Here is a 229725-nt window from a genome sequence, read left to right as displayed (position 1 = left end):
AACAGTAATGTCTAGTAATTTCTTTTTGTGGGGCTTGGGGGTTGAAACAGGGTCTCTGTACTTCTAGCTGGCCCAGAACTTACTACTAGGCTAAGCTGACCGTAGCCTCTTGGCCACTTTCTGCCTCTGCACCCCTAGTACTGAGGGTACAGAGACTGTTTCACCATCTTTAATGTGTCCGTCCATTCCAGATGACTAAATAGATGAAGATTGTCCATGTCTCGTAGCTGGAAGTGTCCCGGCAGGGCCTACGACTTTCCCAGCAGCCTTTCGTATTCTGCCTCCCTTCTTGGAGCTGATGCTTTCGTTCCTCACTTGGAAGGAGGTGAGGTGGCCTGAGAGAGCTTTGGGGAGCCAAAAACTGCAAGCTGGGAGTGGGGCTTTACCTCTGTTGGGCTCCCTAATGAGGGTAGTCTTTACATTTTTTCTTATGACTGGACTTTAGCCATTTCTAGAACAATTCCCTGGGGTTACAATTTAAAACAGATGTTCTGTAGCTCAGAAACCTACTCAATACCCTAACGTGGTGCTAGGCATGTGGTGGGTGAAGGAAGTGGCAGCTTGCATGACGAATCCCTGCAGTGGTTTCCGCATGTTATCCTGTATCATGTGTGTGCGCGCTCAATTGTCAGAGAGGGGAAGGTTTCATTCCAGACAGCGTTCTCATTCATTGATCTTTCTCCCCCTTAGTGTTTCATGCTATCTTAAATCGTTTATACTGCTTTATATTATTTCCACGAAGTATTTTAATATGGGAAGTGGCTAGATGAAACCCCATTTGCCTTCAGAAATAGCTTTTCCTTTCTAAGTTTCAAGACGGCAGAAAGTTGAGCAGCAATGCAATGTGCTCTTGTTTCTTCACCTGGACTGGCAGGAGACATCTGTAAGGCCACCGCCATCATTGTCATTGCTGGGCTTCTGGAATATTTGGAACCCAGCTCCATGCACAGCGACATGCTCTCAACCCATCAAAAAAGATGGGCTAATTGCCCAGAGCTGTGTGGACAGCATACGCATCAGGTGCTGTCATCAACTTTGCTTAGAGAGGCCCGTAATGCTGCTCAGACTCAGCCTGAGGCTGTGTTCTCCTGCCATCTCCTTATTTTACAGCAGACGGGTTGTGTCAGGAAAGAAAATTGAAACAGTCAGCTCTCTTTCTCTCCTAAGAGATTAGGGCAGGCCAGAGCTTGTGCTAAGGGTCCTGCTACTTTAACTTGTTGCTATGAGGTGGTGTGAGGGTGGCTAAGCCAAACTGTTTCCCAGAATCCCCTCCTGGTCTCCTTTGGGGTCGGACTGGACACCAGTGAAGTTCCCAGAAGACTTGGAAGAGGGGCTGAAAGCTGACACAGGTCAACCTCGTTCCATCTTGTACTGCTGGGGTGCTGCAGGCCACAAGTTAGTGTCAGCTTCTCCTTTGAGCACACAGGGCACATGGATGCAGGCTCCACTGTGAGAAATGGCTGAGGGCTTCTGGGATTCTTTCCCAAGGGAGTTTTGGAAGCTGAGTGATATATCAAAACACTGTTGTGCTGTCTATGACATATCCGGCTAGTACAGCTTGTTGTGGAAATGAAGCAGCAGCCCAGAGTTGTCAGAAAGCCCCGGAAGGAAGCTTCTCTGCTTGAATTCTGGTGAGCCATTTTAATTTCCCTGACCCTCAATATGACTGTTTGGAACTAATGTCCCTCAAAGGCCCATAAATGTGAAAGGCCCAGTCTCCAGAAAACGCTGCTGTTGGATCAAGTGGGGGCTAGGAGAAGGGCCTGGTAGCATGAAGTCAGGTCATTGCAGGCACGCCCTTGAAGAGAGTAGTCTCCTCTTTCCCGTCTGCTGTCACGCCTGTGATTCAACCCTACTCATTTGTTTTGGATTTTGAGATAGAGTTTCATGTAGCCCAGGCTGCTGGCCTTGAGCTCATGTAGCTGAGGATGATCTTGGCTTTGTCATGCTACAGTCTCTTTCCCCAAGTGCTAGGATAATGGACAGGCACCACCACACCACACACACGGAGAGCATCTCTTTGTTCCCAGGCCGTGTCCCTTCCTCCCTCCCCTCCTTGCTTTTTGAACCAGAATTCCACTGTGCCTCTAAGAACCTGTATTACTTCCCTGTATCTGTATTTAAGGATAAACAACACGGAGTGTAGGTTCTTTATGACACTGAAGGGCAGCCGAAGCTGTCCTTCACTCCTGTTTCATGTGCAGGCAGTTTTAATACATGCGGGGTGGCGTTAAAGCAAGTGACAATGTCTGGTGGTGCACACTCCTAGTCCCAGTGATTGGAAGGATGAAGTAAGAGGATCACTATGAATTCAAGGACAACCTAGAGTACAGTGAAATGTGATATCCAAAAGAAAAACAACACACACACAAAGCATATTACAAGCCGGGCATGGTGGTGCGCACCTTTAATCCCAGCACTCGGGAGAGGCTCTGGCAGGCAGATGTCTATGAGTTGGAGGCCAGCCTGGTCTACAAAGTGAGTCTAGGACAGCCAAGGCTACACAGAGAAACCCTGACTCAAAAAAAAAAAAATAAGCATATTACAATCACAGGGCACTGTTGTAGATTTCATGTTTTGCTGGCTACTTTTATGTCAATTTGACATAAGCCGGAGTCATTTGTGAAGAAGGAACTTCAACTGGGAAAATGTTCCCACTAGCTTAGCCTGTGGGCAAGTCTGAAGTGCATTTTCTGGATTGATGATTTGATGTGGGAGGGCTCAGTTTACTCACTGTGGGCAGTGCCACCCATGGGCTGGTGGTCCTGGGTTCTATAAGAAAGCAAGTCATAAGGAGCAAACCAGCCAACAGCACTCCTTCATGGCTCCTGCATCAGCTCCTGCCTTCAGGTCCCTGCCCTGACTTCTCTCAGCAATGGACTATGATGCAGAAGTATTGACCAATAAATCCTTTCCTCCACCACTTGTTTTTGGTCATGGTGTTTTATCATAGCAACAGAAATGCCCATGTCTGTTTCTCTCAAAATTGTGTCATTAGTAATCACACATATGCATATATGGTGTATGGTGTATGATTTCTTGTCTTCTTTTAGAAGTTAACTCCTCAGAATATAAAATATACGGTGAACTCGGGTACCTAACAAGTGTTGTCTGGTGAACTGAGTCTCAGGAACACCATAGGATAGAACAGAGGAAAGGTTTCACTTGGTTTGGGTTTTGGGGTTTCTTTCGTTCATGTGCTAGGAAATCAAACCCGGGACCTTGAACATACTAGGTTCCTTACCACTGAGCTACATTCCCAACAGCAAAGTCTCTGTGTAGTCCTCGCTGGCCCAGAACTGTGTCCCTGCCTCTCCCTGTGTGTTTCATAGAACTTTGTGGAATTGGTTCTTTTCTCCTATCTTGACATGGGTTCTGGAGATCTTGAAATCAGGTTGCAGGGTTTGCAGTGGCAAACACCTTCACCCACTGAGCCATCTCACTGGCCATGATTTTCTTTGTAGCCACTGTCTGCCTTGTACTCGCAGCATTTCATCTCTTTAGTGTGCACTTTTGATTAAACTAGTGAGGCCACATTTCTCATATGATCAAATGTCATTAAGGTGTATACAGCATAGAAAACAAATTAGCAGTGTGTGAATGATAGGGTCTCATGAAGTACAAACTGGCCTTCTATCCCACTGTGGAGCTAAAGAGAACCACAAACTCCTGAAGTTTCTACCTGGAGCACCCTGAGTGCTGAGCTTTCCATTATTTGCCATGTCTGGTTCGTGCAGCACTAGGAACCAAATTCAGTGCCTCATGAATGCAAAGTAAGCACTCCACCTCAGCTTCCAAGAACAATCCATAGCGCTAACTGTCCTCAGTGTTTCCTGTAAGGCAAGTGAAATTAGTAATTTGTGGTAGATGCAGCTGTCTTTGTGTACCCTGAAATCAGGCAGGTAGGAAGGCTTCTACAGTGTGCACTTGGCATAGAGAATGCAGGCAAGCATCTGCCACTGTTCATGTCAATGATATATGTGATGTATCAGCTGCCTTATTTATTTATTTACTTATTGTTTTTTGAGACAGGATTTCTCTGTGTAGTTCTGGCTGCCCAGGACTCACTTTGTAGAGCAGGCTGGCCTCAAACTCACAGAGATCCACCTGCCTCTGCCTCCCCAAGTGCTAGGATTAAAGGCGTGCACCACCATACCCTTAAATGGTTAAATTGTTATTTGTGGTTCTGTGACTCCTTTCTTTTGCAACTTAGACAGGGTGGCTCCTACCAAGAGTGAGAGCTGCAAGGAGAGATCATTTCTCACACTTATGTATAAACAGGTACCAGTTTTGATTTTATTTCATAATATTAACATACATGACACATCAAAATGAGAAATGCACAATTGAACCATTCAACAGCTTGCCTTACTCCAAAGAACACTATATCCATATTAAACATTTATACAGTTTTTCCACTCTAACTTTACAAATGTTCTAAACAGTTTCCAGCATTTCTCAGAGTCTAGTTTGCTCATTAAAATCACTGCTTTGTGTCATCCCAGTAGATTTTAGGCTTCCCTGTGCTCACATGAGGAGAGCCACCCACCACACCACCCACCATGTGCCTCAGAGGCAGCCCTTTCAGCACAGTAGCTGACTCCCAAGAACTGACGATATGACACTAGTGATGCAGGACTGACAGTGTAGTGGATGACTGTCAGCCACACAGAAGGGACCACAGCCCAGAGAGCCTCCCTACATGACATATGGCATAGGCAGCACACCACCCAAAGAGACTGAAGCCAAATCCCCAATCCTCTTGGAACATACTTAATGACGGAGCTGTTGCTTTCATTCTTAAATTATGTCTTACCAGTATGACCAGATTTTAAGAGGGTGGATCCTTACACATTTAGTGTGTGTACACAATGTACCAAAGTTTACTGTGAAGCTTTGAGAACTTTTGATTACATAAGAGATTTTGATGTATATCTAAAAACACAGATTGCTAAACGGAACCTCAGAGTGGCATCCTGCTCCCTGTGCAGTGTCTGCTCTGCCTTCATCTTATGCCCAACACAGCTTCTCTGTACAGAACCAATATGTCTATGAGGCTTTTAATCCTCATGACCAGCCTGTCAGCTTTGAGCCACGTCATTCTATGCTGGTTTTAGCAACCACTATAGGAAACATTAAGTCACATCCTAGTCAAAGGACCGTCCATTTCACTAACAGAAAACCTGAGATAGGAGTCAGCCCCTAGCTACACTTACAGTAAAGAACAAGGACACCACCTCCCCCTCCCCCACCCCACCCTGCTGAAGTGAATTAAGGCCTTAAGGAAGACTGTACTCTAGAGGATAAACTCAAGCCAGGACGCAGATAAGTACTGTCACGTACACACTTGTTCTTATCACCTCCGATTCTCAGCTGCCAGGATTGAGTCCACACAGTGATTGTATGCCAGGGACTGAGAAACCACTGTGGTCTTCCACTCTGGTGTGTCCCTTCCTCGGAAAGCATGCTGGGGACAGCTTTTAAACGAGCTTTCCTGTATTCAAAACTAAACAAAATTCAACAACCCCTTCTTAACCTTTCTAGTATGCTTTATTCTGAACAGTTCTTGCTTACGAAACACCACAGTAAGTTTGGAAGTCTGAGAAGATTCTAGAAATATTACCTTTGTTGCATACCATAGGAAAGAAGCCACCAAGGAAGTCAGTTTCCTGCTTCGAGTTTTACCTTCCCAAAACTCATAGTTTTATTCCATGACACAGAAATGAAGATCATCTGTTTGGGCTGAGAACTTGAAGTCCTATCCCTCTGCTACCAAGCCCAGTGAGCCAAGTTTATCTGTAAACCAACTCTGTGGTCAACGTAAGGATTAGCAATTTCACTTTAGATAATTCTTTGATAATTATAAAGAAGGAGGGACTGTGTAGTGTCCCATCCCTGACTTAAGCCTCTAAGCTACCTGACCGCCCGATCTGGCTAAGCTGAACTCTAGTTGGTTTCCCCTCCTCATTCAAGGTGAGAAGGGGTACATGGCAACTGTTATCCAGGCCCACTGGGATTTTGTGTATAGACAGTATGACTCTGTCTGTAAAGTGACAAGTTACCTACTCATTCACAATGCCTAGACAATGGGCTACTAGACATGGTAGTGGTGATGGCCCCAAATGTCTTGTCTGAGGTACTGGATTGGTTGTAAGTAGATCTGGGCAAGGCTCCAAATAGTTCATCCAACAGAATGATGCCTGTATTCTTCAGCTGTCAATCACGCTTAGATTTATGACTCAGCTTTGGACAGGATCATTTCTCTTGGATTTACCATTAGGGCCTCTCCCTAGAGGGTCTTCCTGTCTGACCCACAGATGGCTCAGTCTCAGCACTAAGGTCACTAGGGAAGGCCTGGACAGAGATGAGTTCTGGAGATCTCTGTTGCACACGAAATGGGAGGATTTTGTCCTCTAACATTAAAACAAAAACAACAACAACAACAACAACAATAACAACAAAACCCTTGCTTTTGTAGGAACAAGATGATGTGCAATCCACTGAACAAAATCTCTTCTCCTGGCTGGGGATTCTAACATCTACCCTTCCATTCTTTTCTGAGAGAATTAGCTGCTCTCGGTGCAGGTGTTGAGAGAACAACTGTGTTGATCCGTCTTTTGCTTTTACACCATAGCTCTATATTCCAAAAATATATATGTATATACCTATACATATTTCAGATTTACAGGGAATATTTTTGTGAACAAGAAACAAAACAAAACAAAACTGTCAACAGAAGTATGAGGTCTTCTTAGGAGACCTCGATGATTTCCATGCTGCCTGAGAAGCTCGACTGACTGCCCACTTTGCCCAGCTCTTCCCTCGACCTGTTCTCTGACATGATGCTCTCTCCAAATTCCATTTGACAGCTTCTGCGTTTAAACTGCTTTTCAAATGGGCTCTCTTCATGCCAGCTCCGCCTTGAGTCAGCTCTGTCGCTGGGCTTCTGCCGCCTACGAACAGAATAGACTTGGTCACTACAAGTGGGCAGCTGGCTACAGCTGTAGGCCGAGTGACTGCTGCTGCCTCCATAGACGGCTGAGGCAGAGTAGAAGTGTGAAGGCTCTGTGGCAAAATACCAACTGTTGGTCAGGGAGTGGGCAGACGACTGGGGAGCCAGAATATCTGAGTGCCAGCCCTTGAGGCCAAGCCCTGCGGCAGACTTGGTGAGGTGTTGCTGGCTGGTGGAAAGGCCAAAAAGGAAGTTGGTGTGGTAATTGTCCTCCACACTCCCACTCCGATGCAGCGGTGAGAAGAAGGACCTCTGGGCGGACCCACTGCTGCTTCTCACTGAGTGCAGCCGCTTGCTCTGGCTCTCTGAAGGCCTGCTGGGTTGGGGCTGCTTGGGGACGTGGGCCTCCTCCTTATCTGGGCTGGTCTCTGGAGTCTGTTCTGATACCTCCTGAACGGGGGAGAACTGGCAGAGCTTGTTGGTCCCATCCAGTGTGGCAGAAGGTTTGTAGTACTCCAAAGCATCCTCCGATGAGAAGCCGTGTAAGGACGCTGCCACACTGGCTGAATACGAAACAGATTTGATATCAAGAGAGAAGGAACGCTTGAGCTTATTGCTGTCTTCCAGCTTCTCTGCGGACAGCTGGAGCCCACTGAGCGCCTGTACCAGTGGGCTGTCCTCTAACAGTGAAGGCTGTAAGCTGGGCACACTGGCAGGATGCACAAGCCTTTGCCCTGATGCCTCTGAGGTAGAGTTGGCACAGGGTGGACTGAGAGACAGTGCACTCTTCCATCCGCCCTCTGAGGCTGCAGGCACAGGCTCACCGGGTTTGTCCAGGTGCAGCAGCTTGAGTTTGCTCTTTGGCCCTGACATTCCAGTCTGGTTCTTAATCGTCTTCTCATAGTCCATGAGTTGGCCCAGAAAATTAAAGTTCGGAGATATAGTAGGTCTTTTTTCTTTCACAAATCTATAACGAGAACAAAGCAAAGCCCCTGAGTTTTACAACTGCACTCGGTCCCAACGACACTCAGAGAAAGTGAGATAGGGCATCACTAAACCTTCCCAATGCTTTGGAAGAGGGTTCATCTACGAGCCTAGGATGAAGGTGGAGACCCTCTTATCAGGGGGCGGCAGCATGGGGTGCATGCTGGAGGGCAGCCTACAGGCTCCTTATTTCCAAGAAGCCAAGCCTTCCAATGCAGTTGCTAAGAGGAGTCCGCTCAGCCCCAGGGAATGCTCCCCTCCCTGCCCCACACGCCAGCACAGCAGTGCTAAGCCACCCAGCAGCGGCAGCACTCCAGCATTCCCTCCATCACTCACACTCACTCCTCCAGACAAAGAGATGACAAAGTACCAGGGCACCCAGTTCTGGATTTCTTTATATACTCAAATGGCAGAACAAAGCGACCTCTAGGCACTAAGCGCTGTGCTTCTGGGCTGAGTCACTCAGTGCTCAACCTGCTCTTATCCTTATCAGGTCACAAAGTCCTTAAGTTCACTTGTTCCAAATCACACAGCTACACCGCAATGGAGCGGGATTCAAAGCCTGGACTGTCTTCATGTCGGTGTCCAACTGTGACCACCATGTTAAGAGTTCATCAAGATAGGAAAACTCACATAATTAAACTATGATGTGATAGGAATCTGTGGGTCTTGGCATCAGCCTAAGCGGAAGGACAACAGGGACGAGGCCTAACCGCAGAGAGCTGGTACAGAAAGGAAGAGGACCCATTCCCTCCAGTGTCCAGCAAGACAAGCTGTCTAAGCAGCTCCATTCATTATTCCAGAATTTGCATTTTGAGAAACAAGCCAACATGGTGCATCTATATTCTCATATGAAAACCAACTATCCCTTGCTAACAGGGCATGCAATGAACTCAGACTCATTTGTCACCCAAGAAGATACAAGTCCCCAGCAGCCCTGCCACTTTCTGCCTTTTCCTTTGAGCTAGAAAGAGAGGTCAGCCTAGTCAAAATTCCGACCTGTAGAATCTGGCCCATTAGACAGGACAGGACAGGACAGGATGGGACGCTGTATTCAGGTCTTACACATGAGTGCATCAGGCCTTTTCATCTCTGTGGTACAGTTGAGCAGAGCCGACTGCAAGAGCCGCTTCCCCACTTGTCAAGCAGAAATGGCCATGCTTCTCTATCAAGGGAAAGGAGTGAACTTTCCTGATCTATTGTTATTAAAACGTAGCTGAGGATAAGCACCACATATGGGAGAGAACGAATGCTAAGCAGAACTACTCTTTCTCAGTCTCTGCGAGACCATGAGTCACCAGCAACCTGTGATGAGTATGCCCCAAATCATCCTGGTCTACGTCATCTGGCCACCCACCTTCATAGCTCTTTCTGTTTCAGGGGAAGTGGAAAGCAAGTCCCATGAGCCATGTTCCTGCCCTTACCTGTAAGCCTCATCTAGAGACATGTCCATCCTCTTCATGATGTAGGCGATGGCGATGGTGGCGGACCGAGAGATCCCGGCTAGGCAGTGCACTAGCACACAGCCGTTGGAGGCTTTTGCTTTCTCTGTGGGAGCAAATTTAAGAAGTCACGAGGAATTTTCTCAGTAAGGAAATCTTACACTCAGCATTACTCTGTTACTGTCAGTGTCTTCACCTGAAACTTCAAAGCAGCTCTCGCCTACATGGCCTCCTAGTTATCCTTTAGTGGTTTTATAGGAGGAATTATGAGCCATTAAGATCCAAAAGGAGTATTAATAAGCAATATGCTACTACCTCAGATTGCCTGGCTCTTATTTCAGAACTGTTTGCCATGTAGAGTGTATGTGCATGTAAGAATGCAAGTGGAAGACAGGTCAAGCTCAGCTGTCACTCCTCACGTGTACTTTGGTTTTTAGACAGAGTACCTCATTGACCTGGCATTCACCAAGTAGGGCGAGGGTAGATGACTGGGAGCCAACAAGCTTCAGGGCATCCTCCCTTCTCTGCCTCCCCAGCACGAGGGCACCACCAAACCTATCATTTTTATAGGGGTTCTGGGAATCAAACTCAGGTCCTCAAGCTTGCACAGAAAGCACTTTAACAGGCTAAATTATCTTCCCAGCTATTTGTTTAACTCAAAATTACGTACACACTAGAGCTGAGTTCTCTATAGGAATCAGGAGTTACTAACATATTGTGCTATTTTAATTCCCAGAACATGTTAGAAAGACTCACGGATACCATTAAAAGCAAAGCCAGGGGATCAGCCAGTGCTGCTCTCTGCTGAGGAGGAGCTTCAAAGTGCACGTGTAAGAGCAGATGACCTCATCCCAAACACCAAACAGCCTGGAAGCCGCTACCATTCTAAGCAGCACATGGCAGATTCTGTTCTGAACGACCACACATGTGCTCAGCCATATGGTGTTGCCATGGGGCAACCCCTTCCCTTTTCCTCTGTCTTTTAGTCAAAACTAAGATTAAAATTCTGTTGTTGTTGTTGTTGTTGTTGTCTTTCGGGACAGGGTTTCTCTGTGTAGCTTTGGCTGTCCTGGAACTCACTCTGTAAACCAGGCTAGCCTTGAACTTAAAGAGATCCACCTGCCTCTGCCTCCCCTGAAGTACAGAGATTAAAGGTGTGTGCCGCCATCACCAGGTGAGGTTTACATTCTTCAAAATGACCAGAACACAAGGAGCCTGCACTGACTACTGAATAAACATAAAGCTGTTCCAGCCCTGAAGCCTGTGATACAGACGTCTAGTAAATGTACTTTACTATTCATTATATACTAAATAATTTAGGGTAAGCAAGCAACAAGTAGCATCCCTGCTAGAAAAGGAAGGAAGCCAAACAAGAACAAAGGAACATAGTCCACACTGACACACGGAACCAGGCTATGCAAATAACGCACGGCCTGTATGTAAATCCCACACTGTGCCGGCCACTGCATTATCTTCCTCTCAGTCTTCGTCCTCTTCCTGGGGTGAGAGGGGCAAAGCTAATGTCCCCACTTAAAGGCAAGTCTGATTTTTCTGTCACAGCAACTATACTTTTCCTATAATTTGGTTCTTCCCCCCTTTTTTTCTATTTCGATGTGTACGGATGAATGTGTACAAGTGGATCCCAATCCCCAGCTGGAAGCTGCTGCAAATCCTGCCGAGAAGCAGGCTTGGAAGGGCTAAGGGAGGACAGTGCAGGGCACTGCCCACTGTGTTCAAAGCTGCAAATTCCATTCCCAGCACACACAGTAAAATCACTTGCTTTCAGTTTTCTTAATTTTGACTGTATTTTCCTGTATTTTCTATAGTTGCTAATAATGATCTGGGGCTGGAGAGGTGATTCAGTGGTTAAGCACACTCAGTGTTCTTGCAGAGGGCAGGGGTTTGCCTCCCACACCCACACTGCAACTCACACCTGTAACTGCAGATCCAGGGTATTTAATGATCTCTTCTGAGATCCTCAGGCACCAAGCACATACATACAGGAAGGTAAAGCATGCATAAAAAATAAACCTAAATAAATCTAAAATAAAAATTTTAAATAATGACTGTCTAAAAAGAATAGATCATAAGAACTATCATGGTCCTATTCTCACATTGGCACATATTTTTAAAAAGCAATTTATTTTTTTAAAATTGGAGAAAATGGCAAGAAGGCTCAGCAAGTAAAGGTATGTGATGCATGAGCCTAATCGCCTGAATTTGAGCCCTGGAATCCATAGTAGAAAAAAGATCCAACTCCCCAAAGTTGTCCTCTGGCCTCCATATGTGTGGTGGCACATGTGTGCCCACACTCATGCATCATATACATACAATAATTACAATAATAAAATTAAATTAAAACGTTTGAAGGAGGTTGCAAAAAAATTAAGCTGACAGCTCTACAGCCAACAGCTTGAGTACTAGTGAAGCCACAGAAGAAAGAGAGACTCTGCCTCCAAGTAAAAGGTGAGAGCTGCCCAGCTAGATTTTTTTTTAAGGGACAGAAATCTTTGTCTCTTAACAATAAAATAAACAAAAAGAGAAGGAGCTATCCAGGGTGGTGGTGCATACCTATAACCCCAGCCCTTGGGGAGGCAGAGGCGGGAGGATCTCTGTGAGTTTGAGCCCAGACTGGTCTATAAAGTGAGTCCAGGACAGCCAAGGCTACAGAGAAACCCTGTCGTGAAAAAACCAAACCAAACCAAACCAAAAAAACAAAACTCAACCAAACAAACAAAAAACTGTGGACCTACTGAGACTGAGGAGTTAGGAGAGCTCAAAAAAAGGAAATGATGGCCAGGGGAGATGAGGGCACAGATCTACACAGTGGAAAGGAAGAAATGCTCAAGGCAATCTTTAAAATATTCATTAGTCACAGAGAGTAACCTGTGCCTGAGTCCCTGCTACCTTAGGGAGTGCCTGAGCCCAAAGTTTGAGGCCAGCCTAAGTAGCATAGCAAGAGCCTGTCTCAGAGCGAGGGGCAGTCAGAAAATAGAAAGATACAAACATTTCTTCAGAGCTTGCTCTGAACTGAGCACTCTGCAAGGTGTTCGGGCATATACATTATCTGCTTTAATCCTCACAATATCCCCACAAAGTACGTCTATTGCTTTCAGCCTCTACTTCAGGAGACAAGCACAAGAGAGTTTTAAGTCAGTTATACACAGCCACTTAACTGATAACCAGGGAGGCAGGACTCAAAGTTTGACTCCAAAGTACATCCTTTTAATCAACTCTCTGTTGCCTCAGATTTGGTGAGGGTGCGGTTGAGTAGGAGCCAAGAAGAGCAATCATGAGGAGGAGCAGGAGCTTGGGTCATGTCTCTGAATCAACATGACCTTCAATGGGAACACTTAATCAAAACTGTCTTTTTTTACAATGGCAAAAAAAAAAATCTAATGATACGTTGAATATACTTCTTAGAGGTGCAATGAGAAAGTTTTTGTTTGAAGAATTTCCTTAATGATTATTTTAATGTGAACTTGTTATAGCCTTTAATTGTGAGATGTTTCAAAGAACAAATCCTAATTAATGACAGGAATTTCTGGTAAACTGAATTCTTAAAAACAATTTCAGAATTACTTGAAGCTTCAAAAGCATTACCTGGAAAACGGAAAATGTTACCAGGGATTAATGTACCTAATTTTGCATTTTATAGGAAGATTTTTAAAATTATTTAATGCGTATGGGTGTTTTGCCTGCATGTGTATCTATGTACCACTTGTGTGTCTGGTGCCAGCAGAAGCCAGCAGGAGGAGACAGATCCCCTGGAACTACAGTTACATATAGTTTTAAGCCACCATAGAGCTGCTGGGAATTGGATCTGGGTCATCTGGAAGAGCAGCCAGTGCTTAAACTGATGAGACAACTCCCTAGCCCCTGTTCTTTTATTTTTAATTTCAATAACTAATTCATAGTATTTAATTATAGAGTCGAGTGCTCAAATTTAAGTCCCTATTGGGGGAAAACCAGGTATCTTCACATGGAACATCAGTAGTTGGCACCCCATTTTGCTACCCAAGTCTCTTCTGCTCAGGCAGCCTTCACAGTTAAATGCATACAAATCACGCAGTTACTATATTCTGCAGCATTTAGCACTAGGTTATAGCAGCACCCATGAGTTAGGGAAGCTCCTGATGAGGCCAAAGAAGCAGAATAAAAGATGATACTAACTTCTGTCACAGCTCCTGCATCTGCAAATATGTGCTGGAAATTCACTAGACTTGAAACTAGAGTAAGGCTCAGAAATCTTGTAACATGTAAAAGGATTTCAAATGTAATAGGTTGTTTTCACAGGACCTAATTTTTCTAAGGGGGAAAAAAACCACAGCAGTAAGTAAGAGGGAATCAACCAGGTTTATAAAGTGGTGTCAAAGGATTTGAAAAGTGGGAGGGTGAGGAGGGTTCTTTCTGGAAGCTTAACTGATTTTTAAATATTTGCAACACATAATCATAGATCCTGCAAGGCTATAACCTTGGTGCTGTTAACAGCTAGCAGGTCACAGGCCAGTCCCTTAGGGACAGCACAGCACACATCACCTCGACCATTAAATAAGTAAGCAACATCACGTGCTGTTTTCAGACTTGAAACCTCTGAAGGAGGCAAACAGGAGGGATTATCTATACTGTCTGTGACACTACGATTCGAAGGCCTTGTACCCTTGCCTTGAGCTACATACCGATGAAATCCACAGACTTGTCCAGCCATGGCAGAATTTTTTCACAAAAGCTGTCATTCACAGGTACTCGCAGGAAGTGAGATTCAGGAATGAAGTCTGGCTTCGGGCAGGTGTTGCTGGCGTTTAGCACATAGCCAATCCCGTTCTGTTGCATCAGCTCCTGTACAGCGAAAGAACAATTAAAGGGAATCATTCTGCATAAAGATCACTTTGAAAGACTGTTGTTTAATACTATGACAAATATTACCAGTTTCTTTGCACATAGTGAAATCCAAAAATTCAATGAAACTTAAGTTTCTTCTATAACAAATTAGACTGAACAATAAAGTAATGAGCCCAGAAACCCACAGGGGAAGTTAAGTGTTCTGGTCCCTGCTTGTAATCTCAGCACTGGAGAGGCAGAGAAAGACAGACCCCTAGGCTCACTGGCCAGGCACCCTAGCCTATTGGTGAGCTCCAGACAATGAGTGACGGTGTAGATCGAAAAGCAAGACAGACACCCTCACCACACCCCCAGCAACGGAAGAGACACCTTGATGATGGTGGTGTTCTTGTATCAATCAGGGGCAGAGCAGATGGCAGTCTTTTGTTCATCCTAGTTTGATGCCTGGCTTGGTGGCCAAAGCTATTTTATGCCGAGCACTCATAAAAATCAAATCAAATCCAGGCAGTACAGTGCAACAGGAGGAAGACAGAACCTGTGGACTGCCATGCCAACCACAGACCTGCTCTCCAGTGCACAGCACAGACAGGCTATAGACACACACTCAGCCATGCCATGCAGTGGAGACAAAGGATGGCAGCCAGGGCCTGCCAGCTGTGTGGCCAGCATGCAGTGGTACCACCACAAGGAGTGAGTATGCAGTGGAGAGATGGGGGTGGGGGAGAGAAAGGTAGGGCAGCTTGATCATATGAAGAGAGACGGAACTGGAGGCTCACGGGAGCTGAGGAGTAGCCTGTTCTGAGTGGCAAGCATCACCACCTGAGGTCTCGTGAGGTCCCAGCCCAAGCTGCCACTGAGGGCCATGTCTGAGTCTGTGACTACACAATCGCAGGGGTCATCCAAGCCTTATATTACTACTAGAGAGCATGGGGCATCCTTGGTTGGGGCAGTCGCATGCCCTGCACTCACTGGGTGGATCCCTCTGGAGGGCTCGCTCCATCTCTCACCAGTGGCAGCACTCAGGGAAGCAAGCCCTACACCTCACCTGAGCCGCACAGCAGAGCTGACCCTGGTAGTGGGCCAGCCAGCCCCAAGGGCCAGAGTGCAGAGGTGATGGTGGCCCTACCCCTGGCAGGCTGCAGCACCTGGGAGAGCAGGCCTCATGCCTTGGCTGTGCAGCACAGTGAAGCTGGCTCTGGAGGCATGGGTGCAGGAGAGTGGGCCTGTGGGCATGAGAACAGGAGAGCTGAGGGCATGAGAGCAGGAGAACTGACCCTGCCTCCTGCTGATGGCAGCACCGGGTGGCCTCGCCAGAGCAGTGCTAGAGAGCTCGCCCTGGTGGTGCAGATAAGGGAGAGCTGGTGGGCTAACCAGCTCTGCTACCACCCAGAGCCAGATCCAGGGCTCTGAGTTGGCTCACCCCAAAATCTGTATCACATGAAAGTAGTTGGGACGAATGAAAGGGCCAGTTCTGCTTTATCCAAAGCTGCAGGATCTCCATGGCACAGAGAAACAACAGGATAACGGGGAGGAGTCCCAGTGAGGAGCCAAAATTGATGGTGTCACAGAAGCCAGAGATCTTGAGTCAGACCAAAGACTCACTGCAATGAACATTTGCAAGGAATGTGTGGACAGAGAGCTATGCTATGGGACACACAGTGACACACTATAGCTTCTACGATGAGATGTTGCCTATGGTTTGTTTTTTGTTTATGTGGTTTTTACTTGGTGGGGGGAAGGTTTCAAAGGCAAAGGGTGGATATGAGGGGATGGGAAGATGAGCAGCAGTGGGGTACATGATATAAAACCCACAAAGAATCAATAAGTTTTTTTAAAAGCAAGGCAGATGACACTCAAGGAGTGTGACCCAAAGTTAACCTTCTGGCTCTCGTTCACATCATGCACACCCACCCACGCTCACACAGATCTAGGTGTAAAATCTGTTACCAGCTGCTAACGAAAAGTCTTTATAAAGATAAGATGGGACTTGATAAGTATAACAAGGCCAATTTTTAAAACAAAAAGGCAAACAAAATACTAACATGCAACATAAAATGAAAATGTAATTTGATAGCTAAGTTAAATTCCATAGTGCCTTCTTGTGTAGATCTGCAGTCACTGTATCAGTGGAAAATGTCAGTTAAAGAGGGGTCATCTTCTCACTTGGCAAGCCACTAATCTGAACTTCATAGTCAGGTAATCAAGTTTACTCCTTTTCAAGTTTCTGATTGGGTTGAAGACCAGGTAGCTTAGTTGTTTAGGGGTTAAGATACTTTTATGTCTAGATCGATGTTTTAAGTTGATAATGACAAGATGTGATGGAGATTGATTTACATTCAGAATTTTAGGCGCGCCAAGATAAGAAAGATGTTTTCTTCAAGTCTGTCAAATACAAATAGCCAAAACACTAAGAATGTAACATTTATATAATTCCTAATTATGTCATGGTTCTTCTTGCTGTAGGTAATTTATTGTATATTTGTAATAATATAAATGTATATGTAAAAAAAGAAGGAAATCATTAAGGATAGATATAATTTTGAGATGTGTTTAGCTTTAAATGATATATTAAATAATTTATATATAACATGAAAGTAAGCCGGGCATGGTGGTGCACACCTTTAATCCCAGCACTCAGAAGGTAGAGAGAGGCAGGAGGATTGCTGTGAGTTCGAGGCCAGCCTGGCCTACAAAGTGAGTTCAGGACAGCCAAGATAACATAGAGAAACCCTACCTCGAAAAACAAAACAAAAAAAAACATAACATGAAAGTAGGAGCAGGCTATCTAGGAAAAGGAAGGAAATTATGCAGCAGAGAGGATGAAACTGGCTTGGACAAAGTACAGTAAAATGTAAATGTCTTAATGAAATCTAAATTAATCCCAGCACTTGGGAGGCAGAGACAGGTGAACTATGTGAGTTTGAGGCCAACCTGATCTACAGAGCAAGTTCCAGGACAGCCAAAGGCTACACAGATAGACCCTGACTTGAAAAACAAAACAAAAAACAAAAAACAAAAAGAAAAAATTCCAAGTCAGCCTGGGGGGAAAATATTAGTAAACCAAATGTACATTAACTCGATAATATCTTTTCCTTTCTTCCTTCCTTCCTTTCTTTTTCTTTCTTTCTTTCTATCTTTCTTTTTTAAGAGACAGGGCTTCTCTGTGTAGCCTCGGATGTCCTGGGCTTGCTTTGTACACCAGGCGAGCCTCGAACTTAGAGATCTGTCTGCCTCTGCCTCTGCCTCTCCAAGTGCTGGGATTACAGACATGCACCACTGCACCTGGCTCTATGACTAATTTCTACTGCAAGCTTTCCCTTCTTAATTAAGTAGTTTTTAGGGAAAAACCATACCTAAATACAACAGTCTGTTTTTACTTTTTTAAAATTATTATTAAATATTTTACATATACATTTATATTAGTACAAACTACATAGTTGTTTTTACTTTTTTAATAAAAGCAAGATCTCACAAAGGGCTAGAGATATAGCTCAGTGGTAGAATGCATGTCTATAGCATGTGTGAGGCTCTGTATTTTATTTCTATTAGATAGATGGATGGATGGACGGATAGATAGACAGATGATAAAAGAAAGAAGGAAAAGAAAAACCTTGATAGACAATAAAAGGAGTAAAGAAAAGAAAAAAACAGGAAATAATGTCAGTACAGTCCATCACAACTGTCTCCCAAATAATTTACAGCTGCCTCATTCCTACCTAATTTATTAAGACTCTTTCCAAAACATTTAGATTAGGTCATACAAAATATACAAAACAAGTCTAAGGGTGTGGTGGCGCACACCTTTAATCCCAGCACTCGGAGGCAGAGGCAGGTGGATCACTGTGAGTTCAGGGGCAGCCTGGTCTACAAAGTGAGTCCAGGACAGCCAAGGCTACATAGAGAAACCCTGTCTTGAAAAAACAATAAAACAAACAAAAAACAAGTCTATTCTCTCATTTTTATTTCATCAGTACATGTACTATTTTAGTTAATGCATATAATTACAATAACAAGTATACTACCCAAGCAGGTCTGAGGGCAAACAACTGACTCTGGTATGAACACCAAACACTGGTGTCAGGTGTGGTGTAGGAAGAGCCCACAGCTAGACTGTGGAGGACACAAAGACTTGACAATGAATCTCCAAGGTTAGATAGATAAGTTCTATGAGTGCAAAACCGCTACTAGTTGTTTTTTTGACTGATATTTCCTTAATATTCCAATGAAAGAACAAAAGTCTATATAATTGGTTAATAGGGTATATTAATTAATTTTTAAAATTTGTATGTGTGAGTTTATGTGCATAACATGCATGCAGATGCCCATGGAGGTCAGAAGAGGGTGTCAGATCCCCTGGGACTGTAGTTAGAGGTGGTTGTGAGTTGCCCCATGTAGGTACTAGGACCAAACCTAGGTCCTCAGCAAGGATAATAAGTGTCCTTAACTACCGAACCATCTCTCCAGGCCAGGGCACTGTAATTTTTTGATGGTATAACTTAAAAGTGCATTATGAAGAATAAATATTTTTATGGGATGATTGTTCTTCCTCAGAAATAGGTGCCAATGCCTTTGTTATAAATTAGATACATTTTTATGATTTTCATTTTATTTTGCCACATTATATAAAATATACACAACTAAATAATTACTGTTCTGTAATTAAGTAGCACAATCCTTAATGTCTACAGAGTAGTTATCTAATGTTGTTAAATATTTAGTGGTGGCACACACCTTTAATCCCAGCACTTGGAGGCAGAGGTAGGCACATCTCTATGAGTTCAAGGCCAGCCTCTACAGGTCTACAAAGCGAGTCCAGGACAACTAAGGCTACACAGAGAAATCCTGTCTCAGAAAAAAAAAAAAATTTAGTGTGGACTCTGAACTGCTGCTAGCATGTCCCTTTCCAATGATAAGATAAAGCCCTGGCCTTCAACATCCCTCTGACATCATGGTCCTTGAGTTCTTTGGACTCGCCTTCATAGCTTGCTCTCCTGAGCCCCAGCCCTACCATCTACGAGCACACACATCTGTATAGTCTATGTTTCCCAGCTGTTGTTGGAGTTGAGCAACAATGTCCGTAAGGCCAGACCTTCTACTTGCTTAGTAAACTCAGTCTGCTCTTACTCCTACTTCAGTTTTCTCCTCTCTTAGATGACTTCCTCTACTAAAAACCCAACAAGTATGTCTCCCATCTTAAAAATATCTCTTTGCCTTAGGCTCCTCTTTTCAGCAAAACTTCTTGGAAGAGTTGCTGATGCTGGTACCTCCATTCTGTTTTGCCTGTGAATTCCTGCAATATTTATCCACAGGCTTCCCCACCCCTCTAACACGAGGCAGGTCATAAATTGCCTTGCTCTCCATGTCGCCCTATCAAATGGCCAATTCTTAGCTTTCATCTCTCGAACCATCTAGCACACTTAATTATATCATCTTCCTGGATAATATCATTCACTTGCTGCTTCCTGGACTACTAGGCTTATTTCTTTCCTTCTTCAGTATTTATTTCTAAGAACTCTTTGTTGAATACTTCTTAGGTCCCCAGACTCTCAATGCTAATTGCCCCATGGCCTAATCTACCTCTCCATTTAGTTTTTCTTAACGATCTTATTTTCTTAATACTAAATGCTGACAACATGCTAATGACTCTGAAATTTATAACTCCTTTTGCAAAGACCTCATTCTGAAAGCCCCACCTGAGTACTTGGCATATCTACCTGGAAGTTTAGCAGGCACTACACACTTGGTAAGTCCACCACTGAGCACTTCCTGCACTTGGCAGCTACATCTCCTTTCTCCTACACACACACACACACACACACACAACACACACACACACACACACACACACACACACACACACACACACACACACACACACACACACACACACACACACCTGCCTGCCATCTAGTCTACCAGAAAACTCTTAACTTTGCCTTCAAATCTAGCCAGGATTCAACCACTTGTCACTCCTGTTACTAACTTTATTCCTACCACTGCCAGGCCTGCTTTGTGGTCATTCTGCTTTTGTCCTATAGGCCACTCCACCTATTTTCAACACTGGCACAAAAGTGACTTGATAAAATCTTGTTCTATTTCTCCCAGAGGAAATCTTTACAAGACAAGCAATGTACTGGTTTGCCTTCCTCCCAGTCTTCCTCTCCAGCCAAGCCTCCCATGCTCACTCTGTTCCACCAGCATCGTATCCCAATAGTCTCAGCCTGTGTTACTCTTCTCTAGACGGGCAAATGACTTGCTCTTTGACCGCAATTGTGTTATTGTTGTTGTTTTAATCTATCTCTGAGACCTACCTTCAGCACCTCTTTCATTAAAAACCACACCCCATAGGTACTCCCAACCTCTTACCCTATTTCCTTCAGGGTACTTATCTCCATAAACACTTATCACCATAATACATAGGCAATAAATAATAAATTGTGCTATATAATTACCTATTTACTCCACTTACTGTCTATTCTCTTTTACAGATGTATCCTCCAGTGCTAAGAATACTATCTGGCAAACAGTAGAGCCTCAGTATTTGATAAATGAACTATTATCCTTAAAATGACTAAAATCATAATCCTGGAACTACTTTATTAGTATCTTTTGATGAAGAATCTCCAGTGATGTTTCTTAAACACTTTCACTTGGGACGCCATCATAAAATGTCATTCAACTATGGTCCAGTCATTAATTTTTTTTTTTTTGAGAAAAAGTGTTGATGATTGATTGATTGATATCTTAGGTAACCCATATTGGTCTGGAATACTCTAGGCAGCCCAGATTAGCCTTAACTCTCAATTCTCTTGCTTCAGCCTCTGAAATGCAGGGTTACAGGCATGCACTACCACACTTGGCACTTCATCCACTTTTTTTTCCATTTAAAAATGGAAACTAATTTTTAAGTACAGGCTTTATAATCTGTTCATAAGATAATAGAGTCTTATAGAATACTATTTAAAAGATGGCCTTACTAAAAGTGCCCAGCCCCCAAACACACATACACCTTTTTCATGTTTAGCTAGTATGAAAACAGAAGATCCCACTGAGTCACGTGGGTATTGCACTTTAATTTTCCTTTCTGAAGTCAATTCCATGACACTTTGCATCTGCCACTCAATTTGCATTCAACATTGATCTCGAGTTCTTTCTCCTCCAGCCAGCCTTTCTCACATAATATAGATCCCTGATCTACAACTCAGTCACATGTGTACACTATGATGATAACAATGCATGCTCCTGTCCCGTAAGATGGAACAGTCATTTCATCTGCACATCGCATAAGTACTAAGAATAAGGGGCTATCAGTTTTCAGGGGAAGAAATCAAGATTTGGTGACATGATTAAAGTGGCAGAGTGGATAGGTAGAGAGCTGGTATGCAAACCTATTTCTTCTCAGAGCTGTCAATCAGCCACCATATGGTGCTGCTTCAGTGTTGGGAATTATGCTCTGAGTCACCTTGTCATGTGAATTATATTAAACAGCCAGAATGTGCACTGTATAGTGTTCTACACATGATACACGCAATACTTTTAGTGATAATTTTGGTGATCTTTTTATCTTCCTACAACTTACATTTCTCTGAAAAAACCTCAAATCATCCCTTGGCAATGCTGTGTACAGGCTATGACCCAACACCTGCACAAAGTAGATGAATCACCACCAGTCCTACCAGAAGCACGGTAAGATAGCATGGGAAAATCTATTTTGCATGTTAAAAGACCACAATAAAAAGCCACATAAAGAATGCTGATGGCAGATAGTTTAGTGACAGCTTAAGTGGTTCACTCCAGACACACAACTGAGTTTCAAGCTACTTGCAATAGGTAATTTTATCAGTACATTTGGAGTATTTAAGTATAAAATTTAAAAATTCCTCTCATTCTAGCCTGGGCTTATAGACCCTATCTAAGAAAAACAAAACTTAAAAAGAAACAAGTAAAAACAAAGCCAAGCATGATGGCACACACCTTTAATCCCAGCACTTGTAGGGCAGGGGCAGGCAAATCTATGAATTTGAGGCCAGCCTGGTGTACAAAGTAAGTTCCAGGACAGCCAGCGCTGTTACATAGACAAACCCTGTCTTGAAGTAACAAAACAAACAACAAAAACAAGTAAAAATGAAACTGGATCCTGTTGTGAGTTCATTTAACACGTTTAGAATAAAAGTTTTCTCTCACAGCAAAATAAAAGTGGCTAACTAAATCTCTAAAATCTTCAACCTAAAGGTTGTCAACATTGAGCCTTATAGTCAAAGACAAATTCGTGTTCAATCGCTCAAAACTGTTCCCCCTTCCACGCTCCTTAGTACTCTCTCTTCCCTCACCTCTATCTGTTGTAAAGAGGCTTAGTGACCATCTTCCATAGTGGAGTCTGGCAGAATGTATTTTCCCGTGAACTTCTATAAGCCCGTTCTCCACCTACAAAGGCTCTACACATTCTGTTTACTAGACATTTAGAAGTCAAGGCAGCAAGTGGGACCAGAAAGTTATGCTTTCCTTATTCTCAACCTAGGTTCTGGTTTGACTATTCTTGCTTTATGAGTTATCACCCACTCGTTAAGTCTAAAAAGGGAACAGCAAAATCAATATGTCATTGTCACAAATAAAAAAACAATACAATGATTTATAACAAGTATTTGTCATACTAACTGGTTAAGGTTTACCAAGTGTAAATAGAAAACTTAACTAGGACTTCAATGTTGTTGTTCGTTTTTTGTTTTTGTTTTTGTTTTTGTTTTGGGGGGGGGTTCGAGACAGGGTTTCTCTGTGTAGCCTTGGCTGTCCTGGACCCGCTTTGTAGACTAGGGTGACCTCGAACTCACAGCGATCCACTTGCCTCTGCCTCCCGAGTGCTGGGATTAAAGGTGTGCGCCACCACGCCCGGCCAATGTTGTTGTTTTTAAACATGGACTAAATAAGCCAAGCATCTCTTACTTTGCCACAGGAATATGTAAGACTTTAGAAAGTTAATTTTACATTCTGTAACATAGTTTATTAGTCTCTAAAACAGGATTAATACTAGTCACATGCTCAAGGCACTGTGACCCCACCAGAGAGGTTCTGTTCACACATAAGCTGTCAAATCTCAAGAAGGCAGATCTCACAGAAGATGAAACATATTAATAATACACTGTGAAGGCAAATTCCAGCACCTGGAAGGCAGAGGCAGGAAAATCTCTGAGTTCAAGGCCAGCCTGGTCTACAAAGAAAGTTCTAGAACAGCTAGAGCTGTTACACAAAGAAACCCTGTCTCAAAAAAACTGAAAAAAAAAATTAAAAGCTGAAAATGCCAGATGGTTGATTAGCAGCACTGTAAATTAAAAAAAGGGACTTTTCCAAATAGGAAAATTACTTTTCTTTTTTAACATTCTTGCTTATTAAGAGCATGTAAGCTATAGAAACCAATTATAGTTCTATAATTGTTATGTTTGTGCTATCATACACAAAAGCCTCCATCCAGTATGTGTTTCTCTAACAGGGCATGCCTGTTCAGTGATGCCCACAGCTTTTCAGCAAGAATTCATATTCCTCTCTCTCTCTGCAAACTGTTCAGCTAGCTTCAGACACAGTGGACCTGACAGAGCACGCTTCTGAAGCTCTGTTGCCATCTTTAACCATCTCTTCCCATTCTCCTGCCAGCTGCCATCAAGAGGACCTTCTTCAATCCAAGGCTGACCAGAATCCCTTTCTAGTATGCTACAAAAAAATTAATGTATTATAAATATAGGACATCCAATTACAGTAACAGGACAATTAATAGCCCAAGCAGACAGGGCTCATAGTATGAAAAAACAAGATGAAATCTTATTTCAATTTCTTGGACCTATGAGGAAAAGAAGCAACAACAATTTGGATGTCCTGTGGTATTAATAACACCAAGTGATACCAGGAATATGGTGCAGCACATAACTGAGGGTCGCACTGATGGCGTTCCTCCTTTCTGGGATCACAGAATATTCTCCAGCTGCTCCCCACAGACACATAAAGAAAGCTGTTCTGAAGCACCCACCTTGTTGAGGACATCTCGCTGGCAGCCAAGATAGAGATTGGGAAGAATCCGAGTTGGCCCAGTGTTGGCGACAGGTAAGCACGGCTGAGATATGCAGGTAGGGACTAGAGCAGACTTTCCCTCACAGAGGCCAGGGAAACAACGAGAGAACTCAGCAAACCCACCTAAGAATAAACATCGTAAGATTATGCCATGTACCAAGTAAAGTAAACCATCTTTCTGGAACTACTTGAGAAAAACCATTTAAAGCAGACACAAGCAGACAACACTATCTATGGTACAACCCTTCCCACATCTGCTGATGCTGAAGCTGATGTAGACTCCAGCACCAACTTTGCCTTAAAAAGTTGTATGTAGTATGGATGGGCAAGTTTTGAGGGCACTAGTGATCCCTGCCTTTCTCAGACAGCTCGTCATCTTCACATACTCTACAGCATGTGATACCCCTTCTCTCTACATACAAATGTTACTTATAGGACATTAAAGAGAATAAGTCAATAGCAAAGAAGTATAAAAAAAATTGTACACAGAAGCAAACAGGTATTTTTTAAAGTGATAACTTGAATGTTACTCTTTTAGAATAAAAAAATAATGCTGTAAATTCTTCTGAGATTCAACAAGTCTTCCAACCATACAGATTAGTTTTTGGTAGTGGTGGTGGGATAAGGCAAGGTCTTGAGTGAGCTTGCTTTCAAACTATGTGGTTGAGGATGACCTTGAACTCCTCCAACCTCAGCCTCCCAAGTGCTGGGATCCAGGCTGTACCACCCTGCCTGGTCACTTTTCTTAAGATATCAAAATCATGCCTTACTCTTAAAAATTGTCTATATAACCAGCCATTACCATTCTGTAGCAGTTAGTCAAGGCTCCATAATTACCGCTGATTTCTGGAACTCCTGTTCATTTTTCTAAGCACTACGAAGAAGTGTTGACAGATCCTATTAGAGCACATGAATTCTTGTGGCAAGAATCCTGGGTTCATATTTAGAACTTGGGGTTGTTTTTTTCCACAGTCTGTTTTTTTTTTTCTTAATAATACAAATGTTTTATTTAACAGTTGTAGGTCATCCTGTGGATTAAGAGGTGGATATCCAGGACCCAGCAGCAGGGTCAGCACAACCTACGAGCCTCTCTTTCTGACTCCAATAGGGTGAGCACATCACCCTCTCAGTGATAGAGCGGCTGGTTGGTGTCATCCATAAACTCCACATCCACCTGTGTGCACTGTCCCTGCAAACTGGTCCTGCCCAGCACTTTGGTTACCCTAGGCAGCTTGACGGGCTGCACACAGCTCGTGTCCATGATGGCAGCGATCTGGCGGAGAGCCACAGTCTCTTTTTTGAGAGGGGCGGGGGGAGAAAGAGGGAGGAAACAAAGACACACACACACACACACACACACACACACACACACACACACACACACACACATGTAGGCCAGATGATAACTTGCTGGAGTCAGTTCTTTTTCTACCATGTGAGCTCCAGGCATGGGACTCAGGTTATCAAGCTTGACAGCAAAGGCTTTTCTCTGCTAAGCCACCTCATTAGTGCCAGTCCTGTGGACAAGTCTTATATTTCTTATGAAGTGCCCTATGGTCTTCAGTAAGTGTCATAATCTTGCCAAAATTCAATAGAGAGAAATTCATGTAGCACTCTGAACTCCTGTGAGTGGGGAAAACATCACTAAGGTCTTCACAGGAGTTTCCAATTTAAATAAATATCCCATTCTATCCAAATGAAAACCAGATTGTTTCTGGTAAAATCTCTTACTATCCAAATCCTTACCTCTTCATATCTCAACTCAGGAAGCTTGAAGATTAGAATTATGGAAAATACTTGTTCAACTCAAGTATAACCCAACTAGATACCTATTTCTACTGTGGATGCTCAGTCCAGGGTCCAGGAGCAGTGAGCTACCGCAGCAGTCTAAGTATCTGTAATTTTAAAACTGTTCTTCCTCATGAGCAGTTGAAAGGTTTAAAATAAATTGGTGGATAAAGCAAGTGAACCAGATCCACTGTGAAGTCCAAATTATTTGTATGATGGGCAAGGCCCTCAAGATATATACCAGTATGGGTTTTATTTTTCAACATTTCCAAATGTGACTTCTAGCCATGTAAGACACCTTGTTTCTGACTGCAGGAGCATCACCACTCTGCCCTGCACCATACATACACTCACACAGGCCCAGTGGTCACACAGTAAGGAAAGCAAGAATATAAGTTCCTGTATCCAAGTTCACTCCGGCCTAGCACATTCTACATGTCTGATGTGGTAAAGTTATTGAACCCCCAGCTCCTAGCTTCCTCATCTGTAAAATAAGAATAATTGTAAAAGGGTTACTTGGCACACCTGCAGTGTTTTATGTGTGGTACACGGCAAACACTCAGGCAGGCGTCGTGGCTGTTAGTGCGTGATGGCAGTCATCCTCCACCCTAGCACCTCTTCAGGAGTCCCTGAGACACCAAGTGAAAAAGCAGGCCCTGTAGGCCTCACTTCCCAAGGGTGCTCCAAAGCACTGGTGTTCTTCAAGAAGCTAACACAGGGGATTTGTCCAAAATACAAGAGAAGCACAGCATAGTTCACCCCCTGCGGGAGTCACAGCTCCTGTTATTTTATAAGCCCTGTTATATTAAGGACTCCAAAAATGCTATCCCCAAAGAAAGGGGTTTAATTTACTTAAGTCAAACAAGCTTTTCCAAACTGATCTGACCATGGAAATCCCTCTAAAATCTTTAGCTGTTAGTAGCATTCTATACAAGTAAATGCTAGACTGGAATTACCGGCCTGCCCTCAATTAGACTTCCACTACCTACAAGTGTAACCACAGATGCTCTGGGGGCAGGCAGTAGGGGTGTATCACTGCATTTTTCTTAGTGTTTCTGACTACAGAATACAGTTGCTGTAAGGTGTGGCCCCCAAAAGTGGGTCTTACAGCAACACAGTGAAGATTCTCACCTTTCTTTGCTCAGTTTATACCCACCCACTGGTACTATTTTATAACTAATTGCATGATTAAATTTTTAACTTCTATATGTGAAACCCAAAAATTGTTTCACAGTAATTTTGTCATTTAAGACAAACAAAATCACATCCCAGTAAAATATTCTCAGAGAAAGAGAATTTATTTTAAAAGCCCACTTCTCGAATTATTTTAAGTAATCATACTGAAAAGTAACAACAGCATATACTGAGCTAAAACTACAACAAGCACTACAGAGGTTACAGGTGTGGCCTACAGGCATCACCTCAATCATCACAATATTCTATGACGTAAATGTCATTACTATTCCTAAGAACACAGAGGTTCAGGATTGTGCTCTGTAATAATCAGAGCTAAGGTATGAGTCTACTTCTTAAATTCTCTAACATCCCCTTGTGGACAGGGACAGCTGTACTGTTATTTCTGGTGTTCAAGCCTTACAACTCTGATTTGTTAGTTCTTAGTGCCAGTCCAACAATGGGTCTAGCCCTTCCCCAAACCGATGGAAGTGTCTTGCCTTCCCCAAATAGAGGTGTGTACTCGTGCATGCATGTGTGTGTTTGTGTGTGTCTCAGATGCTTCAGTGAGAGAGAAGACAGACAAGGGGAGATTTACTAAATACAACTGTTGCTGAAATCTCTTCCAGGGGAAGATGTAAACAGTGTCTATTGGGTTCACTGACAGAGCAGTGGGTGAGGGGTTCTGGGCAGGAGCATGGGGTAACCCTAAAGCGGCCACACGGGAAGGTTTGTATGATGGTTGGCTCCTCTCTCATATGCCCTTCCCTAGCCATTCTCCAACTGTATACTGTAGCCCTTCCCAGAGACCCAGAAGCAACAAGCAATTAAGACATAATTGCATACAACTGGTTGCAAGGGAAAGGGGACTGGTCAGATGAGGGCCCCAGTGGCCCTGTCTACCCACTACTTCTATGAGAGAATGTCAGCAGTCAAGGAGGCCAGCTAAATGATCTTTGGCAAGCTGGCCCACTAAACGTCTGAAGATAGCGGCAGCGTGGCTTAGAGGATAGCCATGTACAACACTCACATGGAACCCAGAATAAAGCTCACAAATCAACTAATTAAAATGCCAACACATCATGGTTTGCTCATGACCAATTGACGTGCTAACAACGAAGATAAAGCTTTGTCCTGGCTTCCAGAAAATATCTTTCAGAGGGACACACTTTGGAATCTTCCAAGAGCAACTCTCAGAGGGAAACAATTTGGAAGCCATCATAATATTAAATCAGCCAGCCTGGCTGTTCAAGGTCCAGCTGTATCATTAGTATAGGGATCCTAAGTCACTTTAACGTCAATGTACCTCCAAAAAAATCCCATAGCACGGAACAAAAACGAATAACAGAAACCACTGTTAACCTCAAAACAAAAAAATGCCAAACCAAAATACATGGTAGGATACTTTATAAAACCAGAGGAGCCAGGCAAAGTAGCACACGCCTTTAATCCCAGCACAGAGGCAGAGGCAGGCGGATCTCAGAGTTTCAGGCCAGCCTAGTCTACAGAGCCAGTTACATGCCAACCAAAGCTACATAGTGAGACTTTGTGGCTAAATAAAACATACTTTGTTTTGGGTATTTTCAACTAATGTCTAGCAACCAGACTTTGAAATATTTAATAGGTTTCAGTGAAATCAGAACATTCACTTAGCTCTCAGTCTGGCTTGAAATGTCCCAAATTGTGTACTTCCAGAAAATACATCGGCCAAACAGTACATTTTACATTTTCCTGCCCTTTTCTGTGACAACATCCACTCGGATGACATCCTTTTTCACTGACAGTGTTTTCCGTTCACTGACCTTTCATTCATTGTTGTATTCTAGTGACTCCGGTTTCATTTCATTAACTGACAACAGCTGAGACACTGCAGATCTACCCTGAACCTTCAGAAACTGTCTGTGACCTCATCAGCAACTGTGTTTCAAAATATCTTAACTGTCCCTTTTCCTTTCAAAGATTCTTCTGCAAACAAGATCTACATAAAAAGAAAAGCACACACACATCATTTATGTATACTTTGTTCCAAAGGGTGCCCGATACAAACTAAAAGCAGCAGATTATCTGCCCTTGTCCTAAGGCTTGTCCCAAGCAATCCATGTTAGTGTATTACAAAACCTGCAACAGCAGTTCATTATCTTTTCCCTGCAGAAAGCCACAGTGAAAACGCTCAGTATTTTAAGTTATCACAGACTTGTCTTGTTAACACAACCAACTTTCTCTTTCCTCTACATTTTATGCTCTTTATCATCTGGGAATAGAGAAGATGTAAAATGGCAGTCCCTGAGATGTATTTCCCTAAAACACAAATAAACTTGAGAACAGCCGTACGCTAGTGCCTGTGGCTCAGGAGTGTCTAGCAGGTCATCAGACACGTTCAGAGGCTCCCCCTGGAGAGAAATGGACACAGAGAGAGTGACAGACACACTACAATGCTGCTCTTTGCTAATCTTCTACCATCCAACCAGAGAAAACATTCGGTATAGCTTCCAAGGCATGTATCATTTATATGTATGTCACTGTAGTCTCATTCAGCCAAGAGAAAGTTCTTCTCTGAGGGGGCCTCCCTCACACAACTCCAATCAAAAGCATTACTTTCTGTTTAAAAAAAAAAATCACTGTGAAGCATCATTGCATTATGGTGGAAGAAAATATGACAAGTAAAATTAAAATGCATAAAATCCTACTCAACAATTTCAATTACTTTCTTTTCTTGGCTCATTTGTAATCAGCTGTAAAAGTTATTTCCTAAAAGCAAATATGTATGTGTGTGTGTGTATGTGTATATATATATACATATATACACACACATATATATGTATACATATATATACTTCACTATAGCTCAGTAATACTTCATTTTTAATTAATTATTGTTATTTTTATTTTTGAGACTGTGTAAGCATAGTAGTTCTAAAATTCACCGTATGGACCACACTTGCTTAAAATGTGCATTAATCCTTCTGCCTCTGCATCCCAAATCCTGGGATTAAAGGAATATATAACTATATCTAGGTCCTCAGTTTTTCTAAGTCTCAAACTCTAAAAGTCAAACCATATCCCTTTAACCAAACTAATGATGGATGTCAACTACTCTAAGGCTAATTGTAAAAAGAAAGTTTTTACTCCATGCTTTTATTCAGACAAGAAGTCACCTGAGCTTTGTTAAGTGACAGAGTTGCCAAACATGGGAGGCAGAATTAAAGAGAACCACCCACACCATCTACTGAATGAATTCTATAGTTATGTACAGAAATGTTATTTATACAAAAATTTTACTTTCTGAAAAACAGTTTTCCAAATAGCATATGTAAATTCAACCTTAATTTTAAATAATTTTCATATAATTCATGTGTTTATCATTTTTATGATAGTTCTCTAATTTGATGATTCTATAAAACAAAACATTCTATGACATAAACAGAATTCCCTATTTGCTAATTCTAGTGTGAAGGTGTAAAACTGAAGCACGCCTTATCTCTACAGGTGTTGCTACTTGGTTTGGCTTTGTTGGTGTTTAGCATATATTCATTTTATAAAACAACAGGATGCGTATGATACCCTCACATGAATGTATTTGATCATATTGTGATTTCAGTTAGTCTTCAGAGTGCAGAGTGATGGCTTGTATATTGACCTTTTAATCTGTCAGACAATGCACAACTGGGCCTAGAAACAACTTACCTTAACACTCGCCTCCAGGGCTTTTAGCAAATGCCTCAAATAAGCAAAGGTCTCTGACAGGAGGACAACAGGAACTGGAGAAGTGGCTCCGCACGGGGGAGACTCATTAAGGAGGCCACGTGTGCTCGCTTGTTCCCAGGAAGCCAGAGTTCCCAGTCTGAACATTTGGCCTCAGTGCCCTAAACTCTAGTCTAATATTTCAACTCCCTTTGGCCACTTCAATGAAAGAATCTATGGATGCTTAAAAATCAATTCAGAGCCAAAAGTCTCCCTCTTTCCTTCTGTATCCTGTTGATGATGGGAGCTTCACTCTCAGCACCTCAGCAGCACTCACTTAAGACACCAGCATGGTGACTTTCCTACAGAATGCCTCCTCCCCCATCCTCCTACCACACTACTTTGGTTTCAAAGCTCATACCTCGTACTTGAATAAATTCAGTAGTAGCCCTCTCAAATCCATTTGTTTTTTATTTATTTATTTTTATTCTGCTGCCAAATAAAAATTTGATGTTAAAATAAGATTTAAAATACTCAGGCAGACAATCTAATTCCAATCTAATATCTAGAATATTGTCCCTATTCCTATCTTACATGTACCTAACATAGAAATTGTGCTTTCTTATTTGGGTGGGCCTCTGTTAAGTCAAACCTTACAAATGGTTTCATATATTCTTTGAAACCACAGGCAAGCACAAGTGATACCTCTTCTACAGCACTATATTCCAATTTTTTTTCTACTCTGGCCAACAAAATACATTTTACATCAAAACCTTTTGAACACATACATATACTCAATGCTAAAATGGTAAGACAATCTTCCTTTGCTGTATTAAATACTGACAGTTTATATTTTATTTCATTGCAATAAAAATACACATGCTCTCCTAACCAGTGTCTCTGACTATGGTCTTGATAGTTTAGAAGTTCTTTCTTTTAATTTAAAAACAATGTTAACTGACTTGATTTGGGGGAGGAGATCAGAGGCAACCCTGTGGAATTGGTTTTCCTTCCACCTCTGCATGGTTCCCATATACGAAAGCCAGGCTGTCAGGCTTGCAGGGCAGGTGTCTTTACCTGCTGAGCTATCTTGCTGGCATCTGATTTAGTAGTTCTGTAAAATTCACTTGGTGTGGTGACACACAATCTGTAATTCTAGTGCTTGGAAGGCTGAGCAGGAGAAGCAGGAGGCCACCGTTATCTTTGGCTACATGGCAAGGTCAGAGCCATGTTGAGACCCTATCTTAAAACCACAAAACATACAAACAAACAAAAACTGATTTCTATAAAATTCATACTGGTGGTTGAGCAGAATTTATGAATTACCTGGTAGCTGTGAATTTGTGTGTGTGTGTGCGCGCGCGCGCGCGCGCGTGCTGGTCTGTCTTATTTCTCACTCTATAATTCATTGTGAATAACACTTACAATCACCTCACCTTTTAACATAGCGCCTATCATATAATTAAGATTCCACAAATGTTTATTGAATCTTTCCTTGTTACCATGAATAACTGTTGATGTTTGCAAGTCTTATATATTTTTAGTATTCAAAAAGGATTTCCTGATTCCATTCAAAGACAAACGTTATGTTGGCATGTGTGGGGACACAAAACCTGTGTCCTACTTGTAGGCTACAATGTCCCATAGACTTAGCATGAGGGAGAAGGCAAAGAGAAAATAATATTCTTCTGCTACCAAAGGGAAAAAGGTAGCTCTAATGAATGCCTCTCTGGTCAGCCAAAAGCAACATTGTATCCTTAAACTTCTTAGCCCAAGGAACTTTTACAAAGACATAGCAAGTAAATTTTCTCAGATATCCTAAGTAGCCAAGATTCCTTAACAGTGTGACTTGCAGCCCTATCTTTGTAGGTCAAGGAATCAAGGGCAAATCCGTTAGGAAAACTCTAGGACAATGGTTACAATCACACCCCAAGGAGGCTGCTGGAAGTGCCGTAAGTGATCATCAAAGTACATTGAAATATGATTATAAATCAAGGTAACTCTATGAATCAAGAGAAAAAGCAAATGATAAGTCTTCATTCCAGAGAATGGGTCACTCAACTCTGACCAACTAGTACACAGTTACGAATCACTCACTATACAAGTCATTTCTAGCTCCTTTCTATGTGCAGCTCAAAACGTCCTAATCTGCTCTTGGGCAAGCTCTTAAGACCATCTGCGTATTCTATTCTTTGTTTTTTTGTTTGTTTTTTTGTTTTTGTTTTTGAGACAGGGTTTCTCTATGTAGCCTTGGCTGTCCTAGACTCACTTTGTAGACCAGGCTGGCGTCGAACTCACAGTAATCTGTCTGCCTCTGCCTCCCAAGTGCTGGGATTAAAGGCATGCGCCACCATGCCCGGCCTCTGTGTATTGTATTCTTATCAATAGTCCTTAGCTGGGTCTGGTGGAGTAGACCTGTTATCCTAGTTATTTAGAAGCTGGAACTGGAAGATTGTAGGTTCAAGCCCAGCCTAGGCAATTTAGTGAGACCCTGTCTCAAAGGAAAAAGATAATAGCTGGGGGTATGCTCAGTGACAGAGCATTTGCCAACTATGCATTAGGCCCTAGGTTCAATCTACATTAGTGGGGGAAAAAAAACAGCAAAACCTTGTTCTCCTCTATGACCAACTCCCCAATTTCATAGGAGACTTCAAAAAGCAGCAAAGGAAGAAAACGATCCCTATTCAATAACCGAAGCAACAATAAAATCTAGGACACACACACTTAAAACAAAAATAAATCATTTAAGAGCCTGATGTGATGGTGCACACCTTTGATCACAAGACTTGGGAGGCTGAGGCAGACAGATCTCTGAGTTTGAGGCCAGACTGGTCTACATAGGTTCAGGACAGCGAGTGCTACACAGAGAGACTGGGTCTCAAAAAACAAACACACAAATCATTCAATGAGCATGTACTGAAATGTGAACATAGTGCTAAGCAAAGGGGCCAGTGAACCAAGACAGAGGCCCTTTCTAGTGTTGACAATGTAGTGAGACAAATTTTAGCCAAATAATTATACCATCAAAACTTAATTGTGGTTGGTAGCTAAAAAACTGTGGTGACCAACTGTACCTGGTAAGCAGGAGAAGATATAAAATTATACTGACTGTAGATAAATGGCAGAGAAAGAAACTCCAAAGGCAGAGGGAAAAAAGTCTTCTGTGGAGGTGCAAAGACCATGAGGCCGCAGATTCAAAGCAAAATGGGATAAAGACTGATGATATAAAAAGGGAGGGAGAGAAAAAGGGTAAGAGGAAGAAAGGATGATATAGCAGAGGGGAGCAGAGCATACAGGAAAGAGGACAGGGAGAAGAGGAAAGGGGAGGGGCAAGAGAAGGAGAGAAAGTGAAGAGAGAGGGTGGCTTTGCCAAAGACAGAGAGACAAACAGAAATCAGCCGCTGTTACACTTAGTTAAGGATTCTACAATTTATCCTAAGATTACTGACACATATTAAACTGAAAAGTGAAACTATCTGGAAATAAAATATATTCAACTTTGGCTCCAACTGTGCATAATGGGATGGAATGTGGCAAGACAGAGGCTCCTAGAGCATTCTGGAAAGTTGATGGCGTTGGCTTGACAAGGGTAAGAGAAGATGAAGATTTCTTATAGACGGAAAGACCTGGTAGTTGAGAGGTGACAGATGTTGAGAGGTGACAGATGTCATAGCCAAATCTCTGGCAGCTGACAATGCCCACCATACATATAAATAAACTCTTATGTTTAAAGAGTTTGTATAATTTAATATCAATTTGTCTCAATTCCCATTTCATCCTCTTTACAGAAAAAAAAAGCAGTCTCTTCATTAATCTTCAGAATCCATGTTCATTGCTGTTTGCTGTTTTTAGACATCAAGTTATGAAATCCAAGCTGACCTTGACCGCCCAACCTTCTGTGTCAGCCTACAGAATGCTAGAATTACAGGTGTGTGCCACCACAACCACGTGACGTGGTGTTGGGGACTAAATCCAGAGCTTCGTGAACATTAGGCAAGCATTGCACTAACTGAGCTATCTCTCCAGCGCGTGGCTTTTTAAAATGTTAATGTATTATTTGCAGAAGGGGAGTTTGTCATGGCACATATACGGAGGTGGACAACAACTCTGTGGGGTTAGTTCTTCCTTTATGTGGGTTCTGAAGATTAAATTCAGGTCACCTTTTGTGTGTGTGTAGCAGGAGCCTTTCCCCACAGAGCTCTCACATTGCAATTCTCCACTGAATTTAAAGGTACTTCCATACTCAAATATTAGTCAGTTTCAAAGTTCATCTAAAATTCCATTGCTGTAACTAAATCTTCCCCTATTTCTATAGACTACACACTGAGTCATCTCTCATCACTGTCACACAGCACATGATCATGTGCTTTCCCTTGTTTCATTCTGTTTAGACATGTGTCCCAAATTAACCAGGAAACATTTTTTTGTCTTTTTAAATGTGTTAATTTAATTACTTTACAGCCTAATCCCACTCTCTCCCCCCTTCCCAGTCCCACCCTCATGCGTCCCCCCCACCCATTCCTCCAGCTCCTTCTTCTCAGAGAAGGGACGGTCCCCAAGGGAACCAGGAGACGCATAATGGCAGGAACGAGCCTTTGCTCCCCCAGTGGTCCTTCCCTAGGGCCCCAAATGTGGCCATCCACAACCACAAATGTGACCATCCACAACCACAAATGTGACCATCCACAACCACAAATGTGACCATCCACAACCACAAATGTGACCATCCACAACCACAAATGTGACCATCCACAACCACAAATGTGACCATCCACAACCACAAATGTGGCCATCCACAACCACAAATGTGACCATCCACAACCACAAATGTGACCATCCACAACCACAAATGTGGCCATCCACAACCACAAATGTGACCATCCACAACCACAAATGTGACCATCCACAACCACAAATGTGACCATCCACAACCACAAATGTGGCCATCCACAACCACAAATGTGGCCATCCACAACCACAAATGTGACCATCCACAACCACAAATGTGACCATCCACAACCACAAATGTGACCATCCACAACCACAAATGTGGCCATCCACAACCACAAATGTGACCATCCACAACCACAAATGTGACCATCCACAACCACAAATGTGGCCATCCACAACCACAAATGTGGCCATCCACAACCACAAATGTGGCCATCCACAACCACAAATGTGGCCATCCACAACCACAAATGTGACCATCAAATTCTGAAGGCCCAACAATGTAAAAACCAAATTCACCTAGACCTGGCATCTCCCCAGGGCACAATGACACAAGTGGGACAATGAAGATTGATGTCGCCATTGTCTTCCAGGGTGCTTTTGTTTGGCTTGTAAAAATATCAGAATGAAGTAACTGTTTCAGTTGGCTCTGTAGCCCATTTTAGAAAAGACAGTCTCAGGCATTATGTCTTAGTCAGGTAGCTAGAAAGTGACAAACACATTGGCAAGTAACAACTGCAGGAAAGACCATCTTATTTTAAACAATTTCATGAAAACTAAGACTCAGAGAACACTGGGAAAATTCATGGTAACAAGTAGGCAAAAGTGATTCTTTTTCTTCTAGTTTTCTTGAAGTATTACTAGCAGGTAAAATCTGTTTATAAGTGATCATTTGATATGAATTTTGAAATATTACCACACTTTATATATTTTTTCAGATATAATAACAGATTCTATTCTCTTAGCAGATTTCAACTATTTAATGTATTATTAAATATACTCACCATGTTGCAACCTCTAGAAACTGTTCAATTAATAACTTAAAAGGTGTGTCTGAGCCGGGCGCAGTACGCATGCTGGGAAGGCAGAGGCAGATGGATCTCTGTGAGCTCAAGGCTAGCCTGGCCTGTAAAGTGAGTCTAGGATAGCCAAAGCTACATGAGAGAAACTTGTCTCAAAAAACAGCTAACAACAAACAAAAAAGTCTGTCTGTATCCTGTAATCAACATCAGCCCCATCACCCCTACCACCCTTTCCTTTTTGGCTTGTTTATTTCTTTTTAGTTTTTTGAGACAGTCTTATGTAGCCTCAGTGGAGCACCCTGAATTTCTGATGCTGCTACATCTACTTCCCAGGTGGTGCGATTACAAGCATACACATCTGGCTTCAATTGTCTATGTCAGTGGCTTTTTAAACTCAGTATGTAAGTGAGTCTAATGTAGCATCTTTCCTTCTGTTCCTGACTGACCTCACTCAACATAAGGCTGAGTTCATAGAAAATAGCACATTTTTTTCCAGTCCTAAGACTGGCTCCAGAATCTCATCTATGTTAGACAAATGTTCTACCACTGAGCTGTAACCCTCAGCCCTTTGGTTTTTAAGAATCAGTAATTCCATTGTATACATAAATACGAGCACCTATTTTTGGTAATTCTTGGTCACTTCTGGTTTTGGGTTTTGTTTTGTTTTGACTTGGTTGTTTTGTTTTGTAACCAATTCTGAATAACTGGAGTGCTTTTAATGTAATATATTTATTTTAATCTCCTACCAGATGCTACAGGTTTTGGTTAGGAATGACTGAAAATGTTCTTTCACTTTCAGAGGAGAAGAAGAACCAAACTAGGAAATAGAATTGATAATAATAGCACAGACCACCCCCTTGCAATGGGCAAAGAGAAACCTCATTGGTAGTGGTGTTTTTACATCAGCCAGGGGCAGAGCAGATGGCAATCCTTTGACTGATCTCACTCAATGGCAGCACTCAGGAGAGTGGGCCCTGTACCTCTCCTGGGCAGAACAGTAGTGCTGGCCCTGGTCAAGTGGGTGTGGATGAGCCATCCCTGAAGATGAGAGCAAAGGAGAGCTGACCCACCACTCATCTGCCTTTATGTGGCATGGGTAAAGGGAGGAGGGGAGAGCGGAGGGGTGATGCTCCTCCCCCACCACACCCCTCACCACCTGCAGCAGTTGAAAGAGCTGGCCCTGGGATTGGGAAAGCAGGTGAGCTGGCTCTGCCCCTTCACTAGCTATGGCACTCAGGAGAGTACGACCTAGGCAACACAGTGGAGCTGATCCTGATGGCTAAGAAGGCACCAGTGAGCCAACCCTGAGGGTGTGAGAATGGGAGAGCTGGCCCAGCTCCTCACGGGCTGAGGCACTTGGGAGAGTGGGGCCCTGAACCTTGACTGTGCAACACATTGGAGCTGGCTCTGGAGGCTTAGATACAGGTGAGCCAAGAGAACTGACCCTGCCTCCTGCTGGTGGCAGCATTGGGTGGCCTAGCCAGAACAGTGCTAGAGAGCTCGCCCTGGTGGTGCAGATAAGGGAGAGCTGGTGGGCTAACCATCTCTGCTACCACCCAGAGCCAGATCCAGGGCTCTGAGTTGGCTCACACCAAAAATCTATACCATCTGCGAATGGTAAAAGGGCCAGTGCTGCTGATCCAAAGCTGCAGGATCTCTATGGCACAGGGCAACAACAGAGTAAATGGGAGGAGTCCTGATGAAGACCCAATAGTGATGGTGTCACAGAAGCCAGATCTCAAACCAGACCAATGACTCACTGCAATCAACATTTGCAAGTGAAGATGTGTGGACAGAGGGGTATACTGTGGGACACACTGTGACATCCAGCTTCCACAATGAGGTGTTGTCTATGCTGTGTTTTTGTTGGTGTTGTTGGTTTGTGTGTGTGTGTGTGTGTTTATTTTGGGGGGAAGGTTGCAAGGGTAAAGGGCAGATATGAGGAGATGGGGAGATGAGTGGCACTGGGGTGCAAGATGTGAAACTCACAATCAATCAATAAAAAGTTTTAATAAACAAAACAAAAAAAGCAGCAAACACAGCAAATCTGTAACCAGAAAATTTGAGTTCTATTATGATTTCCTTGGGAAGCACAGTAATTAATTCTGTTAAACAGAAACTTACTATTTATTAACAGAGCTATTAAATCACTCTAGACCCCTGTTTAAAATACATGAAGACTCAATATACATTTGTTCACTTCAATGTACACTAGGCAAAACTTTCTCCAAAAAAAAGTATTTGTCCTTTAATCAATGTTTATAAAAGCTCTTAACAATGTATCTACAACTATATCTCACAAAATGCTTAATAATGGTATTTAGTTGCTCAAATCTACTATTTAGCATAGCATGAAGCAGTTATATATTTCCTTTATAAGAAGCAACTCTTAGCTGGGCATGGTACACATGCCTTTAATCCTAACAGAGTTCAAGGCCAGCCTGGTCTACAGAGTGAGTTCCAGGACAGCCAAGGCTACACTAGAGAAACTCTGTCAAAAAAACAACAACAACAACAACAACAACAACAAAAAAGGCCTTTAAGAAAAAGCATACTGGGCTAGAGAGATGGCCCAGTAGTTAAGAGCACTGGTTGCTTTCCCAAAGGACTCTGGTTCAGTTCCCAGCACCTACAGGGCAGATGTGGTGGTTTGAATAAAAATAGCTCCCATAAACCTTAGGGAGTGGCACTTTTGGAAGGTGTGGCCTTGTTGAAGTAGGTGTGGCTTAGTTGGAGGAAGTATGTCACCAGGCTTTGAGGTCTCAGAATCTCAAGTCTGGCTAGTGTCTACTGTTACTTCCACTGCTTGCAGATCCAGATGCTGACCTCTCAGCTATTTCTCCAGCATCATGTCTGCCTGCGTACCTCCATGCTTCCCGTCATGACAATAATGAACTAAATAAACCTCTGAACTGTAAGCCAGGCTCAATTAAATGTTTTCCTTTATAAGAGTTGCTGTGGGCATAGCTGACAGGGATTAAGTAGAAAAGAGGTACTTGGAGAGTAGAGTAGTTAAGATAGTAGTTAAGAGAAGAAGGACATTTTTGGCCTTTTCCTCCTGGCACGTCAGCTGAGCTAGCAAGCTTTTGCCCTTGAGGTTTTGGCTTTTGGGGCTTTTAGCTTTGAGGTACTGGTTTTTAGCTTTTGGCTTCTTCCTTCTGGACATGAGCTGAGTAGGAAGGTCAGCTAGGTGCTTTCTCTGCCTCTCTGAGCTAGCAGGTTTTCACCCCAGCATCTGGTTACTGAGTTTTCATTGGTAAAAATCAAGCAATTTGGGATTTTCCCTCTTTAAAATAACACATAGTGTCTCTTTACAGCAATAGAAATTCTAAGAGAGCAGATCACAGCTGTCTATAACTTTAATTCTAGGCAATCTGATGCCCTCATGCAGACATCCATGCAGGTAAAACACCAATACATGTGGAATAAAATAAATAATTTTTTAAAGAAAGAAACAGCATCCTAGACCAGGCATGGTAGATGCTCATGCCTTTAATTTGAGAGGTGGAAACAGGAACATTTATATGAGTCTGAGGCCAGCCAAAACCACCATGACTACATAGAAAGGCTGTTTAAAAAACAACAACAAAAAACAAAAAGAAAGAAAGAAAGAAAGAAATTGCCAATCTAAGTTTAAGAAAATCCTAGAATATTACAGAAATTCTTGGAAGTATGAGCCTTAGGCACATGGGGAGAACTTGGAAGAGTCCCTGAACTATTTGTACATGAGAGCTGAAGTCTGTGATTCATTATGAGTTTTATCTGCTGTACTTGTCCTGTCACTCATTACAGGACAGAAATGAGACAGGGACATAGCTGAGTGTGTTTGATTTCTATATTCAGAGAAAACAAAAGGAAAGGAGAGACTGTGAGTATGTGGGCCTATCCTCTCCTCCCTTCCACTCCTCCTTCTAGAAGCAATGGGATGCCTAGATTAAGCCCAGGACCTTACATGGTAACACATACCCTACCGCTAAAGTACACCCAAAGCTGCACTTCTGCTTTCATCAGTGGGAAAAGAGAGCCAGGCTTGGCTACACCCACCCACAGCTCCAACGCTCAGGAGGCTGAGAACGCCGACTAAGATGCTATGCTGGGACATGTTGGGAGGATGTGACAAAGAGGCAGAAGTGGAAGCAGGAAGGTCATGAGGTGGGTGTGGGTCAAGACCCTTTCTAACAACAGCAACAAAAATGGAAGAAGAAGAAGAAAAGGTAACAGAACAGTATTGTTTATCTGTATGTTATCTTTTAACCTACTTGCTATCAAATTAATGCATTTCCGTATCTTTTCTATTCAAATAAAATGAAAGCCTGAGCTAAGGTTTTTTTTGTTTTGTTGTTGTTGTTGTTGTTGTTTGTCCTATATTTATTGAAATTCTGTGAAATAAATCCAGCACTCTTAGATAAGGACAACAAGCAATAAATAAATAAATAAATAAATAAATAAATAAATAAAATGATAAAGTGGGTAAGTAAAAGCTAAGGTTAATAAAACCAAAATAGTTGATCATAAGTCAGTGTTCGCAACTGATTATTTTTCTTCTAATTCATAATGATGACAGTCTTCAAAAAGACTCCTAAAACAGATTTCACATGTACTATCTGATTCACACACATACAAAATATTCTCAGGATAAGTTGAACATCTATTTTCTGGCAGCTGGGAAAGGAAAAGAAACAAGCATAACTCCAGTTAAAAGACTTTTCTAAAGACATTCAGCCATGAGCAGCAGGGAAAAAATATAGTCCCTGTTCTTCTCAGCTGCACGGAAAGTGTCAACAAAAGTGTTAGAAACCTAGGGTACCAGTGCTAGTCTTACACCAAGTCCATCAGAAGATCCAGACTCCGCCAGAGCACCCACTCTTTTCTTTTACTCCTCCAGTCTTTCTTTTCTTCCTTCTGTCAATATCTAAGGCTTATATTAAAGTATTACCAAACACTGAAAGCGGCCCCCTTGCTAGCAAACTTGAGTTTTACTTCTGTAGGGCAAACAGCAGGAATACACACTGGATCCAGCCCAGTGACTTCTAAACCCACGTTGCCCGATGCTCATCCATTAACTCATCACTGCACACACCTAGGAAGCATCTCTGTGTGAAATGGGAATGAGGCGGCCTTACTAAGTGTGTCATATGGTGGCTCCAGCTAGTTATACTGAACGCTTGGTCCTCCTTGTAGCCCAGGGACTGCCTCTCCCAAAGCCACACACGACTGATAAGAACCTTCTCACAAAGCAAAGGAATGCCCTTCAGCAGAGAAACTCACTGTGACCTCACCTACAGAAGAATGGCTGTCTGCTGACCAAGCCGTCAGGTCAGTGCTTCCTACTAAAAAAATGTTTCAGAAAAGCAGGGTGGGATGTCCTGACACAAAAACTCTTTAAAGGCTGGGACTAGGAGTGTGGTTTAGTTAATACTGTAACTTGCCCTGCATTTCGGGGGCTAGGAAGGAAGAGCACAAAAAACCTTGAACTCACTAATAGTACTCTGAAGTAAAGTCCATCACAGCAGTGACAAAACCTTGAACTGAGTACCAAATTTACCCTTAATAGAACTCAAATAGTTGTTATATCTAACTTTTTTTAGCCTTTTAAAATGTACATATCAGGATGGTAAGAGGGCAAGGGTTGATTAGCTCATTGCTACAACATCTGCTTAGCATTACACACATGTATACACACACACATACACACATCAACGGAAACAGGACAAAATATAATAATCATAATCACAGAATTATGTAAACTACATTTTCTAAAAAGTAGGTTTCACTTAAGGATACACACAGAGGCCTTAGAGAGTCACAGCATAAATATAAGGTGTAGTTAGAGATGACCTGAGGGGGAGAAAGGCTAAAAACAAAAAACAAAAACTATCCCTATTCCTAGAGAATTGAAGCAAAAATGTATGGTAGAACTGGGGATACAAGAATCTTACCTAAGCCTTGCACGGACCTTCCAAGTGTTAACATTTCTAAATTATTCACATACCAACAACCAACGGGATCTTAAAATTGATGTGTTTATATTTTTTCTTAAGTCACATTCTAAAACACTCTTGGATATGACAGCCAGACACTATGGAGGATCAACTGTATTTCCTGTTCTTATGAGCCAGAGCCACGCGCTTTACAAAATTACCCAGTGGCTTAACATTTATATATTGAGATGTTTTTCTAGGCATAAAAACCTGGTGGCACACGCCTTTAATGCCAGCACTCAGAGGCAGAGGTCTCTGTGAGTTCAAGGTCACCACCCTGGTATACAAAAAGAGTTCCAGGACAGAGAAACCCTGTCCCGGAAGGGGGAGTGAGGGGAGGGGGAAATCACACAAAAAGAATACGCAAGTAAGTAAGTTTTAAAATAGTCTACCTGACAATTAGAAGAAACAGTCTGCACATTTTGCTCTTTATTTCATCATTTATATGCCCAAGAAGGTGAGCTCATCTCCGGAGTCTCCCTCAAGTGTTTTCAGTAGATGTCTGGCACTGTAATGCTGCTCTAGCTCTGGCCAAAGGGTAAGAACTCCTAAGAGCTAGGATGTGGATCACTCAGCGTTCTTACACAGCAGGTACAAAGAAAAATCATCAGAGAGGAGCAAGTGGCTACTAGCTGGCCATATGTGACATTTCCAGCTAATAAAACACAGTGAGGCATTTTAGCCAGGTCGGAATACACTGACCAAGCCAGGCATGACAGTCCATGCCTGTAATCCTAGCACTAGGGAGGCTGAGGCAGAAGGGCTGCTTCAAACTTGAGGCCAGCATGCGCTGCACAGCGGGTCCCTGCGGCAAAAATCAAACAAACGAAAGGCAAATCTAAACACCACTGACTAATACGGAAGAAAAACAGCATTCAGATCAATGGGACCATTAACATCCATCCAGGGCTGCACTTCACCTTACACACCACTTGCCATGCTGCTCTCGTACAGCCAGATAACAGACCATGGCCTTTCCACCGTGCCCCAGACTCACCTGCAAGCAGGTGAACAGAGTTGAAGCTCTTCTCCAGTTTACCCAGAAGGACAGTGAGAAAGCAGTCTGACGACAGAGAAGCAACATCTTGGGAACTTTGATCATAAACTACCACCTTCTGATTGCAATCAACGTCAACCTAAAATGCAAATATGAAACTTGTTAAGAAGGAAAGTGAGAGATGGCTCGGACGTTAAGAGCACTGGCTGTTCTTCCAAAGGTCCTGAATTCAATTCCCAGCAACCATCCATAACGTGATCTGGTGTCCTCTTCTGGCATACAGGTGCACATACAGGCAGAATAGTGTATAAATAATAAATAAATCTTAAAAAAAAAAAAAAGACGAAGAAGGAAGGTGAGAACCTGGCGTGGCAGTGAACACCTGCTGCCCTAGCACTTGGAAGGAGAAGAATCAGGGGTTCAAAGTCATGCTCACCTAACACAAATTCAAACCAGTTAGGGCTACTTATGACCCTGTCTCAGAAAGGGATTGGGGTCTAGGGATGGTTTGAGAAAAATAATCTCTGGCTCTGTAGGAGCTCACATTTTACTGACTTTGAAACAGTTAATGGCTTCTTATTTTCAATTAATACTTGAAACCAGGCAGTGGTAGCACATGCCTTTAATCCCAGCACTTGGGAGGCAGAGGCAGGTGGATCACTGCCTGGTCTACAAAGCGAATCCAGGATAGTCAAGGCTACACAGAGAAACCCTGTCTCAACAAAACAAAAAAAAATTAACTTGAGTAATAATGAGATTCAATCAATTTACTGGATAAAATTCGCATAGAAGCGGTTAAGTTTTATATGCTACTTTTCAAAGGCAAAATTGAAGCAACTTTTAGAGTGTGCTGAAAACTTGATAATATACAAGGGTAAAGTTCACAAATGATTAATTTGCAAAATAAAAACAAAATGGAACAAAACAATCTTTCACCTAAAGAAACATTTGTTAAAATAGTCCCAGGAGGTATCTGCACGTGTGTGTGTGTGTGTGTGTGTGTGTGTGTGTGTGTGTGTGTGTGTGTGTTGATGATGATGATGATGATGGGGTCAGCCTAGTCTAATTGCTGAGTTCCAAACCAGGAAGAGACTTCAAAAGGAGTAGATTACATTTCTGAGAATAATACCCAAGGTTTTCTTTTGGCTTACACACACACACACACACACACATTGGCCCCTATATCACAAGAAGAAAACCAGCTGTTTACTAAAAACTAAAAGACGCACTTATCCGGAGTTGAAGGCCATCTTAGCTATACAGCACCTTTGAGAACAGCCTGAGTCATATGAGACCCTGACTCAAAAAAACAAACAAACAAACAAAAACAAAAACAAACAAAAAAGGGGAGGAGTGGGGAAGAAAGAGTTTTCCCGAACACATATACAATTCATTCTCCCAGGAATAATTTTTCCTGAGGATAATGTCTTAATCAATATTGCCACATATTAATGTTACTTCTACTTCTAAGAATTAAGTTCTTAATTTTTAAGAAAAGATTTATTTATTTACTACATGTACAGTGCTCTGCCTACATGTGTGCCTGCACACCAGAAGAAGGCACCAGATCTCGTCACAGATGGTTGTGGTTTCTGGGAATTGAACTCAGGTCCTCTGGAAGAGCAGCCAGTGCTCCCCACCTCTGAGCCATCTCTCCAGCCCAGTTCTTACTTTCAAAGAATGTGAGGATAATACAAGATGTTTAAACTGATAGAACAATTCCACTGAGATACTAATATATAAATAAATAAACGCAGGATGTGTCCAAAGTACAGTAAGTAAACTATTCTGTATAATTTGAAATATTCCTTTTCCTTCCCCTGGCACTTTTGAGACAAGGCCTTGCTATGTAACCCAGGCTTGCCTTGAAGTTGTAGCAACCTTCCCCCTCAGCCTCCCATAGTAGAATTACAGATAGGCATAAGCCACAATGCCTGACTTAATTCAAAATAGTCTCAATGTGACAGTATGAATGTTCATTTGTTTTTAGGTATTGCAAGATTACCAAATCTAAAAAGCAACCAAAATTTCCTCAAATTACTTTGTATACTTAAAAATGAAGCTTAAATTTTTTTTAATTTTTATTTCCTCCATTAGTATGCCCACTTACTTTTAAAAGTCATAAAAGAAATAATTTACCTTATGTTTTGCAGAATGTTGGATAAGTTCTGTAATTAATACTTTGTCCTGTTGCAACCTTCGCTTCATCAGTTTGGAGCAGTTGATATTTATGGCTTCCAAAATGTGGGATGTATTGTATTCTACAAATGGCCGGCTGTCAATTAGCAGCACTTTTTCCGTTCCACTTTCCAGCAGAGCCACCAAGCTCTCAGTAACAATTTGAGTTCCAACCATCTCATGGGCCATGACAACAATAAGTCCTCTTTTCCCACCTCGTTCTTTAATTTGCCACGATGATGTAATGGTGGTTGCTCAAAGGCTCAGCCACTCCATTGTACTAAAAATGTATGAGGTCAGGCTAGTGGTGACTGGCAAAAGGAGAGTTAAACCCATTTCAGCAAGAGATCTCCAACTAAATGTCTCTTTCTCTTTCCTGTTGATGTGCTCTTTGCAAAGGACTTCTTCCACAAAGCAGCCCCTCACATCTGATTCACAGAGAGATGACGGGAATAACTATTCCACAACAAAAGATGCTTTGGGGCAGCCAGGGCATTACAACCACCTTTACCTTTGCTCCCTTACTCCAACAGCTTTACACCGGACTGACAACCTATATGAAGGGAGAAAGAAAGACAGAAAACAAAAGATAGGGTCAGAAAAATAAGAATGAGTACCAGATTAGAGAGCGTATGATTCATAATATTTACTTCATTAGTCTAATTCCATAAGTAATGCACTGTTTTATTTGAACAAACAAAAAAGATTAAGTGGATGTGGCTTCATTTAAAAAGGGAGGAGTGTATACTATTAATTCAATTTTAACTTCAAGATATAAAAATTCCCAAAAAACCCCGAAAAATAACATTCATAATTACAATTACTTGAGATTCCAAATTAAATTATTTGTATGAAATTACAGGGCCTAGAAAAAGCAGCTCAAAGTATTAATATTCCAAATGGTTTTCTTCCATTTTACTTATTTATTCCCTGAAAACAATAAAAAAGAGCAAAGAATCAGGTTTTATTGTCAGGAGAAAGAAATTCTTTTCTTCTGGCTTAAGAATTCTTGTGCTGAGAGGGCAGACGCAAACAGCAGCCCTCTAAAAGGGGCAAGAAAACAAGGTTACACACATTTCATTTACCTTTAAGGAGAAAAGGGACAAACAATGATTGACATGCTTGTCCCGTGATGTGCCCAGCTCTACAGCAGGTAATTTCACAGCCATGACCTCAGTCTGTCTTCTTCCCAATCCCATTTCTCCACCTCAAGGTCAGGTTTCCCCTTTAGTTTTCGTACCACACTCTCAAGAGGATCACTGACATAGAGCCTTGAAGACAGCATGCAGAACCCTTAAAATGCCTTCCTGATCTCACCAGACTCTTGGAAGGCACCCTGTCCTGAGTAACACTCATTGGAGTTTAGTGTCCATACTTTGGGCCTGATCCTAGCCTTCAACATTCTTAGATTTGTCTCTACCTTGGTCTGTTTTCCTTACATGAAATATTCTCTGTCTAAAATCAGACATTTGCTGTTGGCATTCAACTTCTAAGGATAAACATTTGGTGGAAATGATTTGTATTAATTTCTTACTTTCACCCTGCCTGTAGATAAGATGCTCAATTTAACATTAAGTAAAGCCATTCTTGTTCCAACAACAAAATTGTAAATAAGTATTTGATTGCCTGATTTCAGAACAAGATGGTAAAATTGGCAATCATCTTAGGGTCATAGACTCTAATTTTAAACTTAAATTTCAAGACTGGGGCGTGGAGAAAAGGGATCTGGTTATGAAGAGAAGTGGCCTGGAATTTACTGGTTATGTACATTCTCCTGCAAAATAAAGATGCAGCAGTGGCTCTTACCTCTTCACAAATATTTGTTTTTTGAGAACAAAACTGTCTAATTTATCTAAAATTCATAAATGAAAGTGACTATGGATCAAACAGAGACAGGAGGAGAATGCACTCAAGATGGATGCACTGGTGAAGCTGGGCATGCTAGGACTCAAGGGGGCTGAGAAAGAAGGAATTTTGAATTCCAGGCCAGCCTGGGCTATATACTTAGACTCTCTGTCTCAGAACGGGGAGGCAGTATTGGTGAACAAAGCTCACTCGTATCTGGAATCAAAAAGACATTACAGGGGCTAAGGATATGGCCAGCAGTCGAGATTTCTAGCAGCTCTCACAGAGGATCAATCTTAGCTCCGACATAGTATCTTACAACCATCTTTAACTCCAATCCCAGTGTCTTCTTCTGGCACCTTCTCAGGCACCAGGCACATACGTAGTACACAAACATACATGGTGACAAAACACTGATGTACATAAGATAAATATTTTCTTTTTAAAAAGATATCACTGAGTAGATAAAACAGTAGTGATCCACTGTCCCATACAGCCCAGCTACCATCTTTCTGATATAGACGCACCTGAGAAACCTTACTCTACAAATCCTACATCCAATGTATTAGATGCCCATGTCCTGTCTTCTATGCACAAAGCTTCATTACACCGTGTTTATCTTCAATATACTTTTGTGTCAATGATGAATAAAAGTCACCTCTCACTTCAACAAACTTCTGCGAAGTACCCAGCATGTTCATCGCTGAACAGTCCTGACTGCTCAGTGACACAGACCATGGCAATGTAGGGGCCTGATGTAACAATGTCTGGCCTCCCAGCCGGAGCTTCTGCTCCTGGGTTACCCAGTTTTCTCTCAGCACCTGCTCCATAATGGAACTGGACGGGGGAAGAATGATTCGACTTGGCCACGAGGGTGCCCAGATGGCACAGAAAGCAGAAATCTGAGAACAAGAGCAAGCTGGTTCCAACAATAGTTCTGAGTCTCTGAATGTGGTTGGCTCTTCTCAGCGATAAAATCAGGAAGAGACAAAGCAGTGATCTGGGTTAGGAGATGAAGAGACAAAAGAAGGGAGGAGATTGCAAGCATGCACAAGCTGAATTAGAAGACTCTCCTCTGCCTCCCTTCAGCAGGCAGTCCTACCAAGCATGAAAAGGCCTAAGCTGGCTGCTGCAAATACAGAAAGACTCTTGTCCTGACCAAGAAAAGAGTGCACTCGCTCGCTCTCTCTCTCTCTCTCCCCCTCTCTCTTTCTGTAGTCACTCTAATATGCATATAACATAAGTAAAGGGATGAGAGTGAAGTAAATTTGCACACGTTCAGGATTGTGCTGAAGACAGCTAGAGTCCTCTTCTCCCTTTTTACCAAAACTCTTATGTTCTGTAGTCCTAACTGGATAACGTGCAGAACCCTGCCAAAGGGTAATAGAGAGTGAGGTTCCAATGGCCTTTACCTAATCTCTTTATAAGTAGAATTTTTTAACATCTTATTCTTTGTGAATTTCATATCATGCACCCCAATCTCACTCATCTCCCCTTCCCTTTATTTCCAAGCTCTGCCCTTGCAACCATGCCCACACACCCCCCCCCGACACACACACACACACACACACACATATACACAAAAGAAAGTAAGATAGAATTTTTAAAAAAGATCTTGTTATGGAAGCTGTAGTGGGTCACACAGTTTACACTTTTATCCATACATCTTTACTTGGAAAAGTTCATTGCAATGAATGAGTCACTGGTCTGCTTTGAGGCCTATGGCTTCGGTTACACCATCAACACTGGATCCTCACAGGACTCCTCTTGTTGTCCTATGTCATGGAGACCCTGCAGCTTTGGATCTGCAGGACCAGCCCTTTCCTGTGCTCCAGAAGATCACAGATTGGGTAGATGTTGGGGTGGGCCAACTCCAAGCCCTGGATCTGGGCCTGGGAGGTAGCCGGGTTGGTCAGTCACCGCCCCTGCTCTCCTGTGCCTGCATCACCAGGTAGAGCTCTCCAGCACTGCCCTGGCTAGCTCACCCAATGCTGCAGCCAGCAAGGGGCAGGGTCACCACTCCTGCTCTTGTATCCTCAGGGCCAGCTCACCCACATCTTTGCCACCAGGGCCAGCTTTACTGTGCAGCCCAAGGGAGATGCAGGCCTCAGTTCTCCTGAGTGCTGTAGCTGGTGAAGGGCAAGGACAGCGCTCTCGTTCTCACGACTTCAGGGCCAGCTCTCCTGAATGTGGTGGACAGAGAGAGGCAAGCCTACTCAGCACAGTGCCTCGGGCAGCAGTCCAGACCAGGGACATCTGCATGGCCCTTGGTGGCTTGAGTCATCAATACTGACTCCAGCTGCCATAGGACCACAAACCCAGACATGGTCCCCAGCAGCAGCCTGGGCCTGGATATCCCCATGGCTTCAGATGGCAGCTCAGGCCACAGAATATTTCTCTGTGGCAGCATGGCCCTTGGGTAGCCACATGGTCTCTGATGCCAGCCCAGACCACAGACATCAACCCAGACCCCAGCTGCAGCAGGACCATGGACCAGACATGGCCCTTGGCAGCAACCCAGACCAGGACCTCACCATGGCCCCCTCACATCTCCCTATTCCTCACTGCCATTGAGTCTCCAGTGCCACTCTTCTCCACAGTGTAGGTACCTCTTGGCTTTTCTTTCTCTTCCACCTCTCCGCCACATACGCCATCTTTCCCATCTCCCCATGACACATTCGTCCATTGTAGGGGCACCCGTGGCAGCAGCTTGGGTGTCTTTCTTCCAGCTGCCCTAGGTCAGTATGGCTGGAGCAGGCACTTGGGTGTCTCATAAGTAGAAATTTTTAATTAAGTACCCACAGTCTGTATCCAGGTACCTACAGGCTGGGCGTCTCCAAGTGCAGCGATGAACAACCAAAACTGTCCCAAGTCTCCAAAAAGCCCCGCCTCCAGTTCTGGGCTCATTTATATCTCTCCTCCCAGAGTCTGTTCACGGGGTTTTTTCAGCTGGCAACAATTAAGCTGAAGGTGGTTGCTCTTCTAGTGAATTAACCTCACCTGTTCTCTCACGAGACCGTTCCAATCCCGCCCTTGGGATCCTAAAAAACAGGTTTATCTCTCCTTCAACATGCCTTTGAGTCCAGCACTTGAGAGGCAGAAGCAGGACACTCAGGCACTCAAAGTCATCCTTGGCTACAAGGGTGGCTGAGTCCATTCTGAGATACAGATAAGCTTGCCTTTTTAAAAAACCATTAGCAAATGATCTCTCTCTCTCTCTCTCTCTCTCTCTCTCTCTCTCTCTCCCTCTCCCTCTCCCTCTCCCTCTCCCTCTCCCTCTCTCTCGTGCATGCACACACACATACAGTCTTGCTATATTTCTTGGCAGGGCTGATTTAAAAAGAAGCTGAGTGTAAGTGAGCAGACTAGAAGATGAGCTAATACCATATATGAAAATTGATGTTAACCCTCTAGGGATGAAAGCTCAGGCATGCTAAACACAGTCTACAGCACTGAGCACGTCTCAGCTGCCCAGAAAATTAAAGGGCGACTTGTGATTAGAAACCTGAATTTTAAAACAGTTGGGGTATACTTTTTAATACAAAAAGAGTCCTTCTATATCTAAGGGACTTATACTGGTATTTTTCTTAGTTAATATAGTATTATTACTCCTAAAATGTATTTCGAGTATTAAAAGTTTCCAAAGCAAACCTGTTTAAATATTCACAAATGTAATAGGGTATGACTTTTCATTCCGCACCAAAAAGGTGCAAACTCCTTTGGCAAAGTAAAGCAGTAGGTTTAGGTCACAATTGTCAGCTCCTAAGTAGACAGGCACAACAAGGCTTGAACACAGTCCAGGCATGGCCTTCAAACACAGACCACACCTGCTTCCAAGGCCCTGGGGCTAAAAATAACTCTGGGGCCTCAAAAATGGGATGGCAGCCAGGTCCAGGAGTAAGTGCTGGCCCCTTGCTCAGCTCCACTCAGTGAAAGCAGGAGCTACAAAACTGTACACACACACACACACACACACACACACACACACACACACACACCAGTTTTCTTCTCTAGGTTTCTGTGCCAAGCACATACAACTCAGGCCAGCTCAGTCTTTGCAGCTTCCAACCAAAACTAATCCTAGGAATTTAGAAAAAATAAATAAAAATGAGATTTCATGATGTATTGTTTTTAAAGGAAAAAAATTGGACAGGCCTCAGGAGACCTTGTTCCTAATTTCAACTTTACCAAAATGCTCAGAGGCCATATAGAATATCTCCCTACACACTCCAAGCCTGTGTTTGTATCATCTGTAAAGTGAGAGAATGAGTGCTCACTAACACCTAGGACTATTTACAAACAGCATAAATGCACCACTCTGAGTGTATCTTAGGATTTAGAAAGTAGCAGAACAGGAAGGTGCCAGGGATGTTCTGATCACCAAGCAGTAAAAGTGCCACAGTTTATATCCTCACATTAAAAGGATAACTCAGGGGCAATGGGTCCACAACATGCAAATAACTGCTCCAAATCATCCCTTTTGTGGACTGGGGATTCCCAAGGCTTGATGTGAAACAACTATTTCCATTTCTCTGCCCATCTCAGGATTAGAGGGAGGCCATGTAGCAGGTTTCTCTGTGTAACAGCCCCAGCTGTCCTGGAACTTGCTCTGTAGACCAGACTGGCCTCAAACTCACAGAGATCCACTTGCCTCTGCCTCCCAAGTGCTGGGATTAAAGGCCTACACCACTGCACCTGGTTCACTGTCCTATGCTTTTATTAGCCCTTAATGCATGTTACTCTAGATACAAAGGCCAGGCCTCAACATAAACCCCAGAGGAAGAAACAGATGTTTGAGGTTTCCACATTGGCTATGTAGAAAATAACAACATATTGATTACTTTACGATCTGGGATTCATATTTATAAAGTGAAAAAGTAACCTGAGCATGTGTGGACAAAACAAGCTTCAACCCTCCAACTTTTTGTAAGCCACTGGTTTCAACTGAGCACAACCTGACCCAGAAGGAACATCAAAGGGAAATAAGATGACCAGAGCACAAGTTGTTCATTACAAGCCTAGTATCTCAGCTCCCAGACAATCCTAACAATACAATAAAAATATACTGGATTATAAACCACAGAAAATTACTGCAAAGTATATTTTAAAAATTAAAAGATTGTCCACACTACACCTATTCTATAATGAAAGTCTGAAGTGTCGCTTCTGCCTGCTATCCTTCAAGTTAATCTCTTTCTAAAAGGCCATCAGCCATTTTCACACATAAGCTGGCCCTGCCTTCTATAACCCAGAGGTGACATCAGGTTTACGCATGTCATATACAGGAAATATCGTCCAAGTTTCAGTTTCTGACTAGGAAACATCAGTGTCAGCACTGGCTTATTTTAAAGTTAATAAAAGTCACTGTGGGGAAAAACAGAAGGGACCGTCTCGTATAAGTACGAAATTACTAAGTATGGCTGAAAGGACACTTTGAACAAATATTTTTTAAAAAGCTTTCCTGGAAAAAGCTAAATTTCAAGGTGACTTCTGAAGGGAAAAGCTGGACATGAACACCCGGAGAGAAATGAGGAAGAAAATTCTAAATAAAATAAATGTATGAACTCAAAGAAAGAGACAAGCAGATTTTCCTGGCTGGAGCACAGATTGTATCGGTGTATGAGAAAATAAGTTAAGGAAGAAAGGGCTAGCTGGTTAAGTGTCTTGGAAGGCATAGGCCATCAAAGCCACTATAACTGTAGGGAAAAAACATGAAAACATCACCAAGAATTGCACTTGGTAACCACAATGGACAGAACAGAAAACGGAAGCAAGGAGAGTAAGATACGGCCCACATGATTTTAGATGTGTAAGGATGGGCTCAGCCTAGAATGGTCACTGTTCGGTCTGACATAAAAGAAAGTATCTAAAGCTTCCCTGGTAGTAAAACACACCATCAATAAGTTACAGATTTTCTGACTAATGGTGCCCATGAAAATGACCATCTAGATTACATCCTTAATAACTCTATAGTATCTGAAAGATCTTGGTACCCTAATCTGTCACTGCTTGAAATGAGCTAATAGAAAATTAAATAAGCATTATGTCCAAGTTCAAGTTCTGTTTACAAATAAAATGACTGGGCACAATCAAAGTTGAAATGAGCCAGGTATAGTGGTGTTACACATCTATAGCTCTCGGCATTCAGAAGATTGATGCACTAGGATCTTGAGTTCAAGACCAGCCCAAACTACTTGAGAGACACTGAAACAAAGGAAAGACAGAAAGACAGAAAGAGAGATAGATGCTGGTATTATGATTCTCTTCTGTAAGTTAAATGTGTGTATGTGCGTGCGCCCCACACACACACCAAAACAAACAAACAAACAAACAAACAACCCTGAGCTTCCTCATCAGGCCCTGAATTTTTTGGTATGGTCTTATTTCATGTCATGCTAAGAATGTTCAAAGGAAGAAAGATGCAGAAACTAAAGTACTGAGCTCTACTTTTTTCAGTAAACTAAGTAAAATTATTTTTCATTAATCATCATCCAAATCAGTTTTATTTTAGTACCATATGATTCATTGAATGGCAAAGAGTAGTATAAAAAAAACTACCTAGTTATAAATTTCCTTATCAATATTGCTATAAGATACAAAGTACTCATGTGTGCTATGATTTGAAAATAAAGTTATCCCTCTACCTGCCCCCACAAAGATATGGTCTGAAGGTGATGTACAATCATTGAAAACGACTATAACATCCATTTGTCAGGTGGAGCAGGAGAGTTGTTAGAAGTTCAAGCCATCCTTGGCTAATAGCGACTTAGAAATTAGCCTGATCTAATTGAGACTCTGTCTCAACAAGCAACAACAAAAAGAATATTTTTCAAGCACGGTGGCTCATGCCTATAATCCAAGCACTCAGATTTCAAAACAAGAGGCTAGCCACGGGTTCAGAGGTAGCCTAGCCTACACACAGAGCTGAAGGCCGAGATACACACTAAGACCCTTCCTGGGGTGAGGGTGGGGAGGATAAGCAGACATGAATACTCTCATAATAAGGTGACGTTACTGGGCAATGGTGGAAAGTAGGAGATAGAGCCTAGCTGGGGAAAACACGTCACTGAGGAGATGCCCTGGAATGATAAAAACTTGTCCCTGGGCTTTTCCTGTTTCTCTCTGTGCTTTCTGGATGTCATGCAATGAGCAGTTTCTTTCACCACACCTCTCAAGCTATGTTTTCTTCCTCACACAAGCCCAAAGGCAATGGCCAAACCACCACTGACTGAAACCCTAAACCAAAGTAAATCCTCAGTTTACATTATTTCTCTAGCACAGAATGTACTTCACTTAAAGCAAAACAAGTGGATAGGTATTGGGCAATGTCGCTTTTTCCATACGTAAAATTAATAGGAAAGGCATAACAAATACATTAAGTTTGGCATGAGGGAAAGTTGGTATAAAGCAGATTGTAAGGTTGTCCACTGTAAAACTCTGACTTGAAACTAAACTGATTTCACCATCTCATCTAATATGTAGTGAATGGCATAGTTAGACCCCAAGAATTATATTCACAAGGCTCTACTGTTTAGTCCTACTGCGCTAACTAATTGGGATCCAAAGAAGCATCACCATTTGCTAGCAACACATTTAAACATCACAGAGCAGTAAGTAACAGAGCAAAAAGTATTTTAAACATGAGATAATAAATGTTCCGTTTTCTCTCCTGCCTGAGTAGTGTTCATTCCCTTTTCATTCTGGGGTTACAGACCTCAGCTAATCTGTAAAGCCCTAAGAAGGAGACAGGCATGGGTTAGGAATACAGACGTGCTCATCTATTGAGTGCCATGTATGCTCAACTCATGCTTCCTGCCTCTATCTAATCACAGGAACTACTTGGGAACTTGGTACAACTACCCATCCAGTACTGCACCTGGAGATTAAGTCTTGAGCCTATAATGCAAACTGTGAATTTACATTATTAAAAATGTCCCTGAAGGCTCATAGGATCTGAGGAAAATACTAAAGATATCTCCGGCCTTTCTTTCAATGTTCACATTGGTTCATTGGTAAACTATACAGATTTTTCAGCCTTTCTCACCTTGAGGGCATAAAGGTACTAAGACTAGATTTGAAATTAAAATGCTGACAGGATAAGCCAGGCATGGTGGCGCATGCCTGGAATCCCAGTCCTCAAAAAGCCGAGGCAGGAGAATCAGAAATTCAAGCTGATCCTCAGCTACAGAGCAAATGTATGGCTGTCCTGGGGGCAGAGGGCAGACAGGCGGCATCAAGAATGAAGAATTCCAGAAGCAAAAGCAGGTCTAGTTCACTGGGGTCTTAGTTAGGGTTTCTACTGCTGTGAGGAGATATCATGACCAAGGCAACGTATAAAGGAAGTTTAATTAGGGGTTTGTTTACACTTTTGGAGGGTTAGTCCATTTCCACTGTGGCAGGGAGCATGACATCAGGCAGGAAGGCAGGCATGACAGTGCAGCAGTAGCTGAGAGCTCACATCTGATCTGCAAGTTGCAGGCAGAGAGAGTGAGAGTAAGCCTGACACAAGTTTTTGAAACCTCAAAGCCCACTCTAGTGACACACCTCCTCCAACAAATCTATACCTCCTAATCTTTCCTAAATAGTCCAATAAGTAGAAAGCAAACATTCAAATATATGAGTCCATTCTTATTTAAACCACACCAGATCACTGTGTGAATACAAAATAATTAAATTTCATTTTTAAAAAGTATTTCATAAATTATGGCATTTTCTAAAAAAGGGATTAATTGCAAAATCAACCAAATATTTTAATTAGTCGGTAGCTTGAAATGTTGGCTGCATATTAAAATTACCTGGGAACTCTAAAATATCTTGAGCCTCATAATCTCTGTGGAATGAGAACCAGGTATCTGTAGTTTCCACAAAACCAAGTGCAGAAGGACTCTTCCAAGAGGAATCTAAAGAACAGTTTTTTTGAAAAACAGGACTTAAGAAGGCTCAAGAAGAAATTCCATGGCACATGTTATACTGTGATTTACCTGCTCTTGGCTTATAATGATGTATTCTAAAGTTCTGAAAAAAAATGTTTAGGTAAGAGACCAAGTTTTCTAACATTACAACATCTGAAATTTAAAAGGGGGTGGGAGGTAACACAACAAGTCATTCTGTGGAACCCCAACAAAGAGTGGAAAGGGCATGCTGGAGCAGAACTCAGCCATGGCCGCCTCACTGGTCTGCGCTTGTGGAGACAGAATTCCCTGTCTTTCTTCACTGTGTGGTACAGATGTACCAAGGAAACACTCAACACTTGAAAGGAGGCAACACAGAACTCAGTGAATGCATTCAAATTAAAGATTTGCTCCACTCAAGAATACCCCAGTACTGAGAGTCCATAACCATCACAGCGTTGTGGAGGCCTTTGGAATCCCTCCCTCTAATCTGATCCAGTTACCACTATAAGATGAAGAAACCTAGCATTTGAGCCTCTAGCCGAACAGTTTATACTACATTAAGGAGCATCCTCACCCTTTCAGGATCAGCTTTTATTCATAGGATACCCTGTAACATACAACAGAATATACACTAGGAAATGCTCATTCCATTATCTCCTCACATGATGGATCTAACTCATGGTTCACTCCCTTACCCAACAATTTTTGAGCATGTATGTTCAATGTTAAAGTTATTTTTATAAAACTATGTTTCTCAGTTTCTCTCTCTTTTTTGTTTTGTTTTGTTTTTGCTTTTTTGAGACAGGGTCTCTCTGTGTAGCCCTGGCTGTCCTGGACTCCCTTTGTAGACCAGGCTGTCCTCGAACTCACAGCAATCCACCTGCCTCTGCCTCTGGAGTGCTGGGATTAAAGGCGTGTGCCACCACACCCGGCCTCTCAGTTTCTCTCTTAACCTGGCTATCACACAAATAATTGAGACTCCATTATATTATTTTCACAAGCTTCACAGAGTAAGAACTGAGCAGTTATTACACTATTCTTACCCCTGTAAGCTGATTTGGCTTCCTCCCAGCGTGCATCCCAGAGATACTTGCACTTTGAGGCTTTCCTGCTCCAGCATCTCTCTCCTGATGCCTCCTGAATCTCTGCTCCTGGTCAATCTCCTACCTCCCCTTCTAACTCCTCCTCCCCTGGCTGGCAGGATGTCCAGCACTCTTCTCTCCCCTCTTCAGCAATTGGCTATAAGCTGCTTTATTGGCATATCAGGGGTCAATTGGGGAGCAGTATTTACACAACATTTAGACAGGAGATTCTCAGAACAAGAACTGCAACCAGACATGAGGTGTATAGAAATCAGCATTTGAGTTACATAATAACATTATGCCTACATGCAAAGTTTTTTCCTCAAGCACTTTTGGAGGACATGACTTCCTCATCATCCACAGGAGGAATGAAATGTATCTGTAGATATATAATGGTGCTGTAAAGAGCGGAAAGGAAAGATCCCCCAGAGGCAATGCCTAGAAGCCAAGGAGGAGTTCATGAGGCCTTCCTTCTCCAACTCCCTGAGGTACTACACAAACAAACTCTGGCCAAAGGTGGCCAGGACATCACTGGCCAGCAAGTGTCTATTAATTTTGAAAATGATCATCTTTAGCTTATCCCTGAAGTGTTCCCGCTTTCTGCAATAAACTTACCACAATCCACCTTTAGGACGTCGCTCAGTCTTATTGGTGGCAGTGACTTAGAGAAAGGAAAGGAGGAGAGAATAGTCTGTCTTACTCAGACCAAAGTACGTATGTATACACAACTACAAGCACACACACACATACACACACAAAAAAAGGATAAAAAAGATGTCATCCAAGACTTATAACTATTAGTTGTCTTACAAGATTACAATAGTGCTATTTCTAGCCAGCAGCATCTGCCTCAAGGCATAACCATAAAGGAGGGAAAAAAAAACCCAGAACTCTTATGAAAATGAGTTTATTTTATTGAAAGGCCCAATAAAGTAGAAACATGGACTAAGCAGTTCAAAATAAAACAGCAGATAGGAAAGTAGTTGACTGTCAAGACCTTAGGCTTTTTAGTCTACCGACTACTTCAGACTGGCAAAAAATATTTGGACGTGTGCCTTCCTAACAAATATCCCTTTAACTCAGCAGTTCTCAACCTGTGGGTTGAAAGCCCTCTGGGGGGCAAAGGCCACTTTCACAAGGGTCGCATATCAGATATTTACATTAAAATTCATAATAGCGGCAAAATTACGGTTATAAAGTAGAATAATTTTATGGTTGGGGGTCACCACAACATGCGAAGCTGTATGTGTTAAGGAGTCGCAGCCGCGGGAAGGGCAAGAACCACTACTCTCACCACGGGCAATAATACACCACAAACCTTACTGTGAAGTGATGGCGAGGAAAGTTCTACAGAGTGCCTCAGTGAGGTATGAAGCCTGGAACAGAATGTAGACATCAGAGAGCTCAAGACACACAAAACTTGTACAAGAACAGAGTACTGCACGGTAACTGACGGCTGCCGGAAGAGAGGGGAGTCAGTGTTCTTCAGAGATGCGGCCCTCAGAAGCTACCCACACTCCAGAAGATAGCGCTACACCCACGCACATAGTGCCAGCCCTAAGTAGACAAAAGAGAGTGTGAAATACCATACATACAGGAGGAAATAGTGGTTGGCGGTAAGGATACAGGAGTTGTTGGAGGCGAGGGGACGTATACAGTAGAGGCAGCTACACCACTCTTTGGGCATACACCAAAATACAGAGACACTTGTTCGTTCATGTTCATTGCTACTCTGGTCATAATAGCACGATACATTTTTCAATCAATAAAAGCAAATAACAAATAAGTCCTTTCCCACAATTTGCTAGTGGTTATTCTCAGGTTGTTTTCTTTTTTAAGACAGAATCTCATATAGTCCAGACTATTTAAAACTTACCGTATAGGGAGGATGGGCATTTATTTGCCACAAAAATCACTTAAGTGTGTCTTTCATAGGGCTGCAGGGAAGTCAGAAGAATGGGATTTTGTACTGTACATGACTACTGTTATTATAAAACTAGGAAGCTATAAAACTTAAACTTCATGAATATTTACAGTAATCAGATTCTTAAATCATTTATAGGACAAAATGTAAATAACTGCTTTAATTACACACTTAAAAGAGTTTCGGTAGCTTCTAGGTAACATTTAAAAACCAAGTGGAGCCAGGCATGGTGGCCTTTAATCTCAGCACTAGGAAGGCAGAGGCAGGCGGATTGCTGTGAGTTCGAGGCCAGCCTGGTCTACAAAACGAGTCCAGGACAGCCAAGGCTACACAGAGAAACCCTGTCTTGAAAAACCAAAACCAAAACCAAAGAAACCAGGTGGTGATGGAATTAGATATCTCCTTATACCACTTAAAGCAGTCATTAAGTACATATGCTGCTTATTCTTAAAAATTGCAACTCAAATTGCCAAAAAATTTTTTGGTTCTTAAATAGCTGTTGATGGCATATAGCTTAAAGTACTCCAAATACTGATAAAACCACAAGCAAAATGTACCAGAAAACCAGACACAGTACTTGCCTGGGATTACAGCCATTCAGGTTGCTGAGGCAGAAGAATCCCAAGTTTCAAGCCTGCCTGGGCTATAGAGCAAACTCAAGACCAGCCTGGTTTATGAAACTCGCAAATGAAAAATAAAGCCAGGCATGGTAGCACAATCCTGTAAGTCAGTAGTTCAAAGCTAGCCAGGTTTACACAGAGAGACCCTGTCTCCACCAAATCAAAAACAAAAAAAGATGAGGAGGAGGAGGAGGAGGAGGAGGAGGAGGAGGAGGAGGAGGAATAGTATTAGTGAGGTAAAGCTTTATGGTAAAACACAGGCCTATATTACAAGGTCCTAGAACAATCCCCAACACCACAAAAAACATGCATTAAGTAAAATGTACTTCTATAAAATTGCTTTGGGTATAAGATTAGTAGTTTGGGGCTTATTTTAAAATACTCTGAAACAGTACAGTACTTCACAACATACTAGAGTTTAAAATATGACTTTTCAACTCATAGTGTATCCAAGTTCATATAACTTTTGGCAAAAGTCCATGTGAAGAACCAAGTTCATTCTATGAAACTAAATGGAAGGCACACTATGGTACCTGATACAACTGCCCCGCTTCACTGAAGTGCAGTTTTTAAATACAAGGCAGAAGGAATCACCTGCCATTAGTTATTCTTTTATCTTATCCAAGAAAATATGCAGCATAAATGCTATCACCAAATAACAAATGTCCAAAAAAAGGCCAGAGTGGACCAGGTTTCCCACAATGGTGCCTAAAATACATCTTATGTTGGACAGGAAGACATTTCCTCAGAAGTCTGTACTGAAGGTATTTATAGACTATACACATATATCTTTCCTAAAAATAAAGATATAGATGCCGAGTTATAGCTTGGTAGTAAAGCACTTGCAGAGCATGTAAAATGTCACAAAAATTAATAAGCATAATTACTTTTTCTTTTTCAATGAAAATTTAGAAAAGTAATGAATGACTATCAAAAGCCAAAACTTCACTTTGAGTAACTTTAACCTTTACCATCCTTCGCTGGCAACATCACCCAGCAGTCAAGATGACTACACAGTACCGGATCCTCTCCAATCCTGTCCACTCTTCTGATGAGAAAATGCTAAGTGGTCAGAAGAGCAAAAGACAAAAGAATTATCTCAGGGCTGGCAAGATGGCTCCGCTAGGAAAGGCGCTCCCCACATTAGTCTGGGCTCATCACACACTTTTGAAAGAGCTGGAGTAGAAGGAAAAGGCTTCTAAGTAGATCAACCGGAGTTTGATCCCCAGAACCCATGCAAAATTGAGAGGAGAGAGCTGATTCCACAAAGAACCATGCACAAGCAAAGACACACACACACACACACACTGACACACGTACACACAGTAACACTAGGACACACACCAACTCTAACACACACAATAAAAAATATATTAAAAGTTACCTCAGAGATTATCAAATGTAATGCTGTTTTAGAGTTGAAAAACATTGAGCTCAAGTGTTTCTAAATTAGCCCTACAACTAACTGGAATAGAAGCCTGTATATCTAATCTAAAATAAGAAAGAAAATGATGCAGTGTTTTAGGAGGGATACTAGAACAGTCTCCAGCACACAGACAACTGTTTCACAAGTTACCACTGCTCCCCTTTCTTCCTATCTGCAGCAGGCACACAGTTAACTACTCAACAGACCTTTCCTCCCCTCCAAAATGCTAACAGATTCTCAATTTCAAGGTGAAGTTATATGCCTCGGCCAGGTGATACATAACACACACTAAGTCACCCATCTCCCTCCCTCAACATTCATTGCCAGCATCTCTCTGGTGAGTGGAGGCAATCCTGTAAAATAATTCAAGCAAATGAGATGTGTGAGGAAATCAGACAAGAGTTTCTATAAAACATTTTGTTGAGGTTTTTTGTTGTTGTTGTTGAGTTTTAGTATGGTTTGGTTTTTGGTTTTGTGAGTCAGGGCCTCAATACAGCACAGGCTGGCCTAGAACTCACTATATACACCACTCTGTCTCTGAATTTGCAGCCCTCCTTCATTCGTCTCCCAAGAGCTGCCAACCACATGAGGCTTAAGAGTGTGATTAGGCAGGTGTAATGAGAAGGGCCATTTGCTCTATTCTCTTCTTCCCCTCTGCCTTGAAAAGAGATGTGAGGTCTGAACGAAAGCAGCCATTTTGTGATCAGGCAACAAAAAAATGTCAGGATACTAAGGAAACAAGAAAAGGATGACAGACTTAAGACCTGGAGAGAACAGGGGCGCTTGATGACACTGCTAAGCAGCTTTACTGATGCTAAGACCTTGACTGAACCCTGAACTGCTTAAGTATAAATGGCTTATGGTTTAAGTCTCTGCTAGTGTAACTGAAGGCAGATTTGAGTTAAAAGTATTTCCCCCTGTGGCATGCTGTGGTTTTCTTGCTTACTCTCACTTCCATACATACATATATTCTGTTTATACTGCATGCAACTGAAAACACACACACATACACACACACAGAAACACAGAGAAATGCACTGCTTCTGTACAGGAAATCAATTTAATTACTTCCCAGTGGCCATAGCTTGACTATATGGCTTTACTAAATAAATGCCATCAAAAGAAAAAAAAAACCTAGGTTAAAAATGATACTTAGAATCAAGTTTGGCCTTGAGTATTGACTTTGCCCTTTCTTCTGCCATTTCAAATCCTTTTTAGGAATAGTACCCATAAATAACAAATTGATTAGTGTTATCTATCTGGGCTAATCCTCTGTCCTCTTTAGTCCTAACCACTTATTGAGAAAAAAAAAACCAAAGCATTAAAATTTCATTCTTGAATTTAGATCTTCAAGCGTTGCCTAGTTAATATTTGCCAACACTGATGGCTGGAGCCTAACTCTTCACAGTCTTCACACTCAGAACACTGCTGAGTCTCCCAGCTGTAGCTGAAGGCACAGGATATAACAGTTTGAGTACTGGTAAGAAATTAAAACAGTAGTCAGTCATTTTAACCTTAACCTACTTGATGTTTATCTCTGACTCTTGCTCCACCCATCCCTGTGTGGCTGTGCTCCTATCCAGATCCACACACCCTGCAGTCCTCACTAGCCTGCTTCTTCCACAAGCCAGGAGTACAGCAAAATATTAAGATATAAATATCCAATCTTATCTCAGAATTTCTTTCTTTTTATATTAATTTTTGTTCCTTTAAAATTTATTTAATTTTATTTTATGTGCATCAGTGGGAGGGTATCAGACCCTCTAGAACTGGAGTTAGAGACAGCTGAGAGCTGCCATGTGGGTGCTGGGAATGGAACCCAGGCCCTCTGGAAGAGCAGCCAGGCCTCTTAACCACTGAGCCATCTCTCCAGCCCTCATAATTCTTCTTTCTTTCTTTCTTTTTGGGTAGGTGGGGGGCGGGGGGAAATAGGGTTTCTCTGTGTAGCCTTGGCTGTTCTGGAGTTGCTTTGTAGACCAGACTGGACTCAAAGTCACAGAGATCCACTTGCCTCTGCCTCTCTGAGTGCTGAGATTACAGGCATGCGCCACTGAGCCTGGCTCATAGTTTCTTTCTAAAGTCTGTTTTCAGTCATCCCTCAGTGTTCTCTAGAAATAAAGTCAACAGCCTCCCTCTCAGTTGAAGAGAACAAGTAACACTAAAGTATGTGATCCTCTCTACCCTCTTGTCATTCAAGAGAGAAAAAAAAAAAGAATGTGAATTTATAAATGAGTATGAACACACTCATATGAGTGTGCACATATGGGCACAGTGCACCTTAATGTTGTGTGTGCTGACATGAGGAGGACAGGGAGCACTCCCGCTGCACACCTAAGTACAATGCCTGACTTCAGGAAAAACACTTAGGCAACTGTTCGAGTAATGAACTCCACTCCGGTTTAAAAGGATAATTTGCAAACAACTGGAGTTATTCATTTTCTCCAAAGCGAATGAAGTGAAGGCTCTCTCTTCAAAAGTGACAATACTGAGAGCCAATAATAAAACTCAGAATTCAGGAAAATAAATTCACTACCAAGATCTTGACTCCTTTCAGACTCTTAAAAGACTTTTGGATAAGACTAACAGTCATATAAAGGAATGGTACTTGCTTAATACTGAATAATCAAATGTTAGGTTTGAGTGAAAGGTTAGTAAACCATTACTTTCTAAATGACCATGCATATTATAAACTGAAACAGGGGTCAAAATTCCTAAGAATCACAAGATGGACCAATAAATATTTAGTATTACAGAATAAAAAAAAAAAATTCACGTAGAGTCAGATTCAGTATTGCAACTCATCCAGTACCTGCTGAGTTTAGGTAGCTAACTCAGGTTGCCAAGTTTGCAGGTATTTTGGACAACCACGGCTTTACCCAGTGGGTTATCTCCAGTTAACTTTGATCACACAACTACAGATTCCTACCATTTGTATCCACAAATCTATCTCTTTCTCCTCTCTCCCCCCACCCCCTGCGGCAGAGTTTCTCCGTGTAACCCAGGCTGTCCTGGAACCCTCTTCTCTGTAGACTAGGCTGGCCTCCAACTCACAGAGATTCATCTTCCTCTGCCTCCCACTACGATTAAATGCGTGCTCCACAACCTTCCTGCTCAAAAATCTTTTCTAAATACAATAGTTCTAGAGAAAAATCAAGGAAACACTTGCCTGATGTGGTGGCTTATACCTACAAGTCCAGCACTAGAGAAGCAGGGGTCAGGGAACTGCCACAAGTTTGAGAATAGCCTGATCTACATAGCAAGCTCCAGGCCAGACCAGCCACGGTTACATAATGAGACTGTGTCAGGAATAAAAATTTAGGGCCAGGTATGGTGATACATGCCTTTAATCCCAGCACTCGGGAAGCAGAGGCAAGTGGATCATTGTGAGTTCCAAAAACCAGATAGATGATAGATAGATAGATAGATAGATAGATAGGTAGATAGATAGATAGAATAAAATATTTTCCTTTCTTGCCATAAAATTTTTCATACACTTATCTATGTGTCAGAATATGACATGTAGAAAACCCAGTTACGTACACATAGAATAATTTTGAAAATATTTCTTCTATAGAGCTACACAATAGAAGCACTTTATGGCCCTCCATAGCCATCACATGGCTCAGCGATAAGGGCACTTCCTGCTCCTTCAGGGGACTGCAGATCAGTTCCCAGCACCATGTCTGATGGCTCACTACCACCTAGAACTCCAAATCCAGCTCCTAGAGGTCTGATACCCTCGTTTGGCCTTTTCAGCCACCTGTACACACAACATATATTCACACAAATGCACACATATACACATAAACACATAAAAGTAAATCTTTTTTTTTTTTAAAGAAAGGGACATTTTATAAAATTCTTTTTCTCAATTTCAATTATTTAACCAAATTTTTAAAGTGTAAAAAAGTGGGAAAGGGGATGCAATGTTTCTTATAGAATGGTTAAGGAAAATCTTGTGGCTTGTCACCAGTATTCCAGAGGCTGGGGGAGGAGAACGGTTGTGAGATCAAGGTCAGCCTGGGCTACATACTCAGTTTCAAGCTAGCCTGGGCTATAGTATCTTGACCCTATCTTTTAAAAAAGAGAAAAAAGAAAAGCATGGGGGCAATACCTGTAATCCCAGTACTTCAAAGGTACAGACAGCAGGATCACAATTTCCAGGCCAGCCTCAGCTATATACTGAGTTTTAGATCACCCTAAGCCATATGAGACGCTCTCTCAAAAAAAAGAAAAGTCATTAGAATATCATAATCAAAATAAGTTATTCAGAATAGCTGGGATAGGGATGAACATATACCTCAATTGGTAAAGTACTTGCCTAGCATCTTTGAAGCCCTAGGCTCAATATCTACTGCCACCCAGACAGGGATGGTGAAGGCCTGTAATCCCAGCTCTTAGGAGGTGAGGGGTCAGAAGTTCAATGTCATTGTAATTTGAGATACATGGTACCCTGTCTCAAATTAATTAATTAACTAATGAAGAGTAATAATAGAAGAGTAACTGGGACTGTAACTAGCTTTCTATATCTTCCTTAATATTTGTTTTATTACCAGTCATCTGACAAGACTTTTCTCACACGCACACTGAGACAGAGAGAGAGACAGAGAAAGAGAGAGAGAGAGAGAGAGAGAGAGAGAGAGAGAGAGAGAGAGAGAGAGAGAGAGAGTTCTTATAATCTTCTATCCCAATGCTTAAGGGCATAGACTAGGTCCAAAACTTGTGAATAGGATGCCTTATCCAGGGGGCATGGTGGTGCACACCTTTAAGCTCGGCACTCTGGAAACAGGCAGACAGATCTCTGTGAGTGTGAGGCCGCCACATCTAAATAGTGAGCTGAGTTCCAGGACAGCTAGAGCTACAAAATGAGACCCCTGTATTCAAAAATAAATAAATAAACAATAAAACAAATAAATAGTGTGTCTTTAATGAATGTTTTTCTTGATTTCATGTGAGTCAAAATCTGGTTAATAACTTCAACATTTTATGATTTATCCCTTCCAACTCAAAAGGGGCCATGAAACTGTAGTGGGTCCATCTACTTTACACTTAACTCTGGGAATTAAGTTTTATACTTACATATACCTATATAATCATGATAATCCATTCCCTCACCACTAGAGATTATGGGTTTTTTGTTTGGTTAGTTGGTTTGGTTTGGTTTGGTTTGGTTCTTCAAGACAGGGTTTCTCTACATAACATCTGTCCTGGAACTAGCTCTGTAGACCAGGCTGCCCTCAAACCCACAGAGATCCGCCTGCCTCTGCCTCCCAAGTGCTGGGATTAAAGGTGTGAGCCACCACTGCCAGGCGGCTGGGGGGGGGGGGTGTTTGGTAACACAAAAAGCTGACTTTTTGTGACAAGAAACCCACATAATTAACTAGTACCAATCAGGAAGGTGACATTTTATTATTCTCTTCTTGTTGTTGGAAGTACTAAGGGCTCTTTTTCCTTTATGCCCCTTTCCTTTCGCACCAAGATGTATCCCATTTCCTCCTATACTGGTCTTAGCCCTGGCAAGCGTTTTTATTAATTCTTTTGTGTGTGCCTGTCCTCAATACTACCTCAGATCTTTTTTGAACCACTCTTGTTTTCTCCAGTCATACAGTACAACTTCTTCACCTTCAGGCAGTCTTCAGGACCCTTCCTCTTCACAAAGCCAACACTTTATCTATCTGAATGAAAGAAATGTATAAAAATAACGAATTACCCACAACACAAGTAATTCATGGGTAAATGACATCTGGCTTTGAAATATATGTAGCTTTGGGCAAGATTTACTTTATGATTTTGCTTAAACCAACATTAAGTAAGATTTTTCTTTTATGATAGTGAATATCAGTCCCAATTTTATAGTCTTATGTGGTTATTACTTTAAAGACAATTAAGGATCACTTGTATTCTGTTCCCTATGAAGTCTTTTTAACATATTCACTCTGCTGAAGTATGTTGTAAAACTTGTTTTCTGTTACCCTTGGTTATCCTCTGGGAGGATTTTAATCCAAGTGAGACTTCCCTATATTAACCTACTTCTTCAAATTATGATCTCTGTTTGAGAACTCAAACCATTTAAAAAAAAAACAAACACTGCTGTTCAAGAAATTATTAGTGCAGGTAAGGATACAACAGAAAACTGTCTTTGTCAGAAATACCAGAAACATGCAAGACTCTAGGATATATTACACTGGTAAATTACAAACAAATTATATTTGACAGGACTTTATGATTGACTGAAAATAGAAAGAGCTTAATAATGAATAGTTACATAAACCGGTTTCTTCAATATATTAACCCTAAATAATGAAAATTCTATGAAACTCAGTTTCCTAATTCAGGCAGTTATGGGGCGGGGGAAGCACATTTTAAAACCCTAACATCATTCCTGTCCTCTTAACTCAAGGCAAAGCTCTCTGTAAGCTTCTCAGACCTACCCTTTCACACAGGGGAAGGGAACGGGATTGACATCTAGGGCCTCACCTAACCCCAGCCAGACTACTCTTAAACTAGCTAAAGTCGCCTCCTCTCTTTTAATGTGTAAGAAAAAGGGGCAGGGGAATTGGGTTACCAGGATCTTCCTTTTTGCTCCCTTCTCACTTACTATAATTAAGCCTTTGACCAAATAGACCAGGAACCCCCAATTTCATATTAACATTTTAATTTTATAGATACTCCATTACATTCACCACGCTGAACCAAAGGACAAGAACTTCTGAACTGAAGGGAGTGAGGGGCGGGTAGGGAGTGGGTGATTGTGTACTTCTGTTCCTGGCCCTGTTTACCAAATGAAGCACTACAGTAAAATCAGCACAATTTTAAGACAAGTATTTCACTTGCGTTGCTGACATACCAGAGATTAAAACAAAACCAAAAAACTGTAAATATCACTGCCAACAGTTTGTACTTTTAAAACATCAACATATTCACTAATTGCTAAAATGCAAAATAAACTTATTTCTAATTTTCTTTCCATGTGCAACTCTGATAAACACAAATTACTGCACCTAAGAACTAATTCAAGTTGCAGTTCTGAATTTGCACATAAAATGGTAAATGTTAAACCAAAAACTTAATACCAGCTTTCCACATTGTCTTCAAAAAGTCAATTCTACAACTTTATTTTTAAAACAAAGACAAAACCCTTTTGCAGTGCCTAGTCACATTTTCACTCAAATACACAAATTCACAAATACTTCAGTTTTCAACTTACTTCTCCAAGCTACTAGTCTTCACTAAATACAAAATTCTAAAAATCTTAATTATAGCCTCCCAAACTGTGCCCACCAATATAGGTGATTCTCAAGTAATTAAAACATAATTAACTTGACTGTTAAGCTTTTTTTTTCCTTCTCTTGAAATTTTACCTTAAGTCTCTTCTTAAGGGAGATGAAAAAGTGCAAGTCTTTTGAGGAAGCAGTTGTCAACTGTATGCATTATCAGCTCCACAGAGTGGCTAAAGAGGCTTTGAGGGAGGGAGGGAGGGAGAGAGAGAGAGAGAGAGAGAGAGAGAGAGAGAGAGAGAGAGAGAGAGACATACCTGATCATTTTCCCAACAGGCTCGATAGTTTTGATTCACTTCTAAGAGCGAAGTATTTACTTATAATCTTTTAAGGCAAAGTGGCAGCCAGAGCACTGTGTAAATAAAAACTTTAAAACTTCAGAGGTTGGTTTTTAAACCCTCATCTTAACCCACTTCCCCTTGGTTCAAGGGGACAGCACAGCCAACCCCACAGCAAATGAGATTACGCAACAGGTTTTTCCTCTCTAATCATGGGCTGATTAGAGGTGTGTGTTCTCCAAACAATCTGAGACACCCAGGACTTCAAAACAACACGGATCTTTGCAACAGGCGTTTAAGAAAGTTCGTTCGAAGTTCAGTAGCCATTCATTTTAGGAGCTGCTTGTACTTTCCCCCAACTTTATTATCAGCTTTCGGTAGGAAACGAGCCCATCACCCGCTCTTAACAGAGTTTGCATATACGTTTCCACTCTGTTTTTCCTTACATGAAACTACACGACGCACACAGACCGTCCCTTGTCTCCCCGCTCTGTTTGTTTTTAATTTCTCACATTTTACGGCCACTATAAATAAAGAAGTCGCCGACGACGCACGGTTTTCCCCCAACACGATGACGGGAGTCCCAGAATGAAAGCTGAAGTTTGGGGGTGGGTTTTTTTCTTGGGGAAGTGTGGAGTGGGGGGGGCGGTGAGTTTACGGAAGCGACACCGTCACTCCCCAGGTGGCCTCGCTGCCCACACTCAAGGTGAATTTGGGATAATGGCACCAGTCAGGCCGGGGCCCCACTTGGCAGGCGCGTTGTGTAACAGTCTGGAAGGGAGCAGCTTCCAGGTGCCGGGACCCCGCGGCTCGGGCGAGCCGACCCCCCACCCACCCACCCAGCGCGGCCTACACCACCCACCCACCCCCCGCCGCCAACGCTGCCGCCGCCCGGGCCGCCGTGGCTCGCCGGACTCCAGGGAGAGCGCGCGGCGGCCGGCACGCGGTGCGGACGCGCCTCCCCGCCGGCCCGCGGCCCGCCGCGCACACTTACTTGAGGGGCCCGCCGGGCTCCAGGCTCGCTCTGAGGGGGAGCGAGCGTTGTCACCGCGTCGCCGGGCCGTCGCTCCCGCGTCCTCCTCGCTGCCGCCGCTTCTCCTCGGAGGGGTGGGCGGAGAGCTTAGCGAGAGCCCCGGCGTTTGCAACTTTTCTTCACTTTCTCTTCCACCGCCCCCCGAAAAGGAAGAAGGGGAAAAAATGTCGACGACAGGGATGAAGAAGTTGAGGAGGTAAAGTTGGGGGTCCGCGCGGGAGAAGCGGAGAGGGGGGGTGGGTAAGTGGTTGGAATTGGGATGAAGCCCCCCCAAAACGGTGATGCCCGCAGGAGGGGACCAGGGGGGGTAGGGTGGGGGTTGGGGAGAGAGAAAGAGTCCCCGGTCAGGAAACTTCAAGCGCGGATGAGGTCATTGGTTTAAAAATAAAGAGATGGCGTCACTTGAAACCAATCCCAGTGAATGAACTCAGCGGAGCCCGGGGGGAAAGGAGGAGACAGGCGAGGGCAGGGCGGGGGGCGGGGGCGCCGGGCGGGGCCGCGCGTTGCCCGCCCCTCAGCGCTCGTCACGGCGAGCCGGCTCCCGAGGCTCGGGGAGGAGGGCTCGGGTCGCGTTCCCGGCCCGCCGACCTGCTCGCCCGCCGGTTCCGCACGCGTCTCAGCGGCTTGCTGCGCCCGCCCGTGCGGGGTGGGGGGCGGGGTCTCTCCTCAGGCACAGGAGGCTCCGCCCATAAACCCCCACGCTCGTGAAATGCAAACACGGTGTTCGCAGACTGCTGCAATCACTTTGTGGGAAGGTTCCGGAATCCAAAATACTGGCTTCTCTTGAGAGGGAAGTTACAGGTACTTTTAGGAAAATTGCACTTGGGTTGTCAGACATTCCTCTATGGCTTAATGGCTTAGTCCTTGAAAGACTCTACACGAGTGGCTCATTTTATGGTAAACGTAACCAAGAATCATATATATATATATTCCCCCCCCCCCCGCGCGCGTGCCCTCGAGATGGCTCAACAAGGGCCACTAGGAGGAGAGAACCGCCTTTAAAAGTTGTCCTTAGACCGAATATGCCGTCGCCCACCACGCCACACACACAAATAAATAAAATATAATAAAATGTTATAGGTGTTTTCGGGGCGCCTAAGAGTACTGACTGCTCGATTCCCAGCACCCACATGGAAGCTCACAACCATCTGTAGCAACAGTTCCAGGGGATTTGATGACCTCTTCTGACTTCCATGGGCTCAGAGCACACACAGGGTGCACACACACACACACACACACACACACACACACACACACACACACGTGCAGGCAAAACTCCTACACACATAAAATACGTATTTTCTACTTTGGTAGTACAGCGTTATCTTTAAGTCACACCAGAGACCTAGTTGATTTAACTCCAAGTCTCTTCTCTCCCACCCCCACCCCCACCCCCATCTCTCTTTTCAAAGTAGCTTTGTTTTGAGACACAACATACTTTGGAAAACTAGAGACCTGAGGTGGCGACAACCCAGGACTCTCAGCCATTTGAACAGGACAATCGAAGCTTTATTTCCAGTGTTCTTTGAGCTTTTGAACATGAAGCTGCTTCTACTAAAAAGGACTCACGTGGATATCACATAACAAAGATGAGATTAATGACGGAAAAGCACACTTAGAGTGGACCGTCCCATGAGTGAGATTCCTGCGTAGGAAGAAGAATTTACCCCTTAAGACATGACATTTGCCAAGTACCGAGGTAGGGACTCTGGCCCTTCAAGGCGGCATGGTGAGGTACATCGATGTAGGCATTGCCTAGGTGGCTTTTTTAATTGTCAGAAGAAATAAGGAACAAGCTTGATGTGGGTTAGAAAGATAATACATTTCTGTTACTACTCTCCTGCCTTTAAACCCTGAAAAAAACGGGGGGGGGGGGCAATCTGTTAGGACTGCCAATCCTTAATCATTTAAGATAGCCATTATGGAATATGCCTCCAGGTACTTCCAGACCATCTTTCAGAGGGAAAAAGGAGCCCATTTGGAGGTGAGGACAGGGGAAGACTTCAAGCTGTATGAGCAGATGCCACTCAGCTTAGAGGAGGGGGTGGGTGCCTTTGACCCTTGCAGAGTTGAGTGGAAGTGTGAGTGCCCGCGGCGGCTCCGTGTCCTCTAGTGGCAGAACGCGGTACTGCAGCTTCACCGAGCGGACAAGTTAACCACCTCAAAGCCTGGTTTTGGAAGTGTGGAGGGGAGAGTTGAAAGGATCTGCATCTCAGCCTTCATAGGGAGAGGGGTTGGGATTTATTGAAAGGAACGGCTAGCGAGTCCTTGTACTAGAGGTGCAGAGAGTGGCTCTCTCCTGGATAAAAGACTCAAAAAATGCAATAGTACATACCAAAACTCCAACAGCTCTGACTTAATTGCCGCTTCATTGACTTAGACAAACTGTAGTGTCTTCCCTGTGTGTGGTGCTAACAGTCATTCTGGGACCATCTTCTCTGGATATGATCTAAGTAGGAGATAAGTCATGGCTTAAAGCTAAGTAAAGGCTGAATTAATCATTAAGTGACATACAATGGTGGTTAAAAGAGTTCAAAGGTCAGAAGGTAGTGGCAGCCTGGACAACATGATGAGATCACTCTAAAAAAATAAATAAGTAAAGCCTGGATGGTGGTGTAGGCCTTTAGTCTCAGCATTCGGATGGAAAAGACCAGCAGATCTCTGTGAATTCAAGTCCAGCCTAGTCTACATATAGAGTTCCAGGACAGCCACAGCAACATTTTGACACCCAGTCTCTAACAATAATTTATTGTATATAATTTATAATTATAAAAATTTTTAAAGAGTCTAGAGGGAAAACTTAGTTAAGATATGTAAGAGCAATTTGGAGTGGTGGGGTTTGAGACAGGGTCTCACTATAGAGCTATGAATGTTCTGGAATTCGATATATAGACCAGGCTGGCCTTGAACTCACAGACATCTGCCTACCTCTGTCTCCTGAGTGTTAGGATTAAAGATGTACACCACCACTTGGGGGCTGGAGAGATGGCTCAGAGGTTAAGGGCACTGACTGCTCCTCCAGAGGTCCTGAGTTCAATTCCCAGCAACCACATAGTGGCTCATAACCATCTATAATGTGACCCAATGCCCTCTTCTGGCTTGCAGGTGTACATGAAGCCAGAGCACTGTATGTATAATAATAAATAAATCTTAAAAAAAAAAAAAAGATGTTCACCACCATGCCCAGCTGTAATTTTCTAAGGGAAGGCATCTCGGGAACAGTTGTAACCTCCTTAGAATAATTAAGGTTAGTATGTGATAAAAGATTCAGTGAAAAGATTTTTTTTAAAGACAGGTTCTCCCTTTGCAGCTCAGGCTCACCTGAAACTCACTATATAGCTCAGCCTCTGCTATGGTCTCAGACTCATGGCAATCCTCTGAGCACTGGGTTATAGGTATGAGCCACTATGCCTTCCATGAAAGGATTATTTTACAGGGGAGATGGCATAAACAGAGACATGGAAATTTAATGAATAAGGTGTGTTCAGTGACAAAGGAGTATACCCTCCCCACGGTAAGAGACTTGGGTTTTAGCAAATAGATATAAGGCTAAATTAAAGATAGTTAGAGGCACATACCAGAGGCACCTGAATGTTAGGATAAACACCAGATCAGCAGGGTAAAGAAAAACCATTGAACAAATTTACTGAAGGGTATATTTCCCCATATCTCCTCCCTCACTGTACACACGAGAGAGAGAGAGAGAGAGAAGAGTATTAACTTCTTGGTTGTTGTTTTGTTAAAATAAGAGTCTCAAATACCAGAGAGTAACCTCAAATTGAGGACGACCTTGAACTCCTGAGAGCCTCCAGGTGACTGGAATTATAGGCATGGGGCCACAACACCTAACAGAGACTATGAACTTTTAAAGCATAAGTTAACAGAACATGAAAAAAATATACAAGATGTAGGCTCAGAATTGTAAGATTCTCATGAAAAATATTCAGTGAAGATCTTATTGGAGTGACATACTGTATTCAGGCATTGGAAGAACCAGTATAGTAATATTAAAAAGTACAGTGAAGATACCAATTCATCTCCATTGAAGCCTACATAATTAAAACAATTCCCAGAAAAATCACAGCATTAACAAAAAAAGCTTAACAATACCCACACATAGAGGGATTGAGTTCCTGCTGGATCCTCAAAACCAACAACTCATACTCTTAGGGTACGGGCAAGATAGCCGCCCTAAGATCTTACAACCAGGTAACTTAAAAGAAACCATTTTCACATCAGTACATGCCAGTTTAGTATTGTTCTTAGCATAAAATAGAAGCACAAAAATATTTAGTTGGAATAAGATATGGAAAGCTATAACAAAAAAGTTAAGACAGGAGCATTTTGAGAGTTTTAGGCCAGCGTGACTCTCACTCTGTAGCCCAAGCTGGCCTGGAACTTCACTGATCCTGCTATCTCAGCCTCCAGAGTGCTGGGATTATAGGCATGAGCCACATGAGTAGCCTCCCAAACTTTATTTTCAGGACTATGTAGAAAGCAAATTCGGGGTTCTTGTCAAGAGCATTTCTGGAAAGTGAAGCAAAATAATAAATATTAAAAAGTATTTTTAACACAAGTGCTGAAAAATACCTTTTTTTGTGTGTTTGTTTTTATGATCTCACTTCCCAACTACTGGAATTGCAGACACGCACCACCACAACTGCCTTATCCTTTCTCTTTAACCCTCACACAGCCATAAGAATTATTTCCCCTGTACTTTTATTTTCTTTATTTATGAGAAGGGTCTGGCTTTGTAGCCCAGGTTATCCTCGGACTTATGTAACCTAAGATGGCCTTAGACGGCAAGTAGTCATCCTGCCTCAGCTTCCCCAAATGCTAAGATTGTAGATGTGTGTCACCGTACACAGCTTATTTTTAGGATTTTACAGTGAAAGAAAGGGTGACTGAGAAAAACTAAGGAGCTTGTGCAAGGACACATAAGTGGTAAATAAGAAGGTGGAACCAAACAGGTTTCCCCATGAGACCATTTTGCTGAGAAGATAAAATACAGAATATAAGTTCCAAATGACACTGAATCACTATTGCTTCTCTTAGGATACACTTCTGTGAAGATTGCGACTCAGATGTGAGCTGCCGCCGAGGCTGGGGAAGGAGAGCCTGTTGAGATGGAGCTGGAACCAGCCAGCTACAAATCCCAGGGTGACGTGGGGGAAATTTAGAAGGTAGTTAGCACCAAGCTCTCACAGTTAACTCTGAGATTTAGTAAATCCTGCACCAAGTACAGCGTGTGACAACAGCATAATACCATATTCTGTTCCTTCCGCCTTAGGAAACTTCATATGGAACCGACCTAGATCATGACCCACAGACTGAACTGGGGTAAAGAGAATAAGGAAGCTCATTCCAGGAAGAGAAAACAAGTACAGCTGGAGAAACAGAAGTGGGAAAAGTATGTTAAAACATTTGACTTCAGCAGTATAAAGTCTGGAAAACAGTTTGGAGCTAGATTACATTAGGATCCAGCCAAAGAATTTACATGTTGTAAGTGAGTAGAAATGATAGGATTTTTTAAATCATAAAACTATATAAATATGTTACTATATATTATATATAATTACATACATTATTGCAAAACTATACATACGCATTGTAGAAAGTTAAATTAGATGCAGTGTAAAGAACAAAGTAAGAACCTTTTCACCTGGTCTGGTGGTCTTCACTAGAAACTCAGCACTCAAGACGCTGAGGCAGGAGGGTTAAAGTGAGGCGGAGGCTTGCCAGAGCTGCATAACAAGACTTGGTTTCAAAGAATGGGGAAAGAATCACCACATTCAGTGGTTACTTAAGAAATAGAAAAACATTTTTTGTATTATTACATCTTTTAGTGGTGTGTTTTCTGTCCCTTCTTCCAACTTTAATGAGGCATAATTGGCAAATAGAAATTATAAACATTCAAAGTATACGGTATCAAGACAAGTGTAGGCTGTAAAATTAACTTTTATTCACCCATTTCAATTGTAGTCTCCGAGGATTGCTGCCTCCTCCTCCTAACCTAGGCCTAGTCCTGGACGCATCTAGCCTCTGTACAGTCTAACCTAGGCCTAGAATGTTTTCAGCCTCTGACACTTAGTGCTTAATAAGATCGCTCTTTCTTGTTCTTTCTGAGCTCATAGCTGGCTGCTTCAACTCAGCTGTTCTGGCTCAAACTCTTCTCCCAGCTGACTTATTTAATCTGGCTTCACTTGGCCTCACACTAACTCAGCAATCTGCTCCAATATGCTGGCTTCTTCTTGTTTTCTGGCTCGTTCTGTCTTCACCTGAGTTCTCACTCTGCAATCATCTCTCTAATACTGTCCTGGTAAAAACTGCCTCCTCTCTCTGTAAAACTGCCTCTTTTACTTCCCTTTCCTTTCTCCTCTCAGGAGAATTGGGCATATCCTATTCTGTCAAACCTTCTCTGATTCATCACCTTTTCTGCCACTCAATTAGACATCACTTTCAAATGGGGTACTTCCTTCTACAAACTAACTTTACCTTCATTTGGGATTAAAGGCATGTACCACCACACCTGGACCTAAGTTTTTCTTTATCTGACACTTGCTCTATACTAAACCGGCCTTGAACTCAGATCTGTTTGTCTCTGTCTCCTGAATTAAAGCTATGTTTGTATTCCAGCCAGATCACACAGACCTAGAATATCTTTAGATGTGATCTCTTGCCAGAGCAGCCATGTTCTGAATTAACATTCCTCTATAGTAAGCATTGAAAATGATTACTGTAACCATCACCACACATTATTAGCATTTCCTTTCCATACTATTAAACTTTTCTTTTTTATTATTTTAATATGGTCATGTATTATTATTATTATATGCATAATAAAGTTTACAAATATGCGGAAAATACTGTGCCATTGTCTTTTATGTGTGTGTTTGCCTTCATGTGTTTATGTGCACCACATGGAAGGCTGGTGTACTCAGAGGTCAGAATAGGGCATTGTATCCCCTAGAAGTGGAATTACAGAGGTTTGTGAGCTTCCTTGTGGGTGCTGGGAATCAAACGCTGGTCCTCTGCAAGAGCAGCCAGTGCTCTTAACTGCTAAGCCATATCTTCAGCCCCAAGTAATTTATCTTTTATGCAAAAATTTGCCTTTAAAATGGAATTATTTATTTGAGATGGTCTTATTACCAAGACTGAAATAAAGCAAGTTTGAACTACACACTTATGGACTATATTAGTTGTTTATTTTTAGTATATATCTTGTCCTGTGATTTCAATGTATATTGCAACATTTTTCTCCTTTTTTTTTTTTTTTTTTTTGAGGCAGAGTTTTTCTGTGTAGCCTTGGCTAACCTGGACTCCCATTGTAGACCAGGCTGGCCTCGAACTCACGATGATCCGCCTATCTCTACCTCCCGAGTGCTGGGATTACAGGTGTGCACCACCTTTTCCATTAATATAATAAGTTATTTAATTTCAGGAGAAAATAGTGCTGTTGCCACACTATCCAAAGAGGATTTCTGAGGACACTTGAATGTCTCCTTTTCATTGTAAAAGTGTGAATGTTGAGATGGCTGAGGTAAAAATAGAGTTTGAGCCACCTTTGTCTGACCAAAGCATTTTAAAGAAACTACGGAAAGGAATTATGAAACAAGGGACACCATATTGGGCCATGGCAACAACTAATGCATAAGACAAAAGGAAACGAGACTGATACAGTGACAATGGACATGGAAATAAAAGCACAAACCCAAAACACAGTGAAAAGTGAGAACTGAGAAGACTTGGTGACTCATACCAAAGTGATGAAGATGAGTAATGAAAGGTCTCAACTTTAGCAATTTACGTAGGCCTCAAACTTCTCATCTAATGAATGGAGTTGGAAAATGTGGGAAGATTAAATGGATGACATGTAGAATGCTGAGCAAAATAGCAAGAATGCATTCTTATTAAATATTAGCTGTTATTGTGTTTATAGATGTTGAAATTAGATGACAAATTAAGAATGAAATTTGGGGGCAGGAGATACGATTCAGTGGTTAAGAGTACTTAATGGCTCTTTCAGAGGACAGTGCCCACATGGCAGTTCACAACTGCTTAGTTGTGAGCTCACAACACTCTCGTTCCAGGGTTCTCTTTTGTCTTGCTCAACTTCTGTGAAGGGAGCAGTTCTCAACCCGTGGATCAAGACCCATTTGGGGGTCAAACAATTCTTGCACAGGTGTCAGACATCAGATATCCTACATAGCAGATAATTTACATTATTATTTGTAACAGTAGTAAAATTACAGTTATGAAGTAGCGATGAAATAATTTTATGGTTGTGGGTCACCTCATGAAGAACTGTATTAAAGGGTCACAGCATTAGGAAGATTGAGAACCACTGTGTTAAAGGCTCTTGTTATTTTATTGGTCTAGGTGGAAAACTCAAATTATTCTGCCAATTAATAATCTCTTTCTCTCCCCCAATGCCATGTGCCTGTGTGTGTGTACTTATTCCTGTGAGTGTGTATGCTTGTGGAGGCAAGAGGCCAACAATGAGTGTCTTCCTCAATTGCTTTCCACCCTGTTTGGGGAAACAGGGTCTCTCACTGGACCTGAAGTTGTCCACTTCAATTAATCTGGCTGCCCAACAAGCTCCAGGGATCTGCCTGTCACCACCTCACAAGTTTTGGTTTGGTTTGGTATGTTTGTGTGCTTGGGCAAGTGGGCGCTCATGCACTCTCCAATGACACGATGAATGAGTGGAGATCAAAGGTTAAACTCCAGACATAGGTTCTCTCAGAGACTGAACTCAGGTTCTCAAGTTTGTACAGCAAGCGAGTTTTCCAGAGTCATCTCACTGGCTTGGACCAGAGCTAGGAATCCCAATTCCTGTCTTCTTGTTTGCAAAGCGAAGCAAACATTTTACCAAACTCCTAGGCAATTAATTGTAATTCCCAGCTACGTGTGTGCCACACACCTATAACTCCAGCACTCTGGGAGGCAGAGACAGGCAAATCACTGTGAGTTCGAGGCCAGCCTGTCTACAAAGGGAGTCCAGGACAGCTAAGGCTACACAGAGAAACCCTGCCTCAAAAACAAACAAACAACAAAAATCAAAAAGAAACTGTAATTTCTTTTGCATCTTTAAAGCTCCTTTCCTCGGAACCCTGACATAGCCCAGCGCCTGAAGATTAAAACATAAACATTTTGGGCAGCCACTATTCTACCTTCCTACACCTCCACACAAAAAATTTCACGAAAGTTTGCCCCTTCTTTGTCCTTGCATTCACCAAATGATGAAAGGTCAATTTCAGTTTGAAAAATTTTATATCCTTTCATTAGATTTTTTCTGATGTGATCTGATTCTGCTTCATAGAAAAATATTTGCAACCAAACACAATGAATGTTAACTAACTACAAATCTACAGAAACAATGATCCCAATAGCCCTGGTCCAGTGAAGGAAAGAGTTCTCATTAGCCACTCGCTCTCATGGATGATGATGTTGCTTCTGAGACTAAACTGCCCTACAAATGCTCAGTGGCCATCACCATTACATCACATTTCTTTTAACAGGACCTCAGCATCAATGTTTACAGTTCAGCTTCAGTTGACTGATGAATGAACAGCAGAGTCTGTGCTCGGACAGGTGAAAAATATCAGGTTGCAAGGCTGATCGTGTAAATATATCAGAGGTGGGATTTTTTTTTTCCAAAAAGAAGAAGAGGGGTTAAAAGGCCATGAGCACTATTTTAGGAACACCAAGGATTCAAGCCCCAAAGTTAACAAAGGGCAAACTTTGATGCCTTTAAGTTTCACTCTGGAATTTGGTGTTTCTGTCTTTTGAGTTCCTTTGCTTCATATATACATGCACTCAAGATAATGTTGGAACAAGTACCCAGTGAAAATAATGTGCATAGAAAAATGATCCATTTCTAGTGGCTCAGAAGCTGGCTCAGCATGAGATAAAAGGGGGAGCTGGCTGGCAAAACAGGGCAGACAATGCAACATTGTGTTGTATCTTTGGGAAGGACACTCAAGAGAAAGAAGAGCAGGTCAACAAGTATTGAGCATCTGCGAAAGCCTAGCACTGTTTATGCTCCTATCCCACTGAGTTCCCACAGCAATCCAAATATGTAAACTGTGTTTTCCACTCTTTAAGCCTGAAGAGTCGATGTCTCACCATCACAGTGAAGCCCATACCTTCTTCACCCTACCGGCTGCTCTTACTTGATTCCAGATACAAAATAAAGGACTTGATTAGACAGTCTCTGATGCTCAAGTTCTAACTTTGTGGTTAGGAAGAAAACAGAAGACAGAAGGGGCCTCAGGCATTAGGTGGGACTTCTTATTCTATTTCCTAGGGAACTACCAGCACAGAGTATTTTAGCTGTACATTTTGAGTTCCTGTCCCTATGAAAGGACACTACTGCCATTGTTCCCATTACAAATAATGCTGGGTGTTTCATGACTGGAATCCCAGTACTCAGGAGCTTCAGCAAGAGCATCACTCTTCAATCGTGGCCAGCCTTGGTTACGTAGTGAACCTGGTCTATACAGTGAGACCCTGTCTCAAACACACATATATGAAAACCTACACACAATTTTTTAAAATTCTTCTGATTCCTCTTTTTTTGTAGACCTTTCTTTTTTGTAGACCTTTCTTAAATGAATGTTCATTCAAAAAAAAAAAACAAGTCAAGCAACATTTATTGATATTTTATTGTGTTCTCTAAGTTATATTATGAGGCTTTGCCAGGCAGCAAAGAAGTATAGGTTACTCTGTTCTTAGGAAAATTACAGCTACCTTTAAAAATGTATAATGCAAAACTGAACTGAGTGGTCCGAACAACAGGTACTCATGAGTTCAGAGAAAGGGAGATGAAAACCCATGAGAACGGGGACAAAGAGCGCTGCTCACCGTGCATTGCGGGCTTGGCTTTCTTGGCCTTCTCTGTATTGTGAAATCCTGGTATGAACCTTTCACATAGTTCAAACATTCTGGGCTTTGCAGGCTGCAGTGCTGTCCTTCCTATCACGTCATCTAAATGCCACTTCATCTTTATTGGCACTTATGGGAGGGTAAAACCCCAGCGGTATGCAAACACCGTCATGGTTACTTGCTTCAAGCCATGGGAAGTTTCATGCAGAACCAGTTTCTCAATAGGGCAAATGTTGTGTAAAGGTGTAAGGAGCTTGAGAAACTGTTAGAGACAATGCCTGCTGTGGCAAGAGGCAGACCTAAATGAGGGCACGTCCCTGTTGTATCAGCAAGGGTCACTCTCTGGACCTCCACCGGCAGGGCACCTAGGCTTAAGCGTTTCTCCAACACTTTAAAAGCCAGAGGCTTCTGGTTCTTGTCTTATGTAGAAGGAACTACTTAGCCAAACCATGCTGCATCTATTCATTCTCGAATGCCAATCCATTGATAAGACAGTAGATCTGAAAAATTATTCCAGAATTCTGGACCCCTCCCTGAAAAAAAAAAAAACCTAAGTATCAAATCCTACCCTAAATATACTATGGAAATCTGATCCAAAAAGATGTAACATAAGTTAGTCACCATATGTTAGGTATGTGTTCTGAAACAATCCTAGATTGAAGAATATTTCTCAAACTATTTAAAGACAAACCCAAAACATAGGAAACAATAGCTAAGTTTACCCATCATGATATTACCATCAAGTACTAAATCAGGTAACCAGAGCCAAATATGGTGGCTAATGTCGCATTACCGGCATTTAGGCAGCTGAGTCAGGAGGATGGCAAGTTTGGGGAAGGCCTGAGCTAGATATATATATACAGCTTGATATATATATATATATCAAGACCTCATCAAAAAGAAGACAAAGAAAGAAATAAAGATAGAAAGAAACTTAGGAAGGAAGGAAAAGAAAAGAGGAGGTGATTGGTTCAGGAAAGTGAAACCTGAGTGCGCCTGGAAATGATGAAGGAAAGTTTCGTGGAGACAAGGATTAGGATTGACATTACAGAACCAAAAAATTCGGATAGTCAGCAAAGAGAAATTATGGCACAACCAAGGGCAATAGCCATGGAAAATACATTCATGAAAAATGGAGGTAGTCATGTCAGCCTGTCTTGGAAGAGGCTGTGTGAGACTGTACTTAGTGAGAATTCATGGGAAAGAAGACCATAGGAATGAATGAGATTAATTCACAGGCTGGGGAGGTAGTGTTTGCTTAGCATGCATGAGGCCCTAGGTTCCATCTGAAGTACCACATGGCCCAAGCACGGTGTGTTCATGCCTGTAACCCCAGAAATTGGAAGGTGGAGGAAGAAGGATCAGAAGGTCAACTTCAATCTGAGCTACATAGAGAGTTTGAGGCTAGGATGACTGCATGAGACCTTGTATCAAAAAATAAAGACCAAACACACACACACATACACACACACACACACACACACACACACACACACACACAGCTGATTTATTAACAAACTAAGTAAAGGTGATTATGCCAAGCATTAGACTAGGCTTTTTGCCACAAAGTAACAACAGTTTAACCTGTTAAAGCTTACAGTGTGCTGGGTTCCATGTTAAGCACTTCACATATTTTTAAAAACTTTATCCCCCCTACAGACCTTTCATGTTAGAATCCCCATTTTACGAAAGTAAAGGTTAAGTCCAGAGAGGTCAAGGAATTTGCTCCAGGTCACATAATTAGTAAGTGGAAAAGTCTGGGTGTAAGCCAAGTGAGTCATTTCAAATGTGGGTTCTGAGCACAATGCTAAATTGCCTCCACACATATTATCTCATTAAATCCTCATTAAGTTTCCTGTGACATAGGCATTGTTATCCTCATTTGACAAATGAGGATCCAAGACACCGGGAGTCAACCAATTACTCAAGGTCATTCCATTGAGTACAGGGCTACAGTTTGAAAGCAGCTCTATTCCAAACCCATTAAACTTTCCATTACAATATAGCCACCTGGCAGAGGTATTGTCCAGACAGGATCAGATTATGGAAAAATTTGACGGCCCAAGAAAAGCAAGAAGCCTTGAGAGGGACAGGGAAGAACTTGGGGGCTTTGAACAGGCATGATTGGATTAATAAGCATCAGTCTAGGTCTAGTGTCAGCTGGTCATAGGAAGCGGCCGAGGGAAAGGGTAGACAAGACACAGACAACATCCTAGACGGTAAGTACGTAGACATGGGCAAGGGAGAGGGAAAAACAGAACTAAGAGCAAGATAGGTCACAAGAAATCAAATAAGGGAAAGAATAGATGGAACACCCGCTGACATTAGAGGTGGTAAGTAGGTAGAAATGGGCAAGAAGGAGAGACGGAAACAACATCAAAATGTGAGTGAAAGTCTGGTTGTCCTCGGGGCTGACTGGCTGAGGGCAATAAGAGAGAGCAAAGAGGACTTTGAGTCTAAGGGACTGGGGGGGGGGGGGGTGGTTACTGACAGGGATAGAAACACTATACATGGACCTGGTTTGTGGCCAAAAACAAAAATGTTTTTGACCCTGTTATTATCTGTTTTATAACACAATGCCCTAATGACTGATCAGCAGGTAGTCCAGGGATGCCGGTTTGGGGTTTGGAGCTGAGGTAGAGAGCAAATGCTAGAGAGCAGAAGTTGTCAATCGTAGTTGACCAGAAAAGGCTGTACAACAGCCAGTGAGGAAGCAGCCAAGTATTACTTAGAACGAGAGCCTGGGGCCGCAGCTCGTTTTGTAGAGTGTTTGCCTAGCATACACCAAACCCTGGGTTCAGTCCCTGCCATAAACTGGCCTTGTTGGCTAATGTCTATCATCCCGGAGCTGGGGAGGTGTGCTGCGCCTCGCTCGACCGGCAAGAAAGACGCAACCACCGGTTCTTCTCCTAAGCGGTTTATTCAGGCTTTTCTTCTTGGAGAATCCCCCCAAGCCACTCCCCTCACGCTCATTTATACCACCCAAACAGCCAGTCACACTAAGACACATCTCACGCACTGATAGGCTCGCGAGCAGCGGGCCTTTTTCAAATAAGGGGTTGTTTGTTTAAATCGAGGCGGCTCCGGCTGCATGCCAGGCGCCATGTGGAGGTGGGGGTCCACAAAGGGCTCTCTGGTTCCCCACAGAGGTGGAAGTCAGATGATCTAGAACTCAGTGTGAGGGCTGGAGAGATGGGCTAGCAGTTAATAGCTGGCTGTTCTTCCAGAGGACCTGGGTTTGATTCCCACCAGCACCCTCATGGCAGCTGACAATCATCTGTAAACTCCAATCCCAGGGGACCCAGTGTCCTTATACTGCCACCAAGGGCACTTGCTGCACATACATTATTCGCAGACATACATGAAGGCAAAACATCCATGCACAGAAAATGAAGTTTTTTTTTTTTAAACCTTTACAGAAAAATTCAAGGTAAGTCTTTTCTAAATAGCAAGTTTGAGACCAGCCTGAGTGATGTGAGGTCCTGTCTAAAAGGTAATTAAAAAAAAAAAAAGTTGGAATGAGCCAAATGTCAGCACCCAACAAAAACCCAGCAAAACAAGAGTCAGGACCAGTGGTCAGAACCAACAGAGATGAGAATGACAGTGACACAGCAGCAAATGACAGCTCCGAGAGAGATGACTACACAATAACTTCCTGTTGTTTCTGGTAATCTAGGGTATTTCCTAGAGGAGCCAAACCTAGCTTCTTGGATGGGCCCTACAAAATAATCAGGAACTTACTCCCATAAGAGAGTGGGTGGTGTACATCAATACAAGGACAGGCCTGGGGCCATCAGAAAAGGTCACACCACTGCACTGTACATTTAAGCCCTAAAGTGATAAATGAGTATAATTTACTATAATAACAAGTATCTTTCCAAATATAAGTATCTCTTGATCCCCTGAAAATTTCAATGCACACTTCAATTTTAGCATCTCATCCACTTGTCCTTAGAGACCTTTCCTGCCACCAGTGTGGGTTTGCACATTTATGATCCCAGCCTTTGGGAGGTGAAGGCAGCCTTAGAGGAGGAGGAGTTCCAGGCCGGTGTTGGCCATTTGTCATGTTTGGGTCCAACCTAAGCTACCTGCGGCAAACTGTGGTGCCGAGCGGGTGAAAGGAGCTGTCACAGCTGTAGCTTCAGTGTCCTTGGCTCCTGTGGGGTTTTTAATCTGGAAAGGAAACAAGGCCGGGGCCTGTGAATAACTTGCTACAAAGACTCTTCCTGTGAGGCTGAATGTGGTGGTACTCACCTGTAATCCCGGAACATGAGACTGAGGCAGGGAGATCACAAGTTTAGGACCGTATCCTTAAGACCCTGCCTAAAACAAAACAAAACAAACAAACAACAACAACCCCCCCACACACACAAACACCAAACTCAAACGCTCCTCTGGCTTCTCTGCTCACCTTCCATTTCTTCCCAAAGCATTAGGCGCATGACACATTGGCCAGTGCCCCACCCTCTGTGACCTCTTCTGCCTGGCAGCATTAAGAAAGTGAGACTAACACTTCAGCCAACACCTAGAAGGGACTTGCCTGAGACAAGAAGTGGGAGTCCTGTCATTTCAGCTCCTGCTTGTTGCCTTTCGGACGTGTCCTTTAAGGTTCAAGGGCCCATGTCCGACTGACATCACAGAGGTCACCTGCAAGTCTATACCCAATGCTTTTGCACAGACCATATAACCCATCCCTAAGTCACATGTCCTCCACAAACCAGGGCAGCCTAAGTGTGTTCCTCCTGTCTCCGGAGTAGCATGACGGCTTCCTCCTTATCCTAAAGTAAGGGAACAGGGCCCAGAGTTGCTAACTGGTTTGCCCAAGAGCATACACTTGGTCCACTGGGGAACCAGAGAGAAAGATGAGTTTTCTGACCCGCCCTCCAAATCTTTATCAGCTAGACAAAGGCACTGGCTCAACAGTTTGAAATTCTATTTTTATTAGAACTTTCCCCAAAGATTTGATCTGTTTTACAGACTTTTTATAGATGCTTATAATGTCTGGAAATGCCAGTTTATAGTTTAGAAGGCAGTGGGAGCAGCCTTGGTGGAGTGAGGCGGCTCATTGGTTACCCACAAACCACGTCGGCCAGCCTATTACCCTGTGGCCGAAGCTCACATCCATGCCCTTCCTCAGCCTTCTTCTGGCAAGGCTTAATTGAGGCTCCTGTATACCCGGCCCTCCTAGGCCTTTCCATCATTGCCTCACAATGACCTCGATGCCTTCCTCTGAAATCCTTGGTTACCAAATGCCAACAGGCAGCCAGTCGGCTAGGGATGGGTCCTGCAAACTATCACAAGGCAGCAGGATGACAGGCCAGCTCATCAGAAATGTATTTATCAGGCCGACTTCAGGAAAAACTGGTTGCTCCAGCTCGTCACTCAAGAAAAGTAGTTTTGGGTGAAGCTTCCCATGGTATGAAAGAGATGCGTAAGAAGGGCTGCTCCATCACCACATTCATTTGGATAGGCATCTAAGGTCAGGGAATCACAAGCAGACCCTCCACTTCCCAAAAAGTACAAAGTGAAGCAGGCAAACCGACTTTCACTAACCTATATATTTTTCCTCTGGGTGGGTTTTTGTCTTTTGGGTGTTTTGATTTGGTTTGTTTGGGTTTGGGGTTTTTTTGTTCTGTTTTGTTTTTGTAGGCAGGCTCTCATGTGGCCCAGGTTATATAGATCAGGCTATACCCCAACTTATAGCAATTCTCCTGCCTCTTACGAGCTTAGAACTTCTAGGTCATATAATTATACTTGTTAAAAGAGTTTATGCTGAGCACAGTGGCACTCACCTGTAATCCCAGCATTTGAGGAGGCAGAAGCAGGTAGATCTCTGTTGAGTTTGAGGTCAACCTGCGCTACAAAGCGAGTCCAGGATAGCCAAGGCTACTCAGAAAACCCTGTCAAAAAAAGAAAGAAAAAAAAAGAGTTTAGAGTTTGCAAATCATCTATCATCATAGCTTTAGCTTAACGAGGAAAATAAGTCTCTTGGTAAGAGAAAAAGTCTCACCCTTTTTCTATGAGCTGAAATTGCACTGTTGGCTATGGTAGAGCTGGTGGTTAACCTAAAACCCATAATATTTTTCATATAAACCACTGCTTGGATTGAATTTTTTTCCATCCCAATAAATTTCTTAAATTTTTGTTCAGCTTACATTTTGCTTTTCAATTCCATTCTGTTAGCTTTAACTCCTTATTTCTGTCTAGAGTTTGAATTTGGAACATCTGAATTTTTACTAACAATTTTTGAGAACAAAGAAAACCTTTTGTAGTATATACTTTACAGAATGCCTGAGATCTCATGTTTAACAACTAAACTATTCTCTTTAAGTTTTTATTTTTATTTTATGTAGGCACAAATGTTAATAATTGTATAGTTTAAATGCTGATTTCTTTACCCCTCATGTCTGGTTGCAAGCTTTGCTCTGAGAATTTACTGTCTAAATGTTGTGTAAACTCTGCTCCTCAACTGTCCTTCTGTTATGTCAATAAGTCGATGAGCAGGGGAGAGAATAGGGCTGGACTTCCTGCCAGCCACAGGAGGAAGTAAGCGATTCAGCAAGGTGATTCAACCATGGGTGGGTCCAAGGAAGATCAGGAGGAAGCACCGGGAGCTGAGGAAAGCTACAAAGTGAAAAAATCACTGGGATGTTATCTGGGAGTGAGACAAAACAGCACAGAAGATTAAGAACAGACTTAAACTGCTCAAGATTGCACTGTGAAGCCTTGTATGAGAAAATTATTTGTGTGATAGCAGGGTTAAGAAATAAGCTAAGAGAAACAAACACTGTTTTATAAAAATAACTTCAACTTTGTGCCTTCATGTAAGTCTGTGATCCATGTTTGCACATTGCTAATGGAGACCAGAAGATATCTAATCTCCCAGAACTCGAGTTATAGATCGCTGTGAGCCACTATGTGAGTGCAGGGAGTTTAACTGGGTTCCATTGGGAGAGTAGCCAGTGCTCTTAACTCAGAGGCCATCTCTCAGCTCCCCTGCTCCACCTCCACCTTTTACATTTTTTTTTTTTTACTTTACAGCTAAACTATTCTAAATAAGGCTCTATTTATGAAAATGATCTAACTTAGAATTCCACTCACCTAGGTTTTTTTTTTTTAAGATTTGTTTATTTATTATGTTAGCAATGCTGTGTCTGCATGTACACTTGAATGCCAGAAGAGGGCAGCAGATTTCATTATAAATGGTTGTGATCCACCATGTGGTTGCTGGGAATTGAACTCAGGACCTCTGGAAGAGCAACCAGTGCTCTTAACATCTGAGCCATCTTTCCAGCCCACTCACCTAGTTTTTTAAGGGTGGCTGATTTTCTTTTTGTATGACATTGCTCTCAAAAAAATTGATCTTTCTTGCATAATACAGAAGAATATTCCTGCAGGAAGTAGGGATGGCTAAAATAATGTAATAAAAAGCTACCTGTGCCGGGCGAGGTGGCGTATGCCTTTAATCCCAGCACTCAGGAGGCAGAGGCAGGAGAATCGCTGTGAGTTCGAGGCCAGCCTAGTCTACAAAGTGAGTCCAGGACAGCCAAGGCTAACACCCTGTCTCGAAAAACCAAAAGAAAACAACAACAAACAAACAAAAGCTACCTGCTAGAACTCCAGAGTGCACTGTGGCGGAGGTGGGGCTTGTGGAGGGAAGGAGCGCCTACATGTGCACACGTGTGCATGTGGCGGTCAGAGGGCAACCTTAGTCACTGTCCACCTTATTTTCTTGTCTCTCACCACACATGGAGCCCACCAGTTTGGCTAGAATGAAGGCCAACAAGCCCCCAGGGACCCTCCTGTTTGCACCCTAGCAGCACTAGCATAGTAGGTGTATGCCTTTTAACGTGGGAGCTGGGGTCAAACGCAGGTCTTCCTGCTTGCACACTGAGCACTTTACCAACTGAGACATCCCTCCAGCCCTGAATGAGTTATGTATAGGTTGTTTTCTGTTTGTTTGTTTGTTTGTTTGTTTGTGGTGTATAAGTTAATAGCTTATTTTCTACTAGCCATAAAGGCTGAGTTCAATTCCCAGCAACCACATGGTGGCTCACAACCATCTATAATGAGAGCTGGTGCCCTCTCCTGGCGAGCAGGCACACACACATGCAGGCAACACATTGTATACATAATATAGATAGATAGATAGATAGATAGATAGATAGATAGATAGATAGATAGATAGCCCAGAGGAGTCAAGAATTTCAGAAGTAGGAAGGAACGGATTTCCTAATCTCTTTATACCACAAAGAGGATATCTGCTACATGCAAAAGGACAATTAAAACTTGGATAAAATATTTATGGTGGCTTTATATATTGCAAGCAGCCTGACACCTAATCTCTGGCTCCTGTTTCTTTGTTCTTCATATCTAGTCAGACTGGCTGACATTTACCAAGTCCTTGCGATGCTCCGGATGCTCTGCAGAACAATTTCCACAACAAACTCTACTGACTTACTCCTCACAATTGTCATGATTTTAAAGAGGTAAACACAGTCCTGTTCGTGCTAGGCAACTCCTCTACCTCAACTATTCCTCCACCCCCCCCTTTTTTTTTCTTTTTTGAGACGCCTTCTTATGTCTGCTCAGGCTAGCCGATGTAGTCAAGGGTGGCCTTGATCCCCCTGCTTCTGCCTCCCAAGTGCTGAAATTACAGTCACGTACCACCACACTTAGTTTATATGGAGGATCAAAGCCAGGGCTTCATGCACGCTGAGTAAATTCTACCAACCATGCTACCACTACCAGCCTGAGCACTATATTTAACAGGTCAAATTTCTTGCTTGAAATTTGAATATCTACCTAGGGTAGATAGAGCTTAATTCTCACCACGTTATTGTGACTCTAGAGGCTCAGAGCTCGCCCACTATTATGTACGTGTCCAGGTGCCCTAGGAGAGCCACTGAGCCATGATATAGGTCTAATCCTTATGAATTATGCAATGAAGGATGGCAGGAAAGGAGAGTGGGGGGCGGGGGGGGGGAAAGGCTGATGATAAGGAAGAGTCTTAGATCATATTGCTGTAGTAAGAGAGCTCTTTAAGACTGATAGGACATCTTAGAGGTAACGCCGCCCACCATCGTAGTTTCTCATTCCTCAGACACAGACTTGGCTAGCCATCCCTGCTGACTCAGAAATTAAGCAGACATTAGGAATCATAAAGGACTACAGAGTCGGTTAGCGGTTAAGAGCACTCGTTACTCTTCCAGGGGATCCAAGTACAGTTCCTAGCACCCACGCTGGGCGCTCACAACTGCCAGCCTCCGGGATTCAACCTGTCTACCTCAGACACTCACACACTTGTGATATGCAGACACACACATACACTTAAATTAAAAAAAAATCTTAGAAGAACAAAGATCAAAGAGATGGGTCTGTGGTTAAGAGCTCTTGTTACTCTTACAGAGGACAAGGTTCAGTTCCCAGCACCCACATGTTCACAATAATTTGTAACTTCAGTTCCATGGTATCCAGTGCCCTCTTCTGACCTCCAAAGGCCCAGGCACAAGTGCATAACATTTACATACATGCAGGCAAAACACTTATACAACAACAACAACAACAATAATAATAATAATAATTTTTTTTAAAGAATCATGGTCTCAGCAAGAAGCCATAAATTTCAGAACACATAATTGGGGGGCACTGGGGGTTTGGAGGGGAGGCCCTGGTCATTTGTGCTCCTCCCTGAACAGCATGTTTTCATTGCTGTCTCTTTAAGTCATTGTGTCTCTTGAAGCAAATATGCTGGCTTTGTCTTCAATAACAGCTCTCCTGCTAACCTAAGTCAAAACACTGCTGTCACTGACCTAGACATTTAACATCCTCCTCCTGCCAGCCTCAGTTCCCTTAAAATGACTTCCGGTGGTGTTCCTGGGACCATCCTTCCATTACAAAAACTCAACTATCTGGGAATCCAAACTCTAGGCAGAGATATCTTCTTGTCACTCTTATAAGTATGATGGTCCTCTAGAACATAGATGACAAGAATCTCACCAGCTTTTATTAACTAGACTAGTTTCAAAATTGCTTCATATTTTTTGGTAAGGTCATCATTATGAAATTTACATATGGGTCTCTTCTGGTTACCACCTGTCATCCATCTGCTTAAAATTCTTCCAAGTGAGCGGGGCATGGTGGGGCAGGCCTTTAAGCCCAGCATTTGGGAGGCAGAAGCAGGCAGATCTCTGAGTTGGAAGCCAGCCTGGTCTACAGAAAGTTCCAGGACAGCCACAGATGTTACACAGAGAAACCCTGTCTCAAAAAACAAAACAAAACAAACAAAAATTTGTGTATGGGTGCTTTGCCTGCATGTTGCGTGTCATGCCTGGTAGCTGTGGAGGTCAGATGAAGGCAGCAGATCCCCTGGAACTGTAATTACAGATGATTGTGACCTGGGTCTTCTGGAGGAGCAGCCAATGCTCTTACCTGCTGAGCCGTCTCTTTAGCATATAACCACTTGTTTTTTGAGACAATTTTCCCTTTTGTGGTCCTAGATGATCAGGAACTTGGTACGTGCCCAGCAGTGGTGGTGCGCACACCTTTAATCCCAGCGCTTGGGAGGCAGAGTTGGATCTCTGAGTTGGAGTCCAATTTGGTCTACAGAGAGAGTCCAGAACAGCCAGGGCTACACAGGGAAACCTTAACTTGAAAAAAAAAAACCAAAAACCAAAAACCAAAAACAAAAGTAGGGGAGGGAAAACAGAACTTGGTATATAGAGAGGCTGAACTCAGAATCACAGTAACCTTCCTCCCACTCCCAAGCGCTGTAAGTAAAAGGGTGTCCCATCATGCCTTGCTCTGTGCTTCTGCCCTAGTTCATCACGGGTCTGTTAGTTTCTCTTCCTCCGCCTTTCCAGTGGTTAGCAGTTAAAATAAATAGCACTCACCTAAAGTTAGTTAAAAGAAGTAAAATACAAGAGCCCTTATCTTAAGCTTCAGGGTGCATGGAGAGTTAGGAGTCAGAAGCCTAACTGAAACTTTCTCTTGGCCAGTTCCGTGGACAAGTCTGCTAGTTTGACCCGTTAGCTTGATGGATATCTGGAAGGGGGTGGAGGGAGGGTAGCTGAGGATGAGGACCGACAGAGCTTGGCAGCCAGCTCCTCATCATTTCCTTCTGGCTTTAATTGTGGAACTTTCTGTCTTTTCATTTCTGAACCCCCTACTTGTGACTCACACATGTTCCAAGAGGCTTGCGTGGACTTCAGTAAGTGGGAGGCCAAGGCGGAAGCGGATTCACAGTCTGTGATAGATCACACAAGGCCTAGAATGTAGCCAAAGTATTTGCAGTTACCAGGATTCTAAGTGTTTTCCTCTGCTGTAGTTTTTGGTAAACCTCCCTGTTTTGCAAGGCTGAAAACCTGCATCTTTGAACCACGTGCAGACAAAAGAGGGTAGAAGGGGAAAGTAGTGAGGCAAGCAAGATTGCCTGCAGAGCCCTGAACTTGCTGGGACTCTGGGGTGAGACAGACGACAACTGCAAATCTTCACACCCATACTGATGGATCCCGTGCTGCCTGCTCTTTTGCACCAGAGAAGGCTTGGTATGGTGGCTGATCAACATGAGAATATTGTCCAGTGGTTTTCAACCAACAGCCAACTGAGGAAGCACAAGGGCTTGTAATAATTGTGAACAAATCAGAAAAACAGGAGTGACTAAAAGTCTCATTAGGAATATTTACACTGTAATATTGAGAAGGAAAACAACAGTCCAAATGGTACTGGCCCTTATGAGTCATGAAATCGTCTTACTAGCCATTGTAACTCTGATCAAACAAGCATACAATTAAATTTTATATTAGAACATGAATATAGACCATCTGGAAATATAAACAAGGAGAGAATGATGAAAGGAAATTAGTTCCATCAGATTTCAAAATATCTTCTAAAACTGCACTAATTAAGACAGCTGTTACAAGCAAAACCAGACAGGGCACATCAGTGGGAAGAGATACTCGACAGTCCACAAATGGACCCACAGACCAACAAAATTAGTTTATACTAAAAGGAGCATTCAGGGCTGGTGGGTGACACAGGGCACCGGGTTCAGGTCCCCAATACTACAAATAACACATTCCAAATAAGTAGGAAAAATGCTCACTGAATGACATTATGACCAAAATGTAAGCGCAAATGGATAGCAATGCTGTATTGTTTTCTCTTTGATTAAAAAAAATAAATCCCAGAACAGAGCATAGTGGCACACACCTGTAATTCAGCACTCAGCACACTAAGCAGGAGGACTGCTACAGATTCTAGGCTAACCTAGGCTACATAGAGAGCTCAAGGCCAGCCTAAGGTAGATAGCAAAACCATCTCTCAAAATAAGTAAGTAAATAAATAAGTGTCAGGTAAATACTTAAATATAAAAATGAAAGTATGACAAACAAAGGCATGCACTACAATACCTAGTTTACACTTGATGCTTTTGCAGAGAACCCAGGTTCAATTCTCATATGAGAGCTGGCAATCCTCTGTCACTCCAGTCCTAGGGGACCTGACACCCTCTTCTGACCAACGAGGGTCCCAGGTACCTACAGGGAGTACTTACATACATGCAAATATGTATGTATTTACATACATGCAAGCAAAACACTCATACACATACGATAATAAAATAAACCTAAATAAAGGAAAGCAGAAATCAAAGTGTGTGTGTGATACAGAAGTTCTTCCACTCGAACTCTAACACATACATTCACACAAGAACAGAGAGATAAACCATTAAAGTTCTACGTGTCTGTATTAATAAAACATAAAGAAAAGCAAGGATTCTGAAAGAGAAAAGGAACATACAAGCCCAGTTCTTGGGAAGTAGATATGGGAGTTCCAGGAATTCAAGGTCATCCTCAGCCACATCCTGAAATTGAGGCCATCCTGGAGACCCTCCCATTACCGCCACCACCCCAAAATGATTAGAGTACAGCTCGGTGACAGAATGGTTTTGCCCAGCATGCACCGGCCCTTAGGTTCTTCTTCCTCCACACAAAAACACAAACATACAAAGCTATTGTTATTTTTCAGGGGTATTACAGTAGGGTAGATTATAATTTGGCGTGAAGGGAGAGCTGAGCAAATGTCTGGAAATGTATATTGGGTGGTGTCATGTAGCTGTGCTGTTTATCTGGGGAGATATAGTTCAATAGCCACTTGTTACTTGTTGCTCTAGTGTGACAGAAAATGCCTGGCAGGAAGTAAGTCACTGTTGATGAGTGAAACATACGTCAGAGTTCCTTCCCAGGTGTGGATTATTGAAGCAGTTACTTTGCACCAGTCCCTCACACTATAGCGTTTGTTTCTGTATATCATCCCATCATATGCATGAGCAAACATAATATAAACTGCCCTGAGCAAAACAAGAAATGCTAAGTACATGTGAGACAACTGTCACTCCCATGTTCAAGTCCTCAGTGGCCCCCAATTGCCTTCAAATCAAATACATTCTCCTGAGCTTGCCATTTGAAGTGCTCCATTGTCTGTCACTTGTCCACTTTTGTGCTCTTAGCTCTTGACTGTTTTTTACCTACTAATGCCTGTTACACCTAAATCTACTTGTTTGCATTTTCCCGCCCTACTTCATGCCACTGTGACTTTGCAAATATTTGTCTACTTGCCTGCTTTAAAAACTTGTATTCCTTTTTTAAGACTTGGCTTTATACATTAGACTTTCAAGAGACTTGTCATAGTTCCTCTCTGTTTTTATTTATACATGTATTACCCAACTTAACACACTACCCGGCAGTTATTCCTTAAACACTCATTTGTAAGAATTTAAGTAAATCTCTAAATCCCCACTATAGCTCCTTGAGTCCTCCCTGAGGGCAAAGACCCAGTTCCGTGTTTAGTTAGTTTTATTGGTGTGGTTCTCTCCCTCTCTCTCTCTCTCTCTCTCTCTCTCTCTCTCTCTCTCTCTCTCTCTCTCTCTTTCTCTCTCTCTCTCTGTCTCTGTCTCTCTCTGTCTCTGTCTCTGTCTCTCTCTGTCTCTCTCTCTGTCTCTCTCTCTCTGTCTCTCTGTCTCTGTCTCTGTCTCTGTCTCTGTCTCTCTCCCTCTCTCTCTCTCTCTCTCTCTCTGTGTGTGTGTGTGTGTGTGTGTGTGTGTGTGTGTCCAGCATATGAGAATCAGGAGATAGCCAACTTGTTGGAATCAGTTCTCTCTTTCCATCATATAGGTCAGAGAGGGCCAACTTGGGTCATCAGGCTTGGCAGCAGACATCTTCATCTCCTGAGCCGTCTTGCTTGCCCTGGAAGGGTGCCTTTGTAGTGATGATGCTTCCTGATACAGAGACAAACTGGGTATAACCTCTACCTCTCTTGAATCCCCAGTCCCTGTGGAAAGGCCTCACTCTTCACGGCTTTGGCATTGAGATTTCTGTAACGACTCATTCAGTGTGGACTGCACAGCTGGCACTGCCTTGCATATGGAAGGGTTTACTTCAGGCACACCAGAACACTGGCTATACGTCATTCCAGTCTTGACAGGGAGCTTTTAGGGAGATGCCTGAACTTTCTTCCTTCACATAGCAAGCATCTCTCTAAACAAGCTTGGATGGCAACTTGTTTTCTTTGGCAAAATGATTAATGGGGACAATTACTCATATGCCTTGTTGCAATGACATTTCCAATAACATTGTCACTTTGTTTATGGAGTACTGGGTAAAAATACTCAGGCATTTACTACCAGTGGAGGGAACACCTGTCTGCCAGAGGCACTGAAAAGGAGAAGCTGGGGAGGCAGCTCCCTTGAAGGGTACCAGAAGGGTCTAATTCTGTTACCAGCCTCCCCCTAACTCCCCACAAATGACCTCTGAGCTTAGCGATAGCACCTGTGGAAACAAAACAAATGCCATGGGCTGCCTGGGGATCTGGATGCCCTGGAGGCAGCTAGTGAAACTAGGGAAGTTTGTCTCAGGCATGGGTAGAGCAGAGCAGAGCAGAGGAGCTGAGCAGCCAGGAGGGCCAGACATCCAGACCTAGGGGTAGAAACAGGGGGAGTTGGTGAGGTGGACTGGTGAGGTACCCAAGCAAGGGTAGCTAGTCCATACCTCCATGACTACAGTGTGGGGCAGATTAGGGCAGAGAGGAAAGAGAGCTGGTGAAGAGGAGGTAGGATTTGCCCTCTGGAAACCATAAGTGGGCAGGAAGGCAAGAAGCAGGTGGTTGGACTTCATCTGCTTGAAGAAGAACAAAGATGATCAACAGATTCCAAGCTGATTGAGAAAGGATCCCAAGTAAAAGAGACAAGCCAGGGCCTGGAGTTTTCCAAGGTAAAACTAAGCAAGCAGAAAGAATAATTCCCTACAAACCCTCACCCCCACACCCCACACTGGCCCCCCCCCACACTCTCGCTCCCTCTGCTTTATTTATTTATTTATTTATTTTATTTATTTATTATATCTACAGTATTCTATCTGCATATGCCTACAGGCCAGAAGAAGGCAGCAGATCCCATTACAGATGGCCAGGAGCCACCATGTGGTTGCTGGGAATTGAACTCAAGACCTTTGGAAGAATAGCCAGTGCTCTTAACCTCTGAGCCATCTCTCTAGCCCCAATGTACTCTCTTGAAAATGAATAAACAGCAGACCACGGTGGCACATGCCTTTAATCCCAACACTCAGGAGGCAGAGGCAGACAGATCTCTGTGAGTTTGAGGCCAGCCTGGTGTAAGAGAGCGACTATTCATTCCACTCAGATTAAAAAACAAGCAAAAGCCGGGCATGGTGGTGCACGCCTTTAATCCCAGCACTCGGAGGCAGAGTCAGATGGATCTCTGTGAGTCTGAGGCCAGCTTGGTCTAAAAAATTAGTCCAGGAAAGCCAAGGCTACACAGAGAAGCCCTGTCTTGAAAAACCAAATAAATAAATAAATAACAATAATAATAAAACAAGCAAAAAGGGCAAGGATGCGTTCAGTTGGAACGGCTTGCCTACCATGCACAAGGCTCTTGTTCAATCCCCAGCACTATCAAAACAAAGCAAAACAGACAAACAAACTGTGACTCATGAGGAGATGCACAGAGACCGTTCAGGTGAGTGCCTTAGGAAGCACAGTGACAGTATGGGGTCAGCTCAGCAGGCACCCAACTCCACCATGTGCCTAAGACCTGTTGGTTTCACTAGAGGGTTTGAGTCAGGGCATCTCATGCAGCCCAGGCTGCTCTGAGCTCCTCCTGATCGCCCTGTCCACCTTCTGAGCACTGAGATCACAGGCATAGATCATCATACTGGGCTAAGACCTTTTCTCTGTGCTCATGTGCATGCATGTGTGTGCATGATGTGTGTGCATACATGTGTGTGATGAGTATTTTTAAACATTTTACATTTATTTTTTGGCAATTTGACAATTTCAAACATGTGTATAATGTATTTTGATCATATCCAACATAAGTTCCTCTGACCACTCCCCTGGGTTCCCATCATACTTTCTCCCCCTACCTTCCTGGACTCACTTTGTAGACCAGGCTGGCCTCGAACATACAGTGATCTGCCAACCTCTGCCTCCCGAGTACAGGGATTATAGATGTCCTGTTCTTTTTAAAGCCCACTGAATGCAGTTAGTGCTGTGTGCACATGACTGTGGAGCCACCCACTGGAACACGGGCAGCCTAACAACACACACACTACTAGAGAAAAATGTCTCTTCCTCCCATCAGTTGCATTCACGGGTTGCCAACAGTTCCTCAGCTGTGGGAAAGCCTCATGACTCCTCTCCCCTCTGTGCTAGAATGTTGTCTGACTTGATCTCATGCAGGTCTAATGCTGGTAAGCACAGCTGTCATGAGTGCCACAGTCATGCCATGTCCAAGAGAAAGCATTTCACAACATTTCTCCCTGTCCTGTGACTCTTACAATGTGTCTGCCTCTCCTCTTTGGTGTCCTTGAATGGGTGCATAATAGGACTGATATAAATGTCCCATTTAGGGATAAGCACTCAACGGTCCCTTGCTTTCAGCACTTTGACCAGTTATGTCTCTGCATTGACTACTGCTCTGCATTGACTACTGCTTACTGGGGCGGGAAGCTACCCTGACTCACTCAGGTTGAGAGCAGCACTAATATACGACTATAAATGCAAATATTTAGAAGGCAGTTTGACAGAAGGTCCATTTAGGAAACAGTTAGAGGTTCCCTCTAGGGCAATGAGCTTTATACCATAGTACCAAGAATGAATTCTCTCCTGTAGAGGCCTCACATCCAAGCAGAAAATGGTTTGTTATCCCCACAATAGTTATGCCACTGTTGCAGGGCACATCTTGCCTGACAGGTTGGCATTGTAATATGCACAGTCCGCTGCTGGGTAAGTTCACTGAGGACTGTTTTTCCCTGGTGAGGCTTCCAACACTATGAAAACTGGCCAGCAGGGAGAAGGTTTTCAGGTCAGTTCCAAATTGATTTCTCCTTGTTCTGCAGCCAAAGTGTGTTGTATCATCAGCAACAAGATCTCACCAGGGGAAAGACCTTTTCAAAGCAGTACCATTCACCTTGGACAGGTAAGGCTGAGTCTGTAAAAGCCATGCACAATGAGGAGATAATTTAACATGGGCTGGAGCACAAAACAAGGATGAAAGGGTGCCATTTGAAACCTGTAGGGGATAATCATGGAATGAGTACTTTTTAAAGGGCTAGTTCATGTAGCAAAAGTAATCTTTAATGATTTGCGTGACTTTTTTTTCCAGAGCTGAGGACAGAACCCAAGGCCTTACTGTTGCTAGGCAAGTATTCTACCACTGAGCTAAGTTCCAACCCCTTGGATGGCTTTTTTTCTTTAAAGATTTAATTTGTTTATTATATATACAGTTTCTACCTGCATGGCAGAAGAAGGCACCAGATCTCATTATAGATGGTTGTGAGCCACCATGTGGTTGCTGGGAATTGAACTCAAAACCTTTGGAAGAACAGCCAGTGCTCTTAACCTCTCAGCCATCTCTCCAGCCCTGGATGGCTTTCTTAATGGGAGAAGCAAACCTGACAGTTTAGCAAAGCTATACTATACTGACATGTAGGGACAGCGATATCTGAAGCAACTATGCTATCTAAGAAAAGACTGCTCATGGTGACAGAAATGATGTGTTAGGCCTGAGGTGATGGCTCACACTTTTAATCTTCCAGGCAGAAGGCTGAGAGATTTACTATCAGTCTAGACTGCACAGTGAGAACTTGTTCAAACAAACAAATAAACAGAAGTCCTGTATTAGATAGGCGAGGTCCCACGTAGCAATACAGCCATTCCAAAAAAAAGAGACAACATTAGCACCAAGATCTGGGGGAAGACAGGTGATGTGCTCTTTAGGTATCACTCAATTAACCAGAGAGGATAAATAGTAATGACCTTCCAATTTACACAGATATTTGGAGAATAACTCTATGAATCAGCAGAATTTGAAGAATGTATACTATTTGAGGATATATACTAAAGCAAAATGTTTAATAGGGCCTCATGACGGCCTATAGGGCCAGCCTGTAGTGTGCTATGTAGCCAAGGCTGGCCCCACACTTCTGATCCTTTTGCTTCCCCCTCCCACAGGTTGGTACAAGTGTGTTTAACATGCTGGGGGTTTGTTACTATAGCTTAGGCTGGCCTTAAAATGGCAGCAGCCTTCCTGCTCGAGCTCCTGAGCACTGGGATTACAGGCCTGTCCACCATACCCAGCCCTTGCATGGAAATCTTACATACACAAGAAAATCCTATTTAAGTTCAAAAAACTAAAAATATGTTTTAAAAACTTTTTTTTTTTTTTGGTGGCTGGGGATATATCCTAGTGGTAAAGCATGTGTTTATCAAGTTCAAGCCTTTGGTTTGATCCCAAAAGAGAAAACCAAAAAATATAGGCACAAATATGTGATTAATAGTGTGTCATCTCAAACAGAAGAACCAAAATATTTGTAATCTTATAAAATAATGTTAGAATCAGAGTCAGGATATATTGCTGAGACTCAAGTCTTCCAAACATTTCGTATAGTCTAGTGAAAGCATATTTATGGTCATAACTGTGTTTATAGGATACCAGAAGTAAATTTTTTAAAGACTTTTTTTTTTTTAATTTAAGTTCAGGTGTGTGTGTTTTTAATCAATGTGACATGTGTGCAAGTGCCTTCAGAGGCCAGCAGAGGGCGTCAGGTTCCCTGGCTCTAGAGTGGTGGTTCTCAGTCTCAGTGTAGGTTGAGAACCTTTTGGAGGTCACATAGCAGATATCCTGCCTATCAGACATCTACATTACAACTCAGAGTAGTATCAAAATTACAGTTATGTAGTAGCAACAAAATAATGTTACGGCTGGGGGTTGCCACAGCATGAGGAGCTGGATTAAAGGGCCACACAGCTTGAGGGAGGCTGAGAACCCACAGCATGAGGGAGGCTGAGAACCACTGCTATGGAGTCACGAGTGATTGTGAACAGTGGTGGGAGCTGACCTCCAGTCATCTGGAATAATAGAAGTGTTCTTAATTACTGAACTATCCTTCCAGCCCCTTCCCTTTTATTTTTTAATATTGGTTTTGTTTATGAGACAGAGCCTCACTGTTAATCTCAAGTCTCACTGTGAATGTCTGGGTAGCCTGTTTGAACCAAGCTGGGCTTGAATTCACAGAGGTCTGACCGCCTCTGTCTCCTGAGTGTTAGGACTAAAATTGTGTGCCACTCCCCTCCCCCCCAACCCCAACTTCTGTTGTTTTTGAGACAGAGCCTCATACCGTACAGCAGCTGACTTTGAACTTGTGCTGACCATCATGCCTTGGACTCCCAAGTGCAGGAACTGCAGGTGTGAGCTATCGTATCTGACTCCAACAGTACATTTTAATTTACATTTTTTCACCCCAGAAATGGGGGAAGCTGAGAAAGGGGGTACAGCCCAATTGGTACAGCGCTTGCCTAGCATTCGTGAAGGTCTTGGTTAGATTCCCTAGAACAACATACGCCAGGCATGATGGCACACGCCAGCTATCCGATCATACAGGATGTAGAGGCAGGAGGATCACAAGTTCAAGTTCAGTCTCAGCTAGAGAATGAATTCCAGGATAACCTGAGGCTATGTGGAACCCTGTCTCAAAAGAAAAGATTAATTAAAGCAAAGTTGAAAGAGTTGGGGCGACTTCTTAAACCATGGGAGGGGGACACAGAGCTATGGCTCATCAGTTAAGAATGAGTAGTGCTCCTCCAGAGGGCCGAGCTTAGTTCCCCACATCCATGCCAGGCAATTCTGAGCTGCTCAGAGGATCTGGCACCTCCTTCTGGCCTCTGCCAGTGCATGGCACACACACATGAAAGTAAAAACTAGACAGTAATTTAGGTTAACATTTTCGTAAGCAGCATGTGTCAGTATACTTTTCCCATCATCCCTCTCCACTTCCCTCTTCACCTTACACACCCGGTAAAAATAAAATAAAAAAATTTTAAATATTTACTTTGCTGGGTGGTGGTGGCACATGCCTTTAATCCCAGCACTTGGGAGGCAGAGGCAGCGGATCCCTGTGAGTTCAAGGCCAGCTTGGTCTACAAAGCAAGTCCAAGACAGCCAAGGTTAACACAGAGAACCCCTATCTCGAAAAACAAAACAAAAAAATTATTTTTAATTTTCATGTGCAGGGTGTCTGCCTGCAAGTATGTCTGTCCAATACATATGCCCAGTGCCTACATAAGCCAGAAGGTGTCAGATCCCCTACAGCTGGAGTTACAGACAGTCGTGAGCCACCATATGGATGGTGGGGATTGAACATGGGTCTTATAGAAGAACCAGCTGGTTATCTTAACCTCTGCGCCATCTCTTCAGCACTCCCCTTCCAGTTTTATGACCTACTCACTCACACACACACACTCACACAGATACACAGACACACACACACTCACACAGACACACGCACACACACACATTTGCTTTCTACATATAAGCAAAAAATGTGGTAATTGATTGGCTTATTTTGCTTAACATCATCCCCACTTGCATCCATTTTCCTGCAGATGCCGTGGTTTCATTTAAAGGCCATAAAATATCATATTTTCTTTACCCATTTGTCTGCAGCTAGAACTCTAGGCTGGTTCCATTTCTTGGCTGTTGTGAATAGTATTTATGAACATGAACGTACAAGTATCTCTGTGATATAGTGGTAGAGAGTCCCAAGTATAGAACCAAAGTAGTACAAACAGGTCAGACGGTAGGTAGTTCCTCTTTCGGTTTTTTGAGGAACTTCCATACTGATTTCCAGGGTTTGCACAAGTTTAAATTTCTACCACAGTAAATAAATGTTTTTCTAGACGGCATTTGTTGTCATGTTTTCTTTTTTTTCTGCCCCACCCCCAGGCAGGGTTTCTCTGTGTAATAGCTCTGGCTGTCCTGTAGACCAGGCTGGCTTCGAACTTGGAGATCCTACTGCCTCTAGCTCCCAAGTGCTGGGATTAAAGGCGTGTGCCACTATACCCGGCACCATGTTTTCTTGATGACAGCCACTCTCACTGAGGGGAGACAGGCTGCTTCCAAAGGAAGAAGTGGTTTCCCTGCTGCTCTTCTGAATCTCCCAGGAAGAAAGCACACTGTGTTGTGAATTGCCAGGACTCCTACCTCTTTGCCCTTCAAAAGCCTGAGGTCCAAGCTGGGGCGCGGTGGTGCACGCCTGTGATCCCAGCACTTGAGGGGAGGCAGAGGCACAGATCTCTGTGAGTTCAAGGCCAGTCTGGTCTACAAAGAGAGTTAGTTCCAGGACAGCCAAGGCTACACAGAAAAGCCCTGTCTCAAAAGAACAAAACAAAACAAACAAGCAAAAACTGAGATCCAGGAGTTGGAGAGATGGCTCAGAGGTTAAGAGCACTTGCTGCTCTTGCTGAGCACCCACATGGTGGCTCACAACCATCTGGAACTCCAGTTCCAGGGAATCTAATGCCCTTTCTGCCCTCCTTGTTCTAAACATACACATGGGACATACACATGCAGATAAATGCCACTATTAAATAAATAAAATTTAAAGATCTAAGATCTAAGGTCTGGATTCCTTTGTCAGGTTCCCATTCAGCAAAGTGCTCCAGGCTTACCAACCTTTCCCTCAGTTATCCTCAGCAGTGGAGTTTGACAGATGGAAGCTGTATTCTGCAACAAAGTTGAGAACTGTAATGCAGCCTGCAGGAAGCTTAGACAGCTTCAAGTCTGACTCAATAAAATAAAATGTGGCCCCACCCCACCCTACACACTCTATGTTAAGCCCTCAGAGAATTGGGAATGCAGCTCTCTGAGCACTCGTCCTGGCCAGCCTTCTCCTACAGAGTAGTACAGTTTTGAATAGTTGCTTATTACCTAAACGAGGGTCCTATTGTCTCTTCAAATTCAGGCCACCTGTATATTCCTCAGTTGATGTCTACCTTATTTTTGAGACAGGGTGTCTCACTGGACCAGGAACATACCGATTTGGTTAGGGTGGTGGCCCACTGAGCCTCTGGGTGCTGCTATTCCTTGCCAGCACAGCTGTGCTGGCTAGTTTTACGTCAACTCGACACAAGCTAGGGTCATCAGAGAGGAGGGAGTCTCAATTAAGAAAATGCCTCCATAAGATCTGACTATAAATCATTTTCATAATTAGCTATCAATGGCTGGAAGGCCCAGCCCATGGTGCCATCCCTGGGCTGGTGGTCTTGGGTTCAAAGAAAAGAAAAACAGTAAGCTGAGCAAGGCAGTAAACAGCACCTTCCACAGCCTCAGCATCAGCTCCTGCCTCCGGTTCCTGCCCTGTGTGAGTTCCTGCCCTCCCTGTTTCTGATGATGAACTGTCACATGGAACTGTGAGCACAATAAACCCTTTCCTCCCCAAGTTATTTTGGTCGTGGTGTTTCATCACAGCAACAGTAACCCTGAGTAAGACACTAGCACTGGAGTTTCAGACCCACCCATTGCTACCTGGCTTTTACAGAGGTGCTGGGATCCAAACTTAGGTCCTCATCTTGCTCAGTAAGCACTTTACCCACTGAGCCATCTCTCCAGTTCCAATTTTGGTTTTTTCGGTGGGTCCTTTGCTTGTAGCATTGGCTGGCCAGGAACCAGCTATGTAGACAAGACTGGCCTGATGTTTGTGACAATTGTCCTGCCTCCCAAGCGCTGCCATTGCAGGCACACACTACTATACCTGGCTTTTGACACAGGGTTTCAATATGTAGTTGATCTCAAATGGGCCTTGAACTCACTATGTAGCCCAGGCTGGCCTCAGCCTCCTTGAGTGTTGGGCTTGCAGCATGAGGATGATAGCCCCCCCAGCCCCCTACCCAACTCTTGTCAGCCTCCTTCCTTTCCCCTCCTCCCCCACTTCTTTCTTTCTTTCTTTCTTTCTTTCTTTCTTTCTTTCTTTCTTCCTGTCTTTCTCTTTTTCCTTCTGAAATCTAGAGGCCAACTTAGTTGCGCACTATGAACACGGTCCTTCAGACTAACTTGTAACCAACGCAGAGTTAAGTAGGTGCTGGGCTGTATGTAAATGCAGGCATATTTGTTCGAGTAGGCAAAAGGGGGCAAGGCATGTGGCCAGACGCCTTCAGAACAGCAGCAGACTTTTGAGATGGAATATTTTAAAGTATTGTTGAGGAAAAAAAGGCTAAATTTTTAGGAAAACCACAAGTGCAGAGGAACTTCTCTGTCAAATAAATTGGGAGGGGACAGCGCACAACAAAATGTGACTAATACTTCAGCAGTGAGTTCACCTCAAGCATTTCATGAATGTCACATGGCCCACCCACTCTTCCTCCCGCACCTCAGAAGATTACCGGATCAGCACCCATAATACCCTGTTGTTCCAGTGCCAGATTTGTATCTCAAAAGCCACAGCATTCCTGAATGCAGAACACTGCGCTGTTCCCCTTGTGTGGGGTTTCTCTGATAAGGTTAATTTTTGTTCCCTTCGCCTCCTCTCTTAGCCTCATTCCAGCCCCTTCCTCTCTCCAGTCACTATTATTATTTTTTAAATCGTTGAATAGCCTTCTTCCTTTCCTTTCTCCTCTCTGTCTTGGTTTGAATAATGTACAAATCCACTGTGTAAACTGTGCTACATTTTACCATCATCACACTCGGAACAGATTGTCCACTCTCCAAAGATAGGCCAGAGGAAGAGAAATCCTCAACAGACATTTCTGGATGGACTCTGGCAGCCCAAATCCATGATGTTCAATAACATGGCTCAGAAGGTGGAATAGTGAAGGGCTCAGTGGTAGAGCATTTGTCTTGCTCCCCAAAGGCATGGATTTGATGCCCAGAAACACAAAATCAAACACAAGAAAAACACAGTGTGGAGCCAGGCATGGTGGCACATGCCCGGAATCCCAGAACTCAAGGCACTGAGGAAACAAGTTCAGTGCTAGCTTGGGCTACACAGTGAGGCATCCTGTCTCAATAAACAAACAAAAACCTATGTACAGACACTCACATCATGCAGACATTAACACAATGGATTTCATGGCCATCCCTCTCTCTTTTATTGTTTTATTTATTTGTTTGTTTGTTTGTTTGTTTATCTGAGATGGGGGTCTCTTAGAGCCTCAGGATGGCTTCAGATTCAACAGGTAGCTAAGGCTGGCCTTGAATTCTTGATCCTTTTGCCTCTACCTCCTGAATACTGGGGTTACAGGCTTGCACCACCATACTCAATTTATGCAGTGCTGGAGCTGTGCAGATTAAACTCAAGAAGTAGTACACACATAGCAAACACTCTGTCAACCAAGACACACACACATACACTCACATACACACACACACTCTCACACACACACACACAAAACATGCCACACACAACACACAACACACACACATACACTCACATACACACACACACTCTCTCACACACATACACACACAAAACATACCACACACAACACACACCACACACCACACACACACTCACATACACATACACACACACACAAAATATACCACACACAACACACACCGCGCACACACACGTAGCAAGAATTTTGGTTTCTTAAAAAAACAAAAAACAAAAAACAATTATGAGCCAGGTGTGGTGGTGCATGCCTGTAATCCCAACACTTGGGGAGAGGGAGGCAGGCAGATCACTGTGAGTTCAAGGCCAGCCTGGTCTACAAAGTGAATCTAGGATAGCCAAGGCTACACAGAGAAACCCTGTCTCAAAAAACTAACAAAAAGAAAAGAAAAGAAAAGAAGTTACATTATATGAAAATGTTTTTGTTTCAGTCCCAGGTGTGGGATATGGGGCTGCTTCAGATTGTCCACAACTGTTAACTATGACTGTCTCCTGCTCTAGGAGGGGCATGATTTTTGTCAGCTGCAGATGGCTTATGTTTGGAATTCTAGGGACTCTTGAGAGGCTATGAATGCAAGAGCCCGGAGAGAACCTGTGGAAGCTGCTGCCTCCCCTGCTGCTGCTTTTGCTATTGCTGGACTGCCAGTTGGTGTTTGCTGGGTTGCTGTTTGGAGATATTCTGACAATGAAGATTGGATTTGCCCCAAAGAACTCAATGCCCCTCATCAGCAAGAAGTAGTCTAAAAAGGTCTACGCCCCCTTTTCCCTCTAGTCCTCTTTCTCACCTACCTAACACACACACACACACACACACACACACACACACACACACACACGCTTCTCTTCGGTAGGCCTTCAAAAAAAGATTGTTATTTCTAGATTATATTGCTTCACGAAAATTTGCATCAAAAATTCATCTTCGGGCTGGAGTGATGGCTCAGAGGTTAAGCACACTGACTGTTCATCCAAAGGTCCTAAGTTCAGTTCCCAGCAACCACATGGTGGCTCACAACCATGTGTAATGTGATCTGACGCCCTCTTCTGTCCTTCAGGTATATATGCAGGCAGAACACTGTATACATAATCATAAATAAATCTTTTTAAATTTTTCATCTTCAATGAAAGTTATGAAAGGGCAGAACAATTTTTTAGTTTTTCAGTCATATGCTTAATGAGTAGGAACACTATTTTGGAGCTAGATCCCATGTAGCCCAGGCTAGCCTCAAGCTGGATATATTGCTGAGGATGAGTTTGAACTCCCACTTCTCCAGCTTGCAACTCCCAAGTGCTAGGACTAAAGGCATGCGCCACCACACCCACACTCACAAACCCGTTGCAATGAGCCTCCTTTCTCTGATTTCCCTGTGGCGCTGTGTGCTCCAGCAGAGACTTAAGCTCGGAGCATACTATCAACTTGGCTTGGCTCTGTTTCAACACCTATGCACTTTTAGCCTAGCTGTAAGAGAGCCGCCAAAGGCAAGAGATGAACAGACGAAAGGGAGAGACAGGCGCGGGGAGCAGGCCAGCCGAGGAAGGGTGGGCACTCTCTATGCAAGCCATCACTAGAAGAGGCTCTGCAGCGGCAGCCAGGCTTAACGCCTGAAGCTGGAGATAGTTCACTTAGTCCTTGCTCCTGAAGGGCAACAGTGGCATGAGGACAGTCCACACACAGCCACACATGGCCATCCATGCCTGCATCTTCTGAAGGCAGTGTGGGGTGGGTAAGTGCCTTTTCAGAGGGCTGGATTAATCATCATCAGTTGAGTAGAAGAGAGGGGAGCAGAGGACTGAGAAAGTCCCACTCAAAAAATAAAAATAAAAAAATAAAAAAATAAAAAAAGAGGGTTCAGCAGTGACAAGGGTGTGTAGCTAAGGATTGTGGGTTGAAGCCATACACCAACTTCCAACTATGTCAGAATAACCAGAGTTTGCATAGGCCTTGGCAGCCTGAGCCGGGTAGGCTTGGCTATTACATATGCCAGTTAAAGAAATTAGTAAAAAGCAGAGGGGACTTGGTCAGTGCACATTGTGGCGTGATGAGCGGATAAAGGGATCCGGTGCCCCCAACTGGCATGATGGTGGGAGGATGCAGGGAAGCAGGAGGCTGTACTGTTAAGCCATCCTGGCAGCGGAAGGGCTCAGTGCTGGTTCTGCAAGCCGTCCTAAGAAGTCCCGATTGCTTGAGGGAGCACACAGCTTCCCATCAGATGGTTCTCACTCCTTCAGGGTGTAGGGGTAATTGCCTGCATTTGGGGCTTATCTGTCCTTCAAGGCTCTGCTGTTCCTGTAGTGTAAACTGACTGCAAGTTTAGGACAACTGGAGGTACCTTTGGGGGGTCTGGACCAGGTATTACAAAGGCCAAACTAAGGTGCCTCACTTGGTCTTATCTCTGTGTCTTCAGCCTTAGCAGGGATAGGCCGAGTTCCTTACCACTGGTTTTTATATAAATATTCCTTAAGTGATGAACATCTGTACCTACACACAGAGATCAGCGGGTGATCCAAATCAAAGTGACAGTCACTAAGTGAAGGCAGGCATTGCCTTGAGTCCTCCTAGGTTTAGCTTCCTTCTTTCCCTCTGTTGTTTATCTTTTGTTTTATTTTAAGACAGGTCTTGTGTATCCTGGGGTGGCCTCTAACTCTGCGCCACGACACATGGTTTTTATGTGGTCCTGGGTGCAAAACCAATGCTTCTCACATGTTAGAGAAGTGCTAGGCCAGCTGAGCTATACCACAGATGTTAAGCTACATCGAAAGCCCAAGTGGAGAGTCAATGTTTATAGTTTAGTTTGTTTTGTTTTGTTTTGTTTTGTTTTTAACAAAAGCAGTTTCTATAACAGAAGGATGGTTAGAGAAATGGAAAGCTGTTGTTTTTAACAAAATCTCAATTGTTTGATTTTTACCAGTAAAGAATCGGGAGCCAGATGCTGAAGTGAAAGCCTGCTAACTCAGAGGGGCAGAGAAGTCACCCAGCTGACCTTCCTCCTCAGCTGCGGTTCCAGAAGCAATGCCACCTCTCCCACAGTCTCAAAACCTCCCTCAAGCTGATTGTCCCTCCCTTCTACTTCCTGTGGGTCTCTCTATCCATCCTGACTTCCTCTTCCTCTCTATGGTTTTTTTTTTCTTAATAAGGCTATGCTGACCTCCTGTCAGCTGGTTGGATTGTTCCGCCTCTTGACTCATGGTTGACTTTATTTAATCCTGTTTACAATATTCAAGCAGAAAAATCTTGGCTTAAAGGTGTGTGCTAGGGCTGAGCCACACCACAACTAAAAACAGGGTTTTCCAGTAAATAACACAATTTCGGGGTTCACAGTGTGATCAAATATCCTGCAACAGAAAGCCACTTTACACAAGGCAGGTGTTGGTCTGTGTGTGTGTGTGTGTGTGTGTGTGTGTGTGTGTGTGTGTACGCGCGGGCGCATGTGTATAAGTCAGAGGATAGTTTGCAGAAATCAGTTCTCTCCTTCCGGCATGTAGGTCAAACTTAGACCATCAGGCTTGACAACAAGCGCCTTTACTCACTGAGCCATCTCTCCAGTTTCTACTCAGCTTTTGCTTCCCAATTCACTGGAAAGGACAACACTAGATGTCCCTTTCATCCTAGGAATGCCAGCTGGGATGACCTGACTGGTCCTGACCACAGTAGGGCCAGCCTACCAGACCAGTTTCTAATCTTGGGTTCTGGCTATGAGACACCGCCGTGGGAAAAATGGATCTGCTCTAGCTCTCCTAAGTCTTCATACAGCTCCAACAAAGACCATTCAACCTTCCTGTTTTAACCTTAGCTCAGAGTTGCCAGGTAAGAGACTGCCCGCTTACATCTATTTTACTGAAAAATCAAAGAATTTTTTAAAAATAAAAATACATCTTAAGGGGACCAGGAGAGATGTCACACTCCTCCAGAAGACCCTGGGTTCAATTCCCAGGTCATAGTGGATCACAACCAACTGTAACTCCAGTTACAATGGATCTGGCGCCCTCTTCTGACCTCTGTGGGCACTGCATGCACATGGCGCAGCAGACAGGAGTGCATGCAAAACACCCACTCATATAAAATAAAATTTTAAGCCTTTCCGGCAGTGATGACCTCCCTACAAGAACATGCCACTCGCAAAGGATCTCCTTCATTCCTCTCCAGAAGAGGAGAAGAGGAAACACAAGAAAAAGCACATGGTGCGGAGCCCCAATCCTGCCCAGGTGAGATACCAGAAGAACTAAAATTGGATTTCAGGGTTACTAGGGCAAAGGTTAAGAAATAGGCCTACAGGAGAAAATCTGGCCAGCTGCAAAGAGCAGCCCCACTAGAGATAGCGTTGCCTAGTGACTGACCCGAAGGGTCCCACTGGAGATAGAGTTGATAAGAGACCCAGTTTTATGGCCACATTCCTTCCTGCCCTCCGGAGATAGGGTTAATGAGAAACCAGACGCTTCCCTGGACAAGGTAGTGAACAAAGAAAGCTAAGCCGTGGCTAGTCTTGGAGCCTTTTTCTGTAGCCTGTCACCTTTAGACATTAGACCTCTTTATGTTTCTCAACCAATAGATGCTTCCCAGGTTGGAACTCCCCTGCTTTGGGTCAATAGGAGGGTTAGGAACCTATACATTTACCTTAAGCCCAGAGATCAGGGCTCTTTCTGGGTACCACTGTGTTGGTGACCAGTCAGAGCCCGGCTCTGAGTTGTTTAAAGGTCCTCATGTATATTGCATCGGTATCGAGTCCTGGTGGTGTTTTGGGGGGTCTCGCGATCTGGGTACAGCACAGACTGCTATAAAATCACCACGTTCTTTTAGCCATGCACAAATGGTAGTCCTGTGTGTTGTTGGCTGCTCCACTGTTCTCTGTCAGCCTACAGGTGGAAAAGCAAAGCTGACAGAAGGATGCTCCTTCAGGAGGAAGCAGCACTGAAAGTACCTAATTCAAGATGAGGGGGAAGCCACCCCCCAATAAACACATTTTGGATATATAAAAATAAAAATTTAAACCTATAAAGAGTATGTCTTATTATGCCAGGCTTGGTGGAAAATAACCTATTACACCAGGATTTGGGAGGAAGAGGCAAGAAGAGTGCCACAAGTGTGAGGCCAGCCTTTTCTACGTATTCTAGTCTTTAAAAAAAAGGGGGGGGGGGGGGAGGCTGTGGGAATGAATGGCTGCACAAATATGAGGACCTGAGTTCGGATCCCCAGCACCCATGTAAAAAGCTGTCCCCCACCCCGCCCCATCTAATCCTAGTGCAGAGCAGAGATAGGTAAATAGTGGTTCAGAGAGCTCACTAGCCAGACAGCCCTGGGACCCTGGGCCAAAACTGTAGATCAGGATAGAAAGGGATCCACACACAATTGCCATGCACACACATATGCAAATGCCACACCCACACAAACATCTACACATCACATATGGGCAACTAAAATACAAAAGTAGCTACATATTCTGAATATTTGCTACTAATTCCTGGAATGCTGCCTCAGTTGAATTTCAGAGAGGGTACTTCAGATATGTTTGTAAAGTATGAGCTCAAGGCTTTTCAAAAGTAACAGATAAAAATCACAATATTTGGCCAATTCTCACAGCCCAAGAGCGGCTAACAATAACAGTTAACAAACTGGTTTGCTGCATCAAGATACACGTTAGAGATCTTTTCATAACTTGACCTACGTGTTCGGTAACTTTTTAGCCTATTCACAGGCCGGTGCAGCCATCACCAAAATCAATTCAGAATATTTTCATCACTGCAAAAAGAAACCAGAACTCCTCTCCATCCCCGGCATTCCTCAGTCCCAGCATTAACGGATATGTCTCTTTAGTTGTGCTAATTCTGGACATTTCCTTATGACCTGGATCATACAATATGTATCTGGTTCCTAACATTTAATTTGAAGTTTCTTCATATGAGTGTGTACCCCGTTTCTCTTTCCTTTATGTTTTCTTTGTTCTTTTTTTTTTTTTTTTTTTTTTTTTTCGTTTTTGTACCCCACCGCCCAGCCTGGGTTTCTCTATGGACCCGCCCTAGCTGTCCCCGAACTGTAGACCAGGCTGCCTCTGCCTCCTGAGTGCTGGGGATGAAAGGCGTGCGCCACCACGCCCGGCTGTTCTCACTTTTTTGAGTATTGAATCTTGCGGGTTCGAGATAACATTTGTGTGCACACTTTTGTGTGGTTGTGTGGCTTCGTGTCTTTTCACTGTACGCCTAGAAGTGGTTATATGGTAACTAACTCTTGTGTTTAATGTTCGGGAGAACTGTCGATCGTTTCCCAAAGCAGCCGCCCCACTTTACCGTGGGCCGTAGCGGGAGGAGGGGCGGGGGTAGGAGGAGAAGAAAAAGCATTTCTCCTAGCTTTCCAGAAGAGGGCCTTCCAGCTCGCCACCGCTAGCTCGGCCATCGCACGGCCTCGAACTGTCTCCCTTCTCAGCAAGGTCCCAGCCTACCGCAACCAAAACCATTCAGACTAAGCGTTGAAGGAAATAGTTCCGTCTTGATCCAGGTCCGCCTCCTAGTCGCTGCTAGGCCGCAGGAAAACAAGCTAAGACAGCGGAGGCTACCTGGATGTCGTAGTTCCCTTTCCAGTCGGCTCGCAGAGACGATGCAAAGAAAAACTTCAACTCCCAGAATGCCACTGGGCTATGGCGGCCGAACGGGCCAATTGACCTGCGAGGGCCCCGCCCCCTCGGGTTGGGCAGCTTGCCAGTGCGTCCGTAAACACGCCCGGAGCCTGTCATGGGGCGGGTGGAGGAGGCGGTGTCCGAGCTGGGAGGTGCCTGGGGCAGCCTCCAGGGTCCGCTCTACCATTCCTGAACTGGTCCGGGTCCCCGTGACCGCGCCTTCAGGGAACTGTTAGGCGAAGGAGGAGGCAGTCAGAGCCATAGCCCCTTCTTCCCCGGGGCGGGGGCTGGGCCTGGCCCGCTGAGGAGGGGGAGGGCGGGGAGGGCGCCGGGCCGGGCCAGCCTGTCTACGGAGATGGATGACAGCAAGGTAAGTCCGGGGCTGGCCGCCGCCGCCGCCTGCTTGTCGCCGCACGTAGCCTCGCCACCCAGCCTCAGTTCAGAAGTCCAAGCGAGCACTCATGAAACACCTGCCATAGATACCAGTATGCCTCATACCCTCCCCTCGGTATCCCGCCAAGATATTGGGGAGCATCGGGCTGCAAGTTTTCTAGCAAGGGCCCTCGCCCTTGCAAAATTTTCACTCCTGAGGTAACCGTGTTTGCTAAGGGTTCCAAAGAGTGCAAGCCCTGCAGGACAAAATAAGTGAAGAAACTACAGTGCTTTACCCCTTTACCCCTTTTTGGCGTGTCTTGCCCCCTCCCAGTGTCTTCTAGTTGGGAGAGATTAATTCGTGCGTCCTGAACTAGGCATAATCACCCCTGATGTTTTTCCCTCCTTCCCGCAGCCTCGCTCACTCAATGCCCCATTCATATCATCAGTTCACGCTCCCCCACCCCCGCCGCCCCTCAGCTGTTTCCCTGTGGTTGGTTGGAACAGTGCTTCGCTCCTGTTGCTATCAGGCCAGAGCCTGTAATCTAACCTCTAGAACCCTTCTTTAGAAAAAACAGTATTCCTCCTCCTTTTTAAGCCAATCTATTGTTCCCTATCCAGCCTTTTTTTTTCTTCTTCTAAACTTCTAGCGCACTTACTTTTATGACTATAAAATAGCGCACATTATGGGTTAACTCATAGATTTGTGCTTCTGTCTCCTCATATTACTCTAGTTCACATTTCATGAATATAGAAGTGGCCCGAGAATTTCATATTAATGTTTTATGATGTCTGGAAGTTGCGCCTTTTTAAGAAATCAACCCTTTAAATTTGTCTCTATTTGTGGAGCCAGGTCTTGAGGAGCCTGGAGCTCAGGTTAGCCTCAACTCCCTCAGTAGCGGAAAATGGTCTTCAACTGATGCTCCTACCTCTTTCACCTACCAGGGCCTGGGATGTGCCTAGCATACATTTTGTCAATATTTAAAGAAAGCCATTTCTTCCCTATGTTTTTCAAAGTCTAATTTTTCATAATCTGCTATATTCCTTGGGAGAGCGTTTCCTCTAGGTACCACCCCCCCCTCCCTTTTTTTCTCCATCTAATGAAATTTTGTTGCTCTTAAATTTTTTGTTTCACATATCCTAAGACCAGTAGAGAGGAAATTTCAGTTTATCTTGGCTGATTGTTTTATTCTTTATTAATGCCTCCCACTTATGTGGAAGCTTCTGGGAGGAGTGATGAAGGGAGAGCCCAGCACTGGATGGCCTCCTGGACACACCTACGAGAACCATGTGCTTCTGAAGTAACAAACCCTCCTCTGACAGGAAGTGGTATTTTCCAAAATAGAAAGGGAGAGTTCTGAAAGTTTTCCAGAAAATATTTTTCCAGTCTTTGCTACCTTGATCTTTCAGTGTCCATTCTAAAATGAGGTCTGCAAATTATATCCATTATCTTCCCAGAAAATAATCTCAAGGATGCTGAAAGAATGTAGTATTCATCTTTCTCAACTGTAGGCTTTCACATAATGTTTTTTTTTCAATCGTATAATGTATAATTTTCAGTTGTATCCTTTTTCATGCCTTTGAAGTATTCAGCAGCTTTCCTAAGGTCTCCAGTAACTCCAAAGAAAGGCACATAGGACTTTGAAATACTTTACTTACCAAAAGATCACATACAGTTTTTTGTTTGTTTGTTCATTTATTTGTTTGTTTTTGAGAGGAGTGTTTATTTTTAGAAAAAGAGTCTCAGCCGGGCTGTGGTGGCATACGCCTTTAATCCCAGCACTCAAGAGGCAGAGGCTGGCAGATCTCAGAGTTCGAGGCCAGCCAGGTCTATAGAGCAAGTTCCAGGACAGCCAGGGCTGCACAGAGAAACCCTGTCTCAAAAAACAAAACAAAAACAAAAAACAAAAAAACAAAAAAAAAGAAAGAAAGAAAGAAAGAAAGAAAAAGAGTCTCTTGTAGCTCAGGTGTCCCAGGTTGGCTTCCCATTTTCTGTGAGGCCCAGGATGGCCCTGAGCTTCTGATTTTCCTCCCTCTACTCCAGTGCTGGGATTTCAGGCTTGTGCTACTATACCTGGGTGTATGTGGGGCTAGGGTTTTAACTAGGGCTTTGCACATGCTAGGCAAACACTTGACTGAGTTACATCCCCAACTCCATAGAGGTTATTTCTGAAACTAGCACATGACAGTGGAGTTAGGGGCAGTGGTGGTGTGTACGCCTTTAATCCCAGCACTTGGGAGGCAGAGGCAGGCAGGTCACTGTGAGTTTGAGGCCAGCTTGGTCTACAGAGTGAGTCCAGGACAGTCAAGGATACACAGAGAAACCCTGTCTAGAAAAAGCAAACAAACAAAACAACAAAACAACAACAACAAAGGCTAGGTAATAGTGGTTGTTTGAAACAATGACATTGAGATTGCTTAGATGTACCCAGGCTTCCTAGCTACTGTGTTCCAGGTGTGGTGACCAGCCAGGGAAGGCATACTGTTGCAGCTGGGAAAAGATAGAGCATAAGCTAGAATCTAGTTGCTAGACTGAACACCTAGAAAGAAGGTGCTAAGCAGCAGAATCAAATGTGATTTCCTAGAGTCCTATTAGGTTAGGAAGGAAAACTCCTAATTGCTGAAGCTCTCTGAGCTTCTACCTAGTCTTTTAAATGAGGCCAGTCCCTTCCTTGGAGGCTTTCTCAGGCAGGCTTCAAGATGATACACCTACAGAGTGCTTACTACTGTGTCCCACACGGTCAGTACTCAACAAACAGGACCTTATCGTATTACCGAGCAGAGAAATCTGTAGGCGCTGACATCCTTGTTTTAGTCATTGCTAAATGACATATGTAACCATGTTTACACTAGATAGAGCCCTAACTATACCCCAGACAGGACACAGCGGCATGATGGGACATAAAATGAACTTGAGCTCTATCTTTACCTGTTACATTGCATAGCAAAGGTCACCTTCGAGTCTTCCACTATGAAGAAGTGTTTTTCTGAAAGCCTCTTTTGACCTTAGTCTTGAAAGAAAATAGGGATACTTTATTTTCAATCACAGAATGCTCTTGTTTTTATTTTTGACTTTTATATTTGTTGAATGAATAAATGGAAATATTCTAAGTCAGTGTTCTAAGCAAGTATTCTTGCCAGTCTGAAGGCTGGTTAAAGACCTCTACAGAGTATCGCCCAGCCCAACAGTATAGAGCACCTTTGTTGAAGGAGTGAGTTAGCTACTGGCCACAATGCTAATATGAGTCTCCGTTTCTTCTTTCTGTCCACTATTATGTAGACCTGAGGTTTCTCACTCCGATCACCTCTTTTCATAACCATAGAGTAGACTCGGTCCTTGTAGTAGAGTTCTGAATAGGTGCGGTATGGGGATTGAACTTCAAAACAAAACCCTAACACGCAGAGCCTGAAAGTCTCTCCATTGCCCCTTACTTGTCCTCTGCCACATTAGAGCCACCCTCCTATAGTGTTGCATAAGCCAGCAATCTGTCCTGTTTCTAGCCTCTTCCTCTAACACTTGGCCACACCATGATGGAAGAACCTGCACATCTCAACAAGTTAGTGTGCCTGCTGTCCTGTCCACAGACTTGCACAGGAATTTGTCCCTGAACTTGGGCATTCCACAGGTGGTTTAGAAACCAGACCAGGTATGGTGGCACATGCCTGAAACACCAGCACTCAGGAGGTAGAGACAAGAATATCAGGGCAGGGGCATCCTCAGCTATACCAGAAGGTCAAGGCTAGCCAGGGCCACAGGAGACCCTGTTTCACCCTTCCTTGCCTCCCTTAAAAACAAACCAGAAACCAGAAACTAGGTGAAATCTTAATGTTTTCCCCTTCAGGGATGTCTGCTTATTTGTTCATTAGTTTGTCAAGTACTCATCTGCCTAATATGCCCTAGTGGTAGGTTAGGGAAGGGAGTTAGTAAGAGCTTTTCGTTGCTATGGGTGAGACAGACAACTAGAAAGCGGTAGCTGTGAGATGAGAAATGAGGGTGATTGTCAGGCATGATGGTGCACACCTGTGACCTCACAGCCCAAGCCGACAGGAAGTGATCGCGATTGCTGGCAGTCCAGGTATGGCAGCACAAGTCTTCCATGTGAAGCAAAGATCGGTGGATCTATAAGTTGAGTTCTAGGTCAGGCATAGTAGGTATGTAGTGAGACCCTGTCTCAAATAAGTGCAGTAAAGAAGTTCAAGGTCATTGTCAGCTTGAGGCTGGCCGAGCAACACATGAACCTCCCCTTAAAGTGGAAAAAGACAAAACAAACCACACCCACACCTACCAAGAGCAGTTTCAGCAGAGAGATAGGGCTGAAACTAAACCACTGTGGAAGAAACAGATGGCAGAGAGCGCACAGTAGGTATAGACCATGCCACCGAGTCAGGCATTGCTCAGGTTCACACACAGTGTTTACTGTACAGTACTACTTAGCTCCAGGGTCAAACAGAATAGATATGTGTGGCCCCAGGGTAGACTTTGGGTAAAAAGGGAAATGTGGGCGTTAACTGGGTTGAGAGATGCCTGCGTGCCTGCCTTTTCTTCTTTCTCCTGACAGGAGAGCCTGGCACAAAGTTTAGCAGCAGGAAGACGTGGTTATACTCTCTTGCTTCTGAAACTCTGGTTAAAAAAAAAAAGTCCTAAGCCACACAGTGAGGGAAGTCCCTCAGAGCCCCAGAGAGAGGCACTCTCCTGCCTTTTGTTTCTTTAAGATAGAGAAGGGCACAGCTAGGACACAGCTGTCTCCTTTAACCAGTGTGTGGTACGACTTTGCTTTTTGTTGCTTTGCAGCTGCTGCACCACTCCATATTAGTGCAGTAGTTATCTTAACAACTGGATCTTTAATGAGTTATCTTAAAAATGAATATTATAGCCAGGCATAGTGGCACATGTCTTTAATCCCAGCACTGGGGAGGAAAAGGCAAGTGGTTCTCTGTGAGTTCAAGGCCAGCCTGGTCTATAAAGAGAGTTCCAGGACAGCCAGGGCTACACAGAGAAACCCTGTCTCAAAAAACCAAAACAAAACAAAACAAAACAAAAAAATGAACATTATAAGTCAAAGATGTAATTCTAGCACTTGAGAAGCTGAGACAGAAGGTATGTTCTAAGTTCAAGGCTATTCTGGGCTACAGAGTGAATTTAGGTCAGCCTGGGCAATCTCAAACAAACAAACCAAAACCACTAGAGCATTTGAATCTAAATAAACACATAAAAGATGGCAAAATAGAGTTTTATAGTATTTGGTCAAAATGGATATTGAGTATAGGAGTAAATTTTTGCTTCTTCCTGCAAGCCACCAGAGGTGATCTGTGAAAATGGTTCATTGTTTTTTTGGCCCAGAAACCTTACAAAATCATGCAAACCAAGAGGCTCAAATCTAGGGAGAGATGGCTCAAGTTGTTAAGAGGACCTGAGTCAAGGTGCCTGTAATCCCAGCATTTGGGAGGTAGACGCAAGTGGATCACTGTAAGTTTGAGGCCAGCCTGGTCTACAAAGAGAGTTCCAGGACAACCAAGGCTACACAGAGAAACTCTGTCTTGAAAACAAAAAACGAAACAAAACAAAACAAAAAAAGTACCTGAGTTCAATTTCCAATACTTGCAGGGTGACTTATACCCATCTGTAACTCCAGTTCCAGGGGATTCAGTGCCTCTTCTGGCCTCCAAGGACGTCAGCCACTGATGTGGTACACAGACTTAAATGCAGGCAAAACACCCATACCAGTAATAATAATAATAATAATAATAATAATAATAATAATAATAATAATAATTTTTAAGATTCAAGTCTTCATATTCACTTTAATATCACCTCACTAGTGAAACTGTCCAGGCTATCAGAGATTTGCATATCTGAAAAGCCACCAAGTATCTGAAAGACGTCAATTTAAAGCAGCACTGTGTGCCATTTTGGTAGTATAATAGTAGAGCTGGTAGTTGTGCCCAGGCCAAACACAATAAGACTGGATACAGGGTCAGTGGCCAAAGAAGAGTGCTGAATTTTTACTGCACATGTTTAAAAGTGCAGAGAACAATGCTGAACTTAAGGGGTTAGGTGCAAATTCTCTAGTCACTAAAACACAACCAGCTGAGCAAAGCACCCAAAATGGGTCATTAACCCATGAATGAGCTCCCCCCACCCCATCACACCAAGATGATCCTCACTGAAAATGAACAAGTTATTCCAAAGCCAGAAGAGATTGCACAGAAGAAAAGATATTCCAGAAGAAACTAAAACAACAACAACAACAAAAAAATATGGCATGGAAACAAATTCAACATAAAATATACAGATTAAAGGGTTTCTTTTAAGGAATGGATTTTCTCTCTTCACCTGAAAAAGATAAGGATAGAGGTAATCATGTGAAGGAGTGTGCTGCCATGAGATAGCGGAGTTTACAAATAGTGCTTCTCACCACATCCTAGTGTAACGATGAAGAAAGCCACAAATCATGTTTACTCTCTTTTCCCAAAAGACTGAAGGTTAAATGCTCCAAGAGTCTTTGGAAGAGGATGAGGGCTCCTTAATTTGAGGAACCCAGTAAGTTCCTGAAGAGCACACAACTGCAGTTATGTCCCCACTCACTGCAAACGTTAAGGCCTCTCCCTGGAGCCGGAGCTATCCAGAGCGCCCTCAGTCTTGCAGACTGGCTTCTTTCTGTCTCCTTGGCTAAATCTTACTTTGTGGCTCTCTAGTTCTAATCTCCTAATCAGAACGCTTAGGATTCTCCTGGCTGTAACCGTTCTCATAAGTATCTGGGTCTTTGTGACACATCCTATTTGGGGATGAGGGCTTTGTGTATGCAAAACAGGTGCTCTGCTGAGCGGGGTCCTCAGCCCATGTGCTGCCCCCTGCTCCTTGACCGTATAGCTGAGGATGACCTTGAATTCCTGATTTTTCTACCTGCACCTCCTGAGTGCTGGGATGACAACAGACATGTACTCTATATCAGCTTCCATATACCATATTGAATCCTCCCTTTCTACTATTCCTTTTGCTTTAAAAAAGTATTACATTTGTGTAGAAGGGGGTGTGCACATGCCACAATGCATGTATAGAGGTCAAAGGTCAATTTATGGTAAGTTCTCTCCTTCCTCCATGTGGGTTCCAAGGATTGAACTCAGGCCCCTGACTGGCTGAGCCATGTAGTCTGCCCCCATGTTGTTGTTAATAAAAGCTTTATTGAAAGATAATTTAAGTATTACAATTCACTTCACATATAAATTATGTGGTGTTTTTTTAGTCTGTTCACAGGGTTGTGTGACAATCACCACTAATTCTATTATATTTCTGTTTTATAAACAAGCTAAAGCATCCAGCCAATGCAGTGTTACTCAGTAATAAAGAAAAACCTACCAAGTTACATAAGGCTTCATGGAGTTATTTAAAGCGGAATTACTGAGCGAAAGAGTCGATTTGAAAAAGCTGCATACTGGATACTTCTAACTGTATGACAATCTGGAAAAGGCAAAACTGTAGAGAGAGAAGCCATCAGTGGTGACAGGGCTTTAGAGGAGAAAGGAGTAGGCAGAGCACAGAGTATCTTAAGGGAGGAAACTGCTCTGTGACACTGCATTGTCACACAATGGTGGTGTGCTTTTGTGAAAACAGAGACGTGCACAACTAGTGTGGACTCCATGGACTCCAGTTGCTGGCAGCAGTTTAGCATTATCTCACCAGTGTTAACCAGTGTCCCAGCCTGTCCTAAGACGCTCTGAATACCTTTGCCACCCTTTTAATTGGGTTGTCTTTTCAGTATTGACTTTGAAGGATTCCTCAATGTGCTGGATACAAGGTCTTTACCTTAAATGTGACATATGAATATTTTCAACTCTACTGTGCATTGTCTTCTTACTGTAATACTGTCCTTAAAGCGCAAAGAAGTTTTTAAGTTTAATGAAGTTCAGTGACTCTTCTTGGCTGCTAGTGAGGCCAGAAGAGGATGTTGGATCCCCTGGATTGAGAGTGGCTCACGTGTTATGAGCCACTATGTGGGCTGTAGGAAACAAACTTGGGTCCTCTGCAAGAGCCATAGTGCTCAAAACCACTGTGCTCTATCTTCAACCCTAGAATTGGTTTCTTATTTTCATTTTCTGATTTTCCTTGATAGTGAATAGAATAGAAGCCCAATGGCTCTTTGTATGTAGATCTTGTATCCTGCAACCTTGCTGTACTCATGCATTTGCTTTAATAGTTTTTGTGATTTTCAACGTACAAGATCGTGTTATCTGCAAACAGATAACTTGGCTTTTCCATTATCTATCTGAATTGCCTTCCATTTCTTTTTCTTCCTGTTGACTAAGAATGGTGAGAGAAGACATGGTCCTTGTTTCATTTCTAGTGTTTGGCAGAAAGCATTCAGTCTTTCCTGTGGGTGTTTCATGCATGATTTTTATCAGATTGAGAAAGCTCCCCCTGTATTCTCGGCTGTATAGTTTTTATCATGTAAATGCTTTGGACTTAAAAAAAAGGTTGAGTTGCACACCAGCATCTGACAAAAGTACAAGGATGTGGCGGCTGCTGGATGATGCTTCTCCGGCCTGATTGTAATCGATTAGGGATCTCTTCCGAGACTTGAGTTAGAAGTGCGAATTCAGATAAGTGAGGCCACTGTGGCTTCGTTGAACACTTCAAAAGGAGAGAATGGATTTATCAGATGAAAAATAAAAGTCAAAGGAAATAAAAGCCCAGAGTTAGGGCTCCTACCAAACCTAAGAACTGCTTGAAAACTGCTGTTTTGATGGTTGTAGAGCTGGAGGGGCCACTCAGGCATGGAGCAAAGAGGATTGATTGGCAGGGGTAAGACTGAAGAGGCTCCGTGCTTCAGGTACAAGCAACAGCAGCAGGTCTCCATTCAGCTCAGCATCCACGCAGCTCAGGAAGATCTGGTGTGACCCACAGCTACCCTGTCTGGCTCCTGAAACTTCCTTAGTGCCCACACATCAAAGGCACTCTTGCTCTGAATACAAGCCACCTGAAAGAGGACCAGGCAGAGCCCTTCCTAAACCCACAAAAGTTCACACTGGGAGGCTCAGAAGGAATGCATGTGACCAAGGCTCACACTGTGGAGATGTACTCCACCTATGGAAAAAGCAAATGATCGGCACCCCTGTATAGAAATCATGCACCCTCATCTTTCCAAAGGCTACACATATGTAGAGTTTGTGATCCAGGTGAAGCTGAAGAGATGCTGAAACAGATGGAGGTCCAACTGATGGCCAGGGGATCACTGCTACTGCTGTCTGCCTCCTTGGGCTTGGCAATTCAGCCCTACAGGAGAAAGCTGCCACTGCCTCCCACATGGTGCAGGTTACCTCATGCATGAAGAGGATGCTCTGCCCCTCTAGGCTCAGGTGTCCTGTGGTCCAGGCCTGCTTTCCTAGTCTACCATCACAGGAGCAGGGCTACTGAAGCATACCTCCCTCCCTCCATCTGTCACTTAGGTTCTGCTTAGCTCAGTTCCATCACTTCTCTAATCACAGACTTGGTGAGGAAGGGTCTCTCCCCTGAGCAGGCTTCTAAGGCAGCAGTTGAGACGTCTGTCTGCAGAGGTACTGTGTGTGCGCTTTTATTATATAGTCTATACTATTTTTTTTAATGTAACTTCTTGCCAAGTGTGGTAGTGCATGCCTTTAATCCCAGCACTCCGAAGGCAGAGGCAGGCAGATTGCTGTGAGTTCGAGGCCAGCCTGGTCTACAAAGCGAGTCTAGGACAGTCAAGGCTACACAGAGAAACCTTGTCTTGGAAAAAAAAAATGTAACTTCTTAGCATTTTGGATAAGGCTGTGTTTATACCTTATGTAAAGGAAGTGAATAAGCCTATATTTAGAATGGAAATTGAATCTTGAAAAAAAATTTAGTGTATCAATGTAGGATTGAAGGGAGGGTTGTTTATTTGACAGTGTCTCAAGGATACCTTTGAAACACTGCACACACTCCCCCCTTCTCTCTCTCTCTCTCTCTCTCTCTCTCTCTCTCTCTCTCTCTCTCTCCCCCTCCCCCCTCCTGCTCATATAGGGTAGAGTCCTTTTATTTGTTATTGAATTTAGTCTTGTGGATTTTGTTTGTTCATTTTTTGTTTTGTCATTGCTTCGGGAGGACTTAATTATTTGTGTGTCAGTGTACATGTTAGCCTAAGCTAACCTCATGCTCAATATGTACAGAAGGATGGTCTTGCACTTGTAATGGTCTTGCCTGTACCTCCCAAATGTTGGGATTGCAGGCATGTGCCAGCATGCCCAGTTTATGTGGTGCTGGGAGTTGAACCCAGCAGGCTTCCTGTCAGGTATGCTCCCGCCAGCTGATCTACATTCTCAGCCGCTCGTTCTTGTTTTGGAGACTTACACTGTAACCCAGCCTGACCTCGAATATGTGATTCTCCTGCTTCAGCTTCCTTTGTCCTAGGATTTCAGATCAAGCTTCTTTTAGTATTAGCCTCCTTGGAACTGGAAAATCTGTCTTTCTTAGCTTTCTTGAGCAAGTCTGTGAAGGGTTAGTGTTAAGTCTTTGGTTTTGTTTTTTGAGGTACACTCTTGTACTTCAGACTGGCTATGACCTATACCACCTTTGTTCTCCAGTTACTGGCATGGGTATAGTCCCAGACAGAATTACATAGAGAAACTCTATCTTGAATGAAGAAGGTTTTTTTTCTCTTCAAGTCAAGCTAAAACTAAATGTCATGACTTTTAGAAAGTAAATACCTGGGACAATATCATAATTGTGAGTATGTAGTAATAAATATTCAGTATGATAAAAAATATTTCTTTTCTTGCCAGGCATGGTAGTAAAGGTTTTTAATTCCAGCACTCAGAAGGCAGAGGCAGGCACTGACTCTCTGTGAGTTCCAGGCCAGCGTGGTCTACAAAGTGAGTCCAGGACAGCCTGGGCAGATACACAGAGAAACTCTGTCGTAAAAAAAAAAAAAACAGTTTCTTTTCCTTTTTTATTTTTTTCTTCCCAAGATAGGGTTTCTCTATGTAGTCTTGTGTTGGAACTTGCTTCATAGACCTGTCTAGCTTTAAACTCAGAGATCCTCTTGCCTCTGCCACCCAGGGCTCGGGTTAAAGACATGCACCACTACCTCCCAGCTAAAGGAGAAGATGCTGTAAACTTGGTTAACAGACACAGGTCTATAAATCCCAGCACTTGGGAAAAGGCAGGAAGATCACTACAAATTTGAGTCTGGTTGATATAGCCATCCTGACTAACAGCTGGTTGGCTGGTTGGCTGGCTGGCTGGCTGGCTGGCTGTCCTGGAGTTCGCAGAGGTCCACCTACCTCTTCCTAGAGTGTACTGGGTGTGTGACACAACACTAGCCAATCTAACAATTATACTTAGTGGTCTGATTTTTATAATGTACTTGACATTGTTTGTATGTGATACTAATAATGGTCCTAGACAAACAAATGATAATTACCTTTTAGGTTTATTGCCTTGCGGGTTTTACATATATTGCAGTGATTGACTGCTGGTGTTTCCTTTTACACCTCTTTTAGAATCGCCTTAAAAGCATTCAGTACATTGAGGATATAAATGTGTATTCTGGAGAGTGATTGTGTGGGTAGAGGGTGAGGCTAAGCACAGGGCTTCACACAAGGTAGGACTGTACTGCCACCCTCCCCCCATTCTGTCACTGTGCTACAGCTACAGCCTTGCTCTGAGGGTGGTTTTCAGATAAAAAAGAGTCATCGTTCAGTCTTGCTAAATAAAGAGGTGGACAGCCAAATTGTGGAGAAAGTTAAGTAGTAGTGAGGCATTGCTAGGGCTTGTAAACACTGGATCCAACAGGACTTCCCCCAAGAAAGGTGTGGATACTGGCATTGCTGGAGTAAGTGTACCGTCCAAGGTGACTTGGTTTCAGAACTAACCAGTGAGGACATTTCTTTTCCAGTATCCTAATAATTGTGCCTAAGTAGTAAGTAAATAATAGATCTGGAGTGCCTGTCTGTGACACCAGTAGGAGCAGATAGAGACCTTAGACAGTCTGGTGTTACAGCAACTTTTATTCATCATCTGAAGTCCTCACCTTCTTAACTTGAAATCATGATAAACTGGAAGCTGGAGAGACGGTTCAGTGGCTATGAGTACTTGTTCTTACAGATGACCCAGGTTTGACTCTAGGGCCCCAGTGGAAGCTCACAAGTGTAACTCCAGCGCCAGGGTATCCAACGCTCTCTTCTGACCTCAGCAGACACCAGCACATATGTGCTACACAAACTGTGTAGGCAAAATATCCATTTAATCATAATAAGCCTTATCTTTTAATTAAAATTGTTATTTTGTTATTTTATGTGTATAAGGGTTTTACCTGCATATATGTCTGTGTACCACATACACACTTGATCACAAAGGAGGCCAGAATTGCAGTTACACATGGCTGTGAGCAACCACGTGGACGCTGGGGAGCAAACCTGGGTCCTCCGTAAGAGCAGCAAATGCTCTTAACCTCTGAACCATCTTTCTAGCCTAAGATTTTGAAACTTTTTTACTTACTTAATTTAGTTTTCTCAAGGCAATTGACATTATTTATAAGGGCTACCAAGATGGCTCAGTGGTTAAGAGCAGGTACTACTCTTGCACAGAAAATGTGTTCAAATCACAGCATTTGTGTAGAGACGTTCCCAGCAGCATGTGACGTGGCCTGTAGGGGATCTAGCGCCCTGTTCTGCTCTCCATAGGTAAATGCTCTCACATGTACAAACCTACACATGCACATAAAAATAAAAGTTTTAAAAATATTTATCTTCACATGGCTTATAGAATTTACTGTTAAATTATTTAAGCATTATTCCTATTGAAGAACAAATAAAAGCTTGTATTATAACTTATCTCACATTTATGGTATCAAAAGTATGAAAAAAATAAGGACCCAGAAGGAAGATGAGACAGGATTATGCTCTCTTGGCTCAATAGGCTTTACTTCCTGGTTATTTACGAACATGGCCTTTGCCAGTATGCAACCATAGTTGTTTTTCCATAAAGAAAACTAAAAGACAAAATGTCTCCTCTTTCCTGCTGAAGGTGGTTGGAGGCAAAGTGAAGAAGCCTGGTAAACGAGGGCGGAAGCCGGCCAAAATCGACTTAAAAGCGAAACTTGAGCGGAGCCGGCAGAGTGCGAGGGAATGCCGGGCCAGGAAAAAGCTGAGATACCAGTACCTGGAGGAGTTGGTGTCCAGCCGGGAAAGAGCTATCTGTGCGCTCAGAGAGGAACTGGAAATGGTAAAGTCTTTGACCAGCAGGAAAAGCACCCACCCTAACGTGGCTGTCAGTGAGGGCGTAGCAAAACGGGTTACATCAGCCCTTAGCTGTCCAACTGGCACACATTGGAAAGAATGTTAATCTTTTTTACCACATTGCAGGCTTTTTGTTTGTTGTTTCTTGAGACAGGGTTTCTCTGTGTAGCTGTGACTGTCCTGGAACTCAGTCTGTAGACCAAGCTGGCCTTGAACTTACAGAGATCCTCCTGCTTTACCTCCCAAGTGCTGGGATTAAAAGCGAGCACCACCACCACCACCAAAATAGGCATTGTTTAATACAGTGCTAGTGGGAGCATTAAGGGACTTTTATGATAGAAAAATAATGGGGCCTGGAGAGATGGCTCAGCAGTTAAGAGCCCTGGATGCTCTTCCAGAGGTTCTGAATACAGTTCCCAGCAACCACATGGTGGCTCACAGCCATCTATACTGGGATCTGATGCCCTCTTCTGGTGTGCAGGTATACATGCAGACAAAGCACTTGTAAATTACATAAACAAATAAATCTTTAAAAAAAGAACAAAAGCCCAAAAACTTGTAGTTCTCCCCAAATTGAAACACACACACACACACACACACACACCACTTTTTAAAAAGGAAAAGAAAAAGCAAAAATGTATAAAGGGTCAACAGTATGGCTCAGCAGGTAACGGTGTTTGCCAAAAGACTGATGACCTTCGTTCAGTCTCCCAAAACTGCCCAGTGGCTGAAGAAAACCAATGCGCTTTCCTCTGACCTCCACATGTATGCCCATGACACTGTAGTCAGTGTAACGAAAAGTTAAAGAGGATGGGGAGGGCTCTGTTGGTAGAGTGCTTACCTAGCATGCATGAAATTCTGAGTTTGATGCCAGCACTGCATGAAATAGGATGTGATGACTCCTGCCTCTAATCCCAGCACTCAGGAGATGGAGGCAGGACGATCAGAAGTTCAAGGTCATCTTCAGCTACATAATGAGTTGGCGCCAATATAGGATATATGAGACCATGTCTTACCACCACCCCCAAATAAAGTGAAAAATGCAATGTCAGATTATTTAGGTATAAGTCACACTGTATTCATATGTGAGACTACTTGTGACCAGTGGGGTGGGGGGGGATCACAGTGCAACCAAGTTTGGAGAAGCACTTAGAAGCCTGTGGAAGATACCTGGATTACCTAGGACCTGTCCCCCCAAAAATCACAGTACACATTGATATAGGCAGATGCTCACAATGTATTGCTAAGTGGAAAAAGCCACATAGCAGTCCAAAGTTGTGCATGAGATGCTGGCATTTGTGTTTCTATGAGTTTATTCTCTTTACATGAGTTTATAGGGATTGTAGAACTGTGAGAGTAGATAAAACAGTTAAAACCCTTTAACTGTGTACTCAGGGATGAGGTAACAGGTGGGAGAAGAGACGGTACTACCACGACTGTTGCAAAACTGTAATAAAGCTGGCCATGGGAGTGTGCGCCTGGGGTCCCAGCACTCAGGGCATGGAGGCAGGAACTGTAATAAAGCTGGCCATGGGAGTGTGCGCCTGGGATCCCAGCACTCAGGGCATGGAGGCAGGAACTGTAATAAAGCTGGCCATGGGAGTGTGCGCCTGGGATCCCAGCACTCAGGGCATGGAGGCAGGAGGAACAGGAGTTTGAGGCCAGCCTCTGGATTCCGTAAGAGCATGTCTAAAAATAAAACAGACAGAAAAGCTGCAGGGCTGAGGCGATGCCTATGTGAGCAGGGTGCCTGAGATTGGGCTCTCAGGACCCACATAAAGCTGGATGCATGGCAGTGCTCCTCGGCAAGATGGCAGGCAGAAACAGCAATCTCCAGGAGCTCATGTACCAGCTAGCCTGGCGTATGCAGCATCAAATGACATGCTAAGAAGTGCCATAGCAGTGAGCTACAAGCCAGCCCCCAGGAGAGTTCTTCTGTGTAGGATTTCCACATGTGCTGCCTGAGCTCTGACTTAGCATTTTACTTAAGTATATTAAATATTTCAGTACAAGCAATGGTGCATGGCAATGGACCAAGGGAAAATCCCTTCCGAAATAAGGGCTCTACTCACTGGAGAGGAGCAGAGCAAGTCCCAACAGAGCTCCAGCAGGCATCCCAAAGCTGGGAGGACAGACGCCAACACCACTTCCTGTGAGTACTGTTAAGCAAGCATCCCAAGGTAAAATGTATGTCAACCACTAAGCAGTGCGGCTTGAAATAGAGAGAAGCAGTGGTGTCTCTTGTAAAACGCTAGTCACCGGGCCTTTTGGTGGTTGAAATGAAAGCAGACTGAAGGCTGGTGTGTTCCTGGCTTGCTGTCCCTAGGGAAACTGCAAATTGGAGACCAACCTGGGCTTCATAGAAAGACATGTGTCAAAAGACAGAATAATCCAGGCAGCTGATGAATGTATGGTTGTCAGTCCATAATTTAAAGTAGCCCTCAGGGTGGTGCTAATGCCACTCTCTTTTACTTGTCTTTTACTCACAGCTTACAAGGTCCTTCAGCATTTAACTCACACGTGTACTCTACTAACAGTGCTAAAGAACCATTTTTTTAGGTGGCTGGAGCTTAGCCGTAGGCTGTATGTTAAGGGATGGCATGCTCTAGGCCAGTGGTTCTCAACCTTCCTAACATTGTGACCCTTTAATACACTTCTTCATGGTGTGGTGACCCCTAACCGTAATACTATTTTTATTGCTACTTTATAATTGTACTACTGTTATAAATGGGAAAAGAGGGTACACACCTTTAATCTGAATACTTGGGAGGCGGAGGCAGGCTGGTCTCCGAGTTTGAGGCCAGCCTAGTCTATAGAGTGAGGCCTGGACAGCCAAGGCTACACAGAGGAACCTTTTCTCAAAAATAAAACAAAACCAATCGTAATATAGATATTTTTGGAGATGGAGGTTTGCCAAGGGGCTTGCAACGCATAGGTTGGGAACCACTGTTTCAAGCCCAACATTCAATCCCAGGATTAAAAAAAAAAAAAAGTAAATGAGAGGAAAAATAGCAGAGGGGCTGGCTGAGGTCCTGGAGTCTCAGAGAGTAATTCCAGAGGCTACTCTCACGACTAGCCTCTTAACTACAGTGAGTTGTAACTGAGGGTGTTTTTCTTCTTTTGCAGTGCTGGGGAATTGAACTTGTGGCTTCAAATATGCTGTGTAAGTTCTCTACGTCACCAGCCCAGAGTGATATAGGTAGAATTCATATGACAGGAAATGAACAACTTCAAAAAAAAAATCAACCATTTAAAAATGACAGTGCAGAGGTATTTAGTATATTCAAGTGTTACACAACTGTCATCTCTAAATACAAATAAGTGATCGCCCCAAAAGAGAACCTCAGACCATTAACCATCCAATCCCTTAACCTTCCCCACCAGCCCTTTGCAACCATTGACCTGAGATGGCAATGGATTGATCCATTGCAGATATCTTGTAAAAATATCATCATTTAGTATCATCTGGATCTGACTTCATTAACCTAGCCTAGTCTTTTTGTACTTGACTCATATTACACGTGTATCATGATGCCATTCCTTCTTATGGCCCATTCTTTTAGAGTTGCACATACCATAGTTTTTTATCCTCCCATCCGTTGGTAGGCATCTATTTTCAGATAGCTTGTGGGCTATTGTCAACATTGTTGCTATAAATGCATATACAAGTATTTGTGTCTGGGCTGTGGAGGTGTGCTTAAGCTCACTGTACAGCTGAGGATAACCTGAGTCCTCATCCTCCTGAAAGCTGGACGACAGGTGTGTGCCACCACAGCTTGCTCGCAGTACTGGGATCAAAACTGGGCCATATGGAATTCTGTGTCACATTTAAAGAACTGTCAAACTCTTCTATGATGGCCCAAGTGTGTTACATTTCCGCTAACAGTGGTTTCCCTGTGTCTCATCAATACTTGTTATTATCAGACTTTTATTTTATTTTGTGAGAGATGAGAGCTTATGATGCTGCCTGGGGCTGACTGGATTCCCAGGCGCAGGTGCTATGGCAAGGATTACAGGCATGGGCCACTGTGGCAGTCCTAGTTTGACTTTTGTTTTATTTTTTAAAATGTATTTACTTATTTATTTATTTTGAGACAGAGTCTTTCCATGTAGCTCTAGCTGTCCCAGAACTTGCTCTGTAGACCAGGCTGGCCTTGAACTCAGATCCTCCTGCCTCTGTCTCTTGCGTACTGGGATAATTGTTTTATTTATTTGTTTATTTATTTGCTTGTTTGTTTGCTTGTTTATAAGACAAGATTCTTGCTGTATAGCCCTAATGGCCTAGAATTCATGTTTCCCATGCTGACCTTGGACTTCCTACAGTCCTTCTGCCTCTGCCTCCCTGTAGCTTGTCTTTGCTACTTTGTGGGTTCTTCTTTCTTTCACACTTCTCCACTCCTTTTCTTCCACCATTTTTAACCCCTAACACTAGATAAGAGAGAAAAAAGGAAAGAGATCCCTGAATGAAGCCAGAGGCTGGAAAGCGGCCACATTATCGTTCGACTGCTTCCTACTGATGGGGGAGTCGAGTTCCTGGGGCAAATTTGATCTTTGCTATCAAGATATCTAATTTCTTCCTTTTCTTATTTTTTCTTTATGCATGAACAAAACTAACTAACAAACTGCAATGAACAAACAACCAGCAATTAACGCCCCCTCTCAGGGTCCTAGCATTATCTACCCTCTGAAAAGGCTCCAGAATTCCAAATGCCACACAATTGCAGAAACTATCTGTAGCTGGCAAAGCCACACCATTGCTAGAGCATGAGGCAAATCATAGTCAGCTGCTGGGAGCAGTCCTACCCCCACACGTAGGATTAAAAGGAAAAGGGTTTTTTTTTGTTTGGTTGGTTTGGTTTGGGTTTTTTGTTTGTTTGTTTATTTGCTTGCTTGCTGTTTTTTTGAGACAGGGTTTCTCCATGTAGCCTTGACTATCCTGGACTTGCTTTGTAGACCAGGCTGGCCTTGAACTCACAGCAGTCCGCCTGCCTCTGCCTCCCAAGTGCTGGGATTAAAGGCCTATGCCACCACCCACCCGGCTAAAAGATATTCGTATAATATTTCTGTTTATTTTTTTTAAAGAAACCAAAATTCTTACTATACCTCCCAGGTGACAAAGTTACAGTTCTGTGCCACTGTGCCAAGTGTCCAGGCTGGTTTTTAAAAACTATAGCCCTCCTAGTAAGCATGCAATAGTATCGCATTGTGGTTTCGTTGTTACTGTGCATGTGCATGATGGGCGTGCATGTGCACAGTGTGTGGAGGTCAGAGGACAACTTTCTGGAGTCTATTCTCTGCTCCCTTTATGTCAGTTCTGGGGATCAAAGTCAGGCCACCAGGATTGTTCGGAAAGCACTTTTAACCACTGAGCCTTCTCACTGCCCACATTATGCATTTTCTTAATGGGTATTAATTCTGAATGTTTTTTCTTGTGCAGATTGGCCATTTGTATATGTTTTTGGGAGACATGTTTAAGTTTACCAAGCTGGCTGGAACTCAGTGATCCTCCTGCCTCAGCCTGCTCTGAGCTAGGATTTGTGTGTGTCCCCATGCCCTGCTGTGGAGTTTAAGAGTCCTTCTTTCTCTGGGCACTGCAGGCTTCTCAGCTGTTTTTACTTTCTTGATAGTGTCCTTGGAGACAAAGATTTAACTTTGATAAAGTCTAGTTAGCTTCTTTTATCTTCTGTTGCTCATGCTTTTTGGCATATCAAAAGATTACATTCTCAAATATAGGCCTGTGAAATTTTACGTATTTCATCTAAGACTATTATGATACCTTCTTTTGGGGGTGGCCCATGATGAGCTCAGTTTCCTTTATGATATTGTGCAGAGGCTCACGTCTTGTCCATGTTGAAGATTGTAGAATGACGTCAGAGGTTCAGTTTACAATCTGTCACCCAGGAGGTTGAGGATGAAAATGTCACGCTTCTTTGTTCTTATCTGGAAGGACTTGAAATAGTTATAAATGTTGCCATACCGGGTGATAAGTGGGGCAGAACAAGAGGGGCAGGAGTTCAAGATGGTTCTTAGCTACTTACTGAGTTTGAGGTCAGCTGGGCTACATGAGACCCTATCTCCAAAAAAGTTATGAAATTAAAGTAATCATGTCTTTTTATAACTTTTAGTACATAACATTGGACCTTAATCTTAATTAAACTAGTGAAAATAACCAAATTAAAAGTCTTACTAGCTGAAAATGAAGAGTCACACTTGTCACCTGAGCACTTAGGAGGCTGAAATGAAAAGTTTGCCATGATTTTCAGGTCAGCCTGGGCTACTGTCTTAGTTTCTTTTCTGCTTGCTGTGATAAAACACCCTGACAAAAGCAAGTGGAAAAGAGTTGACTTTAGCTTGCAGTTCGCGGAACAGTCCTCCATGGCGAGGACATCACAATCAGGAAGCTGAGGAAGCTGACCACTTCACATGCAGAGTCCCTTCCCTCAGAAATGGTGCCATGTCCAGTGGGTCTTCACACATCAGTGGAACAGAGTCATCCCACAAGCCCTTTCCCGGCGACTTCTAGAGTCAGAACATCCATCATAGCCACGGAGTTCCACACCAGCCTGGGACGGAATCAAACCTTGGGTCATAGCAAATCAAATAACAACAAGCCTTCCTGTATATATTAACCTGAAGGAAAAATCACAGATTTTAGCTAGGGATGGTGCTGCACACCTGTCATTCCAGCACTTGACAAATGCTACATAGAGTGTGTGAGACAAGCCTGGGATGTACATAAAATCCTGCCTCAAAAAATTAGAAACCAGCTGGGCATGGTGGCGCACATCTGTAATCCCAGCACTTGGGGAGGCAGAGGCAGGCGATCGCTATGAGTTCAAGGCCAGCCTGTTCTACAAATTGAGTCCAGGACAGCCAAGGCTACACAGAGAAACCCTGTCTCAAAAACAAAAACAAAAACAAATAAATTTAAAAATAAAGAACCCCCCCCAAAAAACCCTAGAAAGTGTTTATGATGGGCTGTCGATCTGGTTCCGTGAATAAAATGCTTCCTACGAAAAGCACGAGGACCTGAGTTTGAATCCCTGGAATCATAAAGCCAGGCACAATAGTGTGGTCTGTGGTCCCAGAGATTCTGTGGCCAGAAGGGATGTGGGGACAGGGGAATCGCTGGAAGCTGGTAGGGTGGCAGTTCTGGTGTACACAGTCAAAAGACAACAAAGACCCTGTCTCAAAAATGGTAGATGGTGAAGGCTGGATATGAGGTGTCATCTGGCCTTGACATATGGGCCATGGCACACAGGTGCCTGCACTCACAGACAGACAAGACAGACAGACAGACAGACAGATAGATAGGAATAAATAAATAAATTCATGAATTTCAGAACTAAGTGACCAAATTTTATTTTCTAAAAACACTCTTAACATTTATGCATTTGTTTTCTGTCCAGGGTGAAGATCATACAAAATCCAATCGGTGATCAAAGCCAGTGTTCTAATGTCTATGGAGGACAGATGGGCAGGACTTCGCTTTTTGGCTCCATTTACTGCTTACTGCTCAGTAGGCATCTCTGTAAACCCGAAGTTTCTACCAAATGTGTGATCATACATCATGAAGGTCCTTGCGCAATACTTAGATTTGCCAATATTCAGACCTGCTCTGTAGTGCTGTCCTTGCGGTTAACAAGTCACGATGTCTGGAACCACAGGAACAGAGGAAAGTGGATGAAAGCACATATTTGCACCTTAGCCCCTATGGGTTTTTTGGTTAATTTATAATTTCCCAATGTAATTCATGGATCTGTTTGTATGTGTGTTTAGTTGTCACTTCTTTTCATGTTTCTAATCACCCTAGAAGAAGATAGCAAATAGGCTGTGTGTTCCCTGTGCTTCTCTGCCTTCGTGGACCCAATATTACTCCTTTCTAGTTACTTGGGTGACATTTGGTCGTCTGCGAGCCATTCCAGCATCAGCTGTGGGTTTGCATTAACAGATATATACGTTTCTATTTTTATAGCCCACAGTGAGATGTCTGTTTGAAAGAAAGCCCCAGACAGCCCCTTTCTGCTATTTCCTCAGACTGTATTTATGAAAGTTGGCTAGGGCCAAATCCATGCTTGGAGAATAATTAGCCACATTTTATTTTTAGATGAAGTGTGACCTTTCAGTAGTATCTATTATCCTAACCCGCTGTGTATGCGCACATGGCTTCTGCAGTGTGCCTACATGTACACACGTTTGCTTGTGCACTCGACTAAGGCATGGGAGTTTTCTGAAGAAGTGGAATGTAGACTGAAATGAACGTAGCTGCTGAGACTGAGTCTCTGCCTTCGTGTGTCAGCATGGGCCACACTGCTGGGAAAGCTATGGCAGCTGCTGTAGGCAGAAGACTCAGCTCTTTCTTGACATGAGTGTCCTTATGAATGTGTTCTGAGCCAGAAGAGAAGCCCACTGTGTGCTTGTGCCTGCTGTAGCCTTATCCTCCACTGTGGTAGGGCATCTGAGCTGTGCCCTGCACTGCAGCCTGGGTCCTGGCAGGCATGTGCGATGGCAGAGGGCTCTGTATGGTTCCCATCACAGCGGTGTTTACATGACATGGAGTGATGGCTGAGGGGCAGAGCTCATAGTAGGATATACTCAGAGAGGCGAGGAATCTCTACTTCGCTCTCTTCTTTCGCTAGTTCAGTCCCATGTGTTCTCTGTTGCTGCTAATTACAGTTGTTCCTCACTCTGCTGAAGCAGGAAATTGGCTTCCAAAAAAGAAGTGTTTGCTACAGACTAGCAGTTGAAGAAGCAGTCTCCGAGCCATCAGGCGCGTCCAACCTTTTGACATTGTGACTTGAAGCCGGAGAACTGAATGTTTTAAGTGAGTTTACAGCTTTGTGCTGGGCCACATTCCTAGCTATTCTGAGGCATGTGCAGCCTGCAAGCTATGCTTCAGACATGCCCAGCAGGTTGTCTGTGAGGTGGAACATGAGCTGGACTGTGTAGCTTGTGATCTCTGGGCAGGCATCTAAACAGATGCCTCCCCTTAGCTGAAGATCCCTTGAGCTCAGGCTCCCAGCTCAGATCTCCATGCTAGGTGTGTGTGACCACCGACAGACCACTAGCTCAGCTTGTTTAAGAAAAATGGGCATTTAAGGGTATTTAATGTCTTCTTAGGACCATAACTGTAGACAAAGGATTGTCAATATTCAGGCCCTTCAGAATTTAAGTGTTTTTAAATATAGTGTTCAGACTGTAATGGGTGTGTTTCTGCCAGCTGGTCTACTCAGTCATATACTTTTACTTTGCAGAACAGCCCATGACTTTATGTTGCTTTGTTTATTACCTTTTTAATTCTCCAGAAAATTTGTTTTCAAAGCAAACATTCCAGGATGAATGTGGCTCCTCAGTGGAATGTCTGCATTGTGCTTGAAGACTCTGCAGGTTATAATTGTAAACTGCAGGGTCATCCCCACGTAGAGGAGGGGACTCTGCAGTGAACTGAGTTTATTCACATGCCTATCTCTCCTTACTTTTTTGGAGTTATCAAGACAAACCAAGGTAAAGGCCCTTGGTTTGAAGGGGGCCTGTTGATTGCTCTGGGTACTGTGCTGGCCCTTCTCCCTCAGAGGCCTGTGGTCTGATCACTGTTCCTGACCGCTACAGCTGCGGCAGCTCCACTTCCATTCCCATGCGTGGGGCGCTGCAGGCTGAGAAGTCAGAGCCGAAGGCCATCGTCCAGGAGGAAGGAGCCTTGTGCCTCCTCTTTCTCTTTATCTCACGGATTAAGGAGAAAACATTTGAGTACTCCACCAATCGAGCGCCATCACCTTAGCATCCACTTCCCACAGTTGGGGCAACTAGTGCAATATGGAATTTGAACTGGCCAGGTCAACTTTTAGGCTATAGGTGAAGTTCTTAATTTGTCTTCTATCTTATCTAAAATATTCCTGTGATCCCCGAATCAGAACCTTAGTGCAGCAGTCCCTGTCGCTGTTTGTCCTGCGGACAGCCCTCAGCAGTAGCAGCTGGACTTTATCACCTTTGACCTGTGATGGGTCTGCTTTGGCTGGTTATAGAAAATACAGAATAAACTGAGCTTCACTTTTAGTTAAAAGCAAGTAAAATTAACAAAAATAAAACTGTATTTCACAGAAATCAGCTGCATGTTGTTGCAAATACATACTTTGTTTTTTAAAGATGAGAGACGATTAAACCACATGGTATTTGGGGACAATGAAGGATTTTTTTCTCAGAAGAGCATTGTACAATTATATTTTTATGAAAAATAAAGTATCTTCACCAAAATGATGTCAAATTGCCTGTTTCACAATACTGAAGCCCCTGTCTGTCCACTTACAGCAGCTAAAAAGGAAAGGGGGAGGGGCTGGGGCCAGTGAGACGGATCAGCAGGCAAAGGCACTTGCTGCCAAGCTTGACAACCTGAGTTCAGTCCCCATACTGTGGAAGGGGAGAACCGGGCGGTGGTGGCGCACACCTGTAATCCCAGCACTTGGGAGGCAGAGGCAGATCTCTGTGAGTTCGAGGCCAGCCTGGTTTACAAAATGAGTCCATGCCAACCAAGGCCACACAGAGACACCCTGTCCTGAAAAGCCAAAAAAGAAGAGGAGGAGGAGGGACGCTATCGTACCTGGCTTAAAGCAATGCTTTAGTTATTTTTTGGTACTTAGGGGTGTGTGTGTGTGTGTGTGTGTGTGTGTGTGTGTGTGTGTGTGTGTGTGTCTGTGTGTGTCTGTGTGTATCTGTGTCTGTGTTTCTATACATGCCACAGCATACATAGATGTCAGGGTTCAAACTGTGGGACTGTTCTTTCCACTTTGTGGGCATAGGAGATCAAACTCAGGTCCCAGGCTTGGTGCCGTAGGCAGGGAATCATCTCACTGGACCCCAAAACAATATTTTAAAAGAGGCTTCTGAGAAAAAATAGAACTGTTTAAGTGTCCACATTTGGAGGTGAAAAAAGTCCAGAACTTCCCAGAGAGTAGCAGTTCAAAAAATTAAAGAGGGTCTGAGAGGCCTGAGGTCAATAAGATGGCTTAAGGTGAACCCATACCATGCTAAATTTAACTATTTAACCCCGCACATCCACACCTACTCACAGGAAACTAGAGCACGCTGCTCTGAAGTGCGCTGCACATTCTCTGAGCCAAATTATGAATGCAGCAGAGGAGAGGCAGCATGGAGCTCAGTTTGAACAATGCTTACAAGCATGCCCGAAGTCCTGGGTTTGCAATGAGAAAAGATCTTGAATTTAGTGGCACCTACAATCTCAGGAGGATCAGTAGTTCAAAGCCAGCCCAGGATATATGAGACTCTGACTTAAAAAGAAAAGGAACAGAAAACGGAGAGACCGTGGCAATTGCTGAGGGTTTGGTGGTCTTATGGGGCTTTTTGAGCGTGATCACGTTTGTAAAATGGTTTAAAACAATATTTTGAGTAGCAACTTAGCGCCTGTAACGGGTATTATTTGCTAGAGGATTTCCTCCGACGTTTGGAAGCTTTGTGTTTTGAGCACACTGATTGATTAATCCACAGCTGAGTCTGGGTGCTCCACAAGCTCGGTTGTGCGGTTGCTAAGAGATTTCTCTGCATTCCTGTCACCAGCTTGGTGAAAAGCATTGGGCGATGACCGCCAGCCACAGCGCCACCTAGCGGCAGCGCGCAGAACTGCGACGGGCTTCTCCAGCCTTCCCTTCCAGATGACTCAGAACAAAGGAGGACTGTGTATCCTTTCCAGGTATGCGTGCAGCCACGATGTTTCCGTTCCAACACACGAATTGTGTCGCAGTAAGCAGAAGAGACACAGAACCGGTTGCCAAGTTAAAAATAAATTTTAAATAAAATTTAGGGGCGGGGTGGGGGGGTGGGCATAGCAGGTGTGTGGAGAGGACTACTCTCCGGAGCTGGCATTTTCCATCCAGGGACAGAACTCAGATCTTCAATTTTGTGGCACCTTTAGCTGCTGAGCCATAGCACCCACCCAGCTTGTCAGGAATGGGAGATTACCTTTAACTTTACTTGTTGGCTTGATTTCAATCTTCTAAAGGGTGAATGGCTTCTGCTCTTTAAAAAATTCTCTCCCTCCTCTCCCTTCCTCCCTTTTCCATCCCCCACCCTCCCCCTTCTGTCTCTCTGTCTCTGTCTCCCTCCCCCTCTTTCTCTCTCTCTCTGTCTCCCTTCCCCCCCCCCTCTCTCTCTCTGTGTGTGTGTGTGTGTGTGTGTGTGTGTGTGTGTGTGTGTGTGTATACACATATGGGAGCAAGCCAATGAGCAGCATTCTTCCCTGGTCTCTGCTTTAGTTTCTGACTCCGATCTCCTGACATGACTTGGCACCATGATGGACTGTGGTATGGACATGTAAGAAAAAATAAACCCTTTCCTCCCCAAGTTGCTTTTTGATCACAGGAACAGAAGGAAACTAAGACAGCCATTGTGTTTACTGAGTGAGCCGGGCATGAGTGTGCATACACACACATTTGTAGGATATTTGATCACACTGTGAACCCAGAGATTGTGTACTGGAAAAAAATCTGTTTCTAGTTGTGGTGTGGGTCAGCCCTAGCACACACCTTTAATCCAAGAGCTTTCTGTAAACAGGATAAAACAAAGTAAACCTTAGGCCAAGAGGCAGAGCAAGAAACCACCTGACAGGAGGGACATTTGGTTTGAAGGGTTTTTAAGACTGTGTGGGGAAGGAGAAAGGAGTGTTTCCTTCTGGGATGTCGGCTGAGCAGGAAAGTCAGCTGGATGCTTTCTCTGCTTCTCTGAATTAGTGGGCTTTTACCTCAGCATCTGGCTGAGTCCTTATGGGTAAAATTGAATGTTTGGGACTTAAACACACACATACACACACACACACACACACACACACACACACACATACACACACACACACCCCCCATACATACACATAATAACAATAATAAAATTAAATTAAATTAAGCAGGGCCTAAGAGATGTCTCAACAATTAAGAGCATTGGCTGTTCTCTCAGAAGACCCAGGTTCAATTCCCAGCACCCACCCGGCTGCTCACAACCTCCTGAAACTCCAGCTCCAGAGGACCTAATGCCCTCTTCTGGCCTCATCTACAATACACAGACAGATAGACGGACATACATACACACACACAAGTAAAAATACAATAAATCTTTAAATAAATGCAGGGGAGTGGTGGCGCAAGCCTTTAATTCCAGCACTCAGGAAGCAAAGACAAGAGGATCACTGTGAGTTCAAAGTCAGCCTGGTCTACAAATCATTCCAGGACAGCCAGGGTGTTACACAGAGAAACCTTTTCTCAATAAATAACAATCAAATCAAAACAAAACAACAACTAGATGAGTCTCTTCTACTATAAAGTCTGAATTGTAAAATGCAAAGACGGGATTGGAGAGATGGTTCAGTGGTTAAGAGCACTGGCTGTTCTTCCAGAAGATCCTGGTTCAACTCCCAGCGCCCACAAAATGGCAGCTCATAACTGTCTGTGTAAATCCAGTTTGAGAGTTGTGTCACAACCTAACGCAGACATACATGAAGGCAAAACACTAAAGTCCATAAAATAAACTATTTTTTTAAAAAAATTTTTTTTTTTTTTTGGATTTTTCAAGACAGGGTTTTTCTGTGCAGCCTCGGCTGTCCTGGACTCACTTTGTAGACCAAGCTGGCCTCAAACTCACAGAGATCCACCTGCCTCTGCCTCCCAAGTGCTGGGATTAAAGGCATGTGCCACCACGCCCACTCCCCCCCCCCAATTTTTTTTTAATGCAAGGGCCAAGTGAGACAAGTAACTGACTCATTTCATTTTAGAGGAACATTTGTCAAGTGTGTGAAGAGAAAGAAGAGAAGGGCAGAAGGCTGGAGAGATGGCTCATCGGTTAAGAGCGCTGTCTGCTCTTTTAGAGGTCCTGAGTTCAATTCCCAGCAACCACATGGTGGCTCATGACCATCTATAGGATCTGATGCCCTCTTCTGGCCTGCAGATAGAGCACTCATACACATTAAAAAACAAAACAACAAAAAGGGGGGAGGGAAACACTAGTTTTTATTAACCTTTTTCATCGGTCCTTTGAAGGTAGCATGTCAACCTAAAAGCAAATCTGAAGCTATTTTCTTGTTGCCATTTGTTGTTGAGAACAGTCTCAGTGTTTGCACCTGCTGGCCTGGAGCTTACCATGTAGCCAAGGGTGACCTTGACACTCTGGATCCTCCTGCCTCTGCCTCCACAGCACTGATAGAAAGGGTGTGCCAGCATTTTCAGCTTCTATAGATGTTTGTAGAGCAAATGTCTTATTGTTCTGTTTGGGGTTTGCCTTGGCTTTTGAGACAGGCTCTCACTATGTAGCCATGGGTGGCCTAGATCTTGCTACATAGACCAGGGTGGCTTAAACGTAGAGAGTTGCTTGTTTCTGCCTCCTGAGTGCTGGGATTTAAAGTGAGCGCCCCTACACCTGACCCGCACCACTGTTCTTTGTCACAAATACACTTCTTGTCTTACTTGCTGGTGTTTGTGAGACAGGAGGGACAGACTACGTTCTGGATGGATCTCAGATCACTCAGTATCAGAGGTTGAAGAACCAATCTACGGCCAAGAGAAAGGTGTGAGCCGCCTCGGGAAACTGCATCTAGATGTCTTCAGAACAGCCAGATGTTTTTTAGACCTTACAGTTCTAACAAGTTCGTCGTCATGTGTGGGTGGGGCCTCTCATGTTCTCTAAGGCGACAACTGAAACGGTAAAGGAATGAGCCACAGGCTTGTAGGAGGAGGACCTGAGTCAGGGTACCAGCTGTCACATTCCAACCTGACAGGCTGCCTCACTGAGAAGCTCCAGTCTCCTCATCTGGTAAACAGAAAGGATCAGAAACTCATCACAGGTGAGGCTGAGGCAAGATCCTCTTGAATATATATATATATATATATATAACTATATAGTTAGCCTGGGCTATAAAATGAGACCCAATCTAAAATACAGAAAGAAACAAACAACACACACACAAACATAAATACATCATGGAAGTATGTTGCTAAACAAGTTATTACATGCTGCTCGTGTTAAGTAGCCCATGAAAATGCAAACCAGGCTTCTCAGTAAGCCTTTATTTACTTCATAAAAATAAATTCCTTTTGTTTTGTGTTGTATTGCTTTTGAGACAAGGTCTCACAGCTAAGCTGGTCTCCAAGTTGCTGTGTAGCCAACAATGACCTTGAACTCCTGATTCTTCTGCCTCCATCTTGAGGGATGGAATTCGGAGTGTGTGCTACCATATCCAGTTATAAGAAAACATCTCTAGATGTACTGGTGCTACATCTCAAGTAATGTACAGCTGGGAACCAAGGAACCAAAGCCGAAGTCAAATAAAGGAGAGGCGGAGTTTGAGGGAGGGAGGGAGAAAGGATGGCCCACCAATGAAAAGCACATATTGCTCTTGCAGAGAGGACCCAGGTTTGGTTCCCAGCACTTGTGTTGGATAGCTCATAAACAACTCTTAATTTCAGCCTCATGGGATCCAGTGCCCTCTTCTGGCCTCTGTGGGCACACATATACATAAATAAAATCATCATCATCATCATCATCATCATCACCATCATCATAGTAATTGTAATTACAATACAAGGCCTGAATTTACAGAGAAAAGGTAGTTGAATCTTGCCCTTGGTATCCTGGTGGGTCACAGTAGGACCACAGCAGAGCACATAAAAACACCATTCCTCTCTTTGGCAAGCTTAGCCAGGACACGTGCTCAGCGAAGGCAACACCTGTTGTGGGAACTGTGTGGATGGGCCCTGGGTGAGGGAAAGAGCACATTGACTTCAAGCCTTAGTCCAGCAGGAAGGTTCCGTGGGGGGAGGTGCCTGCTCTCAAGCCTCAAGACCAGAGCGCAAGCTCCGGAACCCACACAGCAGAAGGTGAGAACAGACTCCTGCAAGCTGTCCTCAGATCTCTACAAGTGCAACCCACCACCACCAATAAATAAAACAAATTAAGGGGGGGAAAAAGGATTTTCAAGGCTTCAGCAGCTGCTTGGATTAAGGAAGGATGAAAACAAGAAAGGGCAAGGAATGTAGGTGACTCTTAAGTATTCTCTCCCCAAGAACAATTGAGCCATCACAGGAGGTGTCCCATGGGCTCTAGCGTAGGGTGTGTCTGGCCTCTGCCGCCTCCCACCCCCTTCCAGGAGGTAATACACAAATTTATACTGTGGAGCTTGGCTGGAGAAAACCTAAGTTCTTGAAATGTACTGTTTATGGGATTTCAGGAGGCCACAGTTAGAAAAAGCCAGCAGAAAAAATAAATAAAGCAAGACACTAAGAGCAAAATTAGCAAAGTGCTCTCAATTTTCCTTTTACATTTATTTAGTGCGAGTGTGTGTGTGCGCACGTGCACGAGTGTGCATGCATGCCACAACACTTATGCACACATCAATAGACAACTTGGAAGAGTTGGTTTTCTCCTTCCACCATGTGGATTACAGGAGTGTCAGGCCTGGTAGCAAGTGCCCTAACCCTCTGAGCCATCTTACCCACTCAGGAAAAAAACGCTCAAACAAACAAGCAAAAACATTCAATTAAAAAATATTTATGAGTGTTTTGCTTGCACGAATGCCTGTGCACCACAAGTGCATAGTGTCCCAAGAGGCCAGAAGAGGTCACGAAGTCCCCTGAAACTGTAACTACAGATGGCTACAAGCTGCCCTGAGGGTGCTGGGGTCCTCTTAACCTGTGAGCCACCAGGGGGAAAAAAACTTTTTTATGGGCTCTAATAGTGGGAGCACTACCGACCAACAAAAAAGAACTGGAACAAAATCCACAGGACTCATAATCAATGGTGAATGCATTTTACAAAACAGAAAGTTTAGTGAAAACTAAGTAGAGCACTTCTCTGTTTATAGTTAAAGCCTTTTAATCTCTCCCATATAACAGTGAAAGAATTAAAAATTAGACAAAAGTGTTTGGTGGGTTTGAGTTGATGGGCCAGGCAAGCTTCTTTTCCCTGGCCTCTCGGTCAAACGAGTCATAGACGGAGTCTTTGGTTATCGTCCTGCTCATGGGAGGGATTTCCGAGATGCCAACATAGTTTCTTTTGGCCATCCTTGAGCTGGTTGTGATGGTGTAGGCATTGCTGCGGTAGCATCTCATGGAGGACATGCAGAAGGTCTCCTTCATCCCTCTCCGGAAGTTGGCATTATAAATAGAGTACAGAGTGGGTTTCGAGGCTGAAGAGCTGAAAGATACCCAGGTGACTGCTGTGAAGACAAGAGAGCTCTTCTTGTAGTCTTGCTCCAGGGGATGCCAGAGCTGAGCCACGTGGAAAGGCAGCCAGGAGAGCAGGAATACCAAGTTCAGGAGCAGAAACATCTTGACCGTTTTCACCTTTGTCCTGGGGACAATGTTCATCGTCCTCCTCAGGGTCCGCCCATCAGTGCCTATTCTCCAGATATACTTTACGACCTTCTGGTAAAATAAGATTATGAGGACGGAGGGAATCACGAAGCCCACCAAGAAGTGGATGACAGTGTAGGCAGTTCCCTCCCAGGAGGGCGGGAGGAAGTAGTTACAGTGGCTGTCCCAGCTGGAGCCGTAGAAAAAGAAGACGGGCGTCACAAAGGCCGCGTCCAAGATCCAGGAGGCCGCGATCATTTTCTTGGCCTTTTCTCTGGACACCTTGAAGCTCAGTGGGTAGACGATGGTGTAGAAGCGGTCTATGCAGATGGAGAGGAGCACGTAGATCTGCACACCCGGAGTAAGGTACTGGAAGTAGCGTACAACCTTGCACATGGCACTGCCGAGGGTCCACCTCCCGGTGGTGAACTGCAGCACGACAAACGGTGTGCTGGCCACGCTGATGAGGAGGTCGGCACATGCCATGGAGACCACAAAGTAGTTGGTGGTGGACTGAGTCCTCCGGCTCCTGTGGATGACCAGACACACCAGGGAGTTGCCAAAGATCGAGAACAACCACAAAGCGCCAAAGAAAATGCTGGCTGTGGCCACCTCTCCAGGGTTTAGCCCGTACGGAAGGTCTGTCCTGTTGCTCATCCAGCTGTGCTGCTCGTGGAATTCCATGCAGCTGTGGTTCTGAAGGGGCACCAGCAGGGTAGCAGGAGCCACAGGCGGCTGCTCGTTATCCATTATGTGAGCAAAAACCATAGTCACGCTTTCCCTCTTGGTTCTAGATAAGACGAGAAGAACGAGGCCTCCTGTTAAAGTGGTATCATGTAAGCTGGCTACCAACAGGACACGCGCTTACCCTACTGTGTTTCATAAAGCCCTTTGCATTCAAGTGAGTCACGCGCTTGACCACACTCACCCTCCAAAACATTCCTCTCTCCCTTCTTCTGTTAGTCTTTCTTCTCCCAGATAACCTTGCTTCTACTTCATGTCTTCCCTCACACATACACACGTGTCCACACACACACACACACACACACACACACACACACACACACATTACAGACCAATGGTTTTATGTATCTATTCCAAACCTAGGCTCCAGAGATGAGAGAAAGCAGTGATACTTGTCTGGGTCCTCACTGCCATCCACTCTCCTGTAAGTGATATCATTTCATTCTTTATGGCTGGACAGAACTCCACTGTGCGTACATACGCACGTGTGTATGGATGATTCACACTCTCCTTATTCATGTGTTGGCGGACATTTAGGCTGTGGTGAGTTGTGCTGGTGGGTGTGCTGGGATCTCTGTGACACACCGACTTAGAGTCCTTTGTGTGTAGTACCCAGGAGTGGTAAAAACACTATCCACTTTATTTGACACTTAACTTGGTGGTCAATATTAGGACAATGTGCCCTGCAAAGAAAACATTGCCACTGGGCTGAGTGGAGAACTCTGCAAGTTCCAGGACAGCCAAATCTACGACATAGTGAGTTCCAGACCAGCCAGGGTGATGTAGAGACCCTGTCTCAACAAAGGAGAAAGGAAGGAAGGAAATAAGAAAGGAAAGAAACCCCAGAAAGACCAGGGAGAAAAGATTCCAAGTAAAAGAGCACAGAGAGGGCTGGAGAGATGGCTCAGAGGTTAAGAGCACTAGCTACTCTTTCCAAGGTCCTGAGTTCAATTCCCAGCAACCATATGGTGGCTCGCAACCACCTATAATGAGATTTGGTGCCCTCTTCTGGTATGTAGGCATATATGCAGGCAGCACACTGTATACATAATAAAGAAAGAACACAGAGAATAAACTTAGAAAAAATAAACTTAGAGGGCACTCTTCTGGGCTGGTTCCTTTTGAGGCCCTTTCTCCTCAGAGATGTAGCTTCTTTCAAACTATACTCCCTGAAGTACTTTTCTTTGTGTGTGTGGTGCTCATTTGTCTGTGTGTAGACATCACAGCAGCCATTGTCCACTGTATTGCTTTTTACATAAATGTGGGTATGGGTAGGTTGTAACATCCACACATTTTTTTTTCAAGTCAGGGCTTCTCTGTGTAGCCTTGGCTGTCCTGGACTCATTTTGTAGACCAGGCTGGCCTCGAATTCACAGCAATCCACCAGCCTCTGCCTCCCAAGTGCTGGGATTAAAGACATGCGCCACCACCGCCAGGCCCATATTACATTTTTAAAAGATTTATTTTATGTATGATGTTTTCCCTACTTGTATGTATGTGCACTGTGTGCATGCCTGATACCTTTAGCAGTCAGAAGATCCTCAGATGCCCTACAGTTGCAGGCAGTTATAAGCCACAATGTGGGTGCTGGGAACCAAAGCTGGGGTGTCTGCACGAGCAACAAATGCTCCTCACTGGGGAGCCACCTCTTCAGCCCCTCCCTCCGCTGTATTTTCTGACACAGGGTCTCAGGCTAGCTAGCACCTCCTAAGGGTTCTGTCTCTGCTCTGCACCAGGGAGACACAGGACCACTCAGCAGTGTCCAGCTTTTAAAGTGGGGTCTAGGAGATCAAGTCAGGTTCTCACACTTGCTTGTAGCTCACTGACTGAGCCATCTCCCCAGCCCCTAAAGCACATGTTTCCTAAGTGCCTTGCAATCACACAGACCTAAGACTTTGCCATAGTTACAATGAGAGGCTATATTTTCTGCATTCGTGGACTGAAATGTGATTGAATAGGGGATTAGTTTGTCCAGAATTGCCATACTGCCTTATTGGGTCAGTACTTAATCCCTCACTAAGCTTTCCAAGTTTGTTTTGCTCTCTTTTAGCAATACACTAGAATTTCCCAGAGACCCCCTAAAATATGCTGATGCCTGGGTCCCATCCCCCATCCCTGGGATTCTAATTTAAGTCTGGACAATACAAGGAAGCAGTATGTGTCAGAGTTCCCGGGTGAGCCTACTGTTTAGCCATGACTTAGGGACACAACTTCAGATGGCTTTCCATGCTTTGGTCTTCCATTGCATTATGAGTTCTGGAGAAGGTATTATTCTTTGCTCGGTGCCCCCACAGTCTAACTGAAGAACTCTGCATTAACAATTGCTTGTTAAATATTAACTAAGGCAAATCTTAGAGAACTGCAACTCCCCCTGCCCCGTACCCCTGCCAGACTTCAGGATGATCCTCAGGGGCCAGGACACTGGTAACTGCAGAAACAGAGGAAAACATGGCTGCTGAGAAGAGGGGGACAGGTGACATTGAAGTCACTCAGTTCCACTGCTACACTGAGGCAGAGGAAAGGAAGTTTAAGAGACCTAAGATAGCTCTACTGAACCTGGGGAAGCCAGCCACCAGCCATTCCCCAGTCCCAGAGTAAGAGTTCTCAAAGGCTCCTGTAAGCTTGGAAATGACTATTTCTCAGGGAATGTTTCTGAAATGAAAGAGCTCCTTAATTGGTAACTATGAAACCTATACACGGTAATTTTAGCAGTGACAGATACAAAAAGGTACAATGTATCTTTGCTCTTCTGCTGGGAGAGTCTCCCCTGCCATGCTGGGGGCTGACTGAACCTAGGCGCTAGTGTGCACTGGGCAAAGGCTCTTACTTACCATGGGACATGCTTAAATGGGCCTCCCAAAAGATCCCGTCTCTGGAAAACAAAACAAAGCCATGCTTGATTTTGCTGTTTACTATCTGAGTAGCAGCAGACGCTGTCAAGTTATATGTTAACTTGTACATTCCTGTCTAGTTCAACAAATAACCCCAAAGGTTAGGCACTTGCGGCCTTGTAGGAAATTAACCAGTTGTGTCTAAGCAGTTGACACTGTTTAAACACAAACTCTTTTTTTAAATGCCTCTAAATCTGTATTCATGCCTTCAAGGCTCTTGTCACGCCTTTATCTCCGCGTCTCCTTCAACAGCAGGTGACTCAACCTTTTCTTCATGTTCGCCCTGCTTATGTTAGTTACACATTTAACTTGTTGAGACTCAAATGTGGTGGATGGATAAAGAAAAGACTGGAAGCTAATGAGATGAAGAGAAGGAGCATGAAGAATAGAGGAACTGTTGGATGTGATGACACATGCCTTTTATCTCAGCACTAGGGAGGCAGAGGCGAGTGAATCTCTGCAGGATCAAGGCCAGGCAGAGCTGCATAGTGAGGCCTTGTCAATAGAAAACCAAGCAGTAAAACCAGAGGGGCAGTGATGTGTCCTACAGGGGATGACCCCAGCTAAGCTGATCAATGGCTAGTTAGTTTCTACTCGAGTGCAACATCACACCTAGGAAGTCTTAAAACTCAGTAAGAGGGAGCTAGAAAAACATCAGTGGATAAAGTGCTAGCCACAGTCCTGTCAAAGAGGAGCTTTGGAGCCCCAGAACCCACATAAAATCTGGGTGAGCACAAAGGCCTGACTCTAAGCCCAGCACTTGGGAGGCTGAAGCCAACCTGGATGACATAGTTAGATTCTGTCTTCAAAATCATTTACATTTCCTCTAAGAAGAAAATGCAATCTTGGCTTAGGATTTTCAAAATGCTAGTTTTTTTAAAAACATAATTCAGTTAAAATAATCTGTAGAATGGTAATATGGACTGCTGCAACTAAGGTCACGTTAGAACGCAGCAGGAATTCAATCGCAATGGGGCTGTGACAACATTAATGCTGCCCACAGTTAACACTTCCTATGGTCAAGGATGGCCTATGCGAAACCCTCTGAGGCAGATGAGATTATCAGCCTGTTTTACTTATGAAACGAGCTTCAACCTTTCCTGTAGGTCATTCATTTGGAAATGGTGGTCAGCTCTGGCCTTCACTCCAGACTGGCTCAGGGAGACCACAGGGGCTTGATCTGAATCCAAAGGGTCATACAGGCTGTACTTTAGGTCTTTCTGGACTCCTCATCCAAAAGTAGAAATATAAAAATATTTCCCGAGCCAGGTGTGGTGGCACACACCTGTAATCCCAGCACTCGGGAGGCAAGGCAGAGGCAGAGGCAGACAGATTAGTGTGAGTTTGAGGCCAGCTTGGTCTACAAAGCAAGTCCAGGACAGCCAAGGCTACACAGAGAGACCCTGTCTCGGGGGGGGGGGGGGGGGGGGGGAAGAGGTTATTTCCCATAGCCTATTGCCTATGCACAAATGCATACGCTCAACTTGAGAGCTGTGAAATTTGTGATCTGTCCATCCCTAGCTGAGAAGCTATTGACAGTTGATGGTTGCTAAGGGAGGCAGTCAGTTTTCTTTAAGGGTGTGATCCTTGGTAGATTGACAAATGACACTGGAGGGCCCTATAACCATACATACACTGTAGAGGCAGAGGCAGGTGGGTCTCTATATGTCCAAAGGCCTGCCTGGCTACATATAAGACCCTATCTCAAAAGCAAAATGCATAAAAACATAATGTTGAAAGGCAGGGGTGAAGGAGGAAATCTGACAGGAGTTAGACATGGGAGTTGGGGCCAGATATGATCAAAATATATGTTATGCATGTATAAAATTTTCAAATAACATTATATATTTTAAAGGACAAATGTGACATGGCAAGTTTTTTCAGAATCACAGCCACCAAGTACCCATTGGAAACAGCAGCGGACAGCCTGGTCTAGAAATACAGGCTTAAGCACAAAGAACTGCAGCTTTGCAAATTCAGTATGGCATGAGTGTCTTGCTTTCTAAAGACTAGACACAGGTTTGAAAATATAGAGAGGGAAAACTCAGTCTCTGCTTTTAAGTTTGCATCATTTTAGAAAATACCGTGGTGGGGCTGGAGAGATGGCTCAGTGTTAAGAGCACTTCTGCTCTTGGAGAGATACAGGGTTTGGTTCCCAGTACCTACATGGTGGCCTACATTTACCTGAAACTCCAGTTCTAGGAACTATGAGCCCCTCTTCTGGCCTCATTGGGCACTGACACACACCCACACCCACCCACACCCACACATACACACCCACACCCACACAAACACACATGGGCAAAACAACTATACATTTAAGATAAAAATACATATATCTTTGTTTTTTAAAGAAAGCACTATGTTGATGGTTTTTCCGTATTCTTTAACCATTCCTTTTACTGCAGGCTTGCGTTGTCTCTACATAAAAAGAGAAATGCCTTTACCAACTGTAGCTAGTGAGCTCAGAATGTGCTCTCAGTTAACTGTACACATTTCTCCCCAACTCTAGATTCAAGAACATCATGCTGACATATATAGTCAGCTACAATAGAAATATTCATACCACAGAAAAAGACAAAAATGATGAATGATTTTTCTTCTTCTTGTCTACAGAGCCAGTTACTGAGTATCTACTACCATGCTTGGTAACTTGCCCTTAACTTACAGAAACTTGTGGGTGCTGTAACATTTTCTTGCTTTCTGAGGTGAAGACACTGTGAAAAATGCTCTTTAGAATCTCTTGAGGTAGCCAACACACCTCATAGAAAATCAATGAGATTAATAAATGTTCTAAATGATAATTGGGTACCAAAACCCTTCACAAAGGCCATTTATCCTTAACAAGTCAAACTGTAGGACTAAATCACCGGTGGCAATCAAAACTAACCACCACATATATTCTAAACACCAGACAAGGTCCTTATGCTTGACATGATCTTAGGTGGCCAGGAAAGCTTGTATCCCTCCAGGCTCTCTCATAACTGCAGCATCTTTTAGTCACGGTCTCCCATAACTGTGATGGCACATACCTGTATTCCCAGCACTTAGGGAGTGAGGGGACCACTGAGAGCTGGAGGCTAGCCTGGTCTACATAGCAAGCTGCAGGCCATGCAGGTTCAGACTGTCTCAAAAGACATAGAAAAGGCCAGTGGTTCTCATGAGGCACTAGCCGTGCAAGTGAGAAGCTGAGTCAGATTCCTGGGACATACACGGACAGAGGAGCAGCTCCTGAAGGTTCCCTCTGACTTGCACACGCACACTGTGGAATGCACACGCCCACACTAGCATACATCATACATAGCCATAGAGTAAGAACTTATTTTAATTTAAAGACATAAATACTTAAGCAGGCAGTGGTGGCGCACACCTTTAATCCTTGAGAGGAAGAGGCAAGTGGATTCCTGTGAGTGCGAGTCCAGGACAGTCAGGGCTACACAGAGAAACCTTGTCTCAGAAAAACCAAAAACCAAAAAACCAAAAACCAAACAAACAAACAAAAAGACATAAGTACTTCATTAAAATACATCTGCTTTTCTTTCTTTCTCTTTTTGCTCGGTTTGATTTGGTTTGGGTTTTTGGTTTGTTTGTTTGTTTGTTTGTTTGTAGACAGGGTTTCTCTGTCCTTGTCTATCCTGGAACTTTCTCTGTAGACCAGGCTGGCCTCAAACTCAAGAGTTCCACCTGCCTCTGTCACCCGAGTGTTGGGATTAAAGGTGTAAGCCACCACCGCCCAGCTAAAATGTAACTCTTAAAGAGCACTTAAATGAAGTCAGGTGCATACTGTAACACTCTGGCTGGGCAGGGCTGCAGCACAGGTGTTAACAGGAGCCGGAGGAGAGCGCCTTGCCAGTGACTGTGCCCAGAGCTCAGCCAAACTCCACAGTACTGAACCACAGGCCAGCGACTCAGGATGAGGCACATGGACCTACCTGTGGCCCGGGACACTGAGGGAAGGACATCCCTTTTTCAGGTGCCTCAAGATGAACACCAACTGTGTATGTACTTCAGGCAGATCTGGATTGCCCTCTAGTGCTAAAACTGTGGCAACATACAAAACCATGGACTTGTATGAACCCGCGCTTAGGACGCCATCTAGTGCTGAAACAGCAGAGCACCCACAGGCACACGGGCTTGTCTGAACTGTAAGGACAAACTAAGAACCATGCCAGAGCATGAAGCCAGGGACAGAGAGCTAAGCTTTCAATGTACAGCGCATGTGAACTGTCTTTTCAAAAAAAATGGTGCTGGGAAATGGGATTATCTCTCTGCAAGAAAAAGGATAAAATTAAATTCCCATTTCTGGGCAGGTATAAAAAGCAACTCAAAATGGGTGAAAGGTTTGAATGTTAGACCTGAAACTGAGAAACTACTAGAAGGAAACAGGGGAAGGCCTGAGGACACTGGGACTGGCAGGTAAAGTCCACAGAGCCTACAGTCACCTGACAAGGGAGTTTCAGTTGAGGGGAATGCTCAGCTTAGACTGGCCTGTGGGCATGGCCGTGGGACTGACTGTCTTGATTATTAATTGAGGTGGGGAGTGGGGGCGAGCTCACTGTGGGAAGCACCATTCTTTGGGCAGGTCTTCCTGGGCTGTACGAGAAAGCTAGCCAGTAAGCAGCCTTCCCATTTAAATGCCTGCTTGAGCTTCTGCCCTGACTGTAATCTGAAGCTGAATTAAACCTTTCCTCCCCTAAACTGCATTTGATCAGAAGAGTAAACCAGGAAAGACAGGATGCTGATGATATAGAAAACAAAAGCAAAATCAGACACACGGACGGGGGCTGGAGAGACGGCTCAGCAGTCAAAGAATGTTTGCTGCACGCCTACTGCTCTTGCAGACCTGAGTTCTGTCTCAGCACGCATGTCTGGCAGTTCACAATTACCTCTAACTCTAGCTACAGGGGGTCGGACAGACACCCTCTTCTGGTCATGATGGGCACCTGCATGCACAGGCACATACACATACAGACAGAAGTAAAAAGAAAATAATCTTTAAAAGAGAAAAAGAAAAGAAAAACCTGAGAGCCCTTCGACTCACAAGGCTCTGCTAGACAGACGTGTACGGAAGGTAGCGGGTTAGAAGCTGACTGCGATGCAGTGCAGAGTCAGGACAAAACCTGATCCCAGCCGGGTGTGGTGGTGGCGCACGCCTTTAATCCCAGCACTCGGGAGGCAGAGGCAGAAGCAGGCGGATCGCTGTGAGTTCAAGGCCAGCCTGGTCTACAGGGTGAGTCCAGGACAGAAACCCTGTCCACCATCCGCCCCCAGAAAAAAACAAAAACAAACAAAAAGAAAGCACTGGGAGTTCACAAAGAGCATGCTAGGCCAGCTGAACAGTTTGGAGAAATCAAAGAGAAACTCAGCAGAAAGAATAGAGCTGCCTCAATGACCTAAGGACTGATAGTCAAGGGAGGAAGCAGGAACCAACCTGCCAATGCCACCAGATATGAGACATCAGGACTGGGGAGAGGAGGGGGTGCTTGGGCAGTGGGCCCTACAGGGGGAAGTAACTGCCCTGGGTGGTTAGGTGCTGACCTCAAGAATCACTATAAAGTTTGACAGCCCTGAGTCCAAGGTCAGTTTGTGGGTCGTTTCTATCTGTCATGAGGATCACTGCTGTAGAGTCCAGGAAGCCATGTCCGCAGCCCCTCACCCCTGCAGATCTCAGCGCTGTGCTTGCCTCCCCTACACCTGCCAGCTTGAGCAATAGCCACCAGAGGCTCTACACACTGGAGACTCTCAAGAGGGCGGAGCGCCTGCCCAGACAAGGCTGCAAAGCTAACTATAGTAACAAAGGTCCCTGGGGTGCAGCAAAGGAAACTGCTAAAGCGGGGACAGCTGACACCTGTCCAGCACAGGCAACACCTGCCCCTGCTTCATCCACCTGACAGGCCCAGAAAGAAGTCGGCCCAGAATTGTCTTTCCCCTTGTATTTCTGTTTTCCTCCTTTTTTTTTTTTTTTTTTTTTTTTTGCTGTATAGCTCACGGTGTTTTTGCTCTGGCTAACTTTTTATGTGTACATATGTGTGTGTGTGTGTGTGTGTGTGTGTGTGTGTGTGTGTGTGTGTGTATGTGTGTATGGAGGCAGGACAATCTCAGGTTCTTTCTCAGGAATGCTGTCTATCTCCTTTGTGACAGTGTCTGTCATTGGCCCTCCAGCTCCCAGCTCGGGGATTAGTCCACAACATCCAGCATTTGTACCACACCCAGCATGTCACACAGGTGCTAAGGAGTCACATCAGGTCCTCCTGCTCACAAAATAAGTGCGTTACCTGACTGAGACCCTGAGACCCCTGAGCTCCTTTATTTTATTATTTTTTATGATTTGGTAATTTGTTTTCGAGACAAGTGTTCACAGCCCAAGTTGGTCTCAAATTTGAAATGTAGCCTTGGATGACCCTAAACTATTCTGAGATTACAAGTACGCACTCAAGTTTGGCTTTTTCAAAAGTCTGTTTTTTCCTTTCACTGTGTGGGGCCCAGTGATCCAACTCTGGTTGTTAAGCCTGGCAGCAAGCACCTTTTCTGGCTGGGCTACCTCGCTGGTGCATTTCAGATATGAAGAGCTTACAGAGGCCAGGGGCTGCGCTGCAGCTCAGGACCAGTAGTTCTCAGGTGGAAACTTCACCTCCCAGGAGACATATGGCAACGTCTACAAACACTGGGTTCAAAGGTTACTGGTTACCTGGTAGGTAGAATCCAAGGATGTTGCTAAGCATTCCACAAGCATCAAAGAATTATCTGCCCCAGATGCTAACTGTGGTGAGAAACTGCTCTAGGGCTAGACTGTCTGGGTTTCGACTCATAATCTGTTAAATTAGTTATCTTTGTGATTATTGTTCTCATCAATAAAATCACCGTATCTACCTGACTTACTGTCGGAATTAAGTATTTGAGAAAGGGGCTAAGCCAGGTGTGGTGTTGCACGCCTGTAATTCCAGCACTTGGAGGTAGAGGCAGGAGGCTAAGGAGTTAGAGATGAACTTTTTCTGGCTTGCAATGGCACACACAAAAATTAAAGTTAAAAAATAACAACAACAAAGAAAGGTGCTAAGACAATACCTAGAACAAAGCAAGATCTCAACAAATATCTGCTTTGAGACAAATTGAAAACTAGTAAGAAATACATAAGGATTTTAACAGATGCTCTTGCTTACAATGCTATATTTTCCAAATTTACTTTAAAAAAAAAAAAAAAAAAGGTCCCGGGGCCGGAGAGATGGCTCAGAGGTTAAGGGCACTGACTGTTCTTCCAGAGGACTTGAGTTCAAATCCCAAGCACCCATGTGACAGCTCACAACTATCTGTAACTCCAAGATCTGACACTCTCACATAGACGTGCAGGCAGGCAAAACAGCAATACACATAAAATAAAAAATTGTAAAGTATGGTATTAACTGCATGTGTGCCTGTCCATTACTGCATGGCTAGTTACCTCAGAGTCCACTAAAAGGCATCAGATCTTCTGAAACTGGAGTTACAGATGGTTGGGAGGCACCATGAAGGTGTTGGGAATTGAACCTGGGTCCTGTAGAAGAGCAGCAAGTGCTCTTAACCAATGAGCCATCTCTCCAGTCCCTGGCTTTCCAATTTTTGAGAGCTGTTTTTATTAGTCTGACACCCAGATACATTCTTTTTAAGGTACAGAGGAAAGAACATTATTGACAATATGCTATGATCTAATTTAATGGTAGCTAGCAGTTTGACTTTAGACAGATTAGCTAAAGTTTCCTCACTAGAAATTGTATATACACAATTGCTACAGAGATTAAATATGACAGCTGTTGCATAAGAGACTCCAGGAGAGGCCTCTTTAAAAATTCTGCCAAGGGGAAGTGACATTACAAACAGAAATATAACTCTCCTTCTGCTTTTAACCTATCCCCTTAAAGAATTCAACTCCAGTGTGCTGGAGAGATGGCTTGCTCTTCCAAAGGTCCTGAGTTCAATTCCCAGGAACCACACGGTGGCTCACAACCATCTATAATGAGATCTGGTGCCCTCTTCTGGTATACATCCTAGCAAAACACTGTATACGTCAATAAATAAATAAATCTTTAAAAAAAAAGAAAGAAAGAAAGAAAGAAAGAACTGAATTCCATTTCCTCCCACCTTTTGCGATGGCTCACGTAGGACATCTGACCCACACCTTGGCCCTTGGCCCTTGGCTCTATTCCCTGCCCTTTTGATATAAAGGCCCTAGGGGGAGCTGTAACTATGCTCTACAAGGTGGGACCCAGCCATCGCTTTCTCTGATTCTGCACCTAGGTCTGCTGCCCACCTCCTCATGGATCTTTCACACTTACCTTCCAAATTAAAACCACAGTCCATTAGGTCTTCTATTCAGGAAGCTCAGTGGGATGCTCCTTTCAGATTGAAGCTACAGGCGGCCAGGTGAAAGCCCACCCGGGCCTCAGCTGTGCTGCCCTATGTACGCGACTCAGCAGGCAACACAGCAGCCCTACCAACAGGCTGCTGTTCCTGCTGTGGACCAAACTTAGCAGATCCCACTGGAAGGAAGGAGGCTCTATAGTCACCTTACTCATAAGCTTCGCCTTTCTGTCTCTAATTAGATTAACAAATAATAAAGACTATATTATGTGTCTGATCATGAGCTTGCAAACTTGAGTTCAAATCCTAAGAAAGCTTTCAAACTGTGCCCTGGCAGGGCTGGGGATGTAGCCTGCTGGCACACACGAGGCTCTAGGTTTGGCCATAATGTTGCAGAGGGAAAAAAATGCCTTGAGACAGTTTTTCATTCAGGTCCTGACGGACACATTTTGGCTCCAGCTTGAGCTGACAGGGTCCCTAGGGAAGGGTCCATTCAGTTGTGACATTTCTTTGAGCAGTGCTCTGGGAACTGGGTGGCAGACCAGATAAAAGAATGCATGGAAGCCAGGTGTGGTAGTGCACGCTTGTCATCCCAGCACTCGGTAGGCAGAGGCAGTCGGAGCTCTGTGAATTCAAGGCCAGCCTGGTCTACAAAGTGAGTCCAGGACAGCCAGGACTACACAGAGAAATCTTGTCTCAAAACAAAACAAAACAACAACAACAACAAAAGAATGCATGGGGCAGAATCACTGGAGACGTTCACTCTCAACCTGAGGTGAACTGTTTCATGGCAGGAAGAAGTGTTAGACACAACATCTGAGCAAAGTGAGAGACTGCTGGGATTGCTCCTGTCTATCTCTCCACAAAACACCATGAGGATGTCACCTTAGGTAAAAGCGAAGGGATGAGGAGGAGCAGTGGTGCCCAGGGAAGAATCTATGGGTACTGCTGAGCTCTGGTTCAAGATGAGCCTGGCTAACATACATAAACTCCAAGCGTGGGTTTGACACGGCCAGGTTCTCACTGCCTACTTGCTGCTTCATTATAACATGCAAACAAACAGACTCAGAGCTGGGCTTGGTGTCCAGGGACTGGGAAGGGGAGGAGGCAAAGATGGTCGGTTCAAGGCCTGTGCCAGCTACATGGCAAGTTTAAAGCCAAGCTAGTCTACATGAAGTCCTGTTCCAAGAACAAACTAAAGAAATAAGCAAATAAAAATAGACACAGCCCCCAAGATTGTCTCCGGGAAAATGCTGTTAAGAGTCCTGAGTCTTCCCACAGCACATTCGCATATGCATACTGAGAGCTGACCACTCACTGGGCCACGTTTCAGATTACGTGTCTGGGGGAGATGTGTGTGTGTGTGTGTGTGTGTGTGTGTGTGTGTGTGTGTGTGTGTGTGACTGAGGTTACAACTACTCTTCTAAGTACTTTGCAAAGAACTAGAGGAAAACATAATGTTTTGGGGAAAAGAGTTTGCAAATCCTTCCATGTTACATTTTAGACCCAGCAACTCTTCCAGTTTTCCACACCTTGTAGGAATGAAATCAGGCACTCTATCATCAAAAGCCAGAAGGAAACCCACACAGATCAAGGGGAAAGATCTTTTTTTTTTTTAAGTTTTAGACAGAGGCTCACTCGGTAGCCCAGGCTGCCCTTGAACTCTTGGCTGTCCTCTTACTTGGATTTCTCAGTCCACACCTGGGATTACAGGCACTGCCCACCACTCATGGTAAGAAAATCCTTTTATCTCAGAAATTCCTCTATGTGTGTGTGTGTGTGTGTGTGTGTGTGTGTGTGTGTGTGTGTGTGTGTACATGTGTGCACATGCATGCTCATGCCTGTGCAGGCCAGAGGTAAAGGATGACAAGCCCAAGAGACCCTCCTGTCTCTGGCCCCCAATGCTATGGTTACAGGTACACACAGTCACACTCAACTTTTCTTTTAACCTCAGGGTAGACTATCAAAACTCAGATCCTCACATATGCATGCCATGGACTTTACACCCTGAGCCATCTCCCAAGCCACAGAAATCCCTAACTTTATATATATATATATATATATATAAACACACACACATACACATATACATATATATATATAAAGTATTAATTTTTTAAATTAATTTTTTAAAAAATAAAATAAGGCCTGGCAGTGATGCCATGCACCTTTAATCCCAGCACTCAGAAGGCAGAGTCAGGTGGATTTTTGAGTTCAAGACCAGCCTGGTCTACAGAATGAGTTCCAGGACAACCAAGGCTACACAGAGAGACCCTGTCTCGAAAAACAAACACACAAAACTCTAAAGTAATTTACATAAAGAGATCTTTGTTTTAAAAGCATGATATTACTTTAATACAAAAAAACCATTCAGGCATCATAGTTAATATGCATAATTTTTAAAGTTTTTAATCTTTTTTTGAGACAGGTGTCTGACTCTGTAGCCCAGGCAGGCTTCAAATATGTGGCACTCTTTCTTCCCAAATACTAACACTACAGGCGTGAGCCATCATACCTGGCTTGATATATTCTTCTTCTTCTTCTTCTTCTTCTTCTTCTTCTTTTTTTTTTTTTTTTTTTTTTGAGAATCAGATGAAAACAATATGATTAGGCTGGGTTTGCTACTAGGTTCCAAGGATGGAAGACTATTTCTAGGTTTGATTTAAAAAGTCAACCATAACATGATTCCAGGTTTATCCTTTTTCCATTAGGCATCAGTGATTACCATAGTAAGACCTGTTTTACTATGAGATATCTATGCAGCACAAGAGGGAGAAAACAGGCAATTACTTACTGGTTATGGAGGGTACAGAACATGACTATGAGAATAATTCAAAATTAAGTATAGATTGCACTGGGGATCTGTTTTAGCCAGGCAAGCTGACTCAATCTTCTAGTAGCATCAGCTGAACATTTGTAGCTCAATAGACTGCTGACATCATCTGAGATAACACAAGCAGGCAAGCAGCACCGCTCAGTGATTAAGAACGAGGACTTTTAAGAGTCTTCGGATTCAATTCTTCTTCTATTATGCGCTACCTAAGTGACCCTAAGTGTTCCTGACCTGCTCTATGCCCGAGTTCATCTCCAAATTGTATTCTGTACGATTACTTATGCCTGCAATGATGGCTTGCACACAGCAAGAACTTTCCCAAGTATCTGGTAAATGAAATTAAACGTGTATTTGCTAGCTCTTCTCTTTGTGCTAGGTGGAAATACTCAGAGAAACCAAGATGAGTGAACAGCAGATTGTAGCCTTTACGTTCGGCAGATTCCTGCAAGAGCTTCCCTGAGGCTTTCCATAAGATGTAGAATTCTGTGCCAGTCTAGTGTCCCAATGGCTTGGGGATAATCACTGGTGCTCCTGGTACTGGGGACATCAGAAGGAGGGTGAGCTAACAGCACAAAGGAATAGCAGGACTGCCCACTCAGGCTCCCTGAGCGACTGCCGGTAACCTCTGGGAACACTGGCACGGAGCAGCAGCTCAAAGGGATGAGACAGGGTTTCTTATAGTGACAATGAAATCTCGCTCTTCTGAGTAATGACCCTCCCCCTCCAGGATTAAACAGTAAGAAATCCTTTCATCAATGAGTTTATGGTTTTATTATCAATTACTATATACAATTTCCAGCCAATTTTTTTCCCCCTCGATAGGATCTTACTCTGGAGAAGTATTTATTTTACAGAACTACCTAGGCATCTTTTCTGGACCTGTAACAAATCTAACACACCTAACGAGCATCTAAGCCAGGACAAAAATCTCCAAATTGCTTGGGGGGGGGGGACGACAAAAGAAACAGACGGTATTGTTCTCTGAGCCACATTTCAGCTAGGACAGAGGACCTCCAGCACATACCTTCATCAGGACTTGGTCTCAGAGACAGGCTCTGTGGGTCTTCTTGGTCAGGAGCAGCTGTCAGACATGACTTCAGAGGTTGCCACAAGCCACCGGGAAACCTTCGGAACACACTCATATCTGTTGTCTGCCTGCCCTCACAGCCTGCTTCCTGGGAGGAAGACAGGATGACGCTGTGCAGGGTTGACTGTTAAACCATCTTCCCACCCCCAGCCCCACTCTCAGTGCCCCTCCCTTCTCCTTTCCAAGGCTCTGGAATGTGTCACATGGGAAATGGATCATGTGGCTTGGGGGGAAATGTGGCCATTTTTTCTCTCCCTTCCCCCACTTCTCTTTTCAGGAGCAAAGCCACAGAAATCTCTGACCTGATTGGCTCTGATCTGAAAATCTCCATATGAAAAGAGCAAGATTCAGCTACACAGACCTACAGCCTTGCTCGGTTTCTTTTTTTCTTTCTTTCTTTTTTCCAATCAGATAATTTTATCCTGAACTTTCAGAATTGCTTCATAGGGGAAGCAAATTATGCTTTCTCTCCAATCCTCATTCGCTTTCTATTATCAGCATCCGGATGTGGCAATGTGTTCCCTTCTCTATCTCGGGGGCACCCTTAGAGTGGTGTTCAGCACCACGGACAGCATTGCCTTCCTCCCGCACTCCTTAAAGCCATTTGTCTATTTCAGGTAAATAAAACTATTTTTTAAAGCTTTTCCCTGAAGTTTTGTACCTAAATATAAAGCACACCATGTACTGGGGCTCTGACTTCCTCTACTGCCAGCTGAATTCACGCAGGAGAACAAATAATGTTTTAAGTTCACTACGTCTTTAACTGCTTTCTAGCCCCTAGTCTGCAACTTGCCATTACCCCTTAAATATACTCTTAGGGATTTCATTTCTTTTGGGGGCGGGGGGAAGGGGGACTCAAGACATAGTTGACTATACGCTCCTACATCTCTACTTATGGGGAAATCCCCATCAACACACAGGAATGGTGGGGTGCACAGCCTAGATGTTTTTAGCTCTGTCAGTGGGCCTCAGGCAGAGTTGAACTGGAGGCAGGAGAGAAGCCTAGTTGCAGCTGTTTTGTGTGGGTCTCTCCTGCTTTGCTGACGTCCTGGTTGCCATGGTGCTAGGTAACTGCTGAAGGGGACTATTGCTTTCAAAACCGGTCACCATGGGACCCTGCTGACTAAAGAAAGGGAAAAAGAACTGAATTGTTGCAGAGGGCTTTCAGTTAACACTTGCAGAAACAAATCTACCTTTCGGACTTCTTCCTGACTGGATCGCTGTGTGGCCCTACATGCTGCCAGGGTTCTAGAAACCCTTATTTTATACTAAGACACTAAGTCCTCCCATTCCCCCCTCCCCCCCCTTGCTTCTTTCTTTAAAAACCTTTCTCAAATGAACTGAGGGTACCAGCTCTGTAGAGCATGTGAGGACTGCTTCCACAGAGGGCTGGGGAAAACACAAAAAAGGCATTTCTCTTTAAAACTAGATATTTGCCTTTTGGAAGCTGCTCACGGAACTCCTAACAGCATGCTGCAGAGATATCTAAGAAACATAGCTGCCTGCTGACCACGAGAACCAGCTTGCAAATGCCTTGTCATTTTATAGGAAAAATTAAAATATATGTGCAAACAGGCTGATAAATTTATTTATTTTTAACCTAAATTCAGGTAATAATCAGAGGACATTTGGATTACCCCAAATAAGGAATTTAAAGTAGCTTAGCTGGGTGTGGCAAGGCCCTTCCTGACTACTCAAGCTCATTCCCAGGATCAACTTGCCGAACCAACTCCACACACACTATGTACACACACAGTGTGTGTGAGTGTGTGTGTGTGTGTGTGTGTGTGTGTGTGTGTGTGTACCAGAGGCTGATGTTGAATCTTCTCTGCAATCACTCCCTAATTATTTTCTGAGACAGGGTCATGTCCTCATCAAACCTGGAGCTCACTGACTTGGCTAGGCCTGCAGCCAGCTTCAGCTTTTGACTTGAGTACTAGAGACCAAAACTCATGTCCTCAAGCACTTGTACCAGCCAAGTCATCCCCCTAGCCCTGTGTTTTCTACTTTCATTTTATGAAAGGAACCAGGCTCATTCCTTTTTACATAAGACTCAGAATATCCTGCTCTGTGGCCCTGGCTGGCCTTTAGCTCACACTCCTTCTAAACCTGTCTCCTGGTACAGGTATATGGCCTGACGCCCAGTGAGAAACTCAGCTCTTAATTTTAACATTTGCTGCATTTAGAAATAAGGATTATCTACTTGTTTAGTTTTGTCTGGCCTAGGCTGTGCTCAAACTCATCATCATCCTATCCACCATTGTAAATTGCTGGGATTACATCATTTGTTGCTGAGGTGGGCTCGACTGTGTTTGGCCAGTCAGCAGGATGGAGACAGGGTTTGTCTGTGTAGCCCTGGCTGTCCTGGACTTTGTAGACCAGCCTGGCCTCAATCTTACAGAGATCCACCTGTCTCTGCCTCCCAAGTGCTGGGATTAAAGGCATGGGCCACCAGGCAATAGTCAGAACTTATAATAGCACCAAGAACAACTAAGCTGGGAGTGGTTCCACCAAACCTCTACCTATAGCATTTGGATGGCAGGAAGATAAGTCCAAGGCTAGCCTGGGCTACAAAGCAAGTCTCTATCTCAAAAAACAAACAAACAAACAAACAAACAAACAAACCATCAAGTGTGGCCTTGGGTCTATTATTATCTCAGCACTTGGGAAGCTGAAGCAGAAAGATCATTAAGTTTAAGGCCAACCTGGGCTACATACAAAGGTCTTATCACTAAAAACAAAACACTAGGGCTGGAGAGATGGCTCAAAGGTAAGGTCCTGAGTTCAATTCCTCGCAACCACATGGTGGCTCACAACCATTTATAATGAAACCTGGTGCCCTCTTCTGGCTTGTAGGTGTACACTCAGGTAAAACATTGTATACATAATAAATAAATCTTTAAAACAAAACAAAAACGAAGCACTATACTCACCCACTCTTACGTCAAAACTTCCAAGGGTATATTCATTGAACTTATAACCCTCTTGAGGACCAAACAAAAGTGAATAGCTTAAATAACTGGGTAACTAATCCTTTTAAGAGACAGGAGCAGGATGGCTTGCTTGTAAAGGTGCTTACCACCAAGCCTGACTGCCTGAGTTCAAGCCCCAGGACCCATGTGGTAGGAGAGAACTGACTTCCATAAGTTGCCCTCTGTAGAGGAATTTTTATTCAGAACATGGCTGCTCTGGCAAGAGATCACATCCACTTCTAGGTCTGTGTAGCTAGACTACAAATACATCTTTAATGCAGGAGACAGAGGCAAGCAGATCTGAATTCAAAGCCAGCTTGGTATAGAGCAAGTCCAAGCATCTTTAATCTTTAAAGCCAAACAATAAAGGTAAAGATAGTTTGTAGAAGGAAGCACCCATGTTTGAAAGTGATGTCCAATTGAGTGGCAGAAAAGGTGAAAATCAGAGAAAGACTTGACAAATTAGGATATGCCTAACACACACACACACACACACACACACACACACCCCTCAAACTTAACAGAGATCTGCCTGCCTCTGCCTCCCGAGTGCTGGATTAAAGGTGTGCACTACCACTGCCTGGCGATATGCCCAACTCTCACGAGAAGAAAAAGGAAAGGGAAGCTACTTAAGGGGCAGTACAGTGGAGAGAGGAGGCAGTTTTACCCGGAGAGTTTTACAGAGAGAGGTTGAATGAGAGCACAAGCTAGACACAGGTGAAGGCAGAACAAGCCAGGGAACGAGAAGGAGCCAGAAGACTAGAAAAGATTGCTGGAGTTAGACCGAGGCCAAGCAGAGCAATTCTGGGCTAAGAGAGAAGCCAGATTGAATAAATCAGTTGGGAGCCAGAACAGCTGAGCTGAACCAGCCAGCCCCAGAACTCCGTAAGAACAAAAGGTGAACTTACTAAGCAGGAAGTCTTGGAGGTTGAAAACATTCTAGGCCTAGGTTAGACTGTACAGAAGCTAGAAGCTTCCAGGACGAGGCCTAGGTTAGCAGAGGAAGCAAGCCTCCGAGACAGCAACTGAAGTAGGAGGGGGGGAAGTTAGCTTTACAGTCCTCTGACCTACACACACACACACACACACACACACACACACACACACACACACACACACACCCTGGCGTGTATATGCATGCAAAGATACGCACAGACTCAGTAAATGCAATCAATATTAAAACAAAAAATAAGGAAAATCTTCCTAAGTGCTTCAAACATTAACTGAAGAAAAAGCCAAAACAAAAACAAAGCAAAACTCCCACTATCCAAATGTCCCTGGGACGTTCATTGAATACTTTCCTCCTTTTTAACTTATGTCTCAAGCCTCCATGCTTTAGCCTTGAAAGTCTCTGTCTTGTCCACTCCAAAAACAGGCTAGTCTCTCAAACGGTTGTTTTGGAGGTTTTGTTGTTTTTTAATATAATCTTCTGTTTCCATGTCTCATCCACTTCCCACCTATTGTGGCTAATTATCAGCCTGGCTGGACTAAGGAAACCGCGCCTCCACCCCCAGGAACTGGGAGACATCTCCATGGATAAAGTGCCAGCCCCTCATGAGAGCCCCAGCACCCATGCAAAACCCTACACAGAAGCAAGAATCTGAGATGCCAGTGCTGGGGAGGTGGGATCCCTGGGCCGGCCAGCACACTTTTTTACTTTATTTGTGAGGACGTTCCCAGTGCATTAACTAAGGAAAAAGATCCATCCTGATGTGGGCTACAGCAGCCCATGGTTAGGGCCCTGAAATAAATAGAAGAGAAAAGGAGAAAGCTGAGCACCAACATTCACCTTGGCTTCCTGAATGAGACGCAATGTGACTACCTCATGCTCACACCCATGCCTTCCCTCCATGCTATATGCCCTCCAGCCCTGGGCCCTTCTCTTCTCAAAGTGCTTTCTGCCAGGTGTTCGGTCACAGCAACAGAAAAGCAATTCTTACAGCACCCCTCCAAATTAAGTTACCCACATCTTTCTTCTTTTATCTTTGGTGCCGAGGGCTAAACCAGGGTGAAGGGCAGGCTAAGCACTCATTTTGTAGTAAGCTACACCCCTAGCCACATCTTCCTTTTTACCATATACTACTTTAGTTTCCACACATATTTCTAAGCTAACTAGGTGCTAAATAACCTTATATTCCAGCACATTAAATAAATGTGAATTTGGGTATTACCCTAAAGCAAATTAATTTTTATTTTTTACTGTTCTTTTAAAAACATCTTGTGTATTTTGATTCTTTTATTCCTGAATTAAAATTCAAGTAGTCCCATTATTTTTCCTGGATATCTTTTCTTAAAACACACTACTAATTTACGTATTTTTGGTTTTGTTTTGATTTGGTTTTTGAGACAGGGTCTCGTGTTCCCCAGGCTAGCCTTAAGGGCTCACTTCTGCAGCCTGGAAATGACATATGCATCACCAATGATAGGGACAGAACCCATGGCTTCATGCATGCTAGTCACGACTCTACCAATTGACCTATGTCATCCCAACCCCCTGTGTGACTTTTGTCATTTTCGACCTGCTTCTTTCTTCACTCCACTCTGCAGAATTTGTTCCTCAGCCACTTCATAATTCTAGTGACTGTGCCTGTGCAGTGGACGCTGCCTCCTACCCCAGGGGCGCTTAGCCATTTCACCAGTGTTCTTGCTAGAAATGAGAAGTGCTAAAGCCTTTGTCTTTTCCCCACACCCACTTTAGCAGCCTGCGGCTGACAACCTTTCCCATTTGTTCTTAGTCTCGAATATTGAGAGTTCCCGATGCCACATCACTGGATTTTCACAGCCTGAAGTTCTCTAATCTCAGCTGGGTCAGCTGTGGTTTGAGCAAGTCTTCTGTACAATCCAGTCATTAGCTGCCACACCTCCAGGATGGCACTGCATTTGGTACAGAAAGCTGCAACTTCAATAATGGCAGATACAACATAACCTCAACCAGCCGTGCACAGTGGCGCACGCCTGTGATCCCAGCACTCGGGGAGGCAGAGGGATCTCTGTGAGTTCAAAGCCAACCTGGTCTACAAAGCCAGTCCAGGCCAGCCAAGGCTACAGAGAAACCCTGTCTCAAAAAACAAAAACAAACCAACAAACAACAACAAAAACATAACCTCAATTTTCACAACATCAATCCCAAATACTTTCTGTAGAGAAAAAAATAAACTATATTACAAAAAAAAGTTCACTGTACCCAAGGATTCTATTTCTCTTTATCCTCTTCATTTCATTAGGATTCTATTTCTCTTCCTTTTCTGTTTTTTTAAGACACGGTTTCTCTGTGTACCCTCAGCTCTCCTGGAACTTGCTCTGTGGACCAGGCTGGCCTCAAACTCACAGAGATCCTCTTCCTCTGCCGAGCCAGGATTAAAGGTGTGGGCCACCATGCCCAGCCCTGTTCTAACATTCCCCTAAAGAAGCAAAAAGATGGACTAGACACCTTCCACAAAGAACCAAAAGTTCATACCGGCATAGCACTAAACTTTGAACAAGGTCTAACAGACACTGTTTCTGTTTTTAACATCTACAAAGAAGAAAGCACAACACTAGCAGTGTTTGTTAATTGGGAGGGGCAGGTGGTGCAGCTTTTGAGCTGATGGAGGAACGCAAGGCTTTATGAACACTAAGCATGTGTTCTACCACAAAGCCCCTAACTACATTTTCCCTCCATCTAGACCTATCTCTTTCTTGTTTTGTCCCCTATGCAAAAGCACTGGTCCCCAGCAGACGAACCTCAAGTAGTATTTGTCTTTGGCTCACTCAACCTCATGAAAATCACCTGAGGGTGGTGAGATGGCTCAGGGAGTAAAGTGCTTGCCCCACAAGCCTGGCGGCCTGAGCTTGATCTCTGCAACCTACATAAAGGTGGAAGAGAAAAGTGACTCTGTCAAGTTGTCCTCTAATTCCCCATATCCATGCTTTGGCATGTGTGTGTGTGTGTGTGTGTGTATGTGTGTGTGCCACACCCACACCAATAATAATTAAAGTTTAAAGAAAGCACTACCTGAGACCAAGATCAATCTTCCATGCATGCCTGCTCGTCCGACAAGGACTATCTTTCATATGTATGCTTGGTGTCCTAAAAGTGGAACCCTCTCACAGATAGCAAGCAGGGCTGCAGAAACGGCTCAGGGGTTAAGAGCATGTCCTGCTCTTCCAGAGGAACGAAGGTTAGTTTCCAACACTCAAATCAGGCAGCTCACAAGTGCCTGGAACTCCAAATCCAGGGGGAACCCAATACCTGTGGTCTTCTGAGGCTACCGGCACATACACACAGCCATATGCAGACACATACAGAATTTTAAAAACTTTAAAAGCATCTTTAAAAAAAAAATAAACACTGCCTCCCCTCAAAGGGCAAAAGATATTCTTGGCCATAACTACTGCACTTGGGTCTTAGTGTCCAACCATGGTGGTTTCAACTTGTGAATTACTACAAGTCAGAGTTATGCTACTGAAAAATAGTTTGTGTCTAAGAAAGTGAAGTTCCTGGGGCTGGAGCATGTACCTCGATTGGAACAGTACCTGTCTACCTGCCTAGCACGTACAAATAAAACCCCTAGGCTCAACTGCCAGCACTTGACGACCAAAAAAAAAAAAAAAAAAGTACTGACACATATCTATAATCCCAGCACTTGGGAGGTGAAGGCAGGAGAGGCAGAAGCTCTGAGGTTACCCTGGGCTACATAGGGCCTCATGTCCAAAATCAAACAAACAACAACAACAAAAAAAGAAATTTCACTCCCAGACATTCTTCATTCCCCCAAGAGATTTTGTTTTCACTGAAAGGCTACAAAGAGGCTTAAACCTCACTGTTCCCATCTGTCAATAACAACAAAGCTATTGGGGTGGTGAGAGCCGGCTCCTTCTCTGATAGGCTGCACAAAGGCTTCATATAATCAATGCCTGCTAAAAAGGCATTCCCACCTGGCCTCCCAGGAGAGAAGACCACCCGTGTGCAAACACTTTAATCATGCCTTCCCCAATCAATGGAGCAGAACAGCTCCAGGTGGCAAAGAAACCAAGCCATCTTTTGTGTTGCCTGTGCTAGATCAAAGGGAGGCTCGAAGTCTTTCATATGGCAAATTCAGTATGCTCCTGCCATCCATAGTGATGACAACACTAACTGCTCCCAAGTTCGTATGATTACTCCAAGTGCCTTCCTTCCACAACACACACCACTGTGCGCAACTCATCTGTCTGCTCATCTCAAGGCCCTGCCTTTAGTCTCCAGAAAGTCTTCTAATATATAACTAGGCAGATCAGGAGGTCGTAAGCCATGTGTCTAGCTCCTTTTCGTTTTCTACTGGGAACTCTTTAAATGGTGGTTCTCAACAACAATTAACAGCTTTATTTATTTATTTTTTAAGATTTATTATTTATACAGTATTCTGCCCACACATGTGCCTGTCCACAACAAGAAGACACCAGATCTCATTACAGGTGGTTGTGAGCCACCATGTGGTTGCTGGGAATTGAACTCGGGACCTTTAGAAGAGCAGGCAGTGCTCTTAACCTCTGAGCCATCTCTCCAGCCCCAATTAACAGCTTTAAAAAATACTGACGGAGGCTGGGCATGGTGGCACACATCTTTAATCCCAGCACTTGGCAAGAGAATCTCTGTTGTGAGTTCGAGGTCAGACTGATCTACTTAGAGAGATCCTGTCTCCAAAAAAAAAAAAAGGGAATTTTAGATTATAGTGTGTGTGTGTGGGTACACACATGAGAGAGTATATGCATGCCACAGCATGTGTGGAGAGGCCAAAAGAGATGGCTCATCAGGGTAAAGGTGCTCTCTGTCCCACAAAGCAAAACTAACAAGCTAAATTCCGTGCCTGGAACCCAGAGAACAGACTCCACAGAGCTGTCTTCTCACCAACAAACGCACACTGTGACACCGAGCTTCCACATGACATCATACGCAGACACACTCTAATTATAAAGATAAAAGGTACTGATGCTGAGCCAAGGCTCGGCTGCTCCACATTTTCCCCGTCAAACCTGATGACTTGAGTTTGATACCTGGGACCCATATGACGCTGGGAGAGAACGAATTCTTGCAAGCTGTTCTCTGACCTCCACACACATGCTGTGGCACGCATGTACTCCCTTATGCATGCACACAAACACTAAATACCTCCTAAGTCTAAAAATCCTAAAGAAAAAATACTGCTGTCTAAGCAGCACTCCCAGACATTTTGATTTAATTAATCTAGGATAAAGCAAGTATTAGGATCTTTCAAAGCTCCCTAGGTAATTCTAATGTGCAAGAGAAAAAGCCTTAAGGCTTTCTAATACAATCTTATGCTCCATGCAGCACCCACAATTCAGTGGGTAGATGGCAAGCATAAATGTTGCTCATGAAACTCTCCCTTATGATCATATATGATATGCTAAGTTCTACACTGTTAAATCACAATCTTTGCAATAGTAGCTTCTTTTGTCTCTACACTAATTCTTTAAAAAAAAAAAAAAGATTGCAGAGCTGGGCTAGGTGGCACGCACACACCTGTAATCCTAGCATTCGGGATGTAGAGGCAGGCGGATCACTGTGAGTTCGAGGCCAGCCTGATCTACAAAGAGAGTCCAGGATAGCCAAGGCTACACAGAGAAACTCTGTCTTGAAAAAACAAAATAAAAATTTTAAAAAAAGATTGGAGAGAGGGAGAGGTTGTCTCAGCAGATAAGAACACTGTCTGCTCTTCCAAAGGACTCGGTTTCAATTCCTAGCACACATATGGAGTCTCACAACTATAACTCAGGAGATTCAATGTCCTCTTCTGGCCCCTAAGGGCATCGGGAACACAAGTGGTGTACAAACATATAACGCTGGCAAAACACTGCATAGGTAACTTTTTTTTTTTAAAGATACTTTTAGAGCTGGCTGCTCTTCCAGAGGTCCTGAGTTCAATTCCCAGCAACCACATGGTGGCTCACAACCATCTTAAATGGAATCTGAATGCCTCTTCTGGTGTGCAAGAAAACAGAGCACTCATACATAAAATGAATAAATAGATGTTTTTAAAAAGCTACGTTCATCCTTATTCTACTTTCACTATAACCCTGACTTTACACATAGGAACACGAGGCGCTGGGATGTCCTATCCATGACTGGCAGATCCAAAGGTCAAGCAAGCCTCGGGTTTTGGATTCCCAGCCCTCAACCGTTTCTGTGATATTACATCTAGATGGTGGGTGATCCTAGTCCCTAAAACAAAATAGCTAGGCCTCCACCCAGGAATCCTGTTCTGTTGCACCCCTAAGTTTTCCCTGCATTCTCCTGTGGATTCAGCACATATGGCCCGCAAAACAGAATACAGTGTGTCTAAATACAGTGCTTGGGAGAGACCGTCCTACTGGGGGGTCTACCTTCATTCCTTCCTCTCTCCACCCCCACCTCCTACCCTCCAACCCCCAGGCTGTTTCCCAGCTAGGTTTAAGCAATCCTCCTGCCTTCGCCTCCCTGGATAGCTGGGACTGTAGGTGCATGACTCCGTCCCTGGTTTCCAAGGACTTTCCTCTATACATTAATAACTAGATCCCTGTCCACCATTACGAGTTTTAATCCCAAGGCGTCCCGTTGTTTGTTTTCTTAAAGATAAAGATATATTGCCTCCCTATCCGCTGCTCTTCCGTTGAGCCTAGTAAAATTATATAACCCTGAATCAGTCTTCCTATGTTTACTCCACAGAGCCCACAAAGCATCAAAATATATTCACAGCTGTTTGCAGCACACACCTTGAGTGTCAGCTATGGGGAAGTTGAGGCAAGAGGACTGTCTGAGCCTAGACTTTGAGGCCATTTAGATCAATACAGTGAGGTAAATCTTTCACACAGAAAGGGAGAGAGAGAAATAGCCCCACCCCCATCCATTGGTTTCACATCCTCAGATTCAGCCAAAAAGCAGATATAAAAAATATTGAGAAGAAAAAAACTACATCTGTACTGAATGCTTTTCTTGCCACTATTCCCTGTACAACCTAGTACAGGAGCTATTTACACAGTATTTACATTGATTTACATATCACAAGCAATCTAGTGACTGTTTAAACTGTACAGAAAGATGTCAAAGGTTATATGCAAATAGTACAGCTTATTCCACAAGGGACTTGAGCATCATGGATTTTTGGTACTCGTGTGAGGTCCTGGAAACCACGGCTGGGGACAACGAGAATGACTGAATACTGACTGTACTATATAGCACTGCTCCTGATACTAACGTGAATTCTACTGGGAGACTATAGACTAGGAATGTGCAATCTTGTAAATGAGCCAGTGACACATCTGAGTGACATGTTAGTTAAAGTTCTTTCTGGACAAGGGGTGAGGCTGGTGGGAGGTGCCAGGGCATTAGACTGGAAAGAGGACACTTCAGGCGGTGGATGGTACCTTTGAGAAGCTGCAGGGCAAAAATCCAGTGTTTGTGCTGGTGTTCCATGTGTCCTGGGAGAGAAAAGAGGCCAGATCAGTCAGACCCCTCCACACGTTCAACTTTCCAGACTCCAGATTATTACCTGTTTAATCCAGGCCCAAACTCAGCTCTTGCTCATGACAAACTCTTCAGAAATCTCTTTGCTCTATTTGCTGGTATGGGCTAAGTATGTGGCACTTCTGCCTACTTGTTTATAAATATGCATAATTATTTTAAACCAAACTTCCTCTACTACCTATAATTCCTTCTAGCCTCATCCCTCAAGCATGTGGTACTGCCTTCAGTTACCTCCTCCATCTTTAAATTTTCCCATCTTCATCCCACTGTATTACCTCGGTCCACATTCACAGCCTCTGAGTCTTCAAGACAGAAAAATCCTTTCATCCCTCAGATTTATCCTTTTATGCCGCTCGCAGAGTTACCGTGACTAAAACTCAACATCTTATGTTAAAACCTTTGGGTTCTCCCCCCCTGGCTATTTGATTCGCTGAAAATTCTCAAGAATTCATGACCCACAGAGGAAAAGAAAAGAAAAGGGGACGAGTTTCATTCAGGTGGAATTTCGAACGAAAGTCCCTAAGAACATGATGCAGTGAGCTTGATTGCCCGGGTTCCACCTGACGGACATTTCTCAGGGGCCGAAATTGGCCACCTGTGACCAAGCAGGAAGTTTTTGAAACGTTTGCGCGCCAAAAAAGCCAAACGCATGCGCACAGAATCGCCGGGAGGCGGGGGTGGAGTCACGTCCTGGCGCAGGATCTCGCGTTGTCTGGGCAAAGGCCGTGCTGAGGAGGTTTGTATGTGGCGGTGTCGGGACCGCCCACCACCACTCCTTTAAAGAAAAAAAAACTTTTTCTTTTTCTTTCTTTTTTTTTTTTTCGTCTTTTCTTCCTTTACAGCCTCAGTGCAGTCAGAAAACGAAAGACGCTCAAGGTCCACAGTTCTGTGGAGGAATTTTGGCTCCCATGGTCGCGCAGGCAGTACTTAATTAACAGAGTAAAAGTACAAGAGGCAAGATAGTTACTTGGTCGACCCAAGGATACCAGGGTTTTGTTTGGCGTCTCTCCCTGTTTTACTATGCAAAACAAAAGCCAGAACCCTTGGGCCATGGCGCCTGCGCAATGCTTGTTTACCGCGGACCGAGCGCAGGCCCCTTCCCGCCGCCCAGAGGCTGCGTCTGCGCCTGCGCGGGTGACGTGGACTTCTCCGGGAAAGCCGCGCCTGCTTGTCCCGGGACTAGGGAGCAAGGAGCATAGGTGTAGGAAAGCGCAGAAAAGCCCGGAGAACTGAAAGGAAAGCAACAACGCCCAGAAGTCCGTGTGGCTTCAGAGTCAGGAGCACAAGTGACCCAGGTGCTGAGCCTTCCACCATCGCGAAAGGGAGCAGCGGAGCTTGAGAGCTGAGGCTGCCTGCGCCAACGCCTAATAAAAGATGGACTTTGCTTTGGCAAAGATGCAAATAAGCCTGACCCTAGGGCTGCCGAGTTCGAGCAATTCCTGCATGGGTTAAGACTGATTCTTGAAGTAAACTCAGAAAGGCAGCCATGCAAATTTTGAAACTAGAAAGAGCAGACGCTAGAAGCAGTAACCAGATAAAAGGAGGAGCCTATGGGCCAGGTTTTAAGAGTTTGCCCCTTCGAAGTTTGCTTCAAGGGGACTCAAGACAGTGCTTATAAAATACGATCTGATAAACACATTTGATTTAGATTACTTTAGATATGATTATCCATTTGCAAGTAGAGGCAAACTGATTTTTTAAGTTTTATGAAAAACAGTATGCTCAAAAACCAGGAATAACTGGTAAGTCAGTTAAGCCTGAATATTTTTCTAGCTTTAAAAACAATAGATGCTTTGGGCAATTTTATTAGGCTCTAGTTATTTTTGACCGGTGAATCTGAAGTCTACATTTTATGCCAGGAAAATGAGGTTTTAATTAGTAAGAGGAGGAAAATATATTTATTTGAGCAGACAAAGCCAGATTTTGAAAGCTTTCATGCTTCCAACCAACATCAGCCACAAGAGAAGCCATGACCTCACCTCTGAATTTTATTTCTTTTTCTTTTTTTTTTTTTTCTTTTCTTTTCTTTTTTTTTTTTTTTTTTTTTTTTTTTTTTTTTTTTTTTTTTGGTTTTTCGAGACAGGGTTTCCTGGCTGTCCTGGACTCTCTTTGTACACCAGGCTGGCCTCAAACTCACAGCGATCCGACTGTCTCTGCCTCTTGAGTGCTGGGATTAAAGATGTGAGCCACCACATCTGGCCTTTAAATTTTCTTTATGTTCACTATGATAGCAAAACTTAGTATAGTATTTTGAACAATTTTTCTGTACCATCCAGCTATGGTGGTACTTGGCCAAAAAAACAAAAAGGAGGGGGACTACAGGTGGCTGGGGTTTGTAGCTCAGCTGGTAGGCTCCTTGCATAAAAGCTATGGGTTCCATCCAGAACTGAATAAAATGGCCCCTGGTGGCACATTCCTATGTATTCCCCACTGTAGGGGCAGAGAAGTTCAAGGATTATGTATTCCCCACTGTAGAGGCAGAGAAGTTCAAGGTCATCCTACATCCTACAGCCTGGGCTACATGAGACCCTCTGAGATATGGAAACAGGTGGGAGCTCTTAAAATTCTCTTATCTCCCATAGCTTATTTGAGGTAAGGTGATAACCAGATTTCCTCGCCTATATTGAACTGACATTTTATTTATTTATTTATTTATGTTTTTGTTTTCCTGAGACAGCGTTTCTCTGTTATCTTGGCTGTCCTGGACTCGCTTTGTAAACCAGGCTGGTCTCGAACTCACAGCGGTCCACCTGCCTCTGCCTCTGCCTCCTGAGTGCTGGGATTAAAGGGGTGTGCCACCACACCCAGCTCCGTCCTTTTCTTTAAGAAGGAAAAAAATACAGAAAAGGTGAGTGAATTTCTTGCTCCCATTTATGACTAGACTAACTCAAGAAGAGGGCTTCCTTTGTCAAGACTGACAGCTATCAGGAACATACTGTCTTGGTGTTCTGTTTGTTTTTTCCAGAGCCGCTCTTGCTATGTAATCCAGGATAGCTTCAAACTTGGACTCCTCTTGGGTCATTCTCCCAAGTGCTGGGACTACAGAGGTGCACCACCATAGCCACCCCGAAAGGTTGCAGTGCATATTATGAATGGTTCTAATGGAGATTCTGTGCAGGAGTTAGAGGAAGAGTTCATACAGTCAGCAGTGGAGAGCTGGCTCGGTGGTGAAGAGCACTGGCTGCTCTTGAAGACTACTGGAGTCCAGTTCCTAGTACCCACAAAGCAGCTCACAGTCTATGAGAACTGCAGCTCCAGGGAATCTGATGCCCTTTTCTGACCTCGGTGGGCACTGCATGTGATGCGTATGAATACACGCAGGGAAGAACATAACTTTTTTTTTTTAAGAAAAAGAGTAGATAAAGTCTGATGTGGTGCTTCAACAGTGCAAGCCTGGGAGGCTGAGGCAGGAAGTTCAAGTGTTCAAAGCCAGCCTGAGGAGCACAACAAGACATTGTCCCAAACAAACAAAACCCAGCAATGGATAACAACAGAACACACCACACACACACACACACACACACACACACACACACACACACACACACCCCTAAGAGGTTGCTAGAAATGTGAATCTGGGCTGACAGGATGGCTCAGTGAGTAAAGGCATTTGCCACCAAAGCCCTAAGGACTTGAATTCAATTCCCTGGATGAACACAATGGAAGGAGACACCTTGCTTCTAAAGATTGTCCTCCAGCCTGTACATACGGGCTGTAGTGTCCGCACACTCAAACACTAAATATAAGACATTTGAATTTAAAAAGAAAGGACAGTTTTGAGTTTCTAGCTCACCCATGTGATAAAAATTAGTGTCAAACTAGTAAGTGGTCCAACAAAATGTCTCCCTTCATTGAAAAGGAATCCTTTGGTGAACAAAGAATCAAACTAGAGTTATAGTCCCCCACATAGTCTCCTATGTACCTCAGACAATATACTTAATAGTTTTTACAATCAGTAGCTGAAAAAATTGGCAGTGCCATTTCTTCAGCCAACTTTCTTGGCATGTTTGCCAGTGGTTACCATGACATTGTAAAGTAGTGAAAAAGTTCTTTCATTTGTGTCTACATATTGAGTGAATATATGTTCTTGGCACTTATGGTGGACGGTGGGGATTTTTTTTCTTTAATCTTTGCTGTCACTTTTAGCTCTACACTTAAAGTACTTGGGGTAGCGCAACACTCTTGTTACATTTTAAGAAGGAATGATGTAGGCTGGGTGTGGTGGTGCACTCCTTTAATCTCAGCCTTCCAGAAGCAGAGGCAGGAAGATCTCTGTGAGGTTTGAAGCCAGCCTAATGTCTCCATATGAGTTCTAGGACAGCCAGGGTTACAGAGAGACCCTGTCTCAGGAGGAGGATGGGAACCACCACCATCACCACCACCATCTTCAAGAGAAGGAAATGACAGGAAGAAAGGCAGGTTTGGGTTGTTACTATTTAGGCAGAGCCCATCGAAGACCTTGCTGATGAAGTCGTCCTTCTGATAGTGAACTCTGTCCTTGCCTCCCTCTGCCCTGTGCTTTCTTGGTTGGCTTCATGAATTTACATCTCTAATAAGAAAAATACCCTGTGTTAGCTTTACTGTGTTAAAGAATCTTTTGTCGTTATCCCAAGATAGTTATCACACTCCTAAACATGTTCTCAATATGAAAGAAGCAGCTGGGCATGGTGACATATGCTTATAATCCTGGCACTCAGGAGGCTGAGACCAGAGCCAGGCTGTATTACTTAATCTTATACTACATAAAGGGTAAGGAGTGTGAATAGCTTTCCAATGTTCTTGAAGTCCCTCTCTTTCTTTCCTGTATGATTTAATAGATACTTCTTTGTGTTTTATTGCCTAGAACTCCATCATATACTGAACTCATATTAAGCTACAACTATGTACATGGAAAATAAGCATTCTTTAAAGTAACATTGTAAGCAATTATAGTGGTGGATACCTGTTGTCCCAGCAGTTTGGAGGTAGAGGCAGGAAGATCTGGAGTTGAAGGCAAGGCTGGGCTATATGAGACCCTGTCATAAATAAGTGCCTCTTAGGCCAGGCGTGGCAGCACACTGCTTTAATCCCAGCACTTGGAAGGCAGAGGCAGGTGGATTGCTGTGAGTTTGAGACCAGCCCGGTCTACAAAGTGAGACTAGGACAGCCAACGCTACACAAGGAAACCCTGTCTTGAAAAACCAAAAACCAAAACAAAACAAATAAGTGCCTCTAAAAAGAGCAAGTTTGGCATTAGAAGTAGCCATTTAAACCTTACCTAGGAGCCTTAAAAATAGTGTGCTGGTGAAAAGTACACAATGAAATCTCAATTGGCATTTGGACTTACTATCATAGCCTTTTAAGGCTACCTGTGATAGAAAAATAGCCCCTGTTATTGACCAGCACTCTGGCTATGAAACACTGAACTGTACTGATCCAAATTATGGACTGTACGCACAAAACCTACTAGACTTCAAGAAGTAACAACGGAAAAGAAAAATATGAATGTACTAACGTTGGGTGTGTTAAGCCATCTGTAACCCTGGAATCTTTGAGGGTGAAGCAGGTGGAAGGCTGTAATTTTAGGCCAGCTGGCTGCATGCTGATACCTTGTCTCAACAGTAGCAACAAAGTCTTGAAAAAATTTACATTCATTACATACTGCAATGACATTTCATGCTTTTCTTTCGTTCTTTTTTTTTTTTTCTTTTTGCCTTTATTTTGTAAAAATGTCACTATTAGGAAACCCAAATTACTTGTGTATCCTGTTTCTATTAGACAGTTCCACCTTAGAGCCTTTAGTCCTCAACCAGGTGCTGCTTCCTTCAACATACATACCCTTAAAAACATTTAGTGCAATTAACAGCAGTTTTGGGCCAAGTATAGAGATGTATGTCTGCCTGACCCAGCCTGGGTTACAGAACGATATTATTTCTCAAGAAAGCAAAATTAGCAGTACAGTTTCATCCTAGTATCACAGGCTGACAGACCCAAATAAATAAGAGCATGAGACAAGAGGATAGTTTAAAGCTTGTCTGAGCTACAGAAGGAATTCAGGGCCAGCCTGGGCAATTTTGTGAAACACTGAGTCAAAATGAAAATCATAACTAGGACTGGGAATACAGCTTATTGGTAGAATGTGACAGAAACACTAAAGCAAACAAATGTAACTTCATCAAAGTTTCAAATCTGATCCAATATTTGCTTTAAAACATCGAGCAAGGGGGCTGGAGAGATGGCTCAGCTGTTAAGAGTACTGACTGCTCTTCCAAAGGACCCAGGTTCAATTCCCAGCACCCACATGGCAGCTCACAACTGTCTGTAACTCTAAGATCTGACACCCTCACATAGACATGCAGGCAAAATACCAATGCACATACAATGAAAATAAATAAATAAAATAAAATAAAACATTGAGCGAGAAAGAGAAAGTGCCTTGCATAAGCTAGACAAATACACAAAGACTTTCCTGGCCTTGTTTTGTCTTAAGACAAAGTCTCACTATACAGTCCAGGTTAGACTTAAACTCACTGTGTATCTCAGACTCTCTCAGTGATCTTCCTGCCTGAGCCTTCCTAGTGCCAGGATTACATATGCAAGCATAGTGCCCATGTTTTGTTTTGTTTTTTAGATTTGTTTGTTTATTGTACATGACTGCTTTATACTTGGAGGCCAGAAGAGGGCACCAAATCTCATTATAGATGGTTGTGAGCCACCATGTGGTTGCTGAGAATTGAATTCAGGCCCTCTGGAAGATCAGTCAATGCTCTTAACCTCTAACCCATCTCTCCAGCCCATGTTTTGTTTGTTTATCTGTTTGGTTTTTGGTTTTTTGTTTTGCTTTTCTTGAGAGGTTTCTCTGTGTAGCCTTAGCTGTCCTGTAACTCACTGTGTAGACCAGGCTGGCTTCAAAAATCAGAGATCCATCTGCCTCTGTCTTTAGGCTGGGACTAAAGGCCTGTGCCACAACTGCCAGCTGGTCTGTTTATTTGTTTTGTTTTGTTTTTTAAATAATCTCTCCCAAAGTTTGACCAAGCAGGCCTTGAACTTGCAATCCTTTCTCAGCCTGAACAGTACCTGGAATCACATGGGTGAGCCACAACATCTGGCTAAATACTGCTTTCTTGATCAGTCTATACCCCAACGTACACAGGAGAAAGTGGTTTCACACCTTCATTTACACTTTGCAAGTTTACCACATAACTCAGTTGTGAAATGAATAAAGGTTTTCATTGTTTTGGGGTAGGAATCCAATGCTGTCTTGTCTTTTCTTTTTCCCCTGGTGGGGTTGTACTGCAGGCTGTCCTGGAACACACTTGGCAGCCTGACCAGCCTAGAACTTATGGTGATCCTCCTGCCCCAGCTTTCCCAGTACTGGGATTACTGTGCCAGCTGAATTGAGGACTTTGTAACATGCTATACCATTAAAATATTCTCTCACCCCAAGAGCTCGTGGTATTTGACTCACATCTCCACACCCTATCAAAGAGTCCAACAGAGCTCTCAGAATGAGTAGTGTTAAAGTCAGACTTAACGTTAGAGTAGGCACATGGGAGTTTTCAAACTTTTTTGTTGTTGTTGTTTGTTTTTTGCTTTTTCGAGACAGGGTTTCTCTGTGTAGCCTTGGCTGTCCTGAACTCACTTTGTAGACCAGGCTGGCCTCAAACTCACAAATATCCACCTGCCTCTGCCTTCCAAGTACTGGAATTAAAGGCATGCGCCACCACCACCCAGCAGGGAGTTTTCAAACTTTATTTTAAGCAATTGCAACTACATCCATGGTAAACAAGGACCTATGAGTCATATTTATTTCTTAAGGCTTATTTTTATTTTATGTGTATGAGTTTTTTGCCTACATGTACTGTGTGTATGTTTGTGCATGCATGCATGTGTGCCTGCTGCCATTGGAGGCCAGCACAGATCCACAAAAACGGAAATTACAGACAGTTGTGAGCTACCTACCATGTGGGTGCTAGAAAATGAACCCAGGTCCTATGCAAGAGTAACAACTGCTCTTAACCACTGAGCCATCCCATCAGCCCCTGTGATGAGTCATATATCTCAAATGAAGAAAAGAAGTCCCTATGGGATATATAACTTAAGTCCAAAACATTGTATCACGTTAAAATCCTGTCAAGTGTGCGTTCAAACAATGGTTACACTGAACTTTGTCATTACTAAGGCTGGCCATCTAGTTAAACCATTGCGCATACCAGTGGCCAAGGCACTGAGAAGCTATGGTTTAATTCTGTCCTTGTGTTTTCGCTTGGCTAAACAGTGAACTGGCACAGACCTCATCATTACTGACAAACTGTATGGACAGAGGAGTTCTGTCAGAAAAAATTGAATGCCAAAGAGAATCTACCACTTAGGTAATGAGAACTGTTTATTAGAGACTCTAAATTTTCCATCATTTTTTTAAAGTTATGGTTGTTCAAACTACTATAACCACAAGAGGTCAGAAAACAACTTTCAGGAGTTGGTTCTCTTCTACTATTTAGGTCGCAGGGACTGAACTCAGTTCATCAAGCTTAATAGTAAGAGCCTTTACCAGCTGAGCCATCTCACTGGCCCCATTGTTTGGGTTTCATATGGTGCATCTGAGCCTTCCCCACTGATACTTTGTCTTATTTGTGGGGCTTATTTGTGTCTATGACTGTAGCACCAGCCTAATGCCTGTCACACTGTAGGTCATCAAGGGATACGTAAGGAGAAAATGAATATACCTTTGATCAAACCGTTACTGTTCTGTGTCAGCTGTGTTGGGTTGTGCACTAGTCTTAGAGGTGGAGAGCTAACTTAAATCTGACCTACCTCTGACCTGCCTCTGACTAAGTCTGTGAGATGGAGTTGAATTAGGTCTTTGAGATAAAAGGAACTCTCTCATTTGTCACCACAGATGTGTGCCACCGGAATTTAGCCATACTGCCAACTTCTTAGAACATGAAAAACTGGGCTATGGGACATTACAAAGGTCACACATTTTGGGGGGTTGTTTTTGTTTGTTTGTTTGTTTGTTTTGTGAGAGAGAGAGAGAGAGAGAGAGAGAGAGAGAGAGAGAGAGAGAGATAGGGGTGCATGTTTTGTTTTTTGAGACAGGGCTTTTCTGTGAAGCCCTGTCTGTCCTTGAACCCACTATGTAGACCAGCTTGGTCTCAAACTCATAAATCCACTTGTCTCTCCCTCCCAAGTGCTGGGATTAAATTCATCTGCCACCACCACCCAGTTATAGGAGTCACTCATAAATAGGAATAGTAGATTTTCTAGAAATTTGGGGGATCAGACACCTTTGCTGTAGACATCCATGATTAAACATTCTAGCACATGCCGACTGCTGGTCCATGTACATCTTCACTCTGTCTAGCCTCTTGTCTCTATTACCTTTGATTCTACGGAAGAACCTCCTGCTCAAATTACTTTTTGTTTTTTATGGTTTTTTGGTTTTGTGGTTTTTGTTTGTTTGTTTTTGTTTTTGTTTTTTTGAGACAGGGTTTCTCTGTGTAGCCTTGGTGTCCTGGACTTGCTCTGTAGACCAGGCTGCCCTTGAACTCACAATGATCTGCCTGCCTCTGCCTCCCAAGTGCTGCGATTAAAGGCATGCACTACCACTTCCCGGCTATTTTTTGTTTTGCTTGCATGTACATCTGTGTACCATTTGTGTCAGGTACCTATGGAGGCCAGAAGAAGAAATTATATCCCCTGGACTGGACTTACTGATGGTTGTGAGCTGCCATGCAGGTGCTGGGAATTGAACCCAGGTCATTTGCTGTGTGAACTCTCCATCCCCCTCAGTTCTAAGTCTTGAGAGTGGAAGATTGGCTTAGTTAGTAGCCGCTTCTCTTTTTGAGAGCCAAGTCTGTACTGATTGCTGTTATAGGAGGCTAGAGAGATAGCAGCTTTCAACCATCCATAAGCATAACCCAAATATGCCTGCAGGCAAAACACAGAAAAGAAGAAAGAATCAGGCTCTGTGTGTGTGTGTGTGTTGTATATTTATGTGTAGGTGTATGCATAAATATGTGAAGGGCACACCCAGCTGACAAGTCACCTTTTATCTTTCTTTTTTTTACATGTATCCTAGACCTGGAGCTTGCTGTGTAGCTGAGGTTGACAGTGAATTGTTGATTTTCCTGACTCTGCCTCCCAAGTACTGGGGTGACAGTCATGTCTCTCCATGCCCGTGTACTTTACTTCTTAAGGGTCACACTGAAGAGGGTTAGTAATAAGATAGAATTCCTATTACCAAACACTTTATCATAAATGAAATGTTAAGTTCATATTATTGTGTTGTACTATTCAAAAAAGTTTAGATGGTAGAATGTTGCCAGTTTGGAGTTCAACTAAATTTCTAAGGATTAAGCCGGGCCTGGTGGTTCAACCCTTTAAACCAATACTCAGGATGCAAAGGCAGGAGGATCTCTGAGTTTGAGCCCAGCCTGGTCTACAAAGAGAGTTCTAGGACAGCCAGGGCTACACAGAGAAGCCCTGTTTCAAAGGAAAAAAAATAGAATAAATAAAATAAAAAATTCTAAGGATTAAAACTTTATTTTTAAAATCTTAGATTATTTTATGTGTATGAGTGTTTTGCTCACATGTTTGTCTATGTATCATATATGTCACTAATGCCATAGGGTCAGAAGATGGTATTGGATCCCTTGAAAATGGGGTCATGATGGTTGTTGAGTTACCTTGTGGATGCTGAGAATTGAACCCAAGTCCTTTGCAGGAACAGGTGGTGTTCTTTTTTTTGTTTTGTTTTGTTTTTTGTTTGTTTTTTTTGTTTTGTTTTGTTTTTCGAGACAAGGTCTCTCTGTGTAGCCTTGGCTGTCCTGGACTCACTTTGTAGACCAGGCTGGCCTCGAACTCACAGCGATCCACCTACCTCTGCCTCCTGTGTGCTGGGATTAAAGGCGTGCACCACCACGCCCGGCTACAGGTGGTGTTCTTAATAACTGAGCCATGTCTCTAGCCCCTAGAATTAAAATGTTTGCCTGTAAATTAGAAAAGTGGATTACAAATACAGTTGTAGTTTGGAATAGTTGCAGAATTGGAGCAGGTGGTTCTGGCCTTGTGGTGCCCTCTGTGCTGTTTAAGCAGAGCCTCAGTCAATTATATTCCGACTTCCTGGGTGTTATGCTCAGGGAAGAGTAAGGAATTCTATCTTACTACTAACCCTCTTCTGTCCTCCTGAGGACTCAGAGGGCCTGACAGTTTTAGATATCTCTGCCTCTTCAGTAAAGAAAGAGAAAGAAAGTTACTCTGAAGTAACTAAGCTACATTCTAGGTCAGAAAAAAACAAAACAAAACTATTTCTGAGTTTAGGGAAAGCCAGATAGTTATATATTGGAGCCAGTCAAGCCACTGAAATAGAACAATCAGAAATGGACAGTTAAGATATGGAGAACAATGAGTGTAACACTAGCGAAGCCTTTTGTAACAGTAAGTACAGCAGGCAAGGCAGCACTCAGAAGGGTCACCAAGTGCTTCAGACCAGCGGGGGCTACATTGCAAGTTCCCTGCATCTGTGGCTACATAGTGCGACACTGTTTCAAAATAAATCAAAACACCTATCTTACTGCCCTGTTGGTGTAATAATTGGAAACAATGCCTTCCACTGTTTATTTTTGTGAGTTCAGATGATAGTATATGGCCATGATTGGCTAAGAAACAGCTGCGTGAAGCCTTCTTTACATTTAATCCCAGCATTTGGGAGGACAAAGAGGAGGATCAAGTGCTGAAGGGCAGCCTTAGCAACATAGAGGAATTCCAGGCCAGCCAGTGCTACACGAGACCCTGTGGGAAAAAGAAATTTGCTTTCAATTCTTTTAGTTGGTTTGTTTTGTTTTGTTTTGAGACAGTGTTTCTCTGTGTAGCCCTACCTGTCCTGGAACTCACTCTTTAGACTAGGCTATCTTCAAAGTCAGAGACCTGCCTCTGCTTCCTGGGTGCTAGGATTAAAGGCATGGGCCACCACTACTTTTTCAAGTCTTGAAACAGGGTCTTTGTGACCTAGGCTAGCCTTGAACTCACTACATAGCAACCAACTCAAAGCAATCCCTCTGCCTTAGCCTTCTAAATGTTATAGGCAATAGCCACCACACTCACCTTTCTCAAATGAGCCAGCTATGGTAAGCTGCCTTGGATTCACTTTGTAGACCAGGCTGGCCTTGAACTCACAGATGTCCATCTGTGTCTGCTTGTTGTTGTGATTACAGGCATGCCACATTGGGTGATACACACCTTTTATCTCTCAGTCCTTGGAAGTAGAGGCAGGAGAATTAGGAATTGAAGACCATCCTCAACTATATATCAAGTATGAGGATGGCCTGGGCTATATAAAGTCTTATCTTTAATAAAGTTTAAAATTTAAGAAAATAAATTGAAGGTGGCTGTAAAACCAATCAATGAAACAAAAGAGAAGACAGTCAATGTGGGACACTCTTTTTTCAGTGCTGGAAACAGAACACAGAGCCGTGTGCACACCTGTCTTCCCCTGAGCTACACTTTAGTCCTATGAGAAAAAGTTTTTAATACTCTTGTTCCCCCTAACCGCAGACCTCACTGCTGGCCCCTATCTGGTCTGCTTCCAAACTGCTTTCCTGATATTAAGCCTATCATCTGCTTTGGGTAACATTTTTTTTTCATGTGGGCACATCCACAACTTTCTTCTCAGCCTTCCTCAGTAAACTTCCACATCTTCCACTCTTCCAACATGATTATTTTGTTTGTTCTTTTTTTTTCCCCCTGAGGCAGGGTTTCTCTATGTGGCTGTGGCTGTCCTGGAACATGTTATGTCGACCACACTAGCCTAGAACTCACAGAGATTTTCCTGCCTCTGCCTCTGGAGTGCTGGGATTAAAGGTGTGCACCACCACATTCTGCTCCAACATTATTCTTATCAAAATCAATTAAATAGAGCTGTGGGTTCCAAGCCTTCTTTTTACTTGGCCTGTCAGTTGCATCTGAGATCTTCCCAGTCTAGAAACACTTTTACATGGCCTCTGGGTCGTTTCTCAAAGTTGTAGTGCCTTAATGCCTACCACTTGGGTTTTAATCTCTCTAACTCCATCCTGTAGCTTTTTTTAAAAAAACAAAACAGAATCCCGGGTCTCTTTGGTTTAGGCTGACCTTGAACTTGCTAGGTAGCTAAAGAAGAAGAATGATCTAGAACTATTGACCCTCTTGCCTTCACCTCCCCAATGCCAGGGTTACAGGCATGCAGCACCATGTCCAGCAAGTCCTCAGGTGTTAATGTCACCCACCCGCTCAAAACTTTCAGGCTCACATTTCCTACACAGATCTCTCTCCCCTGACTTCAGCCAGGTGCCTGTTCAAACTTTAATCTGGATGTCCCCAAACATCTCAAATTTAACATTTCAAAAAAAAAATTTTACCTTGAAGCAATCCTCCAGCCTCTGTCTCCCCAAGTGTATGCTACTATGGTTGGCTCAAACCTAATATATGAAAAGCAAATTTTCTTCCTTCAGTCAAACTCAATATCAGCCAATGGCTTCTTTCATGGTTTAGGCCAAAACTTTCACCATTATGGTCTCCTCTTTCTCATAAGATTATTTTCCAAAGCTTTCGAAAATCCCACCAACTTTCCCTGTTTCTCTGCTATCACCCTGGCCTGAGACTTCTTATCTAGAGGACTGTATATTCTGCTAACACGTCTCCCCACTTCTCTCTTGTCTCTTTGACGTGATTTCCAATTAAAGGTATTGGAATTGAAGTTGGCCCAAGTCAGATCAAACCTCTGCTCAAAGACAACTTACTTCAACTGGAACAAAATTGAGTCTTTACCATGGCCTATGAATTGTACATCATCCTGAGCCCCTACTTTCCTCTTTGATCTCATTTTCTGCCACCCAGGTCCCGTCACTATGTTTCTGGCTAACTGGCTCCCTGCTGTCCCTCAACCACCTCAAGGACATTTTGAACCTCTGAGAGTTAGTTAGATTTGCTGTTTTCCCTGGAACACAGAAACTTGCATGGTCTATGCCTCCCCCATTCAGGTCTCTACTCAGATGCCAGTTTATTTTAAAAAAAAAACAAAACTTTCCTGTTGATACAGCATAGGCCTTCTTTCCTCTCTCCCTCTCTCCCCCCTCAACTTGTCTATTTGTCCTTTTTGGCACTCACAACAACATGACCTATTACGCTTATTTATTTGTGTATTGTGTGCCTTCCACACTTGAGTGTAAACACCATTCCATGACAGCAGGGACTTTGGTTACTTTTGTTCTCTGCTGTGTCCCCAGAGAGTCTGGCATCTGCTAAGGGCTCATTAAAAATTTAATGAATAAAGAAATGAACAAATAATCATGTGAATGATTATTCAGAGAGACTGATCAGAAACAGAAAGTGGGGTGTTTCCAGGTTTTGTTGTCAGGTTTTTGTTTTTCTTTTTTTGTTGTTGTTTTGTTTTTTGGTTTTGTTTGTTTCTGGTTTTGTTTTGGTTTTAAATTAGGTGTAACTTTGAATAAACTAAAAATCGAGGTTAGAATCATGGGGGATTTTCTCCATATTTTCTCAACGTGAAGAAGAGAATGTAGTTGAAAAAAGTGGGTCAGTGGCAAGAATGCTTGTTATTCTAAATTCCATTTTTCACTTGCAGATGCGAAGAGTAAATTATGTTCATGCTTTTGAATTCATGTTTTTATGTTTATTCCTATTCATAGGACACTGACAATACTGTTCAGCTTGCCTTTGTTTACTACATTTTCCTTGAAAGTATTTTTTTCTCTAACTAAGAGTGGCCAAGTTTTTAAAACTCTGACCTTACCATATTTAAATCATTTTTCATATTCATCTTTGTATTTATTTAATCTTATGTGTATGGCTGCTTTGCCTTCAAGTACATATGTACACCACACTCATGTCTGGTGCCTAAGAAGGTGTAGGATCCCTCAAGCTAGAGTTACAGTTGGGTGTGTATTGCAGGATATTTGATCCCACTGTTGCTGGGGGTTGGTCTAGGGCACTGTGTATTCAGATGCTGATTTCTGTACCCTGAAATCTGGTTGCAGTCCAGATGTGGGCATTGTTATGATCATTGATCAATGTTGTATAAGCATTGCTTTCCAATTGTTTCTGATTAGTTAATAAAGAAGCTGGAGATCCTATACCTGGGCTAGGGAGGAGAGCAGGTGGGACTTACATTCCCCAGTCTCCCAGTCTTGGGTTCTAGGGAGGGACCACGAGGTAAAAAGGGAGAGCAAAGAAGTAACAAAGGACTAGGCAATGATGATGGAGCAGAAGCAGCCCAGGCAGGACCACTATGGCAAGTAACTCAGGGCATGGAAGTACCCAGACTGGCAAAAGAGGTTAGAACAGCTCAATATCTGCCCAATTAAAAACCCTAAGGCTTGCCGGGCGTGGTGGCGCACGCCTTTAATCCCAGCACTAGGGAGGCAGAGGCAGGTGGATTGCTGTGAGTTCGAGGCCAGCCTGGTCTACAAAGTGAGTCCAGGACAACCAAGGCTACACAGAGGAACCCTGTCTCAAAAAACAAAAACAAAAACCAAAAACCCTAAGGCTTATAATAAGTCTAATAGGCTATCTTGTTATTTGGGAGCTAGAGCAGCTGAATAGAAAAGGGCCCCCAAATTATACCTTTATCATAACACACTGTGAACCCAGAGATTGTGTTGTTTACTGGGAAAAAACATGTTTCTAATTGTGGTGTAGCTCAGTCCTAGCACACACCTTTAATCCAAGAGCTTTCTGCTGGAATTATATAAAGTTAACCCTTGGTCAAGAGGCTGAACAAGCAACCGGTTGACAGGGAGTGAAAGTAGGGGGAAAAAAAACCATAGAGAGTAAGAGGAAGTCAGAAGGATGGATGAAGAGATGCACAGGAAATAGAAGGGACATTCAGTTTGAGTTTTGGAATTTTTTGTTTGCTTTGTTTTGAACAGTCTTTTTTTTTTTTTTTTTTAACATCAGCTTAGTAGGAAGGTCAGCTGGGTACTTTCTCTTGCTCTCTGAGCTAGCAGGCTTTCACCCTAGGTTCTGGCATCTGAGACTTTATTGGTAAAATCAAGCATTTGGGATTTTGTTTAAAACATTTGATGCTCCAGCTGTGGACTGAGAAGCCATCAGATTTGGTAAGTCACCTGTGAAGTCCTCAAGCAGAGAGTTAAGCATGGGAAATACCATAATATAAGGCATTAGGGTCCTGTATAGTGTTACTTTAGATGGCTTGAAAATAGAAGCAAAAAAAGAAAAGCTAAATGACTTAACTGAATCTGCTCAATACTGATTATGATTATGGTCACTTTGGTATTTCATATTTTATTCTTTATAGCCATAGTGGCTTTCTGTACCTTCTCAAAGAAAAAAATCTTTAGAGATACAGGAAAAAAATATATTAAAAGTGGGTTAATAAGATGCAAGCCTTGCAGCTGGCCATGGTGGCATATGCCTTTAATCGCAGCACTAAGGAGGCAGAGGCAAGCGGATCTTCTCTCTGAGTTCGAGGCCAGCCTGGTTTACAGATCAAGTCCAGGACAGCCAAGGCTACACACATAGAAATCCTGTCTCGAAAAACAAAAACAGGGCTGGAGAGATGGTTCAGAGGTTAAGAGCACTGACTGCTCTTCCAGAGGTCCTGAGTTCAGTTCCCAGCAACCACTTGGTGGCTCACAACCATCCATAATGTGATCTGATGTCCTCTTCTACCTGCAGGTACACATGAGGCAGAGCACTGTATACATAATCAATCAATCAATAGAAAATAGAAAAATAAAAATAAACAAAAAGATATAAGCCTTAGAATAAAAATTAGAGAGACTTATAAATGAACATGAGAAAAATACTCAGACACAGACAAAGGAATTTAGACAAGAACCTACTGTACCACTTCATAATTAAACTGAAGAGGGGTGGCCTAAGGTTGTTAGCAAACCAACCTTAGTTTATCCAGTTACTATGCAAGACCTACAAGGAGATGTCCAGGCACTCCCAAGGTTATGAAGAAGTTAAATAGAATGCTATAGGCATATTCTATTTGAGGAAATTTAAGGAAGTGATCATTTCATATGGCATGCATTCACCCTATGTGAAGCAGTTATTAAATTCATGGGCAACTCAGAAAAAAAGTATTCCACAAGACTGGAAAGATTTGGCAACAGCAACATTGGAAGCTGGACGGTCCTCAGTTACAATGGCAAACATGGTGAAAAGAAGAAGCTAGGACCATAGAACCACAAAACAGGGCTAGAGGTATTACTGTTTTCCAGGATCAGTTGCTAGGTGAAGGTCAATATACTAAGTTTCAAAGGCAGCTTGAATTTGATGATTACACCTTGGCACTTTGTCATTTAGCAGCTTTAAATGCCTGGGACAAGGTTGAAGAATCATGAAAGAGGTCTGAGTCATTTACTGAAACTATACAAGGCCCCAAATAAGCCTTCACTGATTTTTTCCAAAGACTGACTTCAGCTGTAAATAGAATAATATCAGATCATCCAGAAGTCAGATAAATATTAATCGAATCCTTGGCTTTTGAAAATGCTAATTCAGAATGCAAAAGGGCGATTCTGCCTTTAAAGGCAAGATCAGCACCAATGAATAAATGGATTAGAAATATGGCTGATATTAGATCTCCTGTTTATGCTGCTACTCTGATAGGAGAAGTAATTTCTAAAAGTTTTAAGAAAAATCAAAATGTCAGATGTTTTCATTTTGGTAAACCAAGTCATTTGACAAAGGATTGTAGGCAAGGAGTTCCTAGAAATAATTTTTCCCCCTAGAGATAATCCAAAAAGGCTTCAGCTTTTTGGAATATGCAGAAGGTGTGGCAAAGGCTGGCCTTGGACTATTGAATGTAGATCAACAAGAGACAGGCAAGGTAACCTTTGCCATCAGGAAGTACTCTAAGGGGCTTCCCGCAGGCCCCATACCAAATTTGATTCAATCATTCCCTGTCACCATCAGAGAAACTTATCCACAGAGCCATTAAAAGACTTAATGCCTGTTGTTAAAAATAACAGTGCTCTGGATATAATCAAGGACAGAAAAGCTTCAGTAGAGAAAACAAAAAATTCACAAGAGACCAGAAAACAAGTATTTTGGCAAACTGCTCTAAATGATCAGAGACCAAAGCTTAAAACAAAAACAAAACAAAACAAAAAACCAACAACAACAAAAAAGCATTGAGATTAAAGATTTAGTAGACACAGAAGCAGATGTAACAATAATTTCCCTAAAAATCTTGGCATCTAGATTGATCTCTTTAGGATGTAAATAATCAGCTAGAATTTTATCTCAGGTAAAACAAAATGCAAGATGGGTCAAGTGTATAGGGCCAGATGGACAATAGAAATTTAGAGCACTATGTGGCTTATATAGCCATGATTTGTGGAACATGATTTGTTACAGCAATGGAAAACACAGATTAACATTCCCCCAATCTCAGAAACAAACCATAAAATAAAGGCTGCTTCTGAGGAAAAAAAATTAAAAAGTATTATCAAAAACAGTCATAGCCTGTCCAGGTTGTCCATAAGCAGGACATGACAGGTGTTGACCTCTCAAAGGTACCAACAAGTCTACCTTTAGAAGAGTTACCTGACAAGCCTGTATGGGTAGAGCAATGGCCTATGAAAAAAAGGAAAACTATAGGTAGTAGGACAGCTGGTACAGGAGCAGCTAAATGCTCAACACATCAAAGAATCTACCATCCCATGGGATTCTTCTATGTTTCTTATAAAAAAGAAGTCGGGGAAACGGAGAATGTTAACAGATTTAAGAGCCATAAATAAGATTATTAAAGCAGGGGCTGGAAAAATGGCACAGAGGTTAAGAGCACTGGCTGTTCTTCCAGAGGTCATGAGTTCAATTCCCAGCAACCATATAGTGGCTCATAACCATCTATAATGAGATCTGGTGCCCGCTTCTGGCCTGCTGGCTCACATGCAGGCAGATCACTGTATCAATAATAAATAAATGAATCTTATTAAAAAAAAAAAAAGATGACTCAGCCAATACACTTTTACAGCCTGGAATCCCATTGCCTTCTTTATTATCTAAGTCGTGGCCTTTGCTAGAGTACATGCCTTTAATCCCAACATTTGGGAGGCAGAGGCAGGCACATAAGAATTACAGCAATATAAATTTAAAATCTGCTTGGAAAAGGCAAGCTGAAATTCAAAGTGAATGTCATTTGTCATCTAAAATAAATACAGTTAAACCATGAAATTATATATAAATAAAAAAGGGAAAATAGGAATGTTTATCCATACATAGTAAGGTATATTTAGTTTCAAATTTTCAAACTTGTTTTTTCATTGCAATTGAAAGATAAGCTGTGTGGTTGGTGGTGGCACATGATTTTAATCCCAGCACTCAAGGCAGAAGCAAGCGAGTCTGAATTAGAGGCTATCCTGGTCTACAGAGTGAGTTCCAGGACAGCCAAGGCTATACAGAGAAACCTTATCTTGAAAAAACAAAACAAAATAACAAAAACAAAAAAAGAAAGAAAGAAAGGAGGGAGGGAGGAATGGGAGGATACAAGTGATGGGATAACAATTGAGTTGTAATCTGAATAAATTAATGAAATTTAAATTTAAAAAAAGAAAATAAATCCTAAAAAAAAGAAAAGAAAAGAAAAAGAAAAAGAAAGAAAATACTTTTTTCTGTTGCCAAAAAAACATTTTGCCCTAGGAAAAATATAACCTGCCAAAAAAGAGGCCCCCTTCCCAACTGAGTTAGGGTTGAGGCAGGGTTTTGTTTCATCTTTCCACTACAGATCTAAATCCCATCTTTTCCCAGAACTTAAAACACACACACACACACACACACACACACACACACACACACACACACACGTATTGTGTGTGTGTGTGTGTGTGTGATATATGACAGAATCTATGTGTGGAGGTCAGAAGGCAGCTCTGTGGAGCTGGTTCTCTTTCCATCTTTGTGTGTATCCTAGAGATTGAACTCAGGCTATTAGGCTTGCAAGGCATGCACATCTACCTGTTAGGTTACCATCTCCCAGCTCTAGAACCTTCCTTTTTTTTTTTGTTTTTGTTTTTGTTTTTTGTTTTGTTTTGTTTTGGTTTGGTTTTTGGTTTTTTGAGACACGGTTTCTCATTGTAGCCTTGGCCATCCTGGACTCACTTTGTAGATCAGGCTGGCCTCGAACTCACAGCAATCCACCTGCCTCTGCCTCCCGATTAAAGGCTGGGATTAAAGGCGTGCACCACCACACCCGGCTGAACCTTCCTTTTTTTATGACTAATTCTCTGTTAAGTCAATGAAGCCTGGGGTGGTGCAGTGTGCAAACCCACCAAGTCATTGCACCTCCTAAAATTCACTGAGTCACCTCCAGAAGAGGGGTCCCCTAGTCTGAAAGCCTGCATCAGGACCGTGGCCATCACAGGCTCAGCTGTGACAAAGCCAGAAGACACTGCTTCAGATACAGAAAGTACTGTGTTAGTCATGTACAACCGGGCTCATAAAGTGAAGTCCATGTCAGTAGTTTTGAGCAAAAGATGGGTAACTATTCTGTTAACCTAGGACTGTGTCTCTGAAGCTAGTCAGGGAGTGGGATGCATATAAGCTGCAGGAGTCAGGTCTACACCACCATGTACTCACTCTGTTCTGACCATTTTTGCATGTCCTATTTCTTCTCTTCTGCCACTCCGCAGGCAGAGTTTTATTGGCATCTCCATCACACAGCGGCTGAAGAGTGTTCTTAAAGGGTACTTCTCATCCCAAGTCCACAGTACCTTATTAGTCTTTAGCTCACCACAATCTGTTGACTGTGTTCACAGGAGCCTCCCAGTTTACTTCCCCAGGCTCATCACACCCAACCTTTATTTTGCCATCCGACTCACACTTTCTAAGACAAAGATCTCATTGTCCAAGACAGTTTGGGCCCCTTAACAGTTACTTCCCTGTGCACAGCCAAGGCTGGAGGCATCGGAAAGCAAATGCAGCCACACCTTTGAAGTTCAGGAGATCAAGCCAGGGTGCTTCCACCCCCTCCACCACCCACCCTAGCACCCTCCCCTCTACCTCCACCCGCGACCCCTGCTCCAAATGCTCCTCCTCCTCCTCTCATGGCCTCCCTGCCTCCTACCTGTACTGGACACTGCTTCCACATTCCCTCTGGATTCATTCTACAGTGGGACTGTCTGCCCATATTTTCAGTTAGCTCCATCCTTAGGCACAGTTTCTCGGATGACTGTTGGTTTCAACCTCTGGAGATGACTTGTCTGATAAATCCAAACCTCAGGACCCTAACACAAGTCAAGGCCCAGGCTTGCTTTCATTCAGGGGACAAGTTTGGACAGCAGTCATATCATTCTTTTCACCAAAAGTTCCAGCAGTACCCACCACTCAATACTCAAGACAGATTTTGTTTTTGCTTTGCCTTCTATGGCCTATGACTGTCTCATCTCACTCCCCTATTACCTTCCCTCCTCTTATATGTTTATCATTTTATCAGCATTTTCTTTCTTTATTTTTTGAGGTGGGGTCTGACATAATGCAGACTGTTCTCCAGCTTTCTCTGTATAATCAAAGCTGCTCTTAAACTGATCCTCCTGCCTCCACCTCCCAGGTACTGTGATTTCATCTGCACACCATTACATCCAACTTCTTCCCTCTGAGACGGAAATTCACATAACTTGGCCTGCCCTGGCCTCAAACCATTCAAGTAGTTAAGGCTGGCCTTGAACTCTTGATCCTTCTGCCTCTACCTCCCAATGGGATTGTAGGCCTGTTGCACCATACTGAGTTGACATTTTTCTTTAAAAAAATTTTTTGTAATGAGATTTATTTATTTATTTAATATTCATGTGTGTGTGTGTGTGTGTGTGTGTGTGTGTGTGTGTGTGTGTGTGTGTGTGTCTCACATGTACCATGGCGGTCAGAGAACAACTTGTAGGAATCGGTTCTCTCTTTCCACCATGTGAGTTTCAGAGAGTGGAGGCAAGCATTCTTAACCAGTTGAGCTATCTCGCTGGCCCATATCTTTCTTATCCTTTAAGACCCTAGTGTACATGTCAGCTCTTCATAACATCCTGTGTTTGCTTCCTATCTGTAGTTCGTGTGAATGTGGTGGTCTGTCTGCCAAGGGTGTATGTTCCACACAGGCAAGAACTGACTGATTCACCTCTCAATCCCTCACGATGCTGAAACAAACAGATACCCTGGGAACTTCCTCACGTGTGGTAAGGTCCTATCACTCTGCTACTCTACCGGCCTGATTCCCTGGTGTCTTCCCTTAGCATTTGCTGTGAACCACTGTATTCTGAGGCTCACATGGTCCAATGTGAGTTAATGCTCCTGTCCATGATCTCGCCTTGCTTTGCCTTGTCCACACCACAGGTGTCCTTGAATGCATCCTGCAGGGTCTCACCCAAAGCTTTTGCACTTGCTTTCCTTGTTACTGGAACACACTCTTAGATACTTGGCCTGCCTGTTTTCTCAAGTCCTCAGGCCACTTTCCCTGTCCACCCTGTCCATATCATAACACTTTGATCACTTTCTCTTTCTCCATTGTTGCTTTTTCATGGTGTATCACCTTCTTACAAACTTACTGTATTTATCTTCTGTACCCTCTCTTCTCTATTAGAAAGTAAGCGTCATCTCAAACTCTTCAGTTCTATATCCCCAGTCCCTGGGACAATGCCTTGTTTATAGGAGATGCCAAAAAATGTGTGACGAAGGAAACCAAGCAATCTATGTGGTAGTGCAAGAGTGTAATACAGAGGGTTAGGCAGGAAGAGTGCAGTAAATTCAAGGCCTGCTTGGATTACACAATGAAACACTTTGGAAAACAACTAAACAATAAAAAACCCAGGGAAGGAAACCAAAACAACTCCCCCAACACAAAGAAACAAGCAAGAACAACAGTGAGAATAACCCCAGTTGGGTAGGAAGGTACACTTCCCATAATCTAAGTACTCACGGGGGCGGGGAAGAGTGGAGGCAAGAAGGGAGGCCTGCCTAGGCAGCCTAAGCTGAGGACCACGTGGTGGGGTGGAGCAAGCGATCAAGAAACAGCAAGACGTGCTAGGAGGGTGGCGCATGCCTTTAATCCCAGCACTGGGGAGGCAGAGGCAGGTGGATCTCTGTGAGTTCGAGGCCAGCCTGGTTTACAAAGCGAGTCCAGGACAGCCAAGGCTACACAGAGAAACCATGTCTCGCTTGGGGGGGGGGGGGAAGGGGTGCAGGGGGCGGAGAGAAAGAACGAACGAAAGAAAGAAAAAGAAAGAAAGAAACAGCACGTTAACCGAAGAAGCCCAGTAAATATTTGTGAAGTTAAATTAAAAGTGTCAGAAACAGGCAACTTTCCCAGCTCTAAGTATAAGGCAGTTGGAGGATTGGTGATGCTGAGTGAAGGCTGTCTTGTGTGGTTGCAGCTGAGGGCTGTTCTCAGACACAGTTGGGACTCCATAATTGCCTTGTGAGAGGGTCGCACCTGGGAGGCAGGCTGCTTTGCTGGGCGTACGTAGCTTGGCAGCCACCACTTTGGGACACTTATCTCCACACAGGTGTTGTAAATGTTGTAAATTGTTTTGGTCTTACCCTCTTTCGCTAAATTCGTCAAAGTCTCAGCTCCTGAAGGGGAGGGGTGGGGGTGGTGCGTGAGTGACACTTCTCAGAACTAAGTAAAAAAAAAAAAAAAAAGCACCGGGAGTGGAAAAGATGATCAAACTTCACGGAGGACTAGGGGGTCCTCGAGAAGCAAGCCCTGTTGAAGGGCAGTGTGCTTTAGGACTTCATTCTACCCTTGTGAAAATTTTGTCCCTGGTTTACTTTTCCGCAGGTCCCTAACTTTCTACAAGGGGCTGCGCTCTGCTCCCCGCCTCTTCCTTCGCGACTCCATAGTATTTTTTTTTTCTCTCCTTTCTTTTTTTACGCTTCGATGCTACTACAGTAGACGCCTGCCTTCTCAGTATTTGCCTTACGATCTTGGGTGCCTTGATTGTAAACAAAACACTTTAGCTCCGTAGTGAGGCCAGCTAAGCTAAGCTCAGCCTTTCTGCTGGCAGCCAGACTTCTTAAGGTGGAGTGGCCGGGACTGCTTTAGTGTGAGATTAACAGAGCTACAAAATGGTGCTCCTACAGAAAGCTAAAAGATTCAGGCCGTGCAAGGCAGAAGTATTAAGTTTCTGCTTTCATACAGATATTACTGTGATGAATAAAAAAATTTCTGTAGGGAGTTGTAATTTCTCCATTTTACATAAGAGCTATAGTTAACACAGAGAGACAGAGGAAGAGAAGTTCCTTGCAGTCTACCAATTATATCTTAATTTACTTTAATTTTGAGACCTTGTCTCACATAGCTCAGGATGGCCTTGAACTCTTTGTGTAGCTGAGGATGACTGTGAACTCCTGGTCTTTTTGCCTTTACCTCCACAGTGCTGGGATCTCTAGCAATTTAAAATTTTTATAGTATCAGTGTCAAGGATGGACATATATTATGGACATAAGGCTCACCCAAACTGTACTGTGCCTTCTTCAAAAGCTCAGTAAATTAAGTAGGGATGTTAAGTAGGGCAAATAGCTGGGGCACTGGTGAGATAGTTCAGTGGGCAAGACACCTGCCATAGGAGCCTGACAACCTGAGTTTGATCTTCAGAACCCATACAAAGGTAAAGGGAGGAAACTGACCCACAAAGCTGTCTTTTGACCTGCACACACATGTGCACATTGTGCACTGCATATACAATAATAGTTTTCCAATCATTTTATCACTGTGTGTGTGTGTGTGTGTGTGTATGTGTGTGTGTGTGTAGGTCACAGACCATAATACACCTTGTAGGAGTCAAACCCATCTACCATATGGATTCCAAAAACTGTATTCAGCTTGTCGGGCATGGCAAGTGCCTTTACCTGCTGAGCCATCTCTCAGAGCAAATCGAAAACAAAGCAAAACAACAACCTGGGCATCATGAGGTGTGCCCATAGTCACATCTACTGTGTTTTTGTTTTTTGGGACAAGATCTCATGTGTCACAATCTGGCCACCAACTCAGCTATGTAGTCAAGAATGACCTTGAATTTCTGATCCTCTTGCCTGCCTGAGGCAGGATGTTGCCAAGCTCAGCATCCTAGCTACTTGGGAAGCTGAGGTAGAGCCCAGCCTGACCAACACAGTGCAAAACCATCTCAAACAAAACACCACACAAGATGCAACTCCCACCTTGATCCCAACTGAACTTTCTCTTGTGAGTCAGTTCAGAAGGCCTGGCTTTGAAGCCCACTCTGGATGCTGCCTTCTTCACAACTCTCTGGGTACCACCCATCTTTCTAGAATTTGTATTTCAGTTGAAGTAGTAGATGGTGGTACCACAGGTCAGGGCCAGCTGCACTAAATAACAGTGACATCAAGGAAACATCTGCAAACAGCCCAGGCCTGGAAAGGGCCATTTTGGATCCTTGTAAGAGAAGAGAAGGGCCTGCAGAATGCAATCCATGCAATCCAGGACAAAACCCGGAACACCGGGACCACCAGGAAGGAAAGGGACAGAAAATGAACCAGCCTGAGAATGAGAGCTGCATCTAGTCCTGGCTCTGCCACCAACTGAATGGAAGTCCCCAGACAGGAAACCTGAGTCTCAATTTCCTCACTGGTGAAAAAGAGGCTAAAACCACAGGGTCACTAAAGGCCTTCTGGACTGTTACATTCTGAATTTAGGAGGCTAACACACACACACACACACACACACACACACACACACACACACCTGGCAGACAACATGTGGCTAAGAAAACAAGTCAATATTCAATCTCACCTAAAACATAGGAGCATAAGAAAACTATGCTGCTATGTGACACAAGACAGAAATTTAATTTCCAATAAAATTTATTGTGTTTCGCTCAAACCAAGATGGTATGGAAATACCTGTAGGTAAAGCACTTAAAATCCCACTCAACTCTGAGCTACGATAGATAGGCCTATTGTGTTTTAACCTCTATCACGTCTAATCTCCACGATGACAGAGAAATGTGAAGTTGCTAAGAAGGAGCAAAGAAATACCCAAATAATATTACTAGATATGAGGAATACCATGCTGGTGGTATTATAAATCACTTGCTAATCTACACTTGGACCCTAAGGATGTATTTCACCCCTTAAAAGCCAGCCGTTCTCTAAAAGCATTTGCTTGCATTTGAATATTGTTCTGAGTGGGTTGGGAGCGACAGGCTGGTGGAGAAGAGAAGGGGAGGAAGGAAGGAGCTGTTGAAGTTGGCGTCTGGACTCAGGTGGAGGAAGCTGCTTCAGAACTGAAAAGTATAGAGGCGAGTTCCCACACGCAGCCTATGGCAATAGCCTTCTCTGTGCTTGGGAACCAAGAAAATCAGAGCCGGGGTGTAACTTGGCTTTTTCAAAATTTAGTTTCTGGGATGGCTACAAAGCAGGTGAAGAGCCTTGAGAGAGTACTAGGGGTTTTCAATCTCGAGAGTCTTATGGAGCAAGCGCATGGATTCAGAAATACCCTGAGAAGAGTCGTCAGCGCTGGCCCCGTCCTAAGCCCCTCACCCCACCCCACCCCAGCTTGTCCTAGCATTGTGGAGACTTCTGGAGTCAGGCGAAGCGGCCGATTCCCGCACCCAGCTAAGGCATCCTGCCAAGGGGGCTTCCCAGTCTCCGGAGCCAAGGTATTCCCAGTCTCCCATACACCCTCTCTCATTCCCACCTCAGCGAATGCAGAGGAGCTGAACTTGCCACCGAGGCTCCTAAAAAGCCGCCAGCGACCTTGGAGGCCACTGGCCCAAGCCCTGCGTTTTGTGCACGAAGACCCTGGAGGTCGCAATTGGGAGCGCGCCTGCCAGCGCAGCTCAGCAGCGCCCAGACCTAGATCCCCAGGTCCTGGCCTGGCCGCCGCGCAGGCCCCTCCCCAGCTCTCCGGCCGTTTGGCTAGTTTGTTTGTCTTATTTTTAATTTCTCCAGGGCCAGCCAGAGCAGGTTTGTTGGCAGCCGTACACCTCCGAGCAGTCACGCGACTAGCCAATGTCCTGGCAGCGCTACGGGGAGGCGGCGCGCTCGGGAGCGCGGAGAGGCGGCGGAGCCGCGCCCGGGGCCACCTTAAGAGCGCGCTCGCTAGCCTGGGCGGAGCGGCTCCCGGCGCGGAGACCAATGGAGCTCCTCCTCTGTTTAAATAGACTTGCTGTGTCAATCATCTTCTTCTTCGTCAGCCTCCCTTCCACCGCCATATTGGGCAACTAAAAAAGAGGGGGGGCTAGTGCTTTCGGGGTGTTTTTTTTCCTCCTCATCCCTTGTCCCGACTCACTCGCGGCTCTGAGACTCGCGCGGCGGCAAGGTTTGGAGAGGGGCTGCATTCGCGGGACCCACGGGCTCGCCCCAGCCTACACTGCGACTGTTCGCCACCTCCTCCTGCCTCCTCCCCTCCCTTCCCCGCCCTCCAGTACACTTGATCCCAGAGCCTCGAGCTGCGCGGCCGGGACGTCCCTGCTCTCTCCCCTAGACCTGCGCGCTCCTGCGGCTCCGGCGGTCGCTGGACCGCCTCTGCTCCACTTGACTACCCGGGTGCAGTCGCAGAACTTCGAAGAGGGGTTCGCGCTGCGACCGGGACGTTTCGCTTTTGTTCGGTTTTGTTGTTTGTTTCATTTCATTTTATTTTTTTCGGAGAGTGGGAGCCTAGGCGGTGGTCCACACCCGCCCAGGGAGGAAGATGTCAAACGTGAGAGTGTCTAACGGGAGCCCGAGCCTGGAGCGGATGGACGCCAGACAAACGGAGCACCCCAAGCCTTCCGCCTGCAGAAACCTCTTCGGTCCGGTCAATCACGAAGAACTGACCCGGGACTTGGAGAAGCACTGCCGAGATATGGAAGAAGCGAGTCAGCGCAAGTGGAATTTCGACTTTAAGAATCATAAGCCCCTGGAGGGCAGATACGAGTGGCAGGAGGTGGAGAAGGGCAACTTGCCCGAGTTCTACTACAGACCCCCGCGACCCCCTAAGAGCGCCTGCAAGGTGCCGGCTCAGGAGAGCCAGGATGTCAGCGGGAGCCGCCAGGCGGTGCCTTTAATTGGGTCTCAGGCAAACTCTGAGGACCGGCATTTGGTGGACCAAATGCATGACCCGTCAGACAGTCCGGCGGGGTTAGCGGAGCAGTGCCCAGGGATGAGGAAGCGACCTGCAGCAGGCGGTAATGACCCTTTGGAAAATGTAAAATGTCTGTCTTCCGTAGCGCCTGCTTGCTAGACCCTATTCAGTTGGGTTTTCCAGCATGTTCTGATTTAGCTTTAGGAGATCGAGCTTGTGCGAAACTTAGGTTTGACATACCCCCTAGCCGACTGCTTGGCCTGTTTATGATTTTGAAGTCGGAAGCCAGAGATAGTAAGATCTGATAGCTTCCCCCGCCTAACACATCGCAGATCCTCCCCTCTTGCCAGCTGTAGGTATGTGACAAAGGTTGGGATGTTTACCAACTGCCTCCTTCTTGGCTAGGAGGAGAGAGAGAGAGATGTGGGGTGTAGAATAATTCGTCTGTTCGTAGAAACAACCTCATTTTGTGTCCTTAGAGGCTGCCGGGGATGACGGGTCCAGGGGTCGTGGGTGGAGGTGGTGGTTGTTCATCCCTTGACTCTTGGGCCAACTTCTGTCAGCCTTTGTTCTCGCTAATAAAGATGGTTTGTGTGTGTGTTCTTTTAAACATTTTCTCCTTGCCCCCTCTTAGATTCTTCTTCGCAAAACAAAAGGGCCAACAGAACAGAAGAAAATGTTGCAGACGGTTCCCCGAACGCTGGCCCAGTGGAGCAGACGCCCAAGAAGCCCGGCCTTCGAAGACACCAGACGTAAACAACAGCTCCGGTGGGTTAATGAGGAAGAGTACAAAGCTGCCACCCCAGCTGGTCTACACTCCCTGGGGGGCCTGCAGACCCCAGCACTGCTGGCAGATTAGTTACCTGCCAGGAGGAATAATTTTCCTAGGTTTAAAAAAAAAAAAAACAGTGGGGAAGGCTGGAATCACTAGGGGTGGGGAGTGGGGGCGGGGTTGTAATGAAGTGTTTGTGTCCCAAGATTTTTGCCTTAAAACTGAACCAGAACTAGTGTCCCAAGCAAATACTTGTCACCAAGGCCCCAAAGGATAAGGAAGGTCATATCCTTCTGAATCCCATTAAGACTTAGGCCAGGAATGGCAATTCTCTTCGTCCATCTAAACAAGGACCAAGGCACCCCGACTCTCACTTCTTGGGAATCCATTTCCCAGAAGTTCACTTTGAGCCAATAACCTGATTTGAAACATTAATAGAAAATGGAAAATATGTAATTACATTTAAATTTTTAAGAGAAAAGCTAGGTACTCATAGAGCAGCTTTGGTTAGGAGTGTAAGTAGGGTCTCTTTGCCCTGCATTCTTTTTCATCATTTTTACCAAGTTGTGACTTTCCTTGTATCCTGGTAAGTTTTGGAGGGAGGGAGGGGGGGGGAGGGAGAGAGAAACTTCATACTTAAAAAAAAAAAAAAAGCTAGAATGGAAAGTTCAGAAGTACTAACTCTCCCACAGAATTTCTGATTTTAACCCTGAGGTTACAAAGCAGAAGTTACCCGAACAGCCAGAGGAAGCAGTCCTCCACCACGTCAACTGCGTATGCTAATGTGCTGAAATAGGATGGTTTGGATGTTTATAGGGGAAATGGATAGTAGATGTTAGGACCAACTGAGGAGGTACAGCACCTCCTCAGTTGTTGTTTTTTTTTTTTTTCTCTCCAGGTATCAAAATCTCATCACCCTGATTACTTAAGTAGAGTAACCCAGCCCCTAAGTTTACATAGATTGACTATTTCATAATGATCTGACTACATATATTAATAGTTTATAAGCTCATTATAAATAAAGACAGTGGTCTCTATTTCCAAAACCCACTCATAGCCTAGCATATAAAGAGATCTTAACAGTTGATTGTTAACTTTTCAGATCCTCATTTATAGAAATTTAAAAATAAATTAATATAGAGATAACTGGAGGGCATCAGTTAGTTGTGTTTATAAATCTAATGTCATAATACAGCTTCTACAGACCTAGCATTTTTTTTTCAGAGCAAAATTTTCATGTATTTCCACTATAAAGTGGGAAAATTAGGTGGAAGTTCTTTCTAAATGGCCATCACACCTGTAGCTTCAGTTGGTTTGTGTGGCCTGTGGCCTGTGGCCTCCCTCTTCAGATAAGCATCCTGGATTTCTACCTGGCCCATTCCAAGAAAGGCATTTATTAGTCAAGTAGCCAAAAGGCCCTAGTCAAAAGCCCTCATGCAGATATTCTGCATATGAGTAAGACATTACAATTTTAAAAGCATTCATAGACTTTGAGGGGGGGGGAGGCTTTTATAATTGCGTTTCCAGGTATTTTTCAAAGTTAGGAAATTATGCTACTCTGAAGTGTTACGGTTCCTGAATTTCTTTTCTTTCTTACCCTCCTTGACCCAGATTCTTTAGACTGAGTTAGTTTCTCAATCTCTGCACTGCTGACATTTTGGGCTAAATTATTCTTTATTGTGGTAGGCTGTCCTATACATTTTAGAATGTTTGGCATTATCTCTGGCTTCTCCTACCAGACGCCAGTAGCAGTCCTCTTCCCGAAGCTGTGACATCAGAAATGTCCCTAGGGGCATGGGAGGGCTGTACAAAATTGCCCACTTGGTAAGAACCGTGATTCTAACACCACACAGAACAGAACAAAAATCCAGTGACCATAAGTCATCAGACCTTTAGCCTGTATTTATCCACTGTCACTGAAATATTTGTTAACCAAGATAGAAACAATGTAATTCCTGTACTTTGGCAATGTTACTCTAGTGTCTTCTTCCTAATTCTTTTGTTTCTTTTGCAGAATTACGAATATTTCCTTGTTTATTAGATACATCACTGCTTTATGAAGCAAGGAAGATTTACATGAAAAATTTAAATACATATCGCTGACTCCATGGAATGGACATCCTGTATAAGCACTGAGAAAGCAAAAACATAATAACACTAAAAATTTTAGGCATTCTTTAAACCATCTGCCTCTAAAAGCATTGGATGTAGCATTGCGCAATTAGGTTTTTCCTTATTTGCTTCATTGTACTACCTGTGTATATAGTTTTTATCTTTTACTATGTAGCACATAAATGTTAGGGATGGGGGAGGGGAGGGTGGGGCTGAGGACTCAGCATGGGAGGGTGTGAAGAACTTGCTTCAATTTGTAGCAAGGAGAAAAATATTTGACTTGCATAAAGGGAAGCAACTTGGGTGGGGGGAAGGGTTTGAGTTGCTTTCTTTAAAGATGTAGTGTCCCTTTCAGTAAGAACTGATCCTTTAAAAAAATAATTAAAATTTGAATAATCGCTACATATAGTTGCTATTTATTTTTACATGAAGCTTATTCTCATTTCAGTGTTCTGAAGAGTCTGTTTTGTAGCAACAAATGGCTTAAAAGAAAAAAAAACTTTTTTTCTTCTTCTTTAAAATCGGAATTAGCCCGTTAATTGTTTAGCAGTAATCACTCCAGGTAATACTGGGCAAAAATATGGGATGCATGATAGGGAATTCTGAATTCTTAGAATTTACTATCTGAGAAGATTTCTTACTTTTCTTTTCACTTGGGCTGTGTAGGCAGTGAAAATAATCCTAAATCCCTGGATATTTTTAGAAGTCTGTAATTTTACACAAATAATGAAATAATTTTTAATTCAAAATTTCTCACCTTGTTAATTCGCCCCCAAGGAAAATGTTGTTTTTAAAGGAAAAAAAAAGGAGTGTGCTTTTAGAAAAAGTACACTTGTGGAACAAGTGAAATGGATACTACATCTTTAAACAGTGTTTCTTCATTGCCTGTGTATGGGAACCTTTGAAGTGTGCCTGTGTATATAACTCTGTAAAGACACTGAAAATTATACTAACTTATTTATGTTAAAAAGAGATTTTTTTTTTAATCTAGACAATATACAAGCCAAAGTGGCATGTTTTGTGCATTTGTAAATGCTGTATTGGGTAGACTAGTCCCCCCCCTTCCCTTTGTTAAATAATATGGCTATGCTTAAAAGGTTGCATACTGAGCCAAGTATAATTTTTGTAATGTGTGAAAAAGACGCCAATTATTGTTACACATAGAGCAATCAATAAAGAAAACTTGCATAGTTATTCACTGAGTGCAACTGTCATGTGCTTTACTGAGCTTGAGGTATTCAGCCTGGCATGCTCCTGATTGTCACACAAATCCAATGTGAAGTGACAAACATCTGGGAAATTTAGGCCTACATTTTAGGTGATTTTTTTTTTTTAAATTGTGTGTGTGGTGGTGGTGGTGGTGGTGGGGTCTGATTATACTTTGGCCATTTTCATCTTAGTCCTGTACTGGTCGAGAAAGCTTAAATGGAAAGAGAAAAAGGCACGTTTACATGTTACCAGTCCCCATTTAGTTAAAATATTTATGTTTTCTAGGATATGAGCTTGTGAGAACCAAAAGGGGGGGAGCCCTTACATAAGTTTAGTCTGATCACACATCTGCAGTACTGAAAATGAAAGTGATAGGCCGACTTCTCTAGATTCTCTATTTACACTTTTGAAGTGGTGTGAGGAAGGAAAATCAATGTCCAGACCCCCAACCTACCAAGCTTGTCACAGCAGACAGACAGGTCCTTCACCATGTTTTCTCACAGTAGCTGGCGAAATGAAGTTGGTCATAACAAATTCCTCAGTTTCTGAATTATAGTTCACAAATCCAAAAAAAAAAAAAAAAGTTAAAATACTAAAACTGAGTCTTCTGTCCTCATATCTGCTCAGCAGAGGTGTACATTTCTTTAAAAATATAGAGACATGGCATTTTAAAGCTAGGATTATCAAAAATTCTCAAAACACCAATTCCTATTTTTAAAATGTGGTTAAGGTGTAAAGTAAATTATAAGATAATTTATGGGTAAATTGTGAAAAATCTAAATCTGAGTGCAATCATTCACTGAAATATTACCATTTATATCACCACACCCAAAGAGGATTATAAACAGGGTAGTTATAGCATTTTTGACTGGAAGGTTTCTTCTCTCTCTCTTTTTTTTTTTTTTTCTTTTTTAAATAAAGCAAGAGTTGGGTTTTTTTTGGTTTGTTTGGGGTTTTTTTGTTTTTGTTTTTTTTCTGCTGGATGGGAAAATAGGTCTTTTGGTCGTTGGGCCAAGTCCTTCAAGTGGGTATTTTAATTAAAGACTAAAGGTGTTTTTGTGGTTCTGTTTAAAACATAAATGGTGACTTGCAAAAGGCCCAAAAGTCAGAAAATCCATTCCAAATGGGAAAACATAAGTCTCTATTGCTGCACGGACCTCATTTTTAGCTTTTATATATATATTATGTGAATTTTGAGAGATTGCATTTTAGGAATGCTGGGCCGGGGAAGAGGTGGATGCTCTCTGCACCAGGCACGTCCACAGGAACGCACCCCCCTGCCTAAGTCACTGTGGCTTCCATCCTCCGAACGTATGTGTCAAACCTCTACAAGAATCAGACGGTTCAAACCGGTCCTTTTCCCGGGATCTGGACTCCTACGCCCTCCGCGAATGTCCTTTTGCGAGTTTGCGGCCGCCGGCGTCAGACACCCGCTAGCCCACCACCCTGGCCACGGCGCGGTAGTCTCCTCAACTGTCGGGCAGCCCCGGTCCCGCCCGCTCGCTGTGGCAACTGCGTAGTCCGGCTAGCTGGCTCCTCCAGACCAAAAGTCTCTTTAATGTCGCCAGCTACTTGCAAGACCCGCACTGCCAGGGTGGCTGCGCGCTGTTCCCGCGCCCCGGGCGCCCACAGGCCGCAGAAGGCGGCCGCGCCTCTGACCGCGCAGCCAGGCTGGATTACTTCTCAAAAACCTTCCTCCCTACCATCGATTCTCCAGGCGAAGAAAATCGCTACGGAAGGCCTTCCCCAAGGACACCCCGCCGCCCACTAAGCTGTGGGGGACTTGCCCGAAGGGGACCAACTTCCCAGAGTTCGTGGACCCTCCAGGACAGCAGCCTGCTCCCACCCCTACCGCAGGGCTCCAATGATCCGCAGCCCCGCGCATTTCGAAAGCCTTCCCTGCTTGCCGGCGGCTAAGGAACGGTCCCCGAAGCGCGCGCGGAATTGTAGAGGTTCACTGCCGCTTTCGGAGATCGCCCCTGCTCTTCACTCTGTGTTGCAAAGTGTCCCCCCCCCACCACCACCATTGTCCAGAGCTGCAGACCTGGCCAGGGAAGAACTGGGGAAATATGGATGGGGGCGGCGTGATGGGTTAAAGGGGGGCCATGTACATTCACGAGTGGGAGGGAGGAAGCAGTCGGCCTTTCAGGCCACAGTGTGCCCACCACCCTGGCCGCACCAAGCGACATTTCCTAGGAGCCAAGAGAACTCTGATTTCGCCATTGCACCATCATCGCTAGAAGATACGATTACTCTTCTGGCTCTTTGGACTAAAAAGTGTTTTGTTTAGAAGTTCATTTAGGATTCCTGATCTGTTTTTCAGAGTTTGGATTCTTTTTCATTTGCAAGCTTTCACCTGAGCCACACCCTACTCCTGCCACCCCCTCCTTCCTGGCCAAAAAAAAAAAGGGGGGGGCAAAAAAAACCCCTTGCAAACGTCGCTGAGGGGGCAAGGGGCCCAGAAGCCTGCTTAGAAACCTATGAGGTCGCCTCCCTGATTTCACTCGCGTGGGGTTAGAACAGGGTGGGGTCATCCACAGGCGAATCCCTGAGAACCGAAAGTGCATTTATTTCCACGTAAACTCAAGTCTCAAGTCCCCCGGGCCTCCATCCAAGTCCCAGACTTGTCATGCATGCGGACTTAGAGGAGAGGCAGGAACCAGAAAATAGAAAAATCTTATTAAAAAAAATTCTTATCTATGTTTTGGGCGCGAAACCTCGACGCGCCTCTAAAAGGAACGTTAAGAGAAAAGCCGGGAGATGGGCGCGCGGTACGGGCGCCGGCCGGGGGATTGCATCATTTGCGGCTCCCCCTTCAGAATTCGGGCTGCGAACCGCAGCCACCATCATGGCGCTCGGGTCAGGCCGCGCTTCTCGCGTCCCAGAGCGTCTAGTGAGCTTGGATAGAAGCGTTTGCAAACATGTTCCGTGGCCTCGGAGCGCCGGTTTCTCGCTCCTTCCTTCCCTTTGTGTGCGTGTGCGTGCGTACGTGTGTTTGCGTGTGCGCGTATGTGATGTGTGCCTGGGAAGGAAGAAGTTGAATGCTCTCGTGCTCTCTCTCTGCCTCTGTCTCTCTGTCTCTGTCTGTCTCTGTCTCTCGCCTCCCCCCTTCCTAGCAACTCCCCCCCCCCCCCCCCCCGAGCTGGTGGTTGTAAACTTGATTGGCATTGGCTGCGCCCACTGACCCCTGCACGGAGTCCACTGAAGATTTAAGGTGGATCTGAGAGGCTGCAGCAGCAGGCGGAGCCTCGCTCTTAACTTAGTTTTGGAAGGAAAAAAAGCCCAAACCGAGGGCCCGCTGCGTTTTACGAATCCATCGGTCCCCAGGTCCTCTGGCCCCCGCCCAGTCCGCCGCGCTTCTCCCGCCCACCTTCCTCTGCTTCCCCATTGGCTCGCGCGAGCAGTTTGAATTTTTTTTTTTGGATGCTTGTTTTCTTGTTTGAAAAAAAAAAAATTACAGTGCCGTAGATCATGTGATGAGACTTACTTGGGCAGCCTGAGGTGGGGTGTTTTAGCTGGTTTGGTTGCAAGTGGTAGGGAGAAGGATGGGTGGAGCTTTCTGTTCCAAAACTTTCCCGCCCCGCCCCGCCCAAGTGCCGTTGACAGAGTGCAGGCGGGAAGATTCTGCTGGGGTAGAGATGTAGCGGCTGGGGTAAAGATGTAGCATCAAACATTCATGGATGCCCAGGGACCACGGACCCACAGGCTGCTGGCCAGAGGTACTAGGAAGGTACAGGCGGGAGCCCGACGAGGATGCGCCTTCCCCTGCCTTGGAAAGGTAGATTTGGGGGAGGGCGGGAGTGGGTAGGTATCCTGGAAATGAGTATTTACTCAGCAAGGAAATAAACCAACCCAATACAAGGTGTGGCTATAGTCTCTATATAGAGCAAAAGATGTGTTATTCTAGGGGTTACAATGTCAAAATCCATCAATGACAAAGGCAGTCGGTGTCATTTTCTTCTTTTTTACCTTAAAGAAAACTCTCAGTTTTCCAGTGGTTTTACATGAGGATGAGATAGGGAACATAAAGACCTTTTAATTTCTGGATCAAGAAAGTCGTTGGAAAGAGTATGTTAAGATTTAGGAAGATTTGATTGGTATACAGGTCTAATACAAGAAATGATCCAACTATGTTTTTCTTTACAGTGAAGCTTTTAAAAGTGTATAATAATTCATTGGTAGTCCTAAACTAGTCTTTCTCTGTATTAATGAAGCTAGCATAACCTTTATCTTTTTTCTTTCTTTCTTCCCTTTTTCTTTTTTAAAAAATTCCCCTTGTGTCTCTTTCAGTCTGTTTTAGCCAGATGTCCAGCCTCAGCCTCTCCACAGTAGACCTTGTTCTGAATTTTTAGCTATCCCATTCTGGACAGCCCAGATTAAACCCCTTAACTCTCCCAGCCCACTAAGGTCTATGGCTCCATCCTTAACCAGCCTGTGGGAGCTGTTCTTGAGGCTGCGTTCACTGGCTTTGTCAGAGGCTCCCTGGTCCCTCTGCCTTTCAGAGTGGACAATCCATATGGAAACACTTGTCCGCATAAGGAGGAAATTTTGAGGGTGAGGATTAGCTCCTGTCAGGCAGCAGGTCTCCATCCTGAGTGTGAGTCAAGCCTGGTTTGGATGTTCTCCTGATACAGGCGTTATGGATAAGATCCAGATAGCAAATGACGCTGCAGCCCGGTTTCGAAACTGGGGCTTGGCATGATGGAGCATACCTGTAGCCTCAGCATTTGGTAGGTGGAAGCAGGAGAATCAGGAGTTCGAGGCCTGCCTTAGATGCTTAGAGAGTATGAGGTCAGCCTGGGCTACATGTAACCCTCCCTATCTCAAACATACAAACAAGGGTACTATCAAAAGTGGTCATTAAAGAATACCCCACTGGGCACAGTGGTGCTCACCAGAGGCAGGTGGATCTCTATGAGTTCCAGGTCAAAAATTAAAAATAAAATATAATAATAATAATAATAATAATAATAATAATAATAATAATAATAGTAAGTCTCTTTCTCCCTATCCGCACCTCTTGCTGGTTTTGAACTCAGCAAATCTCTGACTTTATCTCCTGATTAGACAGGTCTATGGGCCTGGGCTACTGCACCCACCGTAACTCTTCAAGCCAAAGCAAGCCTTAAACTCAGGATCTGGCACAGCCAAATACAAAACTACCGACATCTAGGACTTGGGTGGAGGCTAAGTGTTTGTTGCCCCAGCGCAAGGACCTGAGTTTGGATGCCAGCGCTGGCAGTGCTCGTTTTTTAATCCCAGAGTTCTGCTGAGTGGACAGAGAAAAGTAGATTTCTGGGCTCTCAGTGCCCAGCTGTTCTAGCTCAAATGGTTCAGTGAGCTGGAGGGCGATAAGAGATGCCAGCAATGACCTCTGGCCTCTGCTTGGGCATGGATGGGGGCTCTCACACATGACACATGCATGCGCGTGAAAGAAATCTGCTAACACCTACTCTTTAATCTTTAAACAGTACTAGGCTGCAGCCCAATTATTGGGCCATGTTACTGCTCACAGTGTCCCAGACACAAGAATGGAGCAGGAAAAGTACTATAGACTGAAATATCATAGCACTGTGCATTGTTCACATGTTCGTGGTACAACTGGTGTAAACAAGCCAAGTGTGCCGCCAGTTGTGTAAGAGTACCGCCACATAATTAGGTACAATATTTAATAATAATAAATGACTGCTAGTGGCTTGTACATTTATTACGGTATAGTTTCTATTGTCATTTTTTGGGTATACTCTTTCTTAGTGTGTGCATAAACTTAACCGTAAAAGGGTTTCCATTTGTTCCTCCCGAGTTCATTGTTGTCATCACAGGAGACAATAGTTCGACGCATGCCACTGCCCCTAACCACTTTCCGGGAAGACAGGAGAAAACGCACAGGCAAATGATGGCATGCTGACTTTATTTTTCAGTGCCTAGGTAGAAGTCAGAGCCTTATGCATGGTAGGTAAGCATACTAAACCTGAGTGGATCTTAGGCTGGCCTTGAACCTACAACTTGGGGCAGTCTTTCTTTCTTCCTCCGCCTCCCACGGACACTTGTAGTACAGATGTCCACCACCACACCTGGCTCAGATAATCATGTGCTTGATCCTGTGTAGGCGAATGCGTGTGTGTGTGTGTGTGTGTGTGTGTGTGTGTGTGTGTGTGTGTGTGTGTGTAGCTTTGTTTTGAACAATAATGAAAAAAAATTTTTTAAGTAAATAAATTAAAATAGGGCTAGGAATGTAGCTCAGTTGGCAGAGTGCTTACCCGGCATGAGCCGGCCCTGGCTGTGATCCCCAGCTCTATGTAAATCTGGTGCACGCCTGTAATCCTGGCACTCAGGAGGCAGAGGCAGGAGGACCAGAAAGCCAAGGTCGTCTTCAGCTACACAGCGAGCTAGTAGGCCAAGACTGTCTTATATGAGACTATCCCAAAACGAAACAACCACCAAGCAACAAACAAAAAACAATCTCACAGATTAAGCACATAAAGAAAATGTTATCTGTATAATGTGGTTTGAGCTAGGTGTTATTACAAGAGTTCAAAAGGTTAATTAAAAAAAAAAAGGCAGGCAGGCATAGTGACACATGCTGGTAAATCTAGTACTACAGTGGTGAGGAAGGTATTTTTATTTTTATTATTTTTTATGGTTTTTTTGAGACAGGGTTTCTCTGTGTAGGCTTGACTGTCCTGGACTCACTTTGTAGACCAGGCTGGCCTAGAACTCAGCAATCTGCCTGCCTCTGCCTCCCAAGTGCTAGAATTAAAGGCGTGCGCCACCACGCCTGGCTTCAAAGGCATTCTTGGCTACACAGTGAGGCTAAGAGCAGCCTGGGTTACACAGCAAAAAACAAAAAAACAAAAAACAAAAAAACAAAAACAAAAAAAGTAAATAATTTAATGCTAGAAAAAACAGTATATTATAGAAGTTAATTTATTATCTAAGAAAGAAATTGTTTAAAATAAATGACGTTTGATTTAATTGTCCAGTGTGTATAGAGGCCATAGCAACGTGTAGCAGTGGTCTCCACATTCATCTCTATTGCTTACTCATTGATTACCCCAGGGCAACTCTCACACGTGCACATGCTAGTCTTAGTAACAGTCCTACCCAGTTATAGCATTTTATATCTGTGTGTCTGTTTTGAAACAGCTGAGTGACCCTCAGACTATGTAGTCAGGACGGCCTTACACTTGGCCTTCCTGTCTGCCTCTCAGGTACTCACGTTATAGGCAGACGCTGCCACACCGGCTTCCATTTTCTATCTTTTCTACTATGTTTTTATTCAGTATTTAATACAAGCCTCCTTTTCTGGGCTTCGATGTTTGGAGACACAAATATTATTGTTAGAGTCACTTCAAGCATCCAGCCTAGGCTAGGACAAGACGTTCAGATTACAGGTTAGGCGCTGCAGCCTCTATCCGGAAGCCTAGATGTGCAGTGGACTCTACCATCTGCAGTCAGCTCCGTGGCGTCCACACAACACCACACTGGTCAGAAGGTGTCCCTGTGATCAGCAACACATGACTGCAAGTCTGATGAAATCATACTTGATCGTCGTAGCTCTCCCGTTCTGTGACGAGAGACAGGGAAGTCCAGCGTATTAGGACTGACTAAGGAAACAAACTCTGAAACTCAAAACAGGCCACGGGTAATAACGTTTCTTTAGGGGATGCGAAGGTGGTGGGAAGATGGTGTGGCGTTCTCGGTCTGGGAGAATCTCCGACAGCTGACCTGGACCAATGAAAAAGGGAGCTGCATTCTTAGGAATATTCGCCACGAGAAAGAAGATAGCCCTTACTAGTGCCCTTTTGCTCTTCTTCTTTGTTGTATTTTTCCTTCAGTCTCTGAAGGCCATGGTACTTCTTTGAGTGCAGACTATGGTTTCATTTCTGGTGAGATTAACACCCCCCCACACCCCCCACACCCCGTGACTTCTTTTGCTTTGTTTCACACACACACACACACACCCATCCCTTCCAGAATTTTCCCAGCTTCTTTTGTTCTATACGGTTTTTAAATTTCTGATTTTAATTATTGTTGGCTTTAATGAAATAACAGGAGAGGCCAGATGTGTGGCATATACCTGTGGTTCTAGCACTTTCGAGGCAGAGCCAGGAGGATGAAGAGTTCAAGGTCATCCTCAGCTTTGTAGTGGAAGGAAGGAAGGAAGGAAGGAAGGAAGGAAGGAAGGAAGGAAGGAAGAGCGAGCCAGGAGTAATGGCAGAGTGACTGTCTAGTATGCACAGGCTCTGCTTTTGATGACCAGCACCTGAGAACAACAATATAATGGGATCGTCATCTCACATTTTTCACTGGGATAAATTCTTGAGGAATTAGAAAGAATGCAGTGGAGGGGCCGGTAAATAGCTGAGCAAGTAAAGACACTTGCTGAGTCCAGGGGGTGGGGTCGGGGTAGTGCACGCCTTTAATCCCAGCACTCGGGAGGCAGAGGCAGGTGGATTGCTGTGAGTTCTAGGCCAGCCTGGTCTACAAAGCGAGTCCAGGACAGCCAATGTTACACAGGGAAACTCTGTCTTAAGAAACCAAAAAAAAAAAAAAAAAAAAAAAAAAAAAGATACTTGCTGAGCAAAAGCCCAAGTTCAATCCTGAAACTCAGGCTGGTCCCTATGCTTCAGGGTCTCCCTACTTTTACCCAGAGCCTGTTTGGACTGTGCTTTTCCACAGGCTCTGCGGATGCAACTCAGGTCCTCTTGCCTGTTTTTCAGGCACATTACTAACAGAGCCATCTGCCAAGCCCTCTGAGAAACATTTTGAAAATTAAATCTCAGAGTGAGGAAGGTATTTCTAAGAATGACAGAAAAACATAAGATTCATAAAATGAAATAACAATACATTTAGTGACATAGATTTAAAAAAAAATTTTTAATTTAAAATTTAAAAACAAATTTTTTTTTTTCAGTATATAATGTACCCTAAGCAAAGTTTAAAAAAAAAAAAAAAAAGACATGGTACTGCACAGTAATGGGAATGAAGGAAACTTTTTTTTCTAAGGATTTTCAGATAGATGAATGTTCTGCCTTCATGTATGGATATGCACTAAGAGTGTGCTTGGTGAGGAAAGGTCATTACCAAAGTTCCTTAGGCTACCATGTGGGTGCCAGGAACCAAACTTGGGTCCTTTACAAGAGCAGCAAATACTTTTAACTATTGAGACATCCCTTTAGCCCTAGTAATGCAAATATATTAAATGCAATGGATTTACTCCATTTTACTCTTAGCAAAAGTTTAAGTGATAAAATTCATGTTATGTGCATTTAATCACACACTCAAAAAATAAATAAATAAAAATAAAAGCACAGGGGCTAGAGAGATGGCTCAGTGGTTAAGAGCACGTGCTGCTCTTGCAGGGTACCGGAACCGAGTTCCCTCCAGGACTCACGTGGGAAGTTCACAATCACCTGTAACTCCAGCTCCACGTCTTTTCCTGGCCTCTTCAGAGACTTGTGCACATAGATACACACATGTACGTGTACTCAAAGGTAAATAAATATTGCAAAATAAACCCACAAACTATTAGGAGACTAAAGTTTGCTCACATTCTGGATAGAATTTTCTAGAAAGAATTTTCACATTCACGCCACTCAGACACAGGTTTGGTTTCAAGCTCTGAGGCCTGACTGCTTAGATTTGAATCCCATTTCCTCTTTTTTTTTTTTTTTAAGACTGCGTCTCACGTAGGTGGCCTCAAACTTAGTATGAAGCTGAGGATGGCCTCAGACTACGGATCTCTGCCTCCACCATCTAACGTCAAGCTACTATTTAAAGTTTCTCTCTTTGTTTATATAATGAACATATGAAGATGCTCAGTGTTTTCATAAAATTATTAAAATCCCTAGTGGAGGCTGAATGTGGTGGAAAATGTCATAGTCCTGGCACTGGGGAGGTGGAGACAGCAGGAGCAGTTGGGGCCATCCTTGTCAATATCCAGTTTAGGGCCAGCTTAGCCTATGTGAGACCTTGTCTCTCAGCCCCATCCAGTCAACTAATTAATATATGTGCAGTATTGAGCACAACACCTGGTTTATAATAAACAACAAACAATCACATATTTGTAAATAATATAAAGTGAAGCTCTCCAAGTGTTTTTTTTTGTTGTTTATTTTTCTTTACAGTACCCACAGCCAGTAAATCTATTTTTATTTATTTATTTTTATTTTATTTTCTTTTTTGAGACAGGGTTTCTCTGTGTAGCCCTGGCTGTCCTGGACTTGCTCTGTAAACCAGGCTGGCCTCAAATTCACAGTGATCCACCTGCCTCTGCCTCCCTGAGTGCTGGGATTACAGGCGTGCACCATCGAGTGCCTGGCTTCTCTCGCTCTCTTTTTTTTTTTTTTTTTAACAGATGGTCTCCTGTACAGTAGACAGGCCTTGAATCATTGATGCGTCCTTCCATCTCTTGTCTCTCATGTGCTAGGATCATGGGCCTATGTCACCATGCCCAGCTACTGATGTTCTCTCTCTCTCTCCTTTTGGTTTTTGGAGACAGGGCCTAGGCTGCTCTCAAACTTACAGTCACTCTCCTGATACTGCCTTTGGAATTCTGGGATTACAGGCATGAACTGCCTGGCTCAGGCTTATTTTTCTAGCTTTTATAACTGCCATTATAATCCTTGCGAAAACCAAAATTTTGCTTTTATTGCTCATTTGTTTTTTATTTTTATTTTTTATTTTTTATTTTTGAGATAGGTCTTGCATTATAACCTTGACTAGCCTAGAATGCACTATGCTGGCCTTGAGCTTGTGTTCCTCTTGCCTTAGCCTCAAGAGGGCTTGGCTCACAGGTGTAGGCTACCACATCTGGCTTTTTTATTAGGTAAAGTTTGTTTCTGTGTTTCTGTCGATAAAGGGCCTTGTTCCATAGCCCAGTCTGAACTCAAGGTGATTTTCTCAGGCATGTACTATCATGCCTGGCTGGAAAACAAATGTTTAAAATGGTCATTTAATAAACAGAATTAATATACCACAAAATGGCTGAAATAGTTAAGTTTTATATTTTTTAAAATGAAGATTGAGGCAGGTGTTTTTTTTTTAAAGACTTTTGTTGGGTTTAAGCCCATCCCTAATGATTTCTGAAATGGCTTAGCATAGGTTTGTTTGCAGAAATGAGTAACTCACCCAACATACAAGACAATATGAAGTAGAAAAGAGTCGTGACCTAGATATCAAAGTGGTGATTTGTTAGCTGGTGGTAGTTGTACCTGCCTATAATCACAATGCTTGGGGGACGAAGGCAGAAGAACGATGAGTTTGAGCCAGCCTTGGCTACACAGGGAGATCCTGGCTCAAACAAAGGAACAGAGAAAGCACTCCTGGATGTGGCCGCGTCTGAGCACTTGCTAGGAATGCCAGAAGCCCAGAGATGGGAGCAGTGGAATCGGTTTGATGTCAGCTTCTGCAACATTGAGTTGGGGACCAGTCCCCAGGGGACCCTGTCTCACTCCACAATCACCCCAAAATCAAACCACCAATAAACCAAACGAATCCCAAACAAAACAAAGAACCCACCACTAACAAAGAAACCGCACGCACACGCACACATGCAAGCATGATAAAGTTTAGGTAAACTGAGTCAGAAATAGCATCACCCAGAAGCAAATATGGCCATTCTCGAGTTTCACTGTTACTTCCCTTTAAGGCTGAGTGACTTTTCTGCAGCTTCACTGGTCACCAAAGAAGCAAAGAGACTGTGCTGTGGGATCTCTGACTAACTCGAGCTCGTAAAAGATCCCTGTCCTCAAAATATCTAGGCCTTAGCTTAGTGGTGTCACCTGCTTTACTCTAGAAACTCCCAGGTGGCCTCGTGCGGCCAGTATAGCTGTCTAGCGAGAGTCTGCCAGCAGCTTCTGGTGCTCTATGCCACAAGTAACCGGGGCTCCAAACTCACCATCCTATTCTGGAGTTTCCTTCAAACTGTATCCTCAAAATTTTTAAAGTTTCAAGTGAGACTGTTATGCATTTGGTGGTGGTGGTAGGTGACAGCAACACTTGGGGAAAATGTTAAATCCTTTCTGCTAGGCCAGGTTGAGAACACAGCACCTAAGAAGTGTCTCCCTCCCTTTCTAACCCACCCCACACTCCCACACCCACCATCAGCTGACTTTGAAGTAGTAGCAATTCTCCTGCCTCAGCCTTAAGTGCTGGGACTGTAATTAAAGGCTACCACACTCTTCTCTCAAAACCTTTCCTGCCCCGTGCCTGAGCTGGCTCGGCCCAGTCCTTCTCTCTGGGCTCGTTTCAGGTGGGCTGGCCCTCTTCCAGCTCTCCTCCTGTTTCCTAGACCTCACTTCCCCATGAGTGGCTGCAGAGCCAGCTCTCTCAAAACAGGCCCCCCCCCTTTTTTTTTTTTAGCTGCAGAGCTTTATTGTGCAGGACTGCAGGCTGCACTTCTGCCTGCACAGTCCAGAGCTGCTAAATTGTTACTGCTCTCAGATCCCTAACCACACTCCACCACACCTCATCATGATCTCCATTGGAGTTTGAAGAGTACAATCAGGAAAGCTTGAAGCTTCCTTTCTTAACCACGGGCAGCATTATTTATAGTTTCCCTTTACACTAAAGGTAAAAAAAAAAATCATGCTGAAATGTATCACTAAGCCAAATTTCCCTACTACACATTCTCACTGTTCCTGTGACTCCTTTGTTCCCAATTTCTTGGTGTATACAATCTCTTTGGGTTTTTTCTTTTTTCTTTCTTTCTCTTTATACCTCGAGTTACTCTTGGCTGCGGTTCACTGACCAAAGTAAAATGGCTCCAGTTCGCAAACACCCAACATCTGAGGCTGAAGAGATTCCTTCCTGTCAGCCCGTTTCTCACTTGTTTGCTCCTCTGCAGCATGAGGCTGGGGACCTTCAGCACCTTTCTTTTCCCACTGCCCCTGCCCCTAGATGTAGACTTCTTGGCTCCATCACTGAGTTCTGCAGCTCTGTCTCCTGGATGCTCTTCTTGGTCTTTTTTTCATTTCTCTTTAACCCAGGCTTCCCTGCTGATGCACCCAACTCAGGTCTTGGCTGTTCTTCCTCGGTTTTCTTTTGGTATCTGGAGCTCAGGGCATTCTCTGATCTGGAGTGACTGGCTTTTCTCCTTTGGCTTCCATTTTCACCGTGTTGCTAATCTGCTCTTCCACAGGCTCAATTCTGATTGATAACCTCCCCAGGTGTTTCATTTTCACAGGCTCAGGTGATGTGCGGCTCTTGCTGAGAGCAGCCCTCTGATTCGAGGGTGCAAGCTTTCCACCTGTTGCTTCCTGCTTTGGTGCCACAGCTCAGCCTGCTGGTTCTAGAAACACTTCTGTCTCTTGCAGACATCCTTTTGGGGGGACAGAGAAGCACTGTTCAAAGACATAGGTCTTAGAGGGAAGTCACTGGAACATAGGGATGGTACCCCACGTGAATTATGATGCTCGTTAGCAACAGGTGACGTTGCTACTATGGTCAAGAAACAGAGAGAGGGAGATGAATGCTGGTAGTGGTTAGCTCACTCTCTCCTTTTTGTTTAATCTGGTACTCTGGTCCTTGATGGAGATAGTGCCACTTCTGACATTTAAGATAATGTTGTATGACTTTCCCTGAGGAGATGCAACACACACATCTACTCACTCCAGATAGTAAATGCATGACAGACCCAAGTACAGATACCACCGAAGTCCTACTTGGTTTTATTGGGGTTACCTACAGGAATGTAGGTGAGGGGTTACTTACAGGAGCAGAAATGATTTAAAGACAGCTGCATCTCCAAGTCCACCCCAGCACAGGTGACACAGCTCACAAAACTGGGGACCCGGAGACCACGGCACAGCAGAGAATGTCCTTTTCAGGTGCCTCATTGGTCTATCTAAACTTCCAGGTTGCTAGGCTGGTTTCTGCCTAGGAGTCTTCCTGGTAGCTTTGTCTGTCTGAGAGTCTCCCTGACATTTTGTCTCGGCTTTTCTGAGAGGGACTCTTCAGTTTTTATTGCTCATTCCGGCCGGGAGGGGCAGAGTGAATCCGGTCAGTTTCAGGGACTTCCTGAGGCCCATTTGAGTTGTTTAGCTTCCTGCTTAACAGAGCTTCCAGGCAAGATGGGAATGTTTCCATCTTGGTGGAGCTTGTTACACACAGGTGGCTCTTTCTAGTTCGGCGAACTCAAATCTTTAAACTCCCTACAGATGTGCCCAGAGAGAATCTTTGATGTGTGTAATTGTTCCTAATAGTCAACTTGGGAGCTATGTTAATTGGTGTGGGAAGACAAGGCACAATTCTCTAGGCAGGGGACCTTGGGTGGTGTAAACTTAAGAGAAATAGAGCTGAGCCGGGCGTGGTGGCGCACACCTTTAATCTCAGGACTTGGGAGGCAGAGGCAGGTGGATCGCTGTGAGTTCGAGGCCAGCCTGGTCTACAAAGCCAGTCCAGGACAACCAAGGCTACACAGAGAAACCCTGTCTCAAAAAACCAAAAAAATAAACATAAAATAAAAATAAATTTTTAATTAAAAAAAGAAAGAAAGAAAGAAATGAAAGCAAGCGAGCTGAGCACTAGTGCACATGCAACCATTATTTTCGGTTCCTGACTGTGAGTGAAATGTGAGCAGCGGGCACAGGCTCTTGCCTTTGTGACTTGCCGTCTATGATGGCTATAGCTTGGAACTGTGAGCTGAAAATAAGCCTATTTTCCTTTCAGTTGCTTTAGTCAGGGTATTTTGTTGCAGCAACAGGAACAAACTAAGACAAAGTAATCTTCGATCTAGCCCAATTGGCAGTGTGTGAATGTGTGTGCATGTCTATACATATGGTATTTATTTATTTAGACAAAGTCTCTTTCTACATGTCCCTGGCTGTCCAGGAACTCTCTATGTAAACTAAGATGGCCTCGAATTCAGAGAGATCCATCTGCCTCCGCCTCCGCCTCCTGAGTGTTGGGATTAAGAGACGTGCATGACTACTCCTGGCATTATACAGACTTTTATTTTATTTTATTTTTTATACAGACTTTTAAAACAGTTATTTGGTGTGTGTGTGTGTGTGTGTGTGTGTGTGTGTGTGTGTGTGTGTACGCATGCTGGGAGGTCAGAGGCCAGCTTTTAGGACTCAGGTCTCTCCTTCCACCACATGGGTCCCAGGGATCCAACTCAGGAGGTCAAGCTTTGTGGCTAGTGCCTTCACTCAAGTTGACAGTATTAACTATCAAAGTCTCATGTAGCCCAGGATAGCCTCAAACTCACCACAGGGCCAAGGGTGACCTTGAACTCCTGATCATTCCTGCCTCCACCTCCAAGTGCTGGATTTACCAAGTGCTGGGTACTACCATGCCCAGTTTTAGGATTGGAATTTTTTTTTCCTTCTTTCTTTTTTGTTTTTGTTTTTTGTTCTTCTCACTATGTAGGCCGAGTTGACCTGCTATTATAGATCAGGCTGACTTCAGACTTTAAACAGTATTTCTTCAGTGCTGGGATTAAGGGAGTGTACCATTGTACTTGAATCTTGAGGATGGATTTTTTTTTTAAGGTCCCTGTTTTTGTTTGTTTGTTTACCTCTCGCTTGTGTGTTTATTTAGCGCTAGCACAGTTTGGCCTGGAGAAAGATCTTTGATTTCATTTCTTACACCACTGCTCGGCTAGACACTATTCATATGTCAGGCCTCAAACTGTCAAGAGCATAAACATGAAGTTCTGAGGCCCTGTCACAGAGCTTGTCCTTTAGACCTCTTGCCTAATTCTCGGTGGTAATTACATTCCTGTCCATCCCATGTATGTAGCGCGCCGGAGCCTCTGAGCACAGCACTCTAGTCACCGTAAGGATAACGTCCTGACCCGAGTGTGGCTGCAGAAGGAGTCTGGCTCTTCTTAGCCAGCAAGTTATATTGTCACTTGGTTTTTTCTTTTTCTAGTAAGACCACGCATGTTAATTGCTTATCCTACTCAGTGGTACTATTTTTTTCTTTTTCCTCCTTTGACTCCTGTGAATGTGTGGTTTGTGGCCACAAATTAGGAACTTAGCTTTCTTGGAAAATAACCTGATCCATGTCAGTGGAATACATGATGCCGACAAGGAAATAGGAATCCCGGGACTGTAGCCAGAAGGAACCTATAAGTCATCTTGTCTAATGTCCCCCGCAGGAAATCACAAATTAGGAATTCCTCATCTGTAAATGGAAAGGTTGGACGAGTGACCTCGTGTATCCAATATTCTGTGATCTAGCTTAGGTCAGCCAAGTGCAGAGTGGCAGCTAAAGACAGGCCAGCTAATGGAAGTATAAAATGATCTGCCCTGCCCAGTGCTCTGGAGTAACTCACGGTGGCAGGAGCTAGTCACAGGCGGCATCTCCAAGGGTGCCAGCTGCCAAAGATCAAGGGATATGAGTTTGGGGATAATGTTACCAGTAAGATCTCATGTGGTAAAAAGATGGAAGAGGCTCCGTTTTCTGTGGTTTGTTAAGGCATCCTCAAGTTAATGGAGATGATATTTATACCTCCCTTATGTGCCTTGGAAGCCAAACAAAGGACACCCCCCCCCCCTTAACTCATCTGTGAATGTAACGCTATCTGTTGTTAAATAGAAAAATGGAGAAAAAAAAATAAGTTCTAGAAATGCGCTGAGCATGCTGGAAGTGGAACAGGAGCATCAGGGGTTCAAGACCAGCCTGAGCTACACAAGGTGTTTGAAACCAGCCTGGGCTACATAAGACCTTGTTTCAGAAAACTGAAAAAGGACCATGGAGATTACTCAGTGGGTAAAGGCAGCTGCCACAAAGCCTGTCAACCAGAGTGTAATCCCTGGAATCCACGTGGTGGGGAGGAGAGCACTGACTCCTACAAATCATCCCCTGGGCTGTGGCATGTGTGTGCACTCACCTGTGCCACCCATACTCAATAAAGAAATCAACAGAATAAGTCTTTGAAAAGAAAATTGTGGTATTAATTACTACGTGCATACATGTTTGTATGTGTTCATGTACATTCATATGTATCATGTCTGTATGTGTTTGTATGTATGTATGTGCATGCTTATGGAAGGCAGAGGCTGAAGCTGGCTGCGCACCCCCCCACCCCCCGTTCACCCTCTAACAGTTTTTGAATCACCCCTGCACCTGGAGCGCCTCAACACAGGAGCAACTTGAACTTTTTCTCAAAAGATGTATTTATATTTTTATGTAGGTAAGTGTTGTGGCCACATGTATGTCTGTACATGTGTGTGCAGTGTCCATGTCATATCCCCCTGGAGCAGGAGTTACCCAGGTTGGCAGCTGCCATGTGTGTGCTAGGACCTGAGTCCTCTGTAAGATCAACAAGTGCTCTCTCTCTTTTTTTTTTTTCCCCCTGAGACAGGGTCTCTCTGTGTTAGCCTCGGCCTGGAGTCACTTTGTAGACCAGGCTGGTCTCGAACTCACAGTGATCCGCCTGCCTCTGCTTCCCGAGTACTGGGATCAAAGGTGTGTGCTGCCATGCCCGGCTCAACAAGTGCTCTTAACCACCGAGCCATCCCTCCCAGTTCCACCCCACCCCCTACTTTAAACATTTATTTATTTAATGTATATGTGTGCTCTATCTGCTGTAGAGGAATATTAATTCACAGCATGGCTGTTCTGGAAAGAGATCACATCCAAAGATCTTCTAGGACTGTGTGATCCGGCTGAAATACAAACATGCCTTTAATCTAGAAGACAGAGGCAAATAGATCCGAGTTCCAAGCCAGCCTAGTATAGAACAAGTACCAGGTAAAGAAAAGCTTAGGTCCAGCAGTGGTGGTGCACGCCTTTAATCCCAAACAAAGGTAAAGTGAGTTTGCAGAAAGAAACACCCATGTTTGAAAGTGATGTCTAACCGAGTGGCAGGAAAGGTGATGAATTGGAGAAGATTTGACAGAATGGGATATGCCCAATCCTCTCAGCAAGAAGAGAGAGGAAAGGGAAGCTACTTAAGAGGCAGTTTTGGCCAGGCGTGGTGGCGCACACCTTTAATCTCAGCACTCAGGAGGCAGAGGCAGGTGGATAGCTGTGAGTCTGTGGCCAGCCTGGACTACAAAGCGAGTCTAGGACAGCCAAGGCTACACAGAGAGACCCTGTCTCGAAAAGAGAGAGAGAGACAGTTTAACCGGAACAGTAATAGAGAGATGGGTTGCAGAGAGAAAACTCAGCCAGAAAATGAGACGAAGCCAGAATATTGGAGCAGATTGCTGAGTTAGTCTGAGACCAACTGGAACAATTCTGGGCCAGAGAGAGAGAAGCCAGATTAAATAAGTCAGCTGGGAGAAGCGTTTGAGCCAGAACAGCTGAGTTGAACTAGCCAGCTCTGAGCTCCAAAAGAACAAGTAACGGTGAGTTTAGTAAGCAGTAAGCCTCAGAGGCTCAAAACGTTCCGGGCCTGCATTAGATTGTACAGAGGTTAAAAGCTTCCAGGACCAGCCCTAGGTTAGCAGAAGGAGGCAGTAAGCCTCCCAGACAACAATTGAGCCAGGAGAACAAAAGTTGCTTTTACAATTGTTTTCACACCTGCAAGCCAGTTGTGAGCCACCATGTGGTTGCTGGGAATGGAACTCAGGAGTTCTGGGAGAACAGACAGCAAGCCATTTCTCCAGCCTTCAAAATCTCTTTCAAAGAAAGATTTATTATCTTTTGTTTTGTTTTGTTTTGGTTTTTTTGTTTGTTTTTTGAGACAAGGTTTCTCTGTGTAGCCTTGGCTGTCCTGGACTCACTTTGTAGACCAGGTTGGCCTTGAAGTCACAGTGATCCGTCTGCCTCTGCCTCCCAAGGGCTGGGATTAAAGGTGTGTGCCACCACCGCCCAGCTTATTATCATTTTTAAAAATTATGTGTGTATATGTTTGCTAATGTGCAGAAGAGTCTGTCAGCAGCCCCTGGAGGGAGCTGCCTGATGTGTGTGCTGGGTCCTTTGCAAGTGCAGTTTGTGCTGATAATTACGGAGCCCCAGACCTGACCCTTCTTCCGCCTTCACCTCCCAAGCACTGAGACAATGGGCTTGTGCCACCACACCCAGCCCGGCCTGTACCTTCCCTGCAACGCCTTGCTTAGCACACACACCAGAAACAAGAACTATTAAAAGAAAAAACTGCAGCTTCATCACGTGGAGTAGATACGGGATGACATGCTTGGATCCCTGAGCACACAGCGGCCATAGTGATATGAATTAGGTGTGTGAAGGTGATTTCCCAGCAAGAACCAGGCATGTGAGGCTAGAGACTGGGAATACAGCTCAGTGGTAGAGGGCTTGCTTAGCATAGACCCTAACCCAGCACTGAAGAGAGAGAAAACCCAAGGCCGGTTTGGATTACACAGACTCATCATGGCTACTGCTCCGCCCAGTTACTGGTTTTAGCATGGGGTGTGTGTGGGGGGGGTGTTGGTTGTCCCTTTTTATTATCAAGATAAGTGGCTTCGTGTGCTATTTTAGGGGCCAGGTCTTTGGCTGTGTAAGCCAAGAGCCCACAGATGACGACAAAAAAAAAAAAAAAAAAAAAAAAAAAAAGACTCATTTTCTTTAAAGAACTCAGCATTTAAAAAGCTTAATTAATGAGTGCACATGCGAGCATGCCCGTGCCCCAGCAAATGTGTGACGGTCAGAGGACAGCTTTGGGAGTCAGTTCTCTTCTTCTACCCTGTGAGTCCCAGGCCTTGAACTCAATTTGTCATGGGTGGCAGAAAGCACCTATCCTCAAGGCTCTTGGCAGTTTGTTTTGTTTCTATTTCTTGTGTTGTTTATTTATTTTACGTGTTATGGCTGTTTGCCTATGTGTGTGTGTGTTGTGCGCATCAGAAGAGGATGTGGGCTACCCTGGAACTGGAGCTGTGATGGTTGTGAGCCACCACGTGAGTGCTGGGAGTCAAACTCAGTTCCTGGGCAAGAGACATCTCTCTAGCCCTTCTTGTCCGTGGTTTTGGAGGATAAGGTCTAATGTAGCTCAGGTTAGCCTTAAATTGCCTAGGAAGCAGAGGCTGGCCTTGAAGTCGGGATCCTCCTGAATGCGGAATTATAGGCATGCGCCGTCACGCCCGCAGCTCATTTTTGTCTCTCTCTCTCTCTTTTTTTTTCCTTCTTGTTTTAAAATTATTACCGCTATTAATGTTGAGACACGGTCTCACGAGCTACCCAGGCTAGTCTTCAGTTTTTGAACCTCCTATTTCGGCCTTCCCCCCAAGCGCTGTGATAAAGAACCTCCTGCTATTTCTTGATTACTTTAGCTTTGCACGACGCTTCGATGGGGGCGGGGGGGGGGAGGGGCGGATAATAAAAATGAGCAACCCAGGGATTTTGTTGTTGTTGCTTCTTTTTTCTTTTCTTTTTTTTTAAATTTTGGAACTTGAAGATTAGCAAAGAGAGCCCTCTACTGGCTAAAGTGACATAGTGACTGGAGTTGGCCGGAGGCCGCCATGGATGTCACCTACCTTTGGGTTTTTTCACTAACAAATTGACACTTTTCTGCCCATTTCTTCAGCCATCAACCCAGCTTCCTTTGGAACTTGTGAAAGTGAGTTCTAATCCCCAACCCAGCCTCCCCACCCCCTCATTCTTGTGTAGCCGAAGATGACCCTGGACTTCCGATCTTTCTGCCTCCACCTCTAAAGTGTTAGGGGTACAGGTGAGCGCCCCCGGGCAGTTTTATGTAGTGCGGGGGATGCAGAGCGTTGCGGGTGCTGGGCGAGCCCTCTTCTAAGGCGCTACATCCCAGCCTCCCACTGTTTATCGTTTAGTGTTTAGGAGAAAGGGTTCTTGCTGGGTATGGTAGCTCACGCCTGGGATTCCAGACACTTCGGAGGCTCTTCTGGAGGATTGCTATGAATTTGAGGCCAGCCTGAGCTACATGGTTAGCTCCAGCCTGGGCTACAGAGTAAAGCCCCCGTGCCAAAATATGAACACCTAAAGAAAGATGACCAGGGTGGTGGTGCACATATTTAACCCTAGCAGCTGGGAGGTGGAGGCAGGAGATTATCCTCAGCTGCTAGTGACTTCAAGATGTCTCTCTCTAAAAAAAAAAAGAAGAAGAGAAGAAAAAGAAAAAAGAGGGGAAAAGAAAAGAAAAAAGAGGGGAAGGAGACAGAAAGAAAAAGGTTAAAAGCCTCGTGTTTCATACTTCTTGAAAATAACTATCAGTGCAGTCCTGAAATAACTCCTTTATCTTATCACCTCTGTTTCCCTTTTCTGTCCCTGCCTCCTCCCAACTGCCCGGCCTCTCCCCCACTGCCCTCCCTCCCCACCCCCACTGCCTTGCTTCCCCACCCCCATGCCTTCCCTTCCCTGCCCCCACCCCCACCCTCACTGCTCTGCCCTCCATCCTCCCTCTGCCCTGCCTCCCATCACCAAGCAAGACAAAGTAAAACCAATCTTCACTCTGGAAAGTGAGCCGGAGGAAAGTGGCCGCTTATCTCAGGCAGATCCTGAGCCGAGTGCCAGGGCTGGGGCTCAATGGCTGCCATACACCTGAGAAGACCTGAACTTCCGAATTCTGACGGCCCCGGGGGCTGCTTCGTTGGCCGTGGGAAAGAGGGCGCACAATGGAGGAGTGCTGGTTGGTTATCTAGAGGAGAAAAGGGGCTGTCTCCTGGGGACCTTCGGTGAGACATTGAAAACAATGAGTTTCTCTTGTGTATTTGGACTGAGAACTTCACCTGCCCTAATTGCGGTGTTTTTTTTTTCTTCCTGAGACAAAAATCTTATAAAGACCAGGCTGGCCTAGAACTCTTGATCCTTCTGCGTCTTGTGCTACCACTCACTCACAGCTGTGTCTCTTTGTAAATAATAAGAACAACAGTATCAACTGCTAATAATAACAATAATTGTTATTATTGTTATTATTAATTTTGAGACACGGCTTCACAATGTAGCCTTGACTGTCCTGAAACTTACTCTGTAGAGTACACGGTCCTTGTTTTCACAGAGATGTTCTTGTGTCTGTGTATACTTAGTGCTGGGATTAAAGAGGGATGTCACTATGCCTGGCTCCCTACACAATCTTTTTTTTTTTTAGATAGGATTTCTCTGTGTAGCCTTGGCTGTCCTAGAACTCTCTTTGTAAACCAGCCTGGCCTCGAACTAACAGAGATCCATCTACCTCTGCCTCCTGAGTGCTGGGATTAAAGGTGTGTGCCACCCGGCTTCCCTGCACAATCTTAAAAACATTTTTTTTCTGGAAAAAATTAATACATGTGTAGAGTTAAGTAAAGGCTTGCTTGCATAAAATAATAGTTATATGTATATTCAGGATTTTATTATATTGTTACTATAGAATATTATATTTTACCCATGAGAAGAGGGCTTGTGTGTGTGTGTCTGTCTGTCTGTCTGTCTGTCTGTCTGCCTGTCTTTCTGAAGGCCAGAGGGAAATATTTTCCTTTATTGCCCAACACTTGTCTTTTTAAACCTGGGCCTCCCACTGAACCTGGAGCTCCCCAACTGTCTGGAGTGGCTGGCCAGTGAGCCCCCCTGGGATCTTCCTGTCTCTACCTGAGATTACAAGTGTGCTCCACCATAATCCTTTATGAGGTGCAGGGTGGAAAGTCCAGGGCTTCGTGTACAACGGATGAGCACTCTGCCAGCTGAGCTGTGTCCCCTGCCCTGAAGTCACACTGTCAGTGAGACACCTGCCCCATCACTGCTGGACTCTGGGCAGTCAAACATACTTCCTTCTCCCCTTCAAAGGTTGTGCAACACCCTGAGGGAGCCCCCATTAGTACCTGGATCCGTTAATCAGCCACCTGGCAGCTTCTGCACTACTGCAGGCATCTTTTTCTCCTTCCTCTAAATTTACTTAGAAGCTGGGTGTGGCTTATATACCCGTGATCCCAATACTTGGGAGGCAAAGGAGGAGGATCAGGTAGGTGTTCAGGGTGAGCCGGGTCTACATGAGTTCAAAAATAAGGTAAAGGGCTGGGGAAATGATTCAGTGGGTAAGATGTTATTCCCATAACAGTGAGCGCTTGAGTTTAGATTCCCAGGACTTGAGTAAAACGCTGGGCCTCGTGGCACGTGCCTGAAGTGCCCGTGCTGGGGAGGCAGAAGCAGGCAGATCTCTAGAGTTCACGGACCCACCAGCCTAACAGAATTGGTGAGCTCCAGCTTCAGGGTGATGGAGGGCTGGCAAGATGGCCCAGTAAGCAGGTAAAGGTGCTTGCTGAGTAAGCTTGGTAGCCTGAGTTCAAATACTGGGAACCCCTGAAAAGGCAGAAGGAGCTGACGAACTCTTCAGAGTTCTTTTGAGCTGAGACACCCTAACACACCAACAGGAAAGAGTAATAGATACAATTTTAAAACTATTCCAGAAATAAGGTGGAGATTGATTGAAAAAGAGGCCTCCTGGTGCATGGCAAAGTAAAGCGTTGTGGGTGTACCTTAAGTTTGAGCACATCAAAAATTGCCTCTGGCCTGACAGTGGTGGTGCACACCTTTAATCCCAGCACTCGGGAGGCAGAGGCAGGCGGATCGCTGTGAGCTTGAGGCCAGCCTGGTCTACAAAGGAAGTCCAGGACAGCCAAGGCTACACAGAGAAACCGTGTCTCGAAAAAAAAAAAAAAAAACAACAAAAGTTGCCTCTTATTGTACCCTTCCCTACTTCCTTGGTGTAGTGTGTACATTTTATTGGAGGTGTGGTCTCTTAATCCAACAGGTGAAATATTTAATTCTGGGAATTTCATATACTATAGTGAGCCAACTATGTCGCTATTTTACTATAGTATTATTACTCCTCTATCCCCACCCCCTTGCTGGGCCTTGCACAAGCTAGAGCAGCACCAACTACCACTCACCTGTACACTTAGCCTAGTTATACAGTTCTTTTGTTTTGTTTTGATTTGATTTTTGTTTTTTGTTTTTCGAGACAGAGTTTCTCTGTGTAGCCTTGGCTGTTCTGGATTCACTTTGTAGACCAGGCTGGGCTCCAACTCACAGAGATCCACCTGTCTCTGCCTCCCAAGTGCTGAGATTAAAGGCGTGCGCCACCACCGCCTGCCTAGTTATACAGTTCTAAAAAGAAAGTATCCTTGTAAGAGACTCTGTTAGGATTCTGCCCCAGTAACCTGTGATGTCACCGCCTACCTGCCACTGGCCATCCTCCTGCCCCGAAGTATATAAAAGGACAAACTCAGCTACCTCTCCCTCTTGCTCTCACTCCTCTGCTCTCTTCCTCTCTTGTTTCTCTCCCTCTCTGTCTCTGTCTCTCTCTCTCTCTGGGGGCTCCCTCTCTTTCTCTCCCCATGCTTATATAATAAACCTCTCAATATCATAACTGTTGTGTGGTGCATATTTCATATTTTATATTATACCTCATTTCATTAAAATTTACAAGTCTCAAACTACACCTATAGTTTCTAATATTGGTATACTGTTCTCTCTCTCCCTCTCTCTCTCTCTCTCTCTCTCTCTCTCTCTCAGCAAGGTTTCATTCAGCCCAGGCATGCCTTAAACTCATTATGCAGCTAAGGATGACCTGACACCTGGTCCTCCTGCCTCCACCTGTAAAGTGTTAGTAGAATAACACATGTGCACCAACACTGCCTACTTCGATGTTCGTTGTTTTGAGACAGGGTTTTGCAGTGTAGCTTAGGGTGGCCTCTGTGTGTAGACACGCAACCTGAAAGCATTCTCTTTCTTCTTTATCGCCTTCTAGAGTTCTGGAATTACAGGCCTAGGGTACCAGGCTGGGCTATCCTGTTGATGTTTACTGAAGTTTTGTGAGTGGCAAATTGTCTCCCTCTGTTGCCATAAAATTCTGTTTTGGGGAAAGTGAGATGTGCTTAGCAAGCAGAGGATGGCCTGAGTTCAGTTCTCAGGACCTCCTTGGGTAAGGAAGAGCTGACTCCTGCAGGTTTTCCTCTCTCTCTCTCTCTCTCTCTCTCTCTCTCACACACACACACACACACACACACACACACACACCATGACATGGATGCACCCACATGCATAAGCAAATAATAAATTAAAATGAAGTAAAGGAATTTTTTTTTCTTTTGTGGTTACTTAGGAGGCTGTTCACCGTGTATGCTGGATGTGTTAAGCCCTGAGGTCGTGTGAAAAGAAGTTTGCTTTGGGCCCATCTGTCTCCTACTGGCTATCCACAAGATGGAGAAGGCGGAAGCAACCCGAGGAGGCATCTTTGTCTGTAAGGATAGAAGGCCCATTGTGGAGGAGAGAGATACAGGAACTGTATAGGCGAGGCCCTAGCAGCCCCGTGTCTCTTATCTCCAGAATTCTTTTACAGAAAAGAAAAATAAACTTTTATCTAGTTTAAGCCACTACTGTTTCTGGGCTCCGTTACTAGCTGCCAAGTGCAAATCTTAACTGATAGAAAAGTCCTTGATGGATTTTGAGCACGGGATGGATTCTGCCCATTTGGTGGTTCTGCCGGGGTAGATTCGGGGGAGTGGGGCATCCTGGAGAGTACCAGGAGATAAAGATGGTTTGGCAGATGGGGGCAGACAGCAAGAGTACACCTCACATGGGGTCACTGATTTTCTTTTCCCCCAGGACACCTCTGGTGAAGTCCTGTTGTACATGGCTATTTAAATGTCTATTGATGGTGTAATTTGAAGTCGGCTATTGTCAGTCGGCCTCAAAGGTGGGGCCATTGAGAAGATGGGTGCGCTTTGTGCCTAAAAAAGCAGCAGCTGAAGGATGGAGCAGGAAAGGGGTATCAGCATTACAGGAAAGTCAAGTGAACTGCCTGCAGGCATCTCCAAGGAAAGAAAATGGCGTTCCATGTGATCTTCTGCTGAAGATATCCTTTAGTGGGCAACAACAGTAAATAATGTCCGAAACTTACATCTTGTTCTAACTTACAGTGTGAATTCAAATGCTACATATTTCTTTTTTTCTTTTTTCTTTTTTTTTTTTTTTGGTTTTTCGAGACAGAGTTTCTGTGTAGCCTTGGCTGTCCTGGACTCGCTTTGTAGACCAGGCTGGCTTCGAACTCACAGCAATCCACCTGCCTCTGCCTCCCAAGTGCTGGCTGGGATTAAAGGCGTGCGCCACCACACCCGCCCTTGTTCCCCACCCCCCAACCCCCCCCACCCCACCGCCAAGACAGAGTTTCTCTGTGTAGCCTTGGCTGTCCTGGACTTACTTTGTAGACCAGGCTGGCCTCAAACTCACAATGATCCGCCTGCCTCTGCTTCCCAAGTGCTGGGATTAAAGTTGTGTGCCACCACACCCGGCTTAATGCTACATATTTCTAATTCATTATTTTCATAATAAACTCAGCATTGTAAGGTTAGGCAAGACTTCCACGTTTTACATTAGACGCCATTTACTGTTTATATAGATTATAAAAATGCAAGTAGGCTCATTCTGTGATCCTAGCACTTGGGAGGCTGAGGCAGAGAGAGGGTAACATAGTGAGTTCCCTGGGCTACAGTTTTCGGCCCTCCTCTCAACAAAACAAAAGTTCAGTTCTACAGAACAACTACTGGAGCAACTCAGGGATTAGCAGGGCCCTGTATAAGGAAGGATTTTACTGTGTTTTTCTGCTGAGTCCTAACCAGCAAGATGGCTCATCAGGCAAAAGTGCTTGCTACTCAAGGCTGACAGCCATAGTTGGATCCCTGGAACCAATTCCTGAGGATTATCCTCTGCTTTCCTCACCTGTATCCTGCCACCCACATGTCTGGACTCATACACACTTCACATGTCATACACACACACACACACCACCACCACCACCACCACCAATAATAATAATAATAATAATAATAATAATAATAATAATAATAAATAAGTTTATTATTATTAAATTTTAAAACAATAATTTTAATAATTAAAAAATAATAATAATGCCTAGGCATAGATCTTTTGTGAACTAAATGTACTAGCTTGTTATTCTATGTTTTTGATTTCCGAAAAATGGGTTTGGGGCTGGAGAGATGGGCCGGCAGTTGGAGCACTGGCTGTTCTTCCAGAAGACTCCAGCTG

The 229725-nt window shown here is 43.8% G+C and overlaps 5 protein-coding genes and 2 long non-coding RNA genes across 17 annotated transcripts; 5 read left to right on the top strand and 2 right to left on the bottom strand.

Annotated features, from left to right (window-relative positions):
* Window positions 1-4282: 4282 nt before the first annotated feature.
* On the bottom strand, window positions 4283-70304 carry DUSP16 (dual specificity phosphatase 16). Of its 3 annotated transcripts, none has more exons than XM_084765014.1 (7): window positions 70168-70304; window positions 45789-46380; window positions 43650-43788; window positions 24236-24399; window positions 14058-14217; window positions 9361-9484; window positions 4283-7919 (listed from the first exon to the last, which is right to left on the bottom strand). In XM_084765014.1, the coding sequence occupies exons 2-7, from the start codon at window positions 46014-46016 to the stop codon at window positions 6752-6754; spliced, it is 1983 nt and encodes a 660-aa protein (XP_084621140.1). In that variant the 5' UTR covers window positions 46017-46380; window positions 70168-70304; the 3' UTR covers window positions 4283-6751. The 3 variants fall into 3 exon arrangements, with proteins under 3 accessions (XP_084621140.1, XP_084621142.1, XP_084621141.1); XM_084765016.1 differs by lacking the exon at window positions 70168-70304 and adding an exon at window positions 68980-69077; XM_084765015.1 differs by lacking the exon at window positions 70168-70304 and adding an exon at window positions 56468-56587.
* LOC311587819 (uncharacterized protein) lies at window positions 69276-77007 on the top strand. 4 transcript variants are annotated; one of them, XM_084765030.1, is made up of 4 exons: window positions 69276-70402; window positions 72145-72190; window positions 75262-75389; window positions 75497-77007. In XM_084765030.1, the coding sequence occupies exons 1-3, from the start codon at window positions 69762-69764 to the stop codon at window positions 75274-75276; spliced, it is 702 nt and encodes a 233-aa protein (XP_084621156.1). In that variant the 5' UTR covers window positions 69276-69761; the 3' UTR covers window positions 75277-75389; window positions 75497-77007. The 4 variants fall into 4 exon arrangements, 1 of the variants encoding a protein (XP_084621156.1); XR_014775977.1 differs by lacking the exon at window positions 69276-70402 and adding an exon at window positions 70993-71007; XR_014775976.1 differs by lacking the exon at window positions 72145-72190 and having other exon boundaries at window positions 70265-70402.
* A 9358-nt stretch (window positions 77008-86365) lies between these two features.
* On the top strand, window positions 86366-110958 carry LOC311587826. Its single transcript, XR_014775981.1, has 6 exons — window positions 86366-86509; window positions 89471-89582; window positions 98505-98584; window positions 108740-109635; window positions 109905-110033; window positions 110681-110958. It is a non-coding gene; the product is annotated as an uncharacterized lncRNA (long non-coding RNA).
* Window positions 110959-112536: 1578 nt separating this feature from the next.
* On the top strand, window positions 112537-136291 carry CREBL2 (cAMP responsive element binding protein like 2). Of its 2 annotated transcripts, XM_084766690.1 has the most exons (5): window positions 112539-112805; window positions 125829-126026; window positions 128048-128192; window positions 129167-129203; window positions 133450-136291. In XM_084766690.1, exons 1-4 carry the CDS (start codon window positions 112791-112793, stop codon window positions 129178-129180), a joined length of 372 nt encoding a protein of 123 aa, XP_084622816.1. In that variant the 5' UTR covers window positions 112539-112790; the 3' UTR covers window positions 129181-129203; window positions 133450-136291. The 2 variants fall into 2 exon arrangements, with proteins under 2 accessions (XP_084622817.1, XP_084622816.1); XM_084766691.1 differs by lacking the exon at window positions 129167-129203 and having other exon boundaries at window positions 112537-112805.
* Window positions 136292-142875: 6584 nt separating this feature from the next.
* Window positions 142876-171283, bottom strand: GPR19 (G protein-coupled receptor 19). 4 transcript variants are annotated; one of them, XM_084765019.1, is made up of 5 exons: window positions 170995-171283; window positions 170620-170673; window positions 159206-159356; window positions 146955-146995; window positions 142876-144169 (listed from the first exon to the last, which is right to left on the bottom strand). In XM_084765019.1, exon 5 carries the CDS (start codon window positions 144145-144147, stop codon window positions 142936-142938), a length of 1212 nt encoding a protein of 403 aa, XP_084621145.1. In that variant the 5' UTR covers window positions 144148-144169; window positions 146955-146995; window positions 159206-159356; window positions 170620-170673; window positions 170995-171283; the 3' UTR covers window positions 142876-142935. The 4 variants fall into 4 exon arrangements, with proteins under 4 accessions (XP_084621145.1, XP_084621147.1, XP_084621148.1 ...); XM_084765021.1 differs by lacking the exon at window positions 146955-146995 and having other exon boundaries at window positions 170995-171282; XM_084765022.1 differs by lacking the exons at window positions 170620-170673; window positions 170995-171283 and adding an exon at window positions 162202-162217.
* A 26555-nt stretch (window positions 171284-197838) lies between these two features.
* CDKN1B (cyclin dependent kinase inhibitor 1B) lies at window positions 197839-202809 on the top strand. The gene is made up of 3 exons (XM_084766689.1): window positions 197839-198834; window positions 199366-199499; window positions 201518-202809. Exons 1-2 carry the CDS (start codon window positions 198360-198362, stop codon window positions 199485-199487), a joined length of 597 nt encoding a protein of 198 aa, XP_084622815.1. The 5' UTR covers window positions 197839-198359; the 3' UTR covers window positions 199488-199499; window positions 201518-202809.
* A 3181-nt stretch (window positions 202810-205990) lies between these two features.
* On the top strand, window positions 205991-229423 carry LOC311587825. 2 transcript variants are annotated; one of them, XR_014775979.1, is made up of 3 exons: window positions 206394-206602; window positions 227783-227920; window positions 228286-229423. It is a non-coding gene; the product is annotated as an uncharacterized lncRNA (long non-coding RNA). The 2 variants fall into 2 exon arrangements; XR_014775980.1 differs by lacking the exon at window positions 228286-229423 and having other exon boundaries at window positions 205991-206602; window positions 227783-228053.
* The last annotated feature ends 302 nt before the right edge of the window (window positions 229424-229725 follow it).

The sequence above is a fragment of the Acomys minous genome (assembly GCF_964271855.1).
Source record: "Acomys minous genome assembly, chromosome: 17".
NCBI classification, from domain to species: Eukaryota; Metazoa; Chordata; class Mammalia; order Rodentia; family Muridae; genus Acomys; species Acomys minous.
This window is presented reverse-complemented; position numbering and strand designations above follow the sequence as displayed.

Bases quoted from the DNA above. Each gene is read 5' to 3' on its own strand.
- DUSP16 (XM_084765014.1), bottom strand. From the start codon at position 46,016: ATGGCCCATGAGATGGTTGGAACTCAAATTGTTACTGAGAGCTTGGTG. The intron at 43,789-45,788 runs GTAAATTATTTC...TTTGCATTTTAG, and splicing joins AACATTCTGCAAAACATAAG to GTTGACGTTGATTGCAATCA. The intron at 7,920-9,360 runs GTAAGGGCAGGA...TTCTCGTTATAG, and splicing joins TCTCTAGATGAGGCTTACAG to ATTTGTGAAAGAAAAAAGAC.
- LOC311587819 (XM_084765030.1), top strand. From the start codon at position 69,762: ATGAAAGCTGAAGTTTGGGGGTGGGTTTTTTTCTTGGGGAAGTGTGGA. The intron at 70,403-72,144 runs GTAAAGTTGGGG...ATATGCCTCCAG, and splicing joins GGGATGAAGAAGTTGAGGAG to GTACTTCCAGACCATCTTTC.
- CREBL2 (XM_084766690.1), top strand. The intron at 126,027-128,047 runs GTAAAGTCTTTG...TAAATATTTCAG, and splicing joins TCAGAGAGGAACTGGAAATG to TACAAGCAATGGTGCATGGC.
- GPR19 (XM_084765019.1), bottom strand. From the start codon at position 144,147: ATGGTTTTTGCTCACATAATGGATAACGAGCAGCCGCCTGTGGCTCCT.
- CDKN1B (XM_084766689.1), top strand. From the start codon at position 198,360: ATGTCAAACGTGAGAGTGTCTAACGGGAGCCCGAGCCTGGAGCGGATG. The intron at 198,835-199,365 runs GTAATGACCCTT...GCCCCCTCTTAG, and splicing joins GAAGCGACCTGCAGCAGGCG to ATTCTTCTTCGCAAAACAAA.